This window comes from Chaetodon trifascialis, chromosome 6 (assembly GCF_039877785.1).
Source record: "Chaetodon trifascialis isolate fChaTrf1 chromosome 6, fChaTrf1.hap1, whole genome shotgun sequence".
Taxonomy (NCBI): domain Eukaryota; kingdom Metazoa; phylum Chordata; class Actinopteri; order Chaetodontiformes; family Chaetodontidae; genus Chaetodon; species Chaetodon trifascialis.
The window spans coordinates 18,226,182-18,514,539 of record NC_092061.1 but is presented as its reverse complement, the minus strand read 5'-3'; the positions used below and the strand labels follow the sequence as shown (position 1 = coordinate 18,514,539).

Genomic DNA, 288,358 nt, shown 5'->3' with positions numbered 1-288,358 from the left:
AAGCATTGCCACACAAACGAAACACAATTCATACCCCACGAAATATGTGCAATATGCAATATGTGTAATTATATGTGCATGTAACGAAAGCACGAAAATAGCGCACGTCAATGGCACTGCATCTGCTGATTTCACCACTTCACGCAGACCACAAAAGCCCGGTATCATATGAAAGCAGAGAGTGTGTTGACCACGAAGATGTCTGCCTCCTCACTGTGCGACAAAAACTCGGCGAGCTAGCAGCCAAAGAGTAGCAGGAAAAAAAACTTGGCTAAATTATAAAGTATTTTTTAGCTTTACTTTTTTGTAGTCAAAAGTTATATTCCAGCCCGAAAAACCGTTGCTAACGTCTCCTCCTATGACTCTGCGTTAGTTTGAGATCAATCACGAAGGTCCTTCTTGTTTACATAAAGAGGAGGGGGTTTCTCGAATGGAGAGGGAGCGCTCTTCATGCAATAACCTATCTCTGGGCTTACTTCCTTCTGGATCATCATTGGTGTTTCTATGGTGAATGTGGGCGGGTCGCTGAGCGTCCCGCGTAACCACAGTTAGTTTCACCGCTCCGTCTCATGAAGGAGCAGAGCGCTCACAGAGGACTCTGCTGAGCAGCCCGAAGTGTTATTTTACTGTTTTATTTGCATTTCGTCCTTTTACGAGAGCTAAGAACAATAGCAAGCAGAAAAAAGGCTGAAAGTGCTTCCAACAGAGGAGTTTCTCCGTATGCTTGGACGAGATAACGGTACTCTGCCCAGACACGCCCATATGAGCGCCTGGACATACTTGTGTTATGCTTGAATTATGCGTGAAAACTACATTGGTTAAACATGAATGACACAACATGAGGTCGAATTTAACTTTAACTTTCAGACAAAAAAATGGACTCGGCGTGCCGGCCTGTCTTTTAACCCCAAGCCACGTCTGAGCCAATATTCTATGAAAAGACGTGACCTGAGCCCTATAATAACGTTCTTAAATTGGATTTTTGTCATCTCAAAACCACAATCACACGTGTACTCATATTGGGCTTTCCTTATTCTTTCGTTATTTGATAGATAATCAGTTTTTAACCTCTTTCCTGGTGTCTTCGTCCTTGACTCCTGGCTCTCTTGCTTCGCGCCCCTCCGATCAAAGGAGTCTCGTGCCGCTCTCGTGTTCTCTCGTGCTGCATGCACTGTTGTCGGACATCGGAGCTTCGCGTTCGTAAACGTTAAATTTGCTGTGACTTTTCTATCAATTCATTGCCGCCAACTGGGGTGGCAGCAGGGGTGGCAAGGGTTTGTTTTAGGGTGGCATTTGCCACCCTATGCCACCCCGGTAGATCCGCCCCTGCCTCCTGGCTCTGATGATACACAGGGCCATGCCTTCTGCCTCTAGCAGTGTCAGTCCTGCAGAGCTACTAATGGGACAGAAAATGTGGCAGCATTAACCATCCTGTCTGAGAACTTAGACCCAAACTGGCCAGACAAGGAAGAAAAGAGGGAAGGCAGAAGCAGTGGCCAAGCAGAGACCAGCATACTACTACAACCCCAAGAACAGGGTGAGAAATCCATCTTTGCTGAACCCTGGAGAAGATGCTGGCATTACGTTGGACAATGAGAAACACAACAAAACACCAGGTATTGTCCAAGGAGCCGGTTCCACTTCTAGATCTTATGTGGTGGACACAGCTCAAGGGGGACATTGCTGATGAAACAGCATCATCTGGTGAGAGCACGCACGGTATCAACACACACACACACACACACACTGAAACAGACAACAATCACACAAACACAGACACTTTAGGACACCTACTGTCTCTGGCTCAGGTCGAGTGAGGACATACTTCCTGATAAGAAAAAGAAATTTATTACCTTAAATACCTTGAAATTAAAAAATGTCAAAAATGATGTTGCTGTTGGATTATGTATTAAAAGTGCTCAGGGTCCTGCTCGCTGTCGCCCAATATAGATGTGACCACGCTCAAACACATTTACTGTGAAGCTGAGATTCAGCGCTTTAACCTGCAGTTATTGTTTCATTTCACATCCACTGTACGGGTGTTCAGAGCCATAGCAACACTTACAAACCCTACTGTTGAGACAGACTGTAATAAACCTCATATTTTTACACAAGCAAGAGTCCTGGACAGAAACTATAGCTGAGTGCTTCATCTTAACCAGTGGTCCAGAGTGGCTGATGGCTACTATACTTTAATTTAGAAACCAACAGTTACTTACTGAGTGAATTGCTTCAGAGGCTTTCAGACATCCTATCATGGTAAAAGCTTGTACGCGTCACTGTTTGACCAGCCAGGACAGGCATTAAAGCGTGTGCAATAATGACATCCCGGTATAAGAGGAATGCAAAGAGCTCAGCCTTCAGTAATCCACAGTGTCTGTGTAATGGATAAAGATATTTATAAAGAGTAGTTAATGGCTAGGTGCTGCTAAGATAAGGTGTCAAAGGGAAAGCATCTGATAGCCAATCTTTATACCGCGGCAGCATGCAGGAACGTTCAGCTTTTTTTTCACTTTACTGCATAATTTATGGTGTAATATGGATTGGTAAATTGCTGCATTTGACAGTTCATTCAGGCAGGTAAAGCTTTAAGTTCAAGTTGGATTTCTCTGTTGTTTTATCCAGCTGAAAACAGGCTCAGCTAGGCAACAACTCAGAGCTTACCATTTGCCCTGTTTATTCACATATACAGGTGATCATATTTTCAAACCCCCAAAACCAGGACTCGTAAGTGTACTGCACATTCATGCATGAACACATGTATGCATTTATTCATGCGCCATAGGTGTTTTCATCCCAGTGGGGGATATTATTTCAGCTTTTAGCTCCTCGCACCAACTGAGCGCACATTTCAAAATCATGGACGCCATGAGCGCAGCATTTTAATTGCTGGGTACTTTACAAAAGGAGTAAGCCTCCTGGAGCTCTCCTAGAGCTGACCTTCTCTTCGGCGTGATGGCGAACCGTTAGCATACTGACAGGTTCTGTCAGAAAGAGCCACTTCCCACTGACTCATTGACTGCCTTGACTACGACACATTGATTGATGGACACACAGACACAGCAAATCAGCATTTAATTCAGATGTGGTGCATTGTTTATGTTTTTTTATTGGGTTGGATAATACTGAGTAGGACAGAACATGATGAATATTTATGTAAGCACTGAAAACAAGTATAATATTATAATTATTGTTTTAATTGTGGTTAAAACTGGGACTATTTGGCAGGTTATGTTGAAAAGGTTTTACAGATATTTGTTGGGACTTGGGACAGCTGACTTATATATATATATATATAGGCAGTTTAGGTGCTGGGTATGGATATGTCATGTAAGTAGTGCCACTGTACGTAAGTACACTCTCACAGAGGCATCGGCATGACTGTAGACCTTTAATCTTTTGAACCCACATGACATATTTTATGAGTTTATCTCATGGTGAACGAATGCTTGTGAGCCTGCTTGCTATTCCATTAATTACTGTGTGACCCCTCAGAGTTATATTGGGACACTTATTGGAGGATCCTCCTGCTATAAGTAAAAAGGACAATATTTCTGCCTGAAATGCAATTAGTGAAATATCAGCATTTAAAAAAATACAAGGACAGAACTTGAGTGGATTTACTTTGCACCTCCAATAAATGAGACTGAATTTTGTTAATCCTGCTGCCATTTAGAACTCCCCTCCTGCAAAGTTGCTTAGTGTAGATTTGATAAGCAGCAGGTAGGGATTAGTAACAGTAGTAAATTTCATGGACCGCTCTATTAGAGTAATTGCTTGGAAAGAACAAGGAGACAATTTCCCAGGAGAGGACACCAGTGAAACTGATGAGAACCTGAGAACAGCAGTGGTTGAATCGTCTTCATTTCTAGTCCAGAAAGTAGCTCTTTAAATTGTATTTGTGGCTAAAACAAACCAGATTTGATTGTGATATTTAAAAAGTACTCACTCATGTTGCTGAGAAATGTAACACAAATATAGAAATTACTGGTTTAAAGTGAGAGAGATGCTAATAAAGAAAGTGAGCAACACTCTCCTTTCAAACTACTGTAAAGTCAGACCCATCTGTCATACACTGATTTATTATTTAAATGAAGTCTAATGACTCCAGCCAAGTCATCAAACTCGCCAATGTGGTCACCATCAAGGACGTGAGGGTGGTTATGATCTCCCTGCCCCTTCACCTCCTCCTCCACCACCAAGATCATTAATTTGAGCGTGTGCACTTTTGACTGAGCTGCAAATAGGCCCTAACTGCCTCCCTGCAGTTCCTGCCACAGATGATTATCATTGCGGCGATTAAAGCACTGAGTAATGCATCCCTCCGGGGCTGCCCGTCTCCTCCATCACTGCCACTGACCCTCTTGTTAGCCCAACCCTGCCCAGTGGACGGAGGAAAGAAAAGTGCCACTGGTGCTCTCCTTGCCAAGAGGTGGTTGACTAGGCGACGTGAGTGTATTAACAAGATCTGTGCAATTGTTTCATCTTTTTCAGAGTGCCCTTAGATGTTTCAATTTGGCTGCAGATTTAATCACAAATTTGCGATTTTTTTTTTTTTTTTGTATTTCTCTTCATCTTGCTTTCTATTGTTGATTTGATTGAGCTCATTTAAATAGTGTAATGCTAAGCAACAAAGCGTACACTAAGCCTCAGTATTCCATTTCTTGCTTTCTCAAAAGCTCACACAAAATGTTTTCACAAGCGTCACCCACTGACTAACTTCTCAAACCGTCTAATTAACAGGATACTTGAGAAGTTTATCATTACTCAGCAGCACACTTAATCATTTTTCCTCCAAATCTGTGAGTGTGTTTTTTGGACTGTGAAATTGCTCAAATGAATTGACTCTCATTTTTTATTTCTGCAACGTAATCGCCGGATAATGGGCTCAGAGCTAAAGGCGTGGATGCTAATTTCACATCAATTAATGCTATTCAGGGAAAACCCCATAATTGATTGCTGCTACACTAACACAACCCGACCATATTGCTTTCATTCTCAGTGCAATTAAGGGCTTGCGGTTGTAGATCTCATCATAAATCTTAATCAGGAATCCTTGCATTTATATATGGGAAATGAGCCCCTGTATGTATTGATATACCCCCTTCAGTTCTGCCTCTTGGGAATGACAGCAGAGCAAAATGAATGGGGGGGGGGGGTATTGTACTTGTATTGCAATAGTATAGTGGTTTAGTAGCTACAGGGAATTATTCAGTGACACCAGGAGACATTATTGGTGATTTTGAGTCATCTATGTTGCAGACTCTGTCTTAATTGCATTAAAAGTTACATCAGTTTTGTAATAGATGTGAATTAGTAAACTAATGTCAAAAGATAAAATGTGTCTGGATAGCCAACTCCATCAATAAATGACCCAATCCAGTGTACTGCTCCCAACTGACTGCAGTCACCCACACAACTGTCATCACTGTGTTATCTTCATCAGTGCACTCATGACTAAGTGCCATACTAATAAAACTGTGACAGTACACGTGAAAGAGGTCCTTTTCATTGCTGTGTTCAGTGTTTGCCACGACTTGGCCTTGATTTGAAACCACACACTATGTGAACTGCAGCAACAAATGCGTTGATTTTATTGTCCAGACCAAATGTCTTGGCCACACTTCCAAATGAGAGTGTGTGTGTTGAGCTTAAAGAGTACTCGGAAGAGAGTAGCAATGTGGGTGAGTCCAGAGTTACAGTCATCATCAAATATTTAAGTTTAAAATGTTTTTATGAACCTTGGCTTTATCTTTATCAATTTGTTAAAAATCTCTAGTGTGAATTCAGTGTTCTCCGAGCTGTGTGGAATTTATGACAGGTAGTCAGCCTGTACTGATTCCTCCCCGCATGGTCTCCATTTGTGACCCACGGACGTCATATTCAGCCCTTCAGCCCACATTCCTCTCTCTGAGCTGATGTGTCACTGATGACACACTTTTGCTTGTAGTTTAATATATGTCTCACCTATGTTTTTCCTGTATGACAGGGATTTACTAAGTGAAGGGTCAATGCAAGGAGCTTTATTGTTGATTTTTCTCAATCCCTTTGTTGATTTACAGCAGCAATAAGCTAACTCATCCACTCCACCCCAGATCAATACTCAGCATTGACCCTGCAAGCAGGGTTTGGTCTTCACATGTTGGCATCATAATACATGCACATACTGTGGAAAAGTGCTGGTTGGTTGCAAATCCTGAAAACTAAAAGTGAAAACATCTCTAATACTGAGTAATAAAAGAAATTTAATTGGTAGACAGGGTCTGTTTTTCCTGCTTGTTGCAAGCTTTTATCAGGACAGATCAAATGAGATGACAGAACGTGGAATACAATGCAGGCACACGGTGGCGGGTGGAAGTGTTGAGGAAACCTTGTTCAGCAGACTGTTTCAAAGTCATGGGCAGGGACCCTGAAGGACAGATTTAACACCTAGGAAGAAGAATGGGCATCTCTGGTGCATTCACTAACTGGGTGATGAATGAATTACAGCACCTAAATTTAGCCGGGCAGTCTACCTTGAAATCGGGCTAGACTTCCATCTTAGAAGCGCAGACAGGCTGCATATTACGTCAGAAGCCATGACCTCTATTTCTGCATTAAGGAAAAAGAAAGATTGATGTCTGACCAAACATTTCATGGTTGCCAGAATAATATGTTGGAGATGGTGTGTTGCTCGCACATTTGTCTGACTGGCCAGGTTGTCCTGGCAGCATCATTTTGTCTGAGAGGAGATCAAGCATCAGATGCCAGTAATGTGTGCAAATGGAGTTTTAGGCGTGCAAACGTTTCTCTCAGGCTGTGCTGCTCTGGGAATAATTGTGTAAATGACCTCATTTACTCATTTCCAGTCATTCGTGGGAATAACATTCACAGTTCGGTAAGGTCAGCGGTTTAACTAACTAGCTAAAGGCCAGGAAGGCTAGCTAAGGACAGTAAGTCCTCATACCTGAACAAAAAAAAAAAGCTTGTCAATCCAAAACACACTTATGAGCATATTTTACCACTTCGTTTAAGTTAGTAGAGATATGGGAAAGGTTACGTAAACACTAACTTTGAGCTTTGTGCTCCAATCCAACCACCCAGCAACCACCTCTATCTTCTTTTTCAGTGAGGTGCAGTGTAACCCAGGCAGCCTTACGTTCACTGCAAAACATATTAAAATGCAAATTAGTCGCATATGAACATAATTCAAAGGTGGCTGGGTTGCACTGGAGACGTTTCTTTTGTTCATTTTGGAAGCCAACAATGTGACAAACACTCCAGAGCATGTGAAAGTGTGGGGCGTCCACACAAATGTTTGAAATTGTAAATAAAGAAAGAGTCATGGCACACCCGCTCATTTGAGGTTTCAATCTCTGGTTCTTAAACTTTTCTTAATTTTTGAAGCTGATGCCCAGTGAAAAACGGACTCTGCTGCAGAGGCTTCATTTGCAGCAGGTGGGTGCAATCTCTGTGTGTTAGAGGTACCTTGAGGAAATAAACAGCCCACAGCAATGGAAGCAGGGCTGAAATAAATGTAGTGGAGGAGAAGTATAATATTCCCTTCAGAAATGCAGTGACGTAGACGTATAACATCACAAATGCAAGGCCAATTGTGTAAGTACAAGTACCTCAAAATTGAATTTAGTAGTATTTGAGAAAATGTAGTTAGTATGCCTGTTTTTCTGTGGGGGAATGTAACTGATACAGACACTAAAGCTGGCAGTGACATGGAAAGAGAAGCACAGCGTTCCCGTAAATGAATGTAAATGAAAGGAAGTGCAATATCTGTTAAAAATAATAACAATTACAGTAATAAGATGTTTCAACAAGTGGCTAAATCAATCATTAAGATAGCAATAATGTTACAACTAAACATCCAAGAGGCTTCTGCTTCCATGCATCAAAACAACCAACCTAAAAAGCTGTGTGCGACCATATTTTCCTCCCAGCAATCGGCACGGTTCATTCAGCCTCTTACCTGCTGCCATTATCTTCTCATCTGTTCACCTGCTCAGCCAGTACTTTTCCATACTCAGCCACGCCTACCTGCCTACTCACCTGATCACACACCTGAGGCTCAGTCCAATCAGTCCAGTACTCCTCTGCTCTCCCACATTCAGCCTAAGTTTACACATAGCAGGGTATTTTGGAAAACGGATATTTTGGCCCCTTCACACAAAATCGTTTTCAAAAATGTTACCGTTTACATGAACCCGGATAAATACGCCGTCGAGCGCCATCATAACTATGCCAAACCTATGGGCGTGAGCGTAATCATGGGTCGCTCACATGACGTTAAGTATTTTCAGTCGCATGTTGTGACGTTTGTGCCTCAATCAGTGTGAGACTGTTCTTTGTTTCCATGTCAGGCTACGTTTACACTTAGGGAAAATGCATATGTTTTCATGCAGTTTGGCCTCTCGTTTATACGCAAACAGAGTTTTTTTCACGGAAAACGATTTTTTAAAAAATTTTTAAAAACTCTGGCCAAAGTGGAGATTTCTGAAAACACTGGTTATTTGTTGGCGTGTAAACAGGGTTAAACGGCGTTTTAGGTTCCGAAACGTCACAACATGCAACTGAAAATACTTAACGTCATGTGAGCGACCTATGTTTACACTCGCACACATAGCTTTGACATAGTTATGATGGCACTCTACAGCGTATTTATGTAAATGACAACATTTTTTAAAACGATGTTGTGTGCACGATGTTATTTTTGAAAAAGGAGGGGCCAAAATATCCGTTTTCAAAAATACCCTGCTACGTGTAAACGTAGGCTTAGACTCTCCAGCATTTGCTGTTGGACTGATCTCTTGTGGCTGAACCTGCCTGCCTTTGACCACGTCTGCTCGCTTGTTCCCAGATAAATACATCAGTCTTCTGTCCCTGCACTTCCAGTTTTTTGTCTACCTGTGCTTATTTGGTGTGTGCTTCACCAAACTCTGGAAGAAAAAAAATGTTGTTTTTGCACTTCCTGGATCTTTGCCTGCATGTTTGGTGTTCAAGAGTTCATCACAAGAGACTTTATTGTTACTTTTCTGTTTCTGCAAAGCCTGAAATTAAAGTTGCTACAAGCTACACCTGTGGTGCTGCAATTACAGAACCTAAATCTAGATGTTACAAGCAATAACCTTAAGCTCCCACACTAACATTCAGATGTATTAAAACTGGTTGGAGGAGAAGCTAAAATCAAAGCATAAAATAATTCTGATTTCTTTCTTTTTTTTGCCTTAAAGATAGTGTGCTTTAAAGAGATATCATTGTTCAACTAATCACCATTTTATTAATCCTGCTCTGCAGTTTTGTGTTTAAAATCATGTTAAAGTTAGAGCTACAAATGCTGGTTTTCCAGAAAATAAACTGTCAGAGTTACAGTACCTGAAGGAAGTCGTCATTTTAAAATCCCATGAAATCTGTAAACCTTAATGTTTTGCAACCACCTTTTCAGATAAAACTGATAAAACAGGCTATAATTTGTTTACCTTATAATTAGTTTTTGGTAACAGTTGTATTGATTTAGTCCCTCCTTGTTCCATCATTGCATGAAACATTTGTTGTAATGTTGAAATGTAATGTTTGTTGAAACATTATTATTATTCCAGTAGAACACTTGGATTGATGTGGCATGTGCAATGATTACAATAACAACAGGAAAGGAAACTGTTCCTCTTCAGCCTGATGTTTTGGTGGAGAATTTCTTCTTTATATCCACGTTGATGTTCACCAGAGAAGCTTCCCACACTGATACTTTCCAAGAGGAAAACGACCTGCTGACGAGACCACCGTGATGAATGATTGAATTACTCCGAGAAGGCCTCAACTTTCTACTGTTCGTCCCATTCTACTGCGAGTCCCCTGGAGAAAACCAGGATGATTGACAGTACAGCAGCAGGCTGATGGGTCATCGTTTGAAGCAAGGGAGAATTTAATTACTGTAGAAAAACTGCAGTGGCAAGAGAAGCTGATTAGAAGGATCCACCGCTCTCACGCAGGAGACCGGACATGGACTGAAATGTAATTTTCAATGCTGAACGGCACTTAACAGTGAGGGATGTGTGACAAAAGATGGAGGCAATTGAGGACCTGCATAAAAGATAACCAATTTGACATAGATCGACTTTCACAGCCAACAGGCTAGAGAGGAGGAATTACTCAAAAATGGTCTGTGCAACTTTTATTTGCTGTTGTCTCTTTGAGCAGAGGGTGAAGAAACTACTGACAGAGGCTCCTGTCATGAAACAAATGGCCAACACTTTGCCCTCCTGCTAATTTCAATGAACCCCCTACAGCACGCTGTTGCCCTTAAGCAAAAAACTTTTTGGACCTCACCCCAGCGCTGTCATTTTTAAAAAATAATAATAAAAAAATGAATAACACGACTGTGTTCAGTGAGATGAGGGGCTGAAGTGGAGCAGTCATTTCAGAAAGCAAAGCCAATTAGTAGGACAAATATCACGTTTTAACATCTTTACACAGAGATAACTTCAGATCTGTGTTTTTTTGCTTGTTTCCTCAGGGCGACATGGTGCAGCTAGACAATCCTCACAGTCACAGTTGAGTGATACTTTGAGGAAAGAGACACAGGAACATTTTTCAGGCGGAGGAATCGTGATCGAGCAGTGAGGCTCGTTCCCTCTGACAGTGAGGACAGTGAGAGTCAGAAGACTGGATCCCCGAATCAGGTTTGAGAGACAGCCAGGGGGTCAAGGGTCAGTCAGCAGAGTAGCATGTGTGTGTGTGTGTGTGTGTGTTGACACACACACACACACACACACACAGAGGCAGAGTCACATGTATGTTGGCTATTTATATGAAATGTGAGAATGTTAGTTGTAATGAATTTGTTTACTTGACTTTAAAGCTTTTGGATGTGATTGGTTGGAGCCATTTGTGATCAATATTTGTTAAAATAAAATTGTGGTGAATGCATATATTGCTTTTTTTCCTTATTCCACTTATCATGTGTTCTTCAGAAAACCTCGATGTTTCGATACACTCGTAGCACAATGTTGCCCTGAGGCAACAAACCAACATCTAGTTGCGTGGATGTTTTATCAGGAGCCTCCACACTCACAACAGAGAGGGTGAAATATTTTATTTCCCAAGAAAATAAAAATCCATATCATCAAGGGAACGGCTTGATACATACAGTAAGCCGTGTGTATAACATGGATTCATATCCTTACGTGGAATCTCATTTGCAAAACACTTTAGGGTTTTTTTCCCCCTCATTAACACTTAACGTGGTGCGCTTAGCAAGAATAATCAGCAAACACTGAATAATACATGGGACGGCAGTTGTTACATTGTCTGCGATCATGTTTCCACTTGAGTCAATTCATAAATTCCCCCGGACTGTAGCTGTACATTCAATTGCAAATAAATTGTAATTTCCATGCTCCACTCAGAGGTGTGATGATGTGTAGAGACGGAAACAAGGGGCACAGAGCTGCAGACGTGCTCCGCTCCCAGAGAAATGTTTCCATCTAATTTGCGTCACCTGTTTCTATTTAAGACCGTCAACGCGACAGTTAGACATGAGGGAGCAATCCCAGAGATGCGTGCTGAGGAAATCAGATGCAATGCTTGGATTTGATAATGTGATTAGATGATTGTTGAAGAGATGCCACAGAAGTGATATGGAAACCACCATGGACACTCCAAATTAGAAAATCCCACTTAATGCTCTGTACTTCTGCTAATCTTTCCCCTTCTTACAGCTAAGGCTCAAAGTGGTCCCGCTGATGAATGACACTTTTGTCACTCTCTACTTCATTTTTATTTTAAGGCTGAAGAGGATTAAGAAAAACATTTAGAGCAGATAACTGACAGACTTCTTCATCTGTATCCATTTTCTCATCGGTCAATCACTGCGCTCTTAAAAGCCGTGGTGACAGCATGTCATATGAGAACTGGTCAATTCACAGAATTTAAGAGGAAATCCCTCCTGTTATTTTTTCTGTCTTCACTGAAAGAGCTGAAACTTGTTTTCTAAGTTGACACCACTTGGATAAGACTTATGTTCAGACTGTCATGAGATGTCACTCACTTTAATCTTTGGCCAGACACCAATAGCCAATCCAGTCTTATCCGTTGTCTTTTCCTGTGACTGCCGGAGTAATCCTTTGAAAAAAATGGTATGGGCGGAATAAGTGACATGTAAATGAGAATGATTTGACCCCAGAAAAACACACGCAGGATTATCAAGATGCACTTTGATCAACTGTCAAGATAGACTGATGCAGAGTCTGCAGCCATGCCAGTGGCCCTGTGAGGCTGCAGAGATGTGCATACCCACAGACACCACATTGCTTGCTCCTGTTCATTGGAGTGGAGCCTTAATGTGGCCTCCCATCCACAATTGAAATAATCATAAATCACTGAATCTCCAACTGATTTCAATCAATCTGAGTTGGTCAGTTAGAAAAGTCAGATACAGCATAGTGGGCTAAATTAAAGATGTGGATTTTCAGACCAAAATAATTTACGTGACGTAGATAGCAACAGTAATTTTTCAATTCAATTCAATTCAATATTCCTTTTATTCGTCCCTCGAGGGAAAATTCCGATTTTTCTCTGCTATAATGTTTAGGATGGACTTAGCCTATGTAATTACTTTCTAATCATATTCTTTTTTTCCTACTGCATGTAAAATGGCTGCAGGTAGAACGTTAGCTATGTTCACCATCGTAGTTTAGCATGCTGGGATGAGAGATTACAACTCGTCCTGAAGGTTTGTACCAAATTTCATGGCAGTGTTTTTCAATTGTTGTTGAAATATTTCACTCAAAACCACACCACCAAACCTCATGGTGAAGAGAAAAACCCAGTGTTGGTTTTATCCTCTGGGGTCCTTGAGTGTCTGTACAAAGTTTCATAGATCCATTACATAGTTGTTGAGGCATTTTCAGTCTGGACCAAAGTGGTGGACCAACCAGCCGACTGGGCTAGAGAGTCAGAAATGATCAAAACATTTTCTCGAGGAGTTTTCATGAATTTGTTGTACTCAGGAGTAAGCTGCTTTCGGGAGTTTTGGTTGTTTACCACTGCTTATAATTTCAGATTTTGCATAGTTTCTTCTGTTACTATCAGAACTAGACAGACACAGAGGCTCAACTTTACCTCCTCCAGAAATCCAATTTTCTGTTTCTCCCTGTATAAATGTGTTTTCCTCTGAAATGGACAAAAAGCCAAACCATAAAAGAGAATTTTGAGAAATGGACCTGGCCAGCACCTTAAAGAAATCTACTTTCACACTCGTCTCTCTTCTTTCTTTTACTCCTTGTTCATGAAATGGATAAAACCTTTTCTATCTTTTAACTGCTTGTTGGAATGTCAAGCGTTCAAACCTGAAGATAAAAAGAAAAAAAATGGGCTTTTTATGAATCAGCAATGTGTCAGATTGTGAGTGGACAAGACAGCCTCTTCATGCTTGGTTACCTTTTCACTCTCATACTCAGTAGGGCAGAAGGTTATGCCCACCGGCCTTAAATCACATTGGAAGGGTCCTTCTTGCTCAGCAAGGTATTGTCTTTGGCTTGCAAAGTTTTTTTATCCTTGAAAAAGAAAATATTAAACGATATGTCACAGTCAAATGAAACAAAAACGATAAAAAGAAGAGCAGCTGAGTGCCGTTAATCCCGGTTGTGGGCACATCAGCAGTGCCAAACAAATGTATAGGGCTGAAAAGATGAGCTGGTAGTCCTTGTTCCTTTTGGTGCTTTTGGGAAGTGCCATACTCGATTAGGCCCTACATGTCTGCCTGGATATTACAGCTGACATTAAGAAAGCTGTTCACCGTCTCTATCACCGCTTCCACACAACCGTGACTCACCAGCACCCCCACAATGCATTGTGGACGAGCCTCGAACACTCCCCCAAGAAAATCCCTCCACTGGCCTGGAGCGACAGTGAGTACAGAAACAGGATTTATCCAGTTTGTGCCCTCAAAGCTCCACTAAGAGCGTTTAGAGGATGTGCACTGTCAGTCACAACGGAGGGCGAGAGGACGGTTCCTCTTGTGCTTGGCAGCCGCTCTGAGAGGAGAATGTGCTTCGCTATGACACATTTATGCTTGATTAGGTTACTGTGTTGTCTACAGATGTGTGCTCTTAGTCCTGATTTAGTGTTGAAGCCTCCACAGGGTGCCTTTCATAAGCTCTTCATAGATTGCCAAGAAGATGTTAAGACACTGATGTGTGAAACATGCTTTGGCGGAGGAACCTTTCCTATTGCTTAACAGGAGCTCAAAATGAATAAGTGCACATGGTAAAAGTGTTAAGTACTTTCGGCTAAGTGATGGGATTATCTCCTTAGAGGACTTGCTTGAAATTCAGACAAACCAAAGGCAGAGAAAACGTCTCAGTGTGCAAAACACTGAATCTGAAATTGTAAATCAAAGTGAGTGATACAGTGATTCACGATGAGCAGAGATCATGTTTACTAGAAGCGAAATCATCGCTTAGCGCTCACAGGAAAGGCTTAGAGCGGTATTCCTGCTTCTCATATTGATCCTACGCATTGCTTTCTTCTGGCTTAATGCAGCATTAAGCCTGTAGAAAGCAAACAACTGGTGAATTAAATGAAACCCTGAATAAATGAGTAAAGAAATATAACAAATGCAGATGCTTCCACACACAACATGAGGGGTGAATGGACTGAGGATAAATATGACATGAATGTGATGCTGTGGCCTTCACAGTCACCAGATCAACCTGACTGGTCACCTATGGTTCTGAGTTAGACAGCGCTCCCACCGAGAGGTCAGAGGAGCGAGCTTGATCACTTTATGCATCTTAGTCTTCACATTAAAAGATGTCTGAGCTTTGAAACGCTGGGAAGAATCGCATGCATTGCTGCTCTTTGTGACTGACACTGCTCGGTTGCTACTTGCACATTACGCTGCTAACAGTGTTGGAGCTCTATTTTCCTGCAGGCGTAAAGTCAGCGCAGGAAAAATGCAGTTCTCATGCAATTTTCCTCAAGCGTCTGTGCCTGTTTGGAAATGTGTGTGTATTTTCAAAACTATGGGCTATCAGACAACTGGCCTTTTGGTCCAATGGGACCACCGAACATGTCTGTGGGTACGCAGGCACAGCTGAGGCTGTGTTTATGCTGATTAGGTAGCACAATACAATTTAGTTCGGTTTCTTACCATCCACCTGGGTGTAATCCAGTGACCCAGAGTGCCACAGAAACATCAATACTGATGTTCTTTGTGAGTGAGTTTCCCACAACAACTTGTTGTTCTGTGCAGTTGGTTAAATACTGGTCACAACAGGAATGACACGTGTTTTGTCCATAGTTGGATTTCATGGGCTGTGATTAATTTCACAAATAGCAGCATAAACTTCATTAATCACTTAAATCTCCAGATAAAGTGACAGGATTGGTCAGGACCTAATGGGAATGAATCTTCTGTCACAGTGAATTCAGGCTACGTTTACACACATATGTTTTCATGCGGTTTGGCCTCTCGTTTACATGCAAACAGAGTTTTTTTTCACAGAAAACAATCATTTTTAAAAACTTCGGCCAAAGTGGAGATTTCTGAAAACGGCAGTTATGTGTTGCCGTGTAAACAGGGTTAAACAACGTGTTTTAGGTTCCAAAACGTCACAACATGCGACTGAAAATACTTAACGTCATGTGAGCGACCTATGTTTACACTCGCGCCCGTAGATTTGGCATAGTCATGATGCGCTCAACGGTGTATTTATCCGGGTTCGTGTAAACGACAACATTTTTGAAAACGATGTTGTGTGCACAATGTTATTTTTGAAAACGGAGGGGCCAAAATATCCGTTTTCCAAAATACCCCGTTACGTGTAAACGTAGCCTGAGCTCTCGTTACCGGCCTTGCCTGCCTTTGACTTCACCTGGTCTTCTGTTCTCTGTTCTCTAAGTGTGTTGGCCTGCACTTCCTGGATCTCTGCCTGATTGTGACTGTTGGATGTTTGGTTCGCCAAACATTTCCAGAGACTCTCAATGGTTCCGAACAGGACATTGATCTGTACTGGCTTATCCGCCTCTGTCACGCCTGAGATCAGAGTCAGTGAAAGCAGCTTCCACGTACTGGTGGCACTGCAGCTCCAAAATCAACCCGTTCCATCTTCTGTGCTTTTTCACTCCATCAGACATTTTTTGGAAAAATCCAAACTCGGTTGTTGCTTGTGTGCATGGAAACATATCCATTTAATCAGTAATTCCACAAAGTAATCCATACTTTAAGCCATGAACGACAATAAAACATGTTCGTGAAATCATTTTTAATGTTCAACTCAGCAGACACACTCTCAAACCTTTCCCTACATGTATTTATGTACAGCATGTCCACCTTCTCCATTAATTATTCAAACCTGCACGCACAACAAGAGATTTAACGCATGAGCATTTGTACACCAAGTCACAGATCTCATTTTGCATTTGTTTCAAGACATGACAACTGTTTAAGTACTATTTTTCCCCCACTGGATGAGTAACTGATATTTTGCAAATAGACTCGATAATGTTTCTTGGACTTTAAAGACATAAATAAGCCTTTGCAAATTTGCCGAAGAGCAGGACACCGAGTTTAAACGTTTTAATCAGGCTTTTGCATTTGTGGCTGCGTCGTGTTTCCTGAAAACAGAGCTGTATTTGGGTCTGTTTGGGTTGATTGCTTTTCATTAGCTTTGGGAAGAAATACATTTGTGCATGTCAATTCAATTAGGTTTTTTTCTTAAGTCTGTTTTGAAATGGGTCCAAAGTTTTGGACTTGGAAAACACAGAATTAAGGAATATCATTTGAAAGATCTTTTGGTGTTCCTTGACTGATGATAAGACTGAATTGACATTCTGTTTCTTTCCATGTCACAGTATGTTAGAGACAAACTTTTTGTCTGGCTACGTCTAAAGGCAAATGTACTTCTCGCTGTTGAGGCATTCAAATGCTGTTTGACCATCCAACAGGCACTTTGTTTGAAGCACAGTGTCACTTGTTTTCTGATATTTCTATTTATATTAGCTCTTTTCTTTGTAAACAGGTGTTATTTTTCCAAACGTACGAACAGAGAGTGACGTATTCATTCCACTTCATTTCCTGCCATCACAAATGAACACTGCAGTAGCGTATCCTACGAGCAATTTACCACCTAGGAAAACAGCACAATACCGGATCTGTCTGTCTGGAGTGCTGAAGAAATGCAGATGTAGGCAGTGATTCAGAGTTCTGGAACAAGTCCATTTAAATGTATTCGAATAATGATTATTTGAATTTCTTTTCTGATATAAGGCCCAAACCTGTAAAGAAACTGGTCTGGGCCTCGAGTCCACATGAGAAGGACAAACACGTGTCAGGGTCATCGTTGCCATTCTTGGATTAAAGTTCTATGAACCTTCTCCGCTAAATGAAAGGGAAGTCATTGATTTTCTTCTACTCAATTACCCAGAAAAACAAAACCAGCTGGCACACAATTAACTTTTTCCTGTTCTGCGATTGATTTTTTGGGATTGGACAAACATGCATGGTGCGTTTTCACTTTTCATGGATGTGTGTGTGTGTGTGTGTGTGTGTGTGTGCGTGTGTGTGTGTGTGTGTGTGTGTGTGTGTGTGTGTGTGTGTGTTACATCCCCCTGTTTACCTGAGCTCCTTAATTTTTCTAATACTTTTTTTTGTTTAAATCGTGTCTGTATTGTTTTCCAAGAGTGTTGCGTCTGTTTGATGCACCTGCTTTAAATGCATACTGTCTGATTCACATGACAATCAGATCTTCTGAGAAATTCAATATATGATCCATAAATTATCTGAGTGCGATTTGGCCATGAATCCTTCGAAGTTTCTTTTAAAAACATGTGTTGTTTTCTTTTTGTTCAGGATAATGTTTTGTTGGTTTCATCACTTTCAAAATTTAGACAATACACTGGTCTTCACAAGAGTGAGTTCAACCAAACAATTCGTGTGTTGTGTTTGCTCATGTGAGCTGTTTTTGATGAATGGGTGTTCAAGAAAAATCTTAAAAGCTTCTGTGTTGTATTATTAATCATGAAACCACTGAATGTGTGGCATTTAGCCCATCAAGGCTGCGCGCACTTCACAGCCCCTTTAATGGTTTGACATCCTTTCAGAACGCCATTATCAACTTTTCAAACTTGCAGTCATTATTTCCAGCAGCTGTTTTGCTGCAGATGCCCAGAAAGACATGACAGGAAAAGTACACAGAGTGGACAATTTTTTCCCTGAAAAGATCGACTGTCTGTCACTCTCTAATGTTTATTCATCCAGCTGAATGAAAATTTCAGAGGGGAGGAAAAGTGAAACGTATTCGAACAGGCTGAGAGCATTTCACTGTCTCCTATTATGGCTGAGGATTGGTAACTTAGTGAAACAACATGAAAAAAACAGGCTTTACAAAACATATTTCTAATGCTATTTGACATATTGCTTAATTGCGCTTTCCTATAAAAGCCAGACTGCAGCAGAGAATTCTATCCTTTTCAAATGAGTTAAAGCATTTCATAAGTCAGCAGTTAACTCTCTGCGTTTAGGGTGCTAGTATGCTAACATTTACCAATTGGCACCACACCAGAAAAGTCAGGGGATCACCAAAGTCGTTCGGGACCATAATTGTACAAAATGTCAGGCAATCCATCCAACAGTTGTTGAGATAATTCAGTCTGGATCAACCAATCATCCATCAGACTGACACAATCTCTAGAAAATTGCAGATCCTCAAATTTCCACTTGAGGCTGGCTGCCAAAGCAAGTCACTGCCCATAGACCCCTAAATTAAACCTAAATTTCAAGCAGAAATACACATGTTTACAGCCTGGAACACATATAGTATATAGCTGGTATACACAATGAAACATGTTCAGCCTCTTAATGAATTCAAGTACAAACCGCTGTAGATACCTTCAAAATATGAAGGTAGGCTGCCATGTCAAGTAAAGTTTCTCAGTTGACCCTCTGACAGAGAATTAGATTTTGTTTTTCTTTTTAAGGAATGACATTAGATAACAAACTAACCAATCAAGGCTGCAGTGTTGTGAAAGGTAAAATTACTCTTTTTGTGAAAGGAGTCTGGTGACTTTGAAGGGAGCGATGTAACAGTTTCGGTTCCCTGTTGGAAAGGGCTTTCTGAAAAGGTCTGTCTCTGTAGGGATCCTCTCCATAATGTTGTCAGACAATCTGAGCCTGTCAGTGGCAAAAACAAGGACTTTTAGTTGACGTACTTTGGCGGGCGCATTTTCCCCCAAGGATGATGTTGCAGCCATTGCTACCCATTTCATGGCTGCTGAAGCGATCTACTGCATGGATTCCAAAATTTTTTGTGCCTATTAGTCATTTAGACCCCAGAATATGTAAAGAAATGGCCCAGATATCAGACCCGATAGCTGGTACTGGTACTGGTGAACCCCTAGTTTTCGTTCATCCCTCATCAGAAGGAAACAGAGGAAAACTGTCAATCAAAAAGAGGTTATGGCAAAGTGTGTCCTTCTCTATACATGCTGCATTTAGCAGAGAGCCTACCTTCATTCAGCCCCTCTGGTTTGGTTGGCAGGCTTTATGGGTGATAAAACATTTCAGGTACAGATGTCAGAAAGCTTTTCTTCAGAATGTCTTTGAATGTTACAGCCAAGGTCACATGGCATCTTTCTATACAAAATACACTCATAAGCAGTCGTGTCACATACCGCTACTGCATTCTTGTACGAGTCTCTGCAGATGGGCAGTTACATTCAAAAACATTTTCACTTCAGATTAACATTTTGACCTTTATCTTGGTACCTACTGTAATACCACTCGTTGACGATACACTTAATCATCAGAAAACTGATGTCACCCTGACCTGAAGGGCTGAAAGGTTCAATTGTGTTCTCTGTTCTGACCACATCCAACCTCAAATTATGACCTAGGGATAATTAAGAAGCACATCATTTATATTTAATTGTAAAGGGAAATACAGATTTCATACATCATTTTTTTTTTTTTAAATGTAACTTTGGCCATCATTCCCTCTGAGAGGGACAGAAAAGGAAGAAACAAGCTAGTCAGGAGAGCTGGCTCTGTCCTGGACTGCCCTCTGGACACCATGGAGAAGGTGGGTGAGAGGAGGATGTTAGCCAGGCTGACATCGATCATGGACAACCCACCCACCCCCTGCATGAGACAGTGGGGGGGCTTAAGCAGCTCCTTCAGTAGCAAACTGCTGCATCCAGTGTGTAAGAAAGAACACTACCAAAGGTCCTTCATCCCAGCAGCTGTCACACTGTTTGACTCCAGCATCATTTAATGTAGCACGGCGTTAATGCTGCTTTTCCCATTTCTCCACCATGAACCTACAGTTTTGGGTTTTTTTTCTTGGCTACTGTCATTTATGCTAATATATGCTCACATTATCCACTGCAACTGGTGCAATACCATTGCATCTTGTGCAATTTTTAATTTGTTGTATTTTTTCAACTGTTCGGTGGTACAAACAGTATTTATTATCCATATTGGCAACACTATTTTTACAGCACTACGTATTGTACATGTGCATAGAGCCGTCAATTCAGTGTTCTCTTTATGCAACATCATTTCTCAATGGAATTCAACATATGGCACTGTACATAATATACATACACATAGTTGATTTTTTTTATTCTTTATCCTGTATCCTCCTTATCTTGACCCTTTTGTGTCACTCTTTTTGCCATTTTTGCTTTTTAATACTTGCTGGCTGTAACAACTTAATTTCCCTGGCATGGGACCAATAAAGTTTTATCTGATCTCATCAAAAACTGTACTAGTTGTGAGATCTGTGTAACTGTTGAGTGAAATTTTCAAAGGTGAAGTTACAACACAGGGTGCCCCATTGCTAATCGAGCAAGTTTTCCTCAGGCATGATCTCTATCTCTTCATCCTCTGACACACACATAAGCAGACGGACCTGACTGATGCTCAGGCAGTGGCTTGTCAGCCTCATTTCACGTCCTGCTGAAGGCTGAAAGGTCACAACAATCGACTGCTTACCTCACATGCTGAGGACGCACTTTAGTTTAAAATTAGACTATTGTTGCATATGAGTGAGTTATCAGTAGAAATGCAGTACAGAATGTGCCTGACATCATTGTGACGATGTTTCCATGTTCCCAGATATTACTCTGGTGAGCACAAGGTCATCAGAAATGGAAAAGATTCTGAATTTTACTTTAAAGAAGAATCTTTACCCAACAAGGCCTTGAAACCAAACCACAATATGCGTTGTTTGTTCATGTCCTCTGGAAGACAACATGATTTCTCTGGTCCTTCCCAAAGCCTGAAAAAAGGCATAAGAACAGCATGGCTACTACATTAAGGTTAGGACACCGTCATTGTCGTGGTTTCAATAATAAACATGCGTTTGAGGTTCAGGGATGATTGAGGTCGTGACTAAATAATCCAATCTTGCAAATGGCTGCATTTATACTGAACTTTTATTATTCTTGGTGGAAGGACAGTCTCTCTTTACCACACAAATTATGAAACTGAGTGCGGAAGTTCATTCTTGGAAATAGCAGTTTGACGAGTCTGAAGAAACTCCGTCCCCTGAGGAAGACTGTGAGATACAGCTGAAAACTCCAGAAAACAGGCATGCTGTGATTTGGCTAATTTAAAATCTGTATACTCACTGTATGGAACTGATTGGGGTCGGTTTATGTGACATAAACAGCTAAAAAAAAAAAAGAGTTGGTGGCCCACCCATGACTGAATGTAATTGATAACTACAACAACAACAACAACAACTACAACTTTAAGTATTTAAAGTGGATGGGTCACATCATGGCCAACGCCAAATCAGTTTAATAGCGCCATCAGATTGAATTTGTTACGGTTTTCACCAAGGTTTTCAGAACAGGACCCAAAGATGCAGACCAGAGAGAAGGCAGGTAAAAATAACACAAATTTATTAACAACAAAAAGTGCACTCAAAAGGAGTGGAACAAACAACAACAAATGAAAAGCGCACTCTAACAGAGTTGAGATAACAAAGGGAAGTGGCAGACAGGTAACTGAAACAAAAGAAACACACCTTTAATGGTGGAGAACAAACACATTAGCACACTCACAGTAGCTAGAGAGAAGGTACTCACGATAAAGGATCACAAACAGGCCTGGATGGATCTCGGGAGGAAGGAGGCTGGAATAATCCAGCGACAGCTAGGAGAGAGCTCTCTCCTTAAGTACTGTGCCTGATGAGCCTGATGAGCAACTGCTGTGCACAGGTAGGCAGAGCTGGCCAGGTGTATGACACACCCAGCTGCACAGGCAGGGGAAGACAGACAGACAAGAACACGCAGGGAAAAGGGAAAAAAGGAAACACAAGAGAGAGACACACTGCCAGATCCTAACAGAATTAGTGAATCACTACTGAGGAAATGAACAATGTTGTATTTTATTCTGCTGTAACATCATACTATTACATTGTGACATAAATCAAATTCCAAAAAGTTAAACAATTACAGATTTTGGGCCAATCTGAGCATAAATTCACACCCTTCCAGCAGATTCTATCAAATGTTGCAAGAACTGCAGGAGAAGAAGCAGGATTGTCAAAAAAAAAAAAAAAAAAAAATCCCATTACCTCAGCGATGACTACAAGCACCCAGAATAGATGATGGCAACAATCTACAGGTCACAAACCCAAGTAGAGGTAAGACTCCAACTCCTCCGACAGAGTAAAAACTTACCTGAATATTTCGTGGAATGCTTGTTTTTCTTTCTGTCTCTGTTGGTCACACAGTTTGAGCTGAAATGAGGAATTAGGCGAGCGTCTATCACAGGTTCACAGCTGGGCCAGTAATGTCTTCATTCTAACAAGGTTCACAGCAGGGTGGAAGCTCAGGTCTGGAGGGGAGAGGTTTGTTTGTGAAGGATGTTCGGGAATCCTTTTCGCGCTCCACTTTCAAAATCTCTGCTTAGCCTCAGAGACTCAAAGTGTGACCAAAGAAATACGTTTTACTCAGGGGTATACTGAAGTGCTGTCTCAGTCACTGTGGTGTGCTTTGGGAGGATAAAAGAACATTTATAATTTACACTCCAAACTTTTAATTTGTGTAATTTATTAACATGTAATCAGGAATGAAAAAATGAGCCTAGGTTCATGTAGAGCATCACAAGACGACTTTGCACTGATGAAAGCAGAAATCAAACCCCAAAATGCAAAGCGAATTGCCCCACACCAGGAGGCTTGTTTGAATAGTCTTTATGCAAATGATGTGTTTCTCCCAGCTTCCTCGGGTTCACCTGGTAATCAGGCACCTTTTGGACACTAAATAAATGGATGTACTGATCTTGTTTTTCTTTTATTTTGTTGTTGCTGTCTGAGATCCAAGTCAATATTCAACGCTGAGTACGTTCCAACATCAGGTGACGATACACAGCTTCATTATGCATTCATCTCTATAATTCACCTTAAAGGTATTGGCGGGGAATGTAACTATGTGTACTTAAGTACAGTTTTGAGGTACTTGTGCTTAACTTGAGTATTTATATGTCATGCAACTTTATACTTCTGCTACACCACATTTTGGAAGCCAATATTGTACTCATAAATCTTAACAAAGTTATCCAGCCTCATATAAAGTAATTGAAATTGGTCTTGAATGCAGGACATACTTTCATTACTTTTACACTGTGGTATTGTCACTCTTACTTAACTAAAAAATGCATCTTCCATCACTGAAAGGTATCCCGTAAAAGATTTCTGACAAACAAACGTTCAGTTTACATTCAGCATTTGTCACCAGAGCACATTATATATTTCCTCGAGGCCAAACAAGCAAGTTGAACACCTTTCCTTCGCGCTAAAGCATTAATTTAAAAAGGTAATTCTTTCATTCATTTATTTCGTTTCATTGCTGCATTCATTGGTCGTCGGTTATAGTCCAGTCCAACAGCCTTACAAACTACATTACAAAATCCATTTTTGGTCATTGGCTTCCATATTGACCAATATGACAGTTGTTCAAATCTGACGCCTCTATCATCAGAACAATATGTTTTTTGTGCCCTATAAAACCGTTATACACGTGACCACTGAGTACGATGGTTTTCTTCCATGGTCTATCAACACTTACTGGGAAATGAAATGTGAACAGCAGTGTCACACGCTAGCAGGCAAGCTCGCCCCTTCAGTCACTGGAACGGGTCCTCTCTGTTAATGCAAGGGATGACCACACAGAGAGCGCCGGCAAAAATATTACTGCAGAAAGTTTAGCTGCAGCGTAACCCAGTGTCATTCAGAAAAGTGCTGCATTGGCCAATCAAATGTGTGCAATCCCTAGAGCTGTAAGGTTGGTGTGTTGGGTAAGGTGCAACTAATTGGAACGCTTCTGTGAATGCAAAAGTTTTATTTGTTGGAATTCTCTTTATGTTTAAAGTTTCATAGCACATGAGATGTGTTTGAGTTTTATAGCCGATTGTGACCCATTGTCCTTTGGGAAAGTGTTTGAACAGCGCAGCTGTAGACACCTTGATGAATCAAGCATTTTCTTGTCTTTACACCACATGTCTCAGTGAGATGGAGTTCATCCTCTTCCATTTGCTACACAGCACCCTGTCATTTTCTTGTTACAGCTAATTTGATTGGGTTGTTGCACCAATTCCTGCACAATGACTCAAATAGCTATAAGCATAATGTGACCTTATTGTATTCGACACACACCTGAAATCATCTTCTTCCTTCATTTGTTCTTTCATTAGAATTTCATGCTGCAGCTGTTTTCTTTCTTTTTCTTTCTTTTTTTTAACTTTTAGTCCTTTGTCTTATCTTCGTACAGTACATGCTGTGTGCTTCCGCCTGCTGGTTATGAATACAGCCCAACCTGTGCAGACATCTTCTCCTTTCTCAGAAACAGCAACTTTTTCATTGCCTTTAACAAACAGGGTTTTGTAGACACAACAGGAGATGGAAAGAAAGCATGTCTGACAACAACAGAGGTGGAAGCAGCTCAGTCAGTGATCTTTTCTTTTATATTGCGCCTTGTGATCAATGCTGAAATTCCCATCTGTCAGGTAAATTATCTGAGGAGCTCCAATCTTCACTCGCCTTCAGAGGTCTGATAGTGACACACCAGCTCTGAGATGCCTTCCACTGAAACCGCCTTTTCAAAAGCCACTTTCTTTTCATCTAAAGAGATGAATAGTGTTTTTTCTGTGCAAATGAGATTGGTCAAAGTATAGAAAGGGAACATTTTTCTGTTTCTTAAGGATGAACTTAAGGGCAGGGGCTCAATCAACACAGCCGCCTACTGAAAGGTACCACAGGTTATTTAAACGGTGCAGCGAGGGAGATCAACTGCTTAGCAGTATTTAATGATTTTGTCCTTAAGATATATACTAATAGCGAAAAAAGAATATGATTTCTTTCTTTAACAAGAAGCCACTTTGGGGAAGGACTGAAAGGGACTTCGGCTGTGAGCAAAAAGAGACAAAGTGTGCTGCTTTCTTAAAAGAGAAAGTGATCAAATTGAAAGTCCTAGCAGGCACTGTTTTTAATGAGCAAGTTCCTTCAAAGGAAAGCCATTACAGGGTCTTCCACTGCCACAAATATTACACAATGAAAGGCAAGAAAGACGTGACTCAAAAAACAGATCATGGCCTTTTAATTTCCTGCATGGCTGAGATATTTTTTAAGTCTTCGGTGGACCGGTCGCTCACAGGGGGTTCAAACTGTGAGAGGAGTGACAGGCAGGAAACTGAGCCCCATCGAAAATCTCACACATAAACAATGTTTTCTGGTTCTCACTGAGTTAAAAAAAATATAATCACAGAGTGGAGAGGAGGTTGACCCTGCCTTTCTTCTCCGGCAGCTTTATTGTTTTTAGCAACAAACAACTCATTTTTTGTGGACAGCGTGAGTCTCATTTTGAGGTGAAATTGACATTTGGATACGTACGGTTTGATTAAATAGCAAGAACCCGTGAGACAGCTGCCGTACTCTTTAATGACAAACAAAACAAAGGAAGGAGGCTTCACTGATCAATTTTGCAGGCACCAGATTGTTTTATTAAACCACGTCAGTTGCTCAAGAGTGCTTTGGTGTGCCCGCTGAATAACAAATCCAGTTGGATATAAAGGCAGAGTGCTTGGATAGACTGTCTGTTTGAGCTTTCCATAGTTAAAACATCCTAAGAAAATAACCTCCAACTCAGTTTTTTTTTACTATTTATCATGTTCGGATGATAGTTTGGACGTTTTGCGGTTTTTCACTGAAAGCTAAAGACATTTTTTACATTAAATAAATGGAAGTCACACATTATATGCTGCACAAAAAACTACCACAAACTTTTGCAAAGCCCTTCAGCCTTACTTGCTCCATTCAGTGTCCTGACACTGCCTCAGAGCCTCCAGCAGTCCATCTGAGACACGTGGCAGTAAGGAAATTAATTGATTTATAGTGTTATTCAATAAAAAGTTTAAACAAACCACATTTTTAAAAATGCAACTAAAGAGATGCAAGAGTGAAGAAAAATATAATGTTTTGTAAATGTTATTTTGTTGTTGTTGTTGTTGTTGTTGTTGTTGTTGTTGTTGTTGAGCTGAACTGAAATAATAATCAAAATCTGTAATTTCATGTATTCCCTGTAGTTTCTAATTTGCTTGGTATTCTTGGATTATTCACAGTGATTAATTTTTCCTTCTCATCCTAATTTGTTATTGATAAATTCTGGATAAGTCCGGTGTTACTGTCAAAAATATCACATTAAATACTGAAGCCAACAACATGTTTGTTTGCCACAACTGAACACTATTTTTTGCTGTGAATAATACAAATTGAATGTGGATGTATGAATAACCAGACTGTAATCAAGTCTATTCATATCAGATCTAAACAACATTCATAGGTGCTTTGAAAGGTCACTCAAATCACAATGCCGTGCTCTCCAGTCTCACACTCAAATCAAATCTGAAGTGTTTGGGGTTTTTTTGGTCCTACATCAGTCACTCCCCTGCAACATGAACATGACAGCATTATTAATGGGAACAGCAGTGAACAACATTAAGAGGAGTCAGCAGGAGTTTTGGACCGAGAAGATGCTTTAGGATTGTTTTCATGAATATACTGATATTTTTGCACTATAGACATACTCCACAATCCAGATAGGTATGGTGTTGTCCTTACTGACGAAAAGCAGATTCATTCATAAAGAGGCTATCATGACAAATAAGAGAAGCAATAGAGAAACTGTGTTATTGGTCAGAATTGTTGCAGCATGCTCAAACCAGTGTCACTGCTACAGCAACACATGAGTGTTTCTGAAAGAGACAGTATTGCTCTCAGTGGTTCAATAAAGAAAGAAACAGCGTGCTTAAACAAAGTTGTTGCGAACTAATGAATATGTGCCAATACTGTTAACCAATAATAATTTGGTTTTTGAGGCTACAGCCCAGTCACAACAGCACTGAAGGTGACAAATTCTGCTAACAGTGAGTGGAAATGGAAGTAAAAAAAAATCTAGTTCACATTTGAAATTCACGCTGTTGACCCTAGCAAGCCATATCGACCTTTGAGTGAATGAAGCGTTCCATCCGTCCAAGGAGGACGCCCGTGTAGTCTAATTTTACTGAACCTTACGAGACATTAATACACAAAGCAAACAACAAATCATGTTTTCTACAATTTTTTTTTTTTTAGCCATTTGAAGTTCGTCATCTTATTTCACCGTCCTCTCCTGCCTTGGTATAACAAATTTTCAAGGTGACAGCACACCAGATGGATTCAGCACAATATTAATACATTCAGTAACTCAACTGTCCTGCTCCACAGCTTGCTGACAACAGCAGTGCTGACAATCTTAAATGATCCACAAGCTTTAAAATAATAATAACAGCAATGTGACGGGATGAAAAAACAGAGCACAGCTTCAGAGGGGAAACAGGTCTCCTGTTCCTAATCGCTGGCAATAGCTTTTCACACAAAGTAAGTGGTCTGTTTTGACTCTGACACAGCAACTCACTCACTTTACCACATTAGAGCTCCATTTACACCTGCTGCTGCTCCTCGCCTGCTTCCAACCTCCCCATATCGCTCTGTGACACGATGCAGCCATTAGAAATGTGAGAGAGCAGGGAGAGGAAAGTGTCTGACACAAACATTTCAGAAAGTGCCACTTGTTCATTTTAATGTATTTTACTCACCAGGTTTAGGTAACGTTCCCTCCATCAAATGCAGAAAGAGAAAGAAAGTTTGCACACCCATCACAACTGAAGAGTGAAGAATATGACGAAAGAGAAAACTACATTAAAACTGTAAAAGCTGATTTCAGCAGCAGCTTAGTGATAAAAGAGCAGGCTAGAAAAACAGCGTTGCCATATGTAGGTTACATGGCATAACACCCTGTACGGTTTGTGTGGCAGAGCAACATTAATGTTCAATTGAAGATGAATGTAAGTCCAGTCTTCACCCCTCTTTTAGCTCCAGTTTGGTCTCTACCAGCTCCTGAAGGAAATATCTCTCTCTTTAAATGCTTAAATGCTTCACTATGTTTAACAACAAGTTGCTAGCTGTGTCTACCTGTCATTTGATGCTGATAAGGTGTTTTAATGCAGAATCTTATTACATTATATGAGCGAAGCATGTATGAAAACATTCAACTATTATGTCTCATAATGAAATATTTTTAACACTTCAGCACTGCAACAACCTTTGTTCAATCAAGTGATTATTAGCAGCATTATTGTTATTATTTATTATTATAAAAACTGTTGTTATTTGCACAATCTATCCATCCATCCATCCATTTTCTATGCCGCTTATCCCTTTCGGGGTCGCAGGGGGGCCGGAGCCTATCTCGGCTCTCAACGGGTGAGAGGCGGGGTACACCCTGGACCGGTTGCCAGCCGATCGCAGGGCACATACACAACCATTCACACTCACACTCACACCTAGGGGCAATTTAGAGTCACCAATTAACCTAATGAGCATGTTTTTGGTCTGTGGGAGGAAGCCGGAGTACCCAGAGAGAACCCACGCATGCACGGGAAGAACATGCAAACTTCACACAGAAAGGCCTGACCTGGGAATCGAACCTGTGACCTTCTTGCTGTGAGGCACACGCACTACCTGCTGCGACACCGTGCAGCATTTGCACAATCTAATAAGACTAATTATCTTGTTTTTCTTTTTGTCATTACAGTGAGTGCATTTGCAGTTATCGGCTTCTGTTGAACAGGTCCCAGATAGCAAAATACAGTGATTCAACGTTGAATTTTGGTGAAATTGGTTATTTTTGGTTGAAGTTGAAAAATCTATGTTTATTCAATATTGAATTAGAGCTACCATTTCAACATTTGAAAAAATGTTGTTGAATCAGCATTGTATGGATGCTGGGTTTTCAATGTTGAAATGTCAACATTAAATAGCCGTTTCTCAATATGCGTTCTTCTTTGTACTTGTGTTCTTGTGTACTTGAGAAACGTCATCACTCTGAGTCCAAGTACTGTTCCAATTCTCAAGTCCGCATCTCGACAAGTACACTCAAATACCCGGATGTGTTCTTGCCCCTCCCACTTTATCAAGGATGCATCGGATGGTGACTTGTGCGGACTTGGGGCAACCACGTATCCCAGAATGCATTTTGTCGCAACGATGCCGGAGGAGAGGACTCACAACTATAAGTTACAAGTTTGGAAATACTGCTGTTTTAGTAGTACGGAATGTGGTTTTAAGATTATTTTATGTGAGAAAGTGGATGTTAAAACTTAAAATCTGTGGTTGATTCATCACGATAGCGCGTAGTTTAAAATTTGCTCCAAAGTTTTCGGAGATGTGTCGTCCTGCTAACGTCATCAAGTACGCTGCTGTCCCAATTGCAGAATGACGGTCCTGCGTCCTCCCGTCCTGGAGAGACTGTACTCCCAAGTCGAACTTGCTAAGTCCGAACTGCCAAGTTCGTAAGTCCGAACTTGGCGTACTTGGTATTGAGAAACGGTCATGGTTTCAATGTATGGCATGCTGTGGCTGTGCACCTGTGCCCCCGCCCACGAGACTTGCTCTCTCCTGAGACCAAACCAGTTCAAACCAGTCAACAGTTGGCAGTGGTTGGCAGCTTTTAGCGGCTTTTATTATCTTCGAGTGACAAAAGAAGACAAACTGGTAAGTCCTAATGAGAACACAATGTATTTTCACCAGCATGTCAACTTTGTGAATTATTACCATGAGGTTGTAGCTTATTAGCATCGTTAGCATTAGCTAGCGCTAGCATTCTAGATAACGCTAGCTAAAGCTAGTGTGTCCGTGTGCAGAGGCTACGCTGAGGGTTCAGGGTTTCCCCCAGTGTATTATAAGCCTGGCGGGCCACGAGGCTTTACTTGCCCCCTGCCAGGCTAACGCTACGTTCCCACCAAACGCAATGAAAATTATTTAATCGCACTCCAAATGAAATCGCGTCGCGCCAGACGCTCCAGTTTTGACGCTGGTACAAAAACCCCTTGTGGCGTCATTGCGTCGCGCGACAAGCCCGCCCAACAACAACATTTCTTCCGCCATTTCATTCACTCGTCGGCCACGTCCGTACGTCAGCACGTCAATGACGATCTCAATGCTGATAGGCTGTCGCGGCGCGTCTTCACGCGAATCCGCCGCAAAAGTTCAATTATTTCAACTCGAGCGATGAAGCGATAATGCGATGGGGCGACGCGATGAGGCTACGTTCCCACCAAATGCGATGAAACAAGATCGCGCCGCAAGATTACATACAAAGTCAATGCAAAAATGCGATTTGAAGCGTCATTTTGCCGGCGACGCGGCGCGATGGACGCGTTGGCCGCGAAAATCGCTCTCATCGCGTCGCCCCATCGCGCCATCGCTTCATCGCTCGAGTTGAAATTATTGAACTTTTGCGGCGGATTCGCGTGAAGACGCGCCGCGACAGCCTATCAGCGTTGAGATCGTCAACCTGAGAGCGATTTTCGCGGCCAACGCGTCCATCGCGTCACCCGGCAAAATGACGCTTCAAATCACGTATGCTTCATGCAATTTGCCTTGCATGAAGCATATTTAAAACCTATAGATGAAGGCTGAAAAGTGCTGTAATGGTCCTTTAATTAATAACATTGTTGCAATGTAGAATCAATGTAATTTCAGTGCATTTATAAATGAATCAATATTGATTCTATGTTCAGATTAATTGACAATTCTACATTGTTTCAATGTTGAAAATGATGTAGTTGAATAAATATTGAATCAATGTTTAGACTGATTGAAAATTCAACATTATTTCAATGTTGATCACAACGAGCGCTTTCAATGTTACTTTCAATGTCTGACATCAATGTTGATTCAATTTTAAGCCATGACCATATCTCAATGTTGATTCAATGGATTTTTGCTTTCTGGGGTACCAGCCCCTCTGACATCATGACACCACATGGTCAGACTGGTTCAACACAGAATTAACTCCAATTGCTGTTTGTAGCTCTTTGCTTTTTGGTGGTCCAGTGAGGCAGTGAGATTAAAAGCCTCTTTAATTCACAGCCCGTACTCAATGTAGAATTTAGTTTTTATCTCTTTGATCAGAAGTCGTGTTGTGGAGCATGCAAATATGCACTGGGCTGCCACAGCTGATAAAGTTTGGCACTTCAGAATGGCAATCAGAAACTTGAGATGGATGTCTTTTCCCCTGAAGGTAAAGGAAACTGTGATTACTTCTGAGCATGCATGTTGTTTCCTAATTTACTGTAGCAGGAAAAGACAAACACAGTGAGAGAAAAAATAAGAGAAAGTAGAGGTTTATCTCATCTGAATCTCTCCACCTGTTTGGGAGCGAAAAGCTCAAAACTTCGTTCCGGTTTGGAGCGAAGTTTTGAGCAAGTCAGCAGTTGTGACCGGATATATGATCTGTGGCCTCACAATGCCTTCACGTTTTTAAGACTTTATCAGAGGACACTTTTAGGTCCTTGCAAGGCCAGCAGCCATTTAATCCCTAGGTAAAAGCTCCTTTGAGCGGTTGCTTTAGAGGTCTGCAGCAGAGTGAATATAGCAAAAAAAAAAAAAAAATTCTTTTTACTCAACACACATTATGTGGGAAGTGATCTGGAAGCCACATACTAGCGTCACTCTAAAAGAGCACAGAGATAAAAGTACTGAAAGTAAGAACTCCATTGAGATAAATGATTTCACGAAACGATGCAAAAGGCAATCCTAACCTTACATTTTGGTGTTCCATTTGCATGCTTTTCAATTTTGGTGCAGGCCATCAAATCAGTCTTCTGGGTGTATTAAAAGCAACAGCAAAAAGAAAAACACCGATCTCTCTTTTTTATTATTTTTTAACTCAGCATTAATGTTCGTTCTGGGCCAGATAAGAGATTCTGTGGCAGTTACAGAGACCAAAGAACCAAAGAGAAAATACAAGTGGGACTAGGCATGAATGTTTTCTTGCCATTTTAAAACTATTATCTCCCAACTCTTTTACCAAAAAGTCAGATTTTCTCTCTATGAATGGAAGTGCAACTGCAAATAACTAAGAATTGTGTTTTTTCTCATTAGAAGTACACTATCTTTGAGTGTTGAGTTTATGTGGAGTGCATGGCCATGCTTATAGTGCTGACTGATTAATACATGCAGTGACAAGGAGAGAAAATCCATCGCATGCAGCCACTTTGATGAATTATTACAGTGATTTAGTACAGGAGGGTTGTTCTTGAATGCTGCATAATTGTATCACTGGGACTTATATTATCTTGTGCACCTGATGCTCCACCTGCTGAGTGCCTCTCTGTCTAATTTGGGAATGGAAGCCTGCATGTCTGATTGAGTCATTTCTTGAACCAGCTGCAAAGTTAATTTACAGATGTTGCTCATTTTCAGTTAATCTGAATTTGGCCTTGTCTACACGTCTACGGGTATTTGGAAAATGCATATTGTCTTCTACATTTTCATGCAGACCCCTGCATGAACTGGTCACGGCCCTGAACAAAGCAACATCATATGACGCCTCACGCAGCACGCTCCCACACAGACCTAAGCATGAGAGCCACTGAAGTTAGTGTTTACAGTTTCATTTAAAGGTTGATGTGCAGTGGAATCCAGTGAATGTGTGAGTAGATGATAATCAGGATGAAGAGATGGAGACCCAAATTATTTATTATGGCTTTAGTGGAGCAATGGCTGCTGCTTCTGCACAGACGTGTGGATACAGAGTTGGAGCAAAGAGTGGTGGGACTGTGACGTGAAAGGCATCACAGAATCAGATTTCATCCAAACTTTCAGAGCGTCAAGAGATGATTTTAACATCTGTCAGCACCTCATGTCAAGACACTCGAGTGAAGCGCCGGTTGATTTTCCCGGAGAAGAGGATAGATCTTGATTTCAATTCCCAGAATTCAACCTACTTATAACCCACTAAGTATGCTTTTGACATTTTATGAAATAATTCATCACTGACTGCGCTCAGGCATTTTCAGAATTCTGCTGCAAGAGGTTCATCACCACGACAGGCCAAAACAAAAGGATACGGCTGGTGTTATCATACATTTTTAATATTGTAAGCAATACCATAAGAAGACCGAAACAAATAATGTGTGAGGCTGTCACAAAACCTCCCTCCTTCCTCAGTATAGTACTTGTATATTTTATTTGAAAAAGTAGCAATACCAGTATGTAGAAATACTCTGGTATGAGTAAATGTGTTGCATTCAGCAATTTAATCTACAGCTACAATAGAAACCAATTGTGTGTTTTGTTTGTAAATATTAATCTGAAACATAACTAATTACAGCTGTCACATACCTGTAATGCAGTAAAAAAGGACAATATTTCCATCTGAAATACATAGAATATCACCATGTCCTTTAACTGTCAAAGGATGAGACGAGAGGGCGGCTGCATCATTTGCGGAGGGTAAAATCCTTCTTTGTGTTGCCTCTGCATTGTAAAATAGCTGAGAAGAAGCAGGGCGGTGTGTTCAGGACGGCGGGTGGACAGAAATGTGGTGCAGCGCAAGCAGTATGCCACGGGATAAATGATGAGCCCTGCTGATCCCAGTCAGTGATCAGAGGCTTCAGGTCAGTATCAGCCTCCTGCACGAGCAAATCAATGATCCTCTGAGACACCTGCTCACGTAATGAAGCTTCAGGTGGATACTTCACCGACTAAATCCAGTCCAACTTCTCTGCTTTAATAAAAATCCTCTGTAAGCCCATCTGAGTCATAATTGACAGCATCAAAAGCAGCATGAGTCTCTGCGAGCTGAAATTTTGGAAATGGTGTTTGGCGCACACGTTGTTTAGCTCCACTGTCCTATCTCTTCATTCTCTTTGGTCTGCAGCAAGTCCCTGTATACAAAACATTTTTATTGCTTATGTCTTTTTATAGAACGTCTTGGAATCATGGCATAGCACTGCAGTTCATTGTGTTGCTAATATCAGCTTAGTGTCCACTTTAAGGAAATCTATCGACACGTCTGTAAAGCTGCTTCACATTCTTAAACTATTTGTCCTCAAAGAAAGTCTGTGACTGTATTGCAAACACTTGTCTTAGCATTCGGCCAAAATGCATTTTGTTTCCTTAAAGCTGCAGTGTGGAACTTTTACACATACATGAACATCTCTTAGATTCAAGTCTTCCTTAAACGAATTCACACACTGCTGATTACGCCACTGGCAGGTAAACCTATTTTGCAGTATACCAGAGCTTTTTAATCTGGCGTCTGTGGTTACACTCCGATGCTAGCGTACAGATAGCGTTGTGTTCTAGGCCAACCAGTAATGATTGGTTTGCCAGAGCTGAAGGCAGGAGTGCCTGTAGTGGTGGAGTAGGCCATGGCAGAGTCTACAGCGTCATAAGCACACGTCGACAATGTTTGTATAATTACTCTCACTGAAGAAAAGTCTTCTTCTCCTCTTGTATTGGTGCATTGATATATGTATTACTGCTGCCACCAACAGTGGATATGTGGAACTGTGTGACATGAAGTGTTTGCCTCGTTTTTTTTTTTTTTTTTTTTTTTATACCCCAATTTTTTTGCTCCTCTTCTTTGTTTTTCATTGCAGCTTGCGTCCATTTGCATTAGTAGCCCGAGGAGTCAGCAGAAATGTGTCATGTCCCCTCTGGGCTCATGGTGTGCACAGGTGAAACAGATGTATTGAAACATTTCTCCACGGTGCTATTAGTGGTTGAAAAAGCCACTTTGATGATACGTTTAATAGCTTGAAATTGAAAGAGTAAAAAATGCATTACAACAAAGTTGTCACACAGAAAATACAGAGGGCTGTGTGCTGCCTGAGGTAAGGCAACAAAATCCAGTCCAGGAAGTCCAGTGTGAGAACTAGATCTAGAATCTAGAACTAGAATTTCACTCAGTATCATGGCGGCAATCATTTTGTCCTTCATGATTGTGAAGTAAAAAGTAGAAATACTGTTTGTTTGTTTGTTTGTTTGTTTGTTTGTTTGTTTGTTTGTTTGTTTGTTTGTTTGTTTGTTTTGTCAGTCCAACAAAAAGCTCTTCATGCCTTACTGTTCTGAGTACATTTATTGATGTACTGCAGTTAAGCACAATTTTAAGATACTTTACTTGAGTGTTTCCGTTTTATGCTGCTTTATACTTCCAACCCACTACACTTCAGAGTAAAATATTGCACTTTCATATATTCTGATTTTAATTTAAAGAGAAAACTATGTAATCTTATAAAATACATTACATTGTAAACAGTTAAACCAGCGAGTCTCCTTACAAAAAACTAGCATCTAGTTGGAGCCTCTTATTACATTTCAGCTGTTCTCCCAGAAACTTTTCCCCTCTAAACATCTCGGATGGTGTAATTTAACTAACTACTCAACACCCAAATGAGGTAAAATTACTCATTATTTCATAAAAGCCAGACATTAAAGAGAGTCGAGGTTTGTGTGGCAGAACTTTTTATTCTTTTCGTCTACCTCATTAATTATGTCATGATTCATCTAATGAGGGGCCCTGACCCTTTGGTTGGAAACTATTATAAATACAAATACAGAACTCACATTTTGCTGCAACATGAATACATTTGATACTGAAAATACATGTTTCTGATAAAACTTTTGTACTTTTTTTAAAAATGGGATTTCGAATTCAGGACTTTTACTTTTAATGGAGCACCATCATATTGATATATTGGCTTTTACTTAAGCAGAGGATCTGAATACTTCTTCCACCTTTGGTTGGATGCTTTGGTTAACAAAACAGTATGTGGATTTCTATGCCCATTAAGTCGACCATGCAATAATAGCTACATGTGTTAATTCACTCCAAACTCATTATGAATATAAATCATCCAATGGATAACCTGAGGATAATAATGATCACTGCAGAGGAATTAGCCCAAAGCAACGGCAGATGATGAAATTATTATGGAGGAACATATCTGCAGTGTACAGCGACGCACTGTGTCATCATTACTGCAATATGTTTAGCAGATTTGTGTTACAAGTAGGTTCAAATGAATACGAACTCTGTGTGTGTGTGTGTGTGTGTGTGTGTGTGTGTGTGTGTGTGTGTGTGTGTGTGTGTGTGTGTGTGTGTGTAGAAGGATGGTGGAATGAGTCATTGTCAACATATGTTTATTAATAAGCCAACTGTTGCATTTATGTATAAAAGTCAAACCTGTTTACAAAACCAATAAAACAGACAAGGAAGCCTTAACCTCTAAATCAGTAAATTTAGATCCAGACAAACAACTTTATCTTCAAGCACCACTCCAAACCTGTGATGGTAAAATAATATATAATAAAATAAAAAAGTCTGAGTTAAAGGAAGAGAGAGAGCCACTCAGGGCAGAGGCCCTTTAAGCATGAGATCTTTTAAAAGAACAGGAGAAGCTGCAGCTATTGATGAGCACTGATTTGCACCTCAAACACGTTTCAAGGCTTTGCCACAACATCTGGTGCTGTGAAGTTGATCCGCTGTTCTGTAGAGGAGTTGGAGAAATGGAAGCAGCCAGGCACTTATGAGAGCAGGGTGAAAACACAAAGCAGAAAAGCATTACACAAGAGTCTGCTGAGAGCAAACCCTTGTCACTGTCCAAGGTGCTGCAATTACTTTGAGGGTGTCAGCGTGAGAGCGGAGAAGCTTTTCTCTGCCTCTAGTCGAAATGCTCAGAGAAATGCACAGAATACTTCACAAAGCTCTTGTTTTTAAGGTTGGGAAAGTAGCTGGGGCCTTTCGTCAGGGCAGTTCACTTTACATTTAAAGCTAGCTCGTCTATTTGATGTTTCGCCGTCCAGCTACACAGATGACATCCTCAGTCATGTACTTGGTGATGCTGAGGTACATTCAAGGGGTGAGGAGTAAGTAAATGCATTGGTTCATGTGTCCTTTAACACACTTACACAATATATATATATATCTTTTGTCAGATAAATATCTGTAAAATATCAACATGACATGGAACTGTAACAGTCCAGCTTCAGGTTTGTTTGTTTGTTTTTAATGTAGCTCACATTTTAACCACAATCTCCAGAAAATCTGCACATTTAAACATGAGTTTATGTGTGTTTGCATCCACTGCTGTTATGTGAATATAAGAAATTGGAGACAAAGAGCGAGTGGCATTAATTATCCACTCTGATGCCATGAGATGATTTAATTAAAAAAAGAGCGTCAGACAAACCTCAAACAGTGGAAATCAAGTTGGAAATGATGATTGTTCCACGTATTTATTTTAGGACTGTTACAGCGTCCTCATCACTCCACAGATCTGATGTTTTCGTCTGCCATCAAGTCGAATGCATCATGTTCCAAGTTTGTTTCCATTGCACTTGGCTTTTGCAGACTCGAGAGAAAGAGAGACAAGTCTGTCAGTTAACAGCTCACAGGCGCTTCATGCCAACAAGGACCCAGTTTGTCTTCTGTTTATTCCAAACTACTGCTGCTGGAAATGTAAACTATGATGCACTGGGTACTTAAACTGTGGGCTGAATCACTGCTCAGTAAAACGGAAACAGATTTATACTTTGTCTGAAAATGTCCCAACTTCTAACTCTAGGAAACTCAGAGAGGTTTAAAGGTAAAAAGACAAATGAAATATGGTAGAAGTCACATTTATTACTGCATAGTGTCTTCAAGGTGGAGGTCTCCATGAGCATAAAAATGAGATCTGAGCACCGCACGTAGCTTTATCTTCATATGACTCATCCCAGCTTGAATCATAGTGCCAAACCAAAAGTGACCCATATACAGCCTGAGTCAACGTTACATCAGTCAGTCAGAGCTTTTGTACTGGAACGATCACAGGTTATACAAGGTTATAACGCTGCTGACGCTCCGTTTCCATCAACATGTTTTTGTTCATATTTTGAAGCAGGCTATTGCATTAGAAAAGGCTGATGGAAAAAAAAAAACTTCTTCTCCTCTGTTTATCAAAGCCAATGCGTAACCTAGCCTACACCCCCCAACTTCTGATGAAACCAGGCTTTCCATAGCCTATTCGCTCCAAACCAGTTGATGGAAATGTGCCTAGTTCACAATTCTTATTTTTCCTTTTTTTTTTTTTTTGCAACTTTTCAAAAGTTTAAATGACATTAAATGGAAACACAACTAATGAAAGGGGTAAAGAGCAGTTTCTTAATATGTACATTTGAAAATAACCAAACCCTAACCTGACCAGAGCCTGAAGCTGTATGAGGGAAAAAAAAGGAAAACTACTGAAGAGTGGCTCAGCACACCACTCTGAAACAAAGCCAGAAGTTTATTTTCCAGGGTGGATGATTGGCAGCCACAAAAGAGAAGCCATGATGAAGCAGTTGCAAGCTAGCTTTCCTTCCAAAAGTATTTCAAATTTTGACTGGATTTCTAGAAGATTTGCAAAAGAAAATGCTTCTATCCACTCCTGTTATGCAAGTATTAAGAGTTACTTCATCAAGGTAAACAGCAGGTGGCGTCAGTCGTCCGTCGTGTGCGATTATGGTATTGCAGAAGAAGAGGGTAAAACAAGATGACGTCATTAATGAGCTCCAGTCACTGGTGAAGCAAGACACTTTTTTTTTTGCTGGTACTTTTCATTTCTTCAGTAGAGCAGAGGCCTCAGTGGATGTAATGTGTTGTTGTTTTTCTTTTCTTTTCTTTTCTTTTCTTTTCTTTTCTTTTCTTTTCTTTTCTTTTCTTTTCGGCACTTCTGCTGAGGTTTTTTTATACGGAAATTGAAAATGTGCATAAAACAGGTGAATGAAAACATGCCTGCTGTCGGGTGGGCTCATTCATCCTGACACACATGCAACAACCCTTTCTACTGCTCTATTCAACAGTTCAATGAAACATTTCTTGGAATACAGAAAATGCATTGTGTTGCACGGTTTATACAAGACATGAGAAAAGATTAGGTCGTATCTCTTCCAGAAAATGTCAAAATGCAGATTTAGAGAAAGATCAAGTTCATCTCTCCCAGAGACAAGAAAGAACTCATCTGATTTATCACATAATATATTCCTGAAGTATTCCTTCCCTCAGGGCTGCGTAGTAGGTGGGCTCCCAAATGCTAACTGTGCTTATCAAACATGGAAAGGTATTTGCTGTAATCATGGAATAATGGCATAATTTCACTAGAATTACCTTCAGCAATGAATGTCTTTGATTAATGGTTGACTTGCAGATATTTCTGTCTGTGTATCCATAAAAGCACATTTCTAAACATGAATAATGAATGCAGATAATTCTGGAGATCATTATAAATTCATATTTTTAAATATCTGATGATCCTACTGACACGGGACACTGTTGCTGTGTGGTTCCCTACCTTTTTGTCTCATGGACCCCTGCAGTTAGATGAACTCAGGTACCCCTTCATCGGCACTAGCCATAATGCAACAAATGTGTTCAAGGAGTGTAACACTACATCTGGGTAAATACACATGACAACACGCTACTGTTCAGCATCAACAGGACATTCTGACTGTAGACGACTTCTGAATCCTGCGATATTGCCAATTTTAGCATCTTCTTGCATCGAAACCAACATGTCAGCTAGCAGCTTGCACTGTTTATATGCTCTGCAATATGTGCTAAAAAGGCCAAAAGTTTGTATGAGATCTGGAGCATGAGCAACGCAGATTTAATCGTCTACAGAAGGGATTTTATAATTTTATCTGCCAACTGTCAACACCGGCTGACCCACACTGAAACGGATCCGCTTCGACTTGGACCAGTCAGTCATTATATCAAAATCATTTTCACTGTGAGCTCAGCTGTCATAATGTGTGTCCCTGCCTTTAGGTATAAAACACCAGGGCGTGTGGATTCATATTCACCTGTCTCCACAAAAGACGAGCCTTTAATTAAGGTGCTTATTGTAAGGTAAGTAAGGTTGCTTATTGTGAACGCACTGGAAAGTCACAGCTTTTTTTATCCAACAAAAACAACAATGGTAATCCAGTACAGTTATTCTGCTTTACAGCAAAACTGAGCCCTTTTGAAGGAGAAAAAAGTGTTCAGTTGGAGCCGTCTTGATCTGTGAGCCTGGGCAAAAAGAACAAAAAGGGTAATGGTGCTGACGAAGGATTTTCTTTTCACAGATAGGTGAGAAATGTTCCAATAATGCAGCAACTGTGATTAGCGAGACCTTTGTTGAGTCTTCGTGAGGTTATCAGTCTTGCTAAAGTCGAGACAAAGATCCGATATTGTACTCACATGGGACTCCTGGAGGAGGAAAACACAACAAATGCTGTAAGGTTTTATAAGGTAGGAGTGTGTGTGTGTGTGTGTGTGTGTGTGTGTGTGTGTGTGTGTGTGTGTGTGTGTGCATTGAAGTGTGATTGGGCGTGTGTTTGTTGTAAATGTGTTTATGGAGAGTGGTGTGATACCTTGCTGTCCAATAACATCCAGCCCTCTGTTTTTCATAGAGTCTGATGGCCACTCACAATGGCTTTCCTGGGGTTTGTGCTTCTTTTTTCACAGTTTCTCACTTTTTAAAAGGAGTCTGAGGCCGTGTGACCTTCAGTATGTAAAAAAAAAATTGAATTCCTTCCAGTTTCAGTGCAGTTTCCGGTGTTCAAAGCGATGCGTTATCTATGAAGTGTGATCTGGCATTTCCAAAACATTATTGTGATTGACGGCAGCGTAATGAAAGGTCAATATCTGAAACCTTTACTGCCACACGCCTGGACCAGTTGGAGAGATGATGTACATCGTTAACTGGACTTAATAACTGCCTGTATAATTCATGTGGGGATGGCATGTTTACTGTTGCACTGTTTTTTTTTATTGCCTGTGATGAGTTTACAGTCTAGTCTATGAACCTAATTACAAGGCTGTATTTCACTGCCTTGTGTGGAAAGTGGCTCCCTTTTAGAAATCTTCACATATCTTTTGAGTTTTCCAGTCGTTTTCATGCGGGTCTCATGAAGATGCTGGCAAAGTTTGTACTTGTTGGTGTCACACTGAAAAATAATCCTTTTATAGAATATGATCATTTCAGGCAAGCTCCTATGAATGCATCTCAACTGGACTTGGTCTTGATTGGCATCCTTTCCTCCATCTCTGATGAAATCCATCTCATTTGGCAGCTTTTAAGCCTTTGAATTAATATAACCTCTGCAATGCCTCCTCTCAGTGGGTTCAGCTCATCTGACTCAGGGGAAGTGATGGTGCAGTCTGCCAGTGGGCCTCACTATAATCATCATTCTGCTAGCAAATCAGCAAATGAGTTTACTAGTCCATTAAGGAGCATTAGCTGCCCAAAAAGGGATGATTTCTGGATTCTAATACAGAGTGAAGCCACATTTAAAACAAGACTAAGAGTCTCCAGCCATGCTTGTGGCTCTGTGAGGCTGTACTTTGACACAGCAGTGCGCTGAATTAAGAGCTAAGACCAACACAAGATACTGCTCACAATGATGATGCTAAGATGCTGATGTTATGAAAGTATAATGATTACCATGTTAGCCATCTTAGTTAGTAGCCATAATTATCCTGAGGGGAACATGAATGTGAGTCACATATTTCATAGCAATCCCCTGTGGTGGCACGGTGAGACGGTGGAAACACTGTCGCCTCACAGCTAGAAGGTCCCAGTTCGATTCCCGCTGTGGGCGCTGGTGGCATGTCCTCCACCATGTCTTCGGTGCCTGCTGCTCGAGGAAAAAAGGCCTTTCTGGGTGGAGTTTGCATAAAAATACTCCCACTAAAAACATGCAAGAAGATCACCACCTGACCAATGGTGATGACAGAGGAACTGGTCCCCGGGTGCCGGTCGGCTGGCAGCCCACCTCTCCTGGTCTGCCGCGGAGGAAGGACTGATCAAGGATGGGTTGAAAGCAGAGAAATATTTCACATATGCATGGCGTGTGCAGTTTCCCCTCCTAACTCCGCATGTTTGTAAAAAATTGTGACAAATAAAGGATTTCTTCTTCCTCTTCTTCTTCTTCTTCTACCAACAGACCAACCAGTATCAGCATTGGTAGAAGTCATGTCGCTAGTGTGGGTAAAAAGAAACAAAAAGGTAATAACAGTCAAGAAAAGCGATAAACTGTAGTGTACCTGAAGCTGTTCAACCAGGTGCACTATTATGTATGCTGATATTTATTAATGTCCTATAGTGAGAAGAGTTGCAAATGCCAATATTTGTCCACATTCACAGATTTATATATAAAACCACTCATTAAGCAGTGATATTATCTATGAGAATATTTTATTCTCAATGATCCATTGTTCTGTCATACTCTGTCACAGTTTTTCTGGAGTCAGACTTTACGAGAACATCGACAGTGCTCCCTCACCTGCGAGTGCCAGCTATCTTGACATCATTGCAATCTGATTTCTCCTGGAGTTAAGAAACCGTTAAAAAGTGCTCTTCTTAATTAACAGCTCTCCACCACGACTGGCAGCATGTTGAAAAAGAAAGTGTTCAGTCTCTTTTGAAGAAAGGCAGGCCTTGACCCCCCCCGCCCACCCCACCACCACCAACACACACACACACACACACACACACACACACACACACACACACACACAATTAACCCTATTTCAGCATAACTCTTGTTCTTGAAAAAAAAAATTAAATAAAGCAGGCTCTTTTAAGGACGCCAACATGTAATATGCCTGCCCTTCCTGCACAGTCCTGATGAATACAAATGCTGCAAATACTGTATTTAAACGCTGTTTGATTGAACTGCGGCTTGTGATACAAACAATAGCAATATCCTGGTAGAAACACTGAAGTATTGTGTGGTTATCCTTGCCTTAAAAATCAGCTTTCCTCTTGCCTGAAAATATCTTCGCACACACTCACATCATTGTCTCCCAAATCACACAATACTGTGAATTAATGCTACAAAGTAAGCTAATTTTCCACAATATATTGTTTTGGCAGTTATTATGCATTTCTGTTTAGTACTAACAGAACTTGATGCTAGATATACACAAATGAGCACCACTAAAAACAGTGACTGTATGTAATATTTGGGTACTTAAGAAATAGGTGGAGAAAAGTTAGAAAATGAATCATTTCTGGTCCATGCAAAATAATATCAATGCAGTTGAGGCTTTCTTATGAAATACAAACACATTTCATCAATCATTAACACTCCCAGGAAGAGATAGATATAATATCTTCCCAGCTAACAGAAGAGCTGCCTGTGAGTTGGACCTCAGCTTGGGAATCTTGAGGCTGATCAGTATCCTTCCTGCCTCTGGGTAACAGCCACAGCTCTACACTAACCTCAGCTATCTAAAGGGAGAATAGATAACCTATTCTTCGCTAACATTTCTTGTATATGTGATATCCCACCATGCGCAACAGACAATGGGAGTGTTCATACCTAGCTGCCAGTTCAGATCTTTTTAAGTGTTTCCCCTTCAACCGCTATTAGCGCCAACTTCAACATCAATTCCTTTATACTGTAACCTCAGCTGTTCCCATTCAAGTCCTAGTTCCAAAAAAAAATAAATTCTGTGGACTTTTTATCCTTGCAGTAAACTTGCAGTTGGGCCTTTGTGTCAGCTCATGTACACATTGTTTTGAGGGAGAGAAGTTGCTGTAGTTGAACAGTGAGGGAAATTTTCATTCAGTATGAGAGCTCTTTACAGACAGCAACGATGTGAGACATTCATGATGAGACTCGAAACTTAAGGATTTCAGCTTTAACCGTTGAAGATTTAGATGTAAATACATTGTAGGTGTGCTGCCCATATCTTAATGTTAAATGTGTCATTACCTTCCCATCATTTAACAAAATAGCCCATGAAATAGAGTCAATTTCCAGTAGCTGTTTTTAATCGCATCATCGTATTTTAGATTGGACTGTAACTTTGAAGGCTCTCTGCAAATGCATCTTTGTTATGTTCCTATGTAGTGCAGCAGATGAAATGTTGAGAAGAGAAATATCCCTGATACTTTATGCCATAAACACAAAAGGTACAGTAAGTGCTCCTGCTGCATATAAAAAGCATCATTTCATGCCAACCGTCATTACACACCAGGATCATTAAACATTGCCTCAGTCAATCAGACCTCCGCAGAGAGCCTCTGGCCAGGGTTCACACTGCCACAGCGGTTCCACTCTTAAGCCTGCAGATGTCTGGGGTCCAGTGGTGGATATTTTTGTCCTTGCATGGCCATAATGTAGTTTTATAGATATTGAAACAACAACTGGACAGTGTTTATTCTGTCCTCCAAAAGAACATCATCATGTTCAGAGGTTATATGGCTGCAGTTTGTCAGCATGATCAAAAGGTTCCAGCTGATAAAATGATTCTTTCTCAAATGAAATATCCACCTTTGTTAAAACTGACATCTCTAAAATATCTGGTGCTGAAGTAAATAGCACATCTAACATTTCGAAATGATGACCAACCAATTTAGCAATCAATATTTCGACACACACTGTTTAGAAACCATTTGACCACTGAAAGTCTTTGCATATTGACTGTTTGCTAAGCCCTTACCGTACCTTACCAAGCTTTCCATTCTTGTGCGGTACATTTTAAAATGATGACATGGCAGATGTGCCACTATAAATTTTTAGTAATATTGAAATATATAAAATCGCATTCAGACAGTGGCAGGCAAAAGCAGCTTACTAATTTATGGGGCAACTGTTGGTTTTTAGCCTCCAGTTGTTGCTAGCAAATTCTAACAGCTGTAACTAAATAACAGCAACAGTAGCTCAATCAGTTGGCAGAAAATGCAACTCCAGGGTAGAGAAAAAGCATCCCAGCATGTTGCTGGCCTCAAATTCTAAATGAGGATAAGATTTTCAAAATCAGCTAAATTTCTCTGTTTCAATATTTGACATGTCGTCTTTGTGCTATTTTCAGTTAAATACAGGGTTTCAGTGTTTTGCAAATCACATTCTGTATCTTTTTTACATTTTACACAGCGTCCCAACTTTGGAAAGAGGATTGTACATTACAATAGAAAAGGCTTTTAAGATAGTCAATGGCATCTTTGGCAGCGCTGGACCATAAACTTCCTTATATCCAATAAAGAACAGGACAGAATTGCTAAAAATACCCTAAACTCTGATAGCATTAATGACTTATAATACAACACGAGTAGACTAGAATAGTCTACTAGAAGTGACTTGAACCAGGCTTTTTTAATAGAATTTGTGACCCCACAATCTACTGTAGGACAGTTTCTAAATGATATGCACCTTATTGGCCTTGAAAGTGACGGTAGCTGTAGATTTTAACCAGCCAGTAACTGTCACTTTTTTTGAAAAATTCTCAGCCCAGGGCTCATAATGCCCACTCATATGTTGTGTAAAGCTTTCCTAGACAACTGTAAACTCCTAAAACAGAGAACTTAAGGCTGTTTGAGTGCCTGTATTGCAATCCCGAGAAAAATCTTAGATTAAGCGTTGCAGCTTGATGTGCTTCCACCGTGAGAGGTTATGTGATTGCATTTCACTCTCCAATGAATTGGACATTTTCCTTTGCCATTACTCAAACCGTGGCAGATGGGAAGTGAAGTCATCAGCATGCGACACCTATAACGCCTGAACTCAGTTGATGTATTCTGAGGCGGGATGTTGCTATAATCGGATCTAATGGAAACAGATGTTGTGTTCCATGGGACATGGCATCTCAAGCACAGCATGCTGGCTGCCAGGTGCCTGGTTCATGAGAGACATCTTGCTGCTTTTCATCTCCACACTCACTTCACATCAGAAATAATCTCTCAAGAACAATGTCGGGAATGATACCCAAACTTACTAAGTGAGGCAAAGTGCAAAACAAGAAAGGATCTTCAAATATATCACAACCACACACACGAATCCAAGCGGACATTTCATGTTCGTTTTTCTGTTCCCCTGCTCGGCACATGCAAGAACACACAAAGGAAGAAACAAATTGCCTTTCTCAATAACCCAGACATAGCTGCACACAAAATTACCTCTGAGAGGCCAGGGGAGATACAAAACAATTTCCTGACAAGTGCAAAAACAGTGGGTGCAAAAGCAGGGGTTGAGAGACAGAGGATATTATTATGCATAGCCAGTATGTTGTCTAGGAAACTCTAATTGGAAGTAATTTTGCACTCAGTTCTAATAAAGCTAATGGAAGCAGAGGTATCATATCATGGTCGAGCACTTTCTCTCTTTATTAGCTTGACTCTCCAGAAGCAGGGTGTGTCTTTGTTACCTATTCACTGGCTGTGCTGTCAGCAAATGCGTAATCATGGAAAGGCTCCTATAGCAGCAGCAATGGAAGTCAGGATGGAGGAGTCACAACTAACAGACAAGGTGCCATCAAACTGATGACATCCCGACACTGTCACGAATCATAAAGGAGGCAGGAACAGCAAGATGGAATCCATTATCCCCTCCTCTCCACTCTAAATGCGGCAACGACAAGCACTCAGAGCTCTCCTCAATGCCTTGTGAAGACATCTCACAATCAATGGGCTTTAATCACGTCCATTTTCCCTCTTTTTTCCCCCCCATTAAAGAGGAGAAAATGTCTCAAGCTCAATTGCGGCTAATAACATTGGAAAGGAGCGAGGTTTTGATGTGGATGAGCAGGCAGCATTTGGGGAACAGAGAAGCGTAGGGTCATAAGTTCATCATGCCGCAATTATCCACACTGTTGTTATGAGAACAGTGTCTGTATGGGTCCTGCACACATTGTAAGTTAACTGATTTTTTGGCCCTGTTGGAACAGAAGAACTCTACCAATATCTAGCAGGCATAGCCCTGACATATTTTTGCCTTATAAAGTTTTTAAGGCAAACATGTTAGCTGTAATAATTGCAAATACAAATCCAGCTGGAGCAACACCAGCATTCATTTGGAGTCTTGTTCCTGTCCACCTGATGAATGCAAGTCCACTTTAGCTCTATAGTTCTACACCGACTGTGAGAGAACGTTCAGGCTCAGGTTTCTTCACCAGCTGGTTGCTAAATACCCTGTTAGCTAGTCAGTTTACCTGTGCTGATACTGCTGGAAACAGGGTTGATGAAAATAGTGAGACAGAAATAGAGCCCAACTGATGGCCAGTATGGATATTTGAGAATTCGAAAATGTGGTAACAACGACTGGCCAATATTCTCTTTTTTTACATACAATTTTTGAATATTTTGGAACAAAGCCCAGCTAGCTGTTTCCCCTTGCTTCCTGCTTTTGTGCTAAGCTAACCACCTTCTGGCTTCTCAAGAAAATCAGTATATATATTTCCCAGAAAAGTCAAGTTATTCCTTTAGGGAGCAAGATATGTCCTGGGTTAATTCCAATACCACAGTTTCCAACCGGCTATGGAGTAGCTGTGTATTGATCTGAGATCATGAATGCAGAATGCAGCGTGGAATTCGCTTAGTTTGGGCATCTGAAGCCACGACTGTGAGAGAACGTTGATCTGTCGCAATGATATCTCCGTTCGCTGTGACAATAACGACGAGAGAGACATAAGAAAAGAGAGTGAGTAGATTCCAGATAACAGCGCTCAATTTTAAAAATGGCATGCTCTTGAGGCAAAGCTCAATGATGTTATTCATTAAATCACGTTCATCTTATTAATCTTTCATCTGCATTCCTGCATTGCTGGGGCTTCAGTTGATTAGTATTCACTTATAAATTGAATAATGAAGGTGTGTCTGCCCCAGTGTCCCTGGCTGAAATTCTGATGCTCTGACTCCACTTCATATTTTTGTGTGTCTGTGTTCATCAAAGTCAGACTCGTGTCTGAGATATCAGACTTGACGAATGTACACACATGTGGATAGCCCCATTTTGAGTCACATGACGAAATGAAATTCCACTTTTTTTTCAGGAGTGAGTTAGGCCTTATGTTTTTAAAGGTCAAGGTCGACATTTTGGGAAATATGATTATTCACTTTCTTGCAGAGAGTGAAATGAGAAGACTGATACCACTCATGTCTATATGGTAAATATGAAGCTACAGCCAGCAGGCAGTTAACTTAGCTGTGCATTAAGACTAGAAACAAGGGTAAACAGCGAACATGGCTCATTCCAGAAGTAACAAAATCCACCTACAAGCACATTTAAAGCCCACTAGGCAGCATGTTATAGGTTTAGTCTTGTCTGCAGAAAAAGGGGGTTGGGCAAAGGATCTTCCTAGAGTCTCGACTGGCAACCATAGGGTAACCACAAGCCTGCAAAGAAGTACTGCATCCAGGCAAGAAATAGTCCAGCACAGTCCCACATAAAAACAAAACATGTATACTTACACTTACATTTTTGAACAGATTAAACAAATGGGATACGGCATGATATAGTTAGTGAGTTTTAGAGGTGTTGGTTGTTGAACTTTGTTACCTTTTGGGAGAGCTATGCGAACTGTTTCACCCTGTATCCAGTCTTTGTTGTAAGCCAACCTAACCGGCTTGATATTTACTGTGCAAACATGGAAGTGGCATCAATTTTCTCATCTACCTCCCAGCAAAAAAGCAATGACCGTATTTCCAATAGTGTCAAAGTATTCCTTAAGAGTAGGTGTGAACACATCCTCATAGCCCCGTCTGATAATGCTCAGAAAATGGAAGTGTCTTGTTTTCCGTCCCTTTAATGTCTCAAAATATAGCACCGGTCAAAGGAGAGATGAATTGTATGTAGGCAGCATCCTCCATATGCCTGCCGGCCTCCCACAAGGCATAGCACAATCTGTCTTTTCAAGGTAGGGGCCTCTCCTGTGGTGATGGAGCACCTTGAGGAGCTCTATGAATGCAGAAACTGCATGACAAACTTATTCTATATAGCTATTTACAGATGAATGCTTGGTCAATCTTTCAGTCCATGAAAGCCCCCTCCAACATTTCCTCACTTTTCTCTTCATCTCCAAACACTGAATAAAATAAGCAGAAAGCTGAGATGCCTCTTGAGAGGTTGCAGAGGAAGCAAAGTTTCGATACCTTTGGGGACCTTGTGTAGAGAGATTGAGATGGCTCACTAGATATCTTCCTCCTATCAGAACAGATCTTATCAGTGGAAGAGTGATCTTGTTTCCAACTGGACGCCAAAGTCAGTGTGAAGGTTGTTGCTTCAAGCAGAGTGGATATTAGCAGACGTGCCCTTTGTTGAAACGGCACAATCACAGAGGAATTCGCTGACGGTTTTCAGAGGTTGCTGTAAGATAAGAAAATAAAAATGAAAGCGGTATCGCGTGTCAACAATGAATTCAGATCTATACAAAAGCTCTAATGAGTGAAAGACATCTCCAAACATTCACTGACGCTGAAGCAGCAAAATTCCAAGGTCATCTGAGATGGTCCGGTCATAAAAGCTTCTTGTAGTCTCCAGCAGCATGTCTCACTCTGAATAGCAATTTACATGGCATGACACAAAAGCATTAAGTGCATGGCGTTCACACAGAGAGAATACACGTTACATCACACTTACATGTTCATGTCATATGAATGAATCCATTCATTCATGAACGAATGAATTCTCTTGATGCTTTTTACTTTTGATTCCCAAACTCTTTGTTCCCCTCTGCCCTGTTAAATTATTCAGGTCAAGATGATGCTGTGATACTGTCACACTATCTTGTCGTTTATCATTCCTATGGGTAATTATAGCGAGGGAAGCTGATTGGTGAAGACATGCTGATAATCCCCATAAACTAAAGCATGTCTACAAAAACTGGAATTGGTTGCCATGCTGAACGTAGGGGCATCCAGTGAGCTGCTTTTCTATCTTTCTTGCTTTCCTACATGTCACACTGCACACCGGCTTAGTCCCTGAAGCGTAAAAAAAAGAAAGAAAGAAGGAAATGCCCAAGAGGCTGCTGTCTGCATGTGTCTACACCTTGTAGCTAGTAGTTCCACCACTAGTGCCAATAATGACAGTGAAAGCACCCTCTTGGGGATTTTTTGCTTTGAAATTGCCTGCCATTCCTTACAGAAATCACTTGTACTGTATGTCAAGGACATAGTCATACTGACCTTGGCTACTGTTGTATCCCATGCTCATCCAAGGCTAGATTACTGTGTCTGGGTCATGACTGCCTGTAGTCATCAATGGGAAGATGTCTATACAGAGTGGGCAGTGGACACATTTTTAGAGCTCCAACTTCTTGACTTTTTAAGGCACTTAATTGTTACATCTTGGTGAGTTACTCATGAAGGGGATGTAGGAATCACACGGCTTTTCCTACAACAAACAGCAGTGCTGGAGCTTCAGATCCTTTACACAAGTAAAAGTAGCAACACCATAATAGCTAAATGTACTTTGCTGTGGTTTGTCAAGGTGGAGTTATTTTAACAACCACTGGTGGTCTAGATTCTGTGAACATAAGTAGCAACATGTTTAGTGCAAGTAAAAGTACATAGTCCATCCATTTTCTATGCTGCTTATCCCTTTCGGGGTCACGGGGGGGCTGGAGCCTATCTCGGCTGTGGGCGGGCGGGAGGCGGGGTACACGCTGGACTAGTCGCCAGCCAATATACCAAAATGTATCACACATGTACATTATGCAGAATGAATTAACATGCAGGTTTTTGATATTGTAGCCAGTTTTGGTGGAGATCAGTTTACCAAGGCCAAGGCCACAGACACCCAGGGCCCCCCAAAGCCCCATGATCACTATGTGGTAATTGACTTCCAGTAATTTTATTTGTTGTAAATATCTTTACAAATATGCATAACTAAAGCACACTTCCACCCATCATGATAATGGCTTTCACACGGGTCCTGAGGAGTGGTGGCAGGGGTTAAAAGGGGCCCACAAGCCCCAAATTTTTGCCCCTTAGCAGGGCAATCTGTCCGTGCATCACAGTGTGTTCACTGATCATATGTTTTGTATGTAAATCTTATAAATGTGCAAGCGCCTCATAATACTGAAGTAATTGAATTATACACGAGTAAAGATACTAAGTTAGTACACTGTCAACTGTTTTTGCACAAATCCATATTTGCTCATGAAATTAACAATTGCCAGCAATTCACATTGTTTATTTGTGAACTTCAAATGTATAAAGTGAGCTGTGATAACGCTGCATCCCTCAAAACCATGGGAACAGTTGCAAGACACGCTTTAAGTGATAAGAGTGCCAAACATAGACATTTAAAAGAGACCATCATCATTAGGCGATTAGCAGACGGGTTGAGAGAGAGAGAGAGAGAGAGAGAGAGGGAAAAAAAACACACAGAAAAGTTTCATTTGTAAAGCTTAACTTTTCCTGGCTCTAGTAAGCAGGGCGAAACACAGCCTCCAAACAGTAGTTTTAATATGGTATTCATGGACCACATTCATCCTTCAAACAACTAAAATAAATGTGTTCTACTCGCAGAAGATGGGACGCGGTGTTAAGCTTTCCTCACAGTGTTTGCTTTGGTGGAGCATTTAAAATTGGACCTGTAAAAGCAGAAGAGTATGTGAGGACAGCAGCATGGCTGGCACAATTTAAAGAATCTTTCAATACACAAACTTATTTGAAATACAGCATACCCACTTCAGAGGCTCACACACTGGCCTCTGAGAGGGATGATTTATTTAATTTTGTTCCGCTTTATGTTATTCTGTCTTAGTGCGTAACATCAAAACAGCAGCTAAACAGAATAGTGCTGAGTGTATAAATAACTGATATGATGACCTGGTTTTGTAATGAGCAGTAACTGCTTAACAACATGAATGTTTAAAATGATCAATATTGCCAAATGGTCCAGGGAGGCTGCAACTCTATTCCATTACCCGGGGTCAAATATCAAGAGTCAAATGAGGAGCTTGTACTGTAAATGAATTCCTCTCCCAGTGCAGACCTGCTGGAGAGTGATAAATTGGAGGAACAGGCACACACATACTGTATATACACAAACACACATACGCAGGGCCTAGCAGGGCTGTCGAGGAGCGACCATCCTCTCCTCAGACCACCGGAGGCAAATTTAAGTCTGCCTGGATCCCACTCGGTTCCCAGCAGATAGTGCAGAGCGAGATGCAGCTCTCTACCCTGTAGCCATGCAAGTGCTAACATGCAGTGGAGCGAATGCTCAATTTAGTAGGAAGAGGATGAAAGAGGGAATTCTGTGCTGAAACTGGGGCTGGTGGGAGATTGCGAGAGGGATTTTTTTTATTGATGCCCTGGGTGACTTTTATGCACACAAGCAATAACCACCAAAGAGTATAACAGCTCTAGTGAGACTTACCAACAAACTCAAACCACAGCCAGAGCGCTGTAATGACTTCTAGTCATGGAAGGCTGGAGAGCTTCCTTTTGTTTTGCATATGGTGGGTGTCAGCAGGTGTTTTACACACTCTGGTGAATAGACAATCTTGCATGAGAAAAAAAATTGATTCATCACCAGAGAACTGTCTACATGCTCAAGTACTCCTGGTCATTCCCCGGCTCACTCAGCATATTGATTTAAGATGGTACAAACAGCCACCTGCAGTTAAAGCTTAGGACTAATACAGTCCCACAGAGCAAGAAATGGATCATTTGAAAGATGGAGGTAGGATGAGGGCTGCTTCTTGGTTAAATGTGAAGATTATAAGGCAGTGACATGGGTCATCGACACACCACTTAAGTTTGTCTAATCTGCATGTGGTAGAAAGACAAGCGGGTACTCTGAGCAGTTGATAAAACCCATTCAGGTAAACTCTGAGCAATCAGCACCTGCTGATCATTTCCCTCTTTAATGGTGATACAATGGGGAAAACATCACAATAAGATACTGATTTCAGACTTGTTATGGTTTACTTAGCTACATTGTGTATTCAGTATAATACTGCAAATGAATCCAAATAAACAACTCAAAGTATTTTACGAAGTAATACAATAACACAGCAGCCAGAATCGGGGTCCCTGGCTCTGACTCCAGATCCCTTAAAATGGCCAGACTGCGACGAAACAGTGGTTAGATATTAAACTGATGTCAACACATTTCACATGAAGTGTCTCAGTGTAGGTTTCTCTGGCCTTCATCAAACACCAGACAAGGGATGCGATAAAGGGAGCAGATGGGCATCACATTCACTATCAACTCATTTCATGCCTTCGCAAGAGACTGAGCAATCACACCTGACGGCTTCTGGACAACAAGCCTTTTGAGATTGGCCTTGCATTTTGTGCAGCATGGCAAAACAGTAATTGCCCTCCTTGTCAGGCTGTGTCATTAAGTCAGGCGAAGTGAAACATGCCATCCGGTTAAAGCGGTAGGACACACCAGAGGGAAAAGGCTGCTCGGCCGGCAGAGACCTCTGCTGAATGCCAAATAATTCAGCTGTTTACAAAGTGGAGGGATGGTTGAGAGCGCCTGTGTGAGTGTAGTGGAACTGTGAGGTGACTTGGTCGGGCTGATTGAGACGCCGGCAAATCAATGTGATGGAGCAAAATATTCCATTACAGATGATATGAACAGAGCACTGAGATGACAGAATGCACAGCTGTTTTGGTGAAAAAATACTAGCTGCTCAGTACCAAACAACAGTGAGCAACTAGCCAATGAACATAGTGGAGCATTTAGCAGCTTATTAGCCAGATTTGATCAGGTCACCAGAAATGCAGCTCTTAATTAATATTAAATATGCTCTGTATTTGCTGGATGTGGAAATAGGCGACCATGTGCTAATAAGTTAGCTAAATCAATTTAGAAGGTGATATCAGTGCTGTGCTCACTGCTCATTTCTGCAGGCCCTAAACGGGCGAAATGCAGTAATTGTAAGCAATACCAACAGAACTTTTTCACTTCATTCATGGTACCTGCTTAATATCAGCGTGTTGGCATGCTGACATTAGCATTTAGCACAGCCTCACCGAGCGAGCCGTTAGCTGAAGAATATTGGTGTTGTTTGTGCTCAACAGATGCTACAGTCAAGAGAAGGCTCCGGATCTAACTCTGATTACCAAGACTGGTTTAATGCCAGCACACGTGTTTGTGTTATTTCAAAAAATATTAAAGCAATAAATATTTTCATCAAATGGATAAAAGGCAGAAAACATTTTAATAAAATGCAACACAGTATAAATCAACAGTCAACTTAATGGTCCACATGCAAAAGGCAGCTGAACTCATCCAGATTGTTCATATATGGACAGGATCACAAAAAACTGCAAAAAAAACAACAACATTGTTTGAAATAACAAATGAAAGGTTTAATACAAAGGACTTTTAAAGACATTATTAGGACAAACCATTAGCATTACAAGCAGCCTCCATTTCTTGATGACAGTGCAAAGGGCGTATTCTTTTGATGGCGCAGTTCCTCGTACAAGAAAACTGTAACTGTAACCTGCAAGCAATTCCTCATCGGTTTTCCAGTGTTTGCATTGTTGCTGGTCATCAGTCAGACAGTTTTAAAGGCTTGAAGACAGCGGCTGTCGGTCAACATGAGGCTCTTCCAGAAAAATAACTTAATGAGAAATGGGAATAAGACTGGATGGCACAGAAAGATTTGTGTTGACAGCACGACACAAAAATCCAAGTATGCTCCTTTGTGGCCACAAACTGCTTTCACGCCCATGCCACATAGTGACAAATAATGCTGGAAAACAGTCAGCTGTACATAGGACCACTATTACTATTCTTGCATTTGGTTTACGTGGAAAAACAGATTAAGTCTGATGAGACATTCTTGGCCACGGAGGACTGCATTAAGGAAAATGTATATGATGAAGAATAAGAGGCCGCATGTCAAACTCAACTTAGATGCACCAAATAGGGAAACAGTGGATGAACAAGTGGGTGGATGGATGGATAATTGAACAGATGGGGATCGGGTGGGGAGGGGTGGGGTAATGTTTCATGCAGCCGACCGTCGACGGATGACAAACGCTCCCCTCTGCAGCTGTCCCAGGTAGATCCTCATCTTTGTACTGTCGCTCGTCTTCCTCACCCAAATCTGGAGAACAAAGAGAGAGACGGCCCCTCTCAATATAATCATTTAGAATTGATTCATTCCAAAGGAAGAATGTCAGCAGAAACCACCATTATCAACCACAAGACTGACACATTTTCCTTTTCTAGACATTGTTACTCCTCAGTGCTAGTCTTGTGTAGATTGGAGTGGGAAATTAGCACTTGTTACTAGTCAAACAAATAGTCCATTTACTGGGGACTATTTTCAGCTGTGGATTAATACACATTTGATGCTCTGATGCGTATATACAGCAGCATGGTGGAGCGTGGTGTTGAGTCAGATAGAGCACAATGTGTGCGCACAGTTATGAAGGAACACATCATCCAATGCACTGATGTGTTTTTAATGGTTTTTGGATGAAAAATGTGCTTTATGGCACACAGGAACAAGATATATCAAGCTCTGGCTACACAGGCAACACCTGTTAGGATGATGAATTCATCAGTCTTTCAATGGGATTTGTTGACAATAAAGGCAAACAGAGAATATCGCCGGGCTCATCTTTACAGTAAACCCTGTTCTAAATGCGACGGGAGCTGAAGCTCACCTCGTTGGTCCCCACTGAGCTGATGACACAGCTGATCTTTGTGTTGTCCTTTGACTCCAGGTAGATGGCCTGGCTCTTGTGGTACCTGCCAGCATAAAAACACAACACACAAACATTCAAGGTGAGCAATGAGGGATTAGGCACAAGTGCAGACAGGAGAGGCATTCATCATACATCATTTTACCCATCTGAATTAACCACATTCCTCCTGAGATGGCACTAAACAGATAATTGGATTGGAAAGTCAAAACAAAAAAAATCTGTTTTTATTATTATTTTTTTTTTAATGGCTATAAAACTGTCAGAGGAAGGAACCAACCCAGGGGAGGAAACTGACAGCCAAAGCATTTGATCATTAAAGGCCCACTGAAGAATAATGGCGCATGTGTCTCCCTGCAGCTCTCGGAATAAATGAGACTTTGCCTTGAAAGTAGACGTGCACATACCTCACAGCTTGCTCCTCTGAACTTCCTCTGTCAATATCAGCAGCTAATAAGACAGAATTCTCCTATTTCTACTTCTTGTCAAATGACCTTATGTTCTGACACATGTCTGATGCAGATCTCTGCACTCACCCACAAGGGCATCAGAGTGGAGTCTGCTCATGGATTTCCATTCTCTTTATCTCTACATAACAGCAAAATGCAGCAGTGGCTCTAATGCAGTCACCTTCTCTGAATATGTATCTTTATGGTGGTTTCAAGCACCAGCACTTATTCAGTTGCTCCTAAGAAATATCTCTTTTTGTAGATAAAGAGGCTGCCATCAAAGTGGTTAGAAAATAAATGTCTTTTGCAGACCAACCAAACACCAAAGCCATCCAAGCCATGGCAATGTGGCCATCTAGTGGGGAAGCACAGTAGAGTCAAGCTTTGTGACAAATGGCACAATGTCAGAGCCCGTTTTGAGGACGAAAGTTCAAATTCACCATCTTTTGTCGTAGTAAAGTTTCCCCTCCTCGATGCGGGCTTCGTAGCGCTGGGAGGGGTTCTCCATGGGAGCGGAGGGGACGTGCTCTGGAGACGAGGGAGACACTGAAGAGGGAGAATCACCTGGTTAGTATCACCATGCAAAACTTCTCGTCTGTCTGTTCAACATGAAGTAACACCAAGCAGCTGGTTAGCTTAGCTTTGCATTAAGACTAGAAACAGGTAGCAAACTCAGCGGTGTTATGGGGTTGTGTGTCCTGCTTAGCTGAGAGACTTCTTCCGGCTGCCTGGAAACCTCATGGTGATAAGAAGACTTCAGGAGGATACTTCTCCTGACCAAGAAGTAGTCCAGATTTCTTTATCTTTAGACCTAGCCAGGTTAGCTTTTCCATCTGTTCCCATACTTTGTGCTAAGCTAAGCTAACCAGCTGCAGGCTGAAGTTTCATATTTGGTGTACAGACAGAGAGTGGTATGAATTTTCCCGTCTAATGCAGGAAAAAGCTAATATTTCCCAAAATGATGAGTCGTTTTTAGAGAATTCATTGTGAGTGATGAGTAGAAGAAGTAGAAGAAAAGTGCAAAAGGTGCGCACTGACATACCTGGCCGTTTTGGTGACTTAAGCTGCAAAAGAGAAGGTGGCACATTTTTAAAAGAAAAACTTAAACACAAGATTCAGTAGTGACACGCAATATATATCACAAAAAAATCAGAACCACGTACCTTATTAAGTGTTCTTAGATCTTCCATTATCTGTTCATCTGTTAACAAATAATTTAGCTGAGGTTTGAAGAGTTAAGGAAGGCATTTTGAAACACCACTTAGCTGTGGAACTTAGCCAGTACCACAGACGTAGCTGATCCTGACCTGACTGAAAAGCTTCATTGAGACAATACAAATACTACAGTACACATAACACTGAATAACTGACCCCATCACAGACTGATCTAAAGTGACAGCTAACTGCAGCTAATCAGAGGCTATATGTTTATGAGAAGGATATCTGGTGCAGGTTTTCTCCGTTTGTCTGGTATTGGGACTGGATCGTTGGGCCGTCTCCTCAGTTTTCGAGTCATGATGGGTTTTACCTCCATTGAGTCTATGTATGAAAGAAAAAATGACAAACTGAGAATCAACAAAAACTTTAGCAAAAAGCACAATGTAATGTTGTAATATAATAATGTATTTAAAAAAAACTGTTACAGCAACAATAAACACGGCTGAAAGCAAAAGTAACTTTGCCACCGGCTCTACTTCCAAAAAGTGAAGCCACTTCAGGAGTGTGGAAGTGGTTTGGTTACAAAAGAAACCACAGTAAGATGTAAAAAGTGCAAGAAGACTGTAACAACAACCAGGACAATACAACAAACTTATTCCACCAGCTGAAGCAGAAGCACACGGCTCAGTACGAGGGGAGACAAAAGTCCCACGAGGAGAATTCAGAGACGACACTGACTCAGCTCATGTTGTACTGCATATTTTGTTGCGTCGTCAAGAAAATTATCATTGCAGAAATACCCTGAAATATCCCGACATTATTTCTGGGCCATACCACCCACCCCTAAACCCACACAAGTCCTACTTTAATCAGACAACTTCATATAAAAGTTTGTAGAAAGGAAAAACTCACTTCCATCCACATTCATTTTTTTCTCCCCCATTTCTGTCTCTTCTGCTGAACCAGTGCCTGATTAATAATCCTGCTCCGGCTCTCTTACCGCCTGTCAGCTCCATTGTTAATTTTTCGTTCTCGATCATTTTCTTCTTCTCCTCCAGCTCTGCGATTAGGTTTTCCTTCAGTTCAACTTTTTTATCGTCAAACTCCTTCACCGCTGCCTTCTTCTCCTTGATGTAGTTCCTCTCCACCTGCTCTGTCTGAGGAAGGTGAAGAGACAGAGATGATGGGAAAAGGAGGGATGCGTCCCCTATTGTACCCAAAAAAGCAAAAGTATGCAATTCTGTGTAAACTACATCAGTCAGTCACCAAAATAAATCATACTCACTTCAAGCTGGAGAAACAGATCTGTGAAGGGGAAGAGAAACGTAAGTGTTTGTGTCATTTCCTAATCAAATTAAGTTTTATTCAAACAAGCTTGCTTTGCTACCTCAAAATGCTGACAAAAAAAAGAAAAAGGGCAGCATAAATTTGTGAAATTCTAATTTGAACAGAAATAACGAGAGAAAAAAGACTAGAGGTCAAGACAACAATCAACCACAACATGTAAAATACTGAAACAAGTTCACTACAGTTTACAACAAATCTCTTGGCAGCAGCCATGATTGGACTGCTAATAAATTAGCCAGGACAAAAAGTACAGTGCTGCACAACATTACACTGTTTGCCATCATTCATCATTTCTAATGTTTGTTTGTGTGTTTGTTTGTGTGTGTGTGTGTGTGTGTGTGTGTGTGTGTGTGTGTGTGTGTGTGTGCGTGTGTGTGTGTGTGTGTGTGTAAAAGCATTTGTCTAGACTGCAGTTGCTGTCAACACTTCTCATCTTACACGCATAAACTTTTGCATCTGGACAAGTTTCCTTTTCCTAGTTCTCAACCCCGAGCAGTTGTTTTGAAGCACTGTTTATTGCCCATGTTCTCCCCTCGCCAAAACAAAACAAACTAAGGCAGGAAGCCCTCCAACATTTCAATAATCTGCTCCACACATTGTTGGTAAGGAATGCATCAGAAGCAAAGCGCAGTTCGTCTCTAAATGTTGCTCAACGTGCCTGCATTTCGGAGTCTCTCTTTGTACTGCTGGTCCAGCTTCTTCATCCTCTTCTGATACTCCTGCAGTGTACCTGCAAAGACAAAGTCTCATTTACCAAAAGTGAAGATCTACAGTATCTCAGCTTTTGCTTTAAGACTTTAAGGCCATTATGACTTGCGCAGGCTGAGAGCAAATCCCTTCTTCAATTCTGAAAACTTCAATACGAGCTGTTTAATTAACATACGTCATCAATGTTTCTAGACGCCTCACAGGTACATTTTGACATCCTAGACATGCTTCTGTCATCACCCACCCACCGTCTAGACCAGATTACATTGACATTGTACCTGCAATTGGATTTACAAAGCACCCACGGCATGTCACTCCACAATGTTTCCACTCCACATCAGCCTGAGTAATAAAGAGCTCATGGGACAGCTGATGAGCAGACAGGCTTGACAGTTCAAAGTGAGCTGTTCTATGGCGGAAGACTGTTTGGCAGCAGTTGTCATCTGTTTCTCAGCTGGTTTCTCTTTTTAGCCAGAGACAGTGGCTGCACTTTTAAACTTCCTCTGAAGCTGCCTTCATGGCATGGTGATGTAATCCTTTTCCGCCAGTCACCAGTCAGGATCTGGCTGTGCCCTGAATTCCCACACTGACACATATCACATCCCACAAGATAACAAGCAACGGCCATTTACATTTGGAAAAATTCTGGCATGTTTCAGTCATAAGAAAGAAGAAAAAAAGATTACCCTCTTGTAATTGCTGCAACTGTCTTTTCAGAGAGGCCAGTTTGTCTTGGTACATTCTGCAATGAAATAAACAAGCTAATGGGATATTTCCTTTCACGGAGCCTGAGGCAAAGTCAAACAAAACTTTCACCTTCAAACGATTTTTAGTGAGGTCAAGATAGCTGAGCAAAGCACTTACTGCTCTTTGATTTCAACATAGTCATCCTCGTCGTGCTTAGCAAGGTCTGTTTCACTGGCATCTTCTGTGTCTGGAAAAGGGCATGACAGGAGAAGAAGAGACTCACATTTCAAAAAGTATGTCTCAACTGAAATCCAAAACTGCTTCTTTGTTTTAAAAATGCTCTACATGACATCATATTGGCATGCTGCGCTAAGAGAACACAAACTGCCAGCAATCTGCTAGCGAGATGAAGAAATTTGAGAGATGATGTTTCTGATTTCACAAAAACATTCAACTTTTTTTTTTAAATCATAATCCATAATATCATTGACACCGTCTGCAGCAACGAAACTTTTCTACAAACCAGCACCAATATGTTGACGTTTGCTGATGCTGAGCTGCTGAGGATGCTAAAGAGTTTCTCAAGTGTCAAAAACTCCTGGATATCACTAAATATCCTCACAGAAAGTGAAACACCAATGACTAAATTCAGGACTGAGCTGTCAGTGACTTATTTGCCTGAGCACACACAGAAAGCTCTGACTTCACAAAACAACGTTCCCTTTCAAGTGCTGGTTTTCTCTCAGCATTCACACTAGAATGTGTCTATTTACTGGATTGTTGATGTTGTGAAATCACCAAGCACAATGCAGAAAGATGATGAAACAGTCTGGCGGTTGCAATTTGGCCATCTCCTACAGTACTGTTTCTCACAATGCAGTAGTCACAGAAACAGGGCGTCACTACTGTCAGACCAAGTCTTCTTACTAAATTATGGTCTATTCTGTGTTGGTGTGTATTCTGTGTGTGTGTTATGTTGCTTGATTGGCAATGTATCACGCTCTTTCACTGTCCCTCTATAACATATCTGTGCACCTTGGTATTTAACAACACAATTTTCTTTTAAACATTCACTGTACTGAGTGTGATGTGTGGAAGGCTGAGACATGACTGAGTTAATATTTTCAGACGGGATTGAATGTTACACAAAATCTTACTGACATGTCTCTTATTCCAATCCTTTTGGTTAACATTTCATATTTTATGCTGTCTTTTTTTAATGCATTACATTAAGTATTTTGAGCTGCCCTGCCGTATGAAATGTGCCACATAGATAAACTTTCCACTGCTTAATTGTTTATCATCTATACACTGTCTCTGACATGAAACAAGTTTTGGTGAGGCACATTTTTGGCTTACAGAATGAGCTTTCAAATGGTTGCCAGATTTGTGTTTTTTCTGTCACTTTGGAAAGCTGAATGCTTAATCCTGGTTGAAAACTCCGTGTACTGTTTTGTGTTGTGTTGACGTGTTTTCACGCCCATAGAAAGTGTGCCCAGGCGACACTTGGATATGACATTTTATGACACAGCTGGCAACAAGAGCCGCTGGCTGACTGAGATTACTCTCCCTGAGCAGCAGGAATGCGTTCCAACATAACTCATTTGTGTAGGTATCTCGCTTTCGCCCTGGTGGTCTGAATAACTCGGTGCAGCTGCTGCTTTGGCTTGTCTGACCGTGACGTCATCAGTTGCGAATTTATTTTTTTTAATGCGTGAGGAAACGACGTGTGGCGCGAGCGTGTGACAAGTGTCAACCGCGTGAGTGGCACGGTCAGTGCGTGACAGTTAGCAAAAGCAGCTTTTGTTGCCTAAACCTAACCTCACCTGCGACACAAAACTGAAAATACCACAATCTTTAGCGGACCAAAAGCCTTTCTGCCAGAACACTTTGAACTTTCCCCGGTACACCACAGGCAGCGACATGTCAGCCTGCCGCTGCCACTGTTTGAGCCAGTCATTGTTGTTAAGGCGAGCCCACAGACAGACAGCAGAGACAAGTGCAGATCAAAGGACGTGCGTGGCACCGGTAAGGTAATGGTGAACACCCTGCTTGGGAATGCCCTCCAGTGTTAGATTAAGAAACCGGGGGAATCCGAGTCTGCCAGATGGTACACTATACTTTCTCGGATTGACATCGGGGAAAAAAAAGTTCAGCTAGAGAAACCTTAGACCTAATGCAATAACATTGGTATAACGACCGACAGAAAACACAGTTGTTACTTTGAGTGTCAAACATTTGCCGCATGGTAGAATTAATCAGAAACGGTCGCCGGCTAACTTGATCGTTATGTCAATACATACAGAGCTAACATGTTTAGGCTAGTGCGATTTGGCAAACTTGGCAGGCAAGTTTATAAGCACCAGCTGACCTAGGTCAGTCAGCGTTACCTTCAGGACACGACACAAGAGCAGGGTAAGGCCCATTCGTGTTAAGCTGACACAGCAGCTTTCATTTTCGGTTAGCATTAATGCGCTAGCTTAAGTTAGCTGGTCTGCTGTTTAAAGAGTCACCCGATTCTAGCTCACGTAGTTAATATCAGAAACGTCAACATAAACGAGAAGAAAAAAATAAGTCCGGCTGCTCATTTAGAAGTCAGTGTCAGAAAACTAGCTAACCTTGTAGTGCTGTCATCGCCTTGCTTTCCTCTTGTCTTTCTTTCTTACTGCAATCCGTCCTGTCTCACTGAATAGAGTGAAAAGGGCAGTGCAGTGGACACAGCACGCAGGGTTTCGCCTGCCTGCCGACCTGTCAATGCTTGAAGCTAACGTTACGTAGCTAGCTAGTTGGCTAATTACGCTGTGTAGCCCATTTGGAGTATCTTTCATTAAACCTGTGTTTTAGTCCAGGTGGACTGACAGTTGCCTAAAGTTATGCTGGCAACGATTTACTGCAAAATAACGTCGCTAGTATGCCATGTAACGTGGTTAAAGATGATCGATGCTCACGCGTAAGGTTAGTATCGGGACGCTACCTAGTTAGCATATAGACAAAGTTGACATTACTTGTGATACAGAAATAAACCATGGGCTCAGTTTTCTATCAGGTTTTCTATCATTAGCTGGTTTAACGTTAACTTACATGACCTGCTTCTGATTTTCTTTCTTGACTGGCGGTAGTTGGGTAGCTAACTTCCTATGTAGCTAGCAAGCTAACTACGAGTGGCTGAAGCTCGCATTGGACTGTCCGTCCAGCGCTGCGAACGAGCATTTAATTTTTTTCTTAGGAAGCGCAAAAAAGTGCACAGCAAACTGTACGCCAAATCCATTCCACGTGGACCTTAATTTGTAGATTACTTTTAAAAATTATCTGAATTTATGCAATAATCGCGCGTTTCCTTCTCCTTTCCAACAAGTAGACCGAGCCGGAGCTTTTGGTCAATTCTCTTAACGTTACCCTCTTCCGAGTCTCTTCCCCTGAAACTCCGATCATCGTCGTCATCCACGCTATCAAGTTCTTCTTCATCATTGTAATAATCCACCATAGGCGATAGCAAAGTCGAAGCCATTTGTTCGCTTGCAAAATGTAAACAAACACAAAATAAACAATCGATTTGTGTTTTTTGCAGCTTGCTTGGAACAGCGCCTACAACTGGCAGAACCTCTGAGTATCGAGTTGTCTGACCTTATGCCTGTATACAATCTCTGTAATATTAACGTGTAATATAGAAAAAAATACGTTTAATCTATTGTTAAAAACACCTCATATTAATGCTTTGAAACAAACGATACTAATTAATAACTATATTATTTTCTGTGTGCGCATTCAAATCTACGATAAAAAAAACATTTAAACAGGCATTTTCCGGGCATCAGGGGCTGCGGGGTCTCTGTTTTGGCTCCGGGTTGGCTCGCAATGCATTTAGTTTTTCTGCACTCAGGATCCGCCAAAAGTGGATGAGTGGTCATAATTGAAATCCAGAGTTTTTCAAAGAAGCCACCACAGCTGAAGATGTTGTCCTGCCTCCAGTCTGCCTCCCAGTACTTATACATGCTCATCCAGGAGTTCACATCTTCACTTATTGGACATTTCTGACAATTTAGGCTCTAATTGAGCATTAAACTTTTATTTATTTCCCCCACACATCCAACCGATCAATAATGTTTAGCCTATGTTATCAATTATATTATATCCCAATATAATGTTATGTTAGAAATCCTTCACTACAATGCCAGGAACATAATACTAAATGTTTTGTTTTTATTAAATGATTCACGATTATTTGTACATATACATAGTTTTTCTATTCTGTATCCTGTACAGTTTGTTTATCTTGACCTTTTTGTGCCACTGTTTTTACTTTTTTTAATACTTGCTGGCTTTAACAATGTAATTTCCACAGTGTGGGATCAATAAAGTCTTACACATTTATCTATTCATGTTTAGTGTGTTTACTGTAGAATGCAAACTTGTCCCAAACTAATTCTCACAACGCCAGAAACAATAAGAACACCACCTCTGCCCTCAAAGGTAGCTACGACTCAGTGATGAGAGCTACACTGTACTCCTCTGTCCTTTATTCTAAGTATGTATGCACATATACTTTTTGTAAGTCTCATCATGTCATGCCATGCCAAAAATCTTCAAATTACTGGTGTGCTATGTCAACATTTAGATCAGTATTTAGAACTGTGAAGTTGGTTTTATAAATAATCTTGTGACATTTAATTGTTCACACACTGCAATACTTGAAGGGAGCCCTGGGTACCCATTACAAAACAAACAATAAAAACATATCAAACAGTGGTCACAGCCTGTTAACATACTAGTTTGATCTGGTGTAGTCCATTCTTTACAGAGAGAGAGAGAGAGAGAGAGAGAGAGCGAGAGAGAGAGAGAGAGAGAGAGAGAGAGAGAGAGAGAGAGAGAGAGAGAGAGAGAGAATGTGATTCACTTCCCATAAATGCTGCCATCCTTAGTCATAGAAAGCAAACTTTGTGAAAAGATTAAAATCATTGTTACTACTAGGAAATGTGGGCTTGTTTACAGTGGCTCCTCAGTAAATGCTATAGCCCCGGTGGCCTAATGGATAAGGCACTGGCCTGCTAAAAACAAGATTGTGGGTTTGAGTCTCATCTGGGGTGTGTGCTGGGCTGATTGGTCAGTGGGTGGTACTCTGCTATGTAAGCGACTTTACAAATAGATTCTGTTGGTTAGACAAAACAAGACATTTGCAAACCTCACCTTGGGCTATGGGAAATATAACAGGTGTTTTCCCCACATTTTATAAGGCAAACAATTAGTTGATTAACCAAGAAAATAATTGATGATATATCTGTGATCTGTGTAACCTATATGTTGTCAATACCAGCCACCTCTAGAAGTGACTCAATCTGTATGTGGCGTTTCAGAATCTGGCTTGTCAGGAAACATGCGGCCCTGTTTTGCTGTAATATGTTGGACAGGCACGTAAGAAACTGAAGTAGCATCATGGTTACTGTAAGTGAAATGGCACAGAACGAAAGGCGCTGCGCATTTCCATTCTAAACCTGAACATCTGGCCACCAAGGGACTATTTTAGTCAGACCTTTAGATGATAATCTGAATAGGACCAATGTTGTTTGATTGAGCAGTTCCATTCAGGATTGGCTACTTATCCCAAGGTGATCTTGAATTTTACATCTTGAATTCTGGCATGTGAATTTCACCAATTCAATTCAATTTGAACAACTTGATTTTTAGACCTCACTTTAATTTTTGACTAATTTGACTAATTGAATTTGAGCAATTTGAACACATTTATGTGATTTGGTGGTATTTGGATTTCTAAATAATGTATCCAGTAGTTATATTTAACCACAAATTATTCAGTTGCCTATAAGATTCAAATTGTCAGTACTATCATTTGCCTCTATACACTGGATGTAATACCATAAAATAAATACACAAAGGGTTGCTCTCCCAACCTTAACGGAAGTGGATTATTTTACACAAGGGACTCACTTTCGCCTGTAATTCCAGGTACATTCTCATTCCTTTTATAAAAGGTATATGGTCCTTATCAGTTCCTGATAACGACGATCATACGATACAACGCAGTGCTTTGTGTTACAATTGAACTTCAAAGATACACCAGCAGGTGGCAGCATTGTACCGAGTACATTCAGGAGACGAACTGGATCACCAACAGTGAAGTTGCAACAGAATCGGGATGACTCAATCCATGCATCTTTAATGATTTGCAAAGGAAATAAGGTGTCGTGTTGTTAGTCGTTTACTTTTACATTAGTACTTGTTATTTAAAGCAGTATCAAGGAAGATGTATTTAAAGCAGTATTTGTTTTTGTTTTTTTTTTGCATATGATGTGGGTAAACCAGTTGAAGCAGCAATCAATTGTCAGTGTTTATTCTGTTCAAAATATACCTAGAGCGTGCACAGTTTTCAGTAGACCCCTCGCTAACGTGACACGAGACAACTTTATTTCCGCTTGTCTGTCAAACTAACTGTCACACACGCGCGAGGGGTTGTGCTCCTGCTGCTCCGTCATTCAGGAAGTCCAGACCAACTGACAGCACTTCGGAAAGTCGCACCGACATCTTCGGAGTCCGACTTAATGCCGCTGGAGTGAGTACACTTTTCAGCGACGACGAATTTTATACAAGGTGAGCCTCTTTTCTCTCTCTCTGTTGTTGTATTGCTGTCACTGTTTGTTTCCCCCTTAACGGTTAACAGCTCGTACTAGCCTCGCGCACTCAGACTGACATGACACTTCCTCTTGTGTCAGCGGCTAAGCTACCGTAGCTAAACGTCAAAAGCGGTAAAAGTGGATATAGATGAGCAGCGCTGCTTATAGGTCGCACCTGAAGTTGTGAGTGACCACCGTCGCCTGCTTTCGACGTTGTTCGGCTTGTTGTTTCATCGCCACTCTGCTCAGAGGCGGTGAGTACGGAGAGCAGCATCGGCTCGCCGGGTTTAAGTGCGTAGGTTTGCTTGTTAAAGGTCTTGAGCTAAGTGCGTGTTTGTTGATTGATGCTTTGCTGCACCTGCTTCATATCTACGCTGTAATTTGTTGTGAACTGACGGGGGAGACGCTTTGCCGTTTGGTTTGTCCCTCAGGGGGTGAGTATGGAGAGCAAAACGGATGACAGGTTGTAGTGAAGTGTACAGTTGAGGTTTTTATAAAGCCGTCGAGGCGGATGGAGGCTATGTAAACTTGTCCTATGTGTTGTTTTAGCATTGTCACGCAATGTGGGCCAGTCTGCGTGAGCCTGTCACATCGTAAACGACTGTGGTACCTTCCATCGTATCCTACATTGTTGTGAGTGAGATTTTACTATCAACACACAGTCACAATGGCTTTCGGATGAGAGACGATGTAACGTCCACTGCACATGACCCGAGCCGCATTTTACTACATTTACTACGTCTCTGCACTCATGAATCAGTCGAGCTTCATCTGCATCCTTGACACGTTTGTTTTTACGATATCGATTGTAGTATTGCTTTGCATGCGTTTAATGCAAAGCGCCAACGACAATAACCGCGCGTCATTCATCTTTTTTTATTTTGTGTGTTTTTTTTTTTTTGTTTTTTTTTTTTTAAATAAGTCGTTACTGGCGTGAAGGGCACAATGGCTCATCACCTGCTTGTAGGACAGTGCTTGGTTAAATACCCCGCGTTAAAAGTAAATGTAGGCTAACGTGACGCGCTCGAAATGGCAGATGCATATAGCAAGCTGAGCACCAAAACCCAAGCTGACCCAACATGATGTCATCTCTTGTGTGTAGAGCGCATGAGTGAGAGGCAGCAGACCTGTGTTTCACCGCTCAGCTGTGCCATTTGTAAAGATTTCTTGTTAAGAAAGCATCTAATCCCATATTATGGCATTGCACCTGCGTGTCATTGAAGCTGCAGTGCCTTCAGACTTTATCTTTCCACTCAGAGGTGCAAAGCAGCGATGTAGAGTGGCTGAAAACAAAAACCCAACTCATTTCAAATACATTTGTTTAGCAGAATTAGAGGTGACTCCTCTTGAGATAATGCTGAGTAAGTAGCGTCAAACTGATGTCACCTAAGAGAGTAAGAGGATTTGTGTTCTTTACAATCTTTTTGGCCTTGTTTGTCTAGTCAAGAGTTTCAGTGCCCTACTTTTGTTACGCAGCTGACATGATTTTGTTCAAAGGGCACGGGACTGTTGTGCAAATCCTCTCCCTTGTTTGCATTACCCACATCTAGTAGAGGGACAGCAACTAATGATTATTTTTATTGTTGATTATTTTCAAAATTTATATATTTGACATCCTCACATGTCATGTTTTGTCCACAACCCAAATATATTAAGTTTGCTGTCATAGAGGAGTGAAGAAGCCTCAAAGTATTCATATTTAATTAGCAGTAATCAGAATTCTGACTCTTCCTTAAAAGAAAAAACTGAAACTGATTAATAGATTATCAAAATAGTTAATGATTAATTTAATAGTTGACAAATAATCAATTAATGGTTGCAGCTCTGGTAGTATATGCAACCTAATGAGCATGCAACCGAGAGAGGGAACAGAAAGTGGCACGCTTCCTTATTAGTGATGGTAGCTAGGGCAGTTCAGTATTTTATCAGGATTTCACTTTGGCTGACATTTTCGGGTAAATGTTTCACTCACAACATAAAATAATGCTCAGGCCATGATGTGCTAAATGCTCATTTCTCATACAGTTGGACCTGAGTGAGGTCAGCCACATCTGGTCAGGTAAACGCTTTATAGTGCATGCTGTGAAACGCGAGGCATATAATCAAGACTATTGTACAGTGAAGGAATTGTTATGCTCTCCTTTGTGTTTATTTGGCCTTGGTTAAACACTGGATGTTACAGGTCACTGTATGTAATGTGATTAACAAGCTTCCTTTAGATAGGTAGAGCAGTCATAAACATATTGCAAACAGTCATGTCTTTTTATAGAGCTGTGTGAGAGATTATTGAGACATTAGCCAGGGGTCTTCTCATGAATTTGCACAAATCCCTTTGAGCACCAGTGTTGTGTGTGTGCACATGCTGATGGATGCACTGGGAAAAGGACACATCAGCTACTCTTGACAATTGGCTGATGTGGCTGTCAGAGACAGGGGGTGGGGTGGGGGCGTGAGTCAGACGTGCTTACACTCAGGCCATGTTCACACTAAAGACACCCCTTTACTCACGGGACTGGTTTAAATGGCGTTCAAGATTAGGCTTAAATCAAATTGTCAAAATACACTTCTTTTTTTTTCAGTGCACTCTCTATGATCACTTAGACTTCATTGTGTTTCATTATCCAGACATGATCCTAACACACACTGGGCCTTATGCAAGAAAAGTTTCCAAGCCGTATCTTAAAACACTCTTGTTTTAATGCATGTTGCATAGTATTCAAAGTCAGATTCACCAAGCTCTCTTAACTGCAGTAGCTTGTCATAAAGTGTTTGTTTCAAGCTGGTGAATGCCACCTGTTCATGACGAGATGCATGTTTGTGTGATTTTATCATTAGCATAGTCTGTCTGTGGTCGAGGTTCATTCATAAAAATGTTCCAAAAGAATTAGATTATATTAATAATACAGCTGCCTATAATATATCATCAGAGCAGCTTTGTACTGTAACATTAAGTGTCATAAAGCTAGACGCTACAATGTCTTTCTAAACTAGAGTGGTCCATTACTAATAGAAGCTAAGTAAAAGGTGGTCAAGGACATGTACCAATAATTGACATATAATAACACTGTTGGGTGCAAACGAGGTTGGTCCTGGACAGTGATCTGCAAAGAGAGGCTGAGGCAGCTATTCAGACAATTGTCCTTACAACTATTGGACTCTATTTCCTGTTCCAATACATGCCAATAAAAATTAGCCTATAAAATCTGAGACCTTTCAGTAAATTGGCAGGTCATGATGATGATGATGATGATGATTGGTGAACTGAAAATTAATTTTGCACTACATATCATTTAGTCTTATTTTTTATTTTAGTTGATTTCAGTATCACATTTAAACTCCAAAGTTATTCAGATTAAAGTGTAATGATTTTTAGGACAGACAAGCGTTCAGGACTTGTACGACAGGTCTGGATCAGTCTTAATTTTCATTCATACTTAGAATAATACTTAGACTAATCAAAATAGGAGTAAGAAAAGTGGGAATGCCACAAATGATCTCAAATCACTCATGCATGCCACTTTAGAATAAATCTGTTCATACGAGTAGTAGCATAGTGTGGGCATGGCTGGACACTACCAGCAGACTTGACACGGGGGGGGGGGATTAAAGCCCCCTTAATACATGAATACATGCTCTGCTCTGTAAAGGGTTTGTTTGTGAGTAAAGTAAAGCAGAACTGGAGTTGGGGCCCACTCCTCTCAAACTCCAACATCACCCAAGCTTTCAGGACCATCGTTATTCAGTAGCTACAATATGTTCACACCAGCATTTACGACAGCAAATGTTTGTACCAAATTCATTTAATCTGAACAGTGATCAGTGGATTTTGCTCATGGAGGCAGCTCAGTGAAAAGCTTTCAAATTGCATAGCAAGAAAGCAAAGCTGTATAGAACAGTGGGAAGTACATCCTCACAATTAGTGATTGTGATAGCGATTCAAACCCACATGGTGGCAAGTATTCAGTATACTGCAGAGTGTTTAGGAAAGACACTGAGTCTTAGTATGCACTTGGTCTTGTTCTGTTGTTGAGCCTAATCTCTGATCATGAAGAGAGAATATGTCATTTTTATTCATATTAAATGCTATAGCAGTTTATCTGTACAGCACAAAGTCACTGCCTCCCTGTAAATGGTCTATACTAGTCACATTTGTTGGTGTGACCTCTATGTATGTGCCGATTTTAGCTTCTGCTTCACAGCTCTTCTGATGTGCTGCAGTGCCTAATGCAGTCTCTTTTAGTCTCAGTTGAATTTTGACTTGTCTAATTTAAGAACAACCAGAAGGCATACAGCAAGGCTTTTGGCCTTACAGAACCTGGGCCTATTTTAATTAGCACTGAAAACAGAGCTTTGGACAGCCCCCTCTGTCCTACTGTGACCTAGTAAGTAGTGTCTTACCAGAGTCTGTGACCCCCTCCTCTCCTCTCTTCTGGGTTCATGTAGATGTCAAAGTTAACAGGTTTACCTGCACTGCTGTCGAAGAACCATGACAGGCGCACTGGTAGTCCCATATGTCTTATGGCATATCTTATGCCTCATGCCACCAACCCTGTAATGAGTTTTCTGGCTGTGTACTAGGTCAGCTCTACATGCCTGTGAGACAGCCATTATGATATTTTCCAAAAGCTGAAACCCTTGATGCCAGTGAAGAGAGTCTTGGCAGGTTTTGTTTTGTATCTAGGGCAACCTGTTGAAGGCACCAGTGAAAAACATACATTTCTTCTCCCTGCTGAGTAATCCATCTCAGCATCTCTTACAACTCTCTGCTTGGAGCGATGAACTTTTCTCCTCTTCCATGTGTTGGAAGGCTGACTTTTGAAAAATATATTAGAGAATTGTCAGTTTAGCCAGTGCTGCAGCAGTTTGGTGGTTTATGCCACGGTAGCAGAGCGCATCAAATATTAAAGCGCTGCTGTCAGGCTTAATGTTCTGCAGTGATCTGGTTTAGCATGTCTAATATTGGAATGCTGTCTCAGATGACAAGGAGAATTATGCCCTCCCTACCCCCACCACTCCTCTACTAGCAGATGTGTTAACCGGTACAGCTTTTAATGGTGATTTCAAAGGACAGCAAAACTCCTCACTGCTGTAAGATCATGGTCTTACGAAGCCAGCAAGAGAGAGACCCAGTACAGATATTTGGTAACAAGATTAATCTACAGTAGCACTTTATTTAATTACATCATCATGAAGACTGCATACACATGCCCATGTTCACAGCAGGTGCATCCCTAAGCCTTCTTCTGGTGGCCATCAAGGCAGTGTTAGTACCCAAGACAGACTCAACCATGTGTCCTCTCAATTTGATAAATATGTGTGTGTTTGTAAAACGATAGACAACTGTCTTTTTTTATAACTCATCTGGAGGTTCATGTCCACGTAGACCCAAAAGACCAAGTCACAAACAGAAACTCTTTGATCTGCATTTACTTCTGGATTTGATGGAAACTGTGTAATTGCACCACTGACCATGGTAGGAGTCACAGGGAAAAATGTGAAATGGATCTACTCATGGCCCAGCAGCTGGTGCAGACCTGAGTCATGGCCTCGGCCCACTGAAAGCTGTCTCGGAGGGGAGGAAGTCATGGCCCAACAGATGTCTCATCAACAAATGTCTCCCTAGTGAGTGTGCCACTTCTGCCATTCACTTGCCACTTCACACTGCTGAAAACTGTCTTTGTCCAATCATTCGGTGTAGATCTTTAATGAGCGGTAGGATCCAGCTGTCACCCACTGAAGTTTTCACTATGAAAATATTGCGTACCTTGAAAGACATTTATTGTGTCCTTTTAAATTTAGGGTAGTGTCTGGAGACACGTGCCAGCCTTTTATTCACCTGGCAGGTCTAATTTTTTTTTTTCACGCCTTTCATAGGCTCTTCGCTAGCATGACATCTGGCTTAACTTGTTTACCACACGCAAAAGCGATACATTACATACCAAAATGCAGAACAGATTGGTTGTTAAATACGTCATTCTTTCTGGTGTATTACATGGACTGTTCTTCCCCTCATTGTTTTCTTCCTCAGGCATACTGAACCCTCTGTCATAAGAGAGGCATTTTGGCAAGTCAGCCTCAATGGGTGTGGGAGGTTAGCATGAGCGACTTGATTACAGCCCTTCATTAGAAGCGTGCCTCCAATCCTCTGGCGAGGTTGCAGCTGTGGCCATAAGTTTGCCCCTCCACCCCCCACTCTATTCAACCCCCATTATGTCCAGCTACATCTGTCTCCAGCTCTCCAGTGAAATCTGCAAGCCTGTCTCTGCTCTTCCATGACTAGGCCAAGTTGAAGTGCTGGGGAATTATGGCTGCAGCCATCATCATCACCACCCAGAGAGACATCACCATTGGTGATGGCTGACTTGTCTTATCTCTGCCCACCACCACCCCTCCTGGGCCTAGGGCTTAATTTAGCTCGGCAGAATGAAGGAAAGGGCTTAGGCAGGAGTATTTTTAGAACTACATGGTTCACTGTAATGGGGGTCTTTAAAAAATTGAAAGTGTCATGTCATAGGCCTACAGTTTGCATCCGTTCTGCTGACTCTCTCCTGCATGCAACCGGCTGGGAAAACTCCAGTATGCACTACTAGCTTTGTAGAGTGGGGCATGTCAGCAAGGCTTAGGATGCACGATTGTGATGGACACATTTGCTGATGTGAATGGGGGTGAGGTAATACACTGCACCACACTGCTCTATTTTGGGAGCTTCCTTTGCGTGCCCAAAGCGCTTTTGTGTCTCACAGTTCTGCATCATATTTTCTACTCGGCTCCTTTTAGAACATGTTTCCGAACCTGTCTTTCATTTTCTTAAGCGTCATTGCAGAGCACATTTCACTCGTGTGTTAGTTGAGCACTTTCATGACAGCTCAGCATTTGGCACTGTGGCCAATGTTGGTGGTTTTATTTAATGGCTGTTGATAAGCTTTGAATCCATAGCATTACCATATCATGTTTTTAAGGATGATGTCGCCAGGATGGAGATCACCATGAACCTTGTGGGTCTGGCTGCCACAGAACCTGACGTAAATGCTTGATAACTCCTCATCTATTGGGCTGCCAACTGCCCCCACCCCCCTGCCATTTCCAAGAGAAACTAGGCCTCTGCTGAAGCTCTGTGTAGCCCTAATGCTGTGACTGGACAGCCTCCATTGGGTCAAGTGGAGATTTGCCTCTGATGAATCTGGGGGAGATTGTGTTGCAGTCTCGCCAACCAGCAGTGATTCAGGCTGAATATAACTTTATTTTGTTTAGTTTTTTGTTGTCTGTGGCTCAGCCTGGCTGAATACATTTTTTATCAGGACTCCCCTCCAATAATTTTCACAAAGACAACAACAAATTAAAACTGTTTTCAGCCTTCTCCCATTGTTGCTGCCATTATCTCTCCAACTGAGCTTTTAGCTAACCCCTGATTCACCAGACTAGATGTGAATGGTGTGTCATATTGCATGAGGGAACATAGGAGTCGGAAAAAGAAGACGATGAGAGCCAAAGCAAGTCCGTCTGCCACCCCTTTCTTGCTCAATAGCCCATGCTAGAATAGCTTTGTATGCCTTTGTGAACTCAGAGAGCCCGAGGTTGAACTGAACAATTGTCCAATTAAACAGTGACTTAGAGGAAACTCTGGCAGTCAACAGCCTACCCGGCTTCTTCCCTCACTCATTCTTGCTTTGGTTTCCTCTCTCTGTCGCGCGCGCGCGCACACACACACACACACACACACACACACACACACACACACACACACACACACACACACACACACACACACACACACACACACACACACACACACACACACACACACACACACACACACACAGGCTTTCGTCATACTCAAACACATATGAACCAGATGTGCAGCACTGCAAAGCCAGGAGGCCACAAACCCTGGGATAATTGCAGGGATGATATAGTCCCAGCAGACTAACAAGGAAATGGTTAAATTATCAGGCCTTGAGGGTATCAAAGAAGCCGCTGCAATCGCACGCCCTTCCTGGCTTTTCATGGACAGCAACCTCATGACCTGTGTCCAGCTATTGTTTCCTGGTGTGAAACAGGGGCCATGTCAGATGGGAAAGCCTATTGTACATTCTTAACCAATTCACAGTGAAGGAGCAGGAAGCAGGCCAATATTACCATTGGATTAGATGTCAAGGTTCAAGTTACTGTTCTCAACAATAATCACAGGCTCAGTGTTATTGCTGATACACTTTGTGGGCACCGTAACACACTGGATGATTAAGCAGTCATCCATTGATTAGCTTTTAACCAGCTGATTATATCTAAGTCTAGATGGACACTATGAATTAAGAGATTTCAGTTGTGCAGTAGTATCAGAAAGTCCACCATTCAGGGAAAATTAAAGTAGCTGGCTCTGAATACTGATTCATCCCCACACATGACTGTTATAAGTCAAGATAATAAACATGATTGAGGGCTATAATACACAGAGGAGGAGGACTACTGCACCTGACACTCCCTGACATCCATCTAGTCTAAGAGCTTTTGTCTATCCATCTGCGCATCTCATTCTTTCTCAAACATACACACACGCTCTCTCACAGTCTGATTTACTGGGCTGAGTTATATAAATATAGAGGTCATGTAATTAATATGTGGCCCTTCCTTTTTTTCAACAAATGTTTGCAGTATAAAGATTTATCTGTTGAATTATTGATTGGCAACACACAGAGGACTGCAGGGTTGTAGTGGACTGTAAGGGTCATGATATGTGATCTGTGTGTACTGGTGAGATCAGACTGCACATCTTAGGTGGAGAATTTAGTGATAATGAAAATTTACTGGAAGGAACTAGTCACTGTTTTCCAATCCCCTTTCCCAAAGAGACAGGGTGTGAGGTGTTGCAAAAATTAATAGATCCCGCCAGGAACAGAAAGCCTGAACCAACAGTGAATGTTAGCGATGAAGGGAAAACAGCAGAATAAATAAAGAGGAACAGGCCACAGGGTGCAAGAGGTCTAGTTGTTGGACTGACACTGTCTTTTAAATATAACACATGGCAAATTCATATAATATCTGCTTTTCATTGTGTATCTTAGATCGACAAACTGAACCCTGCAGCCAGTAAAGGTGAACTGAGTTCTCTCAACAATGATAATAGACATCTTTCAAGCAAATATATCAGAGCATCTGGCTCCAGCTTCTTAATTGTGAGGATATGCTTTTTGTCTTGTTGCAAGATTAAAAAAACTGTACATCTTTAGGTATTGAATTGTTGGTCAGACACTGCAAAATACAAAACAAGCAATTTCACTACACCGCTTTGTGCTCTCAGAACATGTGACCACCATTATGCAGATTTGTGACATATGGACATTTTGAGAATACATTAACACAACAAAACCAGTTGTGCTGATAGCTGGTTGTGCACCAAATGCTGTTACAGGGATGGAAGATCTTGATGTGACACAGCCTGGCCTAACCCAGCCAAGGTGTTGCCTGTCAGGTCTATTTTAATTGGGTAGTTTCATTAACAGATCATCAGCAAAACCCACCAATACTTAAGTGCCTGTGCTTTAAAACACCCAATGCTTTAACTACAGTTTGCATATCGATGCACATTCTTTTCATGCAAATGGCCTCAACATCAACAGCTGTATCTCTTGCACACACACACACACACACACACACACACACACACACACACACACACACACACACACACACACACACACACACACACACACACACACACATACCTACTCTAAGCATGGCATTAGCAAACATGCTGTAGTCATTTGTATTAAACCAGAGAACTGTAATGTTGGTTTTACATTTTTAAATTATGTGTGTGGGTAAAATCTGTCCTCCACAGGGCAGATATTTTATTTTTTACTCCCCCTCTTTCTGTGTGTGTAAAAGAGGCTTGGATGAATCAGTACAGATCTAAAAGAGGAAGAGGAAGGCTAAGTTCTGAGCCTGAATTAATTCCCAAACTAATTGCAGGCAGACTTTACAGGGGATAAAAAGCTGAAATCCTAAGTCCTAAAACCCATGGGCCCTCTCCCACTCAGTGTAAACCCTAGTGATGATGTACATAATTTATACTGTCAGTGTATATTTGAAAAAGAAGAAGAGGAAGAGGCAAAACACAAGGGAAATGACTCAGTGGCCTAGATGCATGTTTCCTTTTTGGGGTTTCCTCTACTTGATTTCCTCCCTACACATCTTTCTCTTTCATTTTGGCAGATCATTCTCTCTCTCTCTCTTTTTTATTTTATTTTTTAAAGGTAGAGTAGGAATGGAAGGTTGTGGGGTAGCATGCAAAGGCTTTTCCGGCTGAGTCTCATCCATTGAGGTGTAATACCGACATGAGCTACATTACATTGGTGGCATGGTGGAACAAGTGGTAACACTGTTGCTTCACAGTTAGAAGGTCCTGGTTCGATTCTTGCTGTGGGCGCTGGGGGCGTGTCCTCCACCATGCCTTCGGTGCCTGCTGCTTGAGGAAAGGGGCCTTTCTGTGTGGAGATTGCATGTTCTCCCCGTGTTCACCTGGGGTATCCTCCATAAAAATACCCCCACTAAAAACATGCAAGAAGATCACCACCTGACCAATGGTGACGGAAGGAAACTGGGTCCCCGTGCAGTTCCCTGTAACTCTCTGTGTGCTGTGACAAATAAAGGGATTTCTTCTTCTTCTTCTCCTTCTTCTTCTTCTTCATTACCCACCACCTTGCAGACACTTCTCAAGTGCTGTGATGATGAAGTCATTTCCGCGTTGACTTTGACACACCAATAGCCCTTCTACCATACCGATCAAATGAGAACAATGTGTCATGTTAGCATTCTGTGAGCAGGGCGAAGTTTGCCGTGTTTCTCTTGAATCACTTGCTGACTTTGACACATAAAAGCCCACGCCCGTATCCCATTTTTTTTGTCTTATCTTTGCGGTTAAATAAAAGCCACAGGCGCCTTTAGAAATTGGCTCCCTGTGATACACTAGTGGTTGCAAGGCATTTTTATCAAGTCTATTGTGAAGCTGACAGCTCTGGGAGTCCTAGCCATAAATGTATAACCGTGAATCACAACATCCCCCGCCATCCCGCGAGGCTCCAGCAAATGACTGTATGACATCATTGTTTTCCCTCCAAGAACACGGCCTTCAAGAAAGTCAGAGAGGGCCTCTCATCCACCCAGCATAGGCGTCTTACATGGAATCCATTCACTGAGCTTGGAGATTTCAATTAGACTTGTGTTCATTGCTTTGGCTTTGTCTGGGGGGCAGTCAGTATTGCTCTGAATTTGGCAAACCTTGGTTGGCAGATTAAGGAAAGAAGGCTGTTGAAAAGATTTAGATACTTCCTCAGGCAAGGGGTCTAAATTTTTGTTCTCAGTCTCTTGCACGAGATGACAGAATGAGGGAAGAAATCTGATTCGCTCAGCCTATCTGGTAAAGGTGGACACATGCATGGACAGTAGTAGGTTGAACACCACCACTCACACTCCAGCTGATGGCAGCTCAATATGTCTGTTTATTTGAGTCTCTTTAATATTTCATTCTGTAAAAACTCAAGCAAGTGGCAGCTGCACGTCCCAGTCACTGTAATAATTTCTCTTTTGCACTACTTTAAGTAGAGCACATGCAATAGGCCTTTATTAATCTTCCTGTCTTTCTGTTACTCTTGATTGGAAAATCCTGTTGGGCTTTAGAGTAGCACTTCGCTCTATGCTTAGCTCTCCTTATGTACATGTACAAACATGCACGCTTGTGCACACACACACACATGCACACACATAGTTGGAGCTGAAACTAGATCAGCTGGTGTGTACTTCCACAAGTAGAAGTCCCTTTGTCTGTGTGTGTCCATGCACACTGCTGATTAAATGACTATAGCACTTCATGTAATGATTACACACGTTCTCCATGTATGTGTGCGGCCGAGAACATGTGCAAGGCCTGTATGTGTTTGCAGATTTTTCTTTCTGGAACTCTCATGCATTTTGCATGGCCTTGTGGGAAAGCAGAATGGGGCTACAGCAGCAGGATGAGTCACTAGCCGGTGAAGGCATTTGACCACAGGCACTTGTTACTGTGGTGTCAGGGACACAGCTAGGACTCTCTCAGCACGAGTCTCCTCTAAGACACTCATGCAGAGAATTCTCAAGCCTTTGAAGAGCCAGAATAGTTGATGTGAGGGCTAAAACCTCAGTTGTGACACAGTTGGAGCAAATCACAGTTAATCTATATTGGCTGTCATGTGGCCTTGATGTCAAACAGCTCCAGACTGATCGCTCTCGCTGCTATGCTGTCTGTCTTTATGAGCTCATGCATGTGTGTAACTAACCTGAATATTTATTTATAGTTGCACAAAATGTAGATCTTCACCCCTTGTGTGCATATATGCCTTGGTGCACTTGCATGTTGTTGTTTTTTTTTTTTTTTTTAATGATTTTCTGTGAGTGCATGTGTGATTCCACAGCTATGTTTTGGTGTGCCACTGAAGAGTATTTTTGCAGCCACAATGAAAATCAATACAACTGGGAATTGATAGTGTCATAAACAGGCCCAGGGTTATTGCCTAGTCGATATGGCCCATCTCGGCACCAGGGTCCCAGCTGAGCCTGGCTAGATGTGGCCAGTGGCAGTGAGTGTTAGACACATTGATGAAAACACCAGCACTTATCGAGTGGCCGTCTTTGGCATTCACACCAGTTTAGCACCAGCAGCAGCCCTGTGCTTTACCCAGGGTCAATAGAAACTTGTCACCAAAGGCCGAGGCCTCAGTGACCAAACCTAATTGACATTTACCCTTAATTGTCGTCTGTCCTCTCCCCCCTTTCCTTGTGAATCAACAACAAGGATAGAATTTTATTTTGCCTGCAGGGGAAGCTGCTTATTCCAGTGCACCACGGTGTTGGCCTTCCACCTCATCACTGTAGGATCTTAAATAAGGCCCAGAGATTTTGCCCAGTGTTACATTACCCATTTTCTTACCTAACAATTCTCTTTGTACAAGCTAAAAGTTAGTCTCCATGCAATTTTTTTCCTTTTTTTCTGTGGGAATCATGAACTCTAAACTGGCAAGAGAGACTGTAACTACCTAGCTTTAAAGCTGAGGAAGCACAGGCAGCTGGTGTGAGTAAAGACTGCCATCACTTTTCCCACTGAAAAGGCAATATTTGAACCCAAAACTGCTCCAAAGAAAATATTTTAAATTTAATTCCCATAGAGATTGTGACAGTGGAGTTATGTGAAGTGGAAACTTTGCGTCACTATTGTTTTTTAAGGTTTACTAGAATTGTTAATTGACAGAAAGGCCACTACAGTGCTTTGTATCTATCAGCCTCTGTATCCAAACCTCTCTATGTTAGTCATATCATCCTTCTTGGTGAAGAGTTCTCCCACATTGGGAGACAAATCATGCCTCCCAGATTTGTCATATTTTCTGTAAACCTAACAGTCACAAATGTAAATCCTTGTAAACACATTTTATTTAGATCAAATTCCCCTCAAATCATACTCCAGCTGAGAGAATAATTTGCTTTGTTTATGTGAATGTGCTATTTTTGATTATGCTGCTGTAGTGGAAGCATGCAAGAGCAGGGGAAATGTCCCAGTGGGAAAATAGTCTGAAAAGTTGAATAATTATGTGGTGTTTTATTTTTAGATTGTTTTTTATTTTTATTTTCCCTGTAGTATTCTTATCTTATTAAAACTGCAAGGCCTGGAGTTAAAATTTTGCCCTTGTTGCAGTACTTGATTTTTCTTACTGCCTAAGCACTTTACACATGTCTTTAGTTGGTGAGTATTCTTAACTGGCCAAAAACAAATATATTTAGTATCAAGGATGCTACAAGTTGAATTATTTTTTACGTCCTACTCTCTGCAAGTGGAATTAGCCATTTATGCAAAAGTTCAAATGACCGCTTAACCATTTTAATTACAAAGAAAAATTGTGCCTTTAGCTTCTGCTTAGCATTAAAAATGGTATGGTTTTCTGCATTAAACAGCTGAGACAGTGTGTGCATGCTCCAAGTACAATCATGATCATTATCGCATAGTTGAAAAGTCACTGATACTTTCAACACTATGTGTACTGTACATAATAAATCATTGTCGTATTGTGAGTATTGAGACTGTGTTCACTTTACTATTGGAAGCACATGTGATAAAGATGAGCTGATGTTAACGGTGACCCTGGGTCAGCATTGTGGATTAAATTTGGCTGGTGTGTTTCAAAGATTTCACCCTGTTAACCCTCTGATTGACTAGTCTCCAGAGACCCAGTCCTGCCATAAACCCCCAATAAGGGCTCATTAGTCAGCAAGACCACCACCTGAGCAGGTGAAAGTGGGACAAAATGCTTTGAAAATAATGTGGTTGTGCTTGTCGAGGAATCTGTCTCCACTCAGATTTGTGATTGCTGACTTCTTGACGATAACAAGAATTACATTTGCAATAACAAAATGATAATGAACTGTAACAGGGGATGTTGAATGTAAGCTAAGGATCAAGAAGCTGAGTGTGTGTTCAGCTGGAATATGTCCTGTTAGGTTACACAAACACAGTGTGTAGAGTAATAGTATTTCCTCTCCTTAATTTAGGCCAGACAGCTTATTTATAGCACATTTCAAACACAGAGACAATTCAGAGTGCTTTACCTTGGCAAAGAAAAGCATTAGACTGACATTTAAAGGTCCACTGTGTAAGATTTAGGTGGATTTATTAATAGCATATGGCAGAAATAAAATCTAATATTTGTGATTATGTTTTCATTCGCGTATAATAGGGCTGTCAACAAATATTCCAAATTCAAATTTATATTCGAATTATAAAAAAATCCATACATTTCATTGTGAAAATTAATATTCAAATTTGGACCAAAAAAAAAGCAACACTAATGCAGCGGCTGCATTGAAAACACTACATGACGGACGGAAGTGACAAAACCAGTTTATGTTCTGTTATCAAGTAATTGCTGTTTAAACTGGGAAAATCTGTTTAAGTCCAACACATTTATATCTATGTAGATGTTTAAATGTAGATGTGAAAATGTTCCAGTTCTATGTGCTTTTCCCCCCGCTTATCTCTGATGTCTGCCCTCTCGCTACAACTCAATTTGGTGAATTAAGAGATTATTTCAAACCAAACCAGAATCGGCGATGATTATTGGAACACTGCAAAGACGAGCCAAGAAAACGTTGTTGAGTTTTACTTTGTTTTTGTCACCTTTGAATGAAATGTGTTTTACAATGATAAGATTACTGTTTTTGTGTCTGGTGGTTTTGGTTTGACCAATATAACAGCGGTTTCTCGTTAAACAAAACAGATCTTACTCTATAACAAAAAGGTATCTCTGCAGGGATTCTTTCTATAATGTTGATCCCTTACTATAGCAATCTGAACCTGTCAGTGACAAAAACAAACGCTTGTAGTGGACATACACTGACAGTGCGCAAACACCTGAACTTGTAGCGTGTTCCATGGGTGCTGGCTGCTGTGCTTTCTTTCAATATTGAAAATACTTGAAAAATTGTTGTCGGACATGGAGGTCTTCCAGTACGCGGTGACACCAACACCAACTGGAATCTCTGCACACTCAATGTCACTTTCATAATTGAAAATGAGATGTAGGTCAAGCTAAAGCGAGTGCATAAGTCAACAACACTGTATAGGACATTTTATTTGTTTGTTATGTAATGTGTAGGTGTGTAGATCTTTTACAATATATTTATGTAGAAAAAAAAAACATAACCTCACCACTGGATGACACTGAATTCTATACACTGGACTTTTAAGAACAAATCTAAATAGTACATGAGAGTCACCTCTTCAAAGCGCTAATGTGTCCACACTTTCTGCTAGAATTTCATTTTGATCAAATGGGAAAAATCTACATCTCACTCAGCAATTTGGCAAAGGCTGCAAGGATGGGCAAGGTTGAAAACCGTCCATTCCAAGGGAGGCAAAATTTATACTTCAGTTAACACCTCCCACTTTGGCCTTGTTGGTTTCTTCCTCATTATGACAATATCAATAGAACAATAACACACTATCTTTTACCGAAATTGCTTTGGACACTTCCCACGAAGGGCATTGCCCCTGTTGTTGTTATCTTGTGCAGATGCTAATTTTTTGGGGAACCCCTTTGATTAAACCTTGCTGTTCATAGTTTACATTGGGACTATTTCCTTGAAACAGAAATTAGTTTAATGAAAAGGACAGCTATTCTACACGTCTTCATCTGTATTCCTTCCTATACTGTAAATGGGGATTCATCAGTCTCAACCTGTTGTCCCATTTGTTATGTCCTGTCCTCCCTGCCTCTCTCTCTCTTTCTCCATCTCTCCTCACGACTTGTTTGTCTCTTTCTCTCATTTTAATCCAAAGATGCATAATTAGCACTGAACACAAACACAGTCACACCTGTCCCACAAACCCTGCCTGTACATTCATATAGGAGTGTCCTTTCACATACTCATCCTGTATATATATATATATATATATATATATATATATATATATATATATATATATATATATATATATATACACACACATACTCTTACTTACTTACTCTCAGCCAGAAGCCAAGCTAATGTAGAATAGATTTTGTCCAAATTGGAAAGAGAAAATCTAGGTCATGACGTGTCTACACAAGAGGGGTTTCAGCCGCATTTTTCAGTTGTCCGTTACACTCACCTGACAGAGCATTAATCAATCCAGCTATCTAATTTCCTTTGTTTTGCTTGCATAACCACAGTGATTGTTTATTGGGCTGTGAGCTCTTCCAAAATGCGGGTGACCTACACTCAATACTATCCCTGAATGCATCCTGTGTGGACAGAGACAGAGTTGAAGTTGCTGCTGCTCTGCTAACGTGCTGCTCACACTATAGTTCCCGTGTAGACACGGTGGTAGTGTGAGCCCTGAGGTGATTCAGGTGTTGTTTTGTGTTTTTATTTTTTTTATTTACATTTTTCAAATTCTCCAGGGGGCAGTGACTAAGTCGTTGCTGCTAAGGTGCTCATGCACAGTCTATGCAAATCGCTTCAGATTAATTGAATGGGTTTTGGAAATCATTTGCATTAAATCCACCACACGTGCATGTTGGCGTTTTGTTCAGTGAGTCAGCTTAGAAGAGGTGGCGCTGGTGGAGTCGTGCTTTTAAAATAATGAACTGGTACTGTGCCGAGCCTACAAGGGTTTTCAAAAATAGAGTTAGCCCAAAATTATTGCCCGGGAGAAAAGAAATTACATAAACATCTAACTCCCACATTTGGACACGTGTCATACTGCAGGCATGTCACGAAAGACACATGGTGCACCGGGAAGCTGTCATAATGCAGATCTAAGTGTTACTTACTTTTTTTACATCAGTACTGGATACACGATATTTACACATTGTGTGGTGTGTGCCTGTGTGTTTGAGATCGAGATTGAGATCAAGGCACAGTCAGTTTACCCCTGTGTTTATTGCGCTTTGTCCAGGTGGTTAATCAGGTGCACCCCAGCTTTTTTCCCTGTTTTCCCGACAATTAATGGCCAACTTGTTCTACCACCTGAAATACTGTCTCCCAAGGCCCTTAAATAAAAAGTTTAAGAGCAATAACAATCACTGCTAAATTGGTGATTATAGTAGATTACAGGGTATGTCAAGTAAAAGGATATGTATCCTTCTCACTTTGAAAGTGAAGCAGCATCTGATTACCTGCTTTGGTTAAATTGCAGCTTCTGTAACAAAAGGTGCTGCTCTCTTGCTCTTCAGCTGTCTATCCTGTGTGTGTGTGTGTGTGTGTGTGTGTGTGTGTGTGTGTGTGTGTGTGTAACCTGTTGATCCATATAACACTCAATCCCCACTCGAGGTACCCATGAGCAACCCCCTGCTCCTCCTCCCTCACTTTCTCTGATGTGCAAAATTGTCTGTGAGGGACTGTTGAATAATTTAACAGCGTGGTGACGGTGCACCGTGACACTGCACTAGTGTGTTTGCTTGTTTCATTCAGAGTCTGCGTGCGTGTTTGTATTTATTTAAGGGGGAGGGGTTTGGAAAAGACAGCGCAGAGATTGATTTTGTGTGCGTGTATGTGTGTGAAAGACTGGGTTTTGGAAAAAGGAAGACAGTACACCATGCACACTATTGACCAGGTTGGAAAAAAAAAAAGCTCAGCTGAAAAGGCGCGAGTGCTGATAGTTGCCAGAAAGGATGAATGGCTTTAATAGAGAAAACTCCAGGCTTCACCCCGGAGGGAGGGGCACACACACCGACCCCTCTAGATTCATGGGACTGCTCTAAAATGCTTTCACAGTGAATGAGGGGTGGTCTTTGTGTGCCAGAGTGTGTGCGACCAGTGCTGTGCGTATGTGTGTGAGCTTGCCTAACATATGCCTTGTGTTAAATGATCTCTGAGATTTTTATTGTTCGCTAGTACTCCTCCTCTGTTCTTTGAGATAAATGCAGGTTTTCCACCGCAGTCCCTGTGAGAGAACTATTCCTGTCATAGAAAACCAGAAAACGGACAATAATCACATTATTTTTTTCCATTTTTGCTTAAGTGATACAAAATGTCCTATGAGTAAATTTCTGTTAATGTAATGTTAATTGATTAATTTCTAAATAATTTGAGCTCTATAACAAATAACTAGACAAATCTAACCTAAATGGATTCCTCCTATGTGTGTATCTTGGTGTGTGTGTATCTATGATTGATAAAACCATAATATAAAGGTATAATGGAACTTGAAGTGTAGTGACAGTGCCACAGTCCAAGGAGCTATAATCAGGAGAGATGATCTTTCTCCGACAGCCCCTGGCTGCTCCCAAACACCTCACAAATGCCCTAGGCTGGCTTGATATTGCCTAGCTGCCACTTTACACATGAATCCTATATATGGACATGTGTGAGGAAAGAAGTGTGAAAGTTATTCTCACGTGTGAAAGCTTTCATGTGTGTTGTTTGCGCGTGAGCTACTCTACGCTATATAATACCCTGTAAGTCTGCATCATTGCAAATGGCTTTTCTACATCAATATGGAGACTGATATTGACCTAAAGCTTCAGGGCAAAATAGGAGCTGGACTCCTCTACTTAGTCTCGAACTGTGAATGATTTGGCTTGCGTGCTAATCTATTTTTAATGACATGTATATAGAGGGTAGGGTTGTTGCACCATGCACTTTAAACAGTTTCAAATGTGTCTTATAGAGGCATTTGCATAACATTTTTTAAAGACTGGAAGAAAATGTAACTCCAGAAGGTTATTGGGCCCAGCCAAGAGACATTCCAGCACATAAATCCCTGTAAAACCACAATGTGTTGTTTTTACATGTCAGTTTTTTTTGGAAGAAATTAACAAACAAGATGCAACATGTTAATTTGTGTGCTGTAGAAGTGCAGATGTTTTCACCTTTAGATCAAGCCAGGCTACCTGTTTGCCCCTGTTTCCAGTCTTACACTGAGCTAAGCCATCTCCTGGCTTTGCCTTCATAATTAGTGTATAGAAATGAGAGTGGTATCAAGTATATTCTACAGTATATTCTTACACTTCAGTTGACCAGTTTGATGACATGTTGTAGAGGGTTTTTTTTTTATAACCTCATTGCTCAAAAGTCTCACCCAAAGACACTGCTTTGCTTTTTTTGTCTCCTTTTTTAAAAATATGGCTCACAAGCTCATCTCAGGTGAGCACTTCCCCAGTGTACCGATGCAAGATGGAAATATAGAGGTCTTTAAATGGTCATTGGTGCCAAGTTCGACTTTTAAACAGACACAATTCTAGTGGTGTAGCCACTGTGGGCTTTTGGGATGTTTTTGCTTCAAGGCAACAAATTGCTTCAAATAAACTACAGATTTAGAGCTGGCCCAGGGTTTTAAGTTGGTGGATAGGCCACTTATTTGTCTTGTATTTGTCCCTCAATCCACCAACACCCACATTTATGTTGGCATTAGCCTTAAAGCATATCTGAGAAGGTAACAGTCTTTGGAGTGTGTGTGTGTGTGTGTGTGTGTGTGCGTGCGTGTGTGTGCGTGTGCATGTGTGTGTGTGTGTTTGTATGCATGCATGTCTCAATAGTGTCACTAAGCTCCTGAGATGAGAGCTGCCCTGAAGTCTCCAAATCCTCCTTTAGAGAGAGAGTGTGTGTGTGTATTCTTCACTCTGTGAAAATGAGTCAGTGCTATAAAAATCCACACCATGCCGCCCTGGCAGGATAATCAGGACATAATGTTTAGTTTCTTTCTATCTCAGTGGATTAGTTTATTTTCATCCGGGGAGAATTCTGCGTATTGTAGAAATTGCCTCATATTTGGTTGTCTCAGCTTTATTTAAAGCAGTATTTCACTAAGGGACGTGTGATTTAAAGCACACCTACCGCCAGCGTGACTCATCAAAAGTCCCACCCCAGTCATCATCAGGCACTCTGGGAGTCCTCAAGTGTTGAATTTGTGAACATTGAGTCTCATTATCGTTTATTAAATTCAGGCGAATCAGGGCTCAACGTTATAATAGAGACAGATAAATTATTGCAACCACTTGCATTTTTTTTTTTTTGCTTTAAGTGTGCGCATTAATTCCGATTCATGAGAAGTAAAGATTTAGGGATACTTTTGATGTCTGCTGGCAAGGGGAAATCATTCACTTCATGCAGAATTCCCCAGGTGGTCATCCAGGAAGTGATGTCATCAATGATACCTGCAGTAACTAGTTTGTTGGACAGCATTTCATGAAGTCTTGGAAGTGTGCATGTGAGAAACTCACAGACAGAGGCATGAACTTGGCCATGGTCCTTGTTTGATACCCAGTATCACATCCAGCTCGATGAATTGTTTGGCCAGTCCCTCTGAAAGCTGTTCTATTGGATTGTTTTGCCCAAGAACAGAAATGCAATACAAGGTTGTCGAAACAGTTTGCTTGGCCAAATTCTGCCTCGGAAATTGACGGCTTGTGACTCAAGATTTATGATTCATATTGCAGTGTGTGTCATGTAACAGGAGGAACGGAAAGTAGGAGTTAGATATCAAGAATTTTATCATTAGCCAATGCACCATTAAACTTTGTTAGAAAGCTTTTGGAACTACAGTACCAGGGATGATGTGATGGTTTCCTTACTGTATTTGTTAGAGCTTACATTGCCTGACCTTAACCCCACAGGCCTTAGAAGAAGCAAGGATTCTCTACAATGATGTGGCTTCACAAAAGTGCCCTCACTCTGTAGGTCTGAACTCTCTCGAGGATGGCCAAACAACACAAACAAAAACTATATTTTTCTGTAACTATCCATGTTTTCTGTCTACCATTTCTACTAATGGTTGTAGTTTGTAAAGCGTATGGTGGACACTGTCCAATTAATTTAAATCAACCAAGCTTTCTGTGAAAAGCATCTTAATATTAATCTTTAAAAATAAGCAAAGCCTGAAAATCAGGAAGTGGATCATCGTTGGCTTTAACTTCCTTTGCTCTTTTTCAGATTCTCTCTCTTCTCCCATCTCTTCTTATTTTTCTTTCTCATCTCGTTTCATGTTGTTACTGTTTATGACATGATCACGTTCTCTGTGCCAGCGCCTCTCTCTTGCCTTTCTGTGCCTTTAACAGTTTTTAATCATGCCTTTACTCTCTGGCCCTCTGACCTCTGTTGTTAACAAAACACACACACACATTCGTGGTCACAGAGACACGTGGCTGACATTGGAATGGCAGTATATATACACTGTGTTTTAGCTTTATTTAATGTTGACTGCCTGTCTTCCAGTTCTTGTTCCATTTTCAGCAAATGTGCATATGCTGTAAACCAGATAATCAACATTATCATCTTTCTTTATTAAGCTAAATCTGAACAATATTACACAATAATCACAATAATTAGCCTGGATGTGTCTCTTAGCAACAGTGTTGTTAGCTACTACAAAAGCATGATTTTTCCTTTAAACTGTACTTAACATAAAATAAACATAAGTGGATAATATTGTCACTTCTCCAAATCAAGTAGTGTTGGATATATTCCTGGCCTGAATGTGTGCAGGTCTGTTTCCAGTGCTCTAAGAAGTAAAAGAGACTTTTCTTTGATGACATTCCACTCAGATTTTGTTGTTTCATTCTGCGTATTCAATTAATTGATAAGACAGTCGATAGAAAATGAAAGAATTGATTAAATCAGTGATCATTCTGTGGCTTCTCCAGTGTGAAGATTTGCTGCTGTTTCTTTTGGTTTTAGGACTATTGGTCTGACAAAACAAGTCACCTTGGGCTCTGGCTTTTTCACTATTTTCTGACATCAATTAATTGACTAGGTGAGAAAATAATTGGAAGATTAATTAAGAATGAAAATAATCTTTAGCTGCAGTCCTGCAAGTAGTATATATTCAAATCGAATCTTAAAGATGGACTTGAGTAAAAGACACACTCTAACCCTTATGCCTTTTTCTCACCCTTTCTCTCTATCTGCTGTTAATCTTTCTCTTGTTGATTGGTCACAAATGCCAAGCATAGCCGAGTAAGCGATGAAGAGGAGAAGTGCAGCCACAACTTCCCCAGAGGCACATGCCACCGTCAGTTTGTGTTATGAATCATTCAGGGACACTCACAAGGGGCACAATGCGTTTTTATCCCTCTTCTCTCCCTCCATCCTCTCTCCTTCTATTATTATTGAATGCAGTTCCTCTGAGCCTCCAATCTACTGCGTGGCATGATCAAAAAGGGGGCGCTGAAACCAATAAGACAAGAGGGCATGGTGAAAAATTGATAAAATGGGAGAGGTAGAGGAGAAAGAGAAGGGAGCCTTTCCCCACAGGAATGAAGTGTCTCAAAGCAAAGGTCGGGAGGTCATTTACATACTGAATAATGGATCCACTGTACTTCCTGATTGTTAGGCTGCTTGTGGACAACAGTTGGTTTTATTGTGTGTGCTGGTCTTGTAAATGACGGATGTGCATGTTCAGGGTCAGGTTGTGTTCACTGGTAACGCTGTGGATGCTGCACCACCTGCTTGTCAAAACGAAAGACAACCCAATAGCTGGCGGCGCTCTGCTGCCAGAACAACTCGCTCAGATTTGACGTGTTTGTTTGGGCATACAGTGTGTGACACTGTGTGGGAGAAAGCAAAATATTGGTGTGTGTGTGTGTGTGTGTGCGTGCGTGCGTGCGTGCGTGCGTGCGTGCGTGCGTCTGTGTGTGTGTGTCCGCGCGCACATGTGGAAGCTTGTGTTTGTCCACAGCACTGTGTACAGTGTCCTTGAACTCGTGTATTTGTAAGAGGAAGAAAGAGGATGTGTTCTGCTGCAAATAGGAGGCACTTGTATAGCCTTGTATGAAATGCCAAGACATCTAGTTTGAGACAGGGTCTACCCATTCTCCAGTGCACTCTGGGATAGACATTGGACTCCCTGTGACCCTGAATATTAACAACCAGGTGTGGAAAATCAATCAACATGAAAATGGTATATAACCAAGATCCAAAAGTAGTTGGAATCACTATAAGACGTAAATAAAAAAGCAATGCAGTAATTTGCAAAGTACAGTACAAAGACAATATATTTAATGCTCAAACTGATAAAACTTTATTGTTTTTTGAAAATATATACTCACTCTGAGTTTAATGCCTGCAGCATAATCCAAAAGAGTTGGAACAGGGCCATGTTTACCGTTGTGTTACATCACCTTTCCTTTTAAATCAGTGAGTGTTTGGTAACTGAAGGCACAAGCTGAAAGTGAAATTCTTTCACATTCTTGCTTGATATATGACTATGGTCAACAGTTCAGGACTGTTTAAAACTATGGATGTAGTGTCTGATGTCAGCTGTAGGTTTCTGAAGAGCCATTGTGTCTCAGATGAGCTTGGGACATTTCTGGATGTTATTGATATCTGGTTTCCACTTTGATTGGTGGAGTCTTCACCTGCATTTGTAGATGCAACTGTGTTCAGCAACAATGGTTTTGGGTTTCACAAAGTGGTGAACCTCTGTCCGTCCTTGCTTGTGAACGATTGAGCCTTTTGAGGATTTCATACCCAGTCATGACACACACCTGTTACCAACAATTCCACAACTTTCTCAGTCTTTTGTTGCTCATTTCTCAACTTATATGAAACATGCTGCTGACATCAAATTGAGAAGAAGCATATATTTACAAAAATCAGTGAAGCTGATGAGGGAAACCATTCAATATATTGTCTTTGTACTGTTTTCAGTTGAATGTATGTCAAGAAGGATTAGCAAATGATCACATTCTGTTTCATTTATGTTTTTTGCAGCGTCCAAACTTTTTTGGAATCAGAGTTGTGAGACATTGGCACCATGTAAAGTGTATTATTATTACCACCTGACTAAGATAACTAACAGCCGTTAAACTGGTGATACATTTCCTCTGATCTTTCTGTTGTGGCAGTAATATTGTTGTCTTTCCTGAAGCTGATAAATGGAGGGATCATTTCTGTGGATCCTTGAGTTGTTTAGAGGATAATGACAGACAGTCACTAAAGAGATTTTCACTGGCTGTTGAGTCATTCCACCGTCTGCTATTGTGAAGAAATGTGAAAACTCTATATGTACCGGAGGAACATTGCCTTCCTCTTGCTCTTCTTGTGTGTTATGAGCTACAAAGCAGCCACCATTTGTGTTGTGAAGCAATCCTGCAAATTTCCTATAAAATCTATGGCACTTGATATTAGATATATAAATTACAGTGCAGATGCTTGTAGAGGCTGCTAGTCTTGTCAGTCATGGTCTTGTATTTGGTAATAGCTCAGTAAAAAAGGCAGATATAAGAGACAGACAGACAAAATGGGTATTTGCAGAACTTGCACTAAGCCATAAAGTGCATCAGATCTGATGATCTTCAAAAAGACATATTTGAAAATCTGGAGTGACATATAATAATCACATTAAGGCCTGCAACTATGTTGATTTTCGTAATAGATCAGGTATTTTCTCAATCCAATAACTGTTGGTATATAAACTCTTGAATCATGCTAATAACATTTATCACAAGGTTTCAAATTGATTGTTTTGTGCAAAGCTCACAGTTATTTAATATCAGACTGAGAAAACCAATCAGTATCTCCACACCTGAGAAGTAGGAACAAGCAAATTCTTGACAATTTTGCTTAAAATATGAATTGAATTGTTAATTTATTATCAAAATTGCTGATTACTATTCTTTTGATCGCCTAATAAATGAATCCACTCCTCATTTCATCTAGTCACATTATCATCGGCACAACTTTTTAATATATTTCACATAAATGTACTAATTTCATTTTAATCCATCCATCTAACCCTTCTTTTGTTTCCTCTTCTCTCTTACCCCAGGTACAGTATCATTCCAGTTATGAGGAAAGTCGGCAAGACATCAGCTTTGGACTTAAACTAAGGAGGGAGAAAAGGAGTGAGAGAGAGAGAGACAGAAGCTAGTCTGACACCCCCTTTACACATTTCCTCCAGGGGTAGGTTACACACATTTTACACTGGCTTTCTGTATTAGGATGTCTCATCATGCATGATCACATCTGTTCCTTGGTACTTGTTCTCATGTTTTGTTTTGTTTTGTTTTGTTTTGTTTTGTTTTGTTTTGTTTTTTAACCAATGTCGTTTTGATTTTATTGAAACTTCCAGCATGCAAATAAGTTAACAAAGCAAAATGTCTGACAGATACTGTTGATTTTAAATCTGATAAGCAAATTGTTGTAAGCATCCAACAGACATACTCCCGCTTTTCTCATTGAGGTCACCCTGCTTTCACTCTTTGTACAGCAAAGGTATTTGTGTGTGTGCACGTGTCAAAATCCCCTTCATGCTGCTGTTGGACAGCCAGTGCAGGCATCAGCCGACTGTACTGTAAACTGGGTCTTGTTTGCCTCGTAATGAAAGCTTGCTGCCCTGCCAGCTCTCTCATGTACATAACAGCCAACCAACCCTCTGTCGCATTGAATTAAAGCAGAGTCTGAAAGGAGGTAAAGTTTCTCTGGCCTACACCTTTCTCAACTTGTCTGTGTGTGTATATTAGGGATGACGAGATTCATCGATTCATATCGGTGATCCGATACAAACATTTGCGATGCAACTGCACCGGTAGATTCAAGGTACATCGGATATAATTTACAGGTGAATTTACGGTGCATCTCTTCTAGCCTGTCTGCATAGGTAAATTCCATGGTTAAATCGATTATTTCATGTTCTAGTACTGTTCCCTGCCCTGTTGTGTTTTCCGAGGCAACCTGAATGCACCATCGCTCCTCTACTGGCGCATCGAGGAGATATTCAGTGCACCGAAAAAGGCACATAAATCAAACGTGTGGCAATATTTTGGGTTTTTCAAGTGAGAAGGTAAACTGGACAAAACACACGCAATCTGCAAACAATGCCAAGCAGCTATCGATCATGTCAGTAGCACAACGAACCTGGCGATGAAGTTTTATACGTTTTGTAAAATTGTAGAGAAGATAATTCGGAGTAAGGATTGCTTATTATGAATAAAATTTAATGCTCTGTCTATACTGAATTATGTCTTTTTTAAAAATAGGATTTATTGGTTTGCTCAGTAAAAACAAACCAAATATTACATGCATCTCTCAAATTGATACAGAGAATAAAGCAGAGTTGTGCTTTGAGAAATCTGATATGGGCACACTCTCGTGCCAGAACTAACTGTATCGAACTGGATCACATCATATCGAACCGAATCTCTTTGTAAGCAAGTCATATCGTTATCAAATCATTTTTGAATCGCATCGTATCGTGAACATGAGTGAATCGCATCACATCGACAGAGGCCTCAGTGTATCGTTAATGTATCCTATCGGTGGCTGCGTATCGAGATGCGTATCAAATTGGCCTCAGTGGTGGAGATATACATCCCTAGTGTATATACACATGTGCATCCATATGTTTAAGCAAGGCTGCAACTTAACCATTTGTGGTTGCTTGTTGGTAGCATGCAGGAAAACTTAACTGTTGAATTGTTGTTGTAATTGTTTGATACTGGAAACTGGAAACCTGGTAGCCAAGACCAGTTTCATGGTTGGCAGTATCTAAATGTGTATTTTGTTTTTAATTGTTTTCCTTTACTTTTTCAGAAAATATCTTGCTCTGGTATCTTTAAGCTGTGGTGATTGCTTGTGGTTTGTGTACAAGTTCCAAAATTAACTTTTCGGCCAACCTGCCAATGGTTGGTAAACTGAAAAAAAAAAAAAGCCAGAAAATTTTTCAATGTGATAATCTACATAACATACAGTGTCAATAAAAATGAAAAATGAGCTGTGGCTAACAATGCTACTCAATTTATTTGGGTTGCTGTGATAAAGAAGTTTATCTCTCCTCACCCTGTTATCTATGAAGCATCACTTCTTGGTAAATTGCCTTTAAAACATACTTCCACCTTCCTCTTTATTTTTCCTTTGAGATAGATCTACTCAGATCTACAGTTATTGACAGTCATTTGTTGCATGCTACCACCAGTGTGCAGAGTAGATGCAAAACAATCAACTTCTTTGTTTTTAGTGATAAGAGTTTGCAGCGAAGTAGGCCAATTTCAGCAACCTGCCAATGGCAGGTGACCTCATTCATTTTAATGGCCAATATAGATTTTTACTAGCATTTGGCAAGCAGCAGGTGCTAATTTTGGACCCTGTTTGCCTGAGGTTTGTCTTTTGTGAATTGGGCATTAATGTGAAACTTCTGTAAACTTGTCATCATCACACATAGAGCCAACACCGAATATTGGATTTGGTGGGAAGTCGTGTATGTGTGTGTGTGTGTGTGTGTGTGTGTGTGTGTGTGTGTGTGTGTGTGTGTCTGTGTGTCTGTGTGTCTGTGTATTTCCTGTGCTGTGGGCAAATCTTGCTTTTGAGTCACCATGAGTGGCAAAAGAGCTTGTGGGGATGGGTGTGGTAAGGGGGAACAATTTGGGTTACAGAATGACCCTCAGGACAAGATTCAGGGCAGATTTCAAATGTCTGAACTCACTTGCATACTGGTGAACTTGAGGGAGCAGAGTAGCCGTGAACTGACAACTGGCCAGGCCCGTCCAGTTCCACAGTCCCATCCACAAGAAGGCCCATTGCAGTTTAAAGGCCCTGCATGCCCATGGTCCACCCACACAGATGTTTTCACTTATTTTTTCTGATTAGACCTCTTTATAGGGCAGTGGAGATGTATACAAAATATGCCTAATTTATAGCTTCCTTTCTGCAGATGATTAAATGTTGTGAGTGTGGATACTGTTCATAAAAATACTCAAAAGTGACATGATGGCGAGTGATTTAAACTCATTATATGACATGTAACTGAAGTCCACGAGGGCCCAGTCTAGAACATATGAATTAAGCTACTATGCTATTAAGGTTGTCTACGCGTATGTATGGATACCTATACCCCAATCATACATGGCTGTGTGTCTTTATTTGCAGGAGAAACAGCGACTTCATATTTTCCATTGATAGAAAAAAACCATGTCACATTTTGCCCTTTAGATTGGCTTATCATCAACGTACAACCAGACATTGTGCTTTTAAATAGGCCTCTATACCATCCACAATGAGGGTGACCCATTTAATGTCATGCAGGAGACATACACACATGCACATGCGACACACTCATACAGTACTCTCCAGGGACCACTGGTGAGATGTGAAGCTCTATCTGCTTGCAGTCTTTAAGTTTTTATTAGACAGGATTACTGAAGTGCAGTGATTTTCAGTTTTCCTATCAGTTGTGTACATGATCCAGGCGTCTTTTCTCACCCATACATACATGTGCACCTTTACACACAAACATACACAACTTCAAAGCTCTAAGCCTCTTTATAATGTTATGACAGGAGTTAAGAGAACTGAATCATTATGTAATTCTCATTCTTTCCCTTATACACACACTACCGTCACATTATGTCTCAATGCACAATTTGGCAGGTTTACCAGTTCTTTTTTCCTGTTTCTGATTAGAGCTGGTGATTTTAATCCCAGTAAGAATTCACACAGTCTGCCTAATTCCTGTCCATGCCTAAAGCCGGTAGGGGGGCCAGTAAGCCGCTAAACCCCCTGGCTATACACGCACATACACACACACATAAACTGACACACACATATGGACACTCTCTCTGCTCTCACTGACGTAACAGTGCAAATATATTTCCGTGCACATTCTGTACACACACACACACACACACACACACACACACACACAAACTTAGAAGCATGCACTTCACTTGCACTCTAAGAGTTTAGATATATATGTGTGCAGACAAGCCCAGGAAGCTGAGTAAAGCATGAATGTTAAGAAACTCGACGTTTCACGTTGAAGCTTTTCTTTTTAAAGAAATATAGAAAAGTGAACAGAGGTATAAAGAGAAACAAAAGCAAATTTTACATAGAACACATTAACTCTTTTCCAAATTTTTGACTGTATAAATTGAAATGTACCTGGATTAACTTCAGAATACTATGAACAGTATTTTTCACACATTTAAGCCCACTATCAGACTGTGTCTCTCTCCTTTGACAATGTGATGTCCCATTTAAATATGTCTGTGGCAGCACATGGTACAGAGCAGTATCCACCAGCCTGATGGACGTGGTCCTGCACCAACATGTTGGTACATGAATTAGTCATAACATCACCAACAGGGGGCCTGGGGGTGGGAGGGTGTACAGTAGGATGTGTGTCTCTGTTTGTGTATTTCTTGTGTATGCATGTTCAACTTTGGCCCAAATTTAACACATGTATGCTTGCATGTGGTCATGTATAGATACAACCATCAGATAAATCCCAGAATAAGTGCTTTATATCTTTATCTATTTAGGTTGTGTTAACTGACTTGAGGTGGATTGTACTGGCCTGCGTGGAATATTGGATATCAGCCAGTCGCTGTTGAGTCACTCACTGTTTATTGTTTTTCTTCCCCAAATATAATGCAGGGGTAAAACACAAAGTTCATGTTATGTTGTGAATTTTCTTGGCCTAGAAATTGTCAAAACATTCAGTGCAAAAACACTTTATATGGTTCCTCTAAAGATTTTGAATCCTAAATTGTTTTCAGGTGTGCGTGCGTGCGTGCGTGCGTGCGTGCGTGCGTGCGTGCGTGCGTGCGTGCGTGCGTGCGTGCGTGCGTGCGTGTGTGTGTGAGTCCAAACCAGATTAGCGTAAACCGTATAATCTCTTTTACACATAATTGTTTTTATGATATATAGTTTATTGTATATTGCAAGTGTTTTAGCACCATTATCCACCTCCACAGTAACCCATAGACACGCAATCTCATTTATTCACTCACACAGCATTCCATGCATGCAAGGCACTCATTATTCCTGCACATACACACTAATGCACACCTGCACATAAGTACAGTGTCATGCAGTGGTGTGTAGTGCACATGTAGTAAAGAATTCACACACACCAAGCATTTAATCTGTCTAAGCCATTTGCCTAATCAGCTCTCTCTCAGCACAATACCATTCATAGATGCACAGTAGCCACTCACACACACACACACACACACACACACACACACACACACACACACACACACACACAGCAAACCGTCTAAACACTAGGCTTTGCCGGTATAGTAACAGCTTTACCAAGCCCCCCCGTGTTACAACCTGTTGTTGCCAAGTTGCATCACTTCACACATCTTCGAGGAGAGGAGGAGGAGGAGGAGGAGGAGGATGAGAAAAAGTGGAAAAGAGGGTGAGAGGGAGGTGTGCAGAGTCTCCAGAGAGATCACATGACTTCAGCGTTCATTTGTTCCATTTTTATGTCTTTTGCTTACCCGCTGACTCCTTCCGTCATTGTGGTTTAGATCTTCTTTCACATGGGGTAGAACTGCTCACTGCATCTCATTTGACATGTCTGGCTGTCTGTCTGTCTTGTCTTTCTCTCTCTCCCCAGTCTTCTTACTCCCACTTTCCCCAATTTTTGTTCTTCTCTATTATTTTGTAACCTTTTCTTTCTTGACTTCACTTGTTTGTGTGAGTGCATGTATGTGTGCATATGTGCCCGAGCTGGGGGGGTGTTTTTGATGGGGGTGTGGGGTGCCAGGCTTTATTTCAGTAGCTATCTAGAGAGCTGAAGCAGGAGAGATGAGAGACAGACAGGGCTGATGCAACCAGGAGACACACAGACACATACACAGATTCACTGACACGCACAGACACACAAGTTCATATCGTAGGTAAAATGATAGAAAACACACACACAAGCACACATAAATACACAAAGATGTAGGCATAAACAGTCACATACAGAGACACTGCATGGTTTTCTTGCGAGGCCTACTTCGTCGAATGTGTAGATTATTGCATTGGCACTGTGTTTGAATTAATTTAACTAGAACATAAATAAAACAACAGAGTACTGATGGCTAATTTACAGCTTTCAGTGCTACAGAAGTTCACTGATCAGATATCTCAAAAACCAGGATTATGCAGCACATCTAATGAAAGCTTGACAGGCACAAAGCCTAATACTTAAAAGCAGTGTAACTAAGTGTTTTTAATTCAACTGCTAGTCACTGTGAACAGTATATCCGCAGCCTACAGGTTGTATGTTTGCTCTGCTGTATTCTCGTGTTAATTCATCATTTGTCACACCTCTACCACAGATGTGGAGGTCTCAGATGAGAGTTTCATGCCTCTCAAAAATGCCTCAGTGACCAAGAGATGCCTTTAGGCACTAAGCATGTAAGCCTGTATATGTGATCTTTCACATTATGTAAGCAGGTAAACTGACACGGTGCCTGCACCATGTTACAATCCTACAGTGGTTTCCAAGCATGTTCTGGGACGTTCTTAGAGAGAAATCAAAGCTTAATACCATGAAATTGACTTTAGTCAGGCTACAGTACAACTGGCTGCCTGAACTAATTCTGAGTTGTTATGTTATAGCAGCTTTGTGGATAGCAGCAGGTTGGCATGGTGCTTCATTGGACCTTTCCATGTACACAAGAAGAAGAGGCAGCTTTCCTTTACCTTGCAGGCATGCTGCTTTAAATACATAAATCCCTAATTGCAGTATATAGTCAGTGCTCATCATCCTCTCACTGCCATCATAAAGCTGTTTGGATCAGTATTTTCCAAAGTTATATATATATCACCTCGATTTGACAAGGTAACAAGTAACCACGATCTCTTGGCTTACGCCTGCCTTGGCCTAATGTTATTGAGAGGACAGTGATGCTGAACCTTGGGGCCATACTTGAGACCTTGAGTGCTGTGTACCTCCCCTATTTTACAACTTTTTGGTAAAGTTTGTGATTTTGTTACAGAGAAATATTGTTTTATATTGTATTGGTTGGATTTTCCAATCATAATGCAATGTGCAGTTATTTATAGCAAGCTACAACTGTCACATTGAGATCGGGAGAAAAATCATGCCGAGATACCCCCACTGATGTCATTGTTCAGGTTCCTCAATTAAATAGTGCAGCCTTAAAATCACATACCTAAAGTATCCCCCTCACCCTGCAAAATCTTCAAGGCTGCCATCTTTATGCAGACGGTTCCATGGAACAGAAGGCACAGGACTTTGCCTTTAAGACTGATATTTTTGGAGTGGGTGTGATGGTTTAGATCCCTTTAAGAGCAGGGGATTAGGGTGATGCTGATGCTTAGTGTCTTGGCCTATGTTTCTGTGTGTCTTGCTGCCTCTGCCTGTATGTCAGCTTGCTCTGTGTGGAGTTGGCCTTTGGAGCCAGATTTTCTTGCTGCATCTGGCTGATGTGCACCAAGATTTCATGGTAGACAGAAAAAGAGAAAGAGAGAGAATGAGAGAGAGCACAAGAGATGAGTGTGTGATGCATGTGCAGCGAGGCTAACTGGAGCAGGGTGTCCAGGATGCGTACACGCTTGACGGCCTGGCTGCAGCCTTGTGATACAAAACATTTAGTGTTAGTGTGTTTGTCTGCACGCACACAGGCAACTGTTACACTCTGTGCATGTGTGGAAATGATGCATCAGTGACTCAGCTTCAGCTGTCAAGTGTGTGTGCGTGTGTGTGTGTGTGTGTGTGTGTGTGTGTGTGTGTGTGTGTGTGCGTGCGTGCGTGCATGCGCGTGTGTGTGCGTGCCCGCATGTTTACGTGAGCAAGTGTGACTGTGACTTGGATGAGCAGCAGGACTAGACAGCTAGCCATCATCATGACTGTCTTTTTCCTGCCTTATCACCTATCAGCTGTCCATGAGACACACAAATGCAAATACTCACAGAAAGACACACACACGCACACACACAAATGTAGATATTCTTTCTTTTTCTTTGAAGGGACTGTGAAGTAAGATTGGATCAAACAATCTATCAATGACCAAATTAAGTTGTGTGTGTGTCAGTGTAATTTAATGCTTTAGCTGGTATTTTTTCACTTTAAATACATAGCAATTCAGATGACACAGATTATATTGATAGCAATTTATATCCTCTTCAGAGGTTTTGATATTTGCTTACTTGGGTCAAGTAAAACAGTTATAGGTAATACAATTCTCTTGCACACAGGAAGTGATCTGTTTTGTTAGTGTCAAATTTAGGATCTGCATAATTAGCATGATGGAAACAAATGTCACAATCTTGTGCTACCCAAAAACATGTAGTCAGCTCATCATTTTCTTCACTGTTCTGTTTCCCAGGTCAAGTTGGCCAATGCCGGGCCCGTCGTGGACATCTGGTGGCCGTAGCAGCAGCAGCAGCAGCAGCAGCGGCAGTAGTGTGTATGTGAGCGTGGTCCCCAGCGCCTAGCCCATGTCCAGCCCATAATGCCGTCGTCCACACGGAAAGGGGTGCCAAAGGACCCTGAACTGGCCGACCTCTTCTTCAAAGATGATCCCGAGGACGTCTTCTGTGACCTGCATGAGATCGGACATGGCAGCTTCGGGGCCGTCTACTTTGTAAGTGCACGGTCACAGTTTTGCGTCATTTGGCTTCCACAGGTCATTTTAGTTACTTGAAGGAGTTTTGAACGCAGATTGAAGGATTTTATCAAAACTGGAAATGAATGGCTCCACAAATGTCCTCCGTTGAATTGATTTTGCAGAGATTTTTGGCTGGATTGTATATGAAATGGTCTTCAAACTGTTGTCATGGCCATATTACCAGGACATTTCAGGTGACACTCTTGGAATCAGAATAGTTTTTCAGAGGTATTTGCCTCGGTGTCAAACATATCTTTTTGTATTGAGTCATACTCAACCACATATTCAACACCATTTGACAGAATTGCAAGTCTGTTCAGATAGAGTTTCAAAGTTTATCAATTAAATATGATTTGAACGTATTCAGAAGTTTTAAAAGTCATTGGCTTATGGGAGTAAAATGAGAAAGATGCAGTTGGTGGTAGATTTTATTGGTTGTTCGTTTAGCTTGAGTGTTATAGTTCAGAAAGTAGCACAGCATGTGAACAAGGGACTGGACCATTTAAGAAGTCATATTACGATCAATCAAGACACTCCTTTCCCACATGACAATTGTTAAAACACCAATATAGCTTGGATTTATTTATTAACTAGTTACCCTACAGAAACGATTTATTTGTCGATTCTCTGATTTGTACACGTTGCAAGTGTAGCCTGCAACATTCTGGGCTCTTTGAATGCAGTTAAGTGAAGACAGATTTCCTCTCAGCACTTTCTCTGTAGCCTTTCTTATTAATCTCATCATCACTAATTACTCATCAAGCCTTTGATTCTAAAGCTGCATGGAGGGGGGGTTGAAACCATGCTGCATCTCTCTGCTCTCCCTTCATTTCTTCTGCTCTGCTCTTCAGTCCTCTCCTCTCCTCTCCTCTCCTCTCCTCTCCTCTCCTCTCCTCTCCTCTCCTCTCCTCTCCTCTCCTCTCCTCTCCTCTCCTCTCCTCTCCTCTGTTCCAGATGCAGGGCTGGGGGCAATAAGCCTCCTCCCTCCCTCCTAAGACAGCTGTTTTCTTGGTATAGAAAAGGAGAAGCTGTCGATAGTGGGGCAGGATTTTCTTGGCTGGCAGGGCTTTACCATGCTCTTCTATCCCATGTCATTTGCACATACACACACACACACACACACACACACACACACACACACACACACACACACGCACACACACACACACACACACACACACACACACACACACACACACACACACAACCCCAATACACCAGTAGTAGTCCTCTTGCCCTTGTCCGTCTGGCTAACAGGCTCCAGTGTGTGTCTAAATCCTGCCCTGATGCCAGCGCTGTGCTCACTGACACACTTATGCTGTCCGCATTACAACTGGTACACTGCTAGCTTTAGCTGTTAGCCAGAGCAGCTCTTGTGAAAGTAGTCCATGGCTTTTTACCCCTGATAAAGATATAAATTTTCTTCAGTGTTTGAATACTGAACTGACTGAACAAACGTAAGAGGATACATGTCTGTATAAAGCAAATATCACAATGACCTTGATTATCATGATAGTATAACAAAAACACACAAAAAAGAAATGCTGTGTAAATTGCTGCATTGTTAATACTAATACTAACCATACTTAAAAGCATGCTTAGTTTCATCAGTAGACCTGATTTAATCCACTCTCTTTTATTGCCTTTTCTGTAGTTGATCAACTTCAATTGTCATAAACAGTGATTAGTTATTTATTTATACAGAAAAAATATTCACCCCTGAGTAGTTTCTGCAGTCTTCATCTCATGCTGCACATGCTTCCAATAGCCATCCAAAGGACAGGGTAGCATGTAGGTGACACTCAAAAGAAAAGGGCTGCAAATCACTTGCTGCTGCTTATTAAGCTTATTGCTAATAAGTGTTGGACTCACATGAGTGTATTAACATTTCTATCAATCAGAGGACACATACATTTTTAGAAAAAAATCCGATTCACTGTGGGGAAAAAACTCAAAAGACCCAAGAAACTGATGGAAACTTTGGAAGAACATGCTAGCACCTTCAAAACAAGGGTCCTTGTTGCACTGAGCTACCCCAGGCCATTAGCTGTGTTTTTACAACGCTAAAGTTTAGTTGTATAGTCTAACATTAAAGAAATAAATGTTTGAAATATTAATACTGTAAAAATATAGCTGCAGGTTAAATGCATGAGAAAGGGGAAAAATACATTGGCTGTCTCTGCAAGTGCATGCATATTCTCAAGGTTATTGCTGCATACGCATGCATAGTGAAAGAATAGTGTGCAGTTGTATGTGCATTCATATCTAATGCATGTCAAGACAAAGGAGGAACTCCATTATAGAGGAGAACAAGGAGAATTCCCTTTGCTGAATATGCAGGCTCATCAGCCAGGCCTTTGAACACACACCACTATAGTGTAGGTTGAATGAATGGATGAATGAATTAGCCTCTTGTAATTATTGATACATCTGCAATGGCAATTAGCCTGGATGTATTTCAATATTTCAGTGTTACATGATTTTTTTTTTCCCTCTTCTCTATAGTTATCTATCTATACACTTCACCAAAGGGAACAACTATAATGCGTGAACTGACAATCATAGGGATCAAATCAATCTGAAAAAAGTCAAATGGGAATAATGTTGCCTGCTGTTACTGTAATTCCGTTTGAATCTCAACATGAAATTCCCATTCATTTGTAAGTGGGATGAAGCCGAGATAAGGCTTAAGCTGCAGTGTAGCTGTCCATAAGGCCAAATGCTTTTTGAGGTTAACACCACGGGTTCATGTGGATGTGCAGACAACTCAAACACTTGCAGTAGCTACAGAATAACCTCGTCCTTTACCTACAGACTTCCCCTAATCGCACTGTTGAGTGCTTTCATCAGGCGAAAATTTGTTTAAATTCAAATGAGAGAATCTATTACTGCCTTATCACTCTTCTGGGGATGTACTGCTGTGTACGTGCTTTGTGATGTTTTCCATGCATTGAATTTATCTGGCTCATCTCCGACTCACCTTAAGACATTACATGATTTGGTAACGGTTTACTTTAACCCTCTATTTACCATTCATAAGTAGTATATGGACGTGTAAATTGTTTATAGCACACTATAGTGTACTTGTAAGCAGATATCAGTGTTTATTGATACACTTTTTTAACAATTTTAACTCCTTCTGTGAGCGAGTGAACAAAGGCTGGTGTATAAACATAATGACAGATAATATAGTAAAACACAGTTGTAATAATGTATGTCTTTATAATATAGTCTTTGTTGACAAACACTCTACATTAAAAAACATTGACATGCCCATCTGTCTAAATACAACTACTGTGTAGTATGTTAGAATTTAATTTATTAAATGTTTATGTGGTGCCTATAAAATTAGTCCAATGAAAATTTGTTTCTTTTCAATTCAGTTCCATACCGCATTTGATGCTTTTGTAAAAATGTGTGAAACTTAATGCGAAGATTTAATTTTTTTAAGAGAAAGCTCAGGAATCTGGACCGTGCTAAAGTAATTTTATACAACCATTAAAGAGTGTTACCTCTTTCTATTGTGTTATATCAACATGTGTCAGTCTCTAATTGATGCAGGGTTCCTTTTATAGTGTGATGTCCAGTGGACCAAAAAAAAGTCCTGTGATGTCCTCTGAGAGGATTACTGTATGTGTGTTTGTGACAATTGTCTATCTATAATTGTTTAGACCTCAAATTTCAAGACTTAACTAGTATCTGATATCTGGTTTTCTTCTCCAGGCACGTAACTCCTACTCCAACGAAGTGGTGGCCATCAAAAAGATGTCCTATAATGGCAAGCAGACTACTGAAGTAGGTGCCACTGTAAATGCATTACTACAATTTAGTCATTGTGTCTCTGAACCATATCTCAAACTCAAGGTAACATTTATTCTCTCTTGCCTTGGCACAAATCTAGTAACGGTGAAAGCAAGAGCTCTAAATGCAAAATGCATTGTCTAATGATATTCACCCAAAGCATGACAGAAGCTTGTAAGACAGTCAGATGTCTTGTTTGTGGTGGGTAATTATTCTAAAGGAGCAAAAATCAGTATAATTACTCACCATCTAAAACAAACCACTGAAAAGGTTTACGCACAAGCGTATTTCAGAAGGTGTCCTATGTGGTCACAGCATCTACTTCACAAGCCCACATCACTGTCTCTTTTGGAAACTTTCTTTTTATAAACCCACGAGTGATGGTTTTATCTGAGGGCTCTTGCATGACATTGTCACACTGTTCCTAACTAACTGAGCCTTTTTATCACTGTTAAATGTTTATGTTGGTGCAGTGCTATTAAGAGACGTTCCTGTCTGTTTGTCCATAGTGGTAACAGATATAAAAAAGTCATGATACCTGTGTGAGTGGTGACTACAGTGAGGCCAGCTGCAGCATTGCAATCAGTGTCACAGCAATGTGTGTAACTGTGAGTCTACCTGTCGTATGTAACCATCTGTGTGTCTGGATTTGTTTTTGCCAGAAGTGGCAGGACATCATTAAGGAGGTCAAGTTTTTGGGACAGCTGCGACACCCAAACACAATTGAGTACAAAGGCTGCTACTTAAAAGACAACACTGCCTGGGTGAGTGGATCCTTCTTTTTGTCCTGTTCCCTCCTTTGTGTCAGTCTAGCAACATTGTTAATTTATCTTTTCCTTCCCATTCTATTTTGTCTGATCCTTTTCCTCTTTATCTTTCTTTTAGTCTCTTTCTGACTGTTTTCCCTCTACCTACTTCTGTTTCTCTGCATGTGTTGTAATCAGTGGCACTTCCATTGCAGACATCATAATTTAACAATCAAAAACAATTTGGAGCAACTTCACGAGTTTTCAGTTGACCTGACCTGAAGCTGTGTACCAGGATATTTTATGATCACATGCCATGTGAATGATTGGTTACTCAGCTGTAACTCTATTCTGTTTCAGCTGGTGATGGAGTACTGCCTGGGCTCTGCATCAGATTTACTAGAGGGTAAGTGTATTTAATTCTCAAAATGCCAAACTCCTCCTTTAAAGATCTCATAGCATGTGACTGAAGTCAGACCAGTTTGAGGTAGTGATGCGGCCAAGGAGATGAAAGAAGCCTTCCTATAGCCAGGTGGCTTGTATTCTCTGCTAGGTTTAAGAAAATTCTCCCCATATTCAGCTGTAAGTTTACAGTAATTTTGGTTTTGGTTCGCATTGCTCAACTCTGCATGAGATAGGACTTTTAAAACAAGGCTCATTAACCTACAAGTAGCTTACACCTGTAGGTGTAGTTGACTGCAGAAGACTGTATTCTGTATTCTTCATCTCATTTTCCTTCTATTTGGCTAGGTAGCTGAATATGAACATCAGTCCAGATGACTGTATGTATGTTCATGAGGTTTTGCTCTACTTTCTAGATATGAGGAACTACCTGCATTGATTTCTTAAAACCTCATGTTGTGTTTCCGGTGGTTATTTGGTTATCATGTACACATGCTTCACACATGCTTGATGTGAAAGTGTGTTTAGCATCGGTCACAGCAGCAATATCCACGAAACAGTCCTTGGAGCAAGATGATACAAATATAAAGGCAAATGTAGAATCTATTTGCTCATAACTGAATTTCATGTGGTTATATGGTCTGTCCTGTGATGTTACATTGAGCACTTTGATTCATTTGATTTATATACAGAAAGATTGAAGAGCATTTTCCTTTCCTCCTTCACTGTTTACCCTCTGAGCATTCCTGACCTGAATGAACCTGTGTTATTTTAAGTGCCTATGTGTGTACACATCGCTGATTAGATACGCAGTCACGACAGTTGGACCCAGCCTGTTTTTTTTAGACTTTTGCCTTTATCAGTCATACTTCTGCTGTGACCTTTGCCTTGTCATGTAGTCTTTCTGTCACTGCAATGGTCCACAGAGAGCCATCTTAGGAGCCTGTATCACAACTTTTCATACATGTTATCCATATGGTAGACGCCAAGAGAGGACTTTTTTGTTGCCATATCAGTAGGACAGATTGGTTCAGTTATTTTACTAGATCAGGCATGAACTATACACAGATGCTTTATTTAGAAGCTTTGTTTGTTCTGTAGGTCTTTGTGTAGAACTGTAGTAGTTCATTATTGTATAACTGAAGTTTTTAGAAGGTTCCTACTCATTTCCACGATACTCCTTTCTCCCTAAGTTCATAAGAAACCGCTCCAAGAGATGGAAATTGCTGCCATTACCCACGGTGCCTTGCTAGGACTGGCTTACTTACATTCCCATAATATGATTCACAGGTGAGTCAGTCTGTTTCCTCAATCCAGACATTTCCCAGCAGGAACATGCTATGACTTTAGCAAAAACATGATAAGATGAGGTGAGACGTCCATGTTCTCCCTTTATTGCACTGTTAACTAATTAAGATGTAAAAACCTCAAGTACTTTACTCATCCTTCTTCAATATATATTTTCATTTATTGCAGACAAATATGATAGGCATCCAACCATGGTGCCAGATGAATCATTTTTACTGTGTCATCACATGACATAAAACCCCCCATTAAAATGAATGCATGCCATATATAAATATACCACACCAGTCACCAGTGTTTAAAAATGGAGGAAAAAGCATAATACATAATAGATCCTTGGAACTGATGCATTTTCTCTTGGCTTCTGCACCTACATGTTCTCTTCATAAGCTCACTCTCTTCATCCCCCTCTCCCCATCCAGAGATGTGAAAGCTGGTAACATCCTGCTGACTGAGCTGGGTCAGGTCAAACTGGCTGACTTTGGCTCTGCCTCCATTGCCTCACCTGCCAACTCCTTTGTGGGAACACCTTACTGGTCAGTATACACAAGACAAGACATAGACATATGATGGAGCACAACACAGGACAAGTTGTACTGAGAAGATTGACATGAACTGGAATATTTTTGTTATTTATTTTGATGATTTCTTCTGTGTCTGTTTGCTTTTGCATAGAAATTCCACATTGTTTTGCATGAGTTAGCTCCTTCTTTGCCTTTTTTGTTTGTTGTTGCAGTGTGAGAGTTCTTCATGTTGTTGCCACCTCGCTGTCAATGATTTTTGAAATTTGACTGCTGAAGACAAGCTCTTAGATTATAGGAATTTTTGTTTGGCACACAGACATGTATTAATCTAGAATCCTTCTCAGACATGCTCCACATTAGATAAATGTGATGGCTATTTTGTACGTTGGTCCGAATAAACACCTGGGTCACATCTACATAAAGTCATAACAGCAATTTTAGGTCAGACCTCATAAAAATAATAAATGATGAAGGTCAGGAGAAATTTAATTTTGGAGAGAAGAGGGGTGAACATGCCTCGCTAAAGATGGTCCTCATTGTTGTAGCCTTTTGAGAGAAGTGACAACACATTTCCTCATTCATATCATTAGTTTTCAACCCACCGCTGCTCTCCCTCTGCCAGATATTGTGCTAGCATTGTGGCTCTTTCTGTAATAGTCCTGTCATATCTGAAAAGAAGATATATTTAAACTGTTTGTCTGAATGACAGAAAGACAGCACTTTAACAGCTTGATGAGGCCAGCAATGTTACATATTCCATGTCTGAAAAGGACAACCTTTTCAGACATCAGGGCAGTCTATCTCTTATGTGTTGTTACTGAAGCTGCTGTAATGTCCTCTGTAGTTTGCCTCTTATGTAGAAAGCATCAGGTCTACCTTACCCACCATCACTCACACACACTTCACGCGGCTTTGATGGTGAATGAACATCATCACATAAACAGATAGACCAGTGATGGACTCTCATGATGCCAAAAGCCAGTAGTACACAACTTTGTCTCGCTCGTCATGTCAAATTCTCACAGACACACACACACACACATACACACACACACACACACACACACACACACACACACACACACACACACACACACACACACAGTGTCACACTACATTTACAGAAACACACATATATTCCAAAAACTGAGCTGCCATCACAGCATACCAGAGTCTTTAAAGGCTCTGAGAGGCTTACCAGATTATAACATTTTCATGGATTTTTCCCCCATACTTAATAAACTCTGTGTGAGCATTTGCATGTGCATCGCTCTGTCCCCAGGATGGCCCCAGAAGTGATCCTAGCCATGGACGAGGGTCAGTACGAGGGGAAAGTGGACATCTGGTCCCTGGGGATCACCTGTATTGAACTTGGTGAGCATCCATCAACCTACTGGTCAAAGAAGGCTTTTCTAAGCCCATACAGTCCCAGATTTAAGATGATTAAAACGGAGGACAATAAAAACATTTTATTTGTTCCTGTGTGCTTTTGAGACTTTGAATCTGCCCCATTCAAGGAGAAACTGATTAGTGATAAATAAAATTTTCACTCTTATCCACTCATCTCTGACTCTTATCTTTTCTAATTTCAGCGGAGCGTAAACCCCCCTTGTTCAACATGAATGCCATGAGTGCCTTATATCACATCGCACAGAACGACTCTCCCACGCTACAGTCCAATGAGTGGTGAGTTGAAAACACCTCCCAAATCCTACCTTTCAGTCTTATTTTTCATTTTCTTTTTTAATGCTTTTGATTAAAAAAGCATTGCCTTTGCAGAACGCTGTCCAGTATGTGATCAGTCAAACAAAGGCACCGCAACATCCCAGAAAGTTTTATATCCTCAAACCAAAAAAGTCCAGTGAAACTACTGATACAGTACTTCCAATCAGCTGTGAATATTAAAGCCCAGTCCGATCTGGGCTCAGTCAGAGTAAGACATCCCTGTGTTAATCTGCACGACCTCTGATACCTGCGACAGGCCTTGTACAAGGTCACACTCTTAAGTCTCTTATGTAATTACCTGCGAAACCTCTACCACAGAAATACTGTATAATTACCCACAGCATTCTTGCTGGGCTGTAAGGCATATTATAATGTATATCAACATCAAAACAAAAGCAGTGTGATTATTCTGTTATTCTAGTCGTTAAAACTCACATTTTTTGTGTGTGTTTGCCATACTAACTGGGATGCTTCTTTGTACACAGAGGTAATTCTGCGCTCAGCCTCACAGCTTATGACTGTAGATTCTAATAGATTCTCTGGAGACTGTCCTTCTAGACATCAAAAAACTTTATGCAATTAAATTTAGGCCAGCAGGTTTTAAACAGCCCTTTGCCGTGTCTTTGCAGCAGCATCTCACCCACAGTATAACTCCTTTGTTCTGTTAGAATGAGTTGTGCTACTGGGTATCATCATGAAATGTTATTGATTAAGAAAATATATGTGAAAATATTGATTTCTGCTGATACAGATCACCTCTGTATTTGTTAGGTAAAGAAATAAAACAGGTTTGTTCTGTTCTTAATTTGTTGTGTCAAAAACACATAGCTATAGCATCATGGGTGTTCATTCACTTTATACAGTAAACGACTTTTTGGGCTAGCTACAGCATGAATGCTAACACTTACTATATGCTAGCCACCATAGACTGGCTATTTCATGTTATATATTCTCAACCAACTAAATACTCCATGCACACGTGCAGTGTCCTTCATGTTAGCTCATAGATAATTACTCAATATGCACATAAATATACATTATATACCATACTTGTAACCTCATAATTAATTTAAATGCACATGTTCTCAATATGAGCTTGCATAACGTGGAGATGTGGAGGCAAAGGAGGGACTTAGTAGGAAATGAGGTAAATGTTGGCACAGCAGAAAAGAGGATAAATATTTATCAGCATGTGCAGTATCTATGGAGGAATGACCAATCTAATTTGGCAAAAAAAAAAGATGTAAAAGGGTGCTAGCAGGAAATTAGCAATGCAGCAAATATTTCAACGTTCTCCTGTAGCCACTGCTCACACTCACAGGCAAACCAAAACTCATCAAATATTAACCCTATGTTTGACATTCTCCCTGTAATTTACCTTTGTACACTTCTTCCATGCTATCGCCACAGTGGTATGAAAGTGAAGTGTGCAGCCCTAAGCATGCAGAATCGTGTCTGTGTTTGCCCCTTGTAAGAATCTGCATCTCCTGCACAGCTGAGGCACGAAGCTGAACGTTGCTCTTTACCTGCATCAGACCAGCCTGAAGGCATCAGTGGCCTTCGTGTGTCTTCCACCCAACATTTTTACACCTTAAAAGACAACATGCATTGTGGGCTCTCACAGAAGAGCATGTCATCAGAAACAGGAGGCAGGGGAAGTCTTTTAAGATAAAATTTGTTGCCCATGACTTCGCATGGAGAAGCCCTGTTGTAAAATTAGCGTTGGCTTGTAGCATCATGCTGAGGCGAGGGATTGTGTTGGGCGGCACAGAATTGTGGTATTTTTGGATGAGCTCCAGCAGCCCAAGGCGTAAGCAACATCCCGCCAGATGAGACTAGTAGAGACACGAGCTCCGTAGTGTAACTTCAGTACACAAGCCCACATTGTACATACAATGACATACAAGTGAGCTGATGGACCTTGGCTAACCATAGAGGATGTCAGATATAGATGTTGTGGTGGATATTTGCACTTACTGGCCTTATAATGACCCTAAATGTACATACTGACTATCAAAATCTTAAAATAGCACCACAGTCTGCTTTATCTTAATGACCTATCGCAGCAACCCATAGACACAGTGTTACATGCACTGTGTAATCATGAGCATATTTTTAGATCAGAGTCAGTGGCACGGTGTTCCACAGCTCCAGTGGCCTATATTTTTATTGCTCCACATATTTACATAATCCATATATGGTTGATATATGGGGCTACACTAAGAGATTACATTGGATGGATCTGGTTTAATTCATTAATATGGTAAACACAGCACAACAGAAGAAGAGATTACTCATCACATTAAACATTCATTGACAGTAAGTACAGTAGGTGTGTCTGAAGGCAGCTTATCATTAGATTGTCATTTCTATTTCTGCTTAAGTTACTCTGATTTAAATGTGTTGGAGAAGAGGAATCATTGACCTCCATCTCACTGTCCTCTTTACCCAGGTCTGACCCCTTCCGGAGCTTTGTCGACTACTGCCTACTGAAAATTCCTCAGGACAGACCCTCATCAGGGGAGCTGCTACGAGTGAGTGGGCTTCCTCTGTAATCCCTCCAGCTGTGACCTCACTTCCTGTCTCAGTCAGTCCCTGAGCCATACGGATGAGTCATTCCCACCCACCCATGGCTCTCTAATATGCAAGCCTATACACAGTGTCTGCTTCATGCACAGGAATCAAGCACCCCACTGAGAATGGCTTATTCGTTTTCCTTTTTTTTTCTCTACTGTAACTCCTCCTGTGCTGCGCCTTGTAGCCATGGTCATTATGGGCTCCATAGAACTGTGTGTTTGTGTGTGTGAAACTGTGCTTTCACGTCAGTCCTTTGATTAGGTCCAGCTGGTGTGGGTTTTTAAACAGTTATTAGTGTCAGTGTCAGTAGTGACAATTATTGACCCTTTTTCAAAGTATTTCATGCCTTTATTAATGGTTAGAAAGTAGAGAGATGACAGGAAATAAGGGGAAAGAGAGATGGAAGGACGTGCAACAAAGGTCCCCAGCTGTCCATGGACCAGGACATTAGAGTTCATGGTTTATGCCTATTTTACTTTTTAAACTTTTTTATATATAAGAAAATATCTTATTCTGGCGTCCACCTAGTTGGACCTTTCGAAAGGTTCGAAAACGTGGACCTTGTCATAGTAGTACTTTGCTGTCGCTCTCCAGTGTCATCCATCAAATAAAAGGCAAAGTCCTTCCATTAAATTTAAAAGTGAAATGCAGCTGCAAGGCAGGCCTTTACAATGGCATTTTTAAATCATCCTGCCCAGCAGCACCCCACAAAAATACACTGAACTTACACTGCATTAATCTGTGTATGATCATTGTGTTTTCCTGTAATTGAGGAGTTGATCTTTTTGTTTGTGTAACCAACAGGTAATCCTATTGGTCCGCTAAGAGTTTTATGTTCTCGGTGATCACGCTCAACAGTGTGGGAGCTTGAGCAGGAGTTTTCACACCTGGCTCACCTTAGGGAGGATGAGGAGGAAGATGTGAGGTTAGGTAGCAGTTAAACAAGGGGCTCTGGAATGACGTCTAGATATGATCAAAGTTTAGACTGGAATTCACTACACCCAACACCCCTGACCCAAATCCTGGCCAAAAAAACCATTAAAGAGGGATAAGTACCAAACAGACTTTGGATCAGTGTCGAAGGGGCTGCTTTATAGTAAAGAGCTTGGGGGGTGGGGTGTTAGCTTATGACTAATACCCCACTTTCTCTTCTCAGACACACACACACACACACACACACACACACACACACACACACACACACACACACACACACACATATAATCACTCTTTCTTGTAGAGCGCGCACACACAAACACACACACACACACACACACACACACACACACACACACACACACACACACACACATACATGCAGACACGCAGACAGGCACATGCCCCTCCAAGCTCTTTAAAGGGGAAATCAGGTCACTAATCTGGGGGCCTTGAGCTGTCACTGGCTTCAGGTTAAACACGCTCTCTCTCTGTATACCTCATTGAGAGTAATGGTAATTATATTTATAATGAAATCATAACGTCACAGTGACCTCCTCCCATAAGAAGCCACTGTTTAAGCAAAAATACTCCCTTGAGCACATACTTGAATGGTGTCCATCTTCTCACCTCTCTTCTCTCTTCTCAACTCTTGGCAGAAAGAGAATAAGCACGTTTCTCAAAGTGTTGGACAATTCCTTTTAATACATTAAGCATGTTAGGCATGCTCTCTAGGGATTGTTACTACTGCTGCTGTGATTATAGCAGAAACGAGATGGATCACAAATTGATACCTAACGGAGTAAATCTCTGAGGATGGATTAGTGCTTCTGGCTACCGTTTACATTCAGGGAAGGGACTGAAGCTGCTGTGAAAATGCTGTCGCTCCTTCTTAGCACTAACCTCATAATGAGGAAGAATCCTGGAGATCACTTCTCCCTGCTGGATGGGACAGGGGTGGCCGACCACCCACACTGTGGTGTATGTCCGTCAGAAAACAGGACAAACCACTCATCTATATTTTCAGAGCATGATGTCATTCCCCTGTGAACTGACGAACCCATTACTCCAGCATCTGTCACATGGACAGGAAGGTGTGCAAAGAAAGAGAGCTGGAAATAGACCCACATTTTTTTTCTTTATTTTAATACAGTATGTATATTTTAGTCCTGTACTCTGAGGTTGCATACATTTCAACCATGTTAGCACACAATATTTTATGAATGAGAGTGACTAAGAGGAGGTGTGAATATGTGTGCGTGCAGGAGTGGGTGGAAGCGTATTAGAGAGATGTTTTTGTTTTATTTTTATTCTTAGTTCATTGCTAAAACGTACTTAAAAAAAACATCTTTGCCACCTCATTCTTAGCCGACCCCTACCAGCCTCACCCACCCACTCTGACCTGCTGTTTATGTAACACACAATAAATAGTTACATGAATGCGTAATGTCCCGACCCCACCAAATTACACCTCCATCAAATTACTAAAAGGTCGGATCCCTCCAGTAGAACTGGTCTCAGCTTAGGAGTCTGATCTAAATGGGTTTCACCAGTCAGTTTAGTGTAAAATTGTGTAAGAAAATCTAATTAAATAATCATGTTATTATAAAGACATCCTGATTTAATGTGTAATTTTAATGTTGTACTATTTCAATGTAATTTTAGTTTATTGGCCAAAAAAAATCCAGCTGAAGAGACTTGAAACCTCCCTTATCAGCACATTAGTCACTGATTGTTTTTATTTCTTGATGTAGTGTAATTGAAGCGGTTATAAACTTGGTGCAAAGGCAAATCCAGTTTTGTGTAATTGGAATGAAAAGGATCAAGTGTTTATAGAAATTGATTTCATGGACAATCTTACACAGATCCCATTTGTTCAGTGTACTTGAGGATGTAGAGTGCTGGGACTCCCTGGATGGGCTAAGCAACCTACAGGCGCCCTCTAGTGATAATCACACTTGTGGTGCCCATTGAAATAATACATTGTGTGAAAGAAGGTGGTGTAAGATTTGATGCCCTTTAAACACAGTGTGATCTTTGAGAACAGTAATGTGCTGTGTGAAATCTATAAGGTGCTGCAGTTATGAGATGATAGCTAATCTGATATCATGTGAGTTTCCTACATCATTCCAGTAAACACCACTGTGTTTGTTGGATTAAATGTTTATTCTCTGCTATTCATTTTTAAATTGATAGATTAAATGGATTTTAATTGTAGTGTAGTTTGTAGCAAATATTTTATAAGCAAGAAAACACAAAGACAATTACTAGAACACACAGACATTTATCAGCATTATATGCTGTATATATATATATCAGCATTACCTGAAATCAACAATTTACTATTATATTACTACTATATAAGAAATGTCATTTAAAAAAAATTAACACCAATCATTCCATCTTTAAATAATCTATCCGTCTTTAAATAACTTCTGACCCAACTAACTCACCTTCTTCTTCTCCTCTTTTTCTCCTTTGTCCAGCATGACTTTGTGCGTCGGGAACGCTCGCCACGCATTCTCATTGACCTCATCCAGAGGACCAAGGATGCTGTGCGTGAGCTGGACAATCTGCAGTACCGCAAAATGAAGAAGATCCTCTACCAGGAGAAACACAACGGGCCCATGGGAGAGAGCCAGGAGGAAGAGGAGGTGGGAGGAAGAGGGATGAGGGGGGTTTGATTGTACAGTATCTTGTTGGGAAAAAAAACAGTACAGAGATGAGAGCTTGTCAGGAGTAGCATTTGAAACAGTCAAGTGGAGAACAAGAGGTTAAAAACACGAAACCGTTTGGGCTCCATTTCAATTCTGTTCACAGTTCTCCAACTTTCACCTCAAAGAGATGTGTGACATCATTTTTTTATTTGTTAAAGGGTTTCGTGTAAAACAACATTTAATCATCTTTACTATCACAAGGGAAATGTTTGTATAAAACAGACACATTACAGAAAACAGCACAAGTCCACAGGCTGTGTATGTTCACAGGGAAATGAGAGCCATCTGAGACAACAATTGATAAAGTAAGAGATAATATAGATAACAGCCAGGTAATTAAAAAGCAGCAATCAACAGTCAGGCAGGGACATGTTACATATAGCTATAGCTATAGCTCAATTAATGCTATTTCTTACTTTCAATCTGACAATTATTTTCAAGATTAATTCAAGATCAATCAATTAATCGACTTTTCTTTTCAACTCTTCTGCAGTGTATCATTTTTTGATTGTAATTTAGCACTTGTATTGCACTGCCGTGAGGGAGTTTTACTTTGAGTCGACACGCAGGACTCTTTGAGCTCAGATTCACACCATAAAGGTTGGTGATGATACACTTTAGAGTGATGTGATGTTAATGAAACCCCAAGATGGTACAAAGATGGAGCAACCAGATGCTCTACTTTTATCCAGAGTGGCCCTTTTAACTACTGTTTTGTCATGTCTAATATGGTTGGATGAAACACAGGAATACAGTTGATGGCTGCTCATAGCACAGCCACAGGAGCCTCCCTCCTGCAGCCACAGTAGCCTGACATTGAGATGAAATGTTCCTTAGTTGACCTGGCCTGAGGCAGCATGAACAGGCACGGACAGCCAGCAGCAGCCACAGTAGTGTCATCCTACACCATGTGAAGCAATTCAGAGCAGCCACCAGACCTCACTGCAACAAGACGCCGCTGAAGGCTTTACTGAGAAAACCTTCAGCCCCAAACCTCGTTTTGTGGTTTCAGAGGAAGATGTGGAATCTGGAATCTGAATCTAACATCCTAACATAGCCTCTTACAGTGGACTGTCTGCTGCACCTAAAAGCTGTGCAGGTTGATTCCCAAATATCTATCATGTACACACACTCAAGTGGCCTTCTCATCTGACGACATCTCAGTTTGAGCAATGTGCATTCACAAAGACACACACACATATACACATCTGAAAATTTGAGGTTAAATGGCAAATTAGCATGACTCTGACTCTCATACAATTTGGAGAGACCTGTACATATTGGGGGTGAAGGACACTGGGCTCTGTGTGTGTGTGTATTCACACCTGTTTATAATTTTATGACTCTGAGCGTTATTTGAGGAAGCATGTGTTTATGAATATGGGTGTGTGGATGTTCACTTGCAGGACAGTGAGGCAGCCAGCTGTAAGATGAACAGCCTGGGCAGCAACCACTCAATCCCCAGCACCTCTGTCAGCACGGGCAGCCAGAGCAGCAGCGTGAACAGCATGCAGGAGGTGCTGGACGACAGCTGCTCCGACATGACCATGATGCACCCCCAGGACTACAGCAGCACCCTGGAATCCTCCCCGCACACCAAGAAGGTAAATATCAGGGGTGAGGGTTAGAGAGTGGTGATGAGTATTTAGGGCTGGATGACAGATGAAAGGTCACACCAAACCACCAACCCCAGGTGGAAAGTGGAAAGAAGTGTGAGCAGTTCTTAGTGGTTCCCAAAATCTTTTGTCTGAAGAGATGAGGCCAATCATGTTATGTCATCCAAACAAAAAAGCAGAGATAGGACTTCACAGAATGAATGAACACTTTGGCAGAGTACAGAGTCACCACTCATGGTGATGCTGCAACGTTAAAGTGTTGCTGTTGGTGGAAACTTGTAATTGAGTCTATAGTTCGTGCTGAGGAGTCTGTCTGAGTCCTGTCCAAACTGTGCTGCCACAACAGATCAGCAGAGACAAAGCACTGTGTAATATTCTACAAAATATTGAAGGAACACATCATCAAAGCTCGCACGGCTTCAATAATGAATCCAATGAGCGGTCAACACCCAAAGCGGACTCTTCAGGACACCAAGAAAGGTTAATATCCCTGAGAGCAGCCACAGGCACCTAAGATTGTGGTACGAAAGTTGAGCATCACAGCATCACACCATATCTAGCCTCCTAATTCAATTTCCATTCAGGTTTTTGAGTTGTCCTTTAGCTATAGATACAAACAGATAAACACGTGTGAAAGTAAATTCCCCTGGAGCTAAAACCTGATGACAGACATGGACGACTTTCTGTCATCTCATATGATTTGATCAAATCGCACTCTCACAGTAACAGTTTTCCCAAAATGTATGTTGGTTTGTAAGAATCTTAGTCCAGCTAGCATCAACAAATACCATGTTTGTACAATCGCTTCCTTTCTGAGGTAATAACTGTGCGCTCTGAAAATGAAAGGACGTACCCCCTTTGAAACCATGGAAACCGTCGACACAGTCCTCACTGTTTGGCAGATCACTTCAAGTTCATCACTGACACCGTTCACACTTTGAGAACAAAGGCTGTGCACACATGTCGGCAAGTGGCACACACTTCCCGCCATTTCCCCACTGACTGCTCTGTCATCTCATACACACACACACACACACACACACACACACACACACACACACACACACACACACACACACACACACATTGTCCACACAGGTCAACGCAGTGCCTGACATTCTCATTGAATGTCTCCTATGACTTAAAAATCTGTGAACAGAGGGCTGTCACTGCTCTATCATTCTCTTTCTTCATCTGCTCTTTGTGTTCTGACATGTGCATGAATGAGGATGTCACTTCATGAACAGACAGCTACTGTGTTGTTTCGAGTTCAGGGGCTGAACTGAGAACAAATGAAAGTGACACATTGTTTTCAGATGCTGATGAAGTTCCCTCTTCACACGAATTGACTCTTTGGTCCCCAGGCTCCTGAAAATGTTCAAGCACTTTTCTAATTGGGGGATTGAGTGTTGACATTTCATCGTGTTTTGCAAGGTTACAGTTGACACAGTTTTTGCAGATGCTGATGATTCCTTTTGAAATTTTATGATGCCGTGTGATTTAAATCAATGGGGAGTTTTGTTACTTAAAAAGTCACAGAAAGATGGTGAAGAGTTTAAACACTGGCACAGTTTTTAGTGAGTTCAAATCTGTCAGTCTGTCCTTCAGCACTGCATAGATTTCACTTTCATTTTTAATCCTTTCTCACCTCAGTGCACTTTGTTCTTGTATTATTTTAAAAGAACACAACTCTGTTTCTTAATCAGTGGCTTGTACTCAGTTTACAGTCCTCCATGTTGTGTGTGTGTGTGTGTGTGTGTGTGTGTGTGTGTGTGTGTGTGTGTGTGTGTGTGTGTGTGTGTGTGTGTGTGTGTGTGTGTGTGTGTGTGTGTGTGTGTGTGTGTGTGTGTGTTTTCACACAGGACCATCAATACAACTGGGACGATGGGATCCACAGGGACCACCGGGCAGGGCTGAGGCCGGCCTCCTCCGACAAGAGCAGCCAGGCCCAAAACTACAAGAACCAGGGCCGCTTCGCCACCATTAAATCAGCCTCACTGGTACGTTTAACAAAACTCTTTCCTCTTTTCCACCGTTTTTTCTTTTTAATATCCTAAACCATACGTTTTTTGTGCTTGTGGAACTTTCAGCTTGAAAGATGTGTTGCTTTCACAGCACAAAAATGGAAAAACTATTTGCAGAAGCCAAAGTCGTTCTCAGAGTGTTAAGTCTGCACCATAGCAGCAGACGAGGGTACAGAAGAGCCATTTCCTTGTCTGTGCCGGTTGAACGTTGACTCTAGGTGTGATGTACTGTTATGTCCCCACGCTGAAGAAATGTGATGTGGATCCATGTTCAAATAAGCCAGAGTTTTCAAACACCAGCTTTTATTTCAACTCTGCTATCTGTTTCCACCTATTTGGCATTTTTTCTTTGTCCCTTCAGTCCATCGTTTTGTCTTTACCTCTTCCCGCCTCTTTGTCTCTGCTCTCCGGTTTCGGCCCAGTCTCTGCAGCGGGTCTCTGGTTCTCCGCTGTCTTTTCTCTCATTCACTTTGTGCTTTTGTTTGTCGCCTCTTGTACTACGCTTCGCATTACCACTCCCCTCCCTCCACCCTCTCCTTTATTTCTTTGTCTCCTGCACTTGATAATACATCGTTCTCAGATCTGACTCAGTGTTCTGAGTTAAAGGGGGTGGATTTTTCTCTCTCTCTCTCTCTCTCTCTCTCTCTCTCACCCTCCCTGTCTGTTGTCATGGAAACCAGCTCTAGTAACTAGTAAGTAGTAGTGTGTGTGTGTGTGTGTGTGTGTGTGTGTGTGTGTGTGTGTGTGTGTGTGTGTGTGTGTGTGTGTTTACTCACCCATGACCCACTGGTTTTAATTGTGAGTCCTTCTGCTGTCAGGTCTTAAACAGACATGAGAGGACATGCAACAGCAAAGATAATGTGCGTCTGTGTCCTCATGCTGTCCTTGACCAGAGCATGAACCACTGATAGTCCAGAACTATGTGTGTTGTTTAGTGTTTATTTTTATTTTTATTCATTTATTTTAAATGCTTTTGGTTGACCAGAAGTCTCCTTTTTGGTGACTTTAAACCACAACGACACCCATAGGTGCTGTAAGATTCAGTCCAGTGACGCAGTGTACCTGAAATTTGAGGATTGGAAATAAAAACATGCCGCAGTGAAGATCATCATCAAGCACTGTTTGCTGACCAAGCTAATAGTCATAGGTGCAAATGGCCACAAAGCCAATTAGCATAAACTCACAACTAGCTAGGTCCATGTAGCTTACCATTGCTGCCCAACCCCAATAAAGTTTGCCAGTTCTGCCATCTTCCTTCCCCAAGCTAGCTACACCAAACGTCCTTAATGTTACATAGCAAACCTGGCGCCAGCAGATTTCATTCTCCTGCTGACAGGGTATGGTGGTATCAGCCTACTTATTCCTTGCTTTACACAAGAAGGGTGTTCTGGTGAGATGTTATCAAAGAACATGTGTTACAGGGCAGAGCCTTGACTTTAAGGAAGTTGGTTCTTTTGCAGGTAAGGCATGTAATTGTATCCTGTGTCCACTATGCACATACTCACCAACTCTTCAGATTGCGTAATTCTTCTTGTTAATTGCTTTTCCTGTGTCACTTTACATCATCATCAAATTTTGGACGAAAGTCAAACTAAAGTATCTCAGATGTAAGCAGCTGAGGTGGCACACGCTGTGTCGGCAGCTATGTGCAGCTGAGTCTGTCTTGAAAAGAGGCGGCATTGTGTAAACCACAGTATCTGTGTGGCGTGATAGCGCCGGTCCTGCCTGCCGGCTCTGAAAGAGATGACATCATCTTTTTCTGTCAAGTGCAGACGTCCTCAGATTGGCCTCGACTCGCTTAGACTGGAATCAGCAGGTAGACAAAGAGCGATGGAGAGAGAAGAACGGGGGGTCCAGATGGTGAGCGGTGATGGATCGCCAGATAAAGGAAAAAGGGTGGAAGAGAGAGGACAGGAAAAGAGAGAGAACATGATCAAGAAGAAAGGAAAAATAAATAAAAAACATACAGCCAGACATACATAAGTTGCATCCTCAAAAACACAAGTATGCAAATGCCTGCATGGAGAAATTTATGTTGAATGAAAATGTGTCTTATTTCCACAAGACAAAGGAGGAAAACATGGCGACGCAGGGAAATTTGAAGAGACTAAAGGGTGAATGAAATAAAAGAGCATAGTGGACACTGACGGCACATATCAGGGGGATGAGAAGGACACATCGACAAACAGGTGAGGCAAAAGAGCAGTGGAGATTGAAATCTGGACTGACAAAGAAGGACAGGGGGGACAAGGTGGGGCAGAGGCAAAAAGAAGGCTTTGTCATCCAGAGGTTACATGAAGAGTCTGATCTGATGTGGTGATGGGAAAACACAGAGAGAAAAGGAAAGTGTGAAACTTGATTAAGAGATAATATGGAGAGAGAGCAAAAGCAAGAGAAGGAGAGCAGAATGAGAAATTATCGAGGGAGATGGGAGGAAAGGGAAAAGGATGAGGAAGGAGGGAAACAGCAGACAGAGATGGATGTAAAGCAAGAGGAACACATGTGAGACATCACTAGCATGTGAGAGGGAGGACAGAGGTTATTATAGGTCAGATGAAGTAAGTGACTGGAGGCTGCAAGATACACGACATCATTGTAAAATATTTCACCTCATCCGTCGCTTGAGTCGTCTTCAGCTCTCAGATGCAGGTTGTAACCTGACAACCTGCAAACCTATCAGCACGTTGGCAGCAGAGCAGCAGATTACAGTCAAGTTTTGGATGCATCAAACCACGCACCTGCCCCATCAGTCAGCTAAAGCTTGTGACTTATAGCAATATGCTTCATTGGTACTTCATATGCAGTTATATAGCAGAAATGAATTCTAAGGCTTACTTCATAGGTAAATGTCAGAGGTTGGGTTTCAACTAGATCCACCTTTTGAGTCCCAAAGAGATGACATATGAGAACACAGAGACCCCCATGTTCGTGCACCTACAGGAAAACAGGACAATAAACAAGGGTCTGTTGAGGCTTTTTGCTTCCCCTCTTTAGCAAGATGACTTCACCATATGTTACCATACATCTGTAACAACACTCAAAAGCCGTGTCTTCTCCTTCTGTCTCTTAGCTGACAAAGAGCCAGTTCAGGTTTGAAGCTTGTACTCCTCCTTAATCTAACAGGGAATATCATGAGTGCTCTCATGCTCTTACATTTTCCAATACAGTGTTATATGTATAAATGAAAGAGCTGCTCACTTCTATCATTTTATTTTATTTTGTGCTCCTGATTTTATTATGGCTTGGAGTAATTTCAGTATTGTGCAGAGTGTCTTCCATTTTTTAGCACATTGAATGCCCTCTTTGCAACACTGAAGGGCAACATTATGACCAGCTCTGTTATAGGGATTGTACTCATATCATGGGCAAAATGAGGAACAGAACTAGCTCCACAAGGTGCAGTCACCCAGAGGAACAAATGTGTGTTTAAAACTGGTGATAGTCCCTGATTAGTTATTGAGGAGCAGAGTTAAGGTCAAGTCATGTTCATTGACACCAGACACCTGGTGGACACACAGAGTTCAAACTGTCTAAGTGGACTGTTGCCATTCATTTAATACAAACAAAGATACAAGAAGACACGTTGTGAGTGCTCGCCTTACTTATTTGCTACTATGCATATCAGCCACATCGACCCCCACCAGCACAGCCTTTCTTCTGTTCAACAAATCCCTTCTTTAAAGTACATGTTTTCTTTAAGACAGACCACCTGGAATTGCAAAATAAGCAAAATAGTAAGCTGCTCAGTTCCACTGTTGAGCACAGCAACATTCACCTTTAGCCTGCATGCCCCCACCCCTCCTCTCCCTGAATATGATCTCCTTTCCAGTCCCTGAGCCTTGTGTGAAAGAGGTCGTCACATGACGTGACTTGGCCCTTTGTGGCAGCATGCAGGGTGGCAGCGAGGCAAGTGACTAGGATTTGGAGCTGCTGTTACAGTGGGGTATTGATTCAACACAGATTAAGGGTGGGGGAGTGAGTCAACCTCCACCTATTTCCTACTCTTCCCACCCCCCTCCTGTTATTCCCTCTACATGCCCTTATTTTCCTTCTTATTACTTCCATTTTTTTCTTTTCTCTTCTAACTCTCTCCCAGTCACTCTCCATCTGCTGTTTCTCCTTTGCAACCACCCCCCACCCCCTCCCCTCATCTCTGCCTGCTCCTCTCTATCCCAACACCCCCCCAACTTCTCTCACTCTTTCTCAATGAGGTATTCATGTGACCCACCTGCTGTCCGCCGCTTAGCGTTAGCCCGACTAAAGAGCCGCTCTGTGCTCTTTTTGGCCCGTGTGGTTGGCCTGCCTCATTCACAGTTCACACGCCTGCCTTGGCCACTGCGTGCCCAGGGCGCGAACCAAGCAGGGGTGGGCCGGGGGGGGGTCCTTGTCCAGTAAGGGTGGGGTCTCAGGGTGGCATCAGAGCTCAGACAGGGTTCTGTTGGGCATAGGATGCTGCACAAGGTTCCTGGATGCTGGTGCACTTGGCTAAAGTCGCCATCATGTTTGGCCTGAGGAGTTCAGGTGGAAGTTACGAGAAGATGCGGAGCGAGTACTACCTAGATGTGGAGAACCCTTTCTGTCCTCAGGTTGGTGTGTCAGGTGCAGGTTTTGCAAAAAAAAAAAAAGAAAGATAAAATGGGTGACATTGCTGTTAAGATATGTCAGTACATCTTTAATTTAATTGTGTAGCAGTTTAACATTGTTTTTATTTTTATTTTTTCTTGTTTGATTGGGCTTAAACACATTTTAGATCCTTTGCAGTTGCCTGATCTGTGCAGTGACCGTGTATGTGCGATGGTCAGATGAAAGAGCTTTTGTTGGGTTCTAGTGGTTACTTCATCTCAAAGGATTTCACAGTATTTCTTCTTTAAGGTCTTAATTTTCCATCACCTCTTTCTACCCTCTGTAAGACTTCCATGTGTTGCTGCAGCAGCTGAACTGTAATGCTTTACAGTATTGGATGAATTCTGTTGCAGTTCTGGAAAATATACCCCAAATAAATAAATACTGCACATTTACACATTTATGTTCAGGTGACATGTAAAGAGTTGCTGTTCGGATGCACTCCATGTGTTAATACACTTTAATCTGTTTGATAATTTGGTTTTCAGACTGATCACAAAAATCAGATATCACAGAGCTCAGATCTCAAAATTTCACTTTCTCCACAGGTGACCAAGCAGATCCACGAGCATGAGCAGGAGAGCGAGCTGCGGGAGCAGATGTCTGGTTACAAGCGCATGCGGCGACAGCACCAGAAGCAGCTGATCGCCCTGGAGAACAAGCTGAAGGCCGAGATGGACGAGCACCGGCTCAAGCTGCAGAAGGAGGTGGAGACACAGGCCAATAATGCCTACATCGAGCTGGAGAAGCTGGCTAAACGCCACGCCGTGCACACTGAGAAGGAGGTGGGATATGAGTGGATGCATAAGTACAGTTACCCCTAAGTTATTTCACAGATGATCACAGTGACCTTCATGTACCATGCAACAGGTGGCTGGGGGATAAGGTCTGTTTTGGAAAAACAGGAGGCCATCATGTTGAAGTTTAAGTGATTCTATAGCTGTTTGAGGAAAAAGTCTGTTGAAAAGTTTAATTCTGTTGAAAAATCATATTGTTCTGAACCCTTTAAACTCCAACCTCAGTCTTACACTGAATGCTAAGGAAAGTTTTGTTAAGACTTTACACACTGCTGCCACCCAATGATACATAAGATGAAACACAACGACAGAAGTGGGTCACAGAATGTCAGGCTGTGAAAAACAAGCTGCATATCTCTGTGATTAGCACGCAGCATGCCGGACCAGACAGCGAGATAGTATATCTATTCATATACAGTAGACCAGCATGCACCCTTAAACAGCCGCATAAACACACAAGTGACATGTCACTCAGCTAAATCAGTAAGTCACAAGATTTCGACATCAGTGGCACGTTGTCTGGTCTGAAAATGGGTTGTTTTGGCAATTCTGCCATTTTGTTTGGATACTTTTATCCAAAGCACTCACAGCACTGTGATGATTTGCTTTTAGTGGAAATGAAACTCCTGCATTAAGGCTGGACAGTAAATCAGCTTAATCAGGCAACTGGCATTGTGACTCCACCAATGACCTAAATTTGCCCATGTTGCAGTTTTCTTTAAACATCTATAAACTTACATCAGGTACAACAGCCATTAACGAAAAATGTCCGGCGTCTTTAACTGGTTATAATAATATGCATGACAAAGATATCAAAAGTTAGCCAACGAGAGATTTAGGGCTGCAACTATTGACTGTTTTCATTCAGCATTTGTCCAGTAATCTGCAAATTATTTTCTTGATTGCCAACAGCAAATCCAAGTTGTAACCAGAGAATGTTTTGCCATTTTCGGTTCAAAAATACCAGAAATGACTAATCTTTATCAAGGTCGGTCTTATCATTTAACCTGACATACTGTAGATTTTAAGGTGTGTTGTACAACCCTACTTATTATGACTTTATTTGTTCACTGTTTATTGGTGAGTATGTAGCCTGTATTCATGCTTAGCTAACAGCCCCTCACCCCCATTTCCCTCGTGTTTCATGTGTACCCCAGATGAAGACGGCATTGGCGGATGAGAAGAAGTTCCAGCAGCAGATCGTGGCCCAGCAGAAGAAGGAACTGACCACCTTTCTGGATAATCAAAAGAAGCAGTACAAACTCTGCAAGGAGAAGATTAAGGAGGTGTGCCACGTTTGCTGGTTTCCTTATTCCTCCCCAGGCGAGCTCCTTTGTACGCCTCTCTTGTGTGTGACACATGGTCCCATATGCCGTGTACCGTTGAATCAGCCCTCCTCCACACAAACACGCACATTCAGTACGGTCGAAGTGGTCTTTTGGAAGTTGTGTTGAGTCACTCAGCCCACTCACTGTGTTCCTGCACATGTACTGTATATACGCACAAACAATGGAAAACCACAAATCGATGCGCACAATATGCATTTATGTGCCTCCACAACCTTGAAACTGAGTCCAGAGAACACTCCTGTGGGCTGGGAGTGTGATATGCTGTGTTTTCAGCGACAAGATAAGTGACCAAAATTAGGTCAGCACAGTTAAAAGAAAGCATCGCTGGCAGGGAGAGATATTTCCCACCAACTGAGGGCTATAACGGAATTAGACACCACAGAGAGCGGGGATCAGGCTCATGTGTTAAGTGCATTAGCTCGAGTTGTAGATTACCTTAAAGCCCATGAAAGAGAAAGAGAACTCATACTAAGGAGGCATAGATTTTGCTCTTTTTTTCTTCTTTTTGAACCCTCCTCTGCCTATGAAAGTCATCTGTAGTTCGAGACAGAAGGTCAATTGGAGTTTGCTGTGAACACTATTCTTTATTTAGGCAGTGTTTACGGAGGCTTTGTTTATTTTCACATTCAACACATAATCTGGACATTTTCTGCTTGTTTATGCTTTTTACATATCCATTGGTTCAGATTAATATCTCCTCACTCGCTGCCCATTATGAATAGTCCTGAACCAGCCAGCTGTTGTCTTTATTGTACCAGTTAGAGTGATATTCACATGGATAAATGAACCTTTGATAACTGATAAACTGTCCACCAGTGCCAATCACAGTTCAGATGAACTGATAACCTTTGTCCTGTACCTCACTCAATTGTTCTGCTCCTTTCTCAGGAGATGAACGAGGACCATAGCACACCTAAGAAGGAGAAGCAGGAGCGTCTGTCCAAGCACAAGGAGAACATGCAGCATTCCCAGGCCGAGGAGGAGGCCCACCTCCTGGCCCAGCAGAGGGTTTTCTACGATAGGAACTGCCGCGCCTTCAAGCGCAAAGTCATGATTAAGAGGCACGACCTGGAGCAGGAACAGATCCGAGAGGTACGGAGGACGCACATCCTTAAAAACATCATGTGCGATTAAATAAGTCATAAAAATGGACTTGGTTGTTCATTTAATGGTTAAATGTACAATTGAAGTTCAACAAACCATATAAATCCAGTTGAGATTGAATTGTAAAGTAACACCCCTTTAAATTAGTTGTTATTGTTTGTGATGTTGGTGTGAAGTGGCCCAACGTGAGTAGAAAAGCAAAATATTTTTTTCTCAGCAAACATCAGTATGTCCTTAATAATTACACCCATTGTTCTTTGGGTCTGTGAGGTGTTTCCTATTAACGATAAGAAGATTATTAATCCAGAGTAAAGCAAGGCAACAATGTCATAATCTGCAAAGCTGTCGGGTAAATCTGGGGGAAGTCTGAGAAGGTCCAGAAGCTTTCTGTGGGAAAATACACAAAACTCTGAGCCTTGCTTTAGATAGTTGTGATGTTTTGCTTATTGAATGTATGATATTTATTGATTTCTCAACTCTTCATAATGTTCTAAGCTTGAAACAAACGAACAGGAAAATTGATTTCTGCATGTGAAAATGTCACATTGAAAACAAGATGAACAAACAAAGCACCACACTGCAAGTCATCCATACGTCCACCCCCCCTCCTGTCCTCCCATTCCCTAGGAGCTGAACAAGAAGAAGACTCAGAAAGAGATGGAGCACGCCATGCTGATCCGCCACGACGAGTCCATGCAGGAACTGGAGCACAGGCAGCTGAAGACCCTGCAAAAGTTGCGGATGGACCTGATCCGCCTGCAGCACCAGACGGAGCTGGAGAACCAGATCGAGTATAACAACCGACGTGAGCGTGAACTCCACCGCAAGCATGTGCTGGAGCTCCGACAGCAGCCCAAGAACCTCAAAGTGAGTCAGCACGGAGGTGGTTAAGTTTCCATCCAGGATTTTATAGATGTGACACAGTTATTGTCGTGAGGACACGGTGCTGGAAATGCAGGGCTGACGGTAGAAAACTAAAATGCTTTTGTTCCCAGATTCATTTTTAAAACTTCTTGTGTCTTTGAAAAGATGAATTAGATCCACCTCTAAGATGGCGCAAGCCATGAGCAACGTCTTTTATGTTTTTAGAAGATTTTGATAAAACAGTGATGCAAGAAGGATGTAACAAATTAATTTGGAAAAAATGGTGAGAGAACATACAAAATATGCCATCTCTGAATGTCATTTTGGTTTGATTTGCTTTTGAGGATTACAAAGACTAGAACTCAGAGTTTTGCCCCCAGGCTATTTTAAACCTTTAACCTTTAGTAGCAGATTTTCTTCAGTTAAAATTAAACAGTCTACGTCCTCATCTCACTGTTTTTCTGCCTGCCTCCGTCCCTTCCACCAGGCTTTGGAGCTGCAGATTAAGAAGCAGTTCCAGGACACATGTAAGGTACAGACCAAGCAGTACAAGGCCCTGCGCCACCACCAGATGGAAGTTACGCCCAAGGCCGAGCACAAGACGGTGCTCAAGGCCCTGAAGGATGAGCAGACACGCAAGCTCGCCATCCTAGCTGAGCAATACGAGCAGAGCATCAACGAAATGATGGCCTCGCAGGCGGTGAGTGGAGAGACGTTAACAGTCTTATACATGCAGGAGAGCGTATTTCCACGTAAGAAATGTGGCACTTTGAAGGCCTTTATTTCCACCTGTTGCTTATGCTTTTACATTTTCTCTTTTTGTTTGTCCTCATTTTGTCTTTGTCTTATACCTGTCTCTTCTTCCTTCCCCTTTCTATCTCACCCTCATTGAAAATCTCTGTTCATGTCTTTGTCAAATCTATAACCGTTCCTCCTCCCATCCCTTTCCACTGTTTTTCCTTGTCCTTTCTGTCCCTGTTGTCCTTCCACTTTCTACCATCCCCGTGTCACCGCCTCCCCTCCCCTCCTGTCTGTCTCTGTTCCCTCTGTCTCCTCTCTCTCTCCTTATCAATGTGCCCCCTTCCCCCAATTCTACCCATTTTTCTCTCTCTCTCCCTCCCTCCCTCCCTCCCTCTCTCTCCCTCTCCTGTTGTGGACCATGGTCGGCTGTGTCAGCTGCGTCTGGATGAGGCCCAGGAAGCTGAGTGCCAGGCCCTGAGGCAGCAGCTGCAGCAGGAGATGGAGCTGCTCAATGCCTACCAGAGCAAGATCAAGATGCAGACCGAGGCGCAGCACGAGCGCGAGCTGCAGAAGCTGGAGCAGAAGGTGTCGTTACGCCGGGCTCACCTGGAACAAAAGGTGCGGTGAACGAAACTCTCTGGTCATTTTAAAGGAGCCATACGTTGGATTTGTGTTACTCCTCTTAGGACACACTTTAGTGCAGGTGTTATTGAGCAATACAGACAACTTAAACACATTAGCGCAAAAAGTCACACTCCTTCTTAAAAGTACAAACAATTAAAAAAAAAACTTGACTGACATGGATACATGATTAAAAAACAAATTGCAAAGAATGAACTTGCTTTCAAGGTGTAAAAACAACTTCCCTTCTGGCGTGAACCTTCTGTGTCACTTAAAAACACCCTCCATTTTAAGTTTCAAGGCACGTCCAATCCTTCCACCCACCTAATTAAATTCTAACTTTTAGCGTTAAACACAACAATGTTTTATCTAAAATGAGTGAAAAAAAAAACTGAACAAAGCAAAGGAATTAAGAAGAATGTAAAAATACAATTTTGTGACAATATATGCACAGCAGTTTACAAGACAGGAAGCAACCAGAGGCCTCAAAATAAAAGAAATACAAACATCAAGTTAGTTTAAGGCCAATAAGTAACAGTGCGTTTTAAGAGATTATGTATTTTGATTGTTTGCTGACGTCTGTTTTAAAATTGTATGATGTTCTGTGAGTCAGTCAGAGGCCACTATAATGCAAAGGTTTTGTTGGTTTTCTGCATTTCTTACTGGTCTCATCTGAAAACGCTCACGTGCTTCAGACAAAGATTGATGGATTGTTGAACAGCAGCAACAGAACGTAACTTTCTAAAACCAGCAGAGAGAAACTGAGGGTTCAAACTCCTTTCTCAGTCTTTTTACAACCAAATGCGAGAACAGGAGTGCCTTTGAGGAGAGCCTGTTGGAAAGTGTGTGTGGTCGTCCCTGTTTGTTTAGGTCACTCCTCTCTATGACAGCAGGCTTTTCGCCCTACGCGTGTTGAGACAGTACTTTGTACAGACGACTTCATATGAAGCAAACTGAACTCTTTAGCATTATAGATTACTTCTTGCAGTATCTCACACAGGACGTGAAGAAACCTTTTAAAGATCTAATGCATGTGTAGACAAACAAATACCGGCGCTAGTAAGTTGAAATGCAAACAGTCCAGCGCCGGTTTTCGAGCACGCCTCGATGCTTAAGTGAACAGGTCCGGATACACATTTGCATCCACCTCAGCAGGCGGTGCGGGCATGAAAGGCGACCCAGACAGACACATTCATGAGTTCACACAGACACACACAGATTTCCCTCACCACAGGCGGTGATGACAGTGGCATGCTTTCCTGCAGGGAGCAGACAACCATTTCTCTCTCACACACTCGTAATGGTGATGAAATCTCAACACGACAGTACGGTTCTCATATTACGACATGTTTGTCTTCTTTATAATAAAACACTCCGCTTGTTCTTTGGAGGTTGTCGTATGTGTCCTGTCTAAATCTTTTATGCTTAGATCCTCTAAAATCACTCCAAAGTAAGCTTGTGACATTTTCATTGCTTTTATTTTGTAATTAGCAATTATGAAGTCCAAGTAATTATGATACCTGCAGCTATGTTGCAAACTGCCAACTAGCTTTCATACTTTGTCACAAGTGTACTTTTTTCACATTAATGTGACAGTTTTATCAATCTGAGTCCTCTTGTTTGGTGGCGTGACACACCTGAAAGAGATGCATCTCTTGCGGGACTGTTCAGTAAACCTGCCATGTATACCAACAACACAAGATTAGAACGGCCCAGTACGCCTCCTTCCAAAGTGACCGACGTCATTGCTACAGTCTAGTAGACAGCACTCCGACAACAAAGGAAGAGACATTTGAAATGCTGCCCTGATCCAGTTTTGGTGGGTCCAGTGGCGGCAGTATGTCGCCATCTCCTGGCTGCATCCAGACCTGCACTCTGTGACTGGAATGATGTCATGGTTTTTGAAGCGCCACTGTCCTCCGGCTCGGTTCATGGTCAAAGTCTGGAGTTTTCTGTGCATGCTCAGTAGTTGGCCAGATTGCCGTATTGCATCATGCAGTGCTTTGTCTGCACCTGTGGATGTGTGTACTGAGTCAGCGTGGGTGTTCAGCTGTAAGTCTCCTGCCACCACCGAACCCGATTAGTACAGCTTAACACATTTACACCTTCACAGAATGAAACAATGCACGCCAAAGTCTGCATCCAGTGACACAGTATGCCACATCTTTAAGGTTATTTAATCAGGATATGGCTTCATGGGGTGGACAAAGACATTGTGAACGCCTCTGCAGTGTCATGAAAGAAATATAACAAATGCAACAAATACAGCATTTTCAAAGGCTGCAGTGTGACTGCGTACAAAGTTGGTTCAGCTCTTTTGTACATTTTGAGGCTGCAGGTTGTACGATTGAACTGCCTTTTCTCTTATTTTTGTCTATCTGTCAAATACCAACAACAGAAATTAAATATTAGGCCTAAAAATGAGGTTCTAACCATCTTAAAGTAGGATGTGTCGGATGAAGGAGTGTGCTTTCATCCGACATTTCAAATAACAAATGACAACAAGTCTGCAAACCTCCACCCGACTTGGAGCTTAACTGTGTGGGTTCATTCATAAAGTTAACATTTCTTGGTTTTACATTGTAGCTGCAGTGTTTATTATCTTTTACTTCTTTCTTCATGAGCCCGTGTAGAAGTTTGAACCTCCAGCAGACCTGCAGTTTAACTTTGCAAAGACAGGTGTAATTAACACCAATGATAATGGCTGCATACAGACTAACTGCATATGGTGGTGAAACTGAAATAAAACCTGACTGTTAAATAAGTCAAAATAATAATTGTTATTATTAGTAGTAGTTGTAATCATATATCATAATTTTAACTAACTAAAATTAACTAGCAACTAGCAACATCTACTCCATTACATTACCCTGAATATCCCTTGTCCCTCTGTGTTTCCCACAGATTGAAGAGGAGCTGGTTTCCCTTCAAAAGGAGCGAACCGACCGGATCAAACACCTGCTGGAGCGCCAGGAGCGGGAGACCGACAGCTTCGACATGGAGAGCATGCGGCTGGGCTTCGGCAACCTGGGCACTCTGGACCTCCCCAAGGACGACTACAGATGAGGGGCCGCCGCCACCGCCGTCTCTCGTGATCCCCGGGCTCAGTACACCCCTCCTCTGCTTTTACCTGACCTGACCTGACAGTGCAGGTGTTCACTGTTGCGGACGCCATCACTCAAACACACAGACGCAAAAAAAATAAACGGCTCCAGAATCGGCTGTTTTCTGGGCCTGTCGGACGGAGTCGATGGCAGGTTTTAGTGCCCCCAAACCCACCGAAACTTCCTCCCCCTCCTTGCCTCTCATGGTGTCACAAGATGACAAAAAATATGCTGGATAACTTCCTGTAGTTGTCATGTTTTTGTAAGAATAATGATAACATAGTCACAGTGTTTCTCGTGTCTTGTGCAATGATGACACTTTTGGTGTGACTAAAAGTGGAAGACAAGAGAAGGAGGGAGAGAAAAATGAGGGCAAGTTCGATGAGCTGTATCGCTCCACAACCATGCATTTTTAGAAGTGATTCATTTTTTCGTTAGTTTGTTTTTTCAGTCTAGAGCAGTGCAAAAAAAACAAAACAAAAAAACAAAGCTCTCTCTCAAAGTGATCAATCAAACAGCCGATCCTTCTGCAGCCGCTCTCTGCACTGCTTATGTCAACAGTTTTTGGTATTTATTCATCAGGACATTTTTATGACAAATTTGAATAATTTGATACTTTGAGAGACAAATATCACAATGTACATACAGGTACGCTTCTGATAAATGTGACTCCTTCGGGTGAATTTGATTACCGATGGGAGGGTGAATCGTGGTACTCAATATGTGTATCGTACTGATTTCTCTGCACTGGCAGCCAATGTGAATAATAATAATAACAATACATGTGACACGTGAACTCCAACTCCCAGCTAGCACAAAGGGCTTCATGTGGGGGGGGCGGGGGGACTTGTACTCTGTGTATAGAAGGATTTATGGAGAGCTTTTACTTATTTTCGTATTGTATTTTAACTGTCACTCGAATCAGAAAAGAATTTTTAAAAGGAGCTTTTTTTCTCCCCCCTCCTCAGATACTATTACAGTCATCTATCAATGGGATTTTCATTTGATTTGATTTTTTTTTTTTTTTTTTGCTTTACACAACTCTCAAGCTGTGTATTTTCTTACACACCAGACCAGTATGATGCTTTATTATTGCATGCACTTTAATTTTTTTTCCAGGTTAAAAGAAAGCATGAATCTGTCAGAGCTTTTAATTATATTTGTAAATAAAGTGCTCATCACACAAACTAAGAACCTGTTGTTATATATGTCCAACTCAAATTACTCATATCATCACAGTCACTATGTACAACAGTAAAAAGCAGATAAGATTAACAAACCAGGAGATAATAAAGTAGTCTGAGCCGGCATCAGCCCCCCTAATAACAAAGCTGTTTGAGCATGAAATCCAGCATTTACTGCTGTATTCTCAGCTTCTGTCTCTTTTTTTCAGTGATGTGAATTGTACTACTATTAACAGTAGTATTACACGGTACAAATATTTTACAACAAAGTGTCGATCAGGCCACTGTATCTGACGCAAGTCTGTATTTCACATTGCTGAGCTGGTGAGAGCAAGCTGAGGTCACAGTACAAAAACTGAAGCCCCACTTGTTAGCAGGAACAAAGGTTACTGAAGGTATGTTGGAAAAAAGTGGGCAAAGTTCATGGCAGTTCCTCCTGTCTGCATTCCTCTTATTAACTTAGACTGCTCCACATGTGGAGTTAGAAAAACAAAAACCTTAGCAAGGACCAGGAGCTTTCACCCAGGAACTAAATCTAGTTTCTACTTCTTTCACCTGAAATGTACGTAGTGTACTGTTGACACCTTCCACAGTAAATGTTGCTGTACTTTCTGCTTCCTGCTTCTAATTACATAGATGACATTGCAACCATTCCTCCTAACCTTTATGATGAATCAGCATCATAATAAATCTTCAATAATAAGATGTGATGAGGGTCCAAGCTGGTTGAATGGGGCTCTAAGCATTCATCGGCCACCGCGGGATCAGAAAATATTTTTACAAAGAACACAAACATTTCAGTGTTTGACAGATTTATTGCAGAAGAGTACAGGTGATGTCATTGAGAGGTGCAGCTATTATTGTGACAGCATGGTTTGGCAACAGAGGGAGAAAAATACTATTTAATGGCACACAAAAAAAAAATGCTTTGTTACTGTTGGGTTTTTTTTGCTCCGTGCAAGAATGGGATTTCCAACAAACCTGCAGCCTCTGTGGGAATTCCTAGTGCTGAATGCTTTAGAGTCGCATCATTTCATCTATTTTCCGGCCAGCTGCTCATACAGTTTGGGGACGTAGTCGTCCCACTCGGCCTGGTAGCAGGTTCCCGCCACCGGAGCTCCCAGGTTGTATTTCTGCCTGAAGCTCTGGATCTTAAACTTGCCGCGGCCGTCTCCAGATCGGTTTGTAAGGACGGCCTCTGAGCAGGACAGGCTGCCTGGCTGCTCATACACCAGCCACACATACCTGTGGAGACCTGAGGGGGACAAAGACAGGTTAACTTAACCCCAAATATTCACAAAACACAGACACAAATCCAGCCAAGCATGCGTTGGTCAAACTACAAGTTAAACTGGATGAACTGAAAACTATCTGTATCCTTTAACAGTGTCTAAGCTTCACTGTCTCTTACCTGTGCCCTTTGGAGGACCAGAGCCCACGTAGTCCGACATGACGCAGCCGGAGGACACATCGTTTCCTTTCATGTTGACCACCAGGAAGTGGTGCCACTCCCTTTAGTGAAAGGCAAAAAACAAAACAAATGAATAATCATGCACTTGAGGATCTGTCTTTAACAAGCCCTGAGTCTAAATCTAAGAAGAGTGAATTTAGTGCTTATATATATTACCATATATAAACTAAGTAAATACATAAATAACTATTGATGCAATGCAACCCAGGAGTAGTACTCCAGGCAAAATATACCTCAGCTGGTACGTATAGTTTGCTATGTGCTCTATGAGTACTTGAAAGCAGCAGTGTCCCATTCATACACAATGCACTGACACTGGGGGTTGAAGAGGACCACAAATCTCATGTTTACCCCAGTACCGCTGTACTCCAGTCATAGGTCCACCAGGGGCCAGACCACAAGACCGGACCCCCTGTTGGTTCCCTACCATGCAATGACGATGAATAATTTTCTGTCACATAGATGACTGTATTAAGTTTAAATTTGCTCCTCTCACCTGAATTGGGGTTTATTCCTACTGGGAGCGTCAGGGTCGGTCAGGGCCAAAGTGTACATCTTACTGGGGTCACATCCTTCCCACTCGATGCAGGTGGGTCGATTCTGCACCTGCAGTTGAACACGGGTGAAGGCGTTTGAACGTCAACTTGACGTCGGGATGGCTGCATGCACAAGCTTTGGCTGCTCTAACGCCCACTTGGAGGCGATATACGCCATCTATTACAGCTGTTAACAAGCTGGAGGCATTATGTAACCTAATTCATTGTTACCAAACAATTGCAAACATGCCGACAGCAAATAATCAACTACAGAAACGCGTTGTTTAAAAAAAAACAAAAAACATATTAGCATGATGCTGCGGACATAGCTTTTAAGCTAACACTCGGTAACCAAGCTAAGTTAGCAGAGTTGCTAGCCAACATTAGTCAGTTCACTAACCTGTGTTGGCGTGAGCACTTTTCCGAGCTCGTCGATTTCTACAGAGCCGTATTTAACAGTCAGAGGCTGTGCAGGCTTTTCGTCGACCTCAAGTAAGGCAAGAGACCCGGCCCACTGACTCAAATCCACGGGCATTTTTACTTCTAGTCCGTTTGCAGATGCCGTTGACTGAACTGCTGATTGCAGCCACTCAGACACACACCGAAAAAAAGCCAAAAGTGCTGCGTTCACGTACCACCAGAAGCTATAGAAACTGTTGAACAAATTGAAATGGATCTGAATCCAAAATATTTTTATTTGTGAATCTGAAAATTAGCCTTAAACGAACTACAGTAAATGTTGATTATGCTTTGTAAGTTGATTTGCTGTTATAGGGTTTGATGTAAATTCCGACTGGTAGATTAATTACCAAGTTCGTTGGCCGTCACGACCATTGTAATGTATTAGTAATTATTATTATATTAGAGGATGCTATTAGGCCTTCATGATTATAAACCCTAAGTCAAATGGGAGGTAAATGAACTTACTGATGCGTCTTGTGTTTAGTGCAGTGTGATGAAAGTTGTTTTTCCCAGCACTCAGACCGCACATGAATGGCACAAACAGCAAAAAAATGTAGGTGACCACCAGAGGGCGCTGTCGCCTGAGTATCACGGGGATTGTGGTTCGCTAAAGTTTCTGTCAATTACATCACCCGTCTGAGCTCGTCCCTCCTCCAGCTCACATGCTCCATTAAGACACTTTCAGTCATCCCATTTTTAGAAACTGGGGACTGACTCCAAGAGTACTGTCATTTTATATTTTACTAGTCAAAACAGAGGAATGTGCTTCCCTCACTTATTAAGGTGCAACTTTATTCCTCTGTGGCCTTAGAGCAGGTCTGTGGTAATCAGTGTTGTAGTTGATAGCAGCCAGTTGAGGCAAATAAATGATACTTGTAATCGCCTTTGTGGTGGTTCAAATTTGCATGCCACAGACCTCAAACCACACACACAAAACACATCTATACTTCTCTGTATGTGACTAACAGTGTTGTATAATGATGTCATATTAGCTGAATTCTATAATTTGTGCCTGTAATAATATATTCATTCACACACTGTGCTTAAATACAAATTTTAAGTACTTGTTAAAGTATTTGTATTTGATTACATTTTGTGCAGCTTTATACTTCTAGCAGTGATCTTGAATTTTTCTGATAAACTGAAGGATTAAGTGTTTCTTTAGGGATTGATAAGATTCTCCCACTTCTTAAGATAAATACATTATTTAAAACCCCTCTTGGAAATAGTTGATTTTTCAGAGACTCGTTGATCTCACAGGGCAGCAACACGAGAAACATAAGACAGTCTTATAGAACATGATGTACTGCTGTAGATTTAAACTACCCAAAACGTATATAAAGTAATTAAAATGCATCATACACTTGAATGCGATATGAATCCAGAGACATCCTATATTTGTGAAACACTGACAGGGACCATTTTATAGCACCGTGAGTACTGATATTTTGGATGCTTTAAATCTGTTTTGCTGATTATACTTACACACTTGTACTTAAATGAGGTTTTGAAGAAGAAGAAGAAGAAGAAGAGTTTACCACCTGCTAATGAACGTGGTGTCACTGTCCCTTTAACCAGGTGAAGTCAGGGTGTGGTTTGTCTGTGCCAAAGTTTCCGGATCAGCATGCTCTAGTAAACAGAGGTGGAGAGGCAGATGTCACACCATGTCAGACTGGTCACCTCTGCTCACCCTCTAGTCTGTCTGCTGTGGCTTCTAATGGGCGGACTGGTGTCCACCGTGTTACAGGTGGACTAGTCAGACAGGTTTGGACTGGAAGCCTTTCTGAGGGAGATGCAGCCAGTTGGAAAGTTAACATGGAAATAGTCGCAACCGTTGCGCTTCTACTGCTGTGTTTACCTGCAACAGGTGAGTTTCAATCGAGAGCAGACGGCCAGGTGACACAGACAGTGTGAAACCTTGCTCACGGGCTGTTCTTGTTCCTCCCTCCTCTTTCACAGCGGCAGTTTCGGGTAATGGCTCCACCGAAACGGCGCTGACAGCCGCACCGGGCGACGTCGCTCTACTTCCGTGTTACACCGTCGGTACTGCAACACCGACTCTAACGGCATGGATGAAAGATGGACGAGAAATCATTCGGGGTGGCGGCTCCTCACCGAGCCCCGCGGCCGCCGGCCAGCGCTTCACAGTGCTGCATGATGGGAGTCTGAACATCAGGCAGGTGTCACCTGGAGATGAGGGCAGCTACCTGTGCAACTCCACGCTGCCAGGCAACAAGACTTTTCAGGCGCGTGTCCTGCTTCAAGTAACAAGTAAGTGAATGTGCACAGGTGCAGTGATGAGGCCAGTAGCCTCTGCAGAAATCCTTGAAGGCGCATTTCCAGTAAACACAAACTGGTTCCTCCACATAACAGCCAGGCCGCTGGGGGAGTGGAGGAGGAAGTGTTCAGGAAGTACTCAATCAGTCAGGCTTTGTTTATACAGCACTTTTCATTCAAAAAACAGGAAATGAGGAAACGCTTCCATAACTTTTCAATGAGGAAACACCAGAGGTCGGATGAAAACGGAGGAATGCAGAATAGCCAAACAAAATAGACTAAAAGATAATAAAATAAAGTCATTAAATAAACAATTTAAGTAAAACCACATGTGTAAGGTGGGGTATTTAAAGGAAAATAAAGAAAAAGATAGGAAGAATAAAATAAGGAAACCGCTCAGAGGAGATGTGATGAAGTAGATGTAGAGGGAATCAAGAAAATAAAAAGGATAGACCAAGTAAAACAGGCTAAAACAAATGAATAAATGAAAGAGAAATAGATGAGATTAGTAAGGTTCAACAAAAAGCCATATATAAAAGGTCAGTTTTAAGTTTGCTTTTAAAAGTAGCACCACCCTCAGCTGCCCTCAGTTCCTCAGGGAGGCTGGTCCAGAGACAAGGACCAGAGTAATAAGACAACACCTCAGTGTGGGTTTTTGTTTGGACTTTTGGGATAATTAGAAGCCCACTGAGAGGACCTGAGAGTTCTATAACGTCTGTACGATAAAAGCAAATCTGATGAATAGGTAGGACTAAGACCACTAAGAGCTTTATAACCCAATACAAGGATCACCTCTGAAGTAAACAGGCAGCTAGTGCAGAGACTTTGAAATCAGTTTGACGTGAGCTCTCTTTCTGGGCTTCATCAGCACACGTGCAGCTGAGGTCTGAAGGATCTGAAGTACTGCATTACAAGTAAAAGTCCTGCATTGAAAATGTTACTATAAAGTATGCTAAGTATAAAAATTATATTTTCTCCGCTCATTGATTGATTCTTTGGTTTGCAGAAATGAAGGAAATAGTGAGAAATGGCATCAATCAACAGTTTGCTGATTTATTGAATAATCGAAAAAAATGTAAAATATTTTTATAATCGAGTAATCGTTTTTTTTTTTTTTTTAACAAAGTCTCACCGGCTAATATTTCCCAGAAAAAAATGACCTAAAAAATGATCAGAATCGAATATGAATCAATTAAATCAGCTAATCGTTTCAGCTGTAAAGCAGAATGTGTGACAGTGGTGTTACACTTTAGGTTACCCTCCCGCAGTGGAACAGTAAATTTCAAAGTCACTTCTAGCTATCGGTGTTGTAAATGTAAATAATTTCAAACATTTTCTCCTGGAAACAGTTGAGTTGCTCACATAATTTACTTCTTACTCATGCACTGCTTGTCTTCCTTTCAGGTGGTCCGGAAAATGTATCCACGTCCATCGGTCCAGCCACTGCCCTGTCCAACGGGACACTCATTGCCTATCGGGGCTCCAGCGTCTCCTTTAACTGCTCCGGCTCCTCTTACCCCTCTCAGCAGCTCACCTGGGCCTTCAGCGGAGCCTCGGCCAGCAACGAGTCGCTGGTTTCGACCTCTGGATCCTGGCTGAACTTCAGGATAAAGGACGTTCAGCCCAGCGCTCAGGGAGTTTACAGCTGCCGGGCCCACAACACTGTCTCTCACCAGACAGTCAACAAGAGCACACAGCTGCTCGTATACTGTAAGTACCATGAGCAGAATACCCAGAATACCCTGCTCCAACTAATTCAGTAAGGCTCTCTCTATATATAAACATCTGAAAGCAATACTTTTTCAGTACCTTATTTTGAAGAATTTGAATGTTTTCCAAAGGAAGAAAAAATTGGCAAACACTTCTCAGTAATGCATCAGTAATTAATGTTGTTGTAATACAAGCAGCTGCACAAGAAACGTGAATAAAAATGCTGATTTTAATTGGGAAATATCTGGTCAAGCAAAAAAGTAAACAACACGACGAAGCATTCAGTGCTAACTTTCAGTTCTTGTCTTTTGATTTTTGGTGGGAAAACAAAGTCATAAATCATGTGCACAGAGACACAATTCTTCCTATTATTGTTATTAGTAGTAGTAATAGTAGTAGTAGTAGTAATATTTTTCATAGAAGGCTAGAAACAGGGATGTTCTCAATCCTAAGGGTGCATTAATCCACTTCTTCTAAATAGAAAACCATTATAATATCTCTGAGTATAGTAAGAGTAATGGGGGAAAAAATGTAAAGGATATGAAAGAAAAGGAATTTTTTAATAAAATCTGAAAATGAGATAAATAAGGGAGTGAAAAAAGAAGAATCATTGGGATGAAAGTGAACATTACGTTTGGGGTTTGATAGCCTGTCCTGGTAAGAAGAAGCTTCTCTAAATAGTTTCCACTTTGAGATTAAAGAGCTTTTTCTGTTGCTCATTGTCAGAAAGAAAACACATGAAATCCCCTTTGATTGAATATTGTAAAGCAATAAAATAAGACAACTTCTAGCGAGGGAATGAATATTTCAGTTTTCTAGATACTGTGTCTTTTCAAATGTGAAATAGTCCTCAAAGAGTCCGCAGAGTATCAGCACATAATCCTTATGCAGAGACTCGTGGTCGGCCTTTCAACCATCATTGAAAACGATTCAGTCAAATGTTGCCAGGCTGAACATGAAGAGATCAAGTAAACACAGTAAATCCACTACAATGTTACAGTAGTTTCATCTGCGTGTCCTCTCTTATGTCCTCTGCTCAAAACAGGTTTCCTCAGAATTTCCCTATTTTCTTATAATTGGCACAAAATTAAAACGTGAAAATTAGGAGCCCTCAGAATGAACTATTGTCAGATATTTGTAGGTTTACCCGCTTGTATCTGGCATATGCGATGAGTTTTTTGTTGTTGTTGTTGTTGTTCTTCACAACTGTGGAACTTCTGTGTCTCATCACAGAATATTGAGAAGAAGAAGCAAAGTACACGGACAAAGAAGTCAGATGAATTCAAAGAGGGAGAAATGCTGAACTAAACAAGATGCTGACTACATATAGGTTTTATTTAGAAAAGTTATACAGCCAGGGTATTACCTCAATGAATAAAAACTCCATGAATTAAAAGAGATAAAAATAGCTGAGCTACAAGTCTGGGAAAATCAGTGTACTTTTACTACTGAGAGGGGGAAGATCTTTGTCAGCGTCGTTCTTATTTTCACCGTTTTTGGGTGAAGGTGGGACGTCTCATGTCGGGGATACTTGAGTATTGCCGTTTTAATCCTGTTTGTGTTTTAGAAGTATTCCTAATCCTTTGTATTACAGTGATCTCTGCCTCCTGCAGATCTTTCTGTCTGCAAGCAAACAGTCTGTGTGGATGGCAAAGAGGAGGAACACACTGGCTGAAATGCAATCTCAGAACCCGTCAGCTAACATCTGATGAGAATAAGTTTTCGGAAAAAGCTTTTACATTCATCTGCATTCATATGTAGATATCTGTTTATAGAGATGAGCCAAAATGTCGTCTCAGCTGTGAACAATGGAAGAGGAAGTGTTGGTGCAAATATCCAAATAACAGATACGAGCTGGCTCCACTGGAAGACCTGAAACATTTACTGTTGACCTCAGAGGCTAAATCGTCATCAGGTGGTAGCTGATGGATTTGGAGATTGCTGCTGTACCTGTGCTCCACGGAAATAATGACGATACCCTGAGAATATTAAAAGTGCATGAAATGGGATCGTTACTCTCAGGAAGCAGACACTGTTTATGATCTTTTTACTTTATTTATCCTTTATGTTTCAGTACGAAAGGTTGTCTGTGCCATAATCCCGGTGTAAGGAACTGTAGTCGTGTTAGATAAATGTGTGGATCAGTCTGCACATACAGACATGAGACACAGCCGTACAACCGTCCACTGCTGCTTTCTTTAGTTTTTATCATCTTCCTCACTGATGTGTGTTTGTCCTGACCAGATGTCCCAGACAGACACCCTGAGTGTATGTGGGCACCAGCACTGGACCCTACCCACGTCCAGTTTAACTGCACTTGGTTTGGAGCGTACCCGACCCCGGCGCTGCGCTGGGGGGACGACCAGGGCGACCGGGCAGGGCGCGTCTATGCGTCGGAGGTGACGGACAACCTGTCAGTGACGCTGAACCGCTCCTCGCTGTCCGACGGGCAGACGCTGAGGTGCATGGCCAGGCACCTAGCGCTCGCACCGGGAACGGAGAAGTCGTGTTCATTTACCTTCAGTAAGCGCGTTGTGGTGAAATGAGCCTCTTGACAATCCTGAGATGTCCAACTGCTGAATCTTTTATGTGCTTTCCACTTTAGAGGCCACTGAGCCACACTGAGACTCTTCAGTCAGCAGCCACTGTGGACAGCGTTAACTTGCACTCAGTATTCCTTGTGTTGACCATGCTCTCATTTTAAGGGTGGACCAAATTCAAAGTCACATTAGAGCAGCATCCTGCTCTGAAACAGAGAGTATAAAAACTGTCTGCAGTGAGCTTTGTGGATTATCCAGATTAGCAGAGACATACTGTGGACACTGTATGGTATCTAGCCATGCAGATAGCTTCTAACATTTGGGTTAACGTGGGTTTATCTACTGAGGCTTTGAGAAATCCATCTCTTAAGGTTTCTGCCTACACCCCAGTGCATGGAGGTTAATGGCATTTTCTTTCCAGGCATTCACAGCATTCAAAAAAGTTTAAAATATCCAAAGAAACCTCTGGATAACCTACAGAACTTACTGTGGACAGTTCTCACAGGGACTGTTTATTTGGTAGACTGGATTTTAAGGACTGCTGTGAACACAAGCACAGCCAGAGACACACATGTCCTGTGAGGACGCAGTGTTGCGTGCAGGACATGTGGACAGTTTGTGAGTCACTCAGTAGTATAAAGGTTATCATCACAGAGCAGGATTGCGCAAATGCTGAGATGATGCAAAAGTAATCGAAAGTATATATGCTTGCGTCAGCTTATCAGCATTCTTTGATGTTTGGAAAGATTTGGAAAGACACACCTTGAAATAAGAATTAAGATTCAGTATCTGCCTGTCTGAAACAACCTCCATTTTCTCAAATGTGAGGATTTACTGCTTTTTGACAAAGCAGTGCTGCGGCGAAAGATTATTTTTATCTTTGATTAATCAATGTTTTCTTGATGCGAATTGATAAAGAAAATAATCATTGGATGCAGGACTGTTAAGTTTGATGCTTGTGCAGCAGCAGGATTTAATTGGAATGAACAATGAAGAGCTGCGCAATTAGCAGCAATAATCATAAGTGCCATCTACAGAAACAAACTTTCTCTGAGTTTTGTTTGGATGAAGACAACAGTCATAAGAATCACCACATTAATGCTATTTTAGCACTAAAAATGTCACCAGAAAAGAGGAAGTAATGATTTTTATCATGACTCACATGGCTGTAACAAGGCCATCGACTTTTTGTATTTTTTATATAGTTTGATATTTTGATGGATACCACTCTCACATCTGTACGGTAACTACAAGGCTACGCCCAGGAGACTGTTCGCTTAGCATTACGACTGGAAACAGCCGAGGCAGCTAGCCTGGCTCTAACCCACCCACATAAAAGCGCAAATATCCAGTTTCACACTTTAGTTTTAGAGAGAGTTTTAAAACCATTCAATCATTGTTCGTCCTTCTCTCCCAGAGCCTCCGTATCCTGAAGGCGAGCCGCTGGTAACGGCTCAGGAGGCGACCAGCATAACTCTCATCTGCACTGAGGCCACCTCCATCCCCCCTGCAAACACCACCTGGAGAAAGGGGCTCCAGCAGGAGAACATTGTACCTGGTTCCAAGTATGTGCTGTCTGAGGACGGCCCCACCCTGAAGCTGACCATACTGAACATCAGCAAGGACGACGAAGGCACCTACTTCTGCCGCAGCGAGAACCCCCTCGCCGTCCGCGAGCTGGAAGTCTACCTCACTGTGAGGAGTGAGTTTGGGATGAGGGGAAGGGCTGCGATAAAGTCACATGTGCAGGAAAAAATAGCCTGAGAGCGTGGGACATCTGGAAAAAAATGTAAACAAATGGAAACCTGAAAGTTAGAGAGAGCGATGAGTAGTGAAGACCGAGCTGAACACACAGTTCTTACTACACGTGAGACAAACAATGAGCCAGTCACTGCAGGTGTTGACTCCAACTCTGGAATGCTGATAAACCTGCTGCTCCTCCCCGCTTCTGCTTCATAATCCTCTCCCTGTCGCCTTGTTTTGTCTCAACAGCTTCCTCCGCGTACACGGGAGCCATCATCGGCATCTTCATAGCTGTACTGATCGTGGGATCCGCCGCAGTCGTAGCTAAAACCGTTTACTCCAGCCGGCACCGGATTTGCCTGGGTAACTTCTGTTCACCTTCATCAAACCACAAATACATGCAACAAATGAGTTTTAGAAATGTAATGTTGAGCGTGCAGTGGGTACGCTGATTGCAGGAATGACACCTGTGAACTGAATGTTCAATTCACGAAGAGTATGGTTTGGGCAGGCATAAGCTACGGACAGTGGACACATGTTGGTGAGAATTTGAATGCATTGAGACACTGTGACCAGATCCGGAGGCTCATTGTCGTGCCCTTCATTCACCGCCGTCAGCTCATGTTGCAGCAAGATAATGCTCAGCCCCGTGTTGCAAGGGTCTGCGCACACAATGGCAGCTGAAAATATCCCAGTTCCTGTGTGACCTGCACACACAACCGACGTGTCATCCATCGAGCATGTTTGGTATGCTCTGATGGCCGCGTAAGACAGCGTGATCCGATTCCTGTCAACGTTCAGCAACTTCAGGCAGCCGTTTAAGAGGAGTGGGCCGACTTTCCGGGACACAGTCAACACCCTGATCAGCTCGATGCAAACCAGATGTGTCGCACTGCATGAGGCAAAACTGTACCTGTAGCCTTAGTCCTTTGAAATCAGTAGTTCAGTGCTTAATGTATTTTTTCAGTATAAAAAGTGTAAAAACCAACTAATTTCACGATTTGTTTGTCTTTTTGTTTCAGGAGATGGTTTTAGGTGAGTGTCTCGCATTTATTTATCTCACACTGCATGTTTGTTTGTTTGTTGTTATGTACTGCACTGTGGGTTTTAATTGCCTTGCATAGTATTTTATAATTTTTGTACTTCACTCATTTTCTTATTCCTGCAAACACCCGGCCAAACACACTAGATGTTTCCACCACATGTTACAATAATCCTACTACTACCACGAGCTTGTCTTACGCTGGTTTCTGCACTTACTGCGGCCTCAGCAGACCAGAATGCAATGCAGCTGCAAGGCGTGTAAAGGATTAGTTCAACATTTTTGTTTATATGCTCATTTTTTTGTGCATTAGATGGGAAGACTGATACCTCTCTTGTGTCTGTACTGTAAATATGAAGCTACAGATGGTAGTTTAGCTCAGCATAAAGAGTTGGAGCTGGCATGGCTCTGCCCAAAGATGACAGAAATGCACCTACCAGCACCAGGACCATGAAGCTTGATTAATGTGTTGCATTTGCTTCGTTGTAAAATGACGATGTGTATCTGTGTAGAGGAGTCTCAGGTGTTTTTTATGACACTGGTTCCTGACCTGCTGGTGCACTCGAATCTCATGATACCTCTGCTCTGCAGGCATATGGAGGAGGACAGAGGAGACGTGCTGAGTCTGGTGGAGTCGGACGACGAGCAGATCTTTCAGGATGCCGTTCCCCGGCTGCCCCCGCTAACCAACGGATCCCACACAACGCTTGTCCAGATACACCGAATCCCATCGAGTACGACCTCATCACACCATTGACTTTATAGTGTGTAAAATGAAAACTTTGCAAAGTGAAAATGACCTCTTTTTTTCTTATTGTTTCTTCTTTCAGGTGATCACGAGGACTCAGAAACCGCTGACACAAGCCCAGAGCAGCAGGAGGAAGCTGCGCCGACAGAAGAGCCAGTGGATCTCGTAACATTTTAGGTATTGGGTGTTTTTTTAGATAAGTGTTTTATTTTAGATACATTCACTCCCAATGAGAATGTGAACAGAATCGGTGGAAGACTCGTGTTTTAAAAAAAAAAACTCTTTTAATTTGTGTTTGTTTGTTTTTTTTAAAGGAGTTTGTAAGCTTATTTCTATGATTTTGTTTGTACAGCATTTTGAATATGTGGCTCTGATCCTGAGATCCAAGCAGTAAATGAAGCTGTTAAATAAAATGTGACTGTTGGCATCTCTGTGGTGGTGAATCAATGTCCTTGCTCATCCATAACTTACTTCCTATTCGTTGATTTGCGTATATCTCCACCCTGTATTGTCCACATAACGTTTACAGATGAGCTGTGACTTCCTTGAATGCAGCTCTAGACTGGAACCAGTTGAAAAATGTGGTGGAATCGGTTTGTCGGGGGGGTTGCGTTGTGTGAAATGTAATGGTGGAAACAACCGGAAGTCAGTTGTGCCTTCCTGAAATTAACACCATGAGATGTGGGCCTTAGTGAAAGTGCCCTGTGTTTCTGAATCAGTGTGTGAGTGTCAGTAATACAGCGTTATTTTGTATATGACTTTTTCCTTGTTAATATTTAAACTAGGGGCTGGTGATATGCTCTGAGTGTTAAATCACTGTTAGTCTTCATATATGGAAATATTTAATCATACACTTTGCTATGTAAAAAGAAAATTGTGTGACTCTGAACTGTAATTTTCCCTTCATAGTTCCCTTAAGACAAATAATCAGTTACTTGATCTGCAGAAAATGACTCATCCTGTGACCATTTATTAATCATTTGAGTCATTTCTCATGCACAGATATCAGACAGACCCTTTCAGAAGTCTTCAGCTTTTGGACTGTTGGTCAGTCACAAGACATGTAATGGCGAGATTTTTTAATAATGACGTCACTTTGTAATCACAATCATTAACATGCGTTCTAATTCCACGAAGGGGTGTGGCGTGCCTTGGTGTTACGTAATGAGAGAAAAACGTGAGTACGTCTGCCAACGTTGCAGCCAATGGCACACAGTGAGTCAGAGAACAGGAAGCCAGCTGAACGTCTTGTTTCTCGCACATAACAAACGAGAGTATCGCAGGAGCGCCGAGGAGTCTCTGCCTTCTCCGGACATGACAGTTTCTCCTCACACGGCGAGGACGCATTCAGGAAGACAGCGGTAAAGCGAACGATGTGAAGCGGGACAAAATGTGCTCCACGGAAAACAGCGAGGAGCTACAAGCGGCACGTAAGTACATATATTGTCAGTAATACCCGAGCTCGGACGTGTTGTCACCGACACGCGTAAGCAGGCGAGTCTCTGGAGAAAGCTCCAGAGAAAAGGCGAGACCCAGGTGGGGGGTGGGGGGGGCAACCGGCTGTCAGCGGACGGCGAGTGTGTCAAGCGTTGAGTTTATGTTTCCTCTCCGTCCTCCTCCAGCGTCCGACCCGGCTCTTATCCTGGAGCTGAAGACTAGGCGCCCCCCGTCGCTGGAGGGCCGGGCGGGATGTGAGACCTGGAGCGTGGACTTTTCCCCGGACGGAGCCTGGTTCGCCTGGTCGATGGGACACGGCATCGTGTGGGTGGTCGCCTGGCCTCTCGACTCCGAGTAGGTTTACCTGGACATGTAATCCACGCATGGTGCAGTAAGGTGTCCCTCGTCCGTTCTGGCTTTTTCGTGGGGACTGTTAGTCGTGAGACAAATTGAGCTACTTTGGGGTAGAACAAATGTATATGCTTGATGTGATTGCTCAAAGACCAATCAGAGCAACAATGAAAATAATTGAAATGTAAGTCAGTGCGAGAGAAGCGGTATTACGAAATTAAATGGTCAGAAGGGCAAACATTGCGCAATATAAAGCGTTTTTGGAAAGAAGACATGTTGGACTAAAAATGTGCAGCATTAAACTGTGCTGTTGTGAAAAGAAGCAGGAAAGAATAACATTTCATTACAATGAGAAGAATTTTGGAAAAGTGTTGGTTTATTTTACAGTTTCATAGCTGTAGTACACAAATAAACACACTATGAATTATTAACTATAAACACACTATGCACTTTTTTTCTAAGTGTCTTATTTATGGACTTAATTTTGAACACTTTGGGTTTGTTATGTTCTGTGTAAGAGAATGAACATCTGACTTTAATAGCTGTGACCCAGGTCCTTGGCCCTCCATTGAGTAAAAGTGCCAAGAAAGGATTTCCTTTTCCTTCTGTTCATGATGGATGGGGGATTTGTTTGGAAATTTTGGATATTTGTGCCAATATGATACTTGCATTTAGGCACCAAATATCAAAACCTTTTAGATAACTTAGTTTGTCACAAAATATGTCAGTTATCTTGAAGCAGAAACCACCAAACTTCCTCAGTTCTATTAACTTTGCTGTTTTAGGTCAACATCCTGTAATTCTGATGTTTACATTTCCAACAGCACTTGAAGGTACCATCGTACAGTGGCCAACTGCAGCTTCACACGTCTTACATGAGTGTTTCATGGTATCTGCATACTTGATGCTCTTCTCACCCACAGAGACAGTCAGAACGGAGACACTGACCGAGGAGACAAGAGCTTCAGTTGCGGTCATCCAGTGTGGGGCCTCGCCTTCGGACCCAGACCTCCAAAATCTGCTGCAGCAGCCCGCCCAGCTTACACTCCACCGAAAGGGAACGGCAGCCTGCTTCTGGCCACAGGCCTGGAGAACGGGGTGATCAAAATCTGGAATGTGTTAACTGGTGAGATTTCTGCTGTGGGGGATGTTATCTGCACAGTTTTCAGATCAGTCTGTTGTTCTTGATTTTTAAAATGCTATTCATGTTGTCAGGTGAGGCTGTGTTTGATCTCCATGGCCACGAAGGTGTTGTGAGGGACCTGGTCTTCCCTCAAAACGGGACGCTCACACTCATATCATCTTCTCGGGACAAGACGTTGAGGATTTGGGACCTGGCTCACAAAGGTACGTGCACATTTGTTGAGTATTTTGATGACCGATTGTCTCGAGGGTTTAGCTGCTGGAGAAGAGTCTGCACTTTGCATAGGTTAAGTCTTCTTCAAGGTTTCAGAGTGTCTCCACCTCATCTTCTGATAACATCATTTTGAGTGCTCACAGCCATTTGTCACTGACATGAGTTGAGTGTGTAATTCAAAATGCAATGCAAACACACTGCTTCATGGGTAAATAGTTGAAGAAATAGTAGTTGTTTACATTCTTGGTAGACATTACTAAACAGCCATTGTGAGTTGTAGTCTTTTTATTTGCATAGGTGAATGTTTTGTTTAATGTAGCCTGTAGACAGGTGCAGGTGTAGCTGCACAGCAGAACGGAGCGCTGCCCCTCCAGAGTCTGCTGCTTTGATTGAGGGTTTGAGGGTGTGATTGCCTCTCTAGCAATCCAATGAGCTGCTCAGCTTGACCTCCACTGTTAAATGTGATTTCTTAATGACATTACAAACTACCTGAGAACGCTCTGCTGTCTTCTTACATATAATTAGCATCACCTGGCCCTTCCTAACGATGATTGTGGACAAGCCATAGCGCTATCAAGCAGATTCATGTCAGAGACCTTGGTAAAACTGAAGAGAGCTCAAACTTTACGGTGTTTAACAGTGATCCTTCATGAAGCTGCTAATGTCACATCACATATGTCAGGCGTACATGCTGCTGTGTTACGTGCACAGTTTTTGGTTTGCAGCCAGCATGCAGACCTTTCGAAAGCTGACTGAATTGTCACATGTTGGAGCATGCTTTAACGTTCCTGCTGCACACAAAATTAGAGCCATTAAATGCTCACTGTGCAAACTGCATGTCACACCGTATTGATATCGACTGACATCAGCGGCCGCAGAGGATGTTTAAAGGCTCGCGTTGTGCATTGACAAATAGTGGGAAATAAGCACTGTGGGTGTACGATTTCAGTTTGTAAATCGTCAGTTAAACATTTTTCTGCTTCTGTCTGTGTATTTATCACTTTGCCTCTGTGGTTTCTCACCACACAGTCCAACTGAACCAAACCCTCTGTTCAAACAGAACGGGTTAAAGCAAACAAATGCTCGTGTTTACACACTTATACCGATCACGTTCTCTCTCTTTTTTTTTTTTTTTGCATCCGGCAATGCTTTTGTAGTCTGTCCCCTTCAGTTCAATTCGATTTTTTTCTCTGTCTGTTGTAGGTAAAAAGGTGCAAATGCTTTCTGGACATAAGGACTGGATCAGCTGCTGCAGTGTGTCCCCAGACTGCAGCATGATCGCGTCTGTCGGCAGGTTTGACAGAGTGAGTAACGTTATTTTAAAAGTATGTTTTACATTCAAAGACAGTTTCCATCTGTATCTGTTCAGTGCATGTGTTGTTATGTATTTCTAGGCTCTCTATCTATGTCTATTTAAAGCTACAGTGCCACTACATGCCCAGAGTCTCCAAGCCGTCCAAAATCTGTCAAACAGGACAGACCTCTTAAGGGGGAAAACGTGTTTTTAACTCTTTCTCTAAGGCTTCCCCTGCTGAACTTTGTACCTGTGCAAACACTCATTCAGCTTTTACAAGCTTCTGGTCACAAGCCTGTTTGTCTGATCATCTGTTTGGAGGATTGTATTTGCATTAACATCTTTATTTACTCGTTGGTTTGTGACAGAAAGGGGTGAAACTCAAGGTCCCGATGGGTTAAATTACGTGACGCGTAGCTTTTTAAGGCTTCTTGTTGGTTCAACAGAAAGGTTTAGCAGTTTGTTCTCTTTGGAGACTTTTGCAGCCGTGGAGCTTCTCTCACTCCTGTCAAACTGCTAATTTATCACGGTCTGGTTTTCCAAAAGCACTTTAAACGGTTTGTCAGCAGGACAGGCTGGAACACGCAGCAGTCACTTCACTGAACCTACAACAGTGATTTCATTAATCCTCATTAATCCTTCAATTTGACTTTCATCAGATGGTGTGTCTGTGGAGCCTGCGGTCATATACATTCATGAGGAACCTGACAGGAGGGACCCATAAGACCTTGTACCTCCTGTCTTCCTGTGACTTCTCTCCTGACGGCGCGCTGCTCGCCACCGCGGCCTTCAGCGGCTCAAGCTGGTGGATTGACCTCTGGGACCCGTACACCGCAGAGAAGCTGGCCACGCTGGTGTAAGTTTGCACTTTCCTGTCTCAACGTGTCCTGAATATTTGGTGCTGTAAATGAAAGGCATGTGCGCCCCAAACAAATGTCAGCCTTTACACTGGTGGCGAAAGTGCTGTGCACTTATTCAATACATATAAAGACAATAAATAGCATCTCTAGCACTGCAGCCACTTTTATGTTTGATAGCATTGATCAGCAGGAACCTGTTTTTGTATATATCATTATTTTATTTATTTTTTTATCCACAGTGACTACTTTGAAGATTACGGGCAAAACCAAATCTCAGCAATACAGTTCTCCCCCAATGGTTTGTACTTGGCGATTGTGACGGATGACAGGTCAGCAGTTTATCAGCTCGATCTCATCTGTTTGTCATCATGTTAATATTAATGCGTCGGCACAGAATCATTTGAGACAAACGCATTGTGTCAGCAGAGCTCTTCGGATCTGGGAGCCGGGGAAGAAAGGGATGGTGATGCAGACCAAAGCGGACAGAGACTCTAATGGACTCTGCTGCAAGTACCATCCACAAGGGGGAGTGGTCGCCACGGGGTGAGAATACCACTTGCATTGAATGACATTTAAAACTGTTTAGTGTTTCCACATGATTCCCAGCAAGATATACTCTGTTTCCTTAAGTCTCAATGTATGAGCCATCTCAGCCACCGCACATCTGTAATGCTAACATGCTCTCTTGTGACAGAACCAGAGACGGTCACGTGAGGTTCTGGAAGGCTCCCCGGACAGTGCCCAGCCTGTGCCACCTGTGTCGATCCATCCTGCGCCACTCCGTGTCCACACACCAGATGGAGCCGCTGCCCCTCCCCAAGAGGATCCTCGAGTACCTCACCTACAGAAACATCCCCAACCGCCTCAAGACCTGCTGCTCCTCAGACGACGAGGACTGGGAAGGCTGAATAGGACCGCTAACACAATGCAACCACTGACGTTTACAGCAAGTGATTGTTACGCACCCTCATAAAAAGGAAAAAAATGCTTTTGTTTGCCGATTTTGAGATGCTTTCAAAGCCAGATCCAGCAGAGGAAGCATCTCTCTCTGTAATCTACTTTAGGTGCAACATTCCTACTCTAAAGAATTCATTTATTGCACTACTACTGTAAGACCAAGCATAAACCCAATGCTCACATGCTTGACTTGAATATCACAATTTTATACTCTTAATTTATTGTGTAAATATAGAATGTATATGTGTTTATCATTGCAAAACAGCACATGCACTATTACTGTATCAGCACATGTTAACTGTTAACAAAAACTGGACTTAGAGGAAATAGTTTTATTAAACAGATTCCAAACACACATACATATCCAAGACGTATTGTTGCAGTTGCATATGGTGTGCGGTGTGACTTTTCTTTCTTTTACCTCCTTTTTAAATGATTGGTGACAGTAGTTGATCCGAAACTGGTCACTAAATTTACAGTTTTCTAAGTGCTCTTTTTGTTTTGCTGCTAGAGACACAAACGTCCATTCTGCTCAGTTTGTATGCAGATGTGTGACTCACATAGCTGTGAGCGTCTGTGTCTGCGCTGTACATCAGCTCTGTGGAGCAGTGGTGGGCAACCATGCCACGGACCCTTAAGGGCATCTGTTTTCTTTCAGAATAAACAAACTTGAGTGATTTCAGCATGAAAGGGTTGAACTGAAAGTCTACCTATTCTCAGGTCTTTGTGTCATTGTTGCACACCACAGTCACAGGGAGGGAAATGAATGAGTGAACTCTATAAACACACTTCCAGAGAGGGGTTGTTAGACTGAGCGAGGCAGCTGGATGGCAGAGTAGGAACTGAAAGATCAATTTGTCTTTTAGAGGAATGACAGTTAATAACAGCAAAAATATCACCTGGATTCTGGATGGAGCTGTATTTTCAAGCTTTCTGATGCTAGTGATCCAGGAGTTAGTGAAAGAGTTTCTCTCCAGCAGCGGTTTGCATTTGAGAGGACTTGTCTGCGGCGTGAAACGGTTCTTGTATCTACGAGGCCTCGCTGACCACAAGGTCTCTCACTGCCTGGAAGGCTGCAACCATGGAGCTCAGCTGGATCTTCTCATCGGTTCCTGAGGCGAGCCTGTGTCTGAGGAGATGACACATGATCAGTCCGACTGCAACATTTCCCAACACCTAGATGCCCTCATGATATTTGAATTTCATCTACTTGTACGTTCCTGTTAATGTTCGCTTATGAGAGGAAGTACGAGAGATCCTACTTACTCAACATCAGCCAACTTGATGAGCAGACCAATCCGAATAGCTGGAGGGAAGTCCACTTGAAGGGGAGAAAAAAATAAAATCACATGATAACAGATCAACAGACAGAGAGCCAAAAATAAAGGAAGCTCAGGGGAAATGATGTTAAACCTTTGCTATGCAATGAACACACAACCAACAAGGGAATCAAGCAGTGAGAGTGAAAATGAAGATGAGTCCAACATGTGGTGGTTCTGCTGGTACACACTGTAAAGTCATGTGACTGTCAACACATAAACCACCCACACATCTACGAGAAGCCAGAAGAGCTAAGAGGCATCTAAATGGAGAAATATTAAAAAGCTGATGCAGTGGGATTTAATCTGTACAGTCCAAACAATGGCAGCCACGGCTCAGGTTATTATTCTAATAGAGGAAAATTAGCTTTTCTTTGGTTAACACACTTGAAAATATGAACATAAGACCTGATTTTAAACAGAATATCTTTTCCTTGGAGAAGCTGCAGAATGAGTAACAAGGCTGTACAGTGACCGACACGTCACATGTGCTACTGATGCACGTGAATCTAAAAAGCTGCCCTCTGCCTTACCTCTGTGTACGAGCAGATGGACCTCAGTGAGGATATCGTGCAGGGCCAAACCTTTCAAAGTCTTGAGCTGGAGGATTTCTGTGGAGAACGTGTTAAGGAACTGCAAGAACACAGACTGAACAGGCGTGACTGCTTTCATGAGATAAAACAAAAGCTTGTGGGGAACATAAACATATGGCGATTATTATACAGTAAAGCTTCCAGAGCCAATTATCCGGGGCGAGGTGAAGGATACGCTTGTATGCTGAGGTGAAGTCTTTGTTGAGGGACCAGTCGAGGATGTTGGCTATATCTGAGCGGAGGGGGTGACCTGTGCAGGTGTACACCGTGTCCTCCGTGACCTTCCCGTATGCCATACTGGTGCTCTGAACACACAGAGGTGGAATACATTCAACTGTAATACAACTGTAGTGTGTTTGATCTCAGCTATTTTAACACACAGGGCACGTAAAAACGCTGAGGCACAATGATGAAGAGGAGCTTTGGGTCATACCTGTAGTATGTTGAGTGATCTTCTCATGTCACCTGATGATAAGGTCACAATGGCCTTCATTCCATCTGGACTTACGTCGATGCTGCGTGAGAAAGATTCACTGTCAATCACCAGTCAGACTAACGCGAAGCTGACAGTTGTCGTGTTTTACATTTATGTATTATTGTCAAACCGTGATCTTCTTCAGCTTCAGTGATATAATCCAAATCCACACATGCTCACCTCTCCTGCTGGATTACATGCTCCAGCCGAGGGATCATCTGATCCGGCGTCAGCGGGCCAAAGCGAAACCTGGTGCAGCGAGACTGCAGCGCCGGGATGATCTTGGACAGGTAGTTGCAGATCAGACAGAATCGAGTGTTTTCTGTAAACTTCTCAATCACTGAGACACAGAGGACAAGTTAGAAGTCAGGGCAAGTAAGAAATGTGAAAGATGCGTTAAATCCCAAACCCAAACGTCAAACGTAGCTCTGATATTTCTCACATTTAAAACCTCTTTTTCCAACTGCTGGACAGAAACGAGGGGTCTCAGTGACCTTTGACCACCAAAATCTAATCAGTCCATCCTTGAGTCCGAGTGGACATTGAACACTTTCTCTTTTTGCTACATGGAGAAACATTTCTTACAACCTGCTTGGTGACAGTAATAATGTGAAGCGTTGTAAACTCTTTGATCGGGAAATTTCAGTGTTCAGGTGCCAATACTACACTTTCAATATTCTTACATTGTGCAGCTCTCGCTAAATCTGAAACAAATGACCTCAAAATGATTTGACTTCTGTCTCTGGAGAAGCTGAATTCAAACACTATAATACACAACTGCACTCGCTGAAAGCACAGTACACATTTCCTCTATCCATGCTTCCACTTGCAGCTCTAACATTGCTCTGAGCAGGCAAATCCAGGCTCTGTGACCACAAAACAGAGGTGAGATGAACCTCACAAAGGCAGAATCTTCCAGTTTCACCAAATCTTCAGACAGGTATTGGTTTAAACTGAATATCAGGGTGTACAAGCCTGTAATTCACCCGCAGCCAAATTGTCTGGCTGCTCATTGAGCCGTGTGGCTCACAGTGGGCGACGCCCGGCTGAACAGATGGCTTTACCTCGCCGCAATGCATTCTGGGCATCCTGGGTCATGGCATCGGCCTCGTCCAGTATCACCAATTTGAAACCCTTCCTGGAGGACAAGAGGGACGGACAAAAAAGCAGCAGATTAAATAATCCCCCTTCATTTCTGGACAGAAGGTGTGTGACAAGTGTAGACTGATTTTCAGTCTTACTTGAAGATGGTCCTGGTGCTGGCAAAGCTCAGAATGGGACCTCGTACAACATCAATACCTCTGTCATCTGATGCGTTTAGCTGCAAAACAAGATGAGTCAAATATCAAATCCAAGAGTCACACAGTCCCCTCTGAAGGTGTCAGGCAGAGAGAAGCAGAAGCCCCCATTTCCTTTAAAAAAAAAAGCTTGTAATGAGGAGCTGTAGCATACCTCCAACACCATGGAGTTGAACTCTCTGTCCTTGTACAGCTGCTTGGCACAGGCGAGGATGGTGGAGGTTTTGCCTGTTCCAGGGGGGCCATAGAACAAGAGATGGGGGAGCTTGTCCTCACTGATAAACCTCTGGACTGAAGACATGTGATAAAAACAAGGAAACAAAATCAGCAGTCTGGATATGGTATCTGGAGAGATGACTTTCCCTGCTGTCAGTCAGCGTCGATGACTCTTACAACTTTGTCATTCAGATATGTGAATTATTTAGTTGGTTTGATGATAAAACATTAATTTAAATGGGGAGGTAGAATTATTATCCACAGGTGGAAATTGTCACAGATGACCCCTGCAGTGCTGGCGCTTTAGGAAGGAGGAGTTTCCATATTTACTCTGTGTCCACATACTTACTGGTGCTTAGAATATCTCTGTGTGAGATCAGATCATCAAGTTTCTGTGGTCTGTATTTCTCTACCCTGCAACAGGGAGCAGAAACACATCAACATTGTTATCAATAAGACATTTCAATTGCTAACAGTTAAATGATTAAAACTTACTGCACTTGGAATTGTTACTGTAAATGCAGCACAATATTTATTTAGACTGAAAACTCAAAATGAAATTACTTATTAGCAACTTGCTGATCGCAAACAGTAGCACTCTACAGACCGAACTTAATAACAATGCGTCTGTATTAAAGCCTGTTAGTCACAGGTTTGAGTACGTATGAAATACGCTTTGAGTTACGTAGAGTCTTCACGTTGTTTGGTGCCACTTTTCAGTTCGGCATCTATATTTTGCTCCATGCACCAATATATCAACCAAATGTCAACTTAATAGTCCGAAGAAGCTTCAGCACTTCCTGCGAGGCATTTCATGCAGTAAAGTCGTTATATACGCTGAAATGAAGAGAAGCTGACATGACTTCACATTCAACACTCGTTTCACAGCTATGAGGAATATCTAACGTTATGCGTAAACCCCAGCAAAGACAGCATGGAGGACAGAGGTCCACAGACATAACACGGCTAGCTGCTAGCTTGGATCCATAGTGGACATGTTAGCTAGATAGCACAAAGTATTTTAACCTTTCTGTGATAAACACCGACTTTTAACTCACCATGGTAAATTCCTGCTCTGTAACGGCGCTTTGCTTGTTGAAGCCATGTGTTCTTCAAATGTGAATTAGGCTCCAAATCGAGCTAATACTTTCAGAGTTTTAAGTACTTCCACTCTCCGTTTACTGTTGGTGGCGGTGTTTGGCGCGCTGCACTACAAAACGTGCGTCGTACGTCATAACGTACAACCAATAGGGTTGCTCTTTTAGCTCCTATGGGCGGACTATCGGTGACATAATTTTCCACTGTAAAAAGGTGTGGTATGGCATAAAAATTGCAACAAAATATATGAAATTTCAATATTTCTATTTAGAAAGAGTACATTAAATACCTACAAACTGGTCCTCTTTGTAAATACACGTCTGGATGAAACGCACTCTTGAAATCATTTGATGTTATGCTACCAGCCAGTCTTTTCAGTTTGGCTGGACCCAACGCTGGCTAAAGTCTCTGCAGGTGACACAGAAAATGTCCCACCAGTTTCTCTCTGCCTCATGAGTGATGACACTGTTGAGTCCACTTCAGACCCCCGTGCTGAGACCCCTCCCACCAACATTTTGAAGAGAGCACACTGTAAAAATTAACAGTTTAATAGGCCCATAAAAGAACTTCTCAAGTCCTTGACAAGATATTTTCATCACAGGTGAAACAGTTTAAGGAAATAAAGCACAGTCATCCCTCTCTTAAATGAGCTTCACTCCACTTTACCCCAACATGGCCTTTTTGTTTTGCAATTCTTAATTCAAAAATCAAGTGAATAAGCCAAAATCAAATAATCAGCCCTCACAGTGTGAGAGTCAGCTGTCCAGAGTTTGAGTCTTACATACAGGACATCAGCTCCCACAAGAAATTCTCTAATCATTTGAACCATTTAATGAAGCATTTTCTCCATTGACCTTACATGTATTCTCATTTATATGGGGGATATTATATATCATCATATATATATTATATATTTATCTGTACATATGTCAAAAAAAAGTAAAAAGAAAAAAGCAACTTTGAGATTAAAGTCTGAAAAAAAACATGATTTTGTGTAACAGAAATATATATTATTTGATTTATCTCGTCTGTAATTCCTGGTTTTGATCATGTCAGGCTCTTGATATTTTTCTTTTAAACAGGTAATCTCACTGAGAACGAGATAGAGATCTTGTCAGAGATACTTGAGTACAGAAGAAGAAATAAGAACAGATAAGACATTCACGCCAGGCACGCACAAGCAGTGGAGGAAGAACTACTCAGATGTTTTACTGAAGTAAAAGCAGCAATACCACAGCGTAGACATACAGCGGCCTGCATTCAAAATGTCACTTAATGTTGCAGTTGGTAGTTGGAGTTGGTCGTTTATATGCTGCTGGATTAATCAGGGTTATCCATTATCTATACCGCCTATCCCTTTCGGGGTTGCGGGGGGCTGGAGCCTATCCCAGCTACAATGGGCGAGAGGCGGGGTACACCCTGAACCGGTCGCCAGCCGATTTCAGGGCCACATGTAAGGACAAACAAACATTCACACTCACCTACGGACAATTTAGAGTCATCAATTATGTTTTTGGTCTGTGGGAGGAAGCCGGAGTACCCGGAGAGAACCCATGCATGCACGGGAAGAACATGCAAACTTCACACAGAAAGGCCCCGCCTGACCCGGGGATCGAACCGGCAACCTTCTTGCTGTGAGGCACGCGCACTACCTGCTGCGTCACCGTGCAGCCTAATCAGGGTTAATCTTACGTTAATCTAAGAAATTCATCGTAATTTATTAGCTTGTCATATTTTGTATTATCAATCACAGTCTGGAAAGTAACTGAAGTAATGAAATGTACTGAGTGAAAAGTCTGACATTTGCTTCTGGAATGTAGTGGTCCAGGTTTAAATGGCCAAAAAATTGCAATACACAAGTAAAGTACAAGTACCTCAAAGCTGCCCTTAAGTGCAGTGCAATGGTTACATTCATCCAAACATGGTAAGACTTTTAATGTTTTGTCAACAGTTTAAAAAAGAGAGAAAAACAGACTTATTGAACACAACATACTAGGTGTGTGTGTGTGTGTGTGTGTGTGTGTGTGTGTGTGTGTGTGTGTGTGTGTGTGTGTGTGTGTGTGTGTGCGTGCGTGTGTGTGCGTGTGTGTGTGTGTGTAGGCTGTAGGTGAGTGTAGGTGTCCTGCATGGTAGGCTGCACAGCTAAATGTGTGTGTTGAGACCATGACAATAGCACATCTCTCCTCAAAAACATGTCAAAAGTGTCAGCCGTGTCGCTCTCGCAGGCCTGGACACCGCGAGCCCCACTGCGCTCGGCGCTGATCTCGCGAGAGCGGCCCCTCACGGCGGCGCCTGCCTGAGCGATGCGATGCTGTTGCTGTGGGTTTGATTGACAGGAAACATGTCGGTGTGGTGGGAGCGAACCGGGATGCAGCTGCTGCCAAGGGAGACAGGGACTACCTGCATCCAGTCCACACATCAGCACCTTTAAAAGCACCAGGCTTCCCCCGCCGACACGTCTGCTTGTGATGCGCTGAACCAGCTCCTCTCTCTCTCTCTCTCTCTCTCTCTCTCTCTCTCTCTCTCTCTCTCTCTCTCTCTCTCTCTCTCGCTTTTTTTTAAACATCCATCTGAAACGAAGGGGCATCCAATGGATGCTGTGGCAAACCGTGCAGTCCCGCTCGGCATTTTCATATTGTGTTTGGTTTAGCCTACGACCAGAGACACCTTGATGAAACAGCAGGAACTACGAGGACTGTTGTTGCAATGGAGTCGACTCTCTCACGGCTCAAAAACCGTCTGTAGACCTACAACATCTCGTTTCATGGCGTTTTGCAGGTTGCTCCGCTCCGTGGGCTTCTCCACGTTTCTTTACTGAATTCTGTTTTTTTTTTTCTTGTTGTTTTTAATTTTTATTTTTAATTTATTTTTGAAAGTGCAAAGGGAAATAAGGACCACTGCTCGCAAAACTATGAACGAGGAGATGACCAAAAGCGAGGAGAAGCATCTTAGTTTGCAGAAAGCCTTGCAGCAGTGCGAGTTGGTGCAAAATATGATAGACATAAGCATTTCTAGTCTGGAGGGTTTACGGACCAAATGTGCCACATCCAACGACTTGACACAAAAAGAGATACGAACGCTGGAGGTAAGCACCATTTGAGCGGAATGACTGAATCTCTGCTGTGCGCCTCCATCTGAATCGATACGGAGGGCTGTCACCGTCTGTTATTGTATTTCTAGGCCACTGTGCATATTTTTCAGTGCCATTTCAACGACAAACTGCCCCCCCTCCCCTCCTGTTGTCTGTCTGTTGTCGTTGCATAAATATGCAAAGATTTCTGCTAAAGCCCACCGCTATCTGTGTAGTGCAGTGCAATAAATCAAGAGGCTACGGGGCTGCAGTGGGCTGTTATAGACTTGCGCATTCTGCAGGTGGCGGGCAGAGAAGGTGGCTCTTCTCCATCAGAATCATATCTGAGGCAGCCGAGGCCTATAGGCAGCCCGTGTTTACAATACGCCAGCCTGCGCATCTGTCCTCGCAGCGCACCCAGGCCCCGCTGTTACGCAAGGCGAGCAGATTACTGAAATTGTTCCAAAATATCGTTATCCGTTTAATTGGCCCGTGGGGGTGTTCCGTAAATTGCGTTACGTAATGGCCATAATATCCCGGGTGTTTGTGTTTGAGAATACCAGACTGTCCGTGTTGAGACCGCTTAAACCAGTCGAACATCCCCTCCTCACCACTGAGAGGCTGTGATGGGACATTAAAAAAAAAAAAAAAAAAAAAAATGCCATAAAGTGCGATAAGGTCACTGAAAGCTCAGCACTGAGCAGCGCAGACACATCACAGCGTTAAGGGCCTGTAAGAATGTTATGGTGATGCCTCAGGAGATTAAAACAAATACCATTAAGTGCCATAAAGGTCGCCATAAACTCAGTACCGAGCATCAGTGTGTACCATCAACACACTCTCAGTCCCAGTGGGGGATATAATTGAGATATTACATAAAATATCATAAAGGAAAGTCACCTGTGAGTGCCACACACTGTCCAACCCCACAGAGACACGATGCTGTATGTTATAAATGAAAGAAGCATATGTTCAGTGGTGCTGTATGGCTGAGCTGTGAGTGAAGTTTGAAGGCGAAGTGTTGCACAGGCAGGGCACAGGAATGTCATCCAAGAGGAGAGAGAACTAATATTAAGTACAAGTGCGCTGCCAGCAATGAGCAGGCTACAGCGTAAATGTTCACTGAATGCCTTGCAAAGCAGTGTGGGTACTGCATCAGTTGTTATAAGCATCACAGAGATATTACAACTGTGTCTCTGTAATTAGTAATGTTGGCCTGACAGATACAAGATTTGACACAAGTGACTGAAAAAAGAGATGATGCAGTCCTAAGTTTACCTTGTTTGTTGGATGAATCTCTCAGCTTTTCTGAAAGTCAAGTTAAAGATATATCCAAATACTGCATATAAAACACATATCAGTAACTTTAAATCATCAGCATGTGTCCTAAATATCTCATCTCCGCCACAAACTGTGTTGCGCGACTAAGGGACTATATGAAAATTAGTCTGTGATTAAAGGAGGTCAGGAAAGGGGCAGACTGCTTTTGGGAGAGCAGGAGAGGGTCTAAATTTATGTTTCATTCCAGCCTTCCTTGGCAATATTGGGGATAGTTACATAAATTGTTCTATTAAAAGGGGTTTTATTAATGTGTCCAGTGATGGTGCCCTTTAAGAAGATATTATCCTTTAAAAGGTGACGACAAGTACGAACAAAATTTGCAGTGACACCTATGTGCGTAGGGAAAGGTACCATACAGAGTTTTTGACCACTGTTGATGCTGTGGAGTGTTGTAATGAGGTTGCATTGTTTGTATCACTCTTTACCAGATGGCACGCCAGGAGCGGGAGGGGTGATGTGAAACACACTCCTTGGGACTGCCGAGGGCAGTAACGCATGGTAGCGGTGTGCCTAAGAAGAGTTAGGGGAAGCTAGAGTAGACAATACAGGTTTCAAAACATTCATAAGTTATTCATCTGTTTATACCTGATCTATTGCATTACATGCTAGAAATATAATGTGTTGGGGGCGTTGCTGCCTTTGTTATACATCACAATAGTGGAACATCTGGCTTCACTTTGTATACATACCATAATTCTTCAAAGTGACACCGTGCTCTGCAGCAACATTTCCTCAACATAATAATTTCGCCTCACACCTACTACTACACCTTCATTGTTTCTACAGAGTAAGCAAAGTCAGATATCATCTTATGAACTCTTTGCAGCTAAGTTTTGTCCCTCTACATGTCCCCATACCTCTCACGGTTGACATGTCATAGTTGTTTTTGATGCAGTAACACTAGCATTTAGCTGTGTGAACCCACAGTACAGTGTATTACTGAAAGTTGCAGTCTTGTTTTGTTACAATCCAAAGGAGGAACCAACATTTATGACAGGTATTTAACACGGTCCTGCAGCAAAGCACGTCCAGCATGTCCAGAATAATTATTATTTAAAGCTGCATTAACAGATTTCTGTAGCCATTTGGAGGGAAAATAATTCCTGACACAATGTTAAGCATACAGTATTATCTTACAAGTTGTTATAGATGAAGCAGAATGTTGCCTGTTTACACCTCCAGCAGACATAGAGGGACATTTGCTCTCATTTGAATGCCTCTTGGTGAATATCACTCCAGTCTTCCCTTTTTCTTTGCTCTGTTCTGGTCTCCATCAGCTCCTGAGAAGAATATCTGGTTCCAGCTCGTAGTGTCTCTCTGTTGTTTTATTGCTAGGCACACAGCGCACAGTGGGTTTGTCAGTGCTGTTTTGCAGATGTGTCCTGCAGCTGCAGGAGGACAGACTTTGTGGGCCTTTCGTATCACACATAGTCATTCGATTAATATCAAATCATTGATAACTGTGGTTTTAAACTGTGTGTCAAATTTCACATCTCTGGTGCTGGTGGTCCAGTATTACCACTCCTTGTGTCCAAGTAGTGAGTCCCCAAGGACTATTAATGTCCCAGCTTATGTCCCATCGATGGTTGCCCTTTTCTCTCTCTCCCTTGATAACTGCTTATGATGCCATAGTGATGACTTGGACTTGTTGCAGGCATCCTAAAGCTTTAAATAACACATTAACAATGAATGTTGAAGCAAAGCTTCACCTCTTCAGCTGCGTTGTTAAGTTAATGCTGACCACGCTGTAGCACTCTTCACAACACACTTGTGGGAGAAGAAGAAAGCAAAATTGTAGTTGTTTTATATGCTACTAGAACATTCACAGTGCTTGAATACAGTCAGTGACCACATTTTTATTAAGTGTGTGCCCACCTGACAAAATAATAGAAACACCAATATGGATTCAGGTCAGAGTGAGATATTTTGGTAGTCACGTATTGTTGTGGGCTGCTGTTCTTCAGCGGTTAAATTTAAGACACAAAAACATATTTTATCAATACACAGGAGCCAATATAGAGATGGCTACTGCCAAAACTGGGCCTGGATAGAACAGCATATCTGTTTGCCGTTTGTATTATTTGGTTCTGTGAGATTTTTCTCTACACAACTTAAATAAACTAATATGTGAAAGAAATCCTCAACAGAAAGAAACAAGTATCAGAAATGAATGAGAACAAAAGAAAACACACTCAAAAGTTAATTGACAAATGCAACAAAGGAGTTACCCCTGAGAACTGTCTAATCTTCCTCAAATCCTCTGAGTTGGAGAGCCTTTCAGAATGGCATTGCTCTTATTGCCTCAGCGACAAATGAGTTGTACACCACGGGCTTTGATCAGGATTGCATTGACGTCAGCCATACGCAAGGCCTTCCTCGTTAACCTGTCCTGATCTTTAAAGAGTGTGTGCATGGGAGATTCCTCTACGACATCTCTGTTTTCAATCTCTATAATTAACCCAAAGGACCCAGATTGCACCTCAGACACAATCTGTTAGAGGCGTTGAGTGCTGACCTTGCTTTAGCCAGCAGCTTTACCAAGAATAGCAGCCTATATCATTACCTGGATGAAGTGTTAGTACTGGTTTCCATTATTATAATTATGCATTGTCAGCGGTATCCCTTGGATACACTGGATTGATCAACGTATATGATGAGTGATCCTTTCTTTGTGGCTCGTGATAGAGCGTGACATGTGATCCAGTTACTTATTTAATATAACAGAGATGAGAGCAGGTCAAAGCAACTGTTGTTATTCATTCATATTCGAGTATATGAGATGGGCTTTACAATATTTGAACAAGACATGTCAGCATCAGCTTTTTGTTTTTGCTTCAAAGGGAGAACCATGGTGTCTTTCTGCTCACGAGTCAGAAGATCAAAGGCTATGAGCAACAGTTAAAACACTGTTGCGCAGAAGGTCAAAGGATTCATTGTACTCAAAGCAAACTAGGCCATGCTAAGTGTTGTCCAACATGTCCAAAGGCAGGTGTTTATTCCTGTTTCCAGTAGAAGCCTATGTTAAAACCTCCTCTTGTCTGAATCTCAGTTTTACATCCCTGTGCATCTGAGCAATGGCTGTGTAGTAAGGGCAGGATTGTTGCATCTGATGTATGATCATCTTTTGAGTTGATATGATGGACTTGTGAGCCAACAGTTGCTTATTGACACATCCACAAGTTTTGGAGCAGCATTATCTGTCATTTGGAGTCGTCATGGGAGTCCACTCTACTTTTAGCTGTGTTTTTGGTCTCTACCAACTCCTGTGGGAAATATCTGCCTCTTTAGCTGCTAAATGCTCCACTATTTTCACCAGCGTGTTGCTAACTGTGTTGTCCTGCAGTTTGGCATTGAGCAACAGTGTACAGTGGGTATTTAGAGCTTTTCCACTGAAAACTGCCTGCTGAAAATGATGCCGTGAGAGCAGTGAGAGTGAATTAAAACAGTAAAGTTGTTGGCTGGACAGATAAACAATGAGCTCAAGGTTGCTATTAAGCTCTAGAAAGCTGAGAGAAACTGCAGATTCAGGTTTTCAGATTCAGAGTCAGATTTCACGTCATTTGATACATTGCTATTATGTATATTTGTGACAAGTACTACTACCTGAATGGTTGTGTAATGTCCTCTAGAAAAACTTTCAAGTTGTCATCAAGGTCTATTGACTTGCGTTATGGGAGGTTAATGGTTAAAGAGTCACTTTTTTCAAATATGTCTCTTGTGAGTTCCCCAACTTTATGTAAGTGCACTCCTGAATTCACTATGTAATATGCAGTCTCACAACCAATTGGCTATTATCTGATGAAAATTTACCATCCAAGGGCAACTTCCAGTGTTTTGGGGCTTCTGGTGTAGCCAGCGGATAACTGGATATCGGATGTCATTGTTGAGTCCGATTTGCAACTTCAGATGCAAAGCTAAGCTTTCAGCTAATCTCTATTAACAGATATCAGCATATGAATGCAGATAACAAATAAAATAAAAAGCTAAATTGTCATCAGACAATGGGTTGGTGGTTTCTGAGATTACATTTTTACCTGCATGCAACCAAAGCCTGCTCATTGGTCGATGCTCTTCGTACTAAAAATGGAAACCACAACACTTCTGATATCAAATCTCGCCCCTTGCCTACAGACTCTGTATTCATATTCAGACATCTGTTTATAGAGATTATGTAATATGTGACTGTTTGTAAAACTACACTGGTTTATCTGTCTCATTGTTGAATGTTGAACAAAGCATAACAAATTCCAGGGTGCTGCAATTTAACACTAGCAATGAGACCATGAAAAATGTTTTCTTGGTGTATGAGGCCCCTTCAAGTTTATGAATCTGCCTTAAATGAATAGTTTTCTTGAAGATCTAACACCTGTCTATTGTACAGCAGAGCAATAAGAATGGCTTGATGTGATGATGATGTGATGCTAAACTATTAATTACCACAGTCTGCTACAGGTCAGTGTACTAAATTTGTGTGCTGTGCTACCAGTTAAAGAATTGCTGTTTTAAAGTACAATGTAATAGTAAATGTGTACATAAGTTACATTAGTTTTAGTTGTGCCTTTACCTGAACTGAAGTGAAATTCACAAATTACACCAACCTTTGCTGAAAGCTTGAATGATTGCTGTAAGTACAGGACAGGCTCAGATAAAGCTGGTGTGGTAGTTATCATCTGCTGTACATTCATTAAGTGTTCCAGTTGATCTGGATTAACTGTGAGTGTAGCAGTTGTGAAGAGGTCAATTTAGCTCATGTCTCAAATGGGAATAGCACCATATAGCACCATCAAGAGTCTTCTTAAAGGAAGATCCCATCATTTTAAGGAATTTACTGGTTCTGCTTTGGAAGCACACATAAACAGAAAAAGATCCTTTATAGCTCCTGTTTGTAAAAGACAGTATCAGAAAACTGCATCTAGGACTCTTAACATGAACAGAAACAGTTTTTTTTTTTTAGATAAGCTTGAAGAAAATTAAGCGGGTAAGATCTGCAAAGTGCCTTCAGTCGCAATCAGATCTGGTGAAATTGCGTTTAGTTACTGTGATTGTCAAAGATAGGACTGACTTCCTCATGATCTACCAATCCACTTTCAAACCTAAAAACTGTCTCCTAAGCCTTTGATAGATCAATTTCTTAACTTTACCTTGATGCATTTTCAGCCTAATCATCTTTTAATCCCTTTGAAGAACATGGATCTGACCAACCACGTCCACCTTAGACTCTAATCGATGTCCATGTGCTTTAAGACACAGGAGACAGGCTCGACGTCTTGTCCAGAAAGCACCGATTGTTACATGTTGATGGTGAGAAAATGCAAGCGGAAGGATTCTGCATGTCTAGCAGTCTGTGCCGGCAGAGACAGAAGGTAAAGATAGCAAAGTGTAAAAAACACAGATAATTTTCAGCTCGTGGTGTGCTATTGTTAGCCTGCTAGCCCTAGCAGCTTATGCTTGTACACCTGCCCACAGTACAGTATGTTCAGTCCCTTCTGGGTTTCACCACAGCAAGGGAGTAAACTTTGCTTTGCCAAATCTACTCTGAATGGAGCTTTAGGATGGCAATGTCACTTGGTGCTTGGTGTTACACGTTAGATCAGTGGCCACATGCCACGTCCTTCCCTTCTTCTTCTTCTTGAGTGCTTGGTGTAAACAAAACTTTTTTCAAGTTCTCCTCTCTCCTCTCCCCTGTACCTCTGTAGAACTCTGCTCTGTGTTTATTCAAGTAAGGCCTAACCCCACTTGATACTGTGTTTCTTTATAATGGCAGCTTTCTCTTTGCAGGGCAGACAGAGAGAGGTCACATTAATCTCCACAAAGAGCATAACCTCTCTTGAAACTGGCCATTCTGCAGGACAACCTTCATTTCAGGTGTAGAGAGAGACATTTTGGTGTCAGGTGCTGCTGGTTTTAGCTGATGTTGACGAGCTGCAGAGTCAGGAGCAGCTTGCTAAATGTAAAATAAAATTGCACAAATGATGTTACAATTAATTAATGGATTTTATTTGTGAAATTAAAGTGTGTGTGTGTGTGTGTGTGTGTGTGTGGGGGGGGGGGGGGGGGGGGGGTCTAGATTTTGAATCCTTTTGTGAGCATGGTTTGAAATAAAATCTACACATGTCGCCTTATGAAGTTGTTTTCAGTTCCAACCCCCAGGCCAGTATTTTGTGAGCCGTGTTTTAGCCTTTCTATGTCTCACCGTTACTTCTGTCTGCTAATGGTACAAACAAACTTATACACACTGGCTGGATGGCTGAAAACATTTGGTATATTGCCAGAGAGATGACCTAATAAACTCACTTCACAATGCACAAACAAACTGACATAAACAACTCAAAGAGTCTACAGCCACTCTAGACTAAGATAATGAACGAGGGAGGCTGCGCTTTGGCACTGTTGTGTTGAGCTAAATGCTAACGTGCTAACGTGCTCACAGTGACAATACTGACATGGTGATGCTCATGATATCGACCATGCTATCTTTATTTTATTTTTATCAAGTTTTTTTGAACATCATCTGCTACAATGACGTGAAATGGCCTGTTGTGGTTGGTCCAGACTTCACACATGATAGTAGCCTAATATATGTTGTCTTTGAAGAAGGGGAAACATTTTCTTAGCCTTTATTATGTGGTTCAAAGTTAATTTTACTAATTAGAAATACAAGTTAAGAAAATATATGTTCTCCCAGTCATTTAGGATGGGCCAGTCATAGAAGTGGGCAGACCCAGGTCCATTAGGCACACCCACAGCGCTGCACCTGTGGCAATGTCATTGGTTTAGCAGGTGTTTGGTCATAACATCAAAGTGTTTGGTTAGATCAGAGGTTCACCAAAGTGAGTACAATGAATCCTGAGGAGGACATGCATGTCTGAACCAAATGTTCATCCATTATTTGTTGAGATATTTCACTCCGGACCAAAGTGGCGACAGCTTGAGACAGACATCACCGTCCCTTGAGCAAAAAGAAATGTAGGATCAGTTCACAGAACCTAAATGATCTATAAGGGTAACTTTTTCAGAACAGCATACTTTGATGATAAAAGTATTGTTTGAAAAGTCTCACTCTTTCTCATACTTTTACATTTGCACTGAATACCAGTCGCTTTATATATACAATGTTGTGCTGTCGTAACATATGGCAACGTATATTTTAAGTAGCATGAGACTTGTAATGTGAGAATATGATATACAGTAAGAAGTCAGCACATCCAGCCAGGATAAATGCGTGTTTCTCTGTAGGTGTGGACTGAGCAGTCGCCTTATCGGACAGAGTGTTAGCAGCCGTGGGCAGCTGCTGTAGGGTTTTCTGCATTCAGAGGTGACTTGCGAGTCCCTCCTCCACTGGTTTCTACTTTGGTATGCACTGATGTAGGCCAGCGCTGTCTAATTTCTAGCAGTCACTTTGTAGGTGTATGCTTGGAATGGGGCCATCCGAAATGTATCATCCTTAAATCTTCAAGCATCACGTCACCCTCTGTGGACCTCTTTCTACCATCGTTTTCAATCAGACCTTCAGCTCAGAATTGCTTCACTACAAACATACTTGCTGTAGCTCTTGTTTAAGACTTAAGTACAGTCAGAACAAATAAGAAATATCTGTCTTCTGCATGTGAGTCGTTCATGCTGGAATGAGAAATGTCGATGGAAAGATGTCTGTCAAATTTGTTGAAGAACACCTGTCAGTCTTGCAGTTATCTCATCCTTTAATCATTTGCTTTGGCTGCTCGTCTATGTGCAGCACACTGCTCAAAATAAATAGTAAAAGTCGCCATGTTTTCAGAACAGAAAAATGTTAACTGTGTGGGATTCGACTGTTAGAAAGGGACACAACATGTACACATTGTCCAAAAAAACGTCCCTTTCTAACTGTGTGGGATTCAACTGTTAGAAAGGGACGTGTTTTTGGAAAAGACTATTAGTGTTAGCAAGATATAAGCAGGGGTGGAAGATCAGATCATGTTCTAAAGCAAATGTGTGAATACCACAGTATAAAATCCTCAGAGACATGGTTTCAGCGGGTCTCATATTAATAATATTAGATTATTGTTACTGATGCATTAATGTCTAAGTAACATTTTACCATTATAGATGCCCGTGGTGCAGCTAAATGTGACTGCTTTGTACTGTATACTCTCTGGTATTTTAATCTATAAATCATCTGTGAAGTAACTTATAACTCACAGTGGAGGAAATAAGTAGTGTAAGTAGAGTAGAAGTAAAGAGTTGTATAAAATAGAAAACAGGAAATGTAGTACATCAGTACATCTTTATTCTGTATTTGAATTATCTGTATTGTCTGTAGTTTTGTGATAACAGGATGCCTTTATGTTACCCTACAATGTTTGCATAAAGTATATGTGTTATCATAATACATGTGATTAATTTACGTCAGAGCTTTCTTTTCATGCCTCTTTCTACTTCTACTTTCTACATTTTTGAAGGAAATATTGTATTTTTCACTTCACTACAATTCATAAACATTTACTTTGCAAATTAAGACTTTTGCATGAAGCTTGCCAGCTTATAAAATATGATGTTGTAAATGAAACTAGCCAATACAAAGTATATACAAGTACAGCTGAAATGATTAGTCGGTTGGTTGATTGATTGACAAAAAATAAATTGGCTACTATTTAGATAGATAGATAGATAGATAGATAGATAGATAGATAGATAGATAGATAGATAGATAGATAGATAGATAGATAGATAGATAGATAGATAGATAGATAGATAGATAGATTCAACTATAATGAAAATAATTATTAGTTTCAGTCCTATATTAAATAGTTTAAATTAAAATTTCATTAATGCATCAGTAATACTAATCTAACGGTATGATATATGGCAGTGTAACAGTCACAGTCACACTCTGCATAAAGTACTTTCACCTGTAATACTTCTTGGTCATACTTACTTAGGTTACATTTTCAATGCAGTATTTTTTCTTGTAGCAGAGTATTTTAACAGTGTGGTACTCTTATTCTGAACACTTCCTCCTTCATTGGCTCTGCGGTCACTGCACTCTCCTTCTCTCTAAGATCTATTTCCCAAGAAAATAGCTGAATGTTTTGATAGTCTTTACACATGAAACTGAAAAGTACATTTACTGGCTCACTTGAATGATCACCTTTGTCTTTAAGGAATTGATATAGTGATCGGCAGATTAGATCATTTAAATGATTCAAACCGTTCCCTTCTCTGGAGTTATTGGTTGGTTGGTTGGTTGGTTGGTTGGTTGGTTGGACAGTTGGTTTAATTTTTTCTCAACAAGTCTCCTGCTGTCACCGTTTTCATTAGTGTTTGTTGGTTCAGCATGAAATGTGTTTTGTAGTGCCCTCTTGTTACTTGTGATAAGAGACAAACACGCATTCAGCATGTGAATGCAGTGGCTGTAAACTGTTTACATGGCAGCATAATTTAAAGGTTGAGTAACTCAAAGGTGTTAATAGTATTATGGTTACACTGATTATCACAAGATGAAATACTGTGATAATCATGTTAATTGTGAGTGTGCATGGCATTGTTCTGCAGGGCCAATAAAACCTGAGGGAAATACAGTGAGAAGGATTTCCTTGAATCCATAAAAGTTTTTTTTTTTTTTTTTTTTTTTTTGGCAAAAGCATGTTTCCCCTCTGACAGCATCGCTACAGATGCTGCAAGAAGTGTATTGGAGATTTATTATGCTTGCATAAATAACTGTTACCAAAAGACATTTAACACCAGGTCTGATGAAGTTTGTGTGCCAGCAGTTTCAGCGATAATCATGCCCAAGAGCAGAGCCAGATAAGTTACATTCAAGATCCAAACTGCTTTGTAAGTAATATTGGGTTTTGAGAAATGAGATGAGTCACTGAACAGGAGTGCTGTGTTACAGTAACATTATGTAAAAGTAGGAGTAACTGTAAATAAGTAAACACATTAGAGTAATACACTTGGGACTATTTACAGTATGTTCATTAAAGCAGCAGCAGCCTAGCTGTGAATTGATATTGATGGTGCTGTCCATGGTGCTGAAGTAGCAGACTGATTTAAAAGTGTCTGTTTCTCTCTCAGTCCTCCCCATCTGTCAGTTTCATCTTGGTTCAATCATATTCTCTAAACTATAAATACTCAATTCTATACTATATTGTAACCTATGTACTCTGTAGAGTATTGCCAACTTCATGCCAACTTCATGAGCAAAGTGACAAGTAGCAGAAACTACATCTCCAGACCAAAGCCACAGCTGGAACACAATATTTTAGGAGCGACAAAGCCTCAACAGCAACGTCTATGTCCAGACACAAAGTCAGGGTGATGTACTGAGCTCACCGCCGACAGATTTCTGTGGGAACTCTTTTCTTCCAACGTTGAAATCACACATGCAAAAATGAATTCACATATACTGTACAGTCTGCACAGTGTTGAAGGCAAGCAAGCTTTTTAAACTTGTGTATACACTGCATATACAGTTGAACTTCCAGGAACGTATGCTTTGAGCCTACAGGAGCTCGCCAGTATGACTGCAGCTTTCAACCATTAGCTTCTGAGCAGCTCGCCTGGAGCAATCAGCCGCTGAGTGATCGTAGTAGCGCTGGTTGAGGGAACAGAGAGTGTTGCATGTATGTTCCCTGCGCTGGTTATTCAGGCTGTCCAGGCATTTCAGTGAATTTGCACTCTGCTGCTGCCTGTCAGGACAATAACAGCACAACTGTACACGCAGATTTCAGGTTATGCAGGAAAACATTATTTATTATTATATTTTGAACATTCTCAAAGGAAATGTAATGTATCTCCAGGCCTCTCTCACTGTATTCGTCCCTCTTGTTCTCAGGGGAAGTTGGTGAAGTACTTCAGCCGCCAGCTGTCCTGTAAGTGCAAAGTGGCCTTAGAGGAGCGCAGTGCCGAGCTGGAGGACTTCCCTCGCCTCGGCCACTGGTTCCGCATCGTCAACTTGAGGAAAGAGGTCACGCAGGTAATATGTCCTGCACTATCTTCCAGAGATAGTGACACTTATCTTCCAGAATTACCATGCAGGGATGTACTATATAATGGCACAAATGTAAATTCTGGTGTCTGATAATGTACAGGTGGGTGACAGAGAGTGCTGTCAAACAAGGTCTGTTTAACTGAGCTGTGATCTGATGACTGTGATGGCCTTATTATATGATTTACCTTCATTTTCATACTCCTCTAACCATCCACTGAATGCTTGTGTCTTACATGGAAGCAGTTTAGATTTGTTATTTTTCTCGCATATTTATTATATGTTATTTGATTTGTCAGCTCTCTGTATTCACCTGTTAAATCACCTTTTTTTTTTCTCTTAATCATTTACTTTGTTTTCTCTGTCAAGAAGCAGCAACTCCCACTGAAACCGCTGTAGGGTTTTAAGCTGCAGTTCCTCTATTGGCCACTAGATGCTGGCTTCAAGGAAACCCTTCAGAAACAAATGTCAACCAGGTTTTTCCACAGAAGATTACACTCTCAATAATTAATATCACATCTTTTAATCCTTTTTTTTTTTTTGCTGGTAATTTACAGAATAATTGAAAAATAATTCAGTTTTCAGGCATTTTTGCTTGTTTGACAGGTGTTTCTGTCTCATTTATTCAAGATTGTGGCAAACAAAAACTATGCCCTGAAGTCCCTGAAAAAAGGTTTCCCCACTGCTTCTTGTCACGAGGCTGCTTATTCTGTGTAACTCTAAATGTGTAACAGTAAATCAAGCAATCCATGTATTCAAATGAGATCTTAATGGTGTATGTGTGTCTCTGTGTGTATGTCATTATGTCTGTGTCATGGTGTTTGCATATGTGTGTGTTTTGTAGGAGATGATCCCAGGTGAGGTGACCCTGGAGGGCCTGCTGGAGATGAGCGAGGAGCAGGTGTGTGAGCTGCTGCAGAAGTTTGGTGCCAACGAAGAGGAGTGCGCCCGACTCAACGCCTCCCTCTCCTGCCTCAGAAAGGCCCACCAGCTCGGTAAGGGTCCCCCAGAAACACACAGAGATGAGCACACACACAAACACAGACACAGAAACACATTTAAATGTGCAAAATTGTAGTGGCCTTTAGAATTATCAACATTTACTATTTCTGTGTGAAAAATACATTGATTTTTTAATATAGAATTCTACCTACCTAGAAAAAAATTTGACATTTTTTTTTATAAAATTATAATCCTTTTACATGTTTTTCCCTGGTGATTGACCATATGATGAATGTACTGTTTGGTGATCACACATCTGACAGAAAGAAATTAACACTTAATGTTAATTGTGGGCAATAGTTTCAATCCAGACAATTTTTTTGTTGTTGTATCGCCATAATGTAATATGTGAAAAGGACAAAGTATATGATTGGTATAAAAAAAAGAAAAGAGGATCCTTCTGGTTGTTTCACACTAACATACAAATCATATATAGTACTTAACATTAGCTTTGACTCAGAATCATGGCATAAGGGTTTTTGATTGACTTTCTTCCAGGTTGCTGCTCATTGCCATCGCTTTATGATTAGAAGATGTTAAAATCAACTTGTGAAACAGCTGCTGAAGAGCAACTTGTTAGTTTTGCTTTTTAATTCCTTTTTTTAAATAATAGTTGTGGGGGCGGTTTATGCTTTTGTTAGTGTAGAGCAGAGAGCTGAAATGAGGGGACAGTGAGGGGATGACATGCAAGTGACCAGTGTGCAGAAAATAGCAACTTACTGAATATTATAAATAACTAAATCCTTCTAATGCTTTTCATAACAGGTGTGTTCAAGAACCAACAGCTGCCTACAAACCTACAGTATGGTTGAGAAACAGATGTGCAGTGATGTGAAATATTTACAATTTGTAGTTAATGAGCCAGAACATTCAAAGATGGTGAAGTGAAGCACAGTGAAAAAGCAGAAGGATGCTTGCTTACATCCTGCTGTATTCAGTAACAACCAACAATTACCCAGTGAGCCTGCTTGTGACTCTATATTATGTTTAAGGTGTGTTATAATATTGTTTATTAGTTCAGAGGAAGGGAATTGTTGTGAGGGTTTTTGAGAGAGAGATGACAAGAACAGGAGTGGAAAACAGCTGCGTGTTATCGATGTCTGTTTGCATGATGCATGTACTCTATTACAGTACAGGCCCCGGTGTGTAGTAAAGACTCACCATAACAGTGACAAGGACAGGCAAAAAAACAAAACGAATGAAACATAATTATCAAGAATATAAGGTGTATAAAATCAATATAGTATCAGTTATATTTGAAGTTTGATGATGTGAAATACTGCGATGGGTGCGATAGGAGAGTTAGTTGATACGTTACACACATATGACACAATGATCAATGTGATGATTAGGTCAGATCATAAATATAGTATATATTACCACAATATATATAGTCATTTATCATAAATGTAGTGTCCAGATGAAGGAGTCTGTGCCAGTGATGCAGATGCTGAATAAGAAAGCTTTGCTAAGAATAGACTTCATACATCCACGTGTATGTAATACATACAGGGTGCAGTTTGTTATCTCATGTCACTAAAAAAAGCCTAGTTCATTACTGATCTGTGATGTTATCATTGAATTAGACTGCCCTCACCAAAACCATTGTGCATCGGTAAGATGATGTTGTTTATGGACTAGATGAGAATTTACAGAATTCATCATCATTCAGAGGATGTGAACTGAAATGCAGCCTCAGTGTTCATATAGCTTTAAGTTTTTTCAGTTGTCATGACATACAGCGTGTTTCTCGTCGGTCTTTGCACTGGTGTTAATCTGCTGCCAGTCCTGGACAGAGTGTATTAGTCAGTGTGCCCAGACCTGTTTGAGTTTCTGTAGGTGGCACTGTTCTCTTCCTCTGCTTAGCCACAGTGCTTCAGTTCTTCTTTATTCTTCCCAAACTGAATCAGCGCTCCATCTGTTTAGAACAGCTTTCATGAGGTGGATAAATCACTATGATGTCGTTATGAATCGTCATGACAGCAATGGTTGATAGGATTTTAAAAGATTTGTGGGGTGTTACTTCAAATGTCTGTCATGTAGCCATGTGTAACAGTAATCATGTACAACAAAAATCTACAGTGACGAGGTTTGAACCCAAAAGCACAACTCAAGAGACGAGACAGGTAAAGTGAAAAAAGTTCAGTTACTAGTCGTCAGAAACAGGCAAAGGGATGAGGTGAAGGTCCAGACAGGCAGGCAGAGAAAAGACTGGTCCTCCGAGTAGCAGATAAATGGAAATTGGCCTGCACATAATGAGGAAGTGGTAACAGGTGTACAGATGGACAGCGGTGGTCAGGTGGTGGGGAAGGGTGGGAACAAAGAGGTTTGTATGGCAAAGGCAGCTTGTAAATGTGACACAAGAAACAGGCTGACGTGACAGTGTCAAACTGTCAAATGTGCAGCAAAAACTATGCATGATGGTCTTTTTGCTCCTTTGGCATCATTTCCAAACCACACAGTTTTTTTTTTTTTTTTAATTTTTTAATTTTTATAATAAGACATATTTATAGTGTTTCTATCAGCATTAACAGAGCATTGTCTTCATTTGGTGTCTTCACTCTGACATCTCCCTAACACTGTTTTTTTTCTTTCAATATTTTTTACATTTATTAGTACACAGAGCCTACGTTTACACTTAGGGAAAACGCATATGTTTTCATGCGGTTTGGCCTCTCGTTTACACGCAAACGCCGTTTTTTTCACGGAAAACGATCATTTTTAAAAACTCCGGCCAAAGTGGAGATTTCTGAAAACGCCGGTTATGTGTTGGCGTATAAACAGGGTTAAACGGCGTTTTAGGTTCTGAAACGTCACAACATGCGACTGAAAATACTTAACGTCATGTGAGCGACCTATGTTTACAGTCTCGTCCATAGGTTTGGCATAGTTATGATGCGCTCGACAGCGTATTTATCCGGGTTCATGTAAACGACAACATTTTTGAAAACGATGTTGTGTGCACGATGTTATTTTTGAAAACGGAGGGGCTCAAATATCCGTTTTCCAAAACACCCTGCTACGTGTAAACGTAGAGTTTGGTGACTGCACATTGCTGTTTATCTTCTAACCACATTCAACCTGAGCAGAGCTCTCATCAGCCACACTAAGTGAAAACACCTGTGGGTGTTTAAGAACCCTTTAATGAACATATTTATTCTATTATCCTGCAGTGTTTTCATCCACAACGGCCCAATTTACTTAACACAGTGACTGGTTTGAACCAGTTGTTTTAGGTGAATTACAAATGTGCATATTTTTACCATTACAGTACTTTATTATGCAGACCTACACTGTATTTCAAATTCCTGAAATATTCCAAAAAAATTCCAAATTTGCATTGTAAATTTCTACTCTACATGCTACTGTAAGCTAATCACTGCCTGACTGTAGCTCCATTCTTAGCACACAGGCATGAGGCTGGTACTGATCTTTTCATCCAACTGTCGGCAAGACAGATGTCAAACATGTCCTTTAATTCATGGTTTTCAACCTCTGTATGTGGCAAGGAAACTATATAAATATTTGCCTTTGTTCATGTATGGTGTTCATGCGCAACATGTTGAAGCATTTTATTTTATTAAGCATTTGTCAAACTGCAGAGGTTTTTATGTTAGTAAATGTTGCTTACAAGGGAGCACATAGTAAATTCAATGGTAAATGGCTGCATTGATATAGTGCTTTTATGCAACCTGCTATGCAGTCATTCACACACACACTTACACACCGTTATGATGGTATTTCTACAAATAATTTCACAAGAAAGCTTGGATCAGGTGATGTTTTGATGCTCTGTATGTGTGTGTGTGTGTGTGTGTGTGTGTGTGTGTGTGTGTGTGTGTGTGTGTGTGTGTGTGCGCACGCTCATGTATTACTCACGTTGTGGGGACAAAAATCAGTTTACACAGTCACATGTGGGGACAAAATACAGATTCAGATACAGATTAGGTTTAGGGTTAGCAATAGGCAAATAGTGCTTATGGTTAGGATTAGGGTAAGTCTCCAGGAAATGAATTTAAGTCTATGTAAGGGAGTGAAGTGATGAAAACGGCTGTGTGTGTGTGTGTGTGTGTGTGTGTGTGTGTGTGTGTGTGTGTGTGTGCGCGCGCGCGCGCGTGTGAAGGACCCATATATCAGGCATTTCTCTCCTGTGTTGCTGCTCAAAACCACATTTTTAGATTATGGACTGACTTCATGAAGTGGCTTTTCCAAACAGCCGGGACTTATGAGGGCATTTTCTGTTGAATGCACTGCTTTTGTTTCATGGTTGCACACCAGGTGGCGTCACAGACCGCACTTTGTTTTCAGCCTGTCAGGTCAAAGCTTTTGTAATGATGAAAGTGAACCAGAAGGGGGCAGTAGATCATCACTAAAACTGGGTTGGTAGGTTTAATAACAACCTTTAGTAAACCCGTTTGATAACATATCTGTTTCTCCTCTTCTCCCACACACACACACGCTCTCTCACACACACACACACACACGCATGCACACACTTAAACACTGTTCTGTTACAGATGTCATTTCAGAAGGAAGGTTTGGCCAAACAATTAAGCAAATTAACTTGAGTAGTTTTTCTTCAGTGTGTCCTCAACAAGACTGTGCTTTATTAAGTGTTTTATTAGAGGAGCTTTAAATTGGCTGTTCTTCAAAGCATTTGTTGATTTTTTGAGAAAAGAATACGCATTCAGACAAACAGGTTTTTTACAGCGGGCTCTTTGTGATTCTGCAGGTGCTCAGCTGCCCTCTCAAAATATCCACACCTCTCTGTTGGTCCCTGTGCTCATTTGTCAGACTGCAGGAGTAGCTCGCCTTCCTGCATGCTCCTCCAACTTCTCTCCTATCTGTCTGTCTCATCGGCTTCATTGGGGATGGAGGTGGATGTTGTCCAGAAAGACAGACATATAGTCAGGCAGACGCCCCCTGCCAGAGTCCGTCAGACAGCCCGATGCCTCAAGTCCAGATGGGTTCAGACCAGTCAGGCTTCAGGCGTCTCTGGAGACCAGCTCTCTTTGGACCTTGGCTGTGTTCATGCTGTATCTAAATGAAAAGATGTCCCAATTTTGATTCCCCCCCCCCCCCCCCACACACACACCACCTTGCACCTGAGGGGTAATTGCAATGAATGCAAAATATTTGGATATGATAGTATATTAATCTCTTGCCATTTGTCTGAGAAAATGGTCAGCATTGAGAGTCAGTGAGACAAATAATAATAAATAGATCTAATTAAAGTTCCTTAAGGGAGGAAGTACCTCAATTCAGTCAAAACACAAAGGTAGAAATTCACACCATTTACCATTACGTTTAGCCCATATTGGTGTTGATCGTGGACTTTTGTGACCTGATGCTGAAAAGCGCTGAAATTGTCACAATTTTTCAGATTATCCACTCAAGATCAGCTAGTTCTTTCTGGAGCTTTCAGCTGCATCTCACCTTCTCCATTAGATGGAGATGCCTCAGTTGTCATGACCTAAGCGTGGAACCTGGTAACCCCGGTTTCTGGTCAAAGATTTAATGCGAACGACCTGCTTGATCTTTCTCCAGCTGTCCACTGACCCTTGCCCGCTGACCTTTGACCCCTTCCTGATTAGTTTTGATTTTGTTCTGGTGATCACACACAAATAATGTTGTCTGTTTCCTGTGTTCACGTACTGTGGTGTTAAAGTGATCTCCTTGCCACTTGAACATTCTGTTTGCGGTTATGTCTGCGGTTTGTCCATCCATCTGTGCTGTTCCTGTGAGGAACCTTGAATATCTTGAGGGAATTTCCGTTTCATTTGTACTCGGGGAAGAACTGATTTGGTGGTCGGAGGTCACTGTGACCACACAAAACACATTTTTGGGCCACAACTCAGTAATTCATGTGTTAGTCATAACAAAATTTCACACAAATGTCTCATAGGATAAAATGAAGTGGTGACATTTTGTGTCCAAAGGGTCAAAGGTCGACTTCACTTTTCCACACTTTTCTGGCCGTTACTCAACACCAAGAGAAGGAGAGATTGTGGCCTTTTCACGTTTGGTCAGATACTGAATTGGTGACCACGTTGAAACTGTGATGATTGTGTAGATCTGTAAACAGCAACTCAAAGGCTGGCAGAGGCACAAAACAGTTGTCCTTCTGTGTTTGTTCCCTGTGTACCTCTTATTCGTCTCTTCTTCCTGTCTTCCTGTTTATTGTTTATCATCAGCCTCTCTTCTTCGACCATTGCCTCAACCGTACTCCCATCCCTCCCTCCCCTCTCTCTCTCCCTGACTCTCCAAAGGCAAGGTCTGGCCACATAGAGCCACTAATGGGCTCTCTAACAAGGGGGACTGGCTAGAGATGTGTGAATGCACCACAGCAACACCACAACCCCCACACAGAGCGGTGAGAGGCACTTTCAGCTGAGAGAAATAAAGGGTGTGCATCACCGTTTTTTCATATTCTTACCCAGATGGAGCTTGCAGGGGGAGATATGTCATAGCTTCGAAACATCGGCACATTTGCACATCCCTGTGTGTGTGCGTTGGTGGGATTGTGCGAGTACCTGTGTGTCAGCGCCTATGCGAGAGTAAGAGACGTGTATGTGCCTTTGAAGGGTTACACAGCCCCATGAGAGCATTTAGCACTTAACCACTGCTAAGCAAGAAGCGGAGGATGTTCTTCTGTCTTGAGTCGACTGAAAGAGTTATATTTTCCTCTTAAAAATCTGGAGGTTGTTGCAAAACTACAGATACATTCAAGCAGTATGGATGAGAGCACAGAAAAGGATTTACAGATTTATGCCACGTTTTTATTATGTTGTTCCAGTATATGAGTCATGAGGAATTATGTTAAAATTGGCAGACATGGACATTCATATACTTTACATCTTGGCAGTTTATACATCACATAACCGCAGAAATACAGAACATAAGAAGTGAATGTATGTCGCTGTGTGGTGTAATGGTGGAGGAAGGAAAGTAATGCAAGTTAATAGAATTCTTCACTACACTCTCTTGGGATTGCAGTCCACGAGTTGCAATGAGGATGAGTCATACAATTTGGAGGCAGCCAGTCGGTCCTTTGTGCCGCAATATACACACATTATCCAGCCTGCCCCTCTAGACAAGTCCACGCACACACACACTCACACTCACACACTCACACAAGCGTTTTCACTTGGAGAATTTCTTGAATATGAGTCGTTCTGTTGATCAGGCTAATAGTGTTGATCTTTGTTTAGCAAAGTCTCCTTGGTGCCTTTCCTCTGTAATCTTTGCTAGCTTTACGGAATGTCCCCATGTCCCGCCTTGTGACAGCTTCACACGCACACAAAACACCTAATTGGCTTCAAATGCCATCAGCAAAGAAAAAAAAAAAAAGAGACGACGAAAGGCAGAGGAGAGGGAGGCACGGAATATGCGAGGGAGGAGATTGGAGGAGAGGACAGGAAAGTGAAGGAGGCATGTGGGGGAAGAAGGACGTGGAATAACATGAGAGAGAATTAAGTTGAGAAAGAGGCAGTGACGACAGGAGGTGAAGAAGAAATGTGATCATGTCGAGAAGGAAAGAGCAGATGCAACAGGGAAGGAAACTGACTAGAAGAAACATTGACTGAACCCCCAACACCTGTGTTCTTGAACACCCCTGGGTATTATTGGCTGCTAACTAATTAGCAGAGTCTAACTTTGAGTCCCACTGATTACACTGCAAGATCGTCCACAAACCCTCAACTTAAAAGAGTCGAGATTAAAAAGGGGCACTGCATCTGTTGAACGCAGCCATTGCCCTTTTTGCCAAATCCTGTTTACAGTGGCAGTAAGATAGACCAGCCCCTGTCCCAGTGGCATTTCACTGCCATTTAGCCCAAAGAAGCAACACATCTAGAGGTAATTAGTCCAATTATGAGGCTGTTATCTGTCTTTCTCAAAGCCTGACTGCATGTTAAGATTGCCCTATTAATGGTATTAAGGTGTGCTGTTTGCATTAATCACTGCAGAAGAGAAGCCGTCGCAAACGCTTGGTGCATTGTTTGCATCGACAGTTGATGTGGAGATACAAGGTTATTCAGGTGAGAGGAGAGGATGGAAGATTGATGAGGATGTGGCTCCAAAATTACATCTGAAGTTATGAATAAATGTGACCAGCATTTGAGAACACACACTATGAGGATAACCTCATTTTCATCACCTCATCTCCTGTTTTCTCACTCAGCTTCTTGTTGTGACTGATGAGATCCTACGTGAAAACACTTTGTTTCTCATTCGCGGACTATAGCAACAGAGTGAACGCACAGCTGAACTTAAGCCTTCAAGTCTTAAGTCAGAATTAAGTAAGGTGAACGTCAGATCATAAACTCACTGCCGTACGTGATGCAGTGCCTCTGAACAGTGATGCATTCGCTTACTGACGTATCTGCTGACGTGCATTTGAAGGGTGATGTGAGCGCTAGGAAAAAAAGTGAAAGGACGACATCGTCAGTGACTGTGAAGCTTCAAGCTGAACGAATTTGAATCAGCAGCATGTGATTTCCACCTCAGCTACGAACATGAGTGTCCTTTTAATAGTCTCATCTTTACTCTCTGGGAAAAAAGGGCAGAAGTATATTCTGTGTGTCTGTGACCTGTTGAAGTTACCAGCATGTTATTATCTAACAAGACTAGTAAAGTCACATTTTTATATGTGTAAAGAGTTTCTGTACAACTGACGGCACTAAAACAAGTCTCAATGGATGTCACATGAAGTCACATTCTCCTATTTGCATTTTCCCCTCCTATTAGAGCCAGTAATCCACCTAATTAGTGTCGACATCCAGCAGAAATGTCTAGTCGAGAGGTAATTCATCAAGATGCACAATTATACCATTTTGTGATTTGGCTGGAGAATGTGACATTGATTGCTTGCTCATGGCACCATCACCATTTTCTGTACTGTTGAAAATGAAAGGTGCTTGCGAGTGTATTATGATCACTTTGCAACATGATACAGTTTAAATATTACCTGCTGCAACACAATGGAAAGGAGCAATAAAGTAATATTGCAATATTGTAATGTGAACTTCAGGGCGCAGCACGAATGCTGTCGCAGAAAACGGCTGAGCACAGTCAGGGCTTGATATCAGCAAGTTACTGCCCTGTTGAATTTGTCCTCCAGAAGTTGTGATAAATTACAAGACTCAGTAGAGTCCTTTCCCATCAATGCACTCCATGAAAAGCAACTTCCAAAACTTATACGCTAACAAGCACAAGCCACACAAATTAACTTAAATCAGAGTTCTCGAAGGGGTTATGCTCACTCTCTCATCTCATTTAGCAGTGAGCTTTGTGTGTGTGTGTGTGTGTGTGTGTGTGTGTGTGTGTGTGTGTGTGTGTGTGTCTGAGACGTTTGCTGAGGTGAGATCATGTGAAACAAGAAATTCATAAGTCAAGTCCTGTTACAATATTACTGGAGCAGTTGCTAAGATACTCGTGTGCTTGATGAATTGACTCATTACTTGAAGCAACAGTTTCATGAGTGTGATTCAAGTTCATTGCTTCTCTTGCAGACACATTTCACTTGGGTAGCAGGCTGATAAGTGCTGTCAAAAGTATTTTTACAGTGAGGCTACCTCATGCAAGAATATAATTACCAAAGGGAGGCTCATTATTTAAATCCAACATGATTGGTGAACTTCTCCAAAAACTGTCTTGGCTTTTAGGGGGTATGAATTTCTGGACGGACAGAACAAATTGGCACCTCGTGTCAGGTATTAACCACCTCTAGACCTGACCAGAAGCAATCAGCTCTCTGTTGCCTCCAATCTGTAATCTCATCTTCGGTGGTGTGAACTCTTCACTGGCTGTTGATTAGTCATTCATGTGGGGTCAGGCTGAACTTTTACATTTCTGAGTGGCCTGTTGTGGTTTTATTCCTGCTAATAAAGGAGGCTTGATTGAGCACACACCTCATCTTTCCCCACATTTGCTGATGAGCACTCTTTCAAGCCCACTCGTCCTTTCTGCATCTTGATGTCCTCCTGAAGGGGTTGAGATGTGGGCCTGTTAATGGGGGTTCAGTGAGTGTGCTAAGGGCAGAGTGGTAGCAGCTCGAGAGACCCTGCTGACTAATAATAATATATGAATTATAGCTGTCAACAGGGTTTATGTTTCTGTTTTTGAGACTAATCGATTCTTGCAAATGTGATCTGTAGCTCTGTTGATCTGCAGCTCATGCTTTTAATATGACTGCATGTCTTCAAAAGTGAACTCAAAAGTGAGTTATCCATTTCACATTTTGTACTTTTCACACAGACATGTTCTGTGCAGGGGACAGATAAGCATGTGCCATGCAATGCTGAAAACCAGCAGGTTTCCATGACAACCAGAGACAACAGCAGATTCGCTGATGAGAAAACTTCAGCCGCAGAGCAGGGACTAAGCAGCGAGGTTTGCCGTGATGTTATGTGTGTGGTGCATTTTTCCACCACCTTTGATGGATGTTTGCCCCTGTTTGGAGTCACAGGCAAACTCCAGAGTTACAAAGTAGGAGCAGCTGCTGATTCTGGAAATATTTCTTCTACTGTAACTAACTTCCACTTTGACAGTTGATATTTTCAGTTGAGTTCTCACATGGACAGTTTAAAGTACTCCACAGTTTTTGCATTGTACCTCTATAACGCTGCTGGACTTCGCTGAAGTCCAAAAAGGACCAAAACTGATGCAGCAGATCCACAGACATAAATTTTATTACGTTCTTCTTCTTTATCGAAACCTGATGCCTACATTACCCACCATGCAGTGACATCACTTGAGGTGATTTATCAGATATTGCACAGCTTTCTTTGGGGCCATAAAAGGGCCACAAAACTGTTCCCCTTTAAGGATACTCTAGGTTTATGTGATGGCTGTTTGGCTACTTCAGTTCTCCATCCATCCATTGTCTACGTATACCCGACTATCCCTTTTCAGGTTTGTGGGGGGACTGGAGCCTACCCCAGCTGTCAACGGGCGAGAGGCGGGGTACGCCCTGAACTGGTCGCCAGTTGAATGCAGGGCTACTTCAGTTCTGTTTCTAAGAAATCCTGTTTGTCAGCTTGGTATGGAAGATGGTTTTAAATTCTACGATACCCATGAGCCTGAGAGAAGCCTGCCATAGGCGCGAAGCTGTGAGCTGCGCCCAGCAGAATGCTACAGTATGTAACTGTAATTAAAATCAAGACACGAAGCGCTGCTGGAGCTGCTGGTTTAACATATCTGTATTAGATATCAACTCTTAACTCAGTTTTTGTTAAAAATAACTGTCTGCTTTGGAAACAGATTTGATGAGGTGAGACTGTACCAAAAGATAGCATTAAAGGGGTGAGCCGTAAAAACCAGAATAACGAGATAAAAATGTCACTATAAGTTCTTTTTCATTTGACCCATCGTTGATACAAATATGGCCATTCCTTCAGCTTATGACAGCTTAACATATCATTAGGTTTCTGTAAAGTGGTATCTTTAGCTTAGCATTAGCTTCTGTTTAGTTTTAAGCTTCATCATTGGAGCTGTTTCTGTTAAATCAAAATGTTTTGCTTTGTTTCTGTAGTGCTAAACGTAACCTCTGGTGGTCGAAAACTTGCAGAGTCTCAACCCCCGGAGTCTTCTTGCGGGTATTTAACAAGAAATTTGAGAACGTATATTTAAAAAAAGAAAATGAGAGCCTTGAAAATTCCTGTATATGATGTCCCCTGTGTGTTTGCAGCCGTCTCTTCCCACAACTCGTCGTTCCTTGCGGCCTCTTCATCATAACATTACAGGCTGCAGGCTTTTTTTCCATCAAGTTTTGCAATTCCGCCGGGACCTTTTATGGGAGATATTTTTCGTGGTTCATTTGATGTTGCTGGTGTTGATTGTGTGTTTGAAGTTTGTGTTTTTGATGCTTATAGTTCCTCAGAGACAGTGTCACAGGCAAGAAAAATAATGACACAAACCAAAAAAAAAAGAAAATGTGTTGGGATATTGATCGAAATTTGCATTAAACGTGGCTCAGAGGTCAGAAGCAGATTTTGAAGTCTGCGAGGTCAGTTTTGCTCCGTCGTGCATGAGATGCTGCATCTGCTGAAATGTATCCAGGATCAATTCTACCAACATTATGTTTTGTTTTGCTGAACAGCCTTTCGGCTATGCATAACTGCAGATGGAAAGACAAGAAGAATATTTCAGACTATTTCAGCTGTGTCTCTGTCAGATCAATAAACACATTCTCTCTTTGTTTCTTTCTGAAGAACAACTTGAGGAGGATAAATTGCACAGTAATGGAGGTAAAGTATTGTCATCTGAGCTCAAAAACACTCATTTTGGCTGCTCACCTTCAACTATTTTGCCTCTGTGCCTCTCTTTCTTTCTCATTCAGCAGAAAGTTTAGTTTCAGTTGAAGTCGGCTTGTGCTCTGACTCATGCAGCTTTGCGCTGTTCTCTTTTGGCACCATTTTTTTCACTCTCTCGCTCCATCCATTCATGCTTAATCTGCTCCACATCAGCATATTTGAACAACGTTGTACTACTAATACATTCACGTCAGACAGTAGTGTTAATTCTTCATTACCCAAATTGAGCACATTTGCTGGTCGTAAGTGTCCGTCTGCTGCCAGGATTACTCTTACTGCTGCAGTCCGGAAATAGAACTAATGGGTGTTTTAGTATTAAGTGCATGACATAAATCAATTTAGTTAAACTTGATGCACTACATAGCACAAATATGTTCACCAAAATAATAGGAAAAAACATATTTTCGCACTCACCCCAAGTGGTATCTAGACATGCAGATAGTTTTGGTTTCCTTTGCTCAGGTTTTAGGAGAAATCTGCCCCTGACATTTCTACAGTGGAGGTCCCCTCTGTCCTGAAAAAATATGGAATATTCCACAGCAACATCTTTTTACATAAGAACTGAGTCTCAGCAGGTTTCACAGAAAGGACCGCAGGTGTCGTATGCTGTACAGTTTGTGAAGCCCTGTGAGGCAAATTATGATTTGTGATGCTGGGTTCTATAAATGAAATTGACTTTTAAATTATGAGTATATTTTTAAAAACCTTTTATCAACATTAAAACAATTCCGTTCACATCCATTGTGTATGTTTTGAGGCAGACAGCTTACAGATAGATATCTCAAAATCTGGGCAAATGAATCCAGAACTATTTGCATGGTGAAATACCTTCACAGATGAGCAAGAAAATATGTTCTTTTGTATTTTTAAAAAAATTAAATCAGTCTCTGTGTTCTTCCAACAGGGAGCCAGGCGAAGCAGGACTGGTCCATCCAGTGGCCCACCTCTGAATCGGGCAAAGAAAACACTCCGGTGTGTCAGCCAGAGGCCAGTCAGTGGATCCGATTCCAGCTCTCCCAAAGCCCCAAAGTCCAGTCCAAGTACAACCAGCACATGTGCCACAGCCCCCAGGCCCTGGCCCCCCCTTTATATGCCGATCGACTAACCGTCGACAGCCCCGCCACAGGGCTCTTCCCTCCCTTGGACTCTGGTCACCGCTCCCTGCCCCCGTCACCCCGCCAGAGGCATTTTGGCCACACACCTCCTCGGACTCCCTTGGTGGTCAACACCATGACCCCACCTGGCACTCCTCCCATGCGGCGAAGAAACAAAGTGAAGGCCCCAGGAACGCCGCCTCCGCCGAGCCGCAAGCTCATCCATCTCCTGCCGGGCTTCACCGCTCTGCACCGCAGCAAATCCCACGAGTTCCAGCTGGGGAACCGCTTGGATGACACGCAGACACCAAAGTAAGTGTTATACTCCTCTGGATTTTCAACGGCAAACAGTTGTGACTTGGAGCTTTGTGTTTACTTCATAGCCGTGAACCATGATACAAAGGTCAGAATCCAAAGCACTACACTCCCAAACTGAACAACAGCTCTTTTCATTTACCAAAGAAAACTGTATATAATGTATTTTGATGCTGTCAAAAGTTTGTTTGCGCCCATACACCGTCTTTATATCCTCACACATAAATGTTGGCCTTTTCCTTTTAATCCTAAAATATTTCTTAGTGTAGTCCCAAACATAAATGGCCTTTATCTCCCCATTGTCAAACATTTTTGACAATATTATATATATTTATATATTTGAAAATGAATTGATGAACAGCAAACCTAGCCTTAGTTAGTTAGTTAGTTAGTAGTTAGTTCGTTCAAGTGATATAATCATTGGAGGAAGTATTCAGATCCTTTAATTGAGTGAAAGTAGCAGTACTGCAATATGAATACTCAACCATAAGTAAAATTTGCATTAAATTCCTGAATTTGACAATTAAGTAAAAGTAATTAGTAAAAGTATTTTTTGCACTGTTGCATCAGCACAGAATTATATTTTATGGTAATAGCTTCACCAGTAGGTGTTAAATGAGCTTTTGAGTAATGAGTCTATAGACAATATAGTTTGCTGCAAAGTCTTGAGAAAGCCTCACTTTGCCTTTAAAACAATGTACGGCTGCAAGGAAGATGATGTGGAGGCAATGATAAAGTTATGACAATTGTAATTTAGAATTGAGGCTGCGTGGTTCTTATTGCTCGCATTTGTTTGACTGTCGAAATGATCTTTTTTTCATGAAGTTTTTCATGAAGACAATAATCCAAACTATTACTGGTCAGTTTGCCTGAAGCCAACATTCAGAGATTCAGTCCTGTCTCTCTCTGATCTGTACAAGGCCTCACAATGTAATTCCATCTGATCCAACTAGCACAGAGCGGAAGTTAGGTCCCCACCTTTCCTTTCAGCAGTTTTACTTGAACATAATCTTCCAGCAGAGACCAATCAGATTAATTCAGAGGAGGACATCATTGCCCATACAGAACTTACAGCCTGCCGGTAGAGATAAGGGGCCTCGTGGCTGAGTTCCTGACCGGCCACGCTTGCGTCTGGTACTGTGCTGATCAGATTTTGCCACGAACAGGGGCCACCACTGCTAGGTAATCAGGAACCAGAGTCCGCCTCAGGAGAGCTGCACTCATTTTGATAATGCTATTAGACGACAGCGCCCTATCATTGCTACACTTGGTAAGTTAATATTTGGGAGTTGTCCTCTGCTTTTACAATGGCCATCTGGGTTGTGTTTGACGTGTGCTTGATTTGCGGACAGGGCTGCGTCCACACATGTCCGCGCATGTGGGTGTTTGCATCCGTATCTGCACAGTGAGGAGTGGATCATAGCTGCAGTGAATAGGCTCAAACGGCATTAGAGAATTGATTACCGGTCCCTGAGCGCTGATAGACTGCAGGCTGTGAGTTGAGCCCCTCTAATCAATGGCCTGTGTGTGCCAGGAAATGTTGCAACTCATCGAGACAGGGCAGATCTGCTGGCTTCTGTGATAGCCAAGTACCTCTCATAATACATCATAATTGGTTGGAGGATGGTACTGGCAAGCATCAAGTCGGTGGTTCAGTTCTGGCATGAGGCACTTGTACTTGTTTGTTTCGTATCTGTGTGTGTAAGGGAATTGGCTTCGTTGCAAAGTTGGCGTCTGTTTTTTCTTGATGCAAGAGTAAATATCGGAAGTTAGCGAGCTGAAAGTTCATACCATACTTTGTTTTCTTAAATCCTGGGTTAAGAATGCTGTTCCTCGCCTTGTTTTTTACTTAAAGACTCAGGATGAAAAACAACTTGTAAACATTTCACTGGAGCAAACCAAAAAAATATCTGAAATATCACACAAAAGCCTATTGCTTACTTTAATGGCTGCTATTCTGTTATACCCTGCTCCTTCCATACTACCCATATTCCCCCCATTACTAACCTCAGGATTTTAATAAGCTCACGGTGCTCCTTACGTTCTCATTTTCTCTTGCTTAATTGCCTGGCACTGTGGCCAGGACACAGTAACCAGGGATTACCCTCTGACCCCATGAAACATGTTTCTTCCTTTATCTTAATGAGATATGGCCTAATATCTCATTATCACTGCATAATACAGCACAAAGACTGTGCAGCTGAATGTGCAAGAATGCTCAGCATACCGTGTTGAGGGGACACTGAGGTTTGGTTTGGACACTGACAGATAAGTGACTTTTCATTTTATGAAATGTCATAATTGGCTGTTGTCCTTTTGCCTTGGAAACATTCAAGTATTTCCAATAACTTTAGAGACAGAAAATTACTACATTACTACACTGCTACTTAATTGCCATACCACACATTATACATGGACATAAGTTATATTCTGCATTGCTCAAACATTTTGGCTTCTCTGTATGCTATAGTCACTGCGATGTGAAAACTCCAGAAATTACACAGGTAAGTTGGATTTATTTTCAAGTATGGTTATTATTCATGTGTTTGGCTTAATACACTCTAAAAGGTCTGTTTATTAAGGCTGACTACATTGTGCTTCATCTCTAAAGTTGGCAGTAAGTGCTTTGATGGCATCTTTATGCCCTTCCACATGCCTCTATTACAACGCATACGGCCGTATGATGTGTTTTTCTGACAATTGTTTCCAGTCACTTTTAATGTAAAAACTGTAATGCTCTGCTCTGCCTGTGTGGACCCTCATCTTTTGCTTTATAGCTCTGTGCATCCTGGTTTAATGTGTTTGTCTGTGTGATAATGTGTTTTCCTTTCAGCTTGCAGTGAACCATCTGAAGAAATAATGAGTAAATTGCCTCCTTCCCGTCGTGTTCTGTAATATCTATGAATCCAAGATCATCTCACCATGAGATGAAACAGCTTTCAATTTTGCAAGTTGCAATGCATAAAAAAGCAAACTTTCACCTGTGTGGCAAAATTGGACTCTTCTTTCTCACCAGCCGTCAAGTGCAAGTTCACATATGTTCAGCTGTGTGTCGGCCCTGACAAAGATATTTGGCTCAGCTCTTCACTGTTAGCCATGCTGGACGGGGCAGATATGGTCAGTTTTGACTGAAGTTTTTTAAGCGACTGAGCGGAGAGCTGTACAGAGCTGCAGACTGAGTTGTTGATTCTCAGGCATCAGTAGTACTTCCTCCATGCTCACATTACAGGGAGTCATTTGGCTCTCAACAACTGAGGAATCAGTGTTTCCTTTATATATCAGTGTTTTCTCCCCCTAGCCTGCAATCTGGACCTAAATTGAAACACATTTCATAAATATATGCCTGTAACATTGTTGTATCACGACTGTCCTCTCAAGAAAAGTGACAGTTTTGTCAGTCGTTTGAGCAAATTCCCAAAATCGACATAACGTTTACATTCAAGTGACAAAGACGTCTAGTGGCCACAGTAACTGTGAAATACTCTAATGCTTTTTACCGAGCCACAAAGTGTGCAAAGGTGTCAGCGGATGGATGGGAAGACAAAATGTCAGACTTCAACATGGCAGACGTAACAGTGCTTATTATTGTAACCATGATGACAAAGGTCACATAACCTGAACAAAACAGTTCAGGAGACTTTCAACCATCACAGCGAAGATGATTATTTAACTAGACAAATTCCCCTCGGCGGGAAATTTGGAGAGTGATACAGTGCGCAATCGCCGGGCCGTGCGCGTGCCTAGTGTTCAGCATCAGCGACAATGCTAAGCTGACATTAGCATGTCAGCAAACACATTGAGAAGGTCTCAAACACCATTAGAATGCCTTTACCAATCATTTCAACCTATGTTAGCATGTTAGCATTAGCATGCTAAATTAGCATGTCAAATAACACATTAAAAACCTCTGAACCATCATTAGAACGCCTTCAAGATTCATTTTAGCCTAAGTTAGCATATTAGCATTAGCATGCTAACATTAGCATGTTAGCACGCCAAACCGACATCAACAGGTATACCTCCAGGCACCAACAAGTTCATAGGACCTCATGTTAGCATTAGCATGTTAGCATTGTGGCTAACGCTAACAGGCCAACATCACTCATTACATCACTAACACATACAACTCACCAGTAGGTAGCTTGGCTGTGGCTGGTTAGCATGTCACTATAGAGCTTAATGGAGAACTGATCATTTGACTGAGCTGCACAGCTGCAGCTAAAGCTACATATGTGTGTGTGTGGGAGAGGCAATTAGGCTCAGAGGTTGCCACGGCAACTTGAGATCAGGCCACCTGCGGGTCTGCGAGACTCTGAGAAACGTCTGAATTTGGCCTCTGCGCACCCTCCGAACAAACGCTTCTCACGCCGACACCGAAACTCCTATTGCCGAAATTTCTTCACCGTGAGAGCCACAAGGCTTTGCTGTCCACTCTGATCACTTTCTTTTTTCGCTGGGCTGAAAAATGCGGATTTTAGAGCGAGTTAAAAAACGGCTGGTTTCTGTCTCTCCCATTTTTCATTTGTATTGGACCTTATGGGCGAGGTCAGAGGCGCTCTCCTCGCTCAGAGGCTCACAACTCAAAAACCGTAAGTCCTGTCGCTTAGCCAGGCACATCGTGAGAATCAGCGCAAGCGGCACTACAACCTTGGAAAGTTTCGCGCACGTAGAGCGAAATTTGTGCTTTGGAGGAGCGTGGAAACACAAAAGTTTCACACAATTTTCAGTGCTTCTCTCCACTCTGGCAGTTAATCCCCTCCACTCTAGCGCGAACATTCCGTGCAATACACACCCATTATAAACTCAGAATTTCTCCCAAAACGCTCACGGTCATTGAACTGCGACTGCTCGAAAACTATATGACCTATCCAAACGAGAATTACTACACCCATAGACGAGACTTGTGTCTACGTTTTAAAGTTGGAACGGCGTCTCTAGGTCAAAGTATGTCGGAGCAGTAGTCCTTTGAAAAAGGGGGAGATTTTTTCGCATTTTTCGGCTCGTCCCATTCATTTCTTATGGGATTTTTTCGTGCGTTTTTCGCGTCTTACGACGCGAAAAACGCGTATTCTGTAGAGAAAAATAATAGCACACCGATCCCGATCGAGACGCACGTTTTGATATATCATTCGCCTGGGTGCTCGCTATCGTTTCAGACTAGTAGCGAATCAAAAAAAGTACGGATGATGAATAACTAGACAAATTCCCCTCGGCGGGAAATTTGGAGAGTGATACAGTGCGCAAACGCCGGCCCGTGCGGCTACCGCTACAGAGGTCAGTGTCCAGGACAAAAAGCAGAACACGAAGCTAACATTAGCATGTCAAATAACAGATTGAAAAGATCTCAAACACCATTAGAATGCCTTTAGCAATCATTTTAGCCTAGGTTAGCATGTTAGCATCAGCATGCTAACATTAGCATATTAGCAAAACAACGTCATATCAAAGTCAAACCTGTTCATAGGACTTGATGTTAGCATTAGCAACAATGCTAACACTGGCTAATGCTAAGCTAACATTAGCATGTCAAATAACACATCAAACACCATTAGAATGCATTCAAGAATCATTTTAATGTAGGTTAGCATGTTAGCATTAGGTTAGCATGTTAGCATTAGCATGCTAATCATGCTAATGCTATTGGGTTGTTGTGCATATTAGCACAACAACCCAACATCAACAAGTCAAACCTGTATGCACCAACAGAACACGGACCTCTATGGCACTGTAGTGTTGTTAAAACACACACATAAATACACATCTCAGCTGCGTGTTTCTGATTAATGACGTTATTTTGACTTTCTTAAAACATTTCAAATATTTACAAGAGAGAGCACTCCTCAAACAAACTACTTTTTTGCGTGTTTATTTACATAACAATCAACAAGCCATTTCAAGTTGTGTGTACAGTTGTGTCAGGGATGTTTCACAGTGGTGATATTCCATATTGTGAGAGATCTGCTGCAGTCCTCTGGAGTTCCTCTTCCTGGCGTCTTCTTCCTGGGGTCGTCTTCCTGGATCTCTAAGCATTAGTGCAGGATTTAAAAGACAAAAATAAGTTAGAGGTTTCAAAACATCTTGTAAACAGTTGATCACAAAATTCAATGAAATAAGACTTCCCTTTTTTTTGTGATGGGTTGCTGTCATCTGTGGAGAGAGGTCTGCTGCAGTCCTCTGGAGGTCCTCTTCCTGGCGTCTTCTTCCTGGGGTCGTCTTCCTGGGGGTCTTCTTCCTGGATCTCTCAGCATTGTTGCAGGATTTAAAAGACAAAAATAAGTTAAAGGTTTCAAAGCATCTTGTAAACTATTGATCACAAAAATCAATGAAATAAATCTTCCCTTTTTTTTGTGATGGGTTGCTGTCATCTGTGGAGAGAGATCTGCTGCTGTCCTCTGGAGGTCCTCTTTCTGGCGTCTTCTTCCTGGATCTCTAAGCATTGTTACGGGATTTAAAAGACAAAAATAAGTTAGAGGTTTCAAAATACCTTGTAAAGAGTTGATCACAAAATTCAATGAAATAAATCTTCCCTTTTTTTTGTGATGGGTTGCTGTCATCTGTGGAGAGAGATCTGCTGCTGTCCTCTGGAGGTCCTCTTCCTGGCATCTTCTTCCTGGGGGTCTTCTTCCTGGATCTCTAAGCATTATTGCAGGATTTAAAAGACAAAAATAAGTTACAGGTTTCAAAACATCTTGTAAACAATTAATCACAAAATTCAATGAAATAAGACTTCCCTTTTTTTTTGTGATGGGTTGCTGTCATCTGTGGAGAGAGATCTGCTGCTGTCCTCTGGAGGTCCTCTTTCTGGCGTCTTCTTCCTGGATCTCTAAGCATTGTTACGGGATTTAAAAGACAAAAATAAGTTAGAGGTTTCAAAATACCTTGTAAAGAGTTGATCACAAAATTCAATGAAATAAATCTTCCCTTTTTTTTGTGATGGGTTGCTGTCATCTGTGGAGAGAGATCTGCTGCTGTCCTCTGGAGGTCCTCTTCCTGGCATCTTCTTCCTGGGGGTCTTCTTCCTGGATCTCTAAGCATTATTGCAGGATTTAAAAGACAAAAATAAGTTACAGGTTTCAAAACATCTTGTAAACAATTAATCACAAAATTCAATGAAATAAGACTTCCCTTTTTTTTTGTGATGGGTTGCTGTCATCTGTGTAGAGAGTTCTGCTGCAGTCCTCTGGAGGTCCTCTTCCTGGTGTCTTCTTCCTGGGGGTCTTCTTCCTGGATCTCTTAGTATTATTGCAGGATTTAAAAGACAAAAATAAGTTACAGGTTTCAAAGCATCTTGTAAACAATTAATCACAAAATTCAATGAAATAACTCTTCCCTTTTTTTTGTGATGGGTTGCTGTCATCTGTGGCGAGAGATCTGCTGCAGTCCTCTGGAGGTCCTCTTCCTGGAATCTTCTTCCTGGGGTCTTCTTCCTGGATCTCTTAGCATTGTTGCAGGATTTAAAAGACAAAAATAAGTTACAGGTTTCAAAGCATCTTGTAAACAGTTGATCACAAAAGTCAATGAAATAAGTCTTCACTTTTTTTTTTTGGTGATGGTTGCTGTCGTCTGTGGAGAGAGATCTGCTGCAGTCCTCTGGAGGTCCTCTTCCTGGGGTCTTCTTCCTGGATCTCCTCCACTTCTGTGCTTTTGACCACAAGTTAATATAAAATTCAGATTTAACATGATATCAGAAAAAGAATCGAAATTGAGAGTATTTCAAACTTAAACTTAACCTAGAATTTGCATTTACCTGGATCTTCTGTTTCCTGGATCTTCAGCTTCCTTCCTGGCATCGCTGTCCCTACCTAAATCTTTTCTTCAGCTCCCTGTCTTACATTTCAATAAATTGGCACTGTCCTTCTCATCAACTCATCATGTCTGAGATATTGCTGACCCCACGAATAAATAAAAAATAAATACATAAAAAGAACTATTATACAGAACACAAATATAACATTTCCAGCCCACACATGCCACTGTGACATCAAGATTAGTGTGTAGAGAAGAAACATTTATAAGGAAGAGAAATACAAACAACATAAATATACATAGATATACATATACATATACATACACAACATACAAACAATTATACTGAAAGCGAAGAGACAGAAAGCACTCAGACATACTCAGATGCACGTGATTAGACAAAATGAAGAAACTGTCAGCAGGATGTGGTGGCTGGAGAGGCTATTAGTCAGTCAAAGTACAATACACTGGACTGTGGTAACTATAATATGTTTGGAGAACACCTGACTGTAGACATTTATCAGGATGTGAAATATAAATGTGATCAATCAGTGTGTTCTTTTCAGTTGTGGAGTCCGTAATTAGCTGAGTGTAACCTCTGGACTGAAACAAATCTTTTATACTTTTCTTCCCTGAAGACAGGAGATCCTCATTGAAGTCCCCACAAACAACAACGGGATGGTGATCTAATAGGTCCAATGAGTCCAAGAGGTTTTTCATGTTTTGTAAAAATGTTCGTAATCGGAAATGGGGGGGTTTGTAAACAGTCGCTAATAGCACTTTGACCGGAGCCTCGATTTTAACGACAACAAACTCCAAATCTGTGACGTCTTGCATGTACCTGCGAGGCTCTGCCTGAACATTGCATCTACAGTACACTGCAACTCCACCTCCATCTTTACTTGCCATGTCCGCGCAGCTGTTGTAAGATGTTTGTCGACTGCGTGCGAACATGTTGTATCCCTCCAGGTGGAAAATGGGGGACACGGAGGACCCTGAAAGGTGTGTCTCTGTGAGGCACAACACATCTGCCAGTTGGAGTTCATGATGTGCTTTCAGGTCCACAATGTGCGATGGAAGTCCTTGTGTGTTGTGGTGGATGACTGTCAGAGCCTTTGGAGTTTGGTCCATAGATTTAAAAAAAGTCAACAGTGGCCTGGCACTCTGGAAAGATGCCACATTCATATTTTCCAGAGCTGTCTTGATTGCGGGGTCAGCATAAATCTTTTTCTCATCGAGGTCCGTGATGGTGAGACCCTGAAGCGAAGTTGTGCGGCTGAGAGCAACATACGCCATTCCTGGTTCGAACACGCGTTTGAGGCACACAACCGCCGACGTCATGGTCATGCCTTGCACTTTGTGGGCCGTACATGCAAAGGCCAACTTGATGGGAAATTGACGTCGAACAACTCCTTTCTTGCTGATCACGTTCTCCTCAGATCTCTCGATGTAGACCGAGTTATCTGAGGGACCCAGGATCTTTTTGCGGAATTTCTGTCCTGCCGTAGGATTGTCTAGCTGCAGTCCAATCAGCTTCACAGCCGTTGCCCCACATTCCGTCATCACAATGTTTGTAATCGTTCCGAAGGTGCCGTTAACGATCCCGTCCTCCACGTCGAGATTCCTGATCACCATAACGCGTACTCCCTGAGCCGCCATTACGTTGTCAGGCAAGTCTCTTTTCTGGCCTTTGATGTTGACGTCCAGGATCATCATGCAGCCGCTTGTGGGGTCTTTCCTGAAGTCCTCAGCTGCAATGTTAATGGCGTCTTTGTGCCGGGCGGCAACAGTATCCGCATTGTGACGGTCCACTTCTTTGTTTGTAGCAAAGATGTGGAGACTGTCAGCTGGACAATCCTGGATGTTAACCACTGTCTGTACGAGCAACGCTCTGTCTTCCTCACTCAGACGTTCTTCCTTTCGCTTCACTCTGAGGCGGTTCAAGAGCTCAGCAAAAGCTCGATCGTCTTTCTGTCGCATGATCTCTGTCAAGTTGACCAGTTTGAAGTCATCCCTCCAGAGATCAAACTCATTCTCCTCATACACGCACAGTGGCTTGGCCCTTCCGAGGGGCGGCAGTTGGTAAAAGTCGCCCACAGCAAGGACAGACATCCCTCCAAATGGCCTCCGGTTTCCTTTTATCTGCTGAAATCGCCAGTGGACGTAGGCAAACAGCTCTTTGGAAACCATGGATATCTCGTCGATGATGAGAATCTCAGCATTGGACAGTGCCGCTCTGACTTCGTCAAGTGCATTTCCAAGACCTTGATACGGTGGCTTCAAGGACCTTGGGAGCTTGAGGATGGAGTGCAACGTGCCGCCTGAGATGTTGAAGGCCGCCGTGCCGGTGAAGGCCGTCAGCAGCACAGCAGGCTGAGACATGTCGGCCTGGTCGCGGAATCTGGGGAGCTCACGCAGAATCCTCGTTGCCTCCTGATGAATGCACTTGATGACGTGAGACTTCCCGCAGCCAGCTCCTCCTGACAGAAAGTAATAAAACGGCTCCGGATTGATGCCCCAGACACGTTTGAAGCACCACTGACGCACACTGTAGAAGATGGAAGCTTGCGTCTCGTTCAGACTTTGATACATTTTTCGCACAAAGTCTGGACTCAACTGTGGCGCCTCTATCCTCGGCACGAAGCTCCCCACGTCTTTCTGGACTTGGTAGTCAGGGATGTCATCGACGTCTTCATGCTCCGTGTCTATGGGTTCGCGCTCGGCCAGACACTCCAACCGGTCCACTTCCACCTCAGGCGCAAACGTGTTCCAAGCGTTGACAGGTGGACCGATCAGCCGATACTGTTCGAACGCCTCATCAATCTTTTTGCCTCGTCCTTCGTATCGTTTTTTGTTGGCGTCTACGATTTGTTGGACGGACGTATCCCACCTCTCGCCACACCTGTAAAACCGCTCATAGGTGGGGTACTTTTCATCTGTCAGGTCATCATCAGATCTGTGCGGTAGATAAAGTTTCAGCAGTCTCCTGTAAAACTTCTCCGGTGTTTTCCTCTCCGAGAAGCGAGCAAATCTGATGATGGCTGGCTTGCCGTCAGTTCTCTTCTGAATAAATCCTGCGTCGTATCTGAGGGGAATGGCACTTTTGCTTTCTCTTTGCTGGCCGTACAGTACTCTGTACTCTGACGCAAACTCGGCCAGACACATTCCCTCAAACTCTCGCCCCAGAGGTCTGTTTAAATATTTTTCAGGGAGTCCTGACATCCACACCTCCTCTGAATCCGGTGCCATTTGCTGCAGTCTGCTGATGGGATGACTCATTTTCAGAGCGTCCTCATCGGTCTGGAGGAACACCACCGAACGAGAGCACTTCTTCAATCGTAAGCTGCAGGTACGAGCCACAGCTTCTTGAGCGCTGACCTCTCGGTGTTTCGCGTAGGCCTGCATGATTTGCTTCATTTCTTCGCGCTCATTCACATTGGATTTTTTCACATCTTTGATGACGTTGTTGAGGAATTCGGTCATCTCGTGCTCTGGTTTGGATACATAGGACATGATGTACATTATGCAGCTGTAGTCGTCCACAACGTACTGGATGTCCATGTTGGCGTTCCAGGCTCGAATTAGGTCCGGATTGTAGCCGTTGACCCAGCAGTCATTTGGATCCCGCTTCAGCATCACTACATTGCTGCTTGACAGACCCCTGACGTACTTCAGGTAATCTTCCTCCGTCAAGTTGCACTGGCGGAGCAGGTCTGACAAGCTGCTGTAAGTGGCACCTGGATCCATGAGAGCTTCCCGAACTGCTTTCAGTTTTTCCTTGGCTTCCCTCTGGATCCTCAAGCGTGCCCGCTTCTCCTCCTTTAATTCTGCAGCTGGATCTATTTTATCACCTGATTTTTTATTTGTTTGAACAATGGGGGGCCTGGTGATCATTGTTCCGTTCATGGGCAATTTAGGAAAGCCAAATCTGCAGGAAACGTTACCTTTTTTGCACGACTTTGAATGTTTCCTGCTGTGCACCTGAACCTCTGAAACAATTTTGTGCAGCTCTGGGTCAATTTTGGGATCAGGCATCTTGCACGTAATATATTTATCAATAAATTTGATGACGGTGCTGTCGAGAACATCTTCAAATTTAGGGGCATCTTTAATCCAAATTAACATGTGAATGTGTGGGCTTCCTCTGGCTTGAAACTCCACACGATAAAAATAATCCTCTACTTCACCGATGGGTTGTGCTGGTGAGAGGATGAGGTCGGTCATCAGAGCATCTACTCTCTTCTCAAACATACGCATCACTGTGATGGGGTTGCTTCGCAAAATGTCGCATTTGGAAAGCCAATCCAGCTCTGAAAAGTCCCCTACTTCACCTTGCTGAGCCTTGATGACCTCGATGACTTCTGGCCATCTCATCTCGGCAGCGGAGAACGTGAGGAAAAATGTTGGTGTGCCAATCTGTCTCACCATGGCGTGGACATCCTTCAGTGCTTTGTTCCAATAGGCTGGAGTGCCTCTGAGGGGTTGCATAAATCGCGTCGCGTCCTGATTCATAATAAGTCCCTCTACCTCCTCTCTGTCTTGGAGCATGAGGTTGTTAATTCGTCGACCGTCTCTGGTTTTGGACTTTCCTTTGCGCATTTGAATCGACATGCTGTTGGTGGCCAAATGTGTCTCTGTGACAAACTGCGCAAAGAAAAGGTAACTTTGGTCACAAGCGAAACGTATGTCTGCAGCAAATAGCCTAGAATTGAAATACTTGCTGGGAGAGAGTGAGATGGCTCTGGCTTCATCCAGTGTGTTTTCTCCAGTTGGGAATTGCACAGGAAAGGCCATGGCTTCCAGTTTCGGTATGGCGAAGAAACTCACAGGTTTGTTTCCTTGGGCAGGAGCAACACTGAAGATTCCGTTGCCAAATGAAAGGATTTCCTGTGCAATGTCTGGTGGCTGCATGCAGGTGTCCAAAGCCAGACCAGGTCTAAGCTCCTCCTCCTCTTCCACTTCGTCGGGTTGCTGTGCCACTGCATTGGACTGGTCTGGCTCATTATGGCTGCTGAACACCTCTTCCAAATCTACACCGGTCTCCAAATCTTCATCTGGGATTTGGCGCTGCTCTGGCTGCGCAGCTTCTGCAGCGTTGTGATGTGAGTCTTTTTGATCTGCTGACTCATCATCAAGGAGACTCTCAAAAGTGGCACTCTCGTCGACAGACACATCTTTGTATTCTGGATGAAGCTGTTTGAGTTTAGCCAGGGAAGCGAGCACATTCGTCATGTTGACGGTGTAAAAGTGTTGGTGGCCTTTGAATTTAATGTGTCTTTTTAATTTGACTTGCAGCAGCTGCGCTTCATCTCTGGGCCTTGGGAGACTGTTCACGGTTGCTTCGACCTCGGACGGAACGCACACAACGGCTCCGTGTACAGCTCTTTGTTGGCCTTTCGGCAAAGCGACAACTTTTGCAAATGGCAGAATTTTTGCTATAAGCTGTCTTTCAAGCACATTAAGTATAGCCAATTCTGGGGGGATGGGTGCTAACTCCAATTGATTTGCTACTGCAATGGGTGGCATGCGTCCCCTGCTAAGGTGGTTGTCGCATGTGTGGCAGATCCACTCCTGCAGTCTCTCTCGTGGCACAGGGCAAGGGGAGGGGCAGTCACTGTCACAAAAATGAACATAGTTTCCTGTCAAGCATGCTGCTGCCACTTTGCTATTTTTACAATATTTTCCTCTCTTGCATACTTTGACCTGATTTGGAAACAATGTTCTGTTACACACTGTACAAACATATGTGGGGCCGTGCCTAATGCGTTCACGGAAGGATGCTATGGCTGCTTCCATGACAGGGTTGCTAAGGGGCTGGGGATGGTGGGGGTTGGGGTTTACAATGTCTCTATATTTTCTTTTAATTCTAAGTGCTCTCTGCATCTTGTAATGAATGCAGAAGGCAGCATTTGTGGCCAATTTGGTAATTCTACGCTGAGTAACACGCTGTATACAATGCAATCTAAATTCTGGATCATTGTGGTATCTATGATTAAAATTTGCCTTTTTCTGTTGCCTGTAGATCTGGCTGAATGCATACCTGGCTGTACTATAAATTTTCTTATTTTTTCTTGCCTCAGGATCCGTATTATACTTCTGAGACATGTATTTTTTCTTATTGCTTCTAAAAGCAGGATTTGCCTTGTATCTCTCTGTACAGTATTTTTTCTGTCTACTCTTAAAATTGGGATCTGAATCATACTTCTCTTTAATATATTTTTTCTGTCTACTCTTAAAATCGTGATCTGTCTCATACTTCTCTTTAATATATTTTTTCTGCCTATGCCTAAAAGCAGGATCTGCCTCGTACTTTTCTTTAAAATATTTTTTCTGCCTATCCCTAAAAGCAGGATCTGCCTCGTATTTTTCTTTGAAATATTTCTTCTGCCTATCCTTAAAAGCAGGATCTGCCTCGTACTTTTCTGTTATATTCTTTTTCTGTCTGCTCCGAAAAGCAGGATCTACCTTATATCTTCGGGTGATTTTTTCCTTTATTTTACTTTGAACATTGGGATTTTCATAATAGCGTTTGAATGACAATAATCGTTGTTTCTGATAATAAGTGTCTTGGGCATATTTAATTTTCTGTGCTTGAATTTTTTTCATTCTAAATTCTGGACAGCTTACATATTTGTTTTTTTCATACTGGGCTCTCCAATTTAGTGCATGACACGGTGCACGCTGCTCTTTGTTCTGACTTGCTTTCCGCCTGGCTTTTCGTTGTCTGGCCTTACTCAGCTTTAAGAAATGATCTGCTGCTGGTGGGACAGCTGACATAGAGACATTCTCTACTGCTTGTGTGGCATTTGTAGTAGAGACACTCTTTGCTGCTGGTGCGACAGCTGTCCTGGAGATATTGTCTTCTGATGACTGTTGCCAATCTTCACCAGAATCGACAGCTTCAAATGAAACGGGCACAAACTCATAGGAAGCAGAGGGTCCACGATTTGCAAACAGTTTGTGCAGGTGGTCAGCCAGGTCACTGATTTTAGAGAAGGTCTTCATGATTGCAGTTCCCCGGTGGTGTGGTAAGCCTGCTGCATCTCTGGTGTGGGAATCAAAGACTCCGTACCTTCCTGATCTGTCACGGAATACCGCGATGACCTCTGGAGTTATTACAATCAAAGCACTCCTAATTTCACCTGACAGACACTCCAATCGTGTGGCAAGGGGCAAATACCACTGCTGTCTTCCAGGGCTGGCTGCTTGGGCTTTCAGGGGACCACATCTGACATCGAGCATGTGGACATTGTACATATTTCTGCCTGTCAGGACTTGTTTCGGCATTTCTTCCACTGTCAGATGGTTATCTTGGAATCTGTTCTCCAGTATCAACTGTTGTTTGATTCCAACGTACAGTGAGTCTCCCTGTGCCAGCACCGTGTCGAGGGCAGCTGTGTTGAACTGACAGCCCTCGTTCTCATAAGCCAGAAAAGTCAGTGACATACAAGAACACTGGTGATTTCTAGAGAAATGTCTGTATCTCTTGTCACTCTGACTATGACTGGCCCTCACAGTTTCAACACGTTGAGTACTTACCCTGACCTGTAATAAGGTTTTAAAGGATTACTTAATTAGTATTATCATTACCATGTTTTTACCAATTATAAGCATCATTATTATCATTGTTATCACTGTTAACATTATTATTATTATTATTATTATTATTATTATTACTAATAGTAATAATCACTAAAAATTATTCAAATTACACAGTCTTAACATAACAATTATTCAATATAATTTCCAACAAGTTTGCAATGTCAACTGAACATATGTAAAAAGAGATCTTAAACCCACATTATTGTTAAACATACTTGACTAGAACATATTATTTGTACATTAATCCATATTGATATTAATTCAAATATTTTGAGATCATCATCGGTTCTCCTTTGTCACACTTTGAACAAAGTTTAAAGGAGGCTTTAAAAAAATCTTTAAAGGAGGCTATGACCTTCACCAGACTGACCTGAGGATATGAACTGCACTAAAATAAGAATAAGATAATAATATTCAAAAAAACCTCTGTTCCATTACTTGTGTTTATCTTTAAGCAGTTGATAAAATTATATCAAAATATTTGTTGAGTTTTTTTAATAATTTCACGTGTATTCACCTATCTCTTAATTAAACCTGTCCTTACAGTCCTTAATGACTATTTGTGCATTTCAGTATAAATGAATCACACTCACACAAAGACACTTTATTAAACAGTAAATGTAAATGTCTTTACCTCTTTAGCTGGGGAACGAGAGGTGGAGGGGGCATCATCCGGGATCCAGGGCCAACTGGTTGATGAGGGAGTTGGTCTCCGCACAGCCTGTAATTATACATAATACAAATGAATATTTAGACATGAGGTAAGACAATACACCAAGTTGAAACCCGAAAAGTTTCTCAAACTTGTTTAAATTATTCACTGGCATTTGTGAAATGCAGAGAAACATAATGGTATCAGAGATTTTAAATGAACCAGTTTTATTTAGATATAGCTGATTGAACTGTAAACATTCTGTGTGTGTCAGTAGACACAGGGGAGACAATACCTTAGCTGGGGAGGGAGAGTCACAGGCTGCATCTGTTATGGTCCAGGATGGTCCAGCTGGTGAAGGCGTCTTAATCCTGGCCATCTGAGAACACAGAGCAAAACATTTAGTAAAATGAAGACTTTGATGAGACTATACACTTTATTCAGGAGGAAGAACATTTACCTTTGCTGCAGGTGAACAGCTGGGGGTTGCTGCATCACCCAAACTGCAGGACAACCTGGCTGGGGGTGATCCAACCAGCTGTGGACACATGATAATAAACATATTAAATTTCACATGTCTGGGTGAACACACTGCTATGTGTGATTGTGTTTGTTATAGCAGAATAACACACGTTGTTCACTGAAGTTTGGGTGCGGGGGGGGTGTCCATCCTTGGTCCTGGACCGTCTCACTGCCACGGGGGATGCCATCTGACACACCAATTAAAACATAAGATCACTTACACTAAACATCAATATAATTACACAACATACTCACTGGGCATGTAAATGACTTCATTCAAAAACTAAATATTAGTGGTAGTATTATTACAGCTACATTTGTAACACATAAACACGTCTCGATCTAGTCTAAATCAATAGATAGAACTTCAAACATACAAGTAAGCTCTTGTGCTGAAAAAGATCTGTGCAGACAACTTAATTGAAAAATGAACAAATAAAAAAAAAGACAAACATTTAAAAAAAAAAAAAAAAACACAAAATATACCGTCTGAGCCAAAGCAGCTGGGCTGGCAGGGGCCTCCTCCTCCGAACTCCAGGACAACCTGGATGGGGGTGATCCAACCAGCTATTGACACATGAGAACAAATATATTAAATCTCAGACAGAGCGGACAGTTTAGTAATGTCTCTGTGAAGACACTGTAATCTGTAATTCAGAGTGTGTGTCAGTTGTGGTAAAAATTAGCATACGTCATTCACTGGAGACCGGTGGCTGCGGGGGGGTCGGTCCGTGGTCTTACGCCGTCTGGCTGCTGCTGAGGAGGCCACCTGCACCAACAAATAAAACACAACACCAATTAAACTTAAATCATGTTACAATTATGTACATCTGTTCAAAACCTATTACTAATTTTAATAGTATTGTGATCATTACTATAAAAATGTACGCAGTACTGACTGTTCAGAAATCAGGTGAAACTTTACAATACAGCCTAGAATAGATATTAGACAATTTACCCTCTTGAACTTTGGAGGAGGCTTGCAGTCCGTGAGGCAAGACAGGTCAGAAGGAGAGACTTCCTCCATAGCACGCAGGACTGTGCTACTGAACCAGACTGGGTTCAGTGGAAGGAAGCACCCCTTCTCCTGTGAAAGAACAACACAAAGAACAATGAAGATTTAAATAGTAAGTTTAAAAGTTTAAATAGGAACCAATAAACACATCAAAAAAATAGCATATAGCAATATAACACACCAGCTGCTGAGCCATCCTGGTCTGAGCTGAACCCTGGGACTGTGAGGGTTCACCAGGCTGGCTCGTCTGAAATGAAAAAAGCAGAGTCATATTGGATTAAACAAATAGATGCTTTTAAATTACTTCTGAATCGCTTCACAAAAATGTACAAACACATTACACTGTAATAATTACCTTGCCGCCCTGACCAGCAAGCCTCCACTCAAAGGGGTCAGGGGACGGTGGAGCAGGGACCTCTCCCCTCACTACCAGCTTAGGAGAGACTTTCCTAAGTGGTTGTGAAGGCCTGGGAGAGACCCGTGGCGTTGGAGATGGTGTCTCCAGTTGCTGCTTTGTAGCGGACCACAGCAACTGCACGAGGATCCCCATCCCCTCACGATCGCTCAGATGGACCTGCAAAATGACATTGCATGTCCATTTGCAGACAAACTTTGACTCAAAAAAGTAGCTCCACTGAGCATTTCATATCAACACACAAGACATGCAAATTAGATTTTTTTATTTCAGACACAGATATTCTACTTACACCATCTCTGCTCCACAGCTCCAGGCGCGTACGGGGGAAGTGCTCCACTGTAGAGAAGTACCTCACACCTAAAAGTATTTTAAAAAATTAAAAAATAACAGTCATTATAGTGTCCATATATGTATTAATGACTTTTAATTCATAATATATCTTAACATATATTTTAACTACATTTCTTTTCAGTTTTATCCTCTTCTACTATTTTTTTCTCACCAAAGATGATATTTTTTTACATACCCATACGAGCTGCCACCCGGTGGTATTCCTGTCGAAGGAGGTCCTGGTAAGACTCCTCGACAGTCAGGCGGGGAGGGAAGTCAGCCACGAAAACCTGTGTAAAACAAAACACGATTGTTACCATTCAAAATCATACGCATGTTACAATAAATACGATTTATCCTAAATAATCTCACACATTTAATCTAATTACAGTAGTCACTATACTTAAACCAAGAAGAATCCAGAACAAGCAAGAGGTAAAATGAAGCGTACCTTCGGCCAGCGGCTCCTCACAGCAGTGAGGAGCTTAGCGTAATCGACGGCTGCCTCGTCGATGGTCCTGCTGGCGGTCAGGTTGTTGCTGGGAGCCAGCACACAAACTGCCTCAGGGATCCGAGGAAGCACAGCGTGTACCACCTCGGTCCGCAGCTGAGAGGCAGAGGCCCCCGGGGTCGACATGACACCAAAGGAAAAGCTTCCCTCTGGCATCGCGACCAAACCATCTACAAGGGCTCGTAGATGGGAGTCTCCGACAATCAGAACAAACTGCAACAACAAAGATCATTTCTTTAGCATGAAAATCTTTAATTCCTCTCAAAATCAACTACTTCCTTTCTAAACTGGACAATAATCATACCTTCTTGTCAGGAGTCTCAGGTGGGATGACCAATTTGTGGCTGTGCCCGGTGAAGGGGGAAATTGGCCATCTCTGCACCCGGTGGCGGTAACCAGTACCGCGGCCTGTTAATAAAAAGACAAAACAGATAAAAGGTAAAAAATAATGCAGGAAATCCAACCAACAAATGTCTTGACAACAGCCATTCTTTTCTATGAGTTCAAAAAAGCACACGTAAGAAAACCAGTTTAAAAACTCTCAATATACCAAAAATAAATACATAAGATTAATTAATCATTAATTAACTTATCGATCATTTAAGGATAAAGAAGGTGGATACTCACGTGCACGAAAATCGGCACGCACATCATCCGGGCTCCAGAACGGTCTGGTTGGGGGTGACGATCCAACCAACTGATGACAGATAAAATAAACACTTTTAACCTCAGGCAATGTCTCAGTATAGAAACCATGTGTACGTGTGTGAGGGTTGTGGTAGGAACATACGTTGCTGACTGGAGCTCGGGAGCAAGGGGGGTGGGTCTGCCTGGTCCTTGACCCTCTTCCTAGCGGGTTGGGCTCTCTGGACTCTCCGGCTGGGGGGGACACCCTCTGGACAGTCTAATGAAACATAAAACACCCAATAAAATTAAGTCATTGTAGTTAAATACTAACTCACCAGTTAAAAAGAAAGTGATAACATTTCAACAGTTATTTTCATGCTAACAGTTGTCACTGTAACAGGGAAGCTTATCTACTGTGTAAGTACCTCCGGGGGGGGACTGGATGGACTCAGCTCCTCCAGGTCGAGCTTCCTCCATCGCAGCTTCGCCGCCATCGAACGCCTTCCCTTCCTCGGCATCCTGCTGGAGTAAACTTTTAGACAAAGAGAAAAAAAAACTACTTCCCAAAAATTAATAAATTCAAAGTAATTTGTTCTAAGTAAACAAATATTAACCTTCTGTATTTTTTGTTAATCTACGATGTAAGCAGATCTACTCTAACTTATCTAACTAACCTAAACCTAACCTAACCTAAATCTAAACCTAAACCTACCTTATCTAAACTAAAGTATCTAATCTAAAGTAATCTAAGTATCTAATCTAAAGTAATCTAATCTAAAATATCCTTATATAATATATGTAAAGTGTGTAAGAGATTTAAAGACAGAAGAGAGAAGAAGATTTAGTGAGGAAGAAATGTGTGATGATGGTGTATGATGAGATGAAGCTGCTCCGGGGATCCTGAAGACGATGAAGATGATGAAGACAAGCGCTCAGAAAAACTTCGATCACGATCAAAGAGAAACTACAATAAAAAGATAAATTTCCTTCAGTGACTTTCAGTCAGTGTTAGCAACAAGCTAACAGCATAATAGACATTACTTTTCATGGTGTGTGTGTTAGTGTGTGAGAGAGCACAGAGCAGTGCCTGCTGCCATTTATCAGTAAAATATTTTTTTCCCAGGACAGAGGACACCTATAACACTATAAACACATACTCTCAATTAAAAATAAAGCTATTAACTTACATGTAGATAGATAGATAGATAGATAGATAGATAGATAGATAGATAGATAGATAGATAGATAGATAGCTTTTAACTTAGCTGAAAGTATTTGTATGAGAAAGGCACAGTTAAAGGCATTAGCTTTTAGCACAACTTGATGTTCTTGTATAAAATGAACAGACTGTAAATGTTTAAATCCATTTTTATGTAGTTAGACAGACAGATGTATGAATAACTTTTAGCTTGGCTTAAAGTGTTTGTATGAAATAGGCACAGTTAAAGCCATTAGCTTTTAGCTCAGCTTATATTCATGTACAAAAACGGATTGACTGTCAAAATTTAACCTATTCTTACCCAAAATCATAAAACAGTAATGACTCTAGCTTCAGTAATATCATTTTTGCTAACGACGCATGCTAGCACTTATTAGCTACCACAATTGAAGACACAAAAGACATGTATTCTTACCTCTGATGAGACCAAAGGGGACGAGTCGACGAGAGACAAGCAGTTTTATATCCAGTCCAAAAAAAGGGTCCAATCAGAGCCCTCCTGATCCGTATGCTTGATTTACTGTCAAATCAGATGACTGCCAGTTACGTACGACATTGTTGTCAGGCAAAAAATAATTCGCGAGCTGCGTGATCACGTGACAGCCGATATTTATTTTCAAACGAGGTGACTGATATCTTGTTGTCAGGCAAAAAATAATTCGCCGGCGACATGATCACGTAAACAGATGCGCGTACACATGCACACACACTGTTGCTAAGGCGCACAGAAAGACACGCGCATGCCCGCGCGCGCGCGCGCACACACACACACACACACACACACACACACACACACACACACACACACACAAATTCTAACCCGCGCACAAAGACAGACGGACAGACACACACACACACACACACACACACACAGCCGACATACACACGTGCAGGCGCAGCAGGCAACGCACATACACACAAACTGTAACGCGCACACAAAGACACGCACACGCTCACTCATGGCGACAGAGACTCTCACGGGCGTCCAGATAGTCGCGTAATTACGGCGCTGCGCTTTGGAGAATTGGCCAACACGCTGCGCCATAATTACGGGTCAACGTGCAGCGCCGGAATTATGCACCTCCCGTTTATTCTCATTCTTCTCCATCCGTATTAATAAAGGCAAAACAAAAAATAACTTTAATGACTTTCAGACTCAGTTAAGGGTGTTGATTGACGTATATGTACAAATATACAGTATTATGTAGTTTGTCACCTTGTCTGTCTGTCTGTCTGTCTGTCTGTCTGCCTGTCTGTGTTGCATTTCTCTCTCCCACTGTTTCTCTCAGTCTGTGAAGTAATTCACACAGAGAAACTGCCAACAATTCAGTGATTAAAACTGGACAGAAACTATAGAAGTGTGTTTAAATTGTTGTCTTGTCGTTGAAATCGTTGATAAAACACACAGATATCAAATATCAGACTCCCTAATCCACCAATTGCTCTCAGCTGTGTACCTGTAACCGGAGGTCAGAGGTTGCCATAGTCACTTGAGAGGTTGCAAGTGATGGCAGCCCCACAGCCCAAGCAGAGGCAGGCCAAAATCTCAGAGATACTGTGATGTTCACCTGGAACCTGTGCAATAACAACACATATGTGCAATACTATTTTCTTACTTCAATTCAATACTCCATTATGTGCAATAAGAATTTTTGAAAGTATAACTGAGCGACTGTGATTTTTGTGCGTAGTTTAGATTAGTTCTGGTCTTATTGTTTTTGTTTCGTAATTCTTTTTAAGGTAACTATTTATTGTATATTTGACAATGAACACTCAGCACTGCATCCCTAACAACAAAAACACACAGAAACACAGAATATATATTCAGCTGAGGTCGCTGACCTTAACAACGGAGGTCAATATTCTGTGCGTCGTGTTCTGTGCTTTCTTAACTACTGAGATCGCTGACCTTAACGACTGAGGTCAATATTCTGTGCGTCATGGTCTGTGCTTTCTGTCTGTGTTCTGTGCGAAGCACTGCATCCCTAACAACAAAAAACACACAACATGTATTCAGCTGTTTGTAGTTAAGTGTTCAGTGCTTCGCACTGAGGCTCAGGGGTTGCCACAGCAACTTGAGGTGGCCTGATCCATGATGTCACCCACTCAGACACAGGTGCAGACACACATGCATTTGATTGGAGTCAATGAGGAGCAGAGACAGAAACGTCTGAATTTGGCCTCTGCGCACCCCTCGAACAAATGCTTCTCACACGAAGACCGAAACTCCTATTGCCGAGATTTCTTCACCATGAGAGCCACAAGGCTTTGCTGTACACGCTGATCACTTTCTTTTTTTGCTGGGGTCAAAAATGCTGATTTTACAGCGAGTTAAAAAATCGCTGGCTTCTGTCTCTCCTGTTTTTGATTTGTATTGGAGCTTATGGGCCAGGTCAGAGGTACTCTCCTCGCTCAAAGGCTCATAAATCAAAAACCTTAAATCCTATCGTTTAGCCAGGCACATCGTGAGAATTAGCGCAAGTGGCACTACAACTCTGGAAAGTTTCACATGCATGGAGCGAAATTTGTGCTTTGGAGGAGCGTGGAAAGACGAAAGTTTCAGACACTTTTCAGAGCGTCTCTCCACTCTGGCAGTTAATCCCCTCCACTCTAGCGCGAACATTCCACGCAATACACACCCATTATAAACTCACAATTTCTCCCAAAACGCTCGCAGTCATTGAATGGCGACTGCTCCAAAACTATACGACCTACCAAAACGAGAATTACTACACCCATACACGAGACTTGTGTCTACGTTTTAAAATTGGAACGGCGTCTCTAGGTCAATGTATGCCGGAGCAGTAGCCCTTTGAAAAAGGGGAGATTTTTTCGCATTTTTTTGGCTCGTCCCATTCATTTCTTATGGGATTTTTTCGTGCGTTTTTCGCGTCTTACGACGCGAAAAACGCGTATTCTGTAGAGAAAAATAATAGCGCACCGAGTCCGATCGAGCCGCACATTTTGATATATAATTTGCCTGGGTGCTCGCTATCGTTTATGACTAGTAGCGAACCGAAAAAAGTACGGAAGATGAAAAATAAGTTTAATAATAAGAAGAAGAAGAAACACGCAGAAGAACAATAGTGTTCAGTGCTTCGCACTGAACACAGCAGGGGCTTCGCCCCTGCTGTGTTCAGTGCTCAGCACTGTATCACTAATAATAAGTTTAAGAAGAAGAAGAAGAAACACGCAGAAGAACAATAGTGGTTCAGTGCTTTGCACTGAACACAGCAGGGGCTTCGCCCCTGCTGTGTTCAGGGCAAAAGCACTGTATCACTAATTACCTATGGATAATTAAAAATGATGAAATTACCTGTGTGTCAGATAACTAGCAACTTGAGCATCAAGCTGTGTCATATAACTGCATATTACATGTCGACATTTTGTATAAAAAAATATTTACATCTATACATTTTTGCGTAACAGTCCTTCAATGGAAAGTGAATGCACAACTGGTGTTGATAATAGTTCCTCACTGTGGCGTTACATATTCCATAAGATCGAATTTCATGCAAATTTCCAGCAGATTTTTGGCGATAGATACTGAGCTGATTCCTCTTGTTCCTATGGTGATGACTCAGGCTCTTGGTTGATAGATGCAATGTAAAAATAGACCTTGGCATGTCTTTAACAAGTAGCACAATCTTGCCAATTAGTAGCATGTGAAGTCATTTGCAAGTGATACGGTTTCTTTTCTTTCACAGCTGAAGCCATCAAAGAAGTCTCACATCGTTTCAGTTTTACTTGCCTCAACCCTGCATTAGCATGTAAGCTCTGAGACTGCATAGGTGACTGCATTTGTATCATTTGTGTTATTGTATGTTAAAACAAAACCTCTCAACCAGCAGTTTGACAAAAGGTCAAAAAGGTAAGATTTTGTTCAAAGCTTGAAGCAAGTTTGCAGCTCAGGACGACGTATTAGTTTTACTGTCAAGCCTGTTCTTTACATCTGTACCTTCTCTTTCAATTTGTGATGACTGCAAAGTAGCAAAACACATCCCCCATCCTATAATTAATCAGTTGTATCCCAGCATTGAAAAATAAATTTGCTGAGTCCGGGGATGTTGCCAAGTTTATGGGAATTTAGGGAAGTAATTAGTTTGAAATTAGTCTGACTTATTCAGTGTGTGCTCACAGTAAACATGCATATGCTGTAGGAGACTACATGTCACATTTAAATGCTGATTTACTTTTGTGGGACTCTGCAGACCACCAATCAATTAGTGCAGCAAACCCGAGCTGAAAACCATAGATACATAAAGGTGGGATTCACCGTTAAAAGTCTTGTGTCGGAGTTTAACCTGGACGTTGCTTCTGTGTCTGAAATGTGAGCTAACCTCATCTTGATACACAACACATCCTCACACCTAAATGATTGAACAGGTCAATTGCCAATAACTCCTAAAACAACATGTAAGAATGTTGGAGAGTGCCAGTGACGGGCGCACCAGACCTTCGTCTACATCTTCATGGTTAACAGTCACTGTTTGGTTAGATTTGGGCAACAAAACTGCATTTTTAGGTTTTGGAAAACATCATGCTCTGAGTTAAAATAAGTACGTTACTCTTAAGTATGTTACGTAACTTAAATATAGAACATGAACAGCGGTCCCCTGCGCAAAAGTCTGAACCATCCATCCACGCCACCTTCATCCACATGCAGATTCTCTTTCTCTTTATACTTCACCTGACTTCCTTCTTTACCTCAGTCATATCTTCTCGGCCACTCGAGGTTGCCACCTAGCAATAAATGGAAATATGGACCATAATGACCTTCTTGCATAGGCGACCTATCCATCTTTACCACTGACAGACTTAGAGAACGCTGCTGTATGGGATCAGTACAGTGTCAGTACCACTGTTTGTTCTGGTGTGATGGCTGCTGGTGCACCCTGAAAATGTCCTCAACTTCATATGACGTGACTGATTGCATCCAGTGTGAAATCAATTTTAAAATCCTAAGAAATACAGTAAGGTGTGGCTCACATGAGGGTTGGGGTTCTTTTTTCTAAACTTGCCTCAGTGTGTTCATATTTCCAACAGAGACGGATGGGGTTTTTTTTGTCGGTAAGTCAGTAATTGCTTAATGACGCCATCCTTTCCCCACATTTACTAATTTGACTTTGAAATGTGAGAACCAATTTCCGCAGTCAATTTCTACCCACCTCACTGAGCACCTGCAAACACTGCGTCACATACACACTGTACAGGCTCACACACTGGCACAATCAGTCGAACAAACGGTGCCTTTTTCTGACACAGCCAAGAGATTTGCTAATCATTCTCTAATCTTTCTTTCGATGATTATCCTGTTGTCACTGCACTGAGAAATACTGATTCTCCATGCTTAGACTACAAAATGAAAAATTCAACTGAAACAGAAAAGTAATGAAATGATTAAAAAGACAATGTAAATGGTATATTTGAGTATATAACGCAACAGCTTTGGTTTAGACACGCGATGATGGACCAGAACGAGACGTGTGTTCTTCTTTTGTCATGTAGCACTGCGTGAGTGTGAATGAAGAAGCTCGCAGAGAGACGACTGTTTGAATGAATGTACCCAAGTGTAACAACCATGAGGCCTGTGTTTGACCTATCAGAATCAGTTAAGGCTATAATAGCCCAGTAGCACAGAAATTGACAATACTAGCTCAGAGAAAATACATACAGAGGGAGTTTGTGACAAAATACCTTCTGAAACGCATTGATCACCACAAATGGATGACATCTAACAACACAGAAGTGCCCGCAGGAGGGATATTTCTTTAGGGGCTTCGATGGCTGTTCAGAGTGTTAACAGTTTTACGCAGAAAACACGAGTGCGACGGATCCCCAGCACCACTTAAACTTTAATATCTAGGCAGGAGTGCGACAGAAATTTTATTTTGTATATGTTTTCAACCTTTGTATGTCTTTCCCTCTGCTGTCTTTATTTCTCAGCATCCCTCTCTCTCCCTCTCTCCCTCTCTCTCTCTCTCTCTCTCTCTCTCTCTCTCTCTCTCTCTCTCCGTGCCCTTTTCAAAGCGGAGAGGCTCTTTGGGCTGGAGTGTCAATTAATGAACCTCGTTGTCTATGTTAATGAGTAGTAACATGCGTTCGTGGAAAAGGCCAAGTGAGTTTTCAGTCTGTCACAGTCCCACTTGGAACGTCACACCAAGATCGGTATGGCAAGTGGGCGTGTTTGTTTTTTTCACGGCCTCTTGTCTTGCCTTCCCGCCACCAGTGGAAATGGTAACATCATATAGTTAATGCCACCTTATGAGACTTTGACAGCTTTTTGAATGTTAAGCACTTTCTTATTGAATTGGATGTTTGCTAATAAATCACATGGCGCTGGGGGCTGGCATGAATCACCCTCTCCTTCTCTCGGGGTAATTCTACCATGCAACGCTCAGGGGAAGCAAATTTGCATCCATTCCATGACTAATTTAGCTGTTTGCTTTCACTGAGCTGGTGTACACACCATACATTTCTCTCCCCCCTTTCCTTTCCCCTTTCTCTCTCTGTTTCCTTTTCTTTCTGTCCTCACTCCTCTCATTATGCATCTCTTTTGAGAGCCTGTCAATGTGTTATTTTACAGTCATCTGTAAAATCTACCGATTCAGACAGAAAATATATTTTTCATTGGATTTAGTCTTCTCGGTGGCGTGAAGGAAGCTGTGATGAGGTGTCAGCGGTGTTGACTGAGATCAAGAGTTGAACATATCTGAGAGAGAATTCACCAAAGGGCAGCTATGAGGTGGTGGTGGTGGTGGTGGTGATATGATCTGTGATCCAAAGGTAAACAAACAGGTTTACCGCCGGTGGTTGGTTTGTCCATTCTGGGCTGCTTATGGATATTATATTCCATTTCTGCCAGTTGATCCCAGTAAATCTTACACAGTGGGCCTTTCAGGTTTGTTTTTCTTATGGTTATCCATATGAAACACCACAAAACACCAAAAATGTCCACCTCTCCAGGAGCTCCAGAGTACAAAAAGTAAAAAAAATTCCACAATTAAATGCATGTACACCAGGACTCAGTTGACTAAAGCTACTGCTTACTGGTGCTGGTGGTCTGTTATCTGAGGACATGTTTATTGCCTTTCACTGAGCAGAAGAAATTTCATGAGTGGTCTCTGAAAATTCAGCGTCAAGTTGCTGCTCCCCAGACGATCCACTGAGATACAGATCCGCCTCTCTCCGGGACACACACATCGTCACATTAGCCAACGACCTCTGACCCTGGAGGATTATTGGTCCCATATGTGGGACATTCACTGTGTAGTCAAGTGTACTGCACCAGGCCATGTATGTCAGTGCAGTAAGATAATGTATGTGTTGTTACGTGGCTTCGATGGTGGCTTAAGGGGAATTTTAGTGTGTATCTTCTTTTCTCTACGGATAAAAGCTCATCCATGTTAATCAGGGCTTTGGCCCTTCTGCCATTAATGACGAGTCAGGTGAGAGGGGATGTCAACATCAGACCCTTAACAGCCAGATGCTGCCACCATTCCTCTCCATCCATCCACCCATATATTTGTTGTAATGAGCGCTCATCCTGGCCTCCAATGGCAGCCCCGAAATTGGAGTCATGATTATGAATTTATATGAGTGTTTAGGAGTGGCGGTTAGCTCAAATGCCACTGTTGCTGGTGGAGAATGGATTTATTAGCCTGACGGTTTTTCTGCGGTGATTTGTGAACAAGTGGGAGCTGGTTGGGGTGGATAACAGGATTTCAGTGGGTGATTAGGAGTTATCCTTAAAAGTTCTGTAATTCTTCTCTAAGATGAGAAAAAGAATGAAAACGTTTAGTTAATTTTGTGGAACTCAGCAGCTTTTGGAATAATTGCATGAATCTGAAGTTTCCCAGCATGATCATTTGAGTTGAGTTTCAATCTGTCTTACTGACACAATACTCAATTTGAAATGTGAAAATGATGTTAAGCATGTCTCCGACGGAGACTAAGCAAACTAAAAGAGGCAATATTGACAGATGCCGTCTGATTTATTGAACAGTACAGATTGTTTTACTGTCTAACAACCATAAAGGGAGTTATTACCATCGTTCATCATTCAAGCCATCAAGTGGAGGCTTTCATCTCACTGTTTCTCTTTGATGTTAAAGTCAAGGCAGATAATATCTGCTCCAGGTTCCATATTGTCCCTGACCTCCTCCTTCTTTTTAGGCGTGCTGTCATTTACTGCTCTGCCTGTGCTTCAAAACTACCACTTAACCTGCTTGGCTGTGGGCCAGATAGCTGTTCTCGCTTTCAGTGCTGTTACTTTAATACCTTGATTAGAGAGTTTAAGGTTTGAGCTATGGTTTCATTTTGACTGAATTGAGAAAATAAATTCTCATTCAATTTGATGTTGGGGAAAATACACACGAGCAAGTACGCACAGAGCCCTGCTGGTGCGCGCGTGGCAGATAAGAGAGAGAGGCTGGAGCATGATAAAACCTCAACATCCGAGAAGCATCGTTTTGTTTTTGTTTTTTGTACAAAAAGATTTAGATGACTTAGATGTCTTGAATTTTTATTTTTACAATACAGTTCAGTTGTATGATACATGATACATTGGTATACAAAAACAAAGCATTTACACATTTAGAGCTGGAAACATCTGAAACGCCACAGTAAAAGAAAATTAGCCATCAATAAAAAGGTGCTTAGGTGAGCAATGGAGATATATCAAGAGAAGAGTCTTAACAGAGAAAAGGAGAGGGCAGAGGTAACTCTGAGCGTCTGTCAGGAAATCATTTTCTTTATTTTCTTTTCTGCATCTGGTTCACGTCTGGTTTGATGTTGTCCATCCCAGTAAGTGCAGTGCAAAGGGAGATTCTGTTTTAGCCCTATCAATGGAAGCCATCTGACAAATAGTGGTTGTAATTATGCCAATACGATGCACATGTTGCCTATTATTTTTTCAATAATAGTCATTCAGTTTATTACATTCCGTGATTGCCTCTCTGTGTAGTATCTTTCATTCAGTTAGTCACCGGTCTTTCTTACATGGCGTTCAGATATTGACGCACGAGGGATTCACCAGAATAGATGCGTGCATGTACAGGATGCGGAAGTTCAATGATGAGTCCAGAGTGAGAGGACTCTCCTGATTGTCCTCTCACTCTTTTCTTATTGAAACACCTTGAACTTGAAAATAGCAATGAATCTTAGCTCCAAGTTTGTTTGGCTGCACTGTAAACAGACACACAAGTCGCTCTATTGCATGTCGTACATGTGATACTAAATTTGATTTGTCGATAAAAACATGTCATTTTTAATCAGAAATCTGGAACCTGCATTCGCCAAATCAGCCAGGACTGAAAAATCTCTCATGCTCATTGTGTAAACATGGGATGGTGTTTAAATACCCTGTTTAATGCATTAATGTGATGTACCGGCATTTCAGAATCATAGATTGAAAACCAACCTGGACACAACTTGCCTTATAAAATGTGAATAAGAACCCACACTGGCCCCGGGTCCGGTCTTGGGTCCTCGGGTTCGGGTGGACCTGTGTAGACCTCTCATGCTGATGGCTGGGCTGCTCTGACTCCACTGTGACAAAAACTGTTAAAGGAGCAACTTCAATTCACACACTGGCCATAAATCACTGGACAACACACTGTGTGCTGCAAATTAAGAAGGAAATGTACAAACAATATCCATTTATGATCTTTCTGGAAGAGGGAACATTTGTGCATGAAGTGGTCTAGTGACAAAGGATCTTTGAACACCTGTTTGTATTTTAAAGCCTCAGAGATGAATGGTTATTTACTCCTATTCATACCAAACAATTCAGCGGCAAATGAGGCACACTTAGACAGAACAGTGCGTTTAGATGTTCAAAAGCCATGAGTACGGTTTTTGAATCCAGTCCATCAGTGGCAAACATCCAGAAGCTGGATGCCAAGAATATTTCATTACTAACCTGCACAACTTTTCCTGATTGTGGGCCTTTGGAGCATTTCAACACAGATTTGCTGTGTTGTCATCCTGAGCCAAGCTATCACTTAAATACAAGCTCTTTTGTGGAACCACAGAGTGTCTCTTCGAACAACAAATTATCACCAAGTGGTGGAGATGCCTGATTTACAGCTCTGGTAATGACGGAAAAGAGTCGAACCTGAGGAAATGGTCCAAGCCGGAGGATTTTGATGCAGCAGCGCTCGGCTTCAGACAAACTATGTTGTAGAAAAAAATGTTGCAAGCATTCTCATGTCATAGAGTCACAGAGGTTAAAGCTGACAATAGCACAACATCAATGTAACCCTGACCAAATCCAGTCTAACTGACAAGCAGAGATGATTTCTTCCAGCTCCCCCTTGTCAATGTTTACTATATGCTTCTTATACTTTCTCACCAGGGGTTTGGTTCATTATACAGTCTGAATTGAGGGGGGTTAGTACATCCTGCAAACAGAAGAATGTGTGATGCAGTGAGATTAAGAGGCTCTTTGCTGTTTTTATTGAGGTATTCAGTGCTGGCAAATTAAGACTGAGCTCTAAGATGTCATGTACATGTGCCACATTCAGATGAACGTGCACATACAGTTGTATACTTGATTAAATTAGACTTTGTTATCCTCTGAAATTCATGTATCAGAGGCAAAATCTGTTTCACAAACAAGAGAAAAAAAACATCCAAATACTGTATTTAACATTACAAACAGACAGCTGCTGTGCATTGCAGTTCATGGCCTCATATGCAATGCATACATGCCCCTCACATGGGTTATTTATTTTTCGATTGTCCTTCCCCGTAGGTGCTCAACCATTCCAGTGTGAGCCCCCATGGGGAAGGGCAATTTTAAAATAAATATATAAATATAATGGCTTCTTTTTGTGTGTATGTGAATGTAAATGCTGCCTGACGAATACCACGGTATGGTATTTTTTTACTGAAATGCCACAAGCCGGCCAACTTTCTTTTGGTATATGCAGTTTGAAACTCGAGTCAAGTGTGTCTTCCACGGTCTTCAAGCGCACCTGTCAACAAAGATCGGGTTTTTAAAGTGAATATACCAAAAGGATGCTGCCTGGAGCTATTAGTGTGCAAATTAAGTTAGAATTTATGGCAGGCAAATGAATGCATGGATGGAGGGTGAATGATCTTTTCTTAGTACCTCATGCTTATTCACAGAGGAGCATGTTAAGTCGTGACTGTCGACAGAGTCCTGATTTTGACCCTGATGGATCTTAAGTTCTACTCCTCAGCTTCTGATGGGGGAATTCAGAGTACTGTAACTTTCCTCTCCTTAAGGTTTTGTCTGGGTGAGAAAGTGATCTGAATTGGCCTTTAAAATTTGTGCATTTTGACCAACACTAGGTGTTATTGCATGTTTTAGAAGGTATTTTTCTGATTTTATTTTTCTGCTGCATTGGTTTACAGTCAAAGCTGCAGTTTGATGCCAGTTTCATTCGAAAATAGGGTTGCAGTTATAGTGTAGTACTATATTTATAATTGATTATTTGGGCAATGAACTATTCGATAAATCACTTTATTGTTAAAATGTCAGGAAATAGTGTGTGAAGTCTGTGAGTCTGTGTGATTCTACTTTGATTTGAGCAACGGGAGCAGCAGCAATTCAGCAGGTCGACCATTTTTACACATAATGAGTACTTTTACTCTTGATACTTTGGACAAATAATTCTAACAATAATATCATTTTGACCTTTGACACTGATGGTGTCGGGAGAAGAAAAGTAAAAGGATCTCCAAAGTCATTAGGATGCATCATCTGGGAATCATGAATGTCAGTACGAGCCGTCTTCCCGGAGCCATGCTGCCAGGGTGGCTAAAAAATAAGCCTCTCAATTCCCCACAACCAAAAGTGACATCTTCACATTGCTTGTGAGCTGGAACCTGTGAATCATCAAAACTATCATCAATCTTCTCACCAACTGATTAACTGATCTTGCGCGCATTGATTTGACGTGGATGTAGTTTGAAGTGTACCAACAGTCACACGTCAGAGAACCTTTCAGGTCTTTCGGGAGGTTATCGCAGCGTTTATTCTCATGCAGAACAACTGATGTTTTACTGCCTTGAAACAAACAATGACATGTTTTTACCATAGCAACGTTACTGTGCCATTTTTTTTGGTTTTCAGATGGCAGCATCTGAAAACAGCGCATAGGAATAAAAAGTACGTTAACTGGACGGGCTGTGCAGCGCCGGTGTGCAGCAACACACATGCCCAAGAAGTTGCTGGAAAGATAACACATCACAGTCTGCCTTCCTGTCAACTTGTCACTCCTCCATCCCAGCTCGCAGGTCCCAAACCACTCGTCTCACTTCTCATCTGGTCATCGGCTCCTCCGCCCCCTCTTTTGCCCTCTCATTTTCTGTCTCTCACACACACTTGCTCTCTTTTTCACTCTCTCTTTTTTTTTTTTTTACCCTGCCTCTGGTGTCTTGCTGTCTCCTCAGCATCATGTTTGCTTTCAATCTAAAAGACACACATGATTCCCATCCCCTCTGAGAGTGCCGTGCCTCCCCTGGCCTCTGACAGGCCACTGACACCCACCCGTATCCCAGTGGGATGCGCAAACAGTAAAAGAGGAGATAAAAAGAGAGTAGGTTTACTCATGTGTTATTATCATCCGGCCATCTCAACAGGTGATCAGCAGATGAGACATCAAACGACGACCAAAACAAAACTCCTTATCCAAACTTAACATTTTCATAAGGAAGCAAAGCAAACACATAAGAAAACGTAGCTGGAAATAGAAGCGAAGGTGCAGTAGTGACATGATACTGCATGTTTTCATTGCTTTGTTTGCAGACTCCCTATTTTATTGAATCTTAACCCTCCATCTTCACTTTATACTCCTTTATTGCTGTAAATGCAAGAAAAATATCCCTGTTTCCATGTGACTCTAAAGCAAAATTGTTGTTCATAACAACAACTAAGTTCAGATTTTCATAGTTTTGGTTATTATTCTTCTTGGTCATGATAACGTTACACTGCTGATGACAAATATGGTAGATCGAAGTTGAACCAGGAAGTTGATTTCTAAAGTTTTACAATGATTAAAACCGAGAATAATGTAACACTTCACACTTGTTTTCTTTTCGTTTGGTTAACCTGAGGATTTTATGTAATGCTTGTTTGATCGTTTGCTCGTTTCTTGGATAATTTGAGTTGTTAGCAATGTAGCTGCGTTCACATGAAGGTCTTACACGGACATGCAAAGTGCAGACTGCACAAATGATCATGAGGATTTTTAAAATTACCATAAGAGTAATTTGAAAATATATAATAACATATACTCTCTACACATTAAGTTGCAGCTGCACGGTGGCGCAGCAGGTAGTGCACGTGCCTCACAGCAAGAAGGTTGCCGGTTCGATCCCCGGGTCAGGTGGGGCCTTTCTGTGTGAAGTTTGCATGTTCTTCCCGTGCATGCGTGGGTTCTCTCCGGGTACTCCGGCTTCCTCCCACAGACCAAAAACATGCTCATTAGGTTAATTGGTGACTCTAAATTGTCCGTAGGTGTGAGTGTGAGAGTGAATGTTTGTTTGTCCTTGCATGTGGCCCTGCAATCGGCTGGCGACCGGTTCAGGGTGTACCCCGCCTCTCGCCCATTGTAGCTGGGATAGGCTCCAGCCCCCCGCAACCCCGAAAGGGATAGGCGGTATAGAAAATGGATGGATGGACATTAAATTGCAGGAAACTTAAAATTAGGCTGTGTGGCTTGTTTCTGCAACCACACAGTGTTCAGATGAATTGAGATATTTGAATAACCTTTATACTGTTTAGAAAATGCATTTAGTTTTGTAATTAATAAAAGGGCAATGTTTGGATTGTTGCCGTGGAGTAACAATAAATTCCCTTTTGATTAAATCTGGCATTGGCTTTACTGTGCTGCCTCGGGAAAGAAAAATAAAAAGGCTTCCTAGGACAGCAGACCGCCAGCTTTTATTCAACTCAGGCTTGACACGGCAGACTTCTGAAAGCAAGACAACCTGCTTTGGATGAAACAGCTCAAAGGGCTCACAGTAATTCTCTCTTGTAATCATTATTCTAGCCACCTTTATTTCTTTTCCCACCAACTTTATTAAAGCACCAAAGAGCAGTGGCTGCCAGAGATATTATTCCACAGGACCATTTGCATAAAAAGCAACAGGGTGCTTTTCTTGCCATATGGGTCTCAGCAGACCACTCTGCATACTTTTGAGGTAAAAAATGGAGATATGCAGATGGAATCCTGCAAGTAATTTACTCTTCTAGATGGACAAAAGTGTTAATTAAACAGAGCTCAAGTGTTTTGCAGGATCACAGCATCACTGTTGAGATATGCCAGTTGGATAGTGAGCAACTGCTTGCTAGTGAGGCAGAAATCTGTGCAATATTCATGACCCAGCCTTTTTAAAATTCTCTTGATATGTCAAAATATAAAGGAAATATGTCATTTGAATGATTGCTGCTCTCCTGGGCTCTCCTCTGTCCTTGATCAAATGGAACTTTTACTCTAAGGTGTCACTGTAATTAGTGTCTCTGCAAGTGTGGGGGGAGGTTGACGTGGAGGGAGTGGGTGGATTAATGTGTGTAGGCCTGCGTGTATGCGTGGATGTCACTTTTTTCCCTCTGAAAATCTCATCTTTCGAAAATATAAAGCATCCAGGAAACTTGAAATAAAGCTTTAATCCCACTTTATGGGTTCTTAAATCCAAAAAGTACAATTTTTTTGCAAGACAAATTATCAGTGGTTGTATGTTGGTGGTGATATGTTACACTTGTGATTAATATTCTTCAGTTTTTTTGGACTCACAAAACATTGAGCAGGATTCCCTTCATTCCCTTTGAGAGAGAGTTCATGATGATGAAGCCAAAGTCTAACCTCAGGCAGATGATCAGCCAGACAAAGCAAGCAATCATCTGCAAAGCAAACTTTAGATTGCACTCACTTCAGAATAGTTACAATAGGACTTTTATAATTCCAGAGAAAACAGGATATATCCGAGAGAAAGAATATGAATAATAAATCAGGAAATCAGCAGGTAATGAATATGACACAATGGCTAATTTAATCAGTACAATATGTCAAGTGGAAAAAAACCTTTTCGTGTTCCTGTTTACTCAGTATGGAAGACCTGGGGGATAAAAGACTCAAAAATGCTATCTGAAATGTGACACAAACAAGCAGTGATTTCCATCTGTGAGAAATGCGTCGTGATGTACAATCCTAGACTAGATCAAAGGAAGAATCTACTTTTCACACCTTCGCTGATTTCTCTTGACACTTGACAAGTCACCCACCTCCCTCGTCTTCTGTCTCTCTGTATCGTGTATTCTTTAAGTTTCTTTTTCCTTGAACTTTTTATATGCCGAGTAGAAAAAGGTATCTGAATAGGTGCTTTAACAACTGTGGAGTTGACAGTCTCCCCCCTCCGCCCATCCGCCTTCGCCGACAGCCATTTGAAAACCAAAATTGGGAATCCTCTCCCTTCTCTCCACATTCATTTTACACTTTTCCCCCCACTGAACATCTACAAATCATTCGGGGAGAGGATAAAGGCACGCATACAGGGAGATGAATGGTTTAATTTAGATTCAAATGGCATAAAGTGGGCTAATCGGAATAGCTGACAAAAGCTCTATGACGGAGAAGTGATAACCTGCAGGCTGCTTCCTTATTGCAGGAGATGGGAGTGAAGTGCTGGGCTGGTTTACAGGTCTAATTGCATGACTCAGTTTAGGGAGCGAGAGACTGACATGGGAGGAAAAATTCCTTTGGGATTTAACGCTTAATGAGTGTTACTTTGCATGAAAAGTCTCAGCCTTTTTATGAGTTTTCTACTTTTAAAAGTCTGTTTTTGATGGTTCAGCTCTTTCTTTTCTTCCTTTTTTCCACCTGCCACTCTTTGGTTGTCTCATTCTGTTTCTCTGGTTTGGTTTTTGTTTAGCTCCATTTGTCACCCACGTTGCGCCTTTCTGGTTCTTCTCTAAAGCTTTTCCTATTGTAATCTGTTTCCTGTCTTTCTGGCTCTACATCTCTTTGACCCATCCTTCACTCGCCAGCCTGGGTATGTCTCTGTGCATTACTCAGACATCAGCTTCCGAGTCAATTTATAGACACACAAATCTGATGTTGCTCAACTTGAGAACTCATTCAGGTTTGCCCTCACTTCTCTGCACGTCATATGACTTCAGCGAAGCCTGAGGATATAATGCTGTGCCTTCGGGCTAAAGGGAGGTTTATTTTTGTGTCTCTGCATGAATTTCTGTATGCATGCACAGCTGAGGTTAGTTGTGTATATTTTCATTTGCGTTTGCCCACTGGGGCTTATATCAAGAAGCAAGCCCCATTCGGATGTGATTAAAACTACAGGGGGAGGTCAGGAATTAAATATTCATGGTTCTCCTTTGTAATTTAACTCGTCATCTGCATTTTAGCTATTGTGAAATTACAGGATATGGCCTGTAATAGACATGGAAATTCTGCAGGACAAAGCCAGATGCCACCTCCAGGGGCAGATGGGGGGAGTTGAAGGGGAGGCAAAGATATATATTGATGTCAGTGTGACTTATCACACTGACATCATTATCTCTGATCCACCATGAAATAACACCCCCCCCAAAAAACCCTTCAGAACTTGCTTGAGATCATTATATTTGTAGTTTTCTCTAGTGTCATCGTAATTCGGTGAGTTGTGTATTCATGCATGCGTACATTTGCTAAAAGCTAATTTTGACATATGGTACTTTTAATGTTTTCTGTTGTCACACTGGTCCCCAATCGGCCTGTATTTTGGTGTTGGCATCTTTCCAGATTAGCAAAACCATCTTAAACCTCTGTGTGTAATATTTACGAAAAACAAGAAGAAAGGGAATTAATTAGAATTAGAGCATCTTGTTAAATACACTCGGCACATGTTCAGCAGTACAGAGTGAGAACGTTTTGCTTGAAGTGTGCAGAAGCTATTGATACTGTAAGGAATCTCTAGATAAAATTTAGCCATTCATGATGCATTTAACGTCCATTTTGCTTTGCTGTAGGAACGGTGACTCAGTTTTTCTAGTGAGCTGATTAATCAGCTGTCAGGCTGTTGACACATTTTGATCTGATCCTCGGCAGTTAACCTGGTCTGGAGCAGGTTAACTGTGCTGCATAGGTTACTGTGATGGTTAAAAGTAAGCCAGATTTGTGATGACCAGAAAACCTGAGTTCAGCCCAAAGAGGTCTGAGAAATCCACAAATTATGTTTTGTGGTGCAGGCCCATGGCTTCACTACAGCTCACATTTTTAGCCCAAAGTCAGCCAATTGATAAGCAGGCAGTTGTAATATTCTGCACTGTAAGTCAGTTGAGATGTTTTAAAATCAAACGACACATTTTTTAACATAATGAGACCAAGCTGTGTAGAGTTCACTGGGTTCACAGTAACCTCAGTATTGCATGAGGATCTACTCACAGGTGATATACTGAAATGCGCAAAAGTTTTACAGGAACAAACTGTATGACAAGCTAACAAAGACAAATTGCACTGTGAGCTTAATTATACAAAACTCATTTTTCTGAAATGACAGGTCTCCCAAAAGGAAGCACACTGACAAACAGAAGCCAGTGATTATGGGAAATAATTGGTGATTTGAGATTTGACGCAAAATGCTCCTTTTCTCATAATTTACAAGCTTTTGCAAAAGAGCAGGTCTGTCACCACAGAGACAGCTGTTGGGTATTACATGGTAACACCCCCCTCTCAGCTCAGTCCAAAGAGCCAACTCATTAAGCCTTGATCCCATCAGTCCTGTCACAAAATAAACCTTTCAAATTCACACTGAAGGTCTCAATGCTCCTCAGAGGGTTGAGCAGCTTTCATATTCTTCAGCCGCATTAAAGTTCCTGGAAAACCGATAATACTTACAAAAATTAATGGCTGTGAGTCAAAGCGGAAACCTGCCTGTCCTTTTCTGAAAGGTTGTGAAGTTTACTTTAGCTTGCTGGAGTACAGCACGCATTTTCTGCAGGCATTATCGATTAGATGTTGAAACAGACGGGATTGCTCAAGGCAAATACTCTTCATGGTGGAACTTAACAATGGCCAGGCAGACAAATCTTTAATTTGAACATGACAGGAATGCTATATTAAAAGTACTGAATATGACAAGTAAGATGATATAGACTATGTGGGTATTGTGAAACATTAAAATTATAATGACTAAGCTACTTCACAATCAATTACTCCCTACTAATACTGCTAATACTGCAGCTCGAATTCCATCCACTGGAATACGGATGCTCCAGAATCTCCAGAAGTGTATTGGATGGTGGGTGCATGTGAGGTGGTCTACCGCTTTAGTCCAGACTGAAGCATCTCAACTGTTTGATGAAATTTCTTACAGACTTTTGTGAGGATGAATCCAATGACTTTGATGTTTCCTGACTTTTACTCAAGCACAGCTTTTAGCTTCATTTCCCAACTTTTGGATGAATTTCCTTTGAAACTTGGTACAGACATTTGTGTCCGCCTCTGGATGATTTGTAATCACTGACTTTTCACATAGGCGCCAGCTGATCAAATTTTTACTTCGTCCAATGCTTCTAGACCAAATAGAGCATTTGGAAAACTAATGTCACTCCCATCTGTCTCTGCTGAATGCCTACTTTATGCTAATCAGTAAATGTTAGCATGCTAACACGCTAAACTCAGATGATTAACATTAGCATTAGTATGCGAGCATTGTCATTTGGAGCATATCATCATGCGGATGTTAGCAATTTGTACAACCTCACAGCTGCTAGCATGGCTGTAGACTCTTGTTTTACTTGTTTTAGAGTAGCTTTGTGATCACATATGCATGTAAATATAAGGCATAATATCTTGCAATCAATTAAACTAATAGTAATGTGTCAGCCACACAATGAATGGCACACAATAAATCGACCATTAGCTCCCAGCTTTCAATGAATCAAATGATGCATGACTTGTCAAATGAACAGCCTTTTGTTTGTATTTCTCTCCATCTATCCGGAATGCTTTTTGCCTCCTCTCTGGCCTGATGCCAGTAGCTTTGAAGTCAGTTTATGACATAACACTAGCATGTATGATCACTTAATGCCATAATTATATTGTTAGAGTACACCACACTTACTGCAGCTTAGGGTGCTGTCACACCTACAAACAGTAGGTAGTTCTCTGTCTATTGCATTTTAGTGTTTAGTGTTGAGGTCCAGTGTGCAAATACGTTTTCGTGACTTACCTTTCTTGGTTCACCTTTCTTGCTTTCTTACACCTTGCTTTGTCCACCAGAGTGTCCTTCATAACCCTCCAAGATCTGGTGTGAACTTGTTGCATTCAGCTGTGGGGTATGCAAAATGTGTAGGTGGAGAGAATGATAATGACAGTTCTAGAGGTTTTCCATAAAAGACTCATATCACTCGCTCAAAAAGGAACATGCCTTGCAGCTGCATTTTATTATATCCTATGTATATGACAGGACTTCTGTGGGTGGAGAAATTGTCATCTCTCCTGTGTGATTGTGACTGATTGCTCCTCAAATTCTGACTGAAAAGGTGTTTGAAACAGTAAAAAGAATGTTTTATTAAAAAAAGAAGGGGAGTAGTCGGTATCCTTTCAAATTTCCTGTCCGTTGCCTACATAATTTCAAGTATCTGAGGTCATGCTGTAAACAAGACCAAGTGTACAGCCACGTTCAGTGAGGCTGCATCTCAAGGTGGTGCTATAGAGCAAAAGCCAGGGGATCATCCTAGTATTCATCCTCTGGGGATCATGAACATCTGCACCAAATGTCATTCACCTCATGGCTGTTGATCCCTAATCTGTCAATCAATTATTTGTCTTTTCATGTCTTGTTTCCCTCAGAGCCAAGAAGAAGACCAAGCCCTTGAACCTTAAGATCCACAGCAGCGTGGGCAGCTGTGAGAATCTGCCCACGCAGCGCTCGCCCCTCCACACCGAACGATCTCTGCGATCCTTTTTCTTCCCCTCCTTCATCCCCTCCACACCTCCTGTCCACGCTGAAACACCCTCTGCAAGTAAGTGAGCTGTTACTCCCGTGCGCTTTTAAATGCCTTTGTTACATCTCTTTCATGTTCTAATCCCTTTTGACATGTGCCTATTTAGCTCTCGGGCAGTGTCTCTTTTCTGGGATGCCACTCTGTTCTTGGCTCAGTTAGAGGGGTTTTAACCTTTGGAATACATCTTACCCTTGTCCTGAAGTCAGTTTTGCAGCAGTTGTCCCACTTTGTGTTCCACTTCTTAGTGTCATAGTGTCTTCTGCCTTGACCCTTTACCAAACAGCACCTCAAAGAAGAAACAGCACTCATGCCCTTAATCATTCTTACCACCCCAATTCTTTTTGTTAAGAATATGCTTAAGTGCAGCTCTGTTGGAAAGTGCAACAAATGAGCAATCAGGCTGTGCCATAATGACCGGAGGTGGTGTGTCGCCGCACATTGGCAGCCTTTTTGACTGATGCATTATGGCCACAGCCGTTCGACTGAGGAGGAGATGGAGAGCAATTGAGGCTGTGTTAAGGAAAGGAGTGATGAATGGACATCACTTAGTGTTGTTAATAGTTGCAGACCTTGACTAACAGCCACATGGGGCGTGGCAGTGCATATTTGTTGGTAAAGGCATGGCATGGAATAATCACACACCTTATGCAAGAGAGGACAGACAAATAAGGATGTACTTGAATTAGAAAATACACAGGCTGGCATGACAAGTACTGCTGCACATGGGAATTTATCAGTGTAGTCTCACTTGCTAATGTGTGCATGTGTGTTAAGAATAGCACTACAATGACACATTTGCAATGTTTGGTCCAAATAATAGTGAAAAGGTACGTTATTCTAATAAGATGCTATTTACATAGTTATAATTATTGGCTTCATAAGTGTTCATTCACTACTCCTTTAGGAGCAAATCTTGTGTCGGCCCATTGTGAACAATATCTTTTTAGTTATTTACTTCATTATCTAGATCACTACAATAGACTTGATCTTCTTAGGAAAACATATTTCCATTTGGGTGTTAGCAAATTAAGTATCAGCGTTGTATCTAAAACTGAATGTTGACATGATATTTGATCACAAAGCTGTAAAAAATGATCACAGGCCTCCAGTCATTCACAATGAAGCCATCTCCAGTGTCTCCACCTGTACGTGTGTGGGAGTGCATACTGACAACCCACAGAGCTGGAGCGTTCAAGTTAACAGCATCTGCTTCAGGCTACAGCAGAGGTTGTTCTTCCTCCAACTCCTAAAACTCTCCGTCTACGTAAGAAGTACACATTGCTTTTTTTATCCCGCTGTACTAGAAAGCATTATTAGACACGGTGGGTATCACAGCTTGGTTCGGAAACCTGCCTGTGTACCTGAAATCCAAGATAAGCTGTCCACTGTGGACAGCTCCGAAGGTCTCCAGCCGCTTCATATGCTCCTCCAGGCTTTCTAGGAGGAGTCGCTGGGCACACTCGCTCAGAAATATCATCTCTGACTTCTCATATGAGCTGCTACCCCAGGCATGTTTTACTGTTTCCCCAAATACAGGTTAGAGTGCTACCAGCTTTGTTTGTGAAGGTGCTGATTATATTTGTAAATGTGACTGTGACTGTGACATGTGAGCGGTGTTTGAGTATCGTCCACATTTTTTCTGGGAAAATTAGTCTTGTCTCTTTGTACTTTCCTACGCCTTATTTTCTAAAAAAAGGTGTGTAATCTGGGAGTTGTCAGTGTTTTTTTGTGTGTTTGCACTTTGAAAGCACCCATGACTGGCCTTACACTGTGGTGATGGTATTATGGACGATACAAATCCTTTAAAATCATTTAAGAACATTTTCGAATGTCAGTAATAAGGAGGGGCGCTCTGGTTATATAGCCTACCTCTCAAAGTAAGATTGGGCAGTGCCATTAAAATTAGGCCTGCTTATAGCATTCCACGTATTCACCTACACAGTCAAAATAAGTAACTACGAGTTACATCACAGGAACAGAAGCAGCAACTGCATTCAAGATCTGAGCTGACAAACTTTTAACCAATACACTTTCACAAATAGGAAGGAAATACATTACAATAATGCTGTCTATTATTGTCTACTCCTCGTCCAAGGTTGATGAAGGATAACATCAGGGCATACAGCCTCAATAAATAAGTTAGCATGTATGAAAGAGAGGTCAGTCTCTTCTGGGTCATTTTGGAACGACAAGGTTTCCTCCCTCCTTTTGTTTTCTAGTGCTGCACCCTCGGGTGTCATAACCCTTGTGGACAGGAAATGGACAGGAAATTAGACACAGATAGTTGTGTGTCCAGTGATTATTACCAAAATGTTCAATGATACCTCATTTATCACTACAATTCAGTGATGAATCATGAGAAATACATCTTATTATCTTGCATTTTTATGTTGTGGCTGGGTTCGGGGGTCCTGGCCATAACAGTCACATTTCTTTAGTAAGCTGAAGTGTCTCCCTTTGTTCTACTTTATTTTATACACAAATTTTTCACTGTCATGCCATGTGCAGCTTTTACATTATGGCTTATTGTTTATATGAACTTGAGTAATGGGTGTTAGAACACTTGTGAGGTAATTTAGGGCAAAACCTGAAGAAGTACTGTATTGTGCTCCTCTGCTCAGTTTGCTTGACAGTGAAAGTGATTTTAATGCTTTAAAAAACCGAACTGAAAAAGAGTAATTTCAAAAATTTGAGCCAATTTGAGCCCAATTTTCATCGTTGTGTTGGCACTGACCTGATTATTGTTATTCTCAAAATACATTAAAATGCTTAGATTTATAATAATAAATAATCTTCAAAATCTCTTAATGTCATAGTTTTCTATAGATATACCGTACTGCACTTTCCATGCTTTCATTCACTAAGATTTACTCGCATTTCTATTTTTAATTTACTTGATAATGTTGTTTTCTGGATGCCGTACACGTGACAAAATGCCTAATAATACAAAAATAGTAGAGTGAAATGCGACCGGTCAATACTCATTGTGCTTTCTTGTAAATAACCGAGTAAAGAATAAATGAAGCATTTTCCTTTTCCTGTGGAGCTCCTCAGTTGCCCTGAGGGTCTCCAGTTCTTATTTTAGGCATGGCACGTGTGTGCTTGTGTGTGATCATGTGGACAAGCGTGTGTGCAGCCAGTAAGCCAGGCCAAACATCTGTCCAGGGTCTATGTGTGGGATTATGGTGTCACTGCCATCTCAAACGTCAGGGCCCTCCAGCCAAAAGCATTATCACTCATCTCTCCAGTTGTCTGAATCAAAACACACGGAGGAGGACCCACAAGACTGGGTGAGGTGACCAAACGCTGTCTGCTCGGGATGAGTCAGTTCCCAGTCTAAGATGAAACGTCAGAGCCGTCCTCTGAGCTTGTTTGGCCGTCTACACAGAGATACTGTTTGTGATAGTCATGCTTGAGTGGTCTTTGACTGACACACAGTTGGGTTCTAGAGAAAAGAAAATGCAGAGGGTCTTGTACTAAATGTGCAGACATCTCATATTGTGTGCTGTTGTTTCGTCTATTTTAAGGTGCAGTGTGTAGACTTTAGCAGGATCTATTGGCAGCAATGGAATATGATGTTCATAATTACGTTTTCCTAATTGTATAATCACATAAAAATAGGAATTGCGTTTCTTTAGAATGAGCCTTTTATATCTACAGAGCAGGGAACAGGACTCTTAGACAGAGCAATCTGCAACCGCACCACTAGATGCTGCTAAATCCTACACATTGGAAATGGTTGCATTTTTCTGTTTTGCTTTAAAAAGGCTAAAAACAATCACAAGTCAGTCGGCTTCTTAGTACTGTACGACTTCCTCTTCCTGAAGATTTAAAACTTTGGTTCACAAAGCTCAGTACCATCATGTAACAGCTAACAACTGTAAGTTCTAACAAACTCAGACTTGGTTGAATAGTGCATTTCTTGGGGGTTGTGTTGTACTGGGTGCTTTTTGGTTTTACTTCCCGTTTTCTGTGTCACCTACGTTTCATAAGCTAATCAGCCGCTTGTGTATTTAGTCGCGTCCCCCCGGTTGGTTCTTAATTCAGTTTTTGTGTTCCTCCTGAGTTGCTGGATTTGCCTCAGCCTACTGCCTCAGTTTTTGTCACCCGCCTGCTTTGTGGACTGGAATCAGCTTTATATGATTAAAGCTTGCTTTTGTTTCATCAAACTGCCTGCAGGCTGTCCTGCATTTGGGTCCAACCCCTTGTTTTCCTCTACCCCCGCATACACAATTGTGACAAATGGAGGTTTATTACAACAATTCCTCCAAATGAAATGACAAACTACATTCTCTCTCCACACCCTCCAGAGCAACACACGGAAGTGTTTTGCGACCTTATGTCACTATTAACTGGACTACATAATGTCAATGAGAAGAGACAAGTGAATGGAGTAACGATAATTGTTTCTTATGACAGATGATATGTGATAATTAAGTCTTATCAAAAAGTCTTCAGGCTCAGACTCCACAGAGAGATTTTGTCTGTCTGTCCCAAATCACTGTTGAAAAATAAATCTGTTCAGTGGTTTAAGTTAGGGAATGACCGCAGTCATGGTTAAAGGAAACATCCATTCACCCAGACCTGATGTGACACTACCTCCTCCTTTGCTCTTGATTGACAGCAATCATAGTTACAACTGCGGCCAGAAGACTTAAATGTTTTCTGGGAATGTGCTGACATTGCAGACATGTGTTTAAATCAGTGTTTCTCAGTTCCGGTCCTCGGGCCGCACTGCCCTGCATGTTTTAGATGTTTCCTGCTCCAACACACCTGATTCAAATGAGTGGCTCGTTATCAGGCCACTGCAGAGCTTGATGACGAGCCGATCATTTGAATCAGGTGTGTTGGAGGAGGGAAACATCTAAAACATGCAGGGCAGTGCGGCCCGAGGACCGGAACTGAGAAACACTGATCTAAATCCCTGCACATGCTAAAGCCCACACAGGTGGTTTTACTTATTTCAGTAGCTCTTATTAGCCCAAGTGAGAAACACCTGTGCAGGTGTGCAGAGCCTTTGACATCTACCTCTTTATGTCCATGTCTAGTGACCTGCATTGACTCTTGCCCTACGTTTACATGTAGCAGGGTATTTTGGAAAATGGATATTTTGGCCCCTCCATTTTCAAAAATAACATCGTGCACACAACATCGTTTTCAAAAATCTTGTCGTTTACATGAACCTGGATAAATACGCCGTCGAGCGCATCATAACTATGCCAAACCTATGGGCGCGAGTGTAAACATGGGTCGCTCACATGACGTTAAGTATTCAGCCGCATGTTGTGACGTTTCGGAACCTAAAACGCTGTTTAACCCTGTTTACAGAAATCTCCACTTTGGCCGGAGTTTTTAAAAATGATCATTTTCCATGAAAAAAACTCTGTTTGCATGTAAACATATGCGTTTTCCCTAAATGTAAATGGGGTCTTATTAAATGTGATGGGAACAAAATGCCTCTAAAGTGAACCACGGAGAAATAAGAGAAAGACAGTAGAAAGCTCCTTATCTGCAACAACTGAAATGACCCAGTAATGCATTTTTGGTGCAGCCGCTCTAATGTTCATTGTCTGCAAATGCTATCGCACACTGCCATGTCCATCTTCTGTCTCATGTTTGTGCACAATAGAGGTTTAAAAAAAATAATTTCACTTTTTTCAAGTTGGATAATTAGCTGTTTTTTCCTCTAGCTCCAGGTGTTATCATTGTTCATGTAATCATACAAGTCATTGTTTGTGCCAGTTTGAAAAGTTGGCATTTTGCACGGACAGCTCACATCCAGCGCCTCAGGCTGTTTGAGCTCACACTGTCGGAGCAGACAGACGCCCTGACACTTGATGATGCCTTGTGTTCACTTGGAGGTCCAGAACCATCCCTGGGACTTGACCAACACACACACACACCTGATGCAAAATGTATGTGTGTGAGATACAGAGAGAAAGAGAGTGAGAGTCTGTGAGTGTGTGCTTGTGGGTATAAATGGCTTAAATGTTCTTCATGCGCTTTGTTTACAAGCCGCTGTTTATTTCTACATCATTTAATGACGTCACCCGCTCACCCTAACCTCGCATAGATACTTTGCCGTTGCGTCACCTATCTCCTAGCAGCCAAGCGTGGCACCACAATGGAGGTCCCTTTGAGAATTGGCATATAAAAATGGTTACAAACAACAGCTAAATTTAAAACAGGGTGAGGAAAATGAGTAGCCGAGCTTACTTTTTCATGAGATTGTTGTCATTCAGCCATCGCTTCATACTTTCTTAGGTATGAAGAGATCGATGTTGACGTGTTGACTCATGCTTGGAGAGCAGAGCATATTCCGCTTTGTTGTATTTTTGACGAGGATAGAATAGATGAATCTCACCTTTTGACATTTGACTTTGTTTTGACTTCTGTTCACTGGCTACAAAACTCAACAAGCTCCCTGTATCACATATCAAAAAGCAACAAGGTGAACTTATCAACTATGGTGTGGACCAAAAATATGAAACTGTAGCTCAGCAAAAGGGTATTTTTCCCTCCATCATGTGCTGCGCTTTCTGTTTTTCCCTGTATTTTGGTCTGTGTCTTCTCAGTAAACAAGGCGAGATTTACCTAATAGGAGGACCTGGATTGTGTTTTCCAGGTAGTGTACTGTATGTTTTGCAAGTTGGGCTTAATTGACTCTTTCTGGCGCAGAGCTCTTGGGTCACTCCAACTAATGAAACCCTGCAGAGGAGGTCATAAGCACACAGTCAATAAAGAGGTGGATTGGTCAATAGTTACTTTACTGGTGGGAAAGCATCGCAGGTGTCACAAGTCAGAGGAGTCTTTTTGAGCGCTGTGCTGCTGCTACATCAACACTAAAATGCTTTTTTTTTTTTTTTTGCAAAAGATCTCACCGATCTCACTGGGAATTTTGCAAACTGCGCTGGCAGAAACAATGAATTACTCTTCAGTCTTTTTAGAGCTGCGACTTGGCACCTCAGCTAATCTAAACAAACTGTTTAAATAGCCAACTAGCCAGCAGGGCAGTGTAACAAAGCAATAGATGTTAGCAACATTCAACGTCCCACGAAAGTTAAATCTAATGTTTTCATTCCCGCGTATCAACAGGCTGCATGCTGTAGAAGAAAAGCGCCGTTTGGTGATGACACACTGAATGCACTGTGCATGTTTGAGCTTCCCATCTGTCAGTGCCACTGAAGCATCCCTCTCGTCCACCTTTGGGATATCTCTCGAGCCCCTTCCACATTTTGATAGGAGCTAGAACAACACACGGGGGGCAACCCAGTTCTAATGAGACAGCAAATTTGGATATTTGCTACAACAATTAGCTGTTTGTCATCAGTGTTGTCCAAGAGCCCTGATGCTCTATTACGGCTCCCAGGGGCCATGTTACATCACCTGAAAGCCCTGGATAGCGTCAGAGTGGTTTTACCACCAAAACCTGCTCTGTCCATCGGCTTGCTTTACTTGTCTGCGTGCTCCGAGCCATTTGAGCTCTCCAACCGAGAATGTCACAACTGAGCCATAAGGCCTGCAGGCATCATCTGTTCTCCCATCCCTCCCCCCTCTGTCTCACTGGCACACTTTAGACTGCGCACTCTTAAAAGACACCCGCTCTCTGCAAGGCCGTGCGGACGTACTTGTTTCATCCAACATAATTGCTATTTTTCCAGCGCAGTGATTGCTATTGTCGCTTCATCAAAGGGATTTTGTGAGTGTATGTGGGTTATTTGCAAATGTGTGTGTGTGCTTGCTCGTCAAAGATGACAGCACAATATTCTGCAAAAAAGGCTGATCGGCGTGTAGCTGTTGCCATAGTAACTGAGCAACCTGGCTTTGTCTCTTGTTCATCGGAGGAGTTTTTATTCCCCACACTCAGATCGGAAAAAGAAGCCCCCTTGTCTATTTCTGCCCTTCACTTTGTTCGTGTCTTGCTGCCACTCCAAACTGAAACACGGTCAGTTGTGTGCTTTCAGCTTGTGGGAAGTCCTCATTAAAACACATGGATGAGAAACGATGAGAGTAGGTCGAGCAACAGCCTGTAACATATCGCTCATATAACACTCATGTGCTTTAATGCAGCACATTGTGCAGCAAACGCCTACACATTTTTACAGTCCTGTTCACTTCTTCTGCTGCTCTGCACAGTCCACTGTATATACCCTAATGTCAGACTCTTACCGAGTAAAACCGGCTTCTCAGTGCTGCCTTCCACTGTTGTTTTGTTCAGAATTTGTCTGGCATTCCCATCCCAAGTCATTGATTATCTCTTGATGATTGTGTGCCAGTTATGCCGTTGATTGCATTCAACCATTTGATTGAAGCTTTTATCCAAACTCCCTGAGTGCTGCACTCTGCCCATTGAGCTGTAGGACCTTCATGATTCTGGTAATGACAGGAGGAGGTGAACAATGAGAATAATTAAAATTTGTGTGGTCTTTTTCCCCGTGTTGTGTCTTGTGTTGTTTTAAGTGTCACACACTCCACTCTTTTCTTTTTCACCTGCAGTGAAAATTTCTCCTCCGTGGGGAATAGCAGTGTTTAGCGCTCAGTCAATCACTTGGAGAGGCATCTCACTCTAACGTCAAATAAACTATATTTGGCTCGAAATAGACTCCTAGACTCAAGTAGTCCCTTTAGCTCTGCACACATAAACATCCCCGCCTCCCTCTGTTTAACCCACACAGAGTTAGAAACATATATTCCTTCATCTTTCAGTGTAGTTACATTTATCTCTTTAACCCACACACGCACCATATTCAACCCTATGGCCTGCTGTGTGTCATGTGGCCGGCCAATGGAGGAGGGGAAAGGAAGGCCTCAGCTTAATTAGGCTGAAACCAATCAGAAAAGATGGAGGAGGACACAGTTGTCTGGCGCCTTGGGGTTTCTCGGCTCCTGCAGGCTCATCTGTCTCACACACACACACACACACACACACACACACACACACACACACACACACACACACACACACACACACACACACAGATACATACATGCGCATATAAACAATACTGAATTATTTGTTTTGATGTGTTGTTATTGCATGGCCTAAAATGTTTTTGCTGTATTTATGTGACTGGTTCACTCTGCACCTGTGTGTGAGGATGAGTGTGACTTTATTAACCTTCATTTACACTTCAGCTTTGTTTCTGCACGTCTGTTTTCTCATTGGAAGGTGTGCTGTGTGTGAACTCACGTTTAAAGCTCTTCTGTTCGGCATGTGTCACTGTTTACCGCATAAAATGTTGACGTAGTCTCCGTGACGTCACCCTGAGGTTTCTGAAGAGCCATTGTGAAGCTCATTGAAAGTGGCTCTGGACACTGGCCATCTGTGATGCTGCCCAACTCCCAGCTAATCCAAATATGAGCAACGAAGGTGGAGTATGGGTGGAGCTGAGGTGGGCTGAATGAAGTCTGCTTGCTGAAACAGAGCAGCTAGCTGTTACTTAAAGCACCATGATTATGCATAACTTTAAGCCTTAAGATAATTTAAACACGTGAAATTCACCCCCCGTACAGTTGTCATGAACATGGAATAGCTACACTGCTGTAAAGATGTTAATTTCTGCTGAAAAATTGGCATTTTGTTATGGGGGTCTACGGGGTTTCACTATGGTTGAGGTGTTTTCTGATGGCTAGGAAATGACAATTTCTTTTGATGGCTGGCTGATTTAGTGACATCTAGTCAACATCTAGTGTGGTTTAAGACTATAGCAGGCATTGTCAGAGGTGCGACAGGAGACTAACTAGTGTGTCTGTTTCGACTGCAGCCGAGCAAATTCACACTGTTTTATTAAAGAAGGCAGTCAATAGTAACTGCTGTGCATGCCGTGAGTAGTTTTCCACGCAACAGCAAACCAAGGTAAAAGTCGCTCATCTCATTGAGATTGAACATGCCACCTGCAGCTCTTCATCACTGAGGCTCTTCTTTCATGTTCTATTAAAATACACAAATGACAGCTGTTTTGTTGCAGATTAATTTCTGATGGTCCACATTAACTTTGGTGACAGATGCGTCTCTTGTAATTGCTTCAAAATCGATCCAGCATTTTGTCATTTGAATGCTTGCAACGGCGAGCGGTGTCAGTCGGCTGTTTTCATTAACAGTAGCTTAATACAGCTCTAACATTGTGTAAAGAGAGCAAACAGGTAGTTGTGAGGCTGTTATCAGTGAGAGGGAATGGCGCTGAATTACATGCATGCACCTGTGAATCCCTTGTGTTAGGTAGGAAATCATCCAGTACAGAAATGGCAGACTTCGCCACTGCTGGTGAGTACTACTGCTGTAGACATAAACATATAACATGAAATAAAACCAAAACCAAAAGATAAATATCCCCATCAATGCAAATAAATAAAAACAGATTATTAGTTCAGACAAAATTTTCCTCATCATCTCGTTTAAAACCTTACCATTCTTCACAGGAAAGGCCCAGATTCAAGATGTCTGACATTTCTCAAGCTCATGCGTTTTCATATGATTGGCATGTGTGCGTTCTCATGTTCTCGTGAGCACTTAACAGTACTGACATAAATCTACACTCCCTCCATTGTTTGAAGGATGCTCGAATCATCAAAGAGACAGACAGGGACGTCAACAGGACACACATACTATGATGAATAGCTCTGACCACGCTGCTGAAAAGTCCAATCATCTGCCAGTCGCCAACAAGGCTGACAAACAGCAGATGATGTCAGTTTCCCTTCTGTATTGAGTTATCAAGTTGATTGAGTGTAATTGAGCGATGCATCGGCGTGCGGAGGTAAGACACCAAGCCTCTGGAGAGACTGGAGGAGGAGGAGGAGGAGGGAGGAAGGGTGTTCAGGAACCAGGAAATGCTATATGGCACCAGGGCCATGCAATTAGCACAGCACAGCCTTGCAATCAATCAATAGCACTGATTGAGCCACTCACCAGATGAAAATTTTGAGTCACACAAATATTTCCTTTCTCTCTTATCTGCCGTCAGTATTTTCATTAAAGCTGACGGTCGTCTTCAGTCCAACACCAACCATTGTTAAAAGAGACAGAGACGCAATGCGAATTACAAAAAGTGCACGAACACAATTGGAAGATTGCGTGATCGAGACCCTCTGCTGTAAAAGAAAATGCCTGTAATGAACGCTGTACAGTGCCTGTCCACTTTATTAGTTTACAGTCTAATGCAATCAATGGAGAGCTTCCTCCAAGAATTCCACTCTTACCAAGCTTATAGATTTTCAGTTTTTGTCGACACTATCAGTGATTGTTGTACTTTATGTGTATTTTTGGAGTTAGAGAGGGTGGTGGCGTTGGCCTGCAGTGTATTGTAGTGAAAGGTGGTTCTGAAATGTTGTCCACCCCATTTACATACATACACACGGGGCAGAACATTCATCCATCCATTAGTCAGGACCAGGGGGAGCTGGAGCCAATCCCAGCTGGCATTGGGCAAAAGTAGGGTACATCCTGGACAGGCCGGTTACCTTCACACCTACCTGCAAATTTAGAGTCACCAATTAACCAGCTGGCATGTTTGAACCTTGAACCTTATTGCTGTGAGGTGACAGAGCTGACCTCAGCCATAAACATATGCCAGCAGCTGCAGGAAATCTATGTGCCAAGCTGTCAAAATATCATCATCGCCAACACGAGTGTTCTAGGATGAATAAAAAAACGAAGCAAAACACATATTGAAGAGGCTGTGAATATGAAAATTGACAAAGACCACCTCAATTTCTGACACGATTGAGTGAAGCTCTTCTGTCTCATGGACATCAATCTCAGCGCACACCTCAGCCTACAGTTCCATTTTCAAGGCATTAGACTTTGATGCATCGATTTCTTTTTTTGGCTTGTGGTTCTCTCTTTTTCCTCACAATTGGTCAATTTATTGTTCAACTCCACCCAGCCACACATAAAAGTCTCCTCTCCCCTGGTATTCAGAATACCCATAAATAACTATGCATAACAGTTATTTCACATTTGAATCCATCATTTCCTCTTCTCTTTGGTTTTATTTTGTCAGTTCAAAGCTGCACATTCATTGACTGAACTTTCTTCTTGCAGCACACCTTTGAGTCAAAATTGGGACAGCCGACAAGCCTAAAAGATGCAAAAAAGTGAAACGGGCCAGTGCTTGCTTGTGTGTTTGTGCTGATGAATAGCAGAGTGTGTGCATACTTATTCTGTTTATTTAAAACCAGTTAATTCTTCAAATATGAGACATACACACACAACTTTAAAGGGAAAGTGTGTCGATTTTGCACATCAAAGTCTGTTTACAGGTCTTGGGGAGTACTACTGCATATGTGAAAAGATTTGTATAAAAGCTTGTGTGGATCCAGAAGGAGCTGCACCAAGTCTGATAAATTGCCTCATACATTGTTAATGTAACAGTTGTTATTCTAATTGATAAAGCGTTTTGGCTGAAGACCACAAGTTTGAAAATGAAAAACATCTGCTGATGTGGAGTCTGTTTGGGGCTAGCGGCTTGAGGCTACATTAGCTGTCAAGTAGCATTGTGGGTAAAGTAGGTGCCAGGTTTAGACAAGGAAGATGAATGCATGTAATGAAAAAGACAGCGTTTCTTCTTCAGCTGCATCAATAGTGGTCTTTTTTTGTCTGCTGTCCATCGTCAGGGTTTTACCTCTATCCGTTTCAGGTTTTGTCAAGGTTGACTGGACTTATTCATGTCTAAATTGTCAAAGGCGTAACAGAATATAACCTGCAGTAAATACACCTGTAATATGTGAGGTTTCTGCAGAAATTGAAATAAAGCACAAAAATGATCTCGCATGGTGCACTTTCTGATATGACCTATGCCTCTTTCAGCATTTTTCAGCATGGCTATTTTGTTATTGAATTATTGGCAGCCAGCACACCATTAGAGTGCGCAATCATCCGAGTGTATATCCACCACATCCAGTCGCCTTCGTAGGCAACTCTGTGTAGGCTGCCATTCTCACCTGGTATGAAGAGGTGGTGCATAAATAAATAAATGTGCCGGGCCACTCAGTCACTGCATGCACTAATGGAACAAGCGAATGGTTTTTGTTGTGGAAACCTTTTGAAGCAAGCGTGCCTCACAATGGAATACAGGTAGCACCATCGTCCGAGATATCTGCATCAAAACACGCAAACAATTCACAATTCAAAAAGAGTTTCAGCCTGTTGGCCTATCTATCTATCTATCTATCTATCTATCTATCTATCTATCTATCTATCTATCTATCTATCTATCTATCTATCTATCTATCTATCTATCTATCTATCTATCTATCTATCTATCTATCTAATGACTGTGTGCATGATATACAAACAGCTGATTAAGATTCGCTACAAAATTAGTTCATTCCCCCAAAATGCCATATGTGCCGAATCCAATGTTTGATTCAAGACATTTAGTTAACTCTGAAAGACATTCTGACAGGATTACCATTTAACTAAAAAAATGAAAAACAGAACAACCTCCTGTCTCCTCCTCTCCAGACACTCTCTCAGTGCCTCGCTGGTCCCCGCAGATTCCCCGAAGAGATCTGGGAAACTCAATAAAACACAGGTAGGCCTAAAGGAAACTGTGTGTGTGTGTGTGTGTGTGTGTGTGTGTGTGTGTGTGTGTGTGTGTGTGTGTGAGTTTGCCTATGTGCAAATACCAATTAAAAAGGGCCTCTTGCATAACTCATCTCAGTTCTCTTTCTCCCTTTGACTGCTTTTCTCCATCTCTCTCAACCTGCTTGACTCCAAACGCTAGTGATCTGAAAAGTAAAACAATACCGTATTAGTTGTGGGATCTCAGCAACCTCCAGAACGTGGGTGTCTTGCCTGCTGAAAGTCAGCGAGGTGGAGAGAGAAGCTCTAATCCTCATCATATGCAGCCAAACTGAGCGCAAGTGGAATTTATAGAGCAGTTATTTGAAGATTAAGACTGGTTTTAAGAGAAATGCCGCTATTCCATCCAGCAATCTCCTTCATGTGCCAATTTGCATATTTCTAATGTGCGCCCTTGATCGCATTGTTGGCCTGTTAAGATAAGTGCATCTGCATAGCCGGTAGACAATGCACCACTTTTGCTCCCGAGCCTCAGCTATGCTGAAAGAACCTTTCTTTATACAGAATCTGCCCTTAATGTCACATCACCATCCATATTTGACAGCAGAGTCCACTAAAGATGGATTGAGCCGTGTCTCTCAACTGAGGCGAAGGAGGGGCCTAATAAAGAGAATCGGACTCTGTCAAACTACATTAGTCACCTGACATTAGCCAGCCAGCAGCACTGCTGGCACACAGGCGTCGCATCAGTAAATGCAATAAATAGTCACATACATGCTGGAACCTCTCAGTTAATCTCTGCGGGGAATTGGTTGCTACTGCAGAGCGCGCTGTGAATTTGCGTGTTTGAGAAGAGACCATGTTGGTCTCTTTAAGAGTGGCGCAGGCCTCCGAGCTCCCATCACTCGGACTGATGGTGGTATTGATGTAAACCCGGTGGCCTCTTCCTGCGCTGTGCTGCATTCGTACAGGGTTACTGAAAGATGAAAATGAAATGGGCCCAAATTAAATCAGCAGGTTAGGGAGATTAGGAAGGCAAACACTTTCACAGAAGTAGCTTCTGCAGGCATCTGTTGTCTTCGCAGAAAGGTTACGCAGGGGATGTGAGGCCTTCTTTGGCAAAAGCTGTCAGAATGAGAGAATGTCATTAAAGGTAAAAGGTCAGGACGCTCTCATGATAATCCACAGCTCTTACATGTCACACAAATGTGCAACAACTTTAAAGTGATTTCCTGGCTTCTTTAAATATCCTTATCTCACTCTCTTTTGCCTGCAGGTTTTCTACAAAGTATTGGATGTCCCAGACATGCATAGTATGTGGAAAGGGAATGTTGTTTGGACTGAAATGTAAAAACTGCAAGTAAGTATCCAGACTGATTTTTGCCTGAAGTGACATTTTCCTCCCTTGTTTTTCTACATGTTAATTAACAAACTAATATAATAACTTAACTAATGTTGAAGAAGTACTACCAAAGATTTGCGCCTTAACAGCCACAATTTAGCTCTTCTGCAATGCGTTTTTCCATCTACATCTTCATTGAGTGATGAAAACACATGCAGCTTCCTACTTTATATGCAGGAGTGGCTGCATAAGTAGCCATGTGGTTCCCTTTTAACGTGCAGCTGATTGGTCAAAAAAAGAACAGAAGCACGTGAATAGCCAAAGAAAACCAGTATGCTAATTTACTGTTGAATCGCTACACAACCAACTCGGACTGAGCTACCACCCAATACTGTTATTTGAAACATGGAGTGGCTTCTTCATGATTTCAACTTACATATTCTGCAAAAAAAAAAAAAAAAAAAATCACTATTTTTTTTTTTTATTGATTTTTCTTTGTTTACACAACTGGTGCTGGTTCGACTTTTTGCTCGTTTTCTCGTGGCTGCTGGTCACAAATAATAAAAAGGAAACCGCTAATCAAATTCCCTTTCTCTTTGTATGCACTCAGGCTGAAGTGCCACAACAAATGCACCAAAGAAGCCCCACCTTGCCATTTACTGATCATACAGCGAGGCGGACGAGAATCCCTCAAAGGTATTTGATTTTTTCATTTACAGATTTTAGTTTTCAAGAACCAGGTTTTATATTTAATGTATTATGTGCAATGAAGTAACCTGAGAAAGTAGAGCGATGGATATTTCCTTCGTGTAACAGTAGCATGTTCTAATTTCTACGGTTGATGATTTGAAATTCAGTAACTACTTTATGGATACTTATACCACTCGGTTACTTCAATGTTCTGGGGGTCAGCTCTTTTCCAGTCTGACTGGGGGTTTGATGTGCGGTCAAAAGGTTTATTCAGAGTGAAAGCAAAGTGAATTTTCATCGTTTTCAGTGACTGCTGGACTGTTTGTACAGCCCCTGTTGGTTCTCCCCAAGCAGCAACTAACTGTACACACTTGAGCTGTAAGCTTGCCAGAAGCAAGCACTGATTGCAGTGGTGGGCAGTACTAACAATCTCAAGTAAAATGACACCTACTGCCATAAAAATCAATCAAGCAACAGTTAGAGGTACCACTTGAAAAACTTACTAAAGTGAAAGGCCAGGTGATGGCCTGTGCAAAATAATGAAAAAACAGCAGTTTTGTGTAAAACTAATCAAAATTCTGAAAGTGACATCAACATTGAAGTTGGCATTAGATTAAAAACACAGCAAATTAAAACAGTGGTCAACAGACCACTACCTACAAGATAAGTTAATGTCACTATGAAAAAACATCAAAGATTAATGTTACACATGAAAAACATTAGCCAGCTACAGTACGTGCAACTTACTTCAATGTGCTTTGCAGAAGTTTGAAGAAGAGTTTTTTAAAAGCAAGAGCTTTGTTTTTCGAGAGCCACAGCAAAAACGTCACTGTGTAACTGCTGGCTTTTTAAAATTTTGCTATAAAATCCATTTACATACTGTGATTTAGCTGCCAGCTAACCACCATTAGCTTTGCCACCAGGAATCACCTTGTTCAGAGCAGGGACAGGACTTTTGGAGTGTTGTGCACAGTCACCATGGCTGACTTTACACTAGCTATTGATGGTCAGTAAATATGTCGGCTGGCCACAATGTACATTAATACACTTGTTAAATACAGAGTCTGTGATGTGTGGTTGTGGAGGCTTTGGAGTATCTTTGACAGAGTGCAAAATTAATATAGTGGGTTAGGACCCACTGATTTAAGCCCTGCTGTGTTCTGCTCTCATGATTATTCATGTATTTGAATGTGCATGAGTTCTTAGAGCCACTAAAGATACATTTTTTAATAGTAGAGGCCCCATTTATAAAATGAAAGACAGATAGAAGGTTATCTGCTGATTAATTAAGCCACTTAGGTTTGACAAAAGTGACTGCGTCATGCACTGTTTGTACTAACAGACAGCACTGAAAAAATTCCCATTATCTGCTATCAGAATTCACATTCTTTTGTCCTTTCTCTGTCTCCCCCCTCCTCCTTTCTCCACCAAATAAGACCACCAAGGAACAACTCAAGGTAAAGCTAATTAGACTTCTTCTAACCTTCTTTAATAAGAAAAAGTGACAGTTTTCTTAATGACATAGTTCGCTTAAGGAGACTTTTTTCCTCAACAAAGTGTCTGTACGTGATAATGAATGGATAGTGCTCAAGAAAGGGCAGTTTGCTCATTTTTCACATTAGAAACAGGGCCTGATAAAGAGTTTCTCCTAATTTTCCCAAAGCTATTATGGAGTATTGTTTAATTTTGCTCTGTGCTTCTTTTCTATAGTAGCTCGTCTGGTACGGACTGAATCAGTGCCATGCGACATCAACAACCCGCTCAGGTACACAGACCTGCACATCAGTCAGACGCTCCCCAAAACCAACAAAATCAACAAGGTAAGTGTAAAAAATAAACCTTGCATCACAATCTGTGTGTAACCTGTCCTACATATCACATTCCTTCCATTTTTGGGGGCAGGAAAATGATTATGAGTCATAGTGTCTTTCCCAGGGGATCATGAAACCGTACGAAAATATCTTCAGCAGTATTGATGTTTGCACAGATGGATTTGTTTTCATACAGAGAATATTTGCAGCCAGCACATCTAACAATTTCTCAGTTCCAGAGGAAAAAAAAAGTTTATCACAAGATTCCCATGGTGGTAACACTCTGATGGAAATCTTGTGAACCAAATGTGTGTTAAGAAAGTGTGATCGTGAACGCAACACAAAGCACAAAATATGACCTTTACAAATGCACAACTTTCATGCTTTTACTTAAAAAAAGTTGATGAAGGATAACTAGATAATGTGGAAATATACCTTAAACAGAGATAAGATAAGAGATTAGATAAGAGTTTTGGCAATATGAAACTGTCATGCTGTTAGATGTGGAGATGAGGTTCAATTTACAGTGCATAATTAAATATACTATCATAGTGTGACACCAAAGGCAACACTGATGTACAACCTGGAACAGTATTTACTGTGCAGGCCGTGGGTTTGAAATTCAGAGCATTGTTGCTGTTTGGAAATCTCAAAAATGCAGTGAACCAATAGGAAAAATCTTTGTGTAAACCTCCAAATAAAGAAAGATGTATAGGAAACAATGAATAATCTCCAATATCCCCCACCATGCCACAAATACTGGAAGTCCAATGTGCTAAAAATCATGATTAAATCAATATCAAAATAATTGATTGGACACCTTTTTACCATGAATATTACAAGTGTATAAACACGAATATTTATAATAGAAAACCTTTATGAAAAATTAGCTTAGAAAACTTGATGGATTGATTGAATTGTTGTCTGGTGTTTGTGTGTGTGTTAGAATACCACTCATTTGATAGGGAGTGGGGCTGCACTTTACTGATCAACACTTTAAATGTTGTATTCAAAGTGCGCTGCGTCGTGTGTTCATGGTGAGCAGGGCTCCTCTGAACTAGGGGCCCTTGCATGTTGGCTTCCACATTTTTGTAACCTGTTTATTTAAACACAATCAGCTATCACAAGAGCAGGTTGAAACTAACTTGAATCTCTTGCAATGCAGGTCGCTGTTTAGTTTATCAAAGCACCGTCATTCTTATCCAGCAGTTTGTTTTTAACACCTGGAAATCTTAACATTTTGCCAATGTTAAGCTGGTCATGGTTCTTTTTTGCTTTGGGATAGTAAAACCATACTTCACAACTCCTTTGAATTTAACAATTCCCTTTAGATATGAACAAAAAATAGGAACACATTAAGTCATTTGATTGATGAGTTAAAGTTAGTACTGTTATATGGCTGCTTGCTATACTCTGACCCTTTGGAGAGTACAGGGTGTCTGCATGTCTGAAGTAAAACAACCACCATGTATCACCAGCAGTGGTGGATAGCAATATCTCACCGTACCTCTGGGAGTACAACAATGAACCGCCATAACCTGAATGAACCTGACTCTGTTGGATAGGCCTCATCCAAAGTCCAGTTACTCCTTATTAGATTTCATTGAGTTCAACAGGTCACTTCAGATGTAACTGCAGTCAGTTTTTTTTTTCTTTTTATAGCTTTGATCATTTCTGACCTTGTGAATATTGAAAGGCTAGCAAAGAGATTAACATGTTAATAAAACTTACTTTCTGCTTTAATTCATGTAATGTTTTATTCCTGTGGCTGATGATGATCTCTTGGTGAAGTTCAGAGTCCATGACTTCACTTGGGCGGATAAAATCATCCACATCAATGGCTGCACAACAGTTTTAGCTCATTCATTGCAAATTGCATATACTTACATCATTTCAGACCATTTTTCAAAGCAAACCCTAAATCTTCAGATTGATTTCTCACCTTCAAGGCAGCCATTGATTTCCCCTCATTTCAGTGGGCCATTAGAATCAACAAGCACAGACTTGAAAACTTCTTCGAGGAAGATAATTCATCAAATTGAAAGTGTGATGTCTATTTTTTTGTCAGTAATGTCATCATTACATCACAGTTAAGAGTGAGGATAATTTTGAAACCTCTAACTGTTGGTGCAGTCAAAGATCCTTTGATATTTAAGATTTAAGACTTAACTGAACAGGAGGAAATTTGTTATTTTGAGTGCTGTTTGTCTTTTTGATTAAATTTTCTGACAATGTCTTTTTGACAAAGTGCTTTTTCAACAGTCTGTACAATCAGGACAGACTTAATGAAATGTTATTATTTGTGAGTGATTACTGAAAAAATGACTGATGATACTTGAAAGGATTATATTTTGGCGTTATTTGAATTTAAATTGAGTCTAGACAGTGGTCGGGATGTACAGTAGATGTGAAAATTGAGTTTGGTAACAAAGTTAAAAGTCTTCAGCTGAAGTGAATTGAACAGATGTGACCAGCAGCAGCAGATTACTGAGGAGGTCATTGGACGAGACCTGGAGATCAGTCTGGAGCTGGCTGGGATGAGATGGAGATGGCAAAAACAGCCCAAAGAAGAGCTGTTTTACATTCTCACAGCAGAAAGATGATTAATTATCACTCAAGTATGATGAGAGCATGCATCTAAAGTAGTTTTCCTGATTGAGATTTAGTTAACCCTTGGATGTTGGAGCATCCTTGAACGTACCACTCAAAGGGTACTTTAAAATGCTTCCTGTTCACAACTGCAGCCCTACGCGATGATAACATAACTTTGTCACAAAAGTAAAGGCAGCGTATTGCTCATTGTGATGGATTACCTCTTTCGGGCAAGTTTCAAGTCTCTGCAATTTGATTTTCATATGGAACTGAAATTAATGAAAACCAAGTGCTGCCTGGAAGGCAGAAAATCAATCAAGAAACTTCTGGTGTGATTCAGAAAGAGGCCAACAATAAAGTGTAGAGTGCAAGCATTTTGTGATAACAGACTAAAACTTGCAAAATCACCAGAATTGACGTTTAAGTAAAGCTTCTGATGACTTGCCTCTTTTCTGTCTCTTCTCAGGATCACATCCCAGTCCCGTACCAACCGGACTCCAGCAGTAATCCGTCATCCACCACCTCCTCCACCCCGTCCTCCCCGGCTCCTCCCCTGCCCAGCAGTGCCACGCCCCCTTCGCCGCTACACCCGTCACCGCAGTCGGCGCGACAACAGAAACAGTTTAATTTGACAGGTAAGAAAATGTGCAAGACTTGAAAACACTCTAATTGGAATATTTGGCAGGGTTATCACAGAAGAGGCGATGAACCCTCAGCCTTGACTCACACCATGGCAATGCTAACACGCTGATGTTAAGGAGGTATAATGTTGACCATGTTCATCCTCTTACAGTTGAGTCTGATGGAAATATGATTATCATAGACCAAGCTAGATAAAAGTCAGGAGGAGCAATACATCCGATGTTGTGGAAATATTTCAGTTTGGACCAAAGAGGTGGACTTATTGCCATCCCCAGTGCCATGGTGCTAGCACAGCTAAAAATGTAAATTTTCAATTTCATATCATATATTATGAAATTTTTGTCATAGAACATGTAGTCACATACAGCTTGCACACAAATGGCATTAATGAGAAGTCCAATTTATTCTGAAAAAAAGCCTGTAAATAAAGGGAGTGAAAATTGAGTAAAAAGAATAAAGTTGAAGTGATAATGTAAAGAATAAAGTAAAATAAATAAAGTGAAAGCAGTTGATTAACATAATTTGATATTTGAGAAATGCTTGAACTTTAAATTTGTGCTCTGAAGCAAAGCTGTGTCTCATAATAAGTATGTGAGTGCATGACATCAACAAAGGGAACAGATGCTGAGCTAACAGCTATGTAAGACTGGCAAGTCCACGTGACTTCAGATCAAACTCCAGCTCTCCTTTTGTCTCCTCCCGCAGCCTCCAGTTATTTCAAATACAAACAACAGTTTATCTTCCCAGGTAAGTGCCTCGTAATTAATCATTACCCATAATGCACTGCAACCAGCCCATCAAAAGTAAGGAAGAGGAGGGCTCTTTTGATGTTGGCTGTGATTTTCATATCCACACCTTGGCCTGCTTTAAGACTCTCTGCCCCTACACCCACTTATTGCTTGTCTCATTTGCGCCTCCTAATGATTTGCCCAGACCCTTTGCTTTTGCCCACACTGGTACCACACAGTCTTTGCTCATTTGGCAGGTTATTACAGCCGAGACAGCCTGGAGTGGTGTGAGGAAAAGAACAAGGTGTAATTGAGACTGAGCAGACAGGTTTTAGGAAATGCATGAATATACAGCACGCAGCACGGTACCCAGGTTCTGATTGTTGTAGCCACACACACTGTTGTCTGTTTTTCAGCTTAATTACATCAGCTACCTTCGTGAGCTGCATAACAGCATGGTCAAAAACCACCACTTACTGTTAGTCCAATCAATCTGAAACCATTGTGCTGTAAGTGGAACTAATTCCACATTCATGTCATATTAAATTTACAGTAAACGCTGGCACTTATTTAGAAAAGAAAACAAAAAAACAAAAAAAACAAAAAAAGCATAAGCCTCCATAAATTGCATAAGCCTCCCAGGGCCAATTACAGGATGATTTAAAGTCTATTCTTTTATTGTCTTCACACAAGTACTCATTTTAAGTCTCTCAAGGGGTCGAGGGCACCCCAGTGTTCCTAGAAGGTGAGAATGCTCTTCAGAGGAGTCACAGGGTCCACAGACAGATCGACTGGCTCACATTCACACCATTGGCCAATTCAGAGCCTCCAATCCTCCTGGCTTGCTGGTCTTTGGCGTAAATCCATGCAAACATCCATGCAGCTCCACACAGAAAACAAAAGCACGTCCGTCTTGCTGTGAGGCGACGGTGCCAGCTACTAATGCACCGTGCCACAAAGGGAATGTTTTTTTTGTGGCTCCCACTTTGTGTCACAAATTGTCAGCATGTGCCAGCACAGGCGGCAAGCGTGGCAGCGAATCCTCTGATGTCTTTCAGAGGTAGATGCAACGCTACAGCTGACCTTACCCATCAAGAGTAGCAAAGAGAATCCAACCTGCTGTTTCTTTCTCCGATAATATGACATGCCGTATATGCTTCGTGTCCTTTTACGGTGATCAAATTAAATTAGCTTTTTCTACATGCTTTAAATACACATAGTGTAACAGTGCAGCATATCACATTGGCGTACATCAACACATATATTGTGTGTTTTCATACCACAGAGCCGGTGCCACCGTTCCAACCATGAGCTCATTTTCTACACTGATATTTCCATACAAATAGTGTTGAGAAAGAAGTATGGCAATTGAATATGGTGAGGAGAATGTGAGGGGTTCCCAGCATGCAGCTAACATTTTCTTTGCTGCATTCAAACAAACCATGCACTGTCAGCACGATGTGCTTCCAAAATGCAACAATTCAGTCACATATTCACCCTATATTATCATACGGTGAATTTGAAATTGTTGGTTGTTTTTTCCAAACAGTATGGCAGACAGTGTCTTCACTGACCTAACAAAGATCACTCCCCTGAGGCCACGTGTACAGCTTTTCCCACACTTTAACCACTCTTGATAAAGGAGAATGTGTGGTGAAGCTATGTGCACCTCAGGCAGACTTCAGACCAGACGTGGTTTTCGAGAGATAGTTGTGGGTGCAATGATGAGTTATCCACTGTGTTATGATTTAGCAGCCTACACAGCGTTCTGTAAAATACCACTCAGAGGCTTAAATGTACTTAATTTTAAATTTCTGATGAATTTTAGTAATTGTATATTGGAGTCAAATTACTTGATTTTTCCGGAATTGCAAAGCACATTGTGAAGCCTGTTTTAATATGTGATCTATAGATTAGTAATTAATCATCCCTCTGACATGGAATAACGATGATTGAGATGTCAAGCCGATGATGACACTTGCAATGAGTTATTAGTATGGGTGCTGTAAAAGCTGTGCCTAACCATTGCACGTAATGACAGCTGTTCTGATGCTGTTGAAGATCCTCACTAATACAATACAATTGGTTAAATTCCACTTCTTCTTCTTTGCTCTTCCTCTCATTTACATGTCTAATGAGTGGTGGAACAAGCAGCAAGTATCAATATGCTAACGTGTGTTTCAGGGAGATCTACACCCGTTTATGGCTAACTGTTGGAGTTGAAATAAGGCTTTTGCTTTTGTTGGCCCACTCCACAATGATTGAGATTTACAAAATAGAATCAGATGTACGTGCAGCTTTGTAAATCTGATAAAAGAATGAGTCACAGCATATCATATTTATGTCTTTGTCCGTACACACTGTCATGAATCTACACAGAGTTTGATTCATCTGGCCCGACTCCTCTTGCCTGCCTGGCCTCCTACGTGAAGCAGAGTTTCAAAACAAAGTGGGAGGTGTCTCATGCCGGGTGCAAGGGATTAACCTGCTGTTAATACCTTCATCATAGATTTTGACTTGTAGTTCAGCCTTAGATTTCACCCACTGATAACACCACTGCAACACTAGATGCAAGTATCATACATGATCAGGCTGTATTGACAAGACCAATCATGGATTGAAAAGATCAAGATGGCGCCGTGGACGGCTGCCTCAGTGTGTTGGTGCGTGTTGTTTTGTTTTGTACAGACTGTGTTTCCGGAAAAAAAAAAAACTTATGTATATATATTTATATTGTTATATTTTTACTACCTTAATATCTTATTTTTTACTAGATGTGCCATGCACCAACTTCACCAAAGCAAATTCCTCGTATGTGTAAAACCGTACTTGGCAATAAAGGCTTTTCTGAATCTGAATCTGATTCTGTATCGCACTTTGATCATATCTCCCACAATAACTCATTTGTTTAATTAACGCTGGGACGTGAGCCACAGTGGGAAGGTTGACCTTGTCTCATTTCATGCAGTCATTGTATTTAGGTTTGTTCTTTCATGATATGATAGAGACCAATGATAGCTGTGAACAGAGGTTTTTCGATGGAAGTGGCTATGTGTGTCACTGAACGAGCTACCCAGCCTTTCTTCACCTCACCTAGTTCTGTCTGCACAATGTGGTGTCTATGTGGTATATAGCACATCTGTCTTACCTATAGTTGACATCTTTCGTGGAAAGCAAATGTTAACAATGTTAAAAAGGGTTTAATAATGGGTGCAAATTTGTTCTGATTTGTTGGTTTGATGTTTTGTGACTAACATCTCCAGATGTTGCTCCAGAAGCTCCTCCAAGCAGAGCACCGCAGGTCATCCTGCACCCTGTCCTGTCTGAACCAGGGTGAGTAGAGTCTATTGCACAAGCCTTTCAACCAAACCACATGTCTACCTTTAAAGAAATCAAGACAGTACTTCTGATCTTCATCAGGCCCATGTCTCCTCTCAGTCATCTTTCATGCTCATTCATCTCCTCCTCCCTCTCCTCCTTCTCTGTGGCTGCTGGTCAGAGGCCAAGTCAAACTTATTGGAGCACAGATATTTGGGTGACAATTTCAATGCGAAGGACGACATGACGAATACTCAGAGACTAATGTTAGCATGGCCTTTAGTTCACGCTACACTTGGGATGCCAACTGGATTTTCACTGGCTCTTTGAGGAAGCCAGTGGTCACGGGAAAACAACCGGAAGAGGAGGAGGAGTGATGAGATGCCTTTTGACCCAGATGTTAATTAAATTAGGATCTCAATCTATCATGAGAAACAGGGCAAGAGAACCTCCATCTATAGGCGGATGGTCAATTGTGATGAAATATGGGCTGTACCCATAGATTGTAATGGTTTAATCGATGGGAAATGATGCCACTGTTGATTCTATTTTTGAAATGTCAAGACGGTCTTGAAAAGGTCCTAGAGAGAGAACGGCAAATGTTATGGGTTTTTAGATTAAGGTATAGGGCATGAGACTGTACATTCAAAAAAAAGGAAGAAGCTTTATTTGATGTCTTCATGCCACATTCCCGCAGCAGCTGCGAACTTTGAGATAAAAAATGGAGAACAATGTCTGGAAACAATAAGAATCAAATGAAATTACAGGACCAAAAATAATGTCATATATATGTATTTATATATGTATGAGCGTGTGTGTGTGCGCGTTTATGAATGTAATGCAGTGTCCCTTAGTTTGAGTAGAACCATAATGCACCAAATAATTTGATTAAAGAGGCAAAGAACAAAATATTTACGTTTCAAAGTGTCTCACAAATATTGGATGAATCAGCTGACTGTGACAGCCACGGTGTTGAATCCAAACTCATCAATGGCTACTCGTTTCCTGATGAAGAAAAGGTGAGGAGTGAAGGGGAAATGAAAGTAGTGTTGAATGGTAAGAGAATGCTTTTGGTTCAATTACCTTAGGAAGCATTTCAGGTTTCTTTCTGGTCATTGAATTTTCTGGATGACTGATTTTTTCTAAAGGTGTACTCCAGGCAGAGAAAGCTGGGTACTTCAATAAATTCTCTTCAAGGTTCAAGGTTCAGCTCTATTTTCATCATACAATACAGGAGCCCCTCCATGTACACACACAGAAACTGTAGAAACAGATATTCAAATAGTGAAATAGAACAAAGCAAAGGAAGAGATAAGAAGGAAATTCCTTCTATGTGTTTTCTCACTTTCTTTGTATGTGATGATGCTGGTCTGTTCCTAAATCCTTTCAGTGAAATTATTTTAATATTTAACTTGTAGTACTTTAAGAAGAGTCATGAAAAATACAGTAAACTTTTCATTAGAGCTGCTGCTGCAAATACAAAGATGTTCTTGAGAAAAATAAAATCTCTTGATTTAAGAAGTGCTTTTACAAGAGCTCATTCTCCAAGATAACCTCCTTGAAATAAAATAAAAAACTGGAATCTGTCAATAAAAGCACTGCAGAAATTACACCTCGCTATAATCTAAATGAAGGCAGCCACATGCAGCCAAACATATAGAAATGAGATAATGAACATCTATATAAAAAGTGTACACAATATCATCTCTAACCTTGTGAACCCTGGTTACTGTATCCTTAGATGGACAGTTTCACCATCTCATCATTCCTCCTTTTCTCACTCTCTCAGTCACTCGTTCTCTCCTTTTGACGAATGTGAATATATTAGTACGGTAATGAAACCCATAGTCCTCTGATTTAATTAATGCTATTGTCCCTGCTTTCCTACATCTTTGTATGCTCTTGCAGCTGGCAGCTGGCAGATTTCTTTGGCCTTAATGGCCTCATCCCAGGGTTAATGAGGGCCTGTCTCAGACCCCAACACCCGGCAGGTACCCCTCATTAGAGCAGAGATCGAACCACCGGTGGAGGCTCTTGGCGCCACAGGAGTCACATATTATTTCTACTCTGCCTCACGTCTGGTCTTTGCCCACGAGTCCAGGATTGCTTTGTGAATCAGTGTTAATATACCAGAGAGAGGTTGTGAGAGGTTGCACGCGGATGTTACACAGCCAGTTATGTGGACGGAGGAGGATGGGTCGAGGAGGAGAAGTGGCTTCATTTGTGTCGTGTCCTTGGCACCAGCAGTGTGGGTGACACTGTACATGCCAGGGTCAGATATTAATAAGGGCTCAGGGCGCAGACGCACTTGAAACTTCATAAATGACAGTGAAATTATAAATTAAGGTTAGAAAATGCTGCCAGTAATCAGGAGTGCCCTTTGTTACATTCAATCCTGTTCACATTTTATTCATTTATCTGTCAAATACTATTGATGTGCAGGTGATCTACAGTGTAAAAGCCTCTGGTACAGTCATTTTTGGCAGTGGGCATTTTTAGGAGTAAAAAGCACATCCCGATTGAGCAGAATAGTGCCAAAGAAAATGCCCTCTCCACAAAAACGGTAAAATTGACAAGCTTTAAAAAGAATCAACACACAAAGGCTGGAGGATTGACTAGTTGGAGGGGAAATGTAACTATTATCTTCTGTAAAGTCAATCACTGGCTCTGCAGCTGTAGAAAAGAAATGTTAATGATTCAAAATAAAGCAAATCTAGGCTTTAAATTAGTCTGCAAGTCACAGTGAAAATGTCTCATCTCAGTCATTAAAATAGCCTTAATGAAGGACCTCATTTAGAACAAAAGGATTGTGTGTTAACAGAATGTCTCTCGTCTTTGGCGTCTTGGTAAAAGAACACTGAAAAGGATGCCTGTTTACAAAATAGGGACAGCAGACAGCTTCAAAATCCATCCATGCAGCTTTATCTTTATCTAATTTAAGAGTGTAAAAGTGACTAAAAAACTCAGGCTAACAGTTTCAGGCTTCAAGTTTCAGTTCTCTCAAATATAACACACATGTGCAATCAGTTCAGTTAAATACAAGGAGATTTTACACATCACAGTCACAGTCTGTTCACAGGTCTTTGGGAGTACCAACGCATATGTGAAAAAAGTTTTATAAAGTCCTCTGTGGCTCCAGAGGAAGCTGCAGAATCAGATAAAATCCCTGAAGTGATATCTCTTTTGAAAATGAAAAAAAATGTTGGGGTGTGTGAAAGAAGTGAGCTTCCAGGCCTCTGTAGCCTTTTCTTCATATCTGCGTTATGCTAGCAACTTGAGGCTAAGTTAGCAGTATTAGCATAGCAGACCCGAATCTCTGTGGCTGCATTGTGGGTAATGTAGGACAAAGGAGGCATGAAAAAAAAAAAGATCTCTGGTTTTGCAGAATTGATCCTTGATGCACGTGTAACAACACACTCAAAGACAATCAATCAATAACAATTGTTTACAGCTGTCTAAACTTAATGATTGATTGATTACTTGATTTTATTTGACAATAAATAAATTGAGTAAATCAAAGATATTGACTACAAGTTTTCAGAAATTGTCAAAAAAACATAGGCTCATCAGTTCAATGTGTGAAGAATCTACTTTATTCATGTCGTTTCTCATGGATTTATTTCTACATCTATTGTTCTTGCTTTTAGGAATGAGGGCAATCCATTACTTCAAATCGAAGTTGAACCGACATCAGATGTGAGTCCTTTTGATCTCTACTCTCTTGAATGTATGTGCCTGTTAGCTTCTCATTCAGTCCATCCCATTCTCCACATTTTGGTCAATAATATCAGTGTGAAATTACTCATGAATTTGAGTGAAGACAAAGTACAGCCCTCGCCACTGCTCGTCGCAGTCGTTTGCGTTGTTCTCTCATTTAGCATCATTTGGCTCAGCTGTGTGAGGAGCCTCCAGGTGAGTTATGCGTCAAAAGCAGCGAGAAGGAAAAAACAAACGCAGCTTCACTGATTGTCATTGCTGTTCCTGTAACAATGATTTATTTTGAGAAAATGTGATGCAGATTGCCTTGAATGATATTCCAGCAGGCATCTCTGAATAGGTCATTTTGACTTGTGCGGTACATTATATTTCAAATCAAATCAGACTAAATCAGGCAGTTTTTCCCGCGGCTGTTTTCCCTTTTCATAACTCCCTATTTTTTTATTGGTAATGGCCTAAACAGCAGTCAGTATTCCAAATGCACACAGCTTGAGAACAATTAGATGCTATTTTATGCAGAGGCGAGATATGTGTATGAGGAGTAATAGTACTTTTTACATATACGTCAGAGCATATTTATGATTACTGAGTACTGATGTCACTGCATATCTAGCAAAGTAGAAAGAAGAATGAAAGAAAGAAAGAAAGAAAGAACAATAATATGACACAACAAAGCATTACATCCAGCAGATAAACAACTTTGTATGTATCTTCCCTCCAAAACTCCTGTGTAGTTTGGAGGAGGTTTTAGCAAATTGTAATCTTCCAGCTGCTCAATGGCATTTAACAGAATATAAGCATTTGACATCTTGGTAGAAAATTCTAACACCACCTCTTTGTGTTGTATAAGGGCATTTTGATCACATTGCATGCTTTTACAGTTGCGTTTTGCCTTTTCACAGAACGAGGAGGCCAACGACGAGGACTCCGGTGACGAGTTCGAGGAGATGAACCTGTCGCTCCTGTCGGCTCGCAACTTCCCACGCAAGGCCAGCCAGACCAGCATTTTCCTGCAGGAGTGGGACATCCCATTCGAGCAGCTGGAAATCGGGGAGATGATCGGTAAGGGGCGCTTCGGCAAAGTGTTCCACGGACGCTGGCATGGAGAGGTGGCCATCCGCTTGATTGACATTGAGCGCGACAATGAGGACCAGCTCAAGGCCTTCAAACGTGAGGTGATGGCCTACCGCAACACTCGCCACGAGAATGTGGTGCTGTTTATGGGGGCCTGCATGAGCCCACCACATCTGGCCATCATTACCAGGTAAGGATAACGATGTAACAGGTTGTGTTGTACAGAAAGCTGTGTTACAGTGACTATCCTGTGGTGTTCAGAGGATGACACATTAACCGACTGCAGCATGAAGACGTCACTCATTGTTGTCGTTAGCTGTTAGCTTGTTAATGTGTTGCAGTAAATTGTAAACAGAAGCTTTGACTGCATCCCTGTTGCTATGGGTACTCATTTTAGATACAGGCTGATACTATGAAGCATTAATTCGTAACAGTGGACCGTTTCACTGGAAATGCTTAGTAGGTGTCATGGACACCTGGCAGCCAATCAGAATGAAGTTTTCAACCAGACTTTGGTGGTGAAGGCTATCGCTGCATGTTTGTGATTTGTGAACACCATTTGGTGTTCCAAAAGAGAAAGTGAATGAAACATATTAAGAATAATCAAAAAACTTTGCTGGTCATGCTGACACTGTTTGCTCTGCTTCTGAACTCGGGGTGGTCGGTAGCTGTGCGGCCTCCAGAAACGGTCCTCGTCACCTGGGACTCATTTCAGATCAACCACGGATCGGCCCGCCTCTAGGACAATGAGTTTAGAGTGGCTGACAATGAAGCGTGCAGAGGTTATGATTAGAACAGGCTGCTGCTGCTGTTGAATGGATGAACCACCCACACCCACACCCCCTGCTGCATCTGACTACAGTACAGTTGACTACAGCATACAGTTGGAGTGAGCTTGAATGAATTTGCTCACATAGTGAAAAACTTATTTCACAGATTAGCGTTTACATTTCTGTGTAGCAAGTATTTTCTCATTTGTAATAAGAAGGACACGGCTGTTCTTGTTAAAGACCATAATTAACAATACTCTCTTAATTAATTAGCACAGCTAATAACGTTCAAAAGGAAATTGTTCAGATATCTGCCTCTCTCCCACTGTCATCAACACAGTCTGTGAACAAAGAAGGGTGTCTCACAAAAAAATAATTTACCCCCTTTTGTTTCTTCTCTTCTGTTTTTGAAAAAAAAAAAAAAAAAAAAAAATTCTTTTTCCTCCGTCCTCTATTAAGACAGAAAGGCAGAAAAGAGAAGAAAGAGAAGGATTTCCATGCTGGATTCAGAGTGGATTCAAAACAAAGCTAAATGTAATAATTTTGCTCTTTCACATTCACAGTGGTTGTAAATACCATTTAAACAACAAATGACTAATTGATCAGCTGATTGACGTGTGCGATTGCCGTTGATGCCAGCTGAAGTTGTCGTGAGTGAAGGGGAGCTGAGAGATGAGCTGGCGGCTTCTCAGAAATCCTCGCTGCTGATTGCTGAAAACAAAAGCAAATGTCAGTGCAACAGGTGGCTTTGTTATCCACCAATACTGTGCTAAAAACATGGAACTGAAAGGTGCAGTCTTCAGGCGCATTCACACTGGCCTTGTGCAGTCTGGCTGGACCAAACCCAGCCCTCCATGTAGAAACTGCAAGGGGTCTGTTGTCTTGTTCTGACCAATACATTTCCAACCACATGGTTTTGTTAACAGTCTGGATGGTTGAAATTTGGCCTTTGTGAATGCAAACCGGATCGACTGGAGAACTGAAACAGTGTATCGTCCTCGCACTGGTTCCATCGAGGAAATGGACCGAGCTTTATCATGCTCATGCAGCCCAAAGTGCAACATGACAAACCTCTAACATTAAACCTTAGTTTGGTTTATTGGTTTATTAATGATGAGGGTTTTCAAGCTGCATTAGTGGAAACATAAATATTGATTTTACTTCAATTGTTCATTTGTTACAGGTGACAGTGGATCGCAGACCACAGGGTCGTCTGTTTTGCAGTCGCTGAGTTTAACCTTGGATATGGCATAATTAGTCCTCTTCAAAGCACAAAGGTGGCTTTGACTATGTTGAGGTGTCCTTGTTAGCTTTTCATCAGCTGAGTGCCATGAAAAGCTACTGCTGTGTACTTAGTATATTTTAAACACATGCTGTTTGTCTGGTGTTATCATTGTCATAAGATGCCACGTTGACATAAAGGTTTTGGCTGGTGACACAAAAGCCATAAAACCACATTTCTATGTTGAAAAGAGCCCAAGGGAAGAGAGCTACTAAAAATGCAGCTGCTGTCAGCTACTTGTTGGGAATGAATATGCATGAGCTGTTGGCTTTAGGTCCTTTGTTGGTCACCTGCGTAGCACAGTCGGGGAAGAGGGCTTTAGGTGTGAGGCAGGGGGTGGTTGTAGAGCTGTCTGTTAGTTGCGATGGCACCCCTCCAGAAATATGACACCACCTCCACGCACCGCAGCTTCACCCTGGCAGAGAGTGGGCACATGTTTCAGTTCAGATTGATGACATTTTATCCTCTAACTACATCTCAAACTGCCCTAACTCACTGACACAGTGTCACACACATGAATTGCAGGGTAAGCCTGGGTTTTGGCAAAAACACATAATGGCTGGTTAAATACTGCATCCGTATTCCAACTATGGACGTTTACCATGAATCCAGAAAAACTGGTTCCAGTCTGCAGTTCAGGCTCCCACCAGTAGACAGTGAATGTGTCATGACAGTGGCATTATTGCATTGTTATTCCATGTTCACATCATATCGTGCAGACTGTAAAGACTGCACCAGCTGCCTCGTTGTAGGTATGAATAGGAGATATGAGGTGTTTCTGACAGGCACAATATCTCTTGGAGAAGTTTGCCAACATTAATGCAATTGATTTATACCTAATTAAGATAAGACACACAGCCTACACAGCTTGTTTTTATCTGGTTTAAAATGTTAAGAAATTGCTAATTTAAAAAGAAAGCAAATTTAGCTTGTTCTCCATACTAATAATGCATAATAAGGGCAATTCCTCCCATTCTGCTGACATGCCTTGAATGCAGCATTAGCAAGAAAAACGGTCGTGATCGAATACCTCACTGAAGTTCATCTGTACAGCAGCTTTCAACAAGAATGGAATCAAAGGTGCATCAGACAAAAAAAATGCCTTATAGAGGATAGAAGGGTCAAAGAATATATAAAAATAAGATTAAATCGAATTTAAAGAAATTATAGTGCAGTTACAGTGCAAAGCGAAGTATGAATGAATTGTCCCAAATTGAATTCATCAGAGGCAGTGGCAAACAGAAAAGCATTTAGCAACAACAAATAAAGATTGAATGTGATCACAGGGTCGACCTGTGATGTTTGTCCAATCTTTTCAAGTTAAATGAAGCATAAGTCAACACTGTGAATTGAACTCGTGTCCTTGTCTTTTTCCCTCTCTCAGCTTATGTAAAGGCAGGACACTTTATTCTGTGGTGCGGGATGCCAAGGTTGTGCTGGATGTGAACAAGACCAGACAGATCGCACAAGAGATGGTCAAGGTAAAACAACTCAACACTGATTCCTGAGAACACTTCTGCAGCACACATCATATTACAGAAAAAGCCACATCTCTATCTCTCTCTGTCCTCAGGGGATGGGCTATCTCCACGCGAAGGGGATCTTACACAAAGACATGAAGTCCAAGAATGTGTTTTATGACAACGGCAAAGTCGTCATTACCGACTTTGGGCTCTTCACCATATCTGGGGTTTTGCAGGCTGGCAGGTAATTATGTTCAATACACATACAAGACAGGAGTGCTTTTTTTCAGCATGTGCATTACAGGAATTTGTCTTGCAGATGGACAATAACAAAATATATAACAGTATACACAAATGGGGCAGGGACAGCAAAACATAGAGCAGAAGGAAAAGACAGTGAGTCAGTAATTTTATTCTGTGACATTAAGTATTACGTTTCATTTAAGACCGTTTAATGACCATAAGCAGGAAAAGAAAGAAAAAGGGGAGCAGTCTCTAAACATGCAGTGGTTTAAGTCATACAAACCCTTTAAAACCTGCTTCTCCTCAGCTATTTTAACCAAAGTTTTAATCTCGTGTCAGCTTTGCTGCTCATGATGCACATTTGCTTTTGTTACTGGCTCCAATTTTCCCTGTTTCTTACAAAACAAACAGACCAACATGAGGGGGTAATTTGCAACATCCTGTTTTGACAGGAAACAACATGGAGTATGTCTAATGAGATAGAGGCATTGAAATCTAACTCAAAGCTCATCATTTTGTGTATAATCTTAAGTCTGACAAGGTGCTGCAAGTGCACCTTGTCTAACGTGTGCTTTTCACCTTAAATTGGTGCCAATAAAGTGAAAACTGTTTGTCTTCAGTTCTTCTTTATCGAAGAAATCCCTCCTTCTCCGCTGAAGAACACAAACAGTCTTAAAGGAAAAGAGAGCCAAAAAACGAGAGGGTGAACAGGTCAAGGATGAGCAGAGAAATCCAATAGTGGTTGGACAGTACAAATAGCAGTGTCATACAAAGAAAGCGTTGAATTACTGGCAACGGTCAAAACGCTCTAAATTGGTTCTTACTCCACTAACATATAGAGTACATTTTCTGTCATTGGCCATGTTATGGCTGAGCAAACCAGTAATCACATATCGTATCTGCTGAAGATTGACCTCATGAAACCGGGACTTTCAGCGACCGTCTGAAAGCAGCGAAAGAGTTTTTGAGACAGACCAGTGAGAATAGCACAGTGAGCTGCCTCGATACATGTACATCTGCAGCGCAGGATTATATTAATAGTCGTGTTTTCCCATATATAATTAGCAGATTACAGAGCTGAATCAGACTTAAATGTTTACACAGTTTTACAAATTATATTGTTATGAAGGAGGCTTAAGTAGGCTACAGTTCAAAAATCTAATAAGGGTACAAATCATATACTAACTGCTAACTCATGCATGATTCATGATGATTTAATGGATGACATAATGCAGGCTGTATCATGAATTCCTGTTGCTCACCATTACCAAATGATGAGGTCATTATGACTTGAAGTGATTCGTTCATACTTAATAGAGCATCAGTTAAGAGTTAATTCAATGTTACCTCATAACATGTCTCATCATTCTCATCTAATTTTTCAATGGGTACCTGCTAGATGATTTCAGACCCACACAAAAAAATCCTGTTCCACCCATGTTGAGCAAATGCATGATCTTGAAATAAGCTCTTATCCAAGAGGAATCCAGCTAAGTTAGTTACATATCAATTAATGTATGAAGTAACTATTAATTAACATCCCTGAACTGATGATCTATTAAGTATGAACTAATCACACATAGCCATAGTGACCTCATCATTTGTTAATGCTGAGCAACAGGAATTCATGGTACATCCTGCAGTAATTCATGCATTAACTCATAGAGTCATGCAATAGTTAAGCATTACTTAAGTATATGATTTGTACCCTTTTAAAAAATCTTACCAGAAATCTGACTAGCACCGCTAAAGCTCTCTAATTAAAATGTTGGATTTTGTTACTTAAATCCAAATTGGATTTAATTAACTAACATCACTATGACAATAAGTCTACAAGTAGTCAATATGGGCTGCTGTTTGCCAAGACATAGTTCAAGGACATGACTTCCAGTAAACCAACATTTACATTTCTAATTGTAGAAGAAAGATTGTAGTAGATTGTAGTTGGGATGCGTGTAAAACTGTAGTAATCTCCTTTATACAATCATGTGTTCACAAAGTGGTGAACCACGCTGGAAAGTGAACAAGCTTATTTCCCAAAAAGTTGATGTCGTCGCTGGCATTGAGCAAAGTATTTATTCAGCTTTGTTGATTCTTAAATAAGTTGACCACATTTAAGTGGTGCCTCATCGCTGATTGATCTGCTTCAACTAGTGCAATGATTACAATCAATATGACTTGTTGCAGTTCTTAGCAGGAAAATATTTGCTGACATTTGGAGGTGCAGCAATATTCAACATAAGTAGCCAAACGGTCACACAGGATGCAATTAAACCTGTGATAACTGACAGGAATGAAAGTATGGAAATGAGAATCAGATTGCAATAAAAACGCATAATATTCCTTTAAAGGACAGCAGCATGCATGGGTATTTGTAATCAGTCAGAGGATTTGACTGAAACACAGACAGACAAACGGCCATGACTGGGTCCACCCTCCTCTTTTGAGGTTTTTCGATGCGTAGAAGTACGGCACTCAGGCCAAAGCTGTATTTTGTTTTTTCCTCACATAGAATTAGTTAATGGCAAGTTTTTGTTTGCATCCTTTTCTTCTTTTTACATATCATAGCATCACTATTCTGACATGCCTCAAAGTTGATATCGTGCACCCCACCTTCCTCTAAATGTGGACTTTCTTGCTTTTTATACTGTCACCTGACTTCTTCCTTTGCTGCCATCATAATTTGGCCACTAGAGGTCACCGTGATCACATTTGAGCCCTAATAACCTGCTCAGAAAGTTGACCTATGTGGTCGTTTTTGTAGTAAGTGTGCGCTCAAATAAAGAGACACTTGTAATGGTTATCTTATTATGGCTATCTGCAGTGACAATGTGCTGTTCTGTATAATGCAGCAATATAACATCTTTTGCTTGGCAAAAGAACGCTGACAAGTCTCCATCTTCACGTTTCCTTGTTCTGCAGCCGGAGAGAAGACAAACTGAGGATCCCCAACGGCTGGCTGTGTCACCTGGCCCCTGAAATTATCCAGCAGCTGTCTCCAGACACAGAGGAGGACAAGCTCCCCTTTTCCAAACAGTCAGATGTCTTTGCTTTTGGGTAAGTGTCCTCTGACCTGATGCACTCCTGTTTGTTTGTCCAGACGATACTGGAGCGTCATGTTGTGCAATCATAGCTCACTGTTGACACAGCAGGTCTACAGACCCAAAATTTGTGTGTGAATTCAATAAATTTGTTGTAATGGTGAAAACAAAATTCTTACTTATTTTTACAGAGGGGTGTCCTACAACCTCCAGCTCCACATCACATGACAAAGAGGCAACTTTCATTAACTGGTTTTCAGATCTCATTATAGATACAGATGTTCACTGCTTACTGTACAAAGAATATGTTATAATATGTGTTATTTTGCTTCGGTTAGTGTCAGACTTTAGATATCCAACTTATGTCACCATTTAATGAGAGCAGGATTAACAATTTTAAAACTTAATTGCTAAAAAATATCTGATTTTGACATAGACTCCATTTGGTTCCATATACCTGATTGTGGGGAAGATAACGTGTTCTCAGGAAAAGCGAAGACATGTCGTTCATGAATGGACCCTTGGTTATGATGGGGGGAGAAAATGTTGCACAAATAAGCATTGGCAGCTGGAAGATGGCGAGGTACCATGGAAGCTGATTAGAGTAGATAAAGAGCACACCGGTTCATGATTGGTTCCCCCATGTGGGTGGGAGAGAGGGTTTGGAAGCTTGGCTTTAAAAAAGTAATGCACATATATACTTATTTACTCCCTGTGGAAAGTAATTCCTTACACTACTCATTACGTTACTTCTGTGTTACTCCAGAACATCACCTGAGATGCATTGTCACATAATTTCCAGTTAACAATACTTCATTAAACCATACAAACCACTGGCTGTAGGCTATAACTGCCTCAAAATAAAACTAGCTGGCATGAATTTACAAAAAAATATTCAGGTGGAAATAAACACCTTCAGCTCTGTGTGTTCCATTACTGAATGCCAGAAACACTCAGAGTGATTCTAACAAAATGCACGCAGTTACTTCCTTGAGTTAGATGAGAAGTTTGACACCACTCCCATATTTAATAAGTTGAATTTTTACAGATATGTTGGAATTTTACATTTCTTTACCTTCAAACTTTACATTCAAAGATCATATTTTGGCTTAAAATACCCGGTTTTGCTGCCACACGTGGCTGGAAAATGTCCTGAGGTCTCAGTGAACAGCCGTCCCCTGGTTCGTCTTGCCTGGAGTGACACTCCACCGCCATCCCCTGCTGCTCCTGATGAGAGCTCAGCTCATGCACATGTACCAGTAATCTCAACTATGCATCACTTAGTCATTTAACATGTCTGTGGTTTGCAGAAATGCACAATGCCAACACAGACTGCCATAGCTATTTCATACACATTGCTTTTCTGAGCGTCACTCAGAGCAAGGTGTCCCTGCCTCCTCATTCAAAATCTAATTTTACATTTTTACTAAAAGTCCCCACAGCTCCTGTTCTTCCTCTGCTGCCATTACTGATTCATATTGGAGGGGGTGGACCCTGCTCTGTTGACTCCTTACACAATTGCATTTTCAGATGGTCCCCCATATGGAGGTTTTGTCCCTTTATCATTCTTAAGGGAAGAAGAGCGCACACTGTCCAGCTGCTCTGTTAGCCCTTGTGTTACCTAGAGGTGACACCCATGGCTGTTTTACATATTCATCAAGGTGTGTGCTAAGTTTGCATCGGCAGTAATTAAAAATGCGTTGTTTCTTTAACTTCTGGAGGAAACTGTCTTTCAAAAGTTGAAGTCGATGACAAAATTCACCCATGAAATGCAAGTTTTTGTACAGTCATCTAACATCTGATTAAAATCATTGAGACAGATTGAGTTCTTGTGACAGTGGCAGTATTAGCACTGGCCTCCATAGGTGTGTTTTGACAGTGGTGTTATTCTCCAGACCGCACAGTCCAAAGCACTGACCCGCTCCGGTCCTCTGTCTTCACAGCACCATCTGGTACGAGTTACATGCACGTGAGTGGCCTTACAAGAGTCAGCCAGCAGAGGTGATCATATGGCAGATTGGCAGCGGGATGAAACCCAACCTCACCCAAACTGGCATGGGGAAAGAGATATCAGTAAGCTCTTCTTTTTAATTTGTCACAATTCACGAGTCACTCCATTCATGCTCAAGCACTCGCTGAATCCTAGACTCATTTTTGCTTCAACACGTTTTATAAATGTTGACAAATTAACTTTGCATGATAAAGACAATAAGCAATCTGAGGCTGGATTCACAGAAGTGCTCCAAAAGTGGATCTAAAGATGATACACGGTAAAAGTTTTTAGGAAGACTGAAGGGAAATTTCAACTAAAACAACTTTTTGAGGGACAATTAGGAACTTTTTAGCCAAGTTTTGCAGGTCACATGTTGTCATTCATTAGCATGGCTTACAAGTCACTCCCTCAGTTCAAGTAAAACCCAGCTCAGGATTCATATTCCTGATGATTTGGCTTTGCTAATGTCCTTTAGGCACATCAAAAAAAATAACTAAATACAGGGACAATTATTTGCACAGTGCTTACTTATTCAGGAACTATGTGTTTTTTCCAACAGACCTGGAGATATTTAAATGCAAAATCAAAGTGTTTTTCCATCTTTTCCAGGACATTCTGCTTCTGTGCTGGGCGTACAAGCAGGAAGAGCGGCCCAGCTTCTCCAAGCTGGTAGATTTACTGGAAAAGTTGCCAAAACGGAACCGTCGCCTTTCCCACCCAGGGCACTTCTGGAAGTCAGCTGAGTATGTCAAATGAGTTAGGGACACAAAATCGCAAACAATCAACAACTATATATAAAAAATAAAATAAAAAATGAAAAAACAGCCGCCATAACTCTACATGAATAACCCACCTCCTTAAAGAATGCACTGAATCCAAAAGCCAGCCCAGTGATGAAAACTGCCCATGCTGTGTGTATTTTCATGGAATGTTGGCATGTCTGTGTACAGATAAGTTGACTGTCCAGCTTCTCAACGCAGTCGGGACTCATATTTTCTTTGGTTTGATTTAAACCATACAGGATCTTTTTTCCTTTACATTTTTTTGTCTTTTACTATTGACTTGATCCCTTCATAGTATTTGATTTATTTCCTGGATGTATCTTGCTTGTAACTTTCAACTGATCACGTCATCCTGGACTTTAAAAAAAAAAAAAAAAAAAAAACACGTTTGAGTACAAATGTAGATTTTGTTCCATGTTTTTTTTTTTTGAATGAATGTAACTGTTATACATCAAACATTGTATATTTTCACAACATTGTCTCGCCATTTCTTATGTCTGTCAACTGTGTAGGTCATTTTGTCGGTGTTCCCTCATGGTGTCTCATGTGTGGATGTCTGTACAGGTTACACGTTTGTCTGAAAAGCTTTATTTAACTTAGAAATGTCCTCTAATTTACACCGTACCATATGAATGTGAAGAAGCCAGCGTCCCTGTTTGTGTGGGGATGTGTTGGCATGGTCCTTTGATGGGAGACTGTTCTCTGATCAGCCTGTGCTTTCAATATTGCCTGTGAACATAAGCGAGACGTTTGAACAACAATTTTGGGGATAAAAGCTGGTCAGACCAGGACTCCCTCACTTGACGCTGTTCTGTGAAATCGCTGACACTTGAAATGTATCTCGCCAACTGTTGCAGAACTAATTACCCTTCAGAAATGCTACCACTGAGCCCCCTATCCCCCATTTCCTAGAAATAAATGTATATTTTACTTTACTAGCTCATGATAGATACAGAATATCATAGATACAGATAAAAACCTAAAGCTCGCTACTGTATAGTCAGCGCAGTAATTTTAAGTTATTTTAACTTTGTAGACCCTAATCACTGGCAGAGTATTGAAATGACACATTTGCTTTCTGAGTAGTGTATGATACTGTTTTATAAAATAGTAAAGGAAACCTAAATGGATGACAGACTGGTTGCCAATGAGCCAGGGTCTGAGGAGAGAAACCAAGCTCTGTAATGGTGTGACTGTTAGACACGTATGGGGAGAGCACATGGCCTTTAAAAAGGCAATTCTAAAACTTTGAGTTTGTTCAAATTTGTTCAGAGCTGCTCAGAAGCAGTGTTGTAGTCATTTTGACTGGGAACTCTTCAAATTCATCCTGCTGTCCTCAGCTGGAAAAAAAATCCTTCAGCTTGTTCCCTTTTATGTTTATGCTGAGCATTTTTTTGAGAATTGGTATATTTCCTCAATATTAACTTCATAAACAACACTTAATGAGTGTAAGTAAGTTTTAAATGTAGTGTTTGTTACTAGCTTAGACATTTTAGTAACGATCAACACTTTGGAAATCAGCTGTATGAAGGTGTGTTCAGATGATGGATGGATGCTGGATTCACTCAAGGTGGAGCTAATTAAAGTGAGACTTTAACAACTTTTGCCAAACAATGACCACAGAGATGATGTAATAACGAAGCACTACTACTGCAATTATGTTTAGCATTTAGCTAAATTGCCAAGCAACTGAGAATAGCATAAATGGAGAAGAGAAAGTCAGTAAACTGGCTCAGAAATGTAATACTTAATGTAAGGTTGTTACATTGGCCACCATAAGCTACGTTCATACCCATAGACTGTATTAGAAGGTGGCTGTAGCCGGCATGATTTCACCCTTTGGTTTATGTCTGCTGTTTGAAAGCCTCAAGTTTAGAATTATAGCCGTTATCATCTTGTTTGGTTTTTTTTTTTTTTTTGGAGCCAGAAGTGACGCCTCTATCCTGATTGATTGGCCACTCATGAAGCCTGAATGCATACCTTGCTTTTTCGTCTATTTTAATCTAAATGAGACAATCATTCGCAAAATAAACTTCATGTTGCATTGAAGAAGACTTGAAAGTTGCAATTGACACCATAAAATCCTCATGAAAATAAGAAAACTGACCTGTCAGGCCATTTTTTCATAGACTTCTATACGATCTGACTTCTCTTTGCAACCAGGAGAGTCGCCCCCTCCAGGTCATTAGAAAAAATGCAGGTTTAGGGTTCTTTCATGTTGGCCTCACTTGTCAGACGCAGAGACTACATCCACTCCTTTTATACAGTCAATGGCGATACCACCCTGAGTCAAACCATAGCAGCTGTACTGAACTGAGCAATGTTACGTTCTATTGTGCATGTTGTTAGCTAGCTACAGCTACTGCTTTTTGTTTAGTCTGAACACACCTGAAAAAATGCTGCAGAACTTTCCTGTCACATGACTTTTTTTTTTTTTTTTTTTTACAATTAATTATTCTAGTAATTAATATTTTAAAAGAATTTTAACATGGACATAGCTGCCTTTGGTTTTCATAATTTCTTAATTCATTTAAAACACACTTTGACTTGTCTTGACTACAACACTGCTGAAAGGGTGACTGTGGAGGACAAATGAATCACAAACTTGCCTTCTTGTTTTTTTAAATCATGAAAGAAGTGTGAAGTATCGAGTTCTTGGATTCTAAAGTTAAAGTAACAAGTAAGTAACTTAAATCTGGCTGAACTTTCCCTTTAACATATCAGAAAAGACATATCAGGATGCTGAAGACCACCCCAGGCCATTTTTCTACTTCATACTGTATATCATAATATATTTTAAATGTATGTTTTAGAGATATAGCAAATCTGAGTCATATCATCATGAATTGGAGGCTGTGGTGTCACTCGAGCTGTATACTGCTTTTGATTCTCTCTAGCCAAGTCGAATAGATAGAGACAATCTAGTCATGTTAAATAGCCATTTTCCACCTCATTATATACACATCTGTGTGTTGGAAAATGCATACAAACAATCTGCTGCTGTTTTTTGGAGTCTGTCTGTCTATTTTGGAATTGCTGGGATTCAAATATTGTAAGTGGATCATTTATATTTGTACTGTTTACAACGTTCAAGTGCATGAGATGGACTATCAAAGATTGATTCTTGTTATGAAAAAAAATAATCCTTCTACACTATATATAAAAAGTATGTGAGCATTTTTCTGATGAACTGTTGTCCATTGAGCAGTTTGATCTCAATACCTAATGAAGTTTTATGTCAGGCTTTGCAAAACTTTTCAACAGCTTTGTTTGAGAGAATGATTGTTTCAGAATATTTATAGATTATATAAATGAGTAGACTAGCATTTAAAAAAAAAAAAAAAAAAGTGACCTGTGCACATGCTAGAGGTGACAACAACCTGACTGGACAACAATCAAAGATCTAACATTAGTGCCAAGTGTACATAACAGATTGTAGACTATGTTTTATCGTCACTTGCCGTAATATCAATATTCCTTGTGAATTTTTTTGACTTCTTTCTTTTGAATGTACAAATTGTGTTGTGTTTTCTTTCTTTCTTTCTTTCTTTTGGGTTGTTGTTTCTGTTTTCTGTTCATTTAAATTTCTTTTCATCCATTTTCCTTCTAATTGCATAAGCATTGATGCTATGTTGTTTTTTTTCCTTGATTCCGTCCTTGTATTGTAGATGATAGCTCCAAAAAGCTTGTATTTAATGATGCCTTATGGTCCATGGCTTAGTGATGAGTAGATTTTGATCACAAGCTCTTTTATTTGCACTCATCCTTTACAAAGTGTATGACAATAAAAAGATGTTTTCATTTTGGATGTTTTCTGTTTCTTTTATGTCATCTTTTATCTTAGTCAACCCTTATTCATATTTTACTTTGGTTGTAATTTTTAACATGTCTTTAAAGAGCAAATTTAGCGTTGAGTCAGTGCTTACTACCTAATTAAATCTTAACATTTATCATTAGTGAGGTGATCTCTGCTCTGATTTTAAGAGGTGCAACATTTGATGCTGTGTGTGCTCTAAAAAATTAAAAGTGGACTCCATTCAAAATCGGTTACTATGAAACGCCAGCGCCTCTGGGTGTGCTATAATATCATTGTCACAGTAACAGTGGCCAGGCTAACTGTCTTTGTGCTAAACTAAGCTGAGCTAGCTAGAAATAAATACCATATAAATACCAGACAGATATGAGATATATTTTCATCAAATGCGCAGCAGGAAAGCTAATTTCTGTCAGTTCATATGTCTGTTATGTTGCTCATGCAGTTAATATATGACGTGCAAGCAGCCACAATGCAGTTCTCTGTGAATGAACAAACACTGATCTAAAAAGACTGATTCACTTCCTAATAGCTGAAAATATTCATGTTCCTCACCACGAGAGAAGTAAGCATGCGGTGTGGTAAATAGTGTTTAATAATCCTCATGTAGCAGGAAACAGAAAAACTCCACTAATCAAGCTGTTGTCTTATGCATAAGTGTATCTTTCTGAGAGCAGGAAAAAAATACAAGTACCATCCTCCTGAAAACACATTATCCCTTTAAGTATTGTATAAAGTATACAATATAAACCTATTAATCTCTCTTAGAGATGAGCAATCTGCATTGGTCGATCTTGTTGCCTCTGACACAGCCCTCCACACTTGTATTGATACCTTTTTTTTTTAAAGGAAATACATAACAGCAATATTGAATATAAATGTAATACAAAAGAGTAATGGATTTAATCAGAGTGGAGCCAACAGAAAGATCTGGTAATATATCACTGCTGTGCAATGGAGGCTTGTTGCTCTCCATGATTGAGAAGGATGCTTAATCCAAAACGAAATACAGCTCAGGAAAGTGACATCCAAGACCTCAGTTATATTAGGCATTAATGTTGGATCTGTATCTGGATATCTGGATAATGAAAACTGCATATTAATGCAAGATGTAAATGCACGCAGAACGCATGGTGGTCAGAAGGTGATTGGTTTGGCCAGATGGTATTGTGTTCTCTCTGTGTACAGTGTGACCATATACAGGATTTAAAAAAAACAACAAAACAAAAAGCTCATCTTCCTGCAAGTTCAAACAAGCCCAGCAAAAACTGAAAGTGGCGGCAGTAGTCTAACCATGCAAAAGGTAATTTTGTGGTTATGGATCCACGCCATGGACATTTCTAATAATCTCTTTGCATGGCAAGCAAAACCTGTTTCATTGTTGATACGGGCACCAAACTGTTGTTTTCAGACCAGGTGGAACCTATCCTTTAACAGGATAGGTCTCTGCATTATTTTTATTGGATCATTATCTGATCACATGGTCTTGCTGTTGCATTCTGCATGCAGTGACACCTGCATTAAAGTGCATTTTTTCCCCTATGCAGATAATATCGCTAAGCCTGGGATCTTGTGCATTTCTGCCTTTCACTTGTCTCAACTCCTCTTTGAACTGGTGTGTGTGTGTGTGTGTGTGTGTGCGTGCGTGCGTGCGTGCGTGCGTGCGTGCGTGCGTGTGTGTGTGTGTTTGCATGGTGTACAATGACAGACCTGTGAGTCACTGGTTGAAGAAGAGAGAGAGTGAGTTAGTGAGATCATCGAGCAGGAATGCAATAGAAAAATAGATAGATAGATGAGAGCTGTGCCCGTCTGCACAGCCAGTCCTCCTCTTTCTTCTTCTCTACCTCCACCTCCCAAGCCCAGCCTCGGCCAGTGAAGCGTAAAAAAATCCACCTCACCCAATCTCAGGGAGGCTGACGCCCATCAGAGCATGAATGTTTGGTTTCTGTCCAGATTCTTACAAGTGTTAAGACCTGACAAGGTTGGGCGTTTCTTGTTAAGCTAGAGTATTTTTGCAAAGAGCAAAAATAAAATCAATGAAACGACGTTTCATTTCCATGCTGGAGTTTGTAATGGATAATGCAGTTCATATGAGATGCTAACATGTTCCTATGAAATGAAGGCACGAGTGTAACTCCCTAACAAATCCAAAGGGATCACAAGAATTGATGGCTCCAAGGCATCACAAACTGGTGCTCAGATTCATGTACAGACTGTGCTGAGATCATTTCAGTGCTCCGTATATATAGCTCCGACTGTGGTTATACGATAATTACAAGTGAAATGAAAAAAGGCCTTTGTTGAAGGATTTACCAAAGGAAGAAGAGGGAGGGAAGGAAATTTAACTAGAAAGCTGAACGCGAGTCCACAGATATAGATGGAGATCACATGAAGAAGCAAAAGAATCTTTCAACGGCAAAACATGTTTGTCCAGATGTTTGAGCATGCCCTTTTATTTGGTCTCGTCATGATATTTTGTTCATTGTCACCATTTTTCATTTATTCCATCTTTAAATTGTTGTACTATCTAAGCTGAGGGGAGTGTGCAGTAAAAGCAACAAGTCTGCAGGTAATACAACTTCATTTCTGAATGCTGCTCATATAACTGTGGGAGTTCTTCATGGCAGCACCGAACAAACATCACAATTTTTCAAAAGACTGAAAAGAAAATTGACTGACGATATTATACCGCTGTCAGGCATCTGCAGCTGAACTTCAATCAAGGTAAACTGCAGAAAAGCTTCAGCTCTCTAAGACATCAGTGCGATCTTTGAACGGAAAAAACAAATCCATTAGAAGCGTAATTGGAAGAACGGTGGCCTCAGATGACCAGAATGCATTGCCGCCATGTTGCCATTTTATGTTATTTAAAAGGTGTGACTAAGGGTGTTTTATGAGAACTTGATACGATGTTCTAAAATAGCACTGATTCAGTGAAATGAAAGTTGTAACATTTAACATGTAATTCAGATAATATTTCCAATGGTTTAATTACAAAAACAAAACACCAAGTAAACCCACTTTACCCAAACAGGAAACACTGTGTGTTCAGACAGAAAGAGAAGCTAACTTTTGCCTTTTATGCGCACTTATCTTTCCATGAAACCATGTGCGTAGTCCATGTTTTTTCACCCTGAACAGCCAAAGAACTGACCGTGCAACCATTAGCTATAGCTAGCTAGCAACATGTGCACCAACCACAGGTGTGTGACATTCATGTGTGTTTGTGTGACAGCTTGGCCTCTAGCTGATTCCTTCGGTGTCTCACCTTTTTCCACTCACTTATTGATGAGTCTTTTTCTCAGTTGGGCCATTTTGCATTCATTTTCACCCACTTTATATGCAGTCACCTCACGCCTAAAATTTGCTTCTCATCTGATGAACACACCTTTAGCCAGGTTACCTGACCAGCAAGTCTTTACAGTGAACGACTGAAGAAAATCTTGGTGAAGGAGAACGTCATGTGCCGTTATCGTGTATTTACCACTTGCCGCCACACTGGTTGCTGTTCAGCAAAGTTTAACTAGTTTCACTTAAATAATGTTAGATATTGGTGAACATCCTGGGCTGCAGGACATTTTGTGTTGCAGTACTGTGTTTGGCCACTGGGGCACATTGACTGCAACTCTGACTGGCAAACATAAAAAAACAAAACAAAAAGACAATGTCATTCACCAGCTCTCCAAACGCCAGCTTCAGACTAAACAAAATTATGTCTGTTGCAATGGTCACTGTGTCAGATTAGTCATAAATTATAAATTAAATAGACTTCCAGGAACAAGAATGTAAACAAACAATGGCATCCAAGGAATTAAGATACTGGCTGTCTTGAAAAGGCCTAAAAAAAGGAAGTTCCACCTCACATCACCAACAACATCATTCAGTCTTTGCTTCGCCATGTTTACAGTTGTGCATGGGCTCTTATTGGTCCACACCTGGGACAGGTTGTGGAATTTGGTGTGGAAGGTGAAAGAAAAAACCCCCACTTCTGTCAGGATGTCAGGCATCCCACATGAAACCACACAGGATAAAACAATCAAATGTCGCACTTTACGCCCTTTTTCATTCCCATTCTTGCTCGGTCAGACTGATATTGTGTAGTCTGAACCCAGCATAATACATCACTCTCTTGCTCTTACTATGCTATGGCTCTCTCCACCTACATGTACTGAAAGACCTTCTTCCAACCTTCCTCTGGTATTTTTTAATGAGTTATTCTGGAAAATGAAGGACATCACACAGGGATGTAGATGTACACAAGTCAAACTGTTAAAAAGACACCCAGAAAAATCAAATCACAGCACCATATCAGTGAATAGTTTGCACTGAACATCACGCATTGAAGACATAACAATCACAGAAGAGTTTCTCCTTCCTCTAGGATCTTGATTAGATTAATGAGCCACATAGCCAATTTAGAGCAGCAGATTAGCTCTGCCATATAGCCTCAAAGGACTGTGGGGTTCTCTTTATTCATTTAAAGACACCCACGTGGCTGATTATGCTGGAGATGTATTTCATTAGACCAGGGGTTTGGAAGACAGTCAGAGAGAGAGAGAGAGAGAGAGAGAGAGAGAGAGAGAGAGAGAGAGAGAGAGAGAGAGAGAGAGAGAGAGAGAGAGAGCAAGCATAAGCACTACAAAGTGTACCATATAAGGGGGATGCCCTTAAGGCTCAGCTTTACTGAGCCCAAAGCTGTGCCAGTAAGGAAACGCTTGTTAAGCCTTGAGGCTAACAAGAATGCTGGCAACACCTGTATGTATGTAGCAATAAATCCCACGCAGCTGTTTCTCAGTGAGCAAATAAATGTAACCCTTATGCCAGAAACACTCTTGTTATCCACTCAGGTGGAAATGTCTTTACTGTCTGAATAATTACAAATGGCGAGGCATCGTGTCTGACGTATTTGAGGAAGACGTTTTTGGCGGTCAATCCGTGGTGATTTCACATCATGCTCAAGAGCCTGAAAGTGGTTGACTGTCTGACAACCACTTGGCAAACCCACACTGGTTTGAACTGTACATCCCAAAAATAAATCTTACATAATGCAAGAGGAGGGAGGATGTGACCCTGTCTTCCCCTCCAGCAGGCCCTGTGCTGGCCCATCTGGCAGATAATGTGCAACGACTGTGCCACTCAGACTCACCAAGATCCATTGTGGTTTTCCTGGATGCAAAGTTATTAATTCTGCTGAGGGAAAATACTGCAGATTTTTCAAAGCTACTTCAGATGTCGAATTCTTAGAAATGAATCTGTGCCGCGTGTCCTTTTCTTTTTGTAATGATGTAAAATTCACACACAACTGGGATTTTAGTGACGTGTAAATCTCACGAGTGAGTTAATGCCACAGGCCTCTATATTATGTTCAGTCAACAGGCAATAAAATTCCTTTTGAAAAATCTGACCTTAAAACCCCTGAAAGCATTTCTCTACAACATTAACCATTCATTACAAATCATCAAGTAGAAGTAAAAGTTCATTAAAAAAAAAAAAATTATTATTTATTTTGAGTTTAAAGGAACATTTCGACATTTTGAGAAATATGCTTATTTGCATTTTCTTGCTGAGGGCTGGATGAGAATATTGATTATGCTCTCAAATCTGTTTGGTAAATATGTAGCCAGCAGATGGTTAGCTTAGCTTAGCACAGACACTGGAAACAGGGGGGAAACTGACATGTAAAAATCACAAGTTGAGGATTTAAAACAATTTCTTGTCTGGACGAATATATAAGCAAATAACGCCCCAATTGTTGTCAGATTACGATTCAAACATTGCTAAATTGTGATCGATACACAGTGACATCGTGTTTTTCCAATTGCACAAAATACAAAAACACTAGAAATATGTGCTTTTGTAATTCATCATGTCTGAATGACTTTCTATGGCAGCATTTTTCACTCACAGTGCAGAACAAACATTATCAATGCACTCATGTCCAGACTCAAGCTTTTCTCTCCACTGCTAGTCTTGTCATCTCAGATTGGCTAAATTAAAAGAATGCCTGAAATACAGTGAAAGGATGTGATTTAAATTTGATTTCATGTGCTCTGCACTGTTTGCTGTCTGTCTGATCGTAGCCTGTTAACAGTGTGGTGTCCTGCAGGGCTGTGTGTTAAGACGGCTTGCAATTTAATGTTGTTTCTGTTTTCCTTCCCTCCCCCTTCCTGCTCCAGGCTGTAGCGGAGGCAACGATGGGACTGTGTCTTTGCGTGAAGCTCGTCCTCAGCTCTGCTCACATCTGCTCCACTGCTCGCCTGCCCTCCCACACACCCTCTCTTGCCCCACCCTGCTCCCACAACCCCCACCTTTCCTGCTCCGCCTTCTTCTGCTCCAGCTCTGACACATACATGTCGCCCCTAATGCCTGATCGGACCCTTTAGCGGTCAATATTGGCCCACTTTGCCAGAGTGGGTGACAAACACGCCGCAAACAGAGAGGCCTTTCTCCGCTCTATGCCTGAAGCCCTTCCCCAAAACGACAACCTTGTCTGTCTGTTGAGGAATTTCCAACATCATTCATACCATGCTGCAACTCATCTTAAGCTGCAAATATGTTTTTTAATACCATGATTGTGCAACATGTCATTCTCAGCTTTTTTAGGGAGCTCACGGCAGCCCCCAAACTGTTAATTACAACATCTGGAGTGTGAAATTATGCAAAGGAGTCTTTCTGACACATTTTGAAGTTATCATGGTCAGTATTTTTGGTCAGCATCCTTTGAAGACCTTGTATCTCCACAGTGTCGACTCATAATGATTTAAGCTGAGTGCTTGTGTTTTAGCCTCTGTCACAGTGCATTTAGACTACTGACATCATCTACAATATATCTAATATAATATATCCACAAAATTTTTCAGATACATATCAAGAATTTAGGAAACTTTCAGCTCTGATTGTAACATTCACTCTTAAAATTTATCCCAAAACTTGAAATCCGCCCAATTTGGAGTTTCATAGTTTGCACTGGACAGTGAAACCTGGTCACTGTGCTTCAAAATGTGCTTCAACCAATGCATTACTTATACATTAATTTCCAATGCATTTTGTTTTTCAAAACAAGTTTTTTTTGTTTTTTTTTTTAAATTTCTTTTGTTACTGTGGCTGTAACCAAAAACAGTCCCACACCACAACATGCACCCCATCTCCTAAAAATGACCATAATATAAAACTATTTTGCAACAGCAAATACAATTGGGCAAAGATGTAATGCTACCTGAAGTACATAATGAGGCATATTGAGCATAATGAAGAAACTTTATGAATGAACATATGTGCCAAGTTGCAAAATGTTCAGTGACACCATGTTCACTGGTGTTCTTTACAATAGCAACACTACCCATCCACCATTCATTCAGAAACAGATTGCCTGTGAACACAATCCAGGCAAGGCAGCAATTCTGTTTCATACTGTAGCACTACATACTTGGGAAAAGTCTAAGAGGGATGGCTGACATAGCACAGCAGCACAGATCTGCCAGCTGCCCAGCACATCAGCAGACCTCTGCTGGTGGCCACTAAAGCAGCTGTGTCTGTGCAGTCCGAAGGTTAAGTGCCTTGTTCCACGGCACCTCAGAAGCAGCATCAGTTATGAAGGGGAAGAAGTGATTCTTTGTTTTTGTCACCCAGATTTTCCCAGTTCAGGATTTCGACCAGTTTTTGAATGCATATGGATATGATTCTTTGCTTCCACAATGCTCGCAGTTGGTACAAGGAAAGCCGGCAGCTCTCTTTAGTCTAGTGATCTGCTGTCTTTTTGCAGGTTACTGTAATTTTTTTGTTTCTTTCAAAGACAGAGAACCAAACCTACGTATCTACTCAAGCAGGTCACTGTGTTTGAGCAAAGATGGAGAGGTATCAAACACTGGTGGAGGGAATCAAACCTTTCAATGAGAGTATCTCAGTTTAATTGATTCTATTACATGGTCTGCTGACTTTGAAATTGGCATACCCATTTGTCTGAACTGACAAATTAATCTTCTCCCAGTGAGTGAAGAAGAATGAAATGAATTTCCAAAAACCTTGTACCCACCAGACGAATGTTAAAATACTCCCATTGATATTCACCTCCAGTGGAATGAATGTGAGTTTTATTTTTCTTTTGTGAATGACAGCTCAAATCCTGTTTGAGCAAACTACACAGGCTCTAAAAGACATAATTGTGTTTGTGAGAGACGGCGAGCTAATAGATTATTTAAACACTTCCCCCACACTTAGACAAGTGTCTAATCACCTCAATGCTATGCAATTAAAATGAAGGGATCATACAGTTCAATATTGGACAAAGGAAAATATTTTACTAAAAGGCAGATTTAATAGACTTAACTACACGCTCAGCTTTGAGTATACATTACATTTTTCTAGTGGTTTTTGTCTTTCAACGCACCTGCAACTTTTACATAAATTTAAGGCATGTTATGATGTGTTCAGACAACACATCTTCCAATAAGGTCTGATTCTGATACGCTAATCAAGGAGGAACATTTAATACCAAACCCCCCGCACAGTCTTTGGTGAAAGCACCCGAGGCTTCACTCCTGAGGCAGGCTGGAAATCACTTATTTGTGATTCAGGCTTGGTCTGTAGCACTCATTCAAGAGCCACAGTCACCACAGATGGTGCAGTACATCTCTGCTGTACCCTTTCCATGTAAACATGCAAATGAGAGTGAATTAGCAAAGCTTTGGTTTATCATTGTCCTGCGTCTTTTTGTTAGAACGGCTGCTCTTACATGCACACAGTAATGCTGCTGTTAACAATAATGTGAGCAAAGCAAGAGTCTGATTAAGCCACTGGTATGGTTTCATGCTGTGACAACTCTTTCCACTTAATAATACCTTTTTCATGAATAATGTAATTATTATTTTTTCCCCATTCTGACAGAACTGTTGAAGGGTTCTCTTGTTAAAATGTCCCCTGTCCTGCCACTTTCCGATTTGAAGTGAATTACAACTATGCTTTTCTCAAACAAATTCTCCAACAGAGCACACAATACAAACATGGGAGATGTTTGTGTTCTGCCAGCAGCTTTAAATAGTCTTTGCCCCATACTGTCTTGGCTTTAAGCCCGCAGCATAACCATTTAGAAAAACTACAACTATTATGCTTCACATGTGGCAGTAAAGGATAAGACCGGTGTCAGTCCATTTTTGCTGTCAACAAATCCCACGAAAAGGCTGAAAATAATAATCTGTGTTAATCTGTCCCAAAATACTTTTGGACTTTCCTGTCTGCAGCAGTCGGCCTTCAAGCCCTTTGGTTCCTTCAGATGTGGATTTGGTGTTCAGTTTTACAAACAGGAATGAGTATATGCTGGATTGACTCAAAATAAACTCCAGTGCCCATGTTATGGTGTGAAAGAACATGTCACCCATTGCAAAGCTGTGGCTCAGTAATTTATTTAATAGTTTTAAGACATTACTATATACAGAGGAATAACCTACATCAATAATTGTCAGTAGGATAAAGTCATTGTTTGGATCTTTTCATGGGATTTGGATTTCATTGTATTATGTTAGAGCACACAGTATGACATTAACAGAGAATTTGCTCTGCTCACATAATTGTCCTATTTACATGTTATATGTGCATGTCCGCTATGTTTTCGGTGGTGGTGCTATTTGTCCATACTGCCTAACAATGTTTTTTATGACGCAAATCTAAATTCACCTTGGCGGCCACAATAGTTAAAAGTTTGGAAGTCCTTTCCGAACTAGCTCTTGCTGGTTTAAACAGTACTGTTCAGACACTGCAGCTCTGGGTCCTGTATGAGTTCAATATTTGACAAAGGCAAATATTTTACTAAAATGCAGAATTAATAGACTTAACTACACGCTCAGTTTTAATTATACATTTAACATTTTTCTCATGGTTTTTCTCTTTCAACACACCTGTAACCTTTACATAAATAGACACTGCAGCTCTGCATCGTGTATGAGTGTACGCAATGTGGGCAGAGGATGAACCCCATTAGACCCATTTCTCTGCAGTTCCTCTCAACCTTCCCACATGGACTTGGCTAATAGGGGCCTGTTGAGATCAAACACAATGGCAGGACATCAAAAAGAAAAAAAAAAACAAAACAATAATTTGCAGAAGAAGGCAGTTTTACACTGCAAAACGTGTGGTTCTCAGCTCCCATGCTCACCTACGTAACATCTAATGCCACACAGTCATCCATGGGAAACCAGCTTTCCATGACAAATGTAGAGGAACAGATGTTTAGTTTCGTCCTTAGAATTGTTCATAGTTCGTTGTTGACAGCGGTGACAACCACGTTAAGCTGCAGAAATTTTCATTTTCATTTTATGTGTTTGTGAATTATCCCAGCTCCTATGATTTCATAGAAACATGTACAACTTTGTTCTGTGTAACTGACCTAAACAAATTCATTATAAAAACAACAAAATGTGTTGAAAGATACAGTTTAAAGGTCATGCATTTATGCTAGCTTTAAAGAAACAAGCTGACATTTAGGAAAGTCCACTCATTTGCTTTTTTTGCTGAGAGTTAGATGAGAAGATCAATGCCACTCTCATTTCTGTACAGTAAATATGTAGCAGGAGCCAGCAGCTGGTTAGCATAGCTTAGCATAAAGACAGGAAACAGAGTGAAACAGCTAACTGTCCAAATGTAATAAAAAATTGTCGTTTTTCCACTTTTGTACAAATTGAACACGTGAGATATAAGTTGTTAATAAGTGAAGTTTAGAGATGCTGGTTGGTGGATTTTGTTACCTTGCGACAAAGCCATGCTAGCGGTTTCCCCCTGTTTCAAGCCTTTATGCTATGCTATGTTATGCTATGCTATGCGAAGATAATCAGCTGCTTATTCATTCTTTCATAATAACTGTACAGACATGAGCAGTATTAATCTTCTAATCTAACTCTCGGCAAGAGAATAAGCATATGTATTTTCTAAAATATCAAACTATTCCTTTAAAAGAGGACTCAGCTAGAAGCGCAGTGGAGTCTGTTGTGCCATTTGGCACCAAGAAATCCCAAGAAATTGTTCTCAGTTTGACTGTTATACAAGGGAGCACACTGAAAGGGCTTCTCAATAGTTTTTGTCAGTATTTATTTTCTTCCAGTTCTGTTTGGAAAGGTTTAAAAGGTGACTCAAAAGTTGTCATCCAATCAAAGTCAAGAAAACTTGAGAATGTACAGGATGATGTCAAACAAAAGCAGCTTTTCCAAAAGGGAGGAGTTCATACAATATCAACAGCTAAATATACAGTATATCCTCTTTTAAGACAACCACTCATGACTGGTCTATATTTTGATTCATGGTCATATTGCTGATTCAAATGTGCTCTGAATCTGCTGTCATCCTTTGAATGGACTGTGTGCTATATAGGAGAGGTATTTTTGTCCAGGGCTCATGTCTCTGTAAACCATTTCAGTTTCACCTCCTTTGTTGTCATTTTGTACCTAAAATGCTTTGCTGCAACACAGTCATAATGTAACACCATAATGCTACTTCCCTTCTGGGTTCCTGACTTTGATTTTGAAAAATCCTCCACCCCTTCATCACTACTTCATAACCATCAGCATCCTCGTCCTCATGAGATCAGCGACAATGCTGTCCTTTCTCGACAGAACACATCTATCATTCAAGCTTGTAATGGATCATCATTTGTATAATTTGTACAGTAAAGTTTATAAAAGTTTTCTAACCTTCCAGAAATTATTTAGTTTCTGCTGTTCAACTGAATGTCAATGAATTACAATTTGCAGGCCTTGTTATAAAATTTGTGTTTTTTGTGCAACACTTGGGTTTGTTCTACTGTCCAGAAGAGAAGAAAAATTGTCAATAAAAACTTAGTGATAATTTCACGTTGTTTGTGTGGAGGCTGTGTCCCTTCTATTGTGTTTGTACGCTCCAAATGGTCTGACCCAAACGATGAATCTAGAAAGGTAATGGAAGATACGCTGCCTTCAAAACCATCAGGATATCTGAGCTTCACCTCATGTGGTGCACTTCGCTGAAGTCAACTCCCTCATGTGTTAGTTGTCTCTGTTCTGTGAGACGAGATTGATGTTTTTTCCAAAAAAGTCAACAGTCTGACTCATACTGTGCCCAGAGACATCATTAATGTTGCTATTAATGCAGTTTATGTTGCCTTGACATAAAATTTAGAAAGCTAATTTATTATTCTCTTGATATTGACCAAGGAAGGCCAACTGAACTCATTTGATGCTTTTCTATTACAGCTCATGGCGGTAATTTGAAGGATAGCGCAGGCACCCTGCATCTCAAATCTAAAGCAGGGCAGTCAGCAAGCTGAACCATTAATAGGTGTGCTCCTTAAGTATGTTAATCACCTGTTAGACTCTAAATGCTAAATATTCATGATGGGAAATTCATGCATTCATGAATCACATGTCCCTATAAGATAAGCATTCTCATTCACACTCACACATACAGGTAATTAAGAGTCTCCACTTGAACTACAGTAATGTAAATGTGAGAGCAAACATATCTGCAAACATACATCTGCATATTACAGAGACTCACAAACAGAACTGGATGTATCTGTTACTTTCAATCATCTTGCTGGTGGTAATTTGAGCTACCTGCTGAAATTAACATCTTAACATGCTACAGGTGTAGCAGGCAATGTTTAATTATCAAGTATTAATAATTAAGTAGGGTATTAAACTTTAATATGTTTAGCTTTGTTTTGCCTGTGTGCATGCTAACATTTGCCAATGAGCACTAAAGACAAAGTACAGCTGAGGCTGATGAGGAAATCTCATTGGTTTTGAGGGTATTTGGCCTTAAACCAAAGCATTGGACAAATTAGAATTCTGACCCATGGATGTGCTCGATGAAGAGCTGGGAACCCTCCATTTTTGTGACAATCCATTAGATTGTGTGTGTGTGTGTATATATATATATATATATATATCATCAGTGCTGTCAATCGATTAAAATATTTAATCACGATTAATCTCATGAATGTCAAAATTAATCGCACATTTTTATCTATTCTAAATGTAAAATTATCATTTTAATGCTCTTATCAACATGGAAAAGTGGATAGGCTTGCTTTATTGAAAACAACAACGTGTAGTGTAATATTTCACACTAACATTCTCACTTTGAGCAGTCATTCACATTTGAATGAATCAAATCTCACACAGTTTAAAGCTGTAATAAACAGATGACAAAAAAATAAATGCTTGGTTACAAAAAAGCCCCTTCAACGACCCTTTCTAAGGGATCAAAACAGGGTGATACAAGATAAAGTTACAAAGTGCACATCATTGTAAACTAGGACTCAGGCTATAGTGCAGTTAAACCATGGCTTAAACTTTCCTTTCTTAAGTTTCCTTTGAACATAATAGCATCCATATGCTTCTGTCGAAAGCCATCCATTGTCGCCAGGTTTTGACAAGGAGGCGGCGGAGAATTCGCATTCGCCGTGTGTTTGGCCATCAAGTTGTATTTCAGACTGGATGTGCTACGGTGATAACTCAGTTCACACCGACAATACACACAGATAACTTTGGTCTTGTCAGTCGACCCATCTGGCAGCTTTTTGAAACTAAACCTTCCATCCAGAATCTTGTTCGCATCCATTTCGGCGTTTCGCGCTTGACATCCACACAAACTGGTAGCCTTTACAGCTAGTGAGCAGACAAGACCAAACACGTGCGTGGGGTGTGCCTATTGTTTTGTTTCCAGTTTACAACGGGATCCTGTAGTTTTTCTTACGTTACTAGCAGTGGCCACAGATTATAAAAAACTACAAGTTCATTAGGTCACAAAGAGCGTTAATCTCGTGATAAAAAAAATGATGCCGTTAAAACTGACTTGCATTAACGTGATATTTTTGACAGCACTAATATATATATATAGTTGTGTTTTGGGGAATCTCCAAAAACTTGTTTTGTATACTATGCAGTTGCAATATCCTACCTCTTTTGCTGCTCTTTTCATGGCTGTCTTTGTGCCAAGCACTATTGTGTTGCACCATATTTCAGTCATAGTTTGAAAAACTGAAACTGCCTCCTGGTCTTTGTGGACTCCCATTGTAATTATACAATATTTAAACACCCATTTGCCCTCTGACCACCAACCACTGATGCTTCGGCTCATTTTCATGTGGAGACAAGTGTGGGTGGGTTTATTGTTTCTGTAATAAGAACCTTTCATCTGGTTTCTACTCGAGAATGGAAAGGCAGCATAAAGTACTGTGCTGACGAGAGAAAGTGCACTTTACTGTCATTTTGTCATTTTTTAAGAAACTGAATATTCTGCATAAACTGGAAGATTATCAGAAAAAGCATCAGTCAGCAAGAAGAGATTTGATCCTTCATAGAAAGTTTGTTTTCTTTGCTTGATCAAGGAAAGGAAAGGTTTTGGGCACCCGGTTTACAGGTTTGAGAGGATGACCATGGGTGGAACAGGTGTGTTCCACCAGTACAGTACCAGTACCACCAGTACACAGGGATTTCTTATACTGACTGAAATTTCAGAATTGGCGGTGACAGATAAGGATCAGGTGAGTGGACAGGTGGACGTGGCTGACCAGGAGAGTGTGAGTGAAAAGGTATTGGCTGAGCAGGTGAATGGATGACAGGAATGGCAGCAGGTAAGAGACTGAAGAAACTGTGACAATGCATTGGGAACTTTCCATTTGGCAAGTGTAGCTTCTTGCTTCCCTCACTTGTGTCTCTTCCTCCCATCACAGCTCCTCTCAGCGGAAATGCAAAACAGAGATGTGAAGACAAGAGGCAGTGATGGCGGAATTTAATTCACCAACCGGGACATCCTCTCCTCTAGCAGCATTTTGAGGAGTCTGCAATTAAATGGTAGAAGGACTGTAGTTATATAGCGCTTTTCTAGTCTGATGACCACTCAGAGTGCTTTTACAATTGCATTCACCCATTCACACAGCAGCACACACACTCACACACCAAGGGCACAGCATCAGGACCAATTTGGGGTTCAGCATCTTGCCCAAGGATACTTCGACATGTACACTACCGGGGCAAGGGATCACCAAGCTTCTGATAAGTTGACAACTGCTCTACCTCCCGTCTCAACTGTCAAATGTGTAGAGACTGATAGAAATAACACACTTTAAAATCTGTTTGTCACCGAGAGCACAGAATGAATGTTTGACTTCCACCTCAGGATCAGGCTGATATTTTAGGATGAATAACAATAATAGTGACTGCGTGAAGACTGTGCAGCTGTACAGGTTTCTTGAATGAGCAAAGATGAGAAGAGTATTACTGAATTTACGGTTGTAAAGTGGATTTTTTTTTTTTATACTGTCCCATCAGATCAGCTGACCAATCAGTTAACAGATTACAATTGAAGGGGCGTTGCCCTCTGTTAAAAAAAAGCTTATGCACAGGATACACTTGTGGTTCCTCACTCCAACCTCCTCTGGGACGCCTCCTCATTCAATTTTAGGTATTGTGTCACTGCACGATCCAGGCATTCCCCACAGTTAAGTTGTAGGGCTGCTTTTTGCACATGCACAAATCAGGTTTCCAGCATGGATCAGAGAGTCAGTTTGGAAAATCCTCAATGATGGTGGGCCTTGATCAATTTCCAGGTCATGGGGATGAAGGACGCACTGCTTTCTGCTCTGATCCTATACTCAGAAGCATGATGCTGTGTTTTTGGATTAGCTGAGCTATTGTTACTAAAGAGTACAAACTAGCAGCTCCTCATCCTGCCCCTGATGACTGCTGGTTTTCTGTCCTACCTCTTACTTACAGTTAATCACAGTTAATTACAGTTAATTGCAGTTATTTGGGTTCACCTTGCGTTCACCTTGTGTATATCACTCCCCTGATGAGACGGCTCATAAGTGAACACCAGCAGGACTCCTGAGTCCTAAGATCATGGTGGAAACACACTTCTTCGAAAAGTGATACTGGAAGCAGAAATACATAAATTCAAACATTGTGGAGCAATTTTAAAGTAATATCACTTCAAATGCTGTGTTATTTATACATATCATCATTAAATAACAGTTTGATGAAATTCAGTACACTGTATAGAGTTCTGACTCACCTTGTTTAATAAAACGAATTTGGCAGTCAAATCCTTTTTTTTTTTTAAGTTGCTGCAACATATTTGGGCTACAACATTCAGAGAAGACATTGTTCTCTATGACACTGCACAGCTCGCTGAACTCCTACAGCAATTATTTTGCAGAGGGCTTCTGAATTATGAGACGAAGCAGTGAAGAGCCTCACAGCTAATGACAAGTTTGACCTTTCGGGGAGACCAGAGTCGTCGCTCTTCCTGGCAGCATTTTTGAAGGAAGGCAGCAGCAGATGGGAACATGCTAAAATACACAGGCACAAAAAAAGCACGTCTTAAGCTTTAATTATCCACATTAAGATAGAAAGATGGGGCGATTGCAGGCGCTGTCTCTTCGGCGCGAGGTTGTTGTTGGGATGAAAATGGACGTGGCCCTGCACAAGCCATCAAGAAGTTACATTCGAAAAATGATGATAATGTGAGGCATTCACTGGATGATGGCATTAGCCACATCACATCGTCTGAATAATTTGCGTCGTTCTTCTTTCCCACAGAGATTCTAAAATATTTATAGATGTTTGCAGGAGTCATTATGGTTGTTTGCTACAATCACATCAATTGTTTAAGACCATTGCAACACAAAACAGAATTCATACCCACTCTCGTTTGGTGGAAGTTTTTGCAAAACTAATTTAAAGTTCTGGAGATCAATAGCACCAGTGGGCTCATCCTCTGACTTATAGATTATGAATTTGAAATTGTTTGCCACTCCCACGGAACCCATTATTGTGCTTCATTGGAATTTGTGAAAGTAATTTCAACACCTAATGCACTTAAGCTTTAAACATCTAACAGGTCAAAGTGGCCTTGTGTGGACTATAATGTATCTGGTCATATTGTGTTCATGGTCATAGTCTCAGAGGGATGATTTGAAAGACTGTTTCAAAGCGAGTGATCTCACTGGTCATCAGGGACCACAGTAAAAAACTGTTTCCTTCTTAAATTTTCATCATGTCCAACGGTTTCAAATGCAAGACAATTTCACAGTCTTTGCTCAGGTGATTGCTTTTGAATTTATAAAGAAACACTTTGAAGGGCTCAAGAGGCAACTGACTTGTACAAAGGCGCCTTTACTTTTTATAATATAAGATGTTTCTTTAGACAGGCCATTCAAGGTGCTTTTGGTTTTTACAATGCAATATTTAAATCAGAACTTGATATCCAAGTTCAATTTTTATTTATTTGATGTGGCCGCCACAAATATGCTGATTGAATTTATTACAGATTCAGTTTGATACAAACTGATGGCTGTGCATGCGTGGGTTCTTCCTCCCACAGACCAAAAACATGCTCATTAGGTTAACTGGTGACTCTAAAATTGTCCTTAGGTGTGAGTATGAGCGTGAATGGTTGTTTGTGTATGTTGCCCTGTGATCGACTGGTGACCGGTCCAGGGTGTACCCCGCCTTTCGCCCGTTGACAGCTGGGATAGGCTCCAGCCCCCCCACAACCCCGGAAAGGGATAGTCGGGTATAGACAATGGATGGATGGATGGGCAAACTCATTGAATATGCTTGTGTTTTTGGTGAACAGTGAACGAATTTGGAAGTAATGAATGTGAATGTGAGTGAGT

At 41.4% G+C, this 288,358-nt stretch overlaps 7 protein-coding genes across 15 annotated transcripts; 4 read left to right on the top strand and 3 right to left on the bottom strand.

The window, feature by feature from the left end:
- Nucleotides 1-54,191: 54,191 nt before the first annotated feature.
- Nucleotides 54,192-63,746, bottom strand: suds3 (SDS3 homolog, SIN3A corepressor complex component). Of its 2 annotated transcripts, none has more exons than XM_070965306.1 (12): nucleotides 62,766-62,953; nucleotides 60,325-60,394; nucleotides 60,147-60,202; nucleotides 59,411-59,482; nucleotides 58,691-58,710; nucleotides 58,406-58,562; nucleotides 57,691-57,786; nucleotides 57,411-57,472; nucleotides 57,290-57,311; nucleotides 56,688-56,793; nucleotides 55,760-55,844; nucleotides 54,192-55,194 (listed from the first exon to the last, which is right to left on the bottom strand). In XM_070965306.1, exons 1-12 carry the CDS (start codon nucleotides 62,779-62,781, stop codon nucleotides 55,096-55,098), a joined length of 861 nt encoding a protein of 286 aa, XP_070821407.1. In that variant the 5' UTR covers nucleotides 62,782-62,953; the 3' UTR covers nucleotides 54,192-55,095. The 2 variants fall into 2 exon arrangements, with proteins under 2 accessions (XP_070821407.1, XP_070821406.1); XM_070965305.1 differs by lacking the exon at nucleotides 62,766-62,953 and adding an exon at nucleotides 63,544-63,746 and having other exon boundaries at nucleotides 54,193-55,194.
- A 2,540-nt stretch (nucleotides 63,747-66,286) lies between these two features.
- On the top strand, nucleotides 66,287-132,657 carry taok3a (TAO kinase 3a). Of its 5 annotated transcripts, none has more exons than XM_070963956.1 (21): nucleotides 66,287-66,750; nucleotides 92,038-92,171; nucleotides 100,340-100,597; nucleotides 104,345-104,416; nucleotides 105,085-105,186; nucleotides 105,529-105,574; nucleotides 106,764-106,860; nucleotides 107,298-107,411; nucleotides 108,682-108,773; nucleotides 108,992-109,085; nucleotides 111,577-111,658; nucleotides 115,124-115,291; nucleotides 116,761-116,958; nucleotides 118,833-118,970; nucleotides 124,166-124,402; nucleotides 125,572-125,700; nucleotides 126,652-126,855; nucleotides 127,495-127,734; nucleotides 128,219-128,431; nucleotides 128,908-129,090; nucleotides 131,998-132,657. In XM_070963956.1, the coding sequence occupies exons 3-21, from the start codon at nucleotides 100,466-100,468 to the stop codon at nucleotides 132,157-132,159; spliced, it is 2,703 nt and encodes a 900-aa protein (XP_070820057.1). In that variant the 5' UTR covers nucleotides 66,287-66,750; nucleotides 92,038-92,171; nucleotides 100,340-100,465; the 3' UTR covers nucleotides 132,160-132,657. The 5 variants fall into 5 exon arrangements, with proteins under 5 accessions (XP_070820057.1, XP_070820058.1, XP_070820060.1 ...); XM_070963957.1 differs by lacking the exon at nucleotides 66,287-66,750 and adding an exon at nucleotides 66,824-67,027; XM_070963959.1 differs by lacking the exon at nucleotides 66,287-66,750 and adding an exon at nucleotides 66,998-67,064.
- A 519-nt stretch (nucleotides 132,658-133,176) lies between these two features.
- Nucleotides 133,177-135,982, bottom strand: pebp1 (phosphatidylethanolamine binding protein 1). The gene is made up of 4 exons (XM_070963961.1): nucleotides 135,789-135,982; nucleotides 135,349-135,458; nucleotides 134,793-134,893; nucleotides 133,177-134,636 (listed from the first exon to the last, which is right to left on the bottom strand). The coding sequence occupies exons 1-4, from the start codon at nucleotides 135,921-135,923 to the stop codon at nucleotides 134,419-134,421; spliced, it is 564 nt and encodes a 187-aa protein (XP_070820062.1). The 5' UTR covers nucleotides 135,924-135,982; the 3' UTR covers nucleotides 133,177-134,418.
- Nucleotides 135,983-137,506: 1,524 nt separating this feature from the next.
- vsig10 (V-set and immunoglobulin domain containing 10) lies at nucleotides 137,507-146,156 on the top strand. The gene is made up of 9 exons (XM_070964917.1): nucleotides 137,507-137,717; nucleotides 137,810-138,121; nucleotides 139,532-139,837; nucleotides 142,082-142,360; nucleotides 143,795-144,079; nucleotides 144,370-144,483; nucleotides 145,143-145,155; nucleotides 145,754-145,896; nucleotides 145,993-146,156. The coding sequence occupies exons 1-9, from the start codon at nucleotides 137,666-137,668 to the stop codon at nucleotides 146,085-146,087; spliced, it is 1,599 nt and encodes a 532-aa protein (XP_070821018.1). The 5' UTR covers nucleotides 137,507-137,665; the 3' UTR covers nucleotides 146,088-146,156.
- Nucleotides 146,157-147,115: 959 nt separating this feature from the next.
- Nucleotides 147,116-152,524, top strand: wsb2 (WD repeat and SOCS box containing 2). 2 transcript variants are annotated; one of them, XM_070964728.1, is made up of 9 exons: nucleotides 147,116-147,340; nucleotides 147,533-147,701; nucleotides 148,622-148,824; nucleotides 148,914-149,045; nucleotides 150,259-150,359; nucleotides 151,009-151,205; nucleotides 151,449-151,538; nucleotides 151,636-151,752; nucleotides 151,904-152,524. In XM_070964728.1, the coding sequence occupies exons 1-9, from the start codon at nucleotides 147,301-147,303 to the stop codon at nucleotides 152,115-152,117; spliced, it is 1,263 nt and encodes a 420-aa protein (XP_070820829.1). In that variant the 5' UTR covers nucleotides 147,116-147,300; the 3' UTR covers nucleotides 152,118-152,524. The 2 variants fall into 2 exon arrangements, with proteins under 2 accessions (XP_070820829.1, XP_070820828.1); XM_070964727.1 differs by having other exon boundaries at nucleotides 151,633-151,752; nucleotides 151,904-152,117.
- On the bottom strand, nucleotides 152,480-157,302 carry rfc5 (replication factor C (activator 1) 5). The gene is made up of 11 exons (XM_070964729.1): nucleotides 157,126-157,302; nucleotides 156,417-156,481; nucleotides 156,006-156,142; nucleotides 155,795-155,874; nucleotides 155,618-155,691; nucleotides 154,734-154,893; nucleotides 154,512-154,593; nucleotides 154,254-154,383; nucleotides 154,019-154,096; nucleotides 153,433-153,487; nucleotides 152,480-153,295 (listed from the first exon to the last, which is right to left on the bottom strand). Exons 1-11 carry the CDS (start codon nucleotides 157,170-157,172, stop codon nucleotides 153,196-153,198), a joined length of 1,008 nt encoding a protein of 335 aa, XP_070820830.1. The 5' UTR covers nucleotides 157,173-157,302; the 3' UTR covers nucleotides 152,480-153,195.
- A 2,120-nt stretch (nucleotides 157,303-159,422) lies between these two features.
- ksr2 (kinase suppressor of ras 2) lies at nucleotides 159,423-282,548 on the top strand. Of its 3 annotated transcripts, XM_070963668.1 has the most exons (22): nucleotides 159,423-160,250; nucleotides 172,390-172,530; nucleotides 173,387-173,537; nucleotides 185,757-185,792; nucleotides 186,763-187,264; nucleotides 227,733-227,905; nucleotides 241,353-241,422; nucleotides 242,689-242,772; nucleotides 243,365-243,450; nucleotides 244,881-244,901; nucleotides 245,155-245,264; nucleotides 248,314-248,482; nucleotides 249,195-249,236; nucleotides 252,481-252,550; nucleotides 256,183-256,231; nucleotides 257,155-257,516; nucleotides 260,763-260,859; nucleotides 260,952-261,085; nucleotides 264,007-264,141; nucleotides 266,069-266,198; nucleotides 266,728-266,861; nucleotides 276,891-282,548. In XM_070963668.1, the coding sequence occupies exons 1-22, from the start codon at nucleotides 160,077-160,079 to the stop codon at nucleotides 276,895-276,897; spliced, it is 2,877 nt and encodes a 958-aa protein (XP_070819769.1). In that variant the 5' UTR covers nucleotides 159,423-160,076; the 3' UTR covers nucleotides 276,898-282,548. The 3 variants fall into 3 exon arrangements, with proteins under 3 accessions (XP_070819769.1, XP_070819768.1, XP_070819770.1); XM_070963667.1 differs by lacking the exon at nucleotides 276,891-282,548 and having other exon boundaries at nucleotides 266,728-271,427; XM_070963669.1 differs by lacking the exons at nucleotides 185,757-185,792; nucleotides 276,891-282,548 and having other exon boundaries at nucleotides 266,728-271,427.
- Nucleotides 282,549-288,358: the final 5,810 nt, after the last annotated feature.

Excerpts from the sequence above, each read along its gene's own strand:
- rfc5 (XM_070964729.1), bottom strand. The coding sequence starts at position 157,172 with ATGGCTTCAACAAGCAAAGCGCCGTTACAGAGCAGGAATTTACCATG. Across the intron at positions 156,143-156,416 it reads CAGAGATATTCTAAGCACCA|TCCAGAGGTTTATCAGTGAG; the intron begins GTAAGTATGTGG and ends ACATGTCTTCAG. Across the intron at positions 154,097-154,253 it reads CTTCACCTCAGCATACAAGC|AAATCCTCCAGCTCAAGACT; the intron begins GTATCCTTCACC and ends CGTTCTCCACAG.
- suds3 (XM_070965305.1), bottom strand. The coding sequence starts at position 63,655 with ATGGCTTCGACTTTGCTATCGCCTATGGTGGATTATTACAATGATGAA. Across the intron at positions 59,483-60,146 it reads GTTGCAGCAATTACAAGAGG|GTACACTGCAGGAGTATCAG; the intron begins GTAATCTTTTTT and ends TTGTCTTTGCAG. Across the intron at positions 57,312-57,410 it reads ATCTAAGAACACTTAATAAG|CTTAAGTCACCAAAACGGCC; the intron begins GTACGTGGTTCT and ends TCTCTTTTGCAG.
- taok3a (XM_070963956.1), top strand. The coding sequence starts at position 100,466 with ATGCCGTCGTCCACACGGAAAGGGGTGCCAAAGGACCCTGAACTGGCC. Across the intron at positions 118,971-124,165 it reads CCATTAAATCAGCCTCACTG|GTGACCAAGCAGATCCACGA; the intron begins GTACGTTTAACA and ends CTTTCTCCACAG. Across the intron at positions 127,735-128,218 it reads AGCAGCCCAAGAACCTCAAA|GCTTTGGAGCTGCAGATTAA; the intron begins GTGAGTCAGCAC and ends CCCTTCCACCAG.
- pebp1 (XM_070963961.1), bottom strand. The coding sequence starts at position 135,923 with ATGCCCGTGGATTTGAGTCAGTGGGCCGGGTCTCTTGCCTTACTTGAG. Across the intron at positions 135,459-135,788 it reads AAGTGCTCACGCCAACACAG|GTGCAGAATCGACCCACCTG; the intron begins GTTAGTGAACTG and ends GTTCAACTGCAG. Across the intron at positions 134,894-135,348 it reads AGGAATAAACCCCAATTCAG|GGAGTGGCACCACTTCCTGG; the intron begins GTGAGAGGAGCA and ends CTTTCACTAAAG.
- vsig10 (XM_070964917.1), top strand. The coding sequence starts at position 137,666 with ATGGAAATAGTCGCAACCGTTGCGCTTCTACTGCTGTGTTTACCTGCA. Across the intron at positions 138,122-139,531 it reads TGTCCTGCTTCAAGTAACAA|GTGGTCCGGAAAATGTATCC; the intron begins GTAAGTGAATGT and ends TCTTCCTTTCAG. Across the intron at positions 142,361-143,794 it reads GTCGTGTTCATTTACCTTCA|AGCCTCCGTATCCTGAAGGC; the intron begins GTAAGCGCGTTG and ends CTTCTCTCCCAG.
- ksr2 (XM_070963667.1), top strand. The coding sequence starts at position 160,077 with ATGAACGAGGAGATGACCAAAAGCGAGGAGAAGCATCTTAGTTTGCAG. Across the intron at positions 160,251-172,389 it reads AAGAGATACGAACGCTGGAG|GGGAAGTTGGTGAAGTACTT; the intron begins GTAAGCACCATT and ends TCTTGTTCTCAG. Across the intron at positions 248,483-249,194 it reads GAAACAGTTTAATTTGACAG|CCTCCAGTTATTTCAAATAC; the intron begins GTAAGAAAATGT and ends CTCCTCCCGCAG.
- wsb2 (XM_070964727.1), top strand. The coding sequence starts at position 147,301 with ATGTGCTCCACGGAAAACAGCGAGGAGCTACAAGCGGCAC. Across the intron at positions 149,046-150,258 it reads TTGGGACCTGGCTCACAAAG|GTAAAAAGGTGCAAATGCTT; the intron begins GTACGTGCACAT and ends TGTCTGTTGTAG. Across the intron at positions 151,206-151,448 it reads GAGAAGCTGGCCACGCTGGT|TGACTACTTTGAAGATTACG; the intron begins GTAAGTTTGCAC and ends TTTTATCCACAG.